Source organism: Esox lucius, chromosome 7, assembly GCF_011004845.1.
Source record: "Esox lucius isolate fEsoLuc1 chromosome 7, fEsoLuc1.pri, whole genome shotgun sequence".
Taxonomy (NCBI): Eukaryota; Metazoa; Chordata; class Actinopteri; order Esociformes; family Esocidae; genus Esox; species Esox lucius.
In genome coordinates, this window is record NC_047575.1 from 7,124,145 (window position 1) to 7,383,473 (window position 259,329).

General features: G+C 42.4%; 16 protein-coding genes and 3 long non-coding RNA genes across 28 annotated transcripts; 10 read left to right on the top strand and 9 right to left on the bottom strand.

Annotated features, from left to right (window-relative positions):
* Positions 1 to 929: 929 nt before the first annotated feature.
* Positions 930 to 20,893, bottom strand: LOC105029576 (adhesion G-protein coupled receptor G4). Its single transcript, XM_010903005.3, has 26 exons — positions 20,783 to 20,893; positions 20,604 to 20,668; positions 20,477 to 20,522; positions 20,320 to 20,357; positions 20,071 to 20,219; positions 19,489 to 19,569; positions 19,324 to 19,400; positions 19,159 to 19,223; positions 18,864 to 18,909; positions 15,191 to 15,213; positions 14,907 to 15,055; positions 14,632 to 14,761; positions 11,912 to 12,012; positions 11,609 to 11,813; positions 9,585 to 9,753; positions 9,299 to 9,439; positions 9,086 to 9,211; positions 8,941 to 8,986; positions 8,699 to 8,802; positions 8,462 to 8,583; positions 7,671 to 7,939; positions 7,454 to 7,559; positions 4,503 to 4,786; positions 2,076 to 2,177; positions 1,732 to 1,887; positions 930 to 1,488 (listed from the first exon to the last, which is right to left on the bottom strand). The coding sequence occupies exons 5-26, from the start codon at positions 20,123 to 20,125 to the stop codon at positions 1,340 to 1,342; spliced, it is 2,706 nt and encodes a 901-aa protein (XP_010901307.3). The 5' UTR covers positions 20,126 to 20,219; positions 20,320 to 20,357; positions 20,477 to 20,522; positions 20,604 to 20,668; positions 20,783 to 20,893; the 3' UTR covers positions 930 to 1,339.
* Positions 20,894 to 21,031: 138 nt separating this feature from the next.
* LOC109615987 (adhesion G-protein coupled receptor G4-like) lies at positions 21,032 to 22,732 on the bottom strand. 2 transcript variants are annotated; one of them, XM_020048638.2, is made up of 3 exons: positions 22,612 to 22,732; positions 22,132 to 22,212; positions 21,032 to 21,910 (listed from the first exon to the last, which is right to left on the bottom strand). In XM_020048638.2, the coding sequence occupies exons 2-3, from the start codon at positions 22,205 to 22,207 to the stop codon at positions 21,246 to 21,248; spliced, it is 741 nt and encodes a 246-aa protein (XP_019904197.1). In that variant the 5' UTR covers positions 22,208 to 22,212; positions 22,612 to 22,732; the 3' UTR covers positions 21,032 to 21,245. The 2 variants fall into 2 exon arrangements, with proteins under 2 accessions (XP_019904197.1, XP_019904198.1); XM_020048639.2 differs by lacking the exon at positions 22,612 to 22,732 and having other exon boundaries at positions 22,132 to 22,230.
* A 1,220-nt stretch (positions 22,733 to 23,952) lies between these two features.
* On the bottom strand, positions 23,953 to 35,577 carry fhl1b (four and a half LIM domains 1b). The gene is made up of 6 exons (XM_010903002.4): positions 35,386 to 35,577; positions 28,203 to 28,372; positions 27,802 to 27,976; positions 25,295 to 25,464; positions 24,904 to 25,090; positions 23,953 to 24,794 (listed from the first exon to the last, which is right to left on the bottom strand). The coding sequence occupies exons 2-6, from the start codon at positions 28,356 to 28,358 to the stop codon at positions 24,640 to 24,642; spliced, it is 843 nt and encodes a 280-aa protein (XP_010901304.1). The 5' UTR covers positions 28,359 to 28,372; positions 35,386 to 35,577; the 3' UTR covers positions 23,953 to 24,639.
* A 389-nt stretch (positions 35,578 to 35,966) lies between these two features.
* Positions 35,967 to 47,214, bottom strand: slc9a6b (solute carrier family 9 member 6b). The gene is made up of 16 exons (XM_010903003.3): positions 46,903 to 47,214; positions 46,408 to 46,607; positions 45,179 to 45,256; positions 44,981 to 45,057; positions 44,418 to 44,530; positions 44,040 to 44,145; positions 41,806 to 41,947; positions 41,608 to 41,713; positions 41,432 to 41,520; positions 41,183 to 41,296; positions 40,022 to 40,133; positions 38,456 to 38,609; positions 38,306 to 38,336; positions 37,929 to 38,014; positions 37,374 to 37,479; positions 35,967 to 37,070 (listed from the first exon to the last, which is right to left on the bottom strand). The coding sequence occupies exons 1-16, from the start codon at positions 47,066 to 47,068 to the stop codon at positions 36,777 to 36,779; spliced, it is 1,974 nt and encodes a 657-aa protein (XP_010901305.2). The 5' UTR covers positions 47,069 to 47,214; the 3' UTR covers positions 35,967 to 36,776.
* A 24,187-nt stretch (positions 47,215 to 71,401) lies between these two features.
* Positions 71,402 to 88,247, top strand: LOC114828756 (cytokine receptor common subunit gamma-like). Its single transcript, XM_034293392.1, has 4 exons — positions 71,402 to 71,486; positions 71,598 to 71,734; positions 86,880 to 87,048; positions 88,208 to 88,247. The coding sequence occupies exons 1-4, from the start codon at positions 71,402 to 71,404 to the stop codon at positions 88,234 to 88,236; spliced, it is 420 nt and encodes a 139-aa protein (XP_034149283.1). The 3' UTR covers positions 88,237 to 88,247.
* LOC117594723 lies at positions 78,250 to 85,751 on the top strand. The gene is made up of 2 exons (XR_004575968.1): positions 78,250 to 78,391; positions 85,655 to 85,751. It is a non-coding gene; the product is annotated as an uncharacterized LOC117594723 (long non-coding RNA).
* A 4,470-nt stretch (positions 88,248 to 92,717) lies between the features above and the next one.
* On the top strand, positions 92,718 to 109,844 carry LOC105024667 (cytokine receptor common subunit gamma). Its single transcript, XM_034293395.1, is given in 9 exon segments — positions 92,718 to 92,772; positions 99,855 to 99,956; positions 107,381 to 107,474; positions 107,598 to 107,770; positions 108,651 to 108,787; positions 108,908 to 109,076; positions 109,202 to 109,301; positions 109,438 to 109,522; positions 109,623 to 109,844. Coding segments are annotated over 9 exon segments (1,137 nt in total).
* Positions 109,845 to 111,557: 1,713 nt separating this feature from the next.
* Positions 111,558 to 121,114, top strand: LOC105024666 (sorting nexin-12). The gene is made up of 5 exons (XM_010894745.4): positions 111,558 to 111,929; positions 112,203 to 112,298; positions 112,984 to 113,108; positions 115,818 to 115,908; positions 119,620 to 121,114. The coding sequence occupies exons 1-5, from the start codon at positions 111,765 to 111,767 to the stop codon at positions 119,623 to 119,625; spliced, it is 483 nt and encodes a 160-aa protein (XP_010893047.1). The 5' UTR covers positions 111,558 to 111,764; the 3' UTR covers positions 119,626 to 121,114.
* A 3,991-nt stretch (positions 121,115 to 125,105) lies between these two features.
* LOC109615940 lies at positions 125,106 to 128,757 on the top strand. The gene is made up of 2 exons (XR_002196944.2): positions 125,106 to 125,286; positions 128,347 to 128,757. It is a non-coding gene; the product is annotated as an uncharacterized LOC109615940 (long non-coding RNA).
* A 15,798-nt stretch (positions 128,758 to 144,555) lies between these two features.
* On the top strand, positions 144,556 to 155,252 carry LOC105024665 (cationic amino acid transporter 3). Its single transcript, XM_010894744.4, is given in 13 exon segments — positions 144,556 to 144,702; positions 151,372 to 151,826; positions 151,980 to 152,141; positions 152,270 to 152,468; positions 152,582 to 152,700; positions 153,044 to 153,266; positions 153,567 to 153,706; positions 153,986 to 154,088; positions 154,184 to 154,413; positions 154,537 to 154,703; positions 154,803 to 154,911; positions 155,020 to 155,077; positions 155,079 to 155,252. Coding segments are annotated over 12 exon segments (1,956 nt in total). The 5' UTR covers positions 144,556 to 144,702; positions 151,372 to 151,459; the 3' UTR covers positions 155,158 to 155,252.
* Positions 155,253 to 161,377: 6,125 nt separating this feature from the next.
* On the bottom strand, positions 161,378 to 172,576 carry LOC105024664 (ras-related protein Rab-39B). 2 transcript variants are annotated; one of them, XM_020048365.3, is made up of 3 exons: positions 172,454 to 172,576; positions 164,255 to 164,481; positions 161,378 to 163,860 (listed from the first exon to the last, which is right to left on the bottom strand). In XM_020048365.3, exons 2-3 carry the CDS (start codon positions 164,467 to 164,469, stop codon positions 163,434 to 163,436), a joined length of 642 nt encoding a protein of 213 aa, XP_019903924.2. In that variant the 5' UTR covers positions 164,470 to 164,481; positions 172,454 to 172,576; the 3' UTR covers positions 161,378 to 163,433. The 2 variants fall into 2 exon arrangements, with proteins under 2 accessions (XP_019903924.2, XP_010893044.2); XM_010894742.5 differs by lacking the exon at positions 172,454 to 172,576 and adding an exon at positions 167,263 to 167,580.
* On the top strand, positions 167,658 to 172,201 carry rab38c (RAB38c, member of RAS oncogene family). 2 transcript variants are annotated; one of them, XM_034293294.1, is made up of 4 exons: positions 167,658 to 167,703; positions 168,564 to 168,793; positions 169,332 to 169,600; positions 171,284 to 172,201. In XM_034293294.1, exons 2-4 carry the CDS (start codon positions 168,601 to 168,603, stop codon positions 171,443 to 171,445), a joined length of 624 nt encoding a protein of 207 aa, XP_034149185.1. In that variant the 5' UTR covers positions 167,658 to 167,703; positions 168,564 to 168,600; the 3' UTR covers positions 171,446 to 172,201. The 2 variants fall into 2 exon arrangements, with proteins under 2 accessions (XP_034149185.1, XP_010893055.1); XM_010894753.3 differs by lacking the exon at positions 167,658 to 167,703 and having other exon boundaries at positions 168,235 to 168,793.
* A 327-nt stretch (positions 172,577 to 172,903) lies between the features above and the next one.
* Positions 172,904 to 189,390, top strand: LOC105024662 (phosphatidylinositol-binding clathrin assembly protein). Of its 4 annotated transcripts, none has more exons than XM_010894738.5 (19): positions 172,904 to 173,770; positions 175,305 to 175,447; positions 175,745 to 175,820; positions 175,975 to 176,077; positions 177,851 to 177,944; positions 178,071 to 178,182; positions 178,334 to 178,440; positions 179,476 to 179,517; positions 181,437 to 181,522; positions 181,812 to 181,905; positions 182,160 to 182,293; positions 182,565 to 182,656; positions 185,128 to 185,244; positions 185,371 to 185,401; positions 185,535 to 185,673; positions 186,101 to 186,124; positions 186,505 to 186,561; positions 186,866 to 186,985; positions 187,748 to 189,390. In XM_010894738.5, the coding sequence occupies exons 1-19, from the start codon at positions 173,641 to 173,643 to the stop codon at positions 187,778 to 187,780; spliced, it is 1,734 nt and encodes a 577-aa protein (XP_010893040.1). In that variant the 5' UTR covers positions 172,904 to 173,640; the 3' UTR covers positions 187,781 to 189,390. The 4 variants fall into 4 exon arrangements, with proteins under 4 accessions (XP_010893040.1, XP_010893043.1, XP_010893041.1 ...); XM_010894739.4 differs by having other exon boundaries at positions 173,641 to 173,770; positions 187,766 to 189,390; XM_010894741.4 differs by lacking the exon at positions 179,476 to 179,517.
* Positions 189,391 to 191,393: 2,003 nt separating this feature from the next.
* Positions 191,394 to 205,833, bottom strand: LOC105024661 (phosphorylase b kinase regulatory subunit alpha, skeletal muscle isoform). Its single transcript, XM_010894737.5, has 32 exons — positions 205,561 to 205,833; positions 204,992 to 205,150; positions 204,590 to 204,637; positions 204,141 to 204,309; positions 203,972 to 204,054; positions 203,770 to 203,850; positions 203,234 to 203,332; positions 203,009 to 203,155; positions 202,683 to 202,736; positions 202,420 to 202,542; positions 202,202 to 202,297; positions 201,996 to 202,103; positions 200,854 to 200,932; positions 200,411 to 200,545; positions 199,545 to 199,654; positions 199,312 to 199,456; positions 198,987 to 199,065; positions 197,964 to 198,034; positions 197,256 to 197,420; positions 196,885 to 196,961; positions 196,621 to 196,757; positions 196,307 to 196,460; positions 196,001 to 196,080; positions 195,793 to 195,871; positions 195,521 to 195,650; positions 194,658 to 194,759; positions 194,432 to 194,535; positions 193,307 to 193,351; positions 193,015 to 193,176; positions 192,820 to 192,873; positions 192,487 to 192,687; positions 191,394 to 192,166 (listed from the first exon to the last, which is right to left on the bottom strand). Exons 1-32 carry the CDS (start codon positions 205,636 to 205,638, stop codon positions 191,993 to 191,995), a joined length of 3,528 nt encoding a protein of 1,175 aa, XP_010893039.2. The 5' UTR covers positions 205,639 to 205,833; the 3' UTR covers positions 191,394 to 191,992.
* A 227-nt stretch (positions 205,834 to 206,060) lies between these two features.
* On the bottom strand, positions 206,061 to 207,398 carry LOC105024660 (liver enriched antimicrobial peptide 2). Its single transcript, XM_010894736.5, has 3 exons — positions 207,134 to 207,398; positions 206,867 to 207,030; positions 206,061 to 206,774 (listed from the first exon to the last, which is right to left on the bottom strand). The coding sequence occupies exons 1-3, from the start codon at positions 207,197 to 207,199 to the stop codon at positions 206,735 to 206,737; spliced, it is 270 nt and encodes an 89-aa protein (XP_010893038.1). The 5' UTR covers positions 207,200 to 207,398; the 3' UTR covers positions 206,061 to 206,734.
* Positions 207,399 to 208,554: 1,156 nt separating this feature from the next.
* Positions 208,555 to 218,268, top strand: clcn5a (chloride channel, voltage-sensitive 5a). 4 transcript variants are annotated; one of them, XM_013132255.4, is made up of 13 exons: positions 208,555 to 208,733; positions 212,170 to 212,304; positions 212,753 to 212,901; positions 213,248 to 213,347; positions 213,452 to 213,639; positions 213,729 to 213,851; positions 213,945 to 214,151; positions 215,495 to 215,575; positions 216,121 to 216,663; positions 216,786 to 216,972; positions 217,224 to 217,622; positions 217,763 to 217,979; positions 218,162 to 218,268. In XM_013132255.4, exons 2-13 carry the CDS (start codon positions 212,178 to 212,180, stop codon positions 218,250 to 218,252), a joined length of 2,412 nt encoding a protein of 803 aa, XP_012987709.1. In that variant the 5' UTR covers positions 208,555 to 208,733; positions 212,170 to 212,177; the 3' UTR covers positions 218,253 to 218,268. The 4 variants fall into 4 exon arrangements, with proteins under 4 accessions (XP_012987709.1, XP_019903752.1, XP_010893031.1 ...); XM_020048193.3 differs by having other exon boundaries at positions 208,555 to 208,723; XM_010894729.5 differs by lacking the exon at positions 208,555 to 208,733 and adding an exon at positions 211,361 to 211,516.
* On the bottom strand, positions 210,404 to 212,781 carry LOC117594724. The gene is made up of 2 exons (XR_004575969.1): positions 212,696 to 212,781; positions 210,404 to 210,791 (listed from the first exon to the last, which is right to left on the bottom strand). It is a non-coding gene; the product is annotated as an uncharacterized LOC117594724 (long non-coding RNA).
* A 3,936-nt stretch (positions 218,269 to 222,204) lies between the features above and the next one.
* Positions 222,205 to 227,166, bottom strand: tnfsf10l3 (tumor necrosis factor (ligand) superfamily, member 10 like 3). The gene is made up of 5 exons (XM_010894727.5): positions 226,714 to 227,166; positions 225,413 to 225,562; positions 224,298 to 224,334; positions 224,097 to 224,189; positions 222,205 to 223,357 (listed from the first exon to the last, which is right to left on the bottom strand). Exons 1-5 carry the CDS (start codon positions 226,843 to 226,845, stop codon positions 222,903 to 222,905), a joined length of 867 nt encoding a protein of 288 aa, XP_010893029.2. The 5' UTR covers positions 226,846 to 227,166; the 3' UTR covers positions 222,205 to 222,902.
* Positions 227,167 to 245,518: 18,352 nt separating this feature from the next.
* LOC105024657 lies at positions 245,519 to 252,232 on the top strand. The gene is made up of 10 exons (XM_034293292.1): positions 245,519 to 245,597; positions 246,654 to 246,929; positions 247,395 to 247,557; positions 247,868 to 247,976; positions 248,124 to 248,260; positions 248,364 to 248,426; positions 248,660 to 248,797; positions 249,009 to 249,229; positions 249,384 to 249,543; positions 252,093 to 252,232. Exons 3-10 carry the CDS (start codon positions 247,443 to 247,445, stop codon positions 252,227 to 252,229), a joined length of 1,080 nt encoding a protein of 359 aa, XP_034149183.1. The 5' UTR covers positions 245,519 to 245,597; positions 246,654 to 246,929; positions 247,395 to 247,442; the 3' UTR covers positions 252,230 to 252,232.
* The last annotated feature ends 7,097 nt before the right edge of the window (positions 252,233 to 259,329 follow it).

Genomic DNA, 259,329 nt, shown 5'->3' on the forward strand with positions numbered 1-259,329 from the left:
CTGTGTATTTGCAAATGTTGCTGGCATTTCTATCCTCCCATCCCATTGACCACAATTACGTAGAAACAATACTTATTGTTTCTACGGCTTCTACGTAATCTCTAATGTTGCCAGCATGACACTACTCCATTCGAGGCTTCATTACCGTTCTTCTAGCAGCAGGATATTATGCTAGCAGTTCTAACTCAGATTTCCTTTTTCAAAATAAAAGCCATCATTGAGATATATAAGGTAATGTAGTTAACAATCTAGTCTGTACATTTTATGTTTAATGTCTGTTCCTATGTTATTCTTGTCTTTTCTTTTTCACAGACTAGATTGTTAACTATATTGCCTTATACATTTCAATTATGGCTTTTATTGTTATAAAGAAAATCTGAGTGTTGCCAGTGTAATATCCTGCTGCAAAAATTACACTAATGAAGCCTCGAATGGCCATTACTAGCTCTCACCATAAACGTCAAGGCACATCTGGCCGCAAGGGGAAGTAGTGAACATCTCACTTGATGCCCTCATAGTGATGGCCATTCGAGGCTTCATTACCGTTCTTCTAGCAGCAGGTTATTATGCTAGCAGTTCTAACTCAGATTTCCTTTTTCAAAATAAAAGCCATCATTGAAATGTATAAGTTAATATAGTTAACAATCTAGTCTGTACATTCTATGTTTAATGTCTGTTCCAATGTTATTCTTGTCTGTTCTTTTTCACAGACTAGATTGTTAACTATATTGCCTTATACATTTCAATTATGGCTTTTATTGTGAGTGCTGAGGGCATAATATCCTGCTGCTAAAATAACGCTAATGAAGCCTCGTATGGCAATCAATACTCATACATACTGTACCAACAACATACTGACTGGGGCTTCCATTCAAACATTTAAAGCACACATTTTTATTTTATTTAATCTGACATAATACTTTGACACACACAATTCTATTTTCAAAAGGTTGCAGTCAATTTAATTTATTTTCAGTTTTGCAATTATACTTAGTCATATTCATAGTCATCAGTATGCATGGTTCTGGACATCAGGGCATCATCATCCCAAACATCATCCCAAATCACTTTATTTTAATTTGCTCCACAGCAGACATTACATTTTTTTATTTATATTATGGCCTACATTGTGCTTTATTATATTTTAAGCTACTCTCTTAGGGAGATGTGAAGTGCATTCACAACCCAGATTAAGTGAAAGCAAAAGCTGCCATGATTCACAGAAGTAAGTCTGTGTGTTCTGATGGCACAAAAGAATTGAACAAGTTACTTCTTATTACAATCTTTGTTTCTCTTCATGCAATTCTCACAAATTAACATTCCTACAAACACTACTGTATTAAGGAATGGGTAGCCGTTGTCTTGGGTGAGATCTGTATTGCCAAGTCTCAGTGTTTGCCTCTTCTGGGACAAGGGCACTCTTTTCAGGAAGAGGAGTGGAGTAAAGTTGGACACGTGGTAATGCCAAACTTTTCTTACACACAAGGTCTGCCAGCAGGGGAAAAACAACAACATTATTTGTACTCTAGCTGTAACTTGGGAATCTGCCTCTTTAGCTTTTGTTTCCACTAAGTGTTTGTCAATGACAAGTAGCGCTAGGATTGGAATGTTACCGAAGAGACTAAAAGTCAGGCTAGTTCAACTCGAATCACCAATTATACAGTTTTAATAAGAGTTTTATTATAAGCAAAAAACATAGATTTTGCTGGAAAAAAATCTATGTAATCTCACCCAGGTTTGGTCTTCTGATGGACACTTGTCTTTGACTGGAGTTGGAAGAGGCTGAGGTGCTGTCTGTTGAACTGGACTTGATGGATCTTACTGAGGGCATGCGCACGGGAGGGTAAAGCCTTGGTTTAGCAGCAGCTGTGGCTGTCTGGCTCCACTCTGAACAACGAGATATACATTTCTACAATTTTTGTTTTCATGTAAGCATATATTTCATTTTTACAAATGTTTGATTATTTCCGATAGTAGTCAAAATATGCAGTTTAATTTAATATCATGGAATATATGATGGGAACTGTGTGATTTCATATAATATTTGGGCTATATTTTCTGTGTAGTTATATTACCAGAGTAGTCCTGGAGTCTGAAGCGGCCAAAGCACAAATGGATTCTCCATTGCTTTCTTACATTCTCCTTCATCAGACAATGGAACAGGAATACAAAGAACCCTAAAACACACAATTGACATCAGACTAAACTCTATCCCCTATACTAAACTGCTCAAAAAAGTTATGGGAACACTTAAATCACACATTGGGTCTTGATGAAGGAAACATATTAAAGATCAAAATCTTTACTGTACATTGTGTAATTCGTTGAGAACAAAATGATGTAACAACAGTCAATGGCAAACAAAATCACCAACCGATTGATGGGCTGGATTCAAACTCACACAGAAAATGAAAGTAAAGGGTTAAAATCACAGGCTTACACGAATTTCAAACAGCTTACATGAGTTCCAACTCATAATGTGACTGAGTAATGTGTATGGCCTCCACGTGCCTGTATGCACTCCCAACAACGTCTGGGCGTGCTCTTGATGAGATTGTGGATGGGTCCTGGGGGATCTCCTCCCAGACCTGGATCAGGCATCAGTAAGCTCCTGGACAAACTGTGACGCTACGTGGTGGTGGATACACTGATACATAACGTCCAAGACATTCTCAAATGGATTCAGGTCTGAGGAACACAAAGGCCAGTCAATGGCATCAATGCCTTCGTCATCCAGAAACTGCCTACACACACTGGCAACGTGAGGCCAGGCATTGTCCTGCACCTGGAGGAACCCAGGGCCCACTGCACTAGCGTAAGGTCTGATGATGGGTCTGAGGATTTCATCCTGGTACCTAACAGCAGTCAGGGTACCGTTGGCTAGCACATGGAGGTCTGTGAGACCCTCCAAGGATATGCCTCCCCAGACCATCACTGACCCATCACCAAACCGGTCATGCTGGATGATGTGGCAGGCAGCATAACGTTCACTACAGCATCTCCAGATTCTCACGTCTGTCACATGCTCAGTGTGAACCTGTTCTCATCTGTGAAAAGAACAGGGCACCAATGGCGGACCTTCCAATTCTGGTGTTCTCTGGAGAATGCCAATCGAGCTGCACGGTGCTGGGCTGTGAGCACAGGTCCCACTAGAGGACATCAGGCCCTCATGCCACTTTCATGGAGTCTGTTTCTGACAGTTTGGTCAGAAATATGCACACCAGTTGCCTGCTGGAGGTCATTTTGTAGGGCTCTGGCAGTGCTCCACCTGTTCATCCTCACACAAAGGAGCAGATACCGGTCCTGCTGCTGGGTTGATGCCCTTCTATGGCCCTGTCTAGCTCTCTTCGTGTAACAGCCTGTCTTCTGGTATCTCCTCAATGCTCTTGAGAATGTACTGGGAGACACAGTAAACCTTCTTGCAACTGCACGTATGGATGCGCCATCCTGGAAGAGCTGGACTGCCTGTGCAACCAGAATGTGCTGAAGGTAATGACTCATGCTACCAGTAATGACAAAGCCACTAGCAAAACTAGAAGAATCAGTCAGGAAGGATAAGGAGAGAGCAATTGTCTCTGGCCACCACCTGCAAAACCATTCTCTTTTTGGGGGTTGTCTTGCTGTTGCCTCTCCAGTGCACCTGTTGCCACTTTCATTTGCACCAAAACAGGTGATGTTGATTCAAAATCCCTGATGATTCCTAACTGGACAGACTGATATCCCTGAAGTTTAAGTGACTTGGTGTTATACTTGATGATTATGTGTGGTAATTATTTTGAGGTGCGTATATCCCCTATACTCCATTCCCTGTACTCTATCCCCTATGTTTTTTGCCCATAACAATATGCTACAGTTTTGTACATGTAGGTATGTATGTACACGAAGGCTACGCAAGCGGCATTGCTAACATACCCCATTGCGTATTTCATGTCTAAACATATATTTAAAAGCTATGTCCACAAGGAGACAGTCTGGTGAGAAAATATTTTCGACCTGACTGGACATACGTTGACAACAATAAACATGGCAACAAAGGAGGAGGTATTAATATTAATGTTAACTCGGGGGGGGATGGGCTACAATCTACGGCTTTTAGTTTTTAAAAATATTTCATTTTGTCAAGGCACACTTTTTGTAGACGCTACTGAATTTTGAAAGGTAAACAAAAAAAATTGCTAAAAATTTTCTAAAAACTAAAAGCCTTAGATTGTAGCCCATCCTCCCCCAAGTCCGAATAGCACTTTTGTTGTCATGGCACACTTTTCTTAGACGCTATTTAATTTTAATATCATTATAAAAAATGATATTTTGGAAAAACTAAAAAATATACAAAATCTTTGATTAATATATCGAAAAGTGTGGATTGTAGTTTCACCTTCACCTGATCAAGAACCCATACTTTTCGTTATCCTAAATTAGTTGGTTTTGACATGCGAATATTAATTTCCACTGAATGTCCATTATAAAACTAACTTTAACTTCGCTCTGGCAGCAGCCCTCACCTTGCAGACTGTTGAGGATACAGAAGACGTAGAGGAGGGGAACCTTCACCGGCCCCCAGGCGAAGAAAGCCACAGTCCAGGTAAGACCCAGCAGGAAGGTGAGGCTAGACACCCTCTTCAGGTCCTGTAGAAGGAGGCTACTCTGATTGCCGACCGGGTGATTAACCCGCATATGGCGGATCTGAACCAGGACCACCACAAAGATAGCCGTGTTGAACAGCAGCACCAGCAGGATGTAGCCCCCAACAGAAACATAAAAAGCCACCTCATCCTGGATCCAGCAGCTGATTTAAGGAGAAAGTTGCATTAACCTAGTGTTAAACAGCCTCAACGCAGACTCTACAGTCCTCCGATGGGCACATTTTACTGTAACATTTGACACACATTGTGTCATATACAGTGGGGAGAACAAGTATTTGATACACTGCCGATTCTGCAGGTTTTCCCACTTACAAAGCATGTAGAAGTCTGTAATTTTTATCATAGGTATTCTTCAACTGTGAGTGACGGAATCTAAAACAAAAATTCAGAAAATCACCTAGTTTAATTTTTAAGTAATTAATTTGCATTTTATTGCATGACATAAGTATTTGATACACCAGAAAAGCAGAACTTAATTTGTTTGCAATTACAGAGATCATACGTTTCCTGTAGTTCTTGACCAGGTTTGCACACACTGCAGCAGAGATTTTGGCCCACTCCTCCATACAGACCTTCTCCAGATCCTTCAGGTTTCGGGGCTGTCGCTGGGCAATACGGACTTTCGGCTCCCTCCAAAGATTTTCTATTGGATTTAGGTCTGGAGACTGGCTAGGCCACTCCAAGACCTTGAGATGCTTATTACGGAGCCACTCCTTAGTTGCCCTGGCTGTGTGTTTCTGGTCGTTGTCATGCTGGAAGACCCAGCCACAACCCATCTTCAATGCTCTTACTGAGGGAAGGAGATTGTTGGCCAAGATCTCGCGATACATGGCCTCATCCATCCTCCCCTCAATACGGTGCAGTTGTCCTGTCCCCTTTGCAGAAAAGCATCCCCAAAGTATGAGGTTTCCACCTCCGTGCTTCAGGGTTGGGATGGTGTTCTTGGGGGGGGGGGGGGTGGTGTTCTTGGGATTTTAATCCATGACGGTATAGTGTGTTACTAATGGCTTTGTTTTGAGTGGAGAACAGGAGGGCTTCTTAAAGAAAAACTAACAGGTCTGTGAGAGCCGGAATTCTTACTGCTTGGTAGGTGATCAAATACTTATGTCATGCAATAAAACGCAAATTAATTATTTACAAATCATACAATGTGATTTTCTGGATTTAGATTCCGTCTCTCACAGTTGAAGTGTACCTATGATAAAAATGACAGACCTCTACATGCTGTGTAGGTAGGAAAACCTGCAAAATCGGCAGTGTATCAAATACTTGTTCTCTCCACTGTATACTACTGGTCAAAAGTTAGGGGTCACCTTTTTGAATAGGAAACATAACAAAAATGAATAGGAAATGTAGTCATTGAAACGTTTAGAAATTATGATTTTTAATTAAATAATAGTGTCCTTCAAACTTAGCTTTCATCAAAGAAACCCCCATTTGCAATTACAGCCTTGCAGACCTTTGCCATTCTAGTTGGCAGTTTGTAGAGGTAACCTGAAGAGATTTTACCCCATACTTCCTCCCACAATTTGGATTGGCTTGATGGGCACTTCTTACGTATCATACGGTCAACTGCTCCTGCAACAGCTCAATAGGGTTGAGATCCGGTGACTGTGCTGGCCACTCCATTATAGACAGAATACCAGCTGACTGCTTTTTCCCTAAATAGTTCTTGCATAATTTTGAGTTGTGCTTTGGGTCATTGTCCTGTTGTAAGAGGAAATTGGCTCCAAACATTTGCTGTCCACAGGGTATGGCATGACATTGCAAAACGTAGTGATAGCCTTCCCTTCTTCAAGATCCCCTTTACCCTTTACAAATCCCCCACTTTACCACCACCAAAGCACCCCCAGATTGCCTCCACCATGCTTGTAAGATGGTGTGAAGAACTCCTACAGCATGTTTTCATTTGGTCTGCATCATGTTATTCTTTGTGATCCAAACATCTCAAAGTCCATAACACTTTTGTCCAATCTTCTTTGTCTGTGTTCTTTTGCCCATCTTAATCTTTTTTATTGGCCAGTCTGAGGTATGACTTTTTCTTTGCAATTCTGCATAGAAGGCCAGCATCCCAGAGTCGTGTATTCTCTGTAGACATTGTGACTTGTGTTTTGCATGTAGTGTTTAATGAAGTTGCTCGCTGAGGACCTGTGAAGTGTCTGTTTTTCAAACTAGACATTCTAATGTATTTGTCCTCTTGCTCAGTTGTGCACCGGGGCCTCCCACTCCTCTTTCTATTCTGGTTAGAGACAGTTTGCACCATTCTGTGAAGGGAGTAGTACACATTTTTGTATAGACTGATGACTTTCACAATAATGTTATTTGTTTCTGTCCATTTTGATCCTGTATGGAACTCAAAATTGCTCTACTAGTTTAAAGAAGGCCAGTTTTCCTGCTTCTTTAAACAGCACAACCATTTTCAGCTGTGCTAACATAATTGCTACAGGGTTTTCAAATGATTAGCCTTTAAAATTGATAAACTTGGATTAGAAACAAAACGTGCCACTGGAACACAGGATAGTTGGTCCTGGTGGTTGCTGATAATTGGCCTCTCTACGTCTGGGTAGACAATCCACCATTTCCAGCTACAATAGTCATTTTCAACATAAACAATGACTACACTCTATTTCTAATCAATTTGATGTTATTTTAATGGACAAAATATTAGCTTTTCTTTTGAAAAATGTCGAAATGACCCCAAACTTATCAACCGTGGTGTACATGTAATTCAGGGTTGGGAAACACACTGCTTATCAACTGACAGTTAATGGGAACAATAAAAATGACAACAGGAAGAATCAAACACTCACAATGCCTCAGAGTTAACTAGCGGCTCCATAGACCTGCTGTTGAGAGAGCTGCCATAAGACTCTCTCTTTAAAACCAGAACTAAGCAACATATTACCAGAGGGATGCCTGTAAGTGGATAGGGAAGATGGAGAACATGGTTCAATTGATAACACTAAGGGTAAATACAGATAAGAAAACAATTTTCCTAATGTTGTAACCGGACAAACTCGATCTTACCCCAGCCTAGAGTGCAAAACTTTAGTATGTAGGAGGGCACGTAAACATTGAAGACCTTGATCAAAGCAAAGTACATGTGCACAGCCTCCAGGCCCATCCATGTAAAAGAGGCCAGCAGGAAGTAGTGCAGCACGGAAGCAACCGCCACACAGAGCCCATAACTGCCCACAGAGGACAGCCAGGAGTTCACCAGGAAAACCATATTAAGCCCCAGCAAAGCCAGAGACAAGTTGATGAGGATTTTGGATGGGTAGTCTCTGCGGATCTTCCTGTCGTGGAACATGAGAAGTATGTGAGATGGGATGGAAGTGTGTAGGACATTAATTAAGGGGCTCAACACCAGCCTCTCCAATGGTTCTGTTTCACCTGCTGTGCCTAATTGGCTGGTTGCTACTCTGCTACTGCTAAAAAGTACCACCTCGCAAACCCCTTCATTGGTTTAAAAGACAAAATAAGAGTGACTTATTTGACTTATCTGATTCTTGCATATTAAAACAGAGAGAAGTGGATCCCCTTCCCCAAACGACCTGCTGCACACCGGAACCTCATTTTGATTCAGATTGGTGGTGATATGTCTGGAGCAAGGTGAGATCACCTTTTTAGAACAGTGTGTTTTTGATGGAGCTTGGTACTTTCAGTGGGCTGATCACGTGATGGGAGCACACCTTTAATACCATCTGGAAAAACAACTATTTGTCCAGTACGACACAAGGGTCCATGCAAATTGTCAAAAAGCAACAGCAGGTGACAGTGCCACTCCAGAAACAAAGTATACCTCGACTGATTCTTACTCAAATGCTGTGTATGTTAGCACGGTGACTCCCAGGAAGACAGAAGACACGCCACAGCCCAGATAAGTGATTAGGGTCAGAATTCCCTCATTTTGTTTGTCGATTTGCGTTCTGGATATGTCCTGTAATACGAGGAGGGACAGCGGGGTAGACGACATTTTGGTCATCAAAAGGTTTGTGTAAACGTCAAAATGTTAAATTAAACCACAGTTGGTCTGTTGAAAAGAGTTTAATTACCAAAAGTACTCCAAAATGAGTGAGGTGATCACACAGGCACGTAGTGTAGTCAACGCTGGTGTTGTGCAGCCTACATCCATTCCGGTTCCATCCTCCTTTTCCTTCTGTGGTTAAAGAGAGAAAATATGTTAACTACCCCATTCCTCCGCTATAACAGACACTACACAAATGAACTATGAGTAATACGCCTTCCTCGATATGAGAGATTCAGTTTGTCTGATTATCCCCATAATCGGACCTACCATTTTGATTGAAGTCCCAGTAAACACACTGCACCTCTTTGCCAAGCTTCAACATAAAACAAACATCAGATCAGACAGCAACATATGGGTTATATGTTTAGTTTTTACTAGTGGTTGTAGAATTGATTTACAGTGTTCCTCTTACTGGATTTGACTGCAGGTGATGCAGCGTCACCTCAACATCCTTCTCCAGGTCCTTAATTGGACCACTGGCATTGGTGACACTGGCCGACACCACAAATGTGTTCAGGATCTTCTCAGTCTGGTTGTTCTGAAGGGAAATATATTACAGATTGTAATTTACTTCCATTTTATTATGCAAAAAAGTTATATGATGTAATAAAGATGGTCCCATTACCATAAAGAGAGTTGGGACTCCATAAAACTGGAACTGAATTCGGGGCTGGGCTCCACTGTGTTGAGGAAAGCTGTACTTCAAAGCTGAGGGTAGGGAGATGAATGCAACCGTCCCCTGGAATGGATCCTTGTTGAGATAAATCTATAACACCAAGATTAAGGCCATAATCAGAACAGATTTTTCTAATTATGTAATTATATTTTTACTATAGTTATTTATAGTTATTATATCAGCTTTTGCCAAAAAAGATACATTGGTAAATGCATGTCAGTCTTTTAGTGCTAACCTCAGGGTTTAGGCTCTCTGAAGCAAACAAGACCCCAAAAGTAAGGCTTTGAAAATTAACAGGGTCTACATTGACCGCAGTGATCGCTAAACCATAAGCAATCAAAGTGTAATTTGTCTGGTCAACACAAGACATCTTGTCGCCAACCATCTCTGTAATGTTCAGGATTCTGCAGAAAAAGGAGAGCAGGCAGAGATTGAAAGACACACGTTATCCACTCAAACAACTGGAACCATATCTATATTGCTACGCTAGTGTGGATTCTAGGCCAGAACATGCGTGACTGGCCTAAATTGGTTTTAAAAAAGCCTTGTTAGGTTTGCAACTTAATTTTTTTAACCACACTGCAAAATCTCCAGTCGCGAATCAACACTGACAGTGTTAACTACAATCACATTGTATGATTTGTAAATAATGAATTTGCATTTTATTGCATGACATAAGTATTTGATCACCTACCAACCAGTAAGAATTCCGGCTCTCACAGACCTGTTAGTTTTTCTTAGAAGCCCTCCTGTTTTTCACTCAAAACAAAACCATTAGTAACACACTATGCCGTCATGGATTAAAATCCTGCAGCGCACTCAAGGTCCCCCTGCTCAAGCCAGCGCATGTCCAGGCCCGTCTGAATTTTGCCAATGACCATATGGATGATCCAGAGGAGGAATGGGAGATGGTAATGTGGTCTGATGAGACAAAAATAGAGCTTTTTGGTCTAAACTCCACTCGCCATGTTTGGAGGAAGAAGAAGGATGAGTACAACCCCAAGAACACCATCCCAACTGTGAAACATGGAGGTGGAAACATCATTCTTTGGGGATGCTTTTCTGCAAAGGGGACAGGACAACTACACCGCATTGAGGGGAGGATGGATGGGGCCATGTATTGCAAGATCTTGGCCAACAACCTCCTTCCCTTAGTAAGAGCATTGAAGATGGGTCGTGGCTGGTTCTTCCAGCATGGCAACAACCTGAAACACATAGCCAGGGCAACTAAGGAGTGGCTCCGTAAGAAGCATCTCAAGGTCCTGGAGTGGCCTAGCCAGTCTCCAGATCTGAACCCAATAGAAAATCTTTGGAGGGAGCTGAAAATCCATATTGCCCAGTGACAGCCCTGAAACCTGAAGGATCTGGAGAAGGTCTGTATGGAGGAGTGGGCCAAAATCCCTGCTGCAGTGTGTGCAAACCTGGTCAAGAACTACAGGAAACGTATGATCTCTGTAATTGCAAACAAAGGTTTCTGTACCAATCATTAAGTTCTGCTTTTCTGATGTATCAAATACTTAGGTCACGCAATAAAATGCAAATTAATTACTTAAAAATCATACAATGTGATTTTCTGGATTTTGGTTTTTGATTCCGTCACTCACAGTTGAAGAGTACCAATGATAAAAATTACAGTCTTCTACATGCTTTGTAAGTGGGAAAACCTGCAAAATCGGCAGTGTAACACTTGTTCTCCCCACTGTATATAGCTGTACAGTTCCAGTCAAAAGTTTGGACACACCTTCTAAGGGTATTTCTGTATTTTTACTATTAAAATTTTTTTTGTATAATGGTGACAATGCCAAAATTATGAAAGAACACATTTGGAATCATGCAATAACCAAATCAGTGTTTAACAAATCAAATACATTTATATTTTCTTTCCTTCAGAGTAGCCATCCTTTTCCTTGATGACAGCTTTGCAGACTCTTAGCATTCTCTCAACAAGCTTCATATCAACATCAGGCCTTAGATTGGGCAGCAGGAGGTTTGGAACTTTTCCCAATATATCCTGGATTGCAGATTTCCTGCAATCTCAGGAAAGCTTTGGAATTATGGAAAAGTTACCAGAAGTAGTCTGACTTGACCCAACTGAATTACATGTTAGGACCATATCACTATTGCAATTACATACATGCTGAAGATGCCAACACTTGAACACAAGTGTGTCCAATAAATCCACATTACGTATCACTGGCCAATTTGCCATGCTCTTTATCTGTGTTGCAGGGTTGAGCTGTATAGAGAGGAACAACTCACTGGTTGGTTACAGGCTGTAGGTGGCTTTTAGACTCCAAGATGTATGAGATTATGTCGATGATAGCTTTTCCAAGTGGAGGAGTCATGCAGCTAATGAAAACAATTTCTTCAAGTTTATTCAGAATTGTGCCAAGTTCAGTGCAGTTAAGGTCTGGATCATCCTTCAGCAGGCTCTCGATCATCTCCACCACATCCATAGCATTTTCTAAAAACAGCAAATGTAATAACACTTTAATTATCATGGCCAAAGACACTTTGCCTCCTCTAAATGACACAGCCTTTGACACAGCAAACTCAACTCACCAGGAGTAACTTCAATTTTGTCTAGGTCCGGAATGGTCTCAACCACAAATGGGCACTGCTTCAGATCTGGAAGCATCCAAATGATTGGATAACCTAACTGACTGTCAGCCGGAGAGAGCCACCCAGGATCAAACAGAGAACAAAGCAAGGTCAATGATTATGATACTCTGTAGTCCCTTCTATAATATTAGCTGCCTTATTGCCAGACCGTGTAAGCAGAGCCGGCCCAGAAGAGGGAATGTCTCTTACTGACTGACTGACTGACTACCCCTTGTCAAATAGCATAGTGGTTAGAGACGCGGACCGGCAAACAATAGGTCCCCCGTTTGAATCTCGTCGCAGAAACTTTGCTGGATACAACCTTCAATACAGTAGCTATATTGTAGTAAGCCTAAAATAAAACTGTTTGCAGTTATATTGCAACTATTTCTGGTGGATTTTCGAAGTATGCATCCATTCATGCTTTTTAGGTCAAGATAGACAAAAAACTTTCCACGATTGTCTCGTCTTTTCACTTGACGAGAAAGTCAGTTATCATCACCCATATTGACATTTATTGTATTAATGTCATGCAATGAAATTAAATAACAGTTTTGCTAGCAATTGCTAAATTCTTAGACTATTCCAAGTAGTTAGTTAGTAGATACCAGTAAGCCTATTACTGGCTAATAGGCTGTTAAAACAGCCAGTGGCAAAAGCCATACATTTCATAGATGCTATTTGTGGTGGAGGTAAACTTAATAAGAAACGTTAGTCAGTTTAACACAACGTTTAATGGTGTCTAGCGAAATATTTAAACTTGCCATGATGTTAACATTTTCTAATGTCGAGATGCTATACCAACACTGGGCAAATGTATAGCGCTGTGGTGTAGTGGTTAAGGACACTGGTTCTCATGTGGGAGACCTAGGTTTGAGTACAGTGAGGGCAACAACAGGTATCACTTTTAATTGCGGGCTGGCTGAACTAGGCTTGCCTGGTTTCTTTTCTGGTTTTTCAATTAACATGGCACTGTCATGGCCAGTAGTTCAGATGTTGAATCTTATAAATGATTTTTGATTAATTTAATGTTGATTAATTTGGTGAGTTATAAGTGTTTTTTTTTTCTGTGAACTGGTTTTGATTTTAGGAAATTCCACTGTAAATACTTTTTCATTTGATGAAGTAGGACATTTCTTCCATCTGGTGCTTTGACATTCAATAAAGTCAACGAAAAAGGTGAATTTGTGTAAATCTTAATTTACATTTTCTGTGACACAGGAAAATATTTAGCTACACATAAAAGTAGGATAATACAATGTGAGTAAAGTAATACATAGTTAATAAAGATAAAGAAAATGAAATTATATTACTACGTTGTAATTAAACTACTCAGAGAAAGAGATTTTGTTTAAGAGACTAGTAGATATTTCAATAAAAAGGATAGGGCCAAAATGGTATACTCCCCTGATGTAAATTCCTTTCAGTGAGTCACCACACTGAGCTTTTTTCTGAAATGTTTTATGGAGGTCGCGTTGGAAGGGATCTTGGTTCTCCATACAAAATCCTTCCAAATCCTTAAAATCCATTGTCTTCCCTTGCCTCTCCTTTTCAATTCAAACCACATGTTTTTAATGGGTTTTATGTCCAGAAGACTGATATAGCCATTGCAACATGTTGAATTTGTAGCCAATGACACATTTGTTTGTGGGTTATTAGGTGCGGTTTGGGTTAGAAGCAACCAGGGTATTGGCTAAAATATGCTGATACTGGTTAAACTTCATGATGTTTTAGCACAAGTGAAAGCAAATTAGCCATATAACATTTAAGGCCCATTACCATATTTTACAGTATGTATGGGGTTATTTTCTGTTCATTCATCTAATTTCAACACCAAACCCATCCCTTTGCATGGCCAAACAGCTCTGTCTCCATGTACTCTGACCAAGACCCTTGGTCAGAGTTACGCATTTACCAATTTTCTTATGACAATCAAAAATTGCCATAATGAAAAATATAGCTCTTAAAATGTCTATTAAAATTTTAATATTAACATTTTGTATAGAATACTTTCCATGTTTTTAATAAAATATACCTTAATATTGGAATGATTCTAATTTTATAACATCATTTTAGTTTATTGTTATTAAGGGTATACAAACTACAATTCAATTATGTTCTGTCTTACATTAAACAGTACGTAGGCCTATCATTATGGATGCAAATACATTTCTGGGATACAAGCAATGTCACATCACTTGAACATAGTACTTGGCAGCCATGACAACATTGATTATGCTTCACATTTACGTTTTATCTCTGCTTATTATCTTGTACAGTTTCATGTTTTTATTGCAGGACATTGCTGTCATTGATTGATTTTGTCATAAATGTGCAGTGCATACAGCCCTATTCTAGTGTTAAAGAGAAATTGCTTGGTCATTATGTCGAGAGCAGTGCAGTCTCTGACAGCAAAATTAAATACGCTGTAAAATCTAATGAGACAGAAGCAATACCTCTCTACAACTTAACTGCTCAACGAGAGACAACATTATAGGTCAGCAAAGCTGTTTACCTATGCAATCTGTCATGAGTTTCCATAATGTAGGTGGTTCCCAACCTTTTGCTGTATACTGAGAACCATTTGACTTTTACCAGTCTCATGAGTCTTTTAAGGTACCCTGGTGGGGAACCACTGATGTAGGACAAATAATTACTACATGTTATGTTGACTGTCTCACCACTGTCTGCTAGCGGTCTTGTTGCGGTCTCCCTGACATGGCTGCTTAGCAGTCTGAAGAGCCGTGGTGATCGGCCATTCAAACAGGCCCTGTCGGGTCTGGTGTCGAGTCTTATTACAATTCCCTAGCGCTGGGGGGACAAGGAAAATGAAACATCAACTCACCCACAACTCCGACATAACAGTTATTCTGGTTCTACCCACCCACCATCTCTTTTAAAGACAATACCAGTGCTTTAAATTGGATTTTCATGTGTCCATCAAAGTGAAGCATACCAATATGACGAATATTGATGTCCTTAAAATGCAGTAGTATGGTTATGACTTTATCTGTGTAATCCGCCTCCAGGAGGTTACGGATTTTTGTCTTTGTCTCCTCCTGGCTTGAGGTTGTTGTCACCAGCAGTTGGAACAGGCAGCCGTATCTGTGGATCGATGGGTGGGGGAAATTAATTTCCTTTGTGCTCCAAACAACTTCATATTTATATTTGACGTGTAGTGATTAGTTTGTTCACTATTTGTGTCTGAATCTTTTATGGTAATTATTTGAATGTTTATACCTTGAAATGTTGACCACAGAAGGCTATAAGACAGAATTACACTGTTTAGTGCACACATTTCTTAAAGTGTTTCAGCAGAAAGTCAAAGTAGTCTACATGTTCAACACTAATATGGTAACCTCCCTCAGTTTAATTCCCTGCTGCCTCAACGACACAATAAAAGTTATATATAGTACAGGTTAGCATTCCAAAGGAATTATTTGTAATCATTCCCAACACATTTTTCCTTAAAGCATTTTTTTTACAGTGATCGTAGATTTGTTATTACAATACCATTTTAACCTTTGTTTTTGGGCTGATGTCCAGCTAAGTATTGTACTCAACGCATCCTCAGTGGGAGCTGATTCATATTTGGTGTAAAGGGCATTAGTAAGGCTTGAAAATACTATCTCTAAAAAATTCTAATAATTAGTAGATAAACCCTTTGTTAGCCCCCTCCATGAACTGCCACCTTAACGTGGTGGAGGAGTTTGAGTACCCGAGTGACCCTAGGAGCTATGTTGTCTGGGGCTATATGGCCCTGGTAGGGTCTCTCAAGGCAAACAGGTCCTAGGCGATGGATCAGACTAAGAGCGGTTCAAAACCCTTTAATGAGGAGAAAAATTTTGAGGTCCGTGACATCGCCCGGTATGGCGCAGCCGGGGCTCGTATGCGGGTGCCTGGTGGCCGGGCCTTTCCCCATGGGGCCCGGCCGGGCTCAGCCCGAAGGAGCGACGTGGGGCTGCCTTCCCGTGGGCTCACCACCTGCAGGAGGGACCATAAGGGGCCGGTGCGGAGAGGATCGGGCGGCAGTCGAAGGCGGGGGCCTAGACAACCCGATCTCTGGACACGGAAACTAGCTCTAGGGACGTGGAATGTCACCTTGCTGGCGGGGAAGGAGCATGAGATTGTGCGTGAGGTTGAGAGGTTCCGACTAGAGGTAGTCAGGTTCACCTCTACGCACGGCTTGGGCTCTGGAACCACACTCCTTGAGAGAGGATGGACTCTTCACCACTCTGGAGTTGCCCATGGTGAGAGGCGGCGGGCTGGTGTGGATTTGCTTATAGCTCCCCAGCTCTGCCGCCATTTGTTGGAGTTTACACCGGTGAACGAGAGGGTCGTTTCCCTGCGCCTATGGGTCGGGGATAGGTCTCTCACTGTTGTTTGTGCCTAGAGGCCGAACGGCAGTGCAGAGTACCCGACCTTCTTGGAGTCTCTGGTAGGGGTGCTGGAAAATGGAACGATGGACTCCATCGTTCTACTGGGGGACTTCAAAGCCCACGTGGGCAACGACAGTGACACCTGGAACGGCGTGATTGGGAGGAACGGCCCCCCTGATCTGAACCCGAGCGGTGTTCAGTTATTGGACTTCTGTGCTAGTCACAGTTTGTCCATAACGAACACCATGTTCAAGCATAAGGGTGTCCATCAGTGCACGTGGCACCGGGACACCCTAGGCCGTAGGTCGATGATCAACTTTGTTGTCATTTCATCTGACCTGCGGCCGTATGTCTTGGACACTCGGGTGAAGAGATGGGCGGAGCTGTCAACTGATCACCACCTGGTGGTGAATTGGATCCGATGGCGGGGGAGGAAGCTGGACAGACTCGGCAGGCCCAAGCGTACTGTAAGCGTCTGCTGGGAACGTCTGGCCGAGTCTCCTGTCAGAGAGATCTTAAACTCCCACCTCCGGTAGAGCTTCGACTGGATCCCGAGGGAGGCTGGAGATATTGAGTCCGAGTGGACCATGTTCTCCACCGCCGTTGTCGAAGCGGACACTCGGAGCTGTGGCCGCAAGGTCTCCGGTGCCTGTCGAGGCGGCCATCCCCGAACCTGGTGGTAGATACCGGATGTAAGGGATGCCATCAAGCTGAAGAAGGAGTCCTATCAGGCCTGGTTGGCTTGTGGGACTCTTGAGGCAGCTGACGGGTACCGGCAGGCCAAGCGGACTGCAGCCCGGGTGGTTGTGGAGGCATTAACACTTCTCAGCCTCCCCGGGAAAGTCTATGCCAGGGTACTGGAGAGGAGAATACAGCCTATAGTAGAACCTCGGATTCAGGAGGAACAGTGTGGTTTTCGTCCGGGCCGTGGAACACTGGACCAGCTCTATACCCTCTACGGGGTGCTGGAGGGTTCATGGGAGTTTGCACAACCAATCCACATGTGTTTTGTGGATTTGGAGAAGGCATTCGACTGTGTCCCTCACGGCATCCTGTGGAGAGTGCTTCGGGAATATGGGGTCCTGGGTCCTTTGCTAAGGGCTGTCAGGTCCATGTACGACCGATGCAGGAGCTTGGTCCTCATTGCCGGCAGTAAGTCAGACTTGTTCCCAGTGCACTCCGGACTCTGGCAGGGCTGCCCTTTGTCGCCGGTTCTGTTCGTAATTTTTATGGACAGAATTTCTAGGCGCAGCTAGGGGCCGGAGGGTGTCAGGTTTGGGGACCACACGATTTCGTCTCTGCTCTTTGCAGATGATGTTGTCGTGTTGGCCCCTTCAAACCAGGAACTTCAGCATGCACTGGGACTGTTTGCAGCCGAGTGTGAAGCGGTGGGGATGAGAATCAGTACCTCCAAATCCGAGGCCATGGTCCTCAGTCGGAAAAGGGTGGCTTGCCCACTTCAGGTTGGTGGAGAGTGCCTGCCTCAAGTGGAGGAGTTTAAGTATCTAGGGGTCTTGTTCACGAGTGATGGAAGGATGGAACGGGAGATTGACAGACGGATCAGTGCAGCTTCTGCAGTAATGCAGTCGATGTATGGGTCTGTCGTGGTGAACAATGAGCTGAGCCGCAAGGCAAAGCTTTCGATTTACCGGTCAATCTACGTTCCTACTCTCACCTATGGTCATGAGCTTAGGACAAGATCCCGGATACAGGCGGCCGAAATGAGCTTTCTCCGCAGGGTGGCTGGGCGATGCCTTAGAGATAGGGTGAAAAGCTCGGTCACCCGAGTAAAGCCGCTGCTCCTCCACATCGAGAGGGGTCAGCTGAGGTGGCTTGGGCATCTGTTTCGGATGCCTCCGGAACGCCTTCCTGGGATGGGCCCGTCCCACCGGGAGGAGACCCCGGGGAAGACCTAAGACACACTGGAGGGACTATGTCTCCCTGCTGGCCTGGGAACGCCTCGGTGTCCCCCCAGAAGAGCTGGAGGAAGTGTCTAGGGAGAGGGAAGTCTGGGCATCTCTGCTTAGATTGCTGCCCCCGTGACCCGGCCCCGGGATAAGCGGAAGAAAATGATGATGATGACCCTTTGTTAGAATTTTGATGTTACCAAATAGATTTTAGATTCAGTAAAATGTTTACTAGTTAGTTAATATAATAAGGGGAGTCCACTCAATTTGAACAAACTTACATTAGCATTTTTAACAAGTCTTGACAGATTTTGCTTGCTAATAACAATATTGCTATCTGTCAAAGTACATTTCATAATATGATTATGTTGGCAATGTTTTTTTCTACTAAATATTAGCATACATTAGCCATGTTGTTATATTTCCAATCCCCCATAGTGTAATTTAGACTAAACTGTAATTAATGCCTGTTTAAAGTCATTAGCTCTGTTCAACTCCTGGTCATCTATATTGATAAGGTGCCAATAGACTGTTCGTGACCATGGAAATGATGTGACTGATAGAGATGCAACCTATTAACACCATGGTAATACTAATAATAAAGTATGTCATTTGTCCAATACATACCTGATTAGAATCAACCCTGTCTGGTTGTGGTGTTGGATGCGGCCCTCTGGAAGACAAAACACATGCTTATTTGTATGATACTCTATAATGACCTGTAAATACTTTGTATTTTAGTCCAATGCAGCTGTTTCTATCGCCACATGAAACCATTTCTGGGAGAAAAGAAAAAGAAATCACTCTTATAGTATTAAAAAGGTCAAAACAAATATTACATTTACATAAGCTGAAAACTGGGTTAGAGACAGGCAGGAATCCAAATGCATTATACAGGATTGAGGGCTTTACTGAAACATACCTGTATGTTTTTCCAATAATTTTTAAGGTCAGAAGAGACATCTCAGGCGGTAGAATGTAATCCAGCTGAAAGTTACACAGAAGAAGCAATGGATCAGTAACACAGGTTTGTCCAGACTAGATTGAGCATTTGTCTGAAGAAAGGCAGTATTTTCAGCTCACACACCCATGTAATGACAGAAAGTCCAGGATCATCACAGGAGCCGGTAAAGGTCACGTTCCCATTTACCTCAAAAAGTATGTCTGGAATGAAGGACAACATTGAGGAGTTTGGCACATACAATAATATATTACATTTGAAACTGGGTTGACTGTTCAAGTAATGGCTAACCTGAAGGTGTGAAATCAGTGGTGGCACTGAGGTTTACAGTTGAGGTGATGAGGGGACTCACAGTGGCTGGGGGAAAGTCCTCTGGGGACAGAAACCTTCAATCATCATCACAGTGGAACCGTTCAGCTTTGACGGCTTCTCTCTTCCCTATAATCTCTAGGGCCAGGATTCCTTCTGACCATGTGATCTGAACTTGCACCCCAATGGTGGAACCAGTTACCAATCGAGGCTAGTCCCTAAAATAACTTACCTTGAGGCTAGAAGTGTCTAAAATAACTCAGCAAACACAATTTTCTTTGTGAACTTGCTTGCAATGTTCATTATTAGTTATTGAATCTTCCTTGTAGCACTGACTATTCTGATAGCTACTTCATTGATTAGCTGGTATTTACTACTACTGAGTTACATGGTTCTTCCATATAGCTATATTAAAATATATGCAGTAAATGTAAGTCGCTCTGGATAAGACGTCTGCAAAACTAAAATGTCAAACGAAAAACTCAGGTCAACAGCTAATGCCTCTCTAGTAAGCTATAACTTTCTCTCCAGAGCTGGGAGAACTTTTGGAATGGTTTGTCTTACCTACTGCATTCACTTGGATGCTTTTGCTGTTTGCCAAAAGCTGTGTCTTTTCCATGATTTGAGGTGTGTTCAGCAGCTGAGAGACTTCTTTCTGCACTGAACTGACATCGGAGCTCGGGATCACATTGAGGTGAACCAGGCATTCAAAGCTGTGTGGTGATGCAACGGTGATTAGACAACATACATTTTAAAGACACCAATTCAATTTAAAGGGAAACTTATTAATACCACCAGTCAAGTATGTCTTACTGGCTTGCAGCTTGTGGGGCGTTATGCACAGCTTTCTCCTGGACAATGTGAATTGAAGTACATGTAATTATCTGTGCTCAAAACGTTTGCACAGGTCATCATAGATACCTATGACACATATAATTGTTGTATAATTCCAATCAAATTTGACACTTACTTCTTCCAACTTTGTCTCATCGCCACTGTAAGCATGGTCCAATGGACTGTATTGAAGGTGAAAGAGTGTTTATATACATTATTCCACTATATATTGGGACAAATTGTGTATTTGGGTATTTTCTTACCTGGTAGACACTACCACGGAGACTCTGTACAAATGATATGTGCTGAGTGGTAATACCAATCTGAGCTGAAAAGAAATAAAGAGTAATGGTGTCATCAAAATGGGGGACATATGCTGTGAAATCTCCAGATCATTTTAAGCAATGTGCAACAGTGAGTGAAATGTGAAACAGTCGCTTACCCATTGATGTGCCAGGTCTCTGGCCTTGTATACATCTGTGCTGTCTCCATCTGAACGGATGATGGTGATTTTCAATTTAACCTCATATAAAGACCAGGCTGAAAGAAATTATAAAAATCAGGTCATGGAAGAGTAGCAATTGACAAGATAGTGGAGCATTCCATTGCGGTTTAGCACATTCACCCTGTATCTTGTGACTGCATATTTTACAGATCTCCCAATGCACTAAAAAGAGCTTTGATGTTTTTTTTTAAGCACCATGTGATTGTTTCTCATTGAAATGAGGACACAAGATCAATATTTGAACTTCGGTCCATACGTATAACAGGAACATCCCAGGAGGTCACCAAAGATGTGGATCGATGACTGGAAGCTTGCTCATAACAGCCGACACCAATAAACTATTCCGTGCACAATCATATTCAATGCACATTTATTACAGACAATCAAAAGGGATATAAAATTAAAATAGTCTCCTGCCCTCACCACAGTGTAGATGGGAGTCTGGGACGGGAGGGCAGCTCTGGGTGAGCCAGTCAACAGCATCCCAGCGTACCTTATTCCCCTCTGTGCAGTTCAGCCCAGACACCTGCTCGGGAGTGTGAGCCTGTCCCCACATGCGGAACAGGGACACACGGCCAATCAAGTTGGTCCCATTCTCCACGAGCATCTCCCCTCGGGCCAAGTAGTGGGAGACCCCAAGAGTAAGCGTGCCGTTGGAGGCCAGCCTGTACCCCAGAGGGGACGGGAGCGGATCGGCGACATGGGCTGCCAATTCCAAGCTGGTCCCGTTGACATAGAGGGTCGGCGGTTGAGACGTCCCGGACCACGTCAAGCAGATGTAGTGCCAGTGGCCGATGGGCAGGTGGACCAGGGCGGACCGGCGTACCCCAAACAGCCAAGCGTGGACCAGGCCCTCCTGACCCTCCAGGCCCAGCTCGGTCCGCTGACCATCAGGGTGGCGGTATACAAAGGCTGTCCACGCCGGTGTCCCGACGTGCAGCTGGAGGTGAAGACACACGCTGAGCTCCTCCAAGGCGGGGATGGTGAGGTCCGGACTCAACTGCCAGTAGCCGCACCCCCCCGTGAAGTCAGCCATCTTCCCCCACAAGCTCACACTGGAAAGCTCTGGCATGCACAGGTTACAAGGACAAGGATAGAAAAGGCATTGTTTTTATCAGGTGAGTTATTGTCATACTTATCATCTACATCTTCATTATTACATGGCTTCCGGATAGAATGTTTCCCTGGTAACTGGCTATGTCCAGCGCGTTATAGATCATTTGTGCATGTAATTGGGAGTACTGAGGGGTAGAGAAGTGCCTGACTGCCATGGCCAACTTGCTCACCTGGGTCCCGAGAGAACGCGCAGCTAAGCAGAGACAGGCTGAGAAGAATGTGGAGGAGTTTATCACAAATCGTCATCACAGCTTTGAAAGGAACAAAAATAACAGTAAGACCAGCTCCAAAGTTTTCCCTTTACAGTGCTTTATTAACATACTTTAAATGTGTACAATTTCAAGGTTGTATTTTGTAGAACAAAATGTTCTGATACTCAATTGTACTGTTTTGTGTGAGTGCATTTTTGTTATATTCCTTCCACTGCCTTCATAGCCAATTGTGATACTGTGTAATTCGGTTTAATATGACAATATTTGGAGTGATGAAAATTATAAAAGAATTATGGACAATCATAAAATGTAGAAATGAGAGATGACATTGAAAATAAAATTGAGTTAACAATGTACATTTTAAACAGAGAATTAAGTGGGGAATTTAAAGTAGTAGAATAGTAAAGGGTCAGTTTAAATGTATATAAATCCACTTACCCAATGAAAGAGGAGACAGGCAGATATCTGATTCCAAACAATCCTGGTATATGATCTATAGCCTACTGCTGTACAATCCAATTGTTCATTGTATCTAATACTGTCTGAGACCAGTCATATATTCTAGTGTGTATGTGTGTGTGTTTGTGTGTGTGAGAGAGACCTGTAGTGGTTTCTAGTGTGTGTGTGTGTGTGTGTGTGAGAGAGACATTTAGTGGTTTCTAGTGTGTGTGTGTGTGTGTGTGTGTGAGACCTGTAGTGTATTCTAGTGTGTGTGTGTATGAGACCTAGTGGTTTCTAGCGTGTGTGTAAGTGTGAGACCTGTAGTGTATTCTAGTGTGTGTGTGAGACCTAGTGGTTTCTAGTGTGTGTGTAAGTGTGAGACCTGTAGTGTATTCTAGTGTGTGTGTGAGACCTAGTGGTTTCTAGTGTGTGTGTGGGTGTGTGTGACCTGTAGTGTATTCTAGTGTGTGTGTGTGTGTGTGTGTGAGACCTAGTGGTTTCTAGTGTGTGTGTGGGTGTGTGTGACCTGTAGTGTATTCTAGTGTGTGTGTGTGTGTGTGTGTGTTCGTGTGTGTGTGTGTGTGAGACCTAGTGGTTTCTAGTGTGTGTGTGGGTGTGTGTGACCTGTAGTGTATTCTAGTGGGTGTGTGTGTGTGTGAGAGACCTAGTGGTTTCTAGTGTGTGTGTGTGTGTGTGTGTGTGAGTGACCTGTAGTCACCTACACATGGTGGAAATTCTCCGCCCCAAGCCCTACCTTTGGTCTGATTTATTTATACATTTGCATACACATATATACAGTATATCAGTGTTGGGGAGTCATGGAGTACACAAAAACAGAAACTGTCATCTCTTTCGACAACAGCTTCGACAAAATATTATAATCGGATTACAGATACTTTAGAAAAAATAAGATAACTTATTGGATTCTTTAAAAATGAATAGGTGGCAAAATAATTATGACATGTTGCGTTAGATTTTTTTGTAGAATATTTTAAAACATTAGTTTTTTTAATCAAAACAACAGTTGCGCGCATAAGATACGTGACAATCATGTGCGCAAAGGTGGGCGCACATAACCAGATTGGTAACTGATGAAGCGCTAGTTTGGTTTTCTCTGGTTTTGCCTGATAATAACAGAGTGTGACTGCACACATTATGACTGGATGCATTAGGCAATTGTCCCTGGGTCAGAGGATCTCACATTCTGTGTTATTTGAACAACGTCAAACCCAGTATATTCCTGATCCACATTTATGACAATCCAATGTAAATACAATGATCTTGACGACAAAGGCCCTCAGTATCCTTCTTAACGCATGGAAACACAGAAAGTGGAAATGACACTTGGAATATATTATTTTATTCCTGGTTATAGATTCACACAAATGCAACACACCAAACATGCAGTTCATTTCTTTGGAATTCTTTAGAGTTGAGAGGCCATTGAGCACGGTAATTGATACCTAAAAAGTTTAAAATCAACCATCACAGCTATTATAATTATTACAGCTATTATATTTACCAATCACAGCTATTAGCTAAATTATCCTTAACACTGACTACCACTGCTCTCATGGGTCGAAATACATCCTATGTAATATAAACTCAATCTTAAAAAATATATTTGATTATTGTTACAATATATCTTACTGTTTACATACCAAATAATTGCAGCACTTGCTAAAGCAGTAAAGTTAAAGGTAAAACAATGTTTTTAAGCACACCCCCACCAAACAGCTAATAATCCATAAAAACATCACATTCCAACAGGCCAGATTCCAGTCTTTATCTCTTAAAACCAAGATAGTTACTACAGTTTTGTACTGGCATCAGTAAAGAGTTTAAATGAAAATGGATTTGTGTGATATACATTTATCTTACATAAAACATTATTTTGTTTGTTTCTGTTTAAATGTTTATTATATCCCAACTGCCACAACTGAAGTTCCTTCTGGGAATTTTTTTTATGTAATTCAGCCTGACAAGCTGACATTGCAAGCCCTCTGTTTCTGTTCCAAGTTCACCTCAGAGCTTCTTGGCACATTCAGGGCAGAAGAAATCCCCTCCCTTGGCCACGAAGCGCTTGTCAGCCAAGCTCAGGGAGCACTTCTTGCAGTTAAAGCAGTACTCATGCCAGGAGCTGCCCTCGTAGTTTACCACACTGGTGGCTTTGCCAAAACCTGTAGAGGACCGCGAACAACCAGACAATGACAAATGTGTAAAAGGATCAATAGTAGCATTAAAGTTTATGTGTGTGTGTTGTCTGTGTCTGCCTTTGTGTGTATTAACCTGTGATGGGTTTCTGGCAGCCGTTGCATTTCTTGGCTACAGTAGTTTTGTAGCAGTCCACACAGAAGGCCTTCTCCTCATGGGAGGTGAAGCGTGTCCCAGCCAGAGGCTTCCGGCAGGAGCTGCAGACAAAACAGTCTGAGTGCCATGGCTGATCCTGGTAGTTTACTCCCCCAGATGTGATGGCCTAAACAGCGGTCAGAAGACAGCGGTCAGAAGGCAGCGTTCAGAAGGCAGCGTTCAGAAGGCAGCGGTCAGAAGGCAGTGGTCAGGAGGGATCATGTTTACAAGGGAATCATTATGTCTTTTATGCAAGAGGACAATTGGTTTTAAGTCCACCACTTTGCCCCATCATTTATTTTTTCATTAAAAAGCAGTTCAACTTGGTTACCTGCTTACAGCCGACACAGATCTTGGCAAACTTCTTCTCATGACAAGGGACACAGTAGATGTCTGTGCCTTTGGTCAAGAAGCTTTTGGAACGGATGGGTCTTTTACAGCTGTAACAGGTGAAGCAGTCCTCATGCCACACGGTGCCTTTGTACTCCACATTCTCTGTGCCTTTAGAAAAGATACACATGCCACTAAAGGGTTAATGGGACAATCTGTCATTGGTACATTCAACAAATAATGTAATCAAAATGATGGCTGTGGTTGCGGAATCAACTTTTTTTGTGTATGTGCGCAAAGGACAGAGGGATAAACACGAGCGGATCACATTTTGTATGTGTATTTAATCTATAACAGTTGCGGTCTGAATGAATTTCTTCCAAAGTGATCATAGTATTCTACAACCTCATTTCCAGAAAAGGTGTGACACTGTGTAAAATGTAAAGCAGAACAGAATACAGTGATGTGTAAATCACTTAAACCCTATATTCAATAGAAAATAGTACAAAAATAATATATAAAATGTTGACACTGAGAAATGTTATTGTTTCTTGAAAAATATATGCCCAGTTTGAATTTGAGCAAGATGTTTAAAAAAAGCTGGGACAGGGGCAAGAAAAGGCTAGAAAAGTTGTGTAATGCTAAAAAAAACCTTGTGGAACATCTCACAATTAATTAGGTTTATTGGCAACAGGTCAGTAACATGATGGGGTATTTAAAGATCATTCCAGAGAGGATGGGTCTGTCAGAAGTGAGGATGGGGAGGGATTCTTCACTCTGTGAAAGACTGATCATGCAAATCAAAAATTGACCAGTATATCGAGAGCTTTGCCTTCCGGTACGGTGCATAATATAATTAAAAGATTCAGAGAATCTGGAGTAATCTCTATACGCAAGGGACAAAGCCGAAAATAAATATTGGATGGCTGTGATCTACGTGCCCTCAGGCGGGATTAAAAACAGACATGATTCTGTAGTGGAATTCACTGCATGGGCTCAGGAACAATCCCGAAAACCATTGTCTGTAAACATAGTACGTTACTGCATCCATGAATGCAAGTTAAAACTCTACCATGCAAAGAAGAAACCATAAACAAACAATATCCAGAAATGCGACCGTCTTCTCTGGACCCAAGCTCATTTAAGATGGACTGAGGTGAAGTGGAAAACTGTCCTGTGGTCAGACAAATCTAAATATGAAATTATTTTTGGGAATCATGTACTCTGGGCTTAAAAGGAAAGGGCCTATCCGGATTGTTATCAGTGCACAGTTTAAAAGCCAGCATCCGTGATGGTATGGGGGTGCATTAGTGCACATGTCATGGGTGACTTGCACATCTGATAAGGCACCATTAATGCTGAACAATATGTACAGGTTTTGGAGAAACATAAGCTGCCATTCCGATTACATCTTTTTCAGGGAAGGCCTTGCTTATTTCAAGACAATGCCAAACCAAATTCTGCACGTATTACAACAGCATGGCTCCGTAGTAAAAGTCCAGGTGCTCAACTGGCCTGCCTGCAGTCCAGACCTGTCACCAGTGGAACATGTTGGGACCCTGAACTGTTGAGCAGCTGAAATCCTATATAAAGCAAGAATGGGAAAACATTTCACCTTCAACACTACAGCAATTGGTCTCCTCAGTTCCCAAACATTTATGGACTATGGTTAAAAGAAGAGGTGATACATCACTGTGGTAAACATGCCCCTGTACCAACTTTCTTGAAATGTGTTGCTGGCATCAAATTCAAAATGGGTATTTTTCCAAAAACAATAACATTTCTCAATTTCAAAATTTGATATGTTGTCTTTATACTATTTATAAATAAATATAGGGATAAATGCTTTGCACATCATTGCATTCTGGCTTAATTTGCATTTTACACAGCGTCCCAAAGACTTAGACAAAATGGCGCATAGTCTACCTATCTAAATTCCCTTGCGTGGTCCGTAAAATGTTTGGCCACAGAGAAAATGCATTGGTGTTTTTGTACTACAATAACCTTCTACTACACTATACGATTTATCTCTGTTATGTACATGGAATACTGTAATAATGGATGTATTCAGCTTTGATATAGATTGTTCAAACAGGAACCAATGCCTGTGCAACCTTAGCGGCTGTAGAATAAACACATGAATTGTAAGCCAATTCATTAAATTACATACCCATTAATTATTGAGCTTAGTTCAAATGTCAAAATTCTAAACACAAAATAAAGGCTTGTTTTACTCCATTGGCTTTAAACAAAGTAAACTAACTCTATAAAGCTTCAAAACTTGTATATCCGATTCTGCATTTGAAAGGGGGCATGTTTTCCAGCTCAATCCTTGAACTATTAATCAAAATTGTTGTAGGGTGACGCTTAGCTATTGTTTGAATTGCACATTGACCCTGAAATGGAAACTTTTGGTCAATTAAGAAATTGTTAAGAAATGTTGCACAACGGCAGCACAGTGGTCAAGTGTCAACCGGTTACAGAGTGTTTGAACCATTTATCCCCTACCGGCTAGAATGGCTTTGTAGCAGGCGTGACAGCGAGGGGCGTCCTCTCGGGAGCTGCACTTCCCACACATGATGCGATCATCCTTAACACTGAAGGACTCCTTGGCTAGCGGCTTGTAGCACTTGAAGCAGCGAAAGCAGTCGGAGTGCCAATAACGGCCCTTATGTTGCAACTCCTGAAGGGAGGGAGGGAGGGCAGGAAGGGAGGTCAAGGGAAGGAAGCAGGGAAAGAACGTTTCCTCTCTTACGCTGTTTAGACTGCGCACTCATAAACATGTCTAGACGCACCGTCTGTGGTCATGATAACACGCAGTTTGCAGGTAAAGACACACCCATATAGACACACACAAAACATTACTCATACGTTTCTATGACACCAGAGATGTTCCTAGACACACTCACCTTGGAGTCGACCCCGATAGGGCGGTGGCACTCAGTGCAGGTGTTGGCACAGAACTTGTCGTGGCATCGGACACAGACCGGTTTGTCCTCCTGTTTGACATACGTCTTCCCACTTAGGTCCTCCCGGCAGTATTTGCAATTCATACTGCCTGACATGGCACCAGCAGTTCCTGAAAAATGCAGAGAACGGCATATATAAGATGCACTGTTTATCATAAGTGGTGAAGTAAGTTCAGAAACTACTGCCAGTAGAAAAAGTCCTGAAGAGTACACAGTACCATTTAAAGCTGTCGGTTGTAACAGCGTATCTGGAATTGTACAGATAACTGGGCACTTGCATTTCTTTTCATGACCGCGGAGGGGCAGTGTGGTTCTAGTTGTGCAGGATTTTTAATGAAGGGACTGAAACTGAAAGGTCAATAGGGACTAAACAATATTCAGTCACAATGAACACAATGAACAGATTAGGAACAAGATGTGGGTGGGTGTACTCTGTTCCCAAGGTAACCGTTCTGTAATATTTACTGTGGCATTGATAAGGTGCAATTTGTTCACAGTCTTTTAACAAGGGAGAACATTGTACTGAGCATGGTTGCTTTATTGTGTAATGAAAGCAAACAAACAGTATCAGACGTGTTGAGCCAGCCATGACACTTATATTTCAGCCGATAGGCAAGAACTAGCTTCATAAAATAGAATAAAATTCAACGGAGGGTTGAAAGCACATAAAAAGGTCTGCAGCAAACCACAATGTTCCCTGCCATAGATCACAAATAGATGAGAAAAATTATCCTTTATTGTAGGGCAATGATTACTGCAAAATAAATCAAAGGAGAATGTAGAGGAACCCAAACATCCCATTGAGATTATAGCCTAGACAAACCATTACAGAGCAGCAGGTTCTTATGGATTTAATGTGTGACTTTTTATGTGTGGACATGGTGTCTGACTGCGTGTGTGTGTGTGGTGTTTCTGTGCAGGGAGGTGTATTCATGAAGGAATGTCTTGGCGGACTGCGGTGAGATCTGGAATGTTGACAGCTGTCTGACAGGCCCAGAGACCCTTTCTTCAGGGCCCCTTATGTAAAACGCAAGAGGTACAAAGGACCCATGGCATATATACCAACTTATATTTAAATGTAATAATGTGTAATGTTACCCCATGGTTAACCCATGGATTGCAAAACCAGAGATACGTGCTAAATCTGCAAACACAACAGAGAACTTTATGGTGTAAGAAAAGTTGATCATTTTGAAAAGTATTTTGTTGTACGTGCAGTGTAACATGGAAACACTTATCCGTGCTCAAGTGGACCAACCAATTTTGGTCAAGAGCCTTGCGCAAGGGCACAATAACTTTTCAGCTGGTTGGCTCTAGGATTTGATCTGGCAAGGGGCTCGTTACTGGCCCAACGCTCTAACTGCTAGGCAATCTGTCACCCCTGTCAGAACCCACAGAATGTCCGCCACACCCTTAGTTTGACCACAGACTCAAATAGCCTGGCCCTTTTCAGTGCATGCACACTGAAATTTAAGACATTTACAACAGTGAATCAGATCTGAGTTATGTGCATCTCAGTATCTAATATTTAAAATATTTGTTTCTGTGTCATTTATTCTTTTTACAATGCGTACAATTGAGTTTTTTTTTATTGTAATAATGAAATAGTCTACTAGACGGAATGTTCTAATACTTTCTTACATGGGTAAAATGCATGTGAGTGCATTTAGTCAGTGTATTTCATCATTCAAAAATACGTTTGGTGTGTAAATTCAACCTGATTCAAATGGCTGAGAGTTGAGGAACATATGAGAGAATTAAGATCATACATCAGCCCATGTCTGCTCTGAAAACGCACAAACGCACGTTCATTTATGTAACGTCTGTACCAATTTTGCAAGACTTCAAATATTATTTACAAGAACAAACAAATCTTTTAAGGAGTCCCACAGAACATTTCTAAAAATGTAATGAATCTTCAGTTGAGTTGACATCCATTTCCAACCCACACCCTCTCAAGTTTTCTTCGCTTTGTTCAAATCATTCATATTTTTAATCTATTCCACCCTCTCTCACTCATTCTCTTTCTTTTTTCTGCTACCCATATTTTCCTCTGCTGCTTATGTTGCTTTTATTCCCCCAAAGGAGAACTGGTATCTATACTAAGCTAAGACCACAGCGTTACTCAAACCCAGCTCCACAGATAAGCGTTGGTCCATGGAGGAATGCATACAGGTCCATGGAGGAATGCATACAGGTCCGTGGAATTACTCATGAAAAAGACCTATTGATTACTTAACACTTCCTTCATAAGACTGGAGTAACGCAAGTGCCCCCAATATGGACTATTTAGCGGTTGGCAAATACATAGTGCTTTCTATTTCATTCATATACGAATTTGCCTCTAACCTCAGAACAATTTGAGCTATTACTTCTTTAAGTGAAGGCATAATGCCCAGGAACATGTATGTGTTATTTGTTTGCCTCTATTCTAAAGAACATTATCTTTCCTGCCATTTTTATGTACTTCCCAATACCATTCCTTCAGATTTCAAATTGGTTCACCTGCTTTAACATATTTAGGTGGCTTTATTAACAATATGGGAGTAGCCTAAAAGCCATATTATTTTTCATTAAATAACATAATGGTTTCCAACAGCCACAATAGAGAAAAAGTTATTGCTTGATGGACCATTGTGAAAACCATTAATGTGTTGTTAGGGTAGTCGAATTGTAATAAAAAAAGGATCGTAAAATACAATGCAAGCGGTACCAAGAGGAGAAAGGCCATCATTTGTTATTCCCTGGCACCAAAGTTTGAGAAAGGCTGCTGCCATAGAGAACATGCTAAAAGAAGATGTCATACATTTATTATCTCAGGATGAACCAATCACACCTCCTTTAGCTACTCTAACTATTAGAAGAATGGCCATTCTTTGGCCAGCCATGCTTCAATGCATCATCATCATTATCTGATCATTATTCTTCAAATACAGACATGTACGTACAGAAACTTATTAACAAAGATGACATCATTGGCCTTTTAATCCAAATTGATATGATCTTCATAGATCAGGGTTATTGGGAAACAAAGCAGTCGAGGCTTGTTTCTCTAAAATAACTCGCTGGCATCTGGGGCGTAGTATGCTGTGTTGGGGGTGCTACAGGCTGTTGCAAGTAGAGCTGGAGCAGTTCCCCAAAGCAGAGAGGGAACACTGGGCAGAACCAAAACATCTGTGGCCGGTGCTCGTTGAGCAAAGTGTGTATATATATATATATATATATATATATATATATATATATATATATATATATATATATATATATATATATATCAACCGCTAGATTCTACAGAATGCCAAAGTGGTGTCACTGTTTATACCTCTACAGTTATGTTTTTATCTCTCTGGCCATAAAAAAGGGATTGGTGCTTTACTTCCCCCGAACTAGTGGCACGGATGACAGACACAATTAGATTTGGTACAATGACATCATCTGGTTAAGACAGAATTCAGACACATGTGAGTGAATACGCATGAACACACGAACAGACAGACAGGCACACACACATGTGCAAACAGACAAAACCGTTTAGCAGCTGGGGAAACGTTGAGGGATTCCATGGCTGGTATGTTGGCATGAGCTTATCACCAAAGAATGTGGAGGAAAGCTGAGAAACAGGAAGTCTGTAGACTGGTGGCAGTCTGCTTGGAGCTGTCAACAGTCTGTGAAAAACTGATTTTCAGAAACTCTATAGCTCAGCTCACAAATTATCCATCCAGCAATACATTTATACCAGTGTTTGTCAGCTGCCTATAGACATGAACCAGAAATGTATCAGTGGTTCATTGACACAAACCTACATGAGCCTACAAGTCATTCATACCTTATAATCACATTCACAGACACTCGTAATAAGGTTAAATGTACCCAAAAGTAGTAAGCGTCTATTTTTCCCCTCTCCCACTCTGTCTTTTCTTCTCTTTGTCTCCCTGTTTTTACCTCCTCCCTCCACCTTTGACTCTTTCTTGTTACTGTATTTCTAGTTCCCAGAATGTAGTACTGTAAGTAAAGGAGAAGTTAGGTTGTACAGAAAAGTGCAGATGGCTAACAAATATTCTAGGGTTGACAGGCAAAGGCATTTGATAGATCCATGACCAATTCATTTGTTAGAGAACTAAAAGATCAGAATGACTTTGGTATTACATATGTACATACAGCTCTGGAAAAAATTAAGAGACCACTGCACCTTTTTCTTTCCTTTCCAAAAAAGTTGAAAAGGAAAGTTTTGAGTGAGGAACAGAAGCATTCAATTTGCAGTGGTCTCTTAATTTGAACCCTTCTGTTCCTCACTCAAAACCTTCCTTTATATTAGCAGACAGTAGTTAAATGTAGTAAAAAGTTAGGTTATATCTTCAGGGTATCCTGCCAAGTTTCTAGCACTCCACAGGGTGGATAAGTGATGGTTTTATATAGCAGACTAACCTCATCCTCAGGAAGTGTCTGGGAACAGGATTAATAGCAGCCATACAGAAATATGAGCAAACAAACATTTTATGGAGCACTGAGGTCATAACAGTCTGTTGAGCACTGAGGTCATAACAGTCTGTGGAGCACTGAGGTCATAACAGTCTTTGAAGCACTGAGGTCATAACCGTCTGTGGAGCACTGAGGTCATAACAGTCTGTGGAGCACTGAGGACATAACAGTCTGTGGAGCACTGAGGTCATAACAGTCTGTGGAGCACTGAGGTCATAACAGTCTGTGGAGCACTGAGGTCATAACAGTCTGTGGAGCACTGAGGTCATAACCGTCTGTGGAGCACTGAGGTCATAACCGTCTGTGGAGCACTGAGGTCATAACCGTCTGTGGAGCACTGAGGTCATAACCGTCTGTGGAGCACTGAGGTCATTACAGTCTGTGGAGCACTGAGGTCATAACCGTCTGTGGAGCACTGAGGTCATAACCGTCTGTGGAGCACTGAGGTCATAACAGTCTGTGGAGCTCTGAGGTCAAAATAGTCTGTGGAGCCCAGGAATAATAGCTGCTGCTCTGGCCACATCTCTGAATAACTGTCTATAACCTCTGAATAATGACTTTCCTGCATGCAACCTCTGATGTTAGCCCTCTTCTAAAAGACAAAGTCTTCAAAAAAAACAGAATGTATAGGAAAAGAAAGGAGAGAGAGGTCGCTGGAGTGGGAAGAAGTGAGGGAAAGAGAGAATGGAAGATGGAGTGAGAGGTAAAATATAAATCCTGCATTTAATTAATAACAATTAAAATGGATAAAAAAGAAATTCAAAGGGGTATTCATTTTTTGGTCCTAATCTTTGAGGCCATCTCTGCCCCTGTTTTTGTTATGTTACCTTGTAGAGGTACAAAGGAAATTATTTTAACATTGGCATGGTGTAGATGCATGCCTGTGTAAATGTGTAATTATTTTTTGTAAACCTGTTTCAAATTTCTTCTAATATTTTGGTGATGTTTATGAACAATGAAATAATTTTCTCATTTGAATAAGAGATAATAGTTTGTTCACCCGACTTGGACTTTTTATTGTGTTACAACATAAAATGAACATAATTCATTCAAATTTGTATTAGTTTTTTTTTGGCACTGATCTACACAAACAACTTACAAAATGAGAAATAAAATCTGGATATTGTTCTAAATTAATTACAAAAATAAAACAGAAAATGATTGATTGCATGAGTATTCAACCCCTTTAGTCAATATTTGGTAGAGGCATCTTTGGCAGCAATTATAGCCATGAGTCTATTTTGATAAGTCTCCACCAGCTTTGCACATCTTTTGAACATTTCTCAAGCTCAATCAAGTTGGATGGGGACCCGCAGTGGGGCTTTGGCTGTATGTTTGGGGTCATTGTCCTGTTGAATCTTCTCTAAGGTCTCAGCTAGGCCACTTGCCTTCAGCAGGTTTTCTTCTAAGATTTTTGTGTACTTTATGGCATCCATTTTGCCCTCTAACTTCATACGCTTTCCAGACCCTGAAAAGCATCCCCATAGCATGATACTGCCACCACCATGCTTCACAGTAGGGATGGTGTTCTTTGTGTTATCACTGAGGCCAATCTTTTTCTACTTCGTCTCAGAGTCACACATTCATACTGGCAAACTCTAACTGAGATTAGCTGTTTAACCTGAAATCACACAGGTTGACTGGATTCAACTAATCACATCTAAGGACAATTGGTTGCACCACAGCTCATTCAGGTGTTTCATGGCAACAGGGTGAATACTTATTAAATCAATTATTTTCTGTTTCATATTATATCATTTAGAACAATTTCCAGTGTCACTATGGAATATTTTTGTGTTGAAGAGTGCCATAAAATATATTTTAAATACATTTTGATTTCATGTTGTAATAATAAAATGTGAAAAGGTCTAAGTGGTAAATACTTTTGATAATGTTAATACCGTCATACATTTTTGATATTTACAATCAAAGGATTCTTGTCCTCTGCCTTGTGCTTAGAAAAATCTATTTACATTTCATTTTAAGAGGTTTTTCCGGAGACTAAATTAAGTAATGTAAAAAAAACTTCCTCTCAGCTCCTAGCAGGACAACGCAGCACAGGAATTGTACCTTGTCCGATGTATTTTTTACATGCCTCAACCCCAAAGGTCCATCACTTAACTGAAAAAAAAAAATCTTAATATGAAACACATTCTGGGTAAGATTCACATAAGTCAGCATGTTGGATATTTCAGCCAACGCCCTCCAAATGAAGACATTGAAAATAAGCTTACCGTCTTGATGGAAGTCTCAGATTGTTTCAAAGTAAATAAAAATCGAGTGTTTAACGAAATAGGCTATATTTAAACGTCTGATTGAGTCGCCAGTGCTAACGCACTTTTCATGTGCAGAAAACGATGAATAATAAGACGGTTAAAATAGAATGTATAGCGCTGATTCTATAATAAAAGGCAGACAAAATAATGCAGAAGGCAAAGCTGCAAATATAGCATCACTATCAATTAATATTGACATGCTGTATATCGTCTGTAATTGTACATACGTGTGCAGAGCTTCTACCTTTACAATTTACGTCAAAAACATGCAACGTTTATAGTTTAGGCCTATTGGCCTACACGTCGTTCGGACTGTCCAGGTATTAATCAATTCAAAACACAAGGTTCGGATCTGTCGTGCAACTTACCGAGTTCAAAGAAAGTTCTATATAGACGCGCACCCTCTCCACGATTTGCACAAGCGTTCTCTACACAGTAGATAGCCAACTACAGTAAGGTACCCAAGGAAAGCGCAAACAGACGGTCCTGGGCAGGGCATTGTGTAACAAAAAAGTACGACAGGACACGAACTTCGTAACAACGCAACATTACCATTGGCGTCGTCAAGGACAACTGAATTGATTAACCAGCAAGATCCGAATTGTTGGTTCACAGTTTGAGTTTAAGTGTGTAATATACACAACACGCTATCACTTGTCCAAGCAAACAGTAAGAAATGTTTTAAGAAAAACATTTTACGGGATATATTTTTTTAAATTCACCATTAGATTCACTTAAGAATGTACTGTACATTGTCACAGTTTAATTCTGTTAACTACAAATTAATAACTTTAATATGTTGTTTTTCCCACAAGCATCTTATATAAATTCACATGTCAAGACAAAAACTGTAGGACTATATATCATACACCCAAACACACCTTTCAGGGGGACTTCCTACTTTTACAACTGAACTGAATTTTTATGAATATCTGAGCTGAACTACAACTTTGATTACATATTAGATTTATTGTACACTATGTACCATCTTGTCAGGTCTATCACCACATTAGTAAGCTTAAGTGGTTAATATTACATAAGGATTACAATAAAAAAAAAACATTTAAAACATAAACAAATGTCAAAATCTGAATATTGGAAGCTGCCTACCTGTCTAAAAAGGAAAGGGTTAGGCAGGTGTATATCTTTAAAGAAATAAAATAAAACAAATCCTGCATAGCAGGCAGGTGATCAGAATAACAGTTCCAACTAGCAATGTTGGAGCCCATCCACACATTTTGAAGATGTAATCCTACAAACTATTGCAAATATGACCACTTCTGAATAGTATTCATAATACACATTAGATCTTGCAGGGTCTTGTTAATACATTGAGCTGGGTTCCAAGTTATAACAATGCATATTATTATCTATATGTACACATCTAGATAGACATTTTATCATTAGGCACTTCAAAACAGTTCAGCCACCTATAGCCCCAACACAAACATCTCAGCTGTAAATGACAATTCCCCTAACATCAGGCAGTAGTGGTCAGGTAAAGAAAAGAGAGCAGCACATTTTTCAGAACTCCTAACATCAACTACAGTGCATCCGAAGCTACTCCCAGCCCATGAAGTACAAAACACCCATACAATATAAATATACGTCTCTGGACGGGAAAAATAGGTAGACATGGCTCTTGAAACCCGAGAATATTCATGTGGGGTAATAGCAACATTGAGTATCACACCAAATGGCATCGCAACAAAATAAGGACAAATAAATAAATCGTACACACACACACTTTTGGCACTTTTCAAAGTCTGTTGCGTCTGGGTTCAGAGAAGGGGTCTACAAAGGGGTCGGAGAATGGTGGGGGGGAGGTGGCAGGAGGTGGCGTGCTCATAGTGGGGTCATCCAGTTGCATGACCAGACATGTTCCCCTGACTACCAGTTCATGTTCTCCAAACGCTGGCATGCGGGAGTGTTTGGGGTTGGCGGTACGGGTTCCCAAGGCGTCGGTGCTCACAGTCACATCCTCATACATGGTGGCATTGCCGTCATTCAGGACCAGGTCGTCGGAGTCATCGTTGTGCAGACGCCCTTCGTTCTGGCGAGCGACACATTTAAATTCTTACTTTCATTTATATGCGTATCTTCCCGCTAATACAGTATTGAGTTCATATTTTTCATTGTGCTAACTGTATGTGGCCTCTACATTGCAGGCCAGTATTACAGCAGAGCAAGGCAACAGGCTAGGTACCGCTCTGTTTCAGCATTAACAGAAGCTCCTTTTTCTACCTTAAAGCGTCTTGATGTCCAAAGAACTTTGCAATGTTTGAAGCAATTCTATAGGGTTACTTAAATAGATACTCTGAAGTGCTCGAATGTGGGTTTGCTCCTGGACACTCACCTCATATGCCTGAGGGCTGGTTAGACAGTGTGCCAAGTGGCCACAGCAGGCAGGCAGGGTGGCGGTGAGGGGAGGGCCACTGTGGGTTAATAGGGGTTTCAGGTAGCTGGAGCCCACAGTCAAGGATGCAGTCCTCATGGAGACTCAGTGTGAAAGTGATCTTAGCACATATCCAGAACCATGACAATGGTTTAGTGCTTTGATTTTCATTCAGTGTGCATGATTTTACATTCCATTACATAGCAAAAGAAAGTTACAGAGTGCCCTCTAGTGTGTGATGTTTAACATTGCACTTATACTAAACTGCACCAATTTTTCCACTGAAAAGTGGGTTGATGTATCTATTAATGTTTTTATCTAATGATTCACATCGGAATTTCCTAAGCTAAAAGACAAACTTGTTAAACCACATCTAGGGCCGCTCAATGCCTGCGATTACACCGGCAGACCGATTCTAATATCCGTTTCCACTAATTCTATTGCCCAATTACTTCAGAACCTCTCACACTGATCTGACTGGGGAGAGTCAGCCCGCGTGGTGCAGGTAGAGGATACGTATGGTCGAAGTTGTACCACATCCTGAAAGGCCAGGCCCTCTCGTGTTCGGTGTCCCTACGTTGGATACCGTCTAATGCATTCACCTGTTCAAAGACAAAAGACGTGAGACAACCGCACCAAAAAACTGCTCCAAATCTGTAATATGATTTATTTATTATATGTTGTTGTGGGGCATTATGTTTTTATGAAAGGTAATTATGGCTATTGAACCATGGACTCCGGCAAAGAGTTGTCTATGTTTTCGAACAATAGGGAGGATTACCAGTGGATCACAACAACTAATCTGTGATCAACTATGACTGTTCACTACCCTGCTCCCGTTCTATCGCTGTACTGTAGAAGCAGATCTCACAATGAGATGTTCGGTTACTTACAGAATTATCTTGGTCTGAGTCCACTCCCACACTAGCAAAGACAATGACAAAAAAAAAAACATGGACAAGCAAAGTCAGAATACAGAGCGAAGTGGGGCCGTGGACCGTCCTGCTGTAGAGGTGAGGCTTCGGTTATCTGGTGAGACTCACCGTATGCTCATGAAGGACAGCACTGGGGTGGTCCCGCCCCCACACACCCACACAGTCAGGAATACGATAAGCAGAGTGGTGGAAAACATCATCCGCCGGGCATATGTCGCCGTGTCCCGGATAGAGAGGGCAAAGGTCATGGCTCCCCGCAGGCCTGTTCAATGCACAGCACAGGGGACAGTGAGATTTCTGGGACATTGAAGTATATGCATGTACAGTGAGGGGAAACATTTATTTGATCCTCTGCTGATTTTGTACGTTTGCCAACTGACAAAGAAATGATGGGTCTATAATTGTAATGGTAAAAAATCCAGAAAAACTCATATAAACATTTGTATTAATTGATTTGCATTTTAAAGAGTGAAATAAGTACTCGACCTCTCTGCAAAACATGACTTAGTACTTGGTGGCAAAGTACTTTTTGGATATCAACTCAACTCGCCGTGTTTATAGGAGGAGGAAGGCTGCCTATGACCCCAAGAACACCATCCCCACCATCAAACATGGAGGTGGAAACATTATGCTTTGGGGGTGTTTTTCTGCTAAGGGGACAGGACAACTTCACTGCATCAAAGGGAGGATGGACAGAGCATCTTGAGTGAGAACCTCCTTCCCTCGGCCAGGGCATTGAAAATGGTTGTGGACGGGTATTCCAGAATGACAATGACCCAAAACACACGGCCAAACAAAGGAGTGGCTCAAAGGAATGGCTCAAGAAGAAGCACATTGTGGCCTAGCCAGTCTCCAGACCTTAATCGCATAGAAAATCTGTGGAGTTGAAGCTTCGAGTTGCCGAATGTCTACCTAGAAACCTTAATGACTTGGAGAAGATCTGCAAAGAGTGGAACAAAATCCCTCCTGAGAAACCTGGTGGCCAACTACAAGAAACGTCTGACCTTATTCCATTTAAGAATGATGATTGATCCTTCAATGCAGCAGACATTTTTGGTACCCTTCCCCAGATCTGTGCTGGATAATCCTGTCTAGGAGCTATAGACAATTCCTTCAACCTCATGGCTTCGTTTTGTGGCACATTGTATATATACACACTTGTACATTTACAAATCACGTCCAATCAATTGAATTTACCACAGGTGAATTCCAATCAAGTGGTAGAAGCAGGGTCTGAATATCTATGTAAATGTTTCTTATTTGCAAACATTCCTATTTTTGCTTTTTCAGTTTTTAGTATTCTGTTTAGATTGAGGAGGCTAAAAATAAATTGTGTAAAACGTGAAAGTGAATGGGTCTGAATACTTTCCAAGTCTGTCTGGATAAATCTAGTAGCATTAGGGTTAGGGTTAGGGTTATCTGTTCCAAAGTGTTCCCATGAATACAGAAAGATGTGATCCTCGTAAAGGTTTACAGTTGTTGTTTCCGTGCAATCTTTTTCATGGCTCAGTTCATTTGTACTGTTCCAATTATTATAATTATCTTTCAATAATTATCTCCACAACCATCTGCTCTGACAAATATCGGCCTGCACTGAATTTAGTCTTCTACCTACCCCGGTTGTAAATCCTCGACTCACTTCTAGTACAGGACGTAATACAGATAACCTCTTACCGGCAAACATCATGACATGCTGGAAGTTAGACCCAATTTTGTTCTTACGGCCCAAATTGAGCAGAAACGAGAGGGGGTAGATGTTGGCCGCCCTGCCAAGAAATATTGAAATCTGGTCAGACACAGACGTAAAGGAAAGTGGGTTCTGGACGTGAAAACTGTGCGGTAAACACTAGAACCGCCAAATGTCCATGCCAATTGGTGTTTGAGTTTGTAATAAAAATAAATAAAATTGCCATTTTGAAAGCTACACCCTCCTCCTTCCATGACTTCTAAATAGGCGTATATTACATTTTTCCGTTGTTGGAATTCTAAACTCAAAAACCCGAAAAGGATTGAGACTATTTACCTGTTTTGCTTTTTTAGCCCGTTTTCCGACTTAATACCCCAAAAGCACAAGCCACTTAACCTTGGTACCCAGGCAGCTGCTAATGGTACCCAGGCACTAATCACCCCTCACTGAATGCATGACATCAATGTATGAATGTGCGATACTCCCTGATGAATGATCAGAGTCTTGGTTGAATTTGAAATAACTTACAAGATTTCCATGACCATTCAACAAATCAATTAGGCTATTATTGAAACATAATACAAACGATATAGACTACTTGACAATTCTACATTGATAGCCCTGGTTTTGTAGCCTATTCATTTGGAGAAATTGGCCGTGTCTTTTTCTAACTCCTCCTATCGGTTTTTCGATAGCTTAGGCATGTCACCTATAGATTGGCTGTGTAATTTTAATTTTGTACATTTGTAGGGCCTAAAAAATGAATGAAAATCCTATAGCCTGTGTTCTTAGAAATAACCGTTCTATGTATTCTTGTCATTTTTTTTGTATGATAATACCTTCAATTCAAACACATTCTTGTATTCTTTAAATACATTAACCATTTAAAACAAACTCTGAAATGCATTTTTTATATTTCTATATAGTTTGATGTCAACCCAGTAGATGAACTGATGCTCTGGCTAGATGGTGATGCTGCAGAGGAGAATGTCCAAGCTAATAGGGACGATTCGTACGCTAATGACGCCAAACGACTATCGGCTCTGGCTGATACTGGGGGTCTGAAAGGCCTGGCGGTTCTAATATTAAAGGCATGACGCCTGGTGTATAAAAAGAAAACACAGGTATTAGACTTTCTGTAAGGATACAAATGATCCGATGATGAACATGGGGTTGAACACATGGGACTGGAAGGTGAACAGTGTCAGGCCCATGTAGGAAAAGATGAAGTTCTCAGCCAGGAAATTCAGGAGCTCAAACAGCTTTGGGAAGAAAAACCAGATTTCACCTACACTACACATAGGGGGGCGGGGGGAAACTATTTGAATTCATAAATGTACATACAAGTGTCAGGTCAGACATTTCCATATGAAAAAGACTGATGCATGTTCTGATACCTGTTTGGTCCTGTTCTGGGAGTCAGGAGAGAGGTTGTTGTAAGTGTAGTGAGCCTGGGTCATGCCACAGAACAACACCGCCACCACACCTGCGGGAAAAAGCACCCAAATGATCAGCGTGCGTTGAAGACGCCTGCATACGAAGAGAATCGCGTGAGTGCGTGTTAACGTGTTACCGGTCATTTCACAGGCCTCGGCCAGCAGGAAGGTGCTCCACGACATCAGGAAGAAGAGGGCCGTCTCCAGCAAGGGGAAGTCGCGCAGCTTGGTGAACTTGGTGACGTGAGGTCAGAGGTCAAGGAGCACACAGGGGGGGGAAAATTGGATTGTCTGGTGACACGGCAGGCCAACAGTTGTTGGCCACAAAAGGATATCAGTGCAGTCATGACGCCCGTAGCCACTCCGAGGGCGAAAGAACCACTGAAGACTCCAAGGAAGACGCCGAAGGACTTGATCAATGCTGTGGCGTCGAACGTGTGACTGTTGTCCCCAGCTGGCTGGTAGGCACCTATGGACCTGTGTTCAGCCGAACAAAGACAAACTATTATGGAGGAGTAGGCTGCGTTTACACAAACTAGTTCAAATCTTTTGGCTGCTAGTTGGTGTTTTGATGAATCACATCATATTGACACATTGGATATTTTGCCTAGCTGATCCAATTGGTCAAAATACCAGTTAGTACAAAAATAATAAAAAATAAAAAGATAGAATACATATGTAGAGGCTCGGATACCAACTCACATGGTTTTACGCAAAAGTAAAGAGAAAATTTAAATCAGTCCCATCTTTATAAACAATGAACAGAAATGTGAAGACAACATGTTAACTGTTGCTTCCATGCTGCAGCAAATCAACCCTATTAGAATACGTAACATTGTAACTTAAAGGCCTAATCTTAATGTTAAGTTACAATGTTATTAAGTCATTTGCATTTATGATCAAAAAGATATCTACTGTATATCTTGTAAAACAAACCACTTCCTTTCTATAAAACAAATCACACGAGGTGCTGTTTACAATGCCTACATAGCTAGCAGTCAAAAGAGCCTCTCTTTCAACAACTAATTGGGAAATGTCACTTGTCAAAAACAAATCCCAACCTCTAGCAAACCCAACAACACTCTGTATGGTCTTTTTTGCAGCATCAAATAGAGAAACACCATCTGGATTAAAAGGTCTGACTGGAATGTTTTCATTAATCAGGCAGTTAAGCCCACAAGAACTCGAGTTGGTTTCCACACTAAAACGATCAGGACACCGAATAGCCTGCAAAGCAACTGAGAAATTGTGAAAAACTGAACAGATGCACACACACACACACACCCTTAAAAGTATTTTTCCAAAAGGTCAACTTTCAACCCGGGTATTACAGATTCAGCTGTCAAAACAGTGCCATTGTGCCGTGCTGAGCGGGACTTCAATAGGGGCCACAACATAAGAGTGGCCTCTTTTTGTATACTCCGGCACAACTCAAGGACATGTCTCCTACCAGTCGCTCCTTTGGTGAAATGCCATGGGTTACGTGGTCTTATTGCACCTGAACACAGTCATGGGTGAAGTGGTCTTATTGCACCTGAACACAGTCTTGCCTTTTGAGGCCAATGAGGGCTTGGGCCCATTGTAAGCTTCAACTTCCAGGTGATATAATGAAGGTTCAGCCAATGTACCCTGATTTTTCTGCCCTGTCACACCGAAAGTTTCTAGCAAACGTTGGAAACGTATTCCTATTCCTAACAGCTTTAGCTTCCATTTCATTCCACCTGCCACGCATTAGTTTCCATTCAACTCTCCCATTCAGGGAAGTCTGTAACCTAATGGGTCTTGTTAAATTTACAATGAGTATGCTAGCACTCACGTGGATGCACTGAGCAGGCTAGATACTGAGCCATGGGGAGCAGCAAACTGTCAAAACACCTGCATAACAAGGTAATGGAACTTTATAAAGATGGAAAAGGATATAAAAAGATATCTAAAGCCTTTTAAATGCCAGTCAGTACTGTTCTATCACTTAAGAAGTGGAAAATGTGGGGATCTCATGATACCAAGCCAAGGTCCGGTAGACCAAGAAAGAATTTAGCCAAACTTTTGCCAGCATGACAATGACCCTAAGCACAAGGCCAAGTTGACCCTCTAGTGGTTACAGCAGAAAGAGTGAAGGTTCTGGAGTGGCCAACAGTCTCCTGACCTTAATATCATCAAGCCACTCTGGGGATCTCAAACATGCATTTCATGCAAGACCTGGACCTCATAGATAACCATTACAAAAGACTGCATGCTGTATGAAAGGGTATGACATTTTTTCAATGGCTGGTAATTTGATGATCCACTCTAAAGTGGCTGGAGGAACAGGGTCTAATCAAGCTGCATGGGATCAGACTGGACCCACTTCAGGAGCCCTCCTGGTCCATTACCAATGTTGCCTGCTCACCTTCTAATAAGGCAGCAGAACTGTGTGTGTGTGTGTGTGTGTGTGTGTATATATATATATCCCAGGAAAATGGGACGGGGCTAGTTTCTTCACGCACACATCTCTGAACACCAATGAGGAGGACAGAACGACAGACGACGAGAAGGCGGGTTGAATAAGGATGTAAGGAGGGAGACTTACGAAGACAGGACGATGGCCACGGCGTCATTGAGGACGCTCTCTCCAAACATCAGGGCATAGAGGTCCACATCCACCTTGAGCTCGTTGAATATGGCAAGCACTGTGACTGTGGGGGAGGAACAGGGCATGTGCCCAGGCAGCTAGTGACTCAAACCAAGACATTGGTGGTATGCTCAGTGCCAGGAAAGACCACCTTAGCCAGCCAAGCCACCTGTGAGCAGAACTCAAATGCGGATGCCAGGAAGTGTGACTTTGGCAGCCAGGGGATCCTAAAATGTACATCCTAAAACATACTCAATATCAAACAAAAATATTGTAGTCAAAGTAGCAAGTAAAACGGTCCATTGACTGCTAAAGCCTAATTTTGGGTATATTTACTTGGGTCTGTGGCTGAAACAATGGCACCAAAAAGGAGGCAGTCGGTAAAGAAGAAGTCCCCTCCCAACTGCCCAACTGTCTTCATTAAAGAAACACAGCCGTACATAACCAGCCTGTAGAAGAAAACACTTATTAGCGCATACTCATTCTCATCCCCCAGCCAACTCTGTCAAACCGCCTGGCTTTATACTGCTTCCCAATGGAACTTGAATGAAAGTCTATGGCAGGAGTGGACAAAAACAGCTGCTGGGTTGAATAGGCAGACCTTTCAGTCCATAGAAATCTAACATAACACTACAAACACTGTGGATGATGAGCTACAGCGCCTGCAATTTGAACAAGGACGTGGCTTTGGTCAGTAGACATTTTAGTTTTCACTCTGAAGCGGATTTCCCAGGCTCTATACAAGGCTGTGCCTGCAGACAGGGTTAACTTCCACACAGGTTTAAACGGTGGAAAGGCAATAGCCCATGACAGACGCCTCCACTTCTGTTTTCCTCAACACAAAACTAAAGCAACTCACTACAACCACACTTGGGACTATTTTATAGAAACAGGCTCACCCAATGACAAAGCACGATATGACTGTCCCCATAAAAGCGTACGCAAGGATGGACCCCAGGTTTCTGAAGAAGTGTCGCTGAAATACATTGGAGGCATAAATGAGACAACAGATCAGTATTTCTAGGTCAGGATACCAGAATTAGTACAGAAGACTTAATGCAGTACACACGCAGTCTTCTTGCAGGGAAGTGTCTTACCCGTTTCAAGCTGTAGCCAGCATAGAAGATGATTGGAGGAAGCAATATGTTGAAAAATACTTCAGGGTCAAAGGTCACCTTGTAGAAAATAAAGAAAGGTTAACCATACTGTGGCGCTATTGTTTGCGCTATCATCTGATCACTTTTTTTACCATATCAGTCCTCTGCAGACAGCTTAGCACATGCACTCAACTTTTTTGGTCGACCATGGCGAGGCCTGTTCTGAGTGAAACCTGTCCTGTTAAACTGCTGTATGGTCTTGGCCACTGTGCTGCAGCTTAGTTTCAGGGTCTTGGTAATCCTCTTTGCCATGTTGAATTTCCAGTGACAAGTATGAGGGCGTGTGAGAGCGATAACATCAAATTTAACACACCTGATCCCCATTCACACCTGAGACCTTGTAACACTAACGAGTCACATGAAACCGGGGAGGGAAAATTGCTAATTGGGCCCAATTTGGACATTTTCACTTAGGGGTGTACTCACTTTTGTTGCCAGCGGTTTAGACATGAATGGCTGTGTGTTAAGTTATTTTGAGGGGACAGCAAATCTACACTGTTATACAAGGTGTACACTCACTACTTTACATTGTAGCAAAGTGTCATTTCTTCAGTGTTGTCACATGAAAAGATATACTCAAAAATGTGAGATGCTGTATATCAGATAACATTCGACTTGTTTATGGTTGTAAGCGCTATCCAAAAAAAGTGTAGGTAATTTTCCTCCTTTTCATGTATTATACCACTCATTTGGGAAGAGTTGATGAGTGAAAGTAATATAATGATGGGAGAGAGTGAAAGAAGACCATTTCAAAGTTGAATACCATCCCAGACGCATCCAGCCCATTCTTAGATTAAAAGGTTAGTGTTCTCACACGCCGGTTATGACCAGCTTCTTATTGTCTTATCCTATCTCCATCAATAGTTAAGCACTAAATCCATGCAATCAATAACATGTTACTTGGCATGGATAAGATTATAATTTATATCACTCAACTGTAAGCTAAATTGTGAGAAATTATTTGTCTGTAGGAACACATTTGCTACAGTAAGTCTATATATGAAAAAATATTTTGACCCTGAAATTTTAACATTTAAAGCTCAGCATCTGGATGTAGTTTGGGCCAGCCCTGGGCTAATATTATGTATTCAGCCTGTCCACAGGCTGAGCAGCAACCAGTTGTCTCCTTGAAATACATGTTTACGTTGTCAGTGAACCAATACTCATACCTTCCTAAGCATCTCATCATCCTGCACTTCGGGCCCCTTGACCGTGCTGACTTCACCCTTCAGAGTGTACTCATAGAAGCGCCCACTGACGTTCACCAGAAGAGTTGCAGGGCTGGCATTCACACTGCAACTCATAGTCACATTGTTCGTATTTCGTGGCACATGAACCCCAAAGCGAAGTATCACCCCCACCAACAGACCTATGAAGTGGTTAGAGAGACAGCCCAGTCAGACAGACAGGAAGATGGTGAAATGATCAGTCAAGAATGAACAGGTACACCTTTCAGAGGGTCATCAGGCACGAAAGTAAACAATGCGATTGCATTGTAATCTTGCAAGACCGTAGAATGAACGGAAGCCTGGAAGACCTACAGTAACTTAGCTAGCTAGTTCTACTAGTGTTGTCATTTTAATTACTATTACAACTAAGCTAGTTCACGTCAACTACGTATATACAGTAACTAGCCACACTCTAGGCTTTACAACAGTACTTACCATAAATCATAGCCAATCCTGTTTCGTGTAAAAATCGAAAACGACGGTGTTTAAACAGCCAAATAGTTAGAATAGTGAGCGTTAAGAGCATTATGAAAATAAGAAGATCTGCGCTGTCTTGTCTATGACTTTCCTCAGCTCTCCTTTCTGTAGCAACATTATCCATAGCCGTATTCTCGACGGCTTGACTACCTACAAATATAAATGTAAAGATACTAGGTAAAACGAATAAAGGGATTTATTCTATTAAACCATACGTAGACCCTGACAACCAATAACAACATCATACGTTCTGTCAAAAACACATCAGCGTCTTGTGAGCAACATTAAAGAAACACTTCCGGGTAACAAAAATCTGGAATTTTTCTAAATAAACCAACGTATTAGACCAACGTATTACTTCAAAACTGAGATACATTGAGTTTATTAATTGTTTAAGAAAATGTACCTATCAAAACATTGACAACAATTCAAATATGATCATATTTAAGAGTAATTTCGAAAAGTGGGTACGTTCCATGGGCAAAATTCTGACAATGCCAATGACTGAATATTGAATACATATTGCCTCATAACTCATAAACTATTGAATATTCCACAGAGAAAGTAATGGAAGAAATGTTCAGGAGAATGTGTAGAGTAAGACAAACCTGTCTAATCATGGGGAATGGTGTGCTACATCTAGCAACACAATATTTTCTACACCCTCTTTAGCCTCCAATGCAAAACACTATAATAGACTGTACATATTGCCCTATACAGAAAAAACTACTCTATACACCGCAGTGAATGTAATGTAGGAAATGTTCAGGAGACTGTATAGAGTGATTTAATTTTTAAAAAATCAAGGGGCATTTGTTGTATTTGCAATTGTTGCTGGAATTTTACTGCGCTCATACCACTGGCCACAATGTAACTCCATGGATATGAAATACTTATTGCACTATAAAGAAAAAACGATTCTATATGCCACAGTGAATTTATGGTAGGAAATGTTCAGCGGTCTCTATAGAATGATTATATGCAAAGAAATCAAGGGGCACTCTGTATTTGTGTTTTGTTGCTGGCATTTTACTCCGCCCATACCATTGGTCACAGTGCAAATGACTGTATATGAAATATATATTGCCCTATAAAAAAATAACTCTTCTATACCTCGCAGTGAATGTATTGTAGGAAATGTTCAGGAGACTGTATAGAGTGATTATATGCAAAAAATCAAGGGGCACTGTGTATTTGCAATTGTTGCTGGCATTTGGAGCTGAAGAGGGTGTGGAAATATTGTATTGCTAGATTAAACACACCATTCCCCATGATAAGACAACCAAAACTCATTTTGGTTGGTTATTAGACACTTTCCTACAATACATTCACTGCGGCATATAGAAAGGTTTTTGCTCTATGATGCAAATATGTATCCAGTGTACAGTATGTTATAATGTGTTGCAATGGGGGAGGAAGTGGAAATTATATTGCTGCTGGATTTAGCAAAAACAGCCCATACAAAACTAATGAACACCAGCAAATTAGAGAATTACATCATCAAGGATTCATCTACTCATTCTTAAAATATGAAATGTTTATAACAATGGTTTACTCCATCTCCAATTCTCATTTTGCTCAACCTCAGAATATTATTCATCCTTTGTGAAGTACTATTTAAAAAGCATTTTTCTTTAGTTTATATTTTTTAATATGTTGATATTCCTTTTATTATCTATATCTTTACAAATACACCAAGCAAAGCAGTAAAATAGATTAATTCAATATTATTAATATCGCGTTTTACCGCTGACATTTATTTTGAAGGCCGGAAATCTTTTGTTGATAGGGAGTTTCTAATGTTGCCAGCATGTCGTTACTTGTCTAAAATGATAAGCGTAATGTTTATGTTGTATGCAACGTAAAAAATAAATACTTCCGGGTCATGGAATTTTGGGATTTTTTTAGAACAGTAGCATAAACTACTGTATATGTATTCATGATTTACACTGAACAAAATTATAAATGCAACACTTTTGTTTTTGCCCCCATTTATTATGAGCTGAACTCAAAGATCTAAGACTTTCTCTATGTACACAAAAGGCCTATTTCTCTCAAATATTGTTCATAATCTGTACACATCTGTGTTAGTGAGCACTTCTCCTTTGCTGAGATAATCCATCCACCTCACAGGTGTTGCATATCAAGATGCTGATTAGACAGCCTGATTATTGCACAGGTGTGCCTTAGTCTGGCCACAATAAAAGGCCACTCTAAAATGTGCAGTTCCATCACACAGCACAATGCCACAGCTGTCATAAGTTTTAAGAGAGCGTGCACTTGGCATTCTGACTGCAGGAATGTCCACCAGAGCTGTTGCCCATTAATTGAATCTTCATTTCTCTCCAAAGGTGTTTCTGAGAATTTGGAAGTACATCCAACCAGCCTCACAACCGCAGACCACGTTTAACCACACCAGCCCAGGACCTCCAAATCCAGCATCTTCACCTCCAAGATCGTCTGAGACCAGCCACCCGGACAGCTGTTGCAACAATCAGTTTGCATAACCAAAGAATTTCTGCACAAACTGCCAGAAACCATCTCAGGGAAGCTCATCGTGCTCATCGACCTCATCGGGGTCTTGACCTGACTGCAAATTCTCACATTCTATGGCGTCTGGCACTTTGGAGAGGTGTGGATGGAGGACCACCAGATCAAGACCCTGTCATGGCCAGCCCAATCTCCAGACCTGAACACCATTGAAAAACTCCGGAATTTGATCAAGATCAAGATGGATGGTCACAAACCATCAAACAAAGCCGAGCTACTTGAATTTTTGTGCCAGGAGTGGCATAAAGTCACCCAACAGCAATGTGACAAACTGGTGGAGAGCATGCCAAGACAAATGAAAGCTGGAATTAAAGATCAGCGTTATTCCACCAAACTCTAAGTTAAAACATTCATATTTTGTTGTTGAAAAATGAATATGAATTAGTTTTCGTTGCATTATTTGAGGTCTGAAAACAATTATTTTTGTTTTGTTATTTTGACCAGTTGTTATTTTCTAAATACTCTAAATGACAATATTTTTATTTGGAATTTTGGAGTAATGTTTTCAGCACTTTATAGAATAAAACAAAAATATTCACTTTACTCAAACACATACCAGTGAATAGTAAAACCAGAGAAACTGATAATTTTGCAGTGGTCTCATAATACTTTCTGTCTCTGGTAAAAGACCAATAAAGTCACAAAAATAAGGTTTTGAGTGAGCAACAGAAGAGTTAAAATTAAGAGACCACTGCACCTTTTTCTTTCCTTTTTCTTTCCTTTCCAAAAGTTGAAAAGGAAAGCTTTGAGTGAGAAACAGAAGCATTCAATTTTAACCCTTCTGTTCCTCACTCAAAACCTTATTTTTTTGACTTTTTTGGAAAGGAAAGAAAAAGCTGCAGTGGTCTCTATATATATACTCACCTAAAGGATTATTAGGAAGACCTGTTCAATTTCTCATTAATGCAATTATCTAATCAACCAATCACATGGCAGTTGCTTCAATGCATTTAGGGGTGTGGTCCTGGTCAAGACAATCTCCTGAACTCCAAACTGAATGTCAGAATGGGAAAGAAAGGTGATTAAAGCAATTTTGAGCGTGGCATGGTTGTTGGTCCCAGACGGGCCAGTCTGAGTATTTCACAATCTGCTCAGTTACTGGGTTTTCACGCACAATCATTTCTAGGGTTTACAAAGAATGGTGTGAAAAGGGAAAAACATCCAATATGCGGCAGTCCTGTGGGCGAAAATGCCTTGTTGATGCTAGAGGTCAGAGGAGAATGGGCCGACTGATTCAAACTGATAGAAGAGCAACTTTGACTGAAATAACCACTCATTACAACCGTGGTATGCAGCACAGCATTTGTGAAGCAACAACACGCACAACCTTGAGGTGGATGGGCTACAACAGCAGAAGACCCCACCGGGTACCACTCATCTCCACTACAAATAGGAAAAAGAGGCTACAATTTGCACAAGCTCACCAAAATTGGACAGTTGAAGACTGGAAGAATGTTGCCTGGTCTGATGAGTCTCGATTTCTGTTGAGACATTCAGATGGTAGAGTCAGAATATGGCGTAAACAAAATGAGAACATGGATCCATCATGCCTTGTTACCATTGTGCAGGCTGGTGGTGGTGGTGTAATGGTGTGGGGGATGTTTTCTTGGCACACTTTAGGCCCCTTAGTGTAATGGCTTTTTAAATTGCAATTAGTGTCTGTGAATAAATTGTCAATGAGTTTGTTTGCTCTCATGTGGAAGCACTGAGCAGGCTAGATACTGAGCTATGGGGAGCAGAAAATAACTATCAAAAGACCTGCGTAACAAGAGAATGGAACTTTATAAAGCTGAAAAGGATATGAAAAGATATCCAAATCCTTGCAAATGCCATTCAGTACGATTCAATCACTTATTAAGAAGAAAAATTCAGGGATCTCTTGATACCAAGCCAAGGTCAGGTAGACCAAGAAAGAATTCAGCCAAAACTGCCAGAGGAATTGTTCGGGATACAAAGAAAAACCCACAGGTAACCTCTGCTCTGGAAAAATACGCTGTGGTTGATTTCAAAGAGCACAATATGACGATCCTTGAACAAAAATGAGCTGCATGGTTAAGTTGCCAGAAAGAAGCCTTTTCTATGCCAAAACCACAAAAAATCCTGGTTACAATATTATATATGTAAAATATTGTGGCGACCCTGTATTTATGTAAAGTGCTGTTCTCAGATGTATATTTAGGTTTCATTAAGAGGGCGGGGTCTTACAGTTAGGTGGGCTGTTCATACGGGTGGGACATCCCGTGGCGAGGTGGCAGTTCTGGGGGGCTTGTTGGACAGCAGGGGTGTGTCTAGGGGTCCCAGGCCGTAGCTTATATAAGCAGGGTTTTGGTAGGCATCTGCCTCTTTTTGGCTCTACTGCTGTGTTTAATAGGGAATCACATACCTGTGAGATACCTATGAGCTAGCTAGAGTTCTAATTGCTTATGTTGTGTTTGCTGATAGGGTTGATGCTTAGACAGTGGCCAACAACTGTCTGTGTTTAGGTTAATGAACTCTATCCAGTAGTCTCTACCTCCGACTCCGTCCCCTGGTTCCGCATCCCGGACAGTGGTTTTACACTGGTGTCAGAATCACTTTCAGACCGCCGCCTTGGTCGGAAGGCTAGTGACGTCATCCACTCGGCTAGCATTACTCTGAGTCACGTTGAGGGAAGATGCTGGGCGCAAGACCTAAGATAAAGCAGCAACAGACAGATGTCAGAATTGACATGGGTGATCGGCCACATCGTGGTTAACCCGCCAAGCTGGATCCAACGTCACTGTGGGGCACCACTCTGGACATGAAGGACCCAACGTTGACGTCACGGCTTGAGGAGAGGCAGCCCCATGTCAATGTCAACAAAGATGGTGCTGCACAGTACCCAGTGGCTAACTCTAGTGTGAACACTGCTTCATCTTTGCTTTGGCTCCTCCGGAACTGTGAGCAGTGATCCAGCTGGCAAGACCACGTTCGCTGCAGGAGGCTTTAGAGGTGGCAAGGAGGAACGAGGTCATCTGGGGAGAGGCTACCGGGAAGGGAGTAGGAGATTCCGGGTGGTGAGAACTACAGAACGATGCGCGGTTGAAAGAGGAAAAACCGATGTGGGCGACCGAAATGACTAAGCTAATCTGTGCCATCTCTTTGCATGCTTCACAACAGCCCAGTGAGACCCGCCGTCGGCGTTCTAGCCCCTTTGCCTGCTGGGGGTGTGTCCAGCCTGGTCACTTACTCCCAGACTGCCCATCCGCTGCCAAGCCCTCAGGGAAACAGTAAGGGGTGCATACAGACGGGGCGGTACAGACCATAGACCCCCCCTCACATACCAGTCATCAACAGGACACTCAAGGAAAAGGGCGAGGAAATAACATTTCTAAAATGTGCTGTGGTGGAGCGGACATTGTTCCTGAGGGGTTGGCATAGGAACCAACTGCTGTGCAACTGCGAACTGTTACAGGTGAGATTGCTCCTATGTTGGGGGGAAAAATGATGTCACTGACTGTTGGGGGGTCGGACAGTAAAACAACTAGTGCCTACTGCCGTTCTTTATCCTCGGGAAAGGGGGTGGGAACTCAGTCGGACACTGCCACATATGGCCATCAGCTGTCTCCAGTGGCCCCCAATTTCACACCTAGGGATACCACTGAAATGTTGTCAGCTACGTCAGCATCTCTGTCCCCGGTGACATCCTCGGTGCTGTCCTTAAAACAACCAGACGGGCAGATAGCACGCTTACTGGAGAAGTTGCAGTCCTTCAGCTTCCGGGTGGAGCACAGGTCCAGTTCTCACCATGCCAACGCAGACCCACTGTCCCGCCGTCCCTGTGCAGAAGAAGGCTGCGGCTACTGTGAGAAGAGGGTGGCCAGAGAGAGAGAGCTGTGTGAGGAGGAGGGTGCAGTGGCTACGGTGAGCCAGCTGGGGCCCCGGTGTGCAGAGAGACTCACCCGGTCGACGTCAGTGTGTGGAGGGAGAAACAGGAGGACAGGGAGCTGGCACCAGTGCTACAGTGGGTCCACAAGGGCCAATGACCATTGAGAGAGGAGGTGGCACCTCTCTCACCATCAACAAAGAGCCTGTGGGCTGGTTTTAACACTTTGAGGCTGGCAGAGGGGGTCCTACAGAGGGGATGGAAGACTCCAGCAATAAGAGAGGTCACATGGGAGGTAGTTGTCCCAAAAGATTTGCAGCAGATGGTGTTAGGTCAGTAACACAGGGGACTTGACTCTGGGCACGTTGGGGCTAATGAACTCTACCCAGTACTTGCTACCTCTGACTCCGTCCCCTGATTCAGCATCCCGGCCAGGGGTGTTACAAAATACAGCTCCAGAAAATATGAAGAGATCACTGCACCTTTTTTTTTCCTTTCCAAAAAGGTTTAAAAACTAAGGTTTTGAGTGAGAAACAGAAGGGTTAAATTTAAGAGACCACTGCAAATTTAACGCTTCTGTTCCTCAAAACCTTCCTTTTTTGGAAAAAAAAGAAAAAGGTGCAGTGGTCTCTTAATTTTTTCCAGAGCTGTATTTCTTCATGACCCTTGAGCTGATCCCTGATGCACTAGAAGAACCCATTACTTTCTTCAGGAAAGACCTTGCCTCTTTCTGCTTCACAGCTCTCATTGCAGAAAGTTAGATGGCATTTTATTTTGAGCTAGGGATGAGCATGCTAATTACACATTCATCATTTGTTTGTGCTCAAATAAAAATGAAACTTTAAGGAAAACAACTGAGAATTAATAATTAACAACCAAAATATGGCAACTACCAATAAACAGGTCATATGTTGCGCTTCTGTATTTCATTACTCATTAATTGACTACTACTTTAATTTCACATTACAAAATAAATCTGTACTACAAATCACAAAATCTGCAGTGGAGATGATCAAGGTGCAACTCTTAGAATTTAAGAAAAGCGAGCATGTTTCATGTTGAACACTTGCTTTAAATTTATAAAAATAAAAAAATACAAATATATGCATAACAAACGTGCCTATGAAACAAACAACATTCAGATAAAGACCACTGCTACAAACCAACTTTCGGCATGTCTTGCTCTTGTTCCTCTTTTTAAGTCTCTTCTCCATCAGTATGAGTCCAACTACTCTGATAAACAATACCTTTCATATAGAAATATATACAGTGTCTCACAAAAGTGATTTTTATTATATCTTTTCATTTGACAACACTGAGGAAATGACACTTTGCTACAATGTAAAGTAGTGAGTGTACAGCTTGTATAACAGTGTAAATTTGCTGTCCCCTCAAAATAACACAACACACAGCCGCTGGCAACAAAAGTGAGTACAACCTTAAGAGAAAATGTCCAAATTGGGCCCAAAGTGTCAATATTTTGTGTGGCCACCATTATTTTCCAGCACTTGGGCATGGAGTTCCCCAGAGCTTCACAGGTTACCACTGGAGTCCTCTTCCTCTCCTCCATGACGACATCACGGAGCTGGTGAATGTTAGAGACCTTGCGCTCCTCCACCTTCCGTTTGAGGATGCCCCACAGATGCTCAATAGGGTTTGGGTCTGGAGACATGCTTGGCCAGTCCATCACCTTTACCCTTAGCTTCTTTAGCAAGGCAGTGGTCGTCTTGGAGGTATGTTTGGGGTCGTTATCATGTTAGAATACTGCCCTGCGGCCCAGTCTCCGAAGGAAGACTGCTCTGCTTCAGTATGTCACAGTAAATGTTGGCATTCTTGGTTCCCTCAATGAACTGTAGCTTCCCAGTGCCGGCAGCACTCATGCAGCCCCAGACCATGACACTCCCACCACCATGCTTGACTGTAGGCAAGACACACTTGTCTTTGTACTCCTCACTTGGTTGTCGCCATAGACGCTTGACACCATCTAAACCAAATAGATATATCTTGGTTTTATCTTGGTCTCATCAGACCACAGGACTTGGTTCCAGTAATCCATGTCCTTAGTCTGCTTGTCTTCAGCAAACTGTTTGCGGGCTTTTTTGTGCATCATCTTTAGAAGAGGCTTACTTCTGGGACGACAGCCATGCAGACCAATTAGATGCAGTGTGTGGCATATGGTCTGAGCACTGACAGGCTGACACCCCACCCCTTCAACCTCTGCAGCAATGCTGGTAGCACTCATACGTCTATTTCCGAAGACAACCTCTGGATATGACGCTGAGCATGTGCACTCAACTTCTTTGGTCGACCATGGTCAAGGCCTGTTCTGAGTGGAACCTGTCCTGTAAAACTGCTGTATGGTCTTGGCCACCGTGCTGCAGCTCAGTTTCAGGGTCTTGGCAATCGTCTTACATCCTAGGCCGTCCTTATGTAGAGCAACAGTATATTTTTTTCAGATCTTCAGAGAGTTCTTTGCCATGAGGTGCCATGTTGAACTTCCAGTGACCAGTATGAGGGAGTGTGAGAGCGATAACATCAAATTTAACAGACCTGCTCCCCATTCACACCTGAGACCTTGTAACACTAACGAGTCACATGACACCATGGATGGAAAATTGCTAATTGGGCCCAATTTGGGCATTTTCACTTAGGGTTGAACTCACTTTTGTTGCCAGCGGTTTAACCTATAGTAGAGACGGAGCAGGAGACAAGGAACATTTAGAGAGCGCAATCCTTAGATTTACATGGATTTACAGTGGCTGAAACCTTGGGGCTGAGACGGGTGTCCAGTGACACTGTGGCCCTATCCGGAAGGAGGCCCTTGACAGGGCCCAACAGGCAGGAAATCAATCAACCTGCATTGCCAAGCATCAACCAAAGGGACACCAACCAACCGCAACCACCCTTAAAGTGTGCAGAGTAGCTGGCCAAGGTCTTTCCCGCCATTTTCAACATGTTACTGGCTCAGGCGGTTGTCCCAACGTGCTTCAAGACCACAGACATTGTGCTGGTGCCGAAGCAGTCGACTGCGTCTAGCCTGAATGACTTCTGACTTGTTGCACCCACCCCCACAATCATGAAGAGCTTCAAAAGACTAGTTCTGGCCCACCTTAAGTCCTGCCTCCCCCCAACACTGGATCCCTACCAGTTTGCCTACCAGTTAAATATGTCTACAGAGGATACCATCTCCATGGCCCTACACTCTGCCTTGACCCACCTGGACAAAACCAACACCTATGTGAGGATGTTATTCATAGACTTCAGCTCAGCTTTCAACACTGTCATCCCCTCTAGGCTGGTCAACAAACTCCATGACCAAGGGATCAGCCCCTCTCTCTGCAACTGGAGTTCCTAACCAACAGAGCCCAGTCTGTCAGGTTAGACAACTTCACCTCCTCCACCCTGATCCGGAACACTGGTGTTCCACAAGGCTGTGTGCTGAGCCCACTCCTGTACTCCCTCTTCACCCACAACTACGTTCCTGTACACAGTTCCAACACCATTGTCAAGTTTGCAGACAACACCACAGTGGTTGGCCTGATTAGTAAGCAAGCAAGCAAGGACGTTTATATACAGTACAAATAGCACAGTTCATACATAGAAGCAATTCAATACGCTTTACAAAGAAACATTTTAAATAGAAAAATACAACAGCATAAAAACAAATACTGACATGAAAACATCAAAACTACATCATAATAATAAAACATAGAATAATAAAATAAAAAATGGGATAAAAACATAGGAAGTGTTGAGATAAATGTAGTTTAAATAATGCTGATTTAATAACCATGTATTCTTATGTTTTTGTTTTATTAAATTGTATGCTGCAGCCAGGTTAGGGAAATATGATTGAATACAATAACCATAAAGTTTAGAACTCCTTAAATTACACTCAACCACACTCACTCAGACTTTACACCTGGCTCTGATAGAGAGACAGGATTAAAACCCCACAATTAACATACAAATGAAACTGCCCCCTATACAGCACAAAGAGACCTTCTGTCTCCAGCCCCCTGATGTTATAGTCTAGGTTAGGACAATAGAATGTAAATTACTGTAACCTGGTTAAGATTTCACACCTGTATGCAAAGAACCTGTTGATCTATGACCGAGAGTTAGAGCATGTCCGTCTTCATTGGATTGGATTCGTCCAACATGTCACCATGTCAACAAAGAACCAATAAGGATGGGTTTTACTCACGAGAGTGAAAAGTAACCGCCCCTGTGGCGGGAGTATTAAAACCAATGTTCGATCTTTGTTCGGTGCGAATATTTTGTGGAAGCTCGAGGGTTGAGCAAATATTTGACCGCTGCAGTGTATTTAATGTATTTTGACTTATCAATTCATATTAATAAATCTTTGTGCTAAATTTCCATTTGGACCGGATCCTCGTCCTTCTTCAGAAACTCTGATACACGTAAAATTCTCAACAGAAGCTATAACAGCTGTAAGGCTAAACAGTGCGGTTAAGTTTAAGCGCTAAGTCATAGGCGCGTGAAAATAAAAGTGTTTTTAACCTGGATTTAAAAATTGATAGGTTTGAGGCACATATAAGATCTTCTGTTGTGTGCAGTTGTGTCCAGTTGTGTGCAGCATAACTGCTAAACGCAGCTTGACCATGTTTAGTTTGGACTTTGGGTTCTATTAGCTGCCCTGTGTTCATGGACCTAAGAGCACTGCTGAGTTTATATTCTTCAAACATATCAGAAATGTATTAGGGGCCTAAACCAATAAGTGATTTAAAAACTAAAAGCACCACTTTAAAATTGATTCTGTAACTGACTGGAAGCCAGTGCAAAGATTTAAGAATGATGTGCTTTGTTTTTGGTCCTGGTTAACATTCTAGCAGCAGCATTCGGAATGAGCTGCAGATGTTTTACAGTCTTTTTGGGAAGTCCAGATCATAAACTAGATGCTTTGGTTTATGTGAAACGTGGATAAAGCCTAATGAATTCATTGCCTTAAATGAGGCCTCTCCTCCTGGTTATACTAGTGATCATAACCCTTGTGCATCCCGAAAAGGAGGGGGTGTTGCTAATATTTATGACAGTAAATATAAATTTACTCTCAAACATATCACAGAGTTTCATTCTTTCGAAGTTTTACTCATGAAAGTTAACCAGGCCGATAAATCGTTTTACATAGCTACTATTTATAGGCCCCCCGGGCCATACACAATGTTCCTCAATGAGTTTCCAGAATTCTTGTCTAACCTTGTAGTCATGGCAGATAGTATTCAAATTTTTGGCGATTTCAATATTCATATGGAAAAGTCCAATGATCCTCTTCAAAAAGCCTTTGAAGCCATAATTGACTCAATGGGTTTCATCCAACATGTCTCAGGTCCAACACATTGCCACAATCATACCTTAGGTTTAGTCCTGTCACGAGAAATAGATATTGTAGATCTAATAATTTACCCCCAAAATCCTGGATTATCGGATCACTGTCTTATTACATTTACTGTTATAACAAGAAATCCACTTGGCCCCCAAACAATGAGTTTCAAAAGCAGTACTATAAATTCTCGGATTACAAATAAATTCCTTGATATTCTTACAAGTTCACTCATTAACGACAGAGTAAATAAATCTGTTAACGATCAAATCGAGGATCTAAACTCAATACTGCGAAATACATTAGACACAGTTGCACCACTAAAAACAAAAGAAATACGCAACAAGAAACTTGCTCCCTGGTACACAGACAATACTAGAGCACTTAAGCAAGCCTCCAGAAAATTGGAGCGAAAGTGGCTCTCCGCCAAGTTGGAAGTATTTAGACTAGCCTGGATAGACAGTACACTACAATACCGAAAATCACTCACGTCTGCTCGATCAGCTTATTTCTCCAACCTGAATGAGGCGAACAAAAACAATCCAAAATTTATTTTTGATACAGTTGCAAAGTTAACAAAAAAGCAAAGCTTTCCTTACCAAAAATAAGTTTATTCCAGTGTGCTATTAGTATACTTCTTTTAAACTAAAAATAAGATAGTATACATTCAGTTTACTTTTTGTATACTTATCAGAGATATACTTAACAAAATTATACTAATGTGTACTTGGCTTATACTGACAAGTATACTGAAAAAGTCTAAGTATATTTGGCATATACTTGTACTCAATTTATTGATTGAGATATTCTTAAGAAAAATATGATCAAGAATTCTTGCCTTATACAAGAAGTTTAAGTATACTTGGCTTGTAGTTCTGCTTATTTCTTTTCACACATATTGGATTTTTGAGGTAGTATTCCAGCATAGCCTATGTTTTACATACCACCTTATAAACATACATGTTCAAGTTTATGGTAAAGTCAGCTATGGGGTGGAATAGCTTCTGGAGTAAATAGTACATGGGTGGAAGTGAACCTGATCGTTTATGTAGTGTTATTAACCCACACAGAAACAGATAAACATTTAGCTGATTTTATATACAATTTGTCCAAGGTTTGAGAGTATTGTACAGAACCAGAACATGAAATATACATGTTTGTATTTAAATCTCATCAAAAAACATCAAGGAGCAAGTCTCTTTATGTAATACGTAAATCATTGGCTACAACCCTGGACAACAACTGAATGTTTTAGTCCCGTTCATATGGATTTGGCAAAGGTGTAATGTACAACTTATCAGCTGTTTCAACAACAACACATTTCATCTTTATCATATCAGGCCAGATGGCACTGAAGTCTCCAGTCTTCCTAACCTCATGTACAAAAGTACTATGTACATTTATTTTGGAATCTTTACATAAAGGCCTGCTAGATTTAGCAAGTACCTCAACTAAAACACAGCAATGTTTGGTACATATACAACATGCAGGGCTTTGATGTGCACACTTTTGTTTAAAAATGACTAAGTCATTAATTAAACACAGTGTATCATCTTTCAAGCATACAGCACTGTTGTATCTTTTCTTTAGTCTGTCATATTTTTGACTGTGATACACAACTCCATCAACCAAAAAAAGGTTGTAAGACCATTAGCAGTTACCTAGATTTCTACATAACTTGGCAATGGCAAGCCTGTATGAAGTTGTAATATTTTCTTGCAAAGGTGGATGCCCAAAACCCTTGACACTTTCATTTAGTATCTCACATTTTTCAGTTTTTCGCTTATTAAAATAAAGTTCTTCAACAAATGACTGAACCTTTACACTGGTGATAGTTTGCTTGGCCTTTTCTGGCAATTCTCTCCACAATAGACAATGTCTAGCTATTTGTGAAGGGAAATACTGTGTTCCATGAAAATACTTCAATAAAGTGCCCATATTGGATTCAAATGCAAAGGTTGACGTAGCCCATAATGGCCCCCAGTGTTTCACACTTTGTGTGCTGTGTGTGAGCAAGTGTATGTTGAAAGTCATGTTGTCTTGTCCATAAAGTCTTTGAAAATCAATGACACATTTTTTAAGAGCCAGTTCTGACATCAAGATGCTTCTATATGTAAAAACCTCTTGAATGTCCTCAAAGTCCTCATTGCCCACATTTTATAGATTACATGATTAATTGACAATGCCAAAAAGGTGCTGCAGCCCTTGTGTCACCCTCCAATGAGCATCCCTCATACTGACCACATTTAGGAAACTGTCTTCATCATCTTCAATATTTGCATTTAACCTGCAATCTTCTTGCCTTCTCTGCATTTAGAGAGACATTGAGACTTTTTAGTCATATACAGTGGATATAAAAAGACTACACACCCCTGTTAAAATGCCAGGTTCTTGTGAGAATGAGACAAAGATAAATCATGTTAGAACTTATTCCACCTTTAATGTGACCTATAGCGTGAATAATTCAATTGAAAAACAAGGTTTTTATTTTCCCCCCTCAAAATTTCAGTTTGTTTTTCAATTGAATTGTTCACATTATAGGTCACATTAAAAGTGAAAAAGATCTGACGATTTATGTTTGTCTCATTCTTTTAAATCACAAGAACCTGGCATTTTATCAGGGATGCAAACTTTTTATATCCACTGTAGCTATTGTACTGTTTGTAGACATAAAATGAAGCCTCATATGACTAGAAGCAAAGTTCTCCTGAAACAGTTTCTTCTGATAGACGACCACTACATTAACGTTATGCTGTATGAGCCTGTGGTATTCTGACTTTGAACAGAAATAAAAGCAGTGGTGATGTGAACAGAACAATTACTTTGCAACCTAAGCGTCACCAAAGTTACTTATTTTTGCATTCCATCTGAACGTTGTTCTCTTCGGAATTACTTCTGTGTCGTGCAAGCATCTTTTGTAAGGTCCAACACGTTTCGCCATCACTTCGGCATGTTACAGACTACTACTATCAACCACGAACAACCTCCAGCTTTCCCCGCTTCCCGAACAGCTCCCGAATCCCGAAATCCTTTCAATGCAGTCGCGCACCTGTCGCGATAGTATCCGTTCGCGCCACTGAGTTGTGTTTGAAATCTGCTTTGACGTGGATCGCTTGTATCTCTCCAGAGACGGTTCAGCATCTTTGGTCTCAAATTGCGGTTACAGGTTGTTTGACACAGTATATAGGACCAATAAAAAAACATATTTGTCAGTGAAAACAATATTTATCCATCACAATGGTATTTGCCACATATTATTTCAAGGACAAGACCGTGGATGTAAGAAGAATTGATTTGATGAGTATTGAAGACCAGCAAAAATCTTCAAAGATTATCACACGATGCCCCAGTCTCGAGGATGAAGATGGGTGAATTAATGTTAAATGGGACAAAGGCAGAAAAAAGAAAGGTGGTCCAGCCTTTTTTCCTGCTAAGCTTTTAATGCTCCGTGGTAAGTCTATAAATTCGCTAGCAATGTACTTAATCTGTCACCTAGCTAGATAGTTATCCTCAAGCGTTAGCATAATTTGACAGTATGTTCTGTGTTATTTTAAATATTGTGTTATTTAACAACGTTAAGTTACCAACAATATGTCTGTTAAGTATTGCTCAGGTATCCCGTATAGCCAGAGGACCCAGTCGGAATTTTAATTTGCTCAAAACTTTGTCACATAGACAATTACAGGGATCTTTGCAAGAAGAGGGACGGATTCATAAAGGACATCTGGAAACAAACACTCAAGAGGAAAACAAAGCCAAACAGTAGGTGGATGAAGGATGTGGAGTAGGAGGATGAAAGGCCAACAAAAAAGATAATTACATAATAAATAGTATGGAGAGGATTCTATGGCAGTGATTCTAGCAGAAAAAAAACTGAAACTGAAAAGCAGAACCTTCCTTGCCATTGTTCTTACAAATCTTCTTCATAAAACCATCAATAGGGAATAGTTTTTTAAGAATTAAATACTGAATTTGTGTCAGAAATGAAATCCACATAGCTTCATTGTTTAAAAATTTGCATTTCTTCATATTTGAAATAAGTTGTCCCTTTATTTCCATTAAGAGTGTGAGAGTCGTGCCACATTGAAAAGTAATCCCTGTCAAACATTTTTCAATGAAGACATGAAGTGACTTCAGAACAACGGAATGAAGGGTTTGCATCTCAGTTTGGGGTGCTATGTAATGGCTTTTCGCTGAGTCTCTGTGAGCCTAATGGATAGGAAGATATACTAAATATTAAGGTAGCAATGGGGATACCAAAGCAGATAGTTAAATAAATAAAATAATTAGCGATGTCCCCAGATTTCACAATTGTCAAACGGAAAATCATAATTTTGGGTTATTTTAGTAAAATATGGAGCTAGGTCAGTTATTACAATCATTGTTATTGGACATCCCTGCTATTGAAATACTTAAAATTGTAATTTAAACTGCAAAACAGCAAAAAGGAAGTCTTCTTTAGAGGTAAATTATTTAAGTGAGTCATTTTGAGTTGAAGTAATAACTTTTATGTGACTTTTTCTGCCACAGAGGATGCAGATTATTTTATCTTGTGTTTGACACAGTATAATTTTTTATAATTTTGTTTTGGTGTAGTCAACTACCGAAAAGGAAGAGTCATCAGATGAGGACCTACTGCCCAGAAACTGGAGTAAGGCGCAGCTGCAAATAAAGGAACTTAAAATAGAGAACAAGAGACTGAAAGAAAACAATGTTGAAGAGATACTAGAAGCCATGAGAGGTAATCTTATGAATTAAGGTTTTATGAAATAAAGTAAAACAAATACTTTGCCCTTGTGTAGACAAGATCACACAAAAATGCAGAGAATATAAAGCAACATCAAATTTGTTAAGGAACAGTACACCCAAAATGAAAATAATTATTGTCTCCCATCACCTAATGTAATGGAGTTGAACGGGTACGTGTTTGTGGAGGTATATATTTGAAACACTGCAACCAAAGAATACGAGCCAAGCAGAGACAGTTGGCCAGTGATACCATTCCATGGTATCCGTTATATTTGGGTGACAGCAGACAGTGAATGTCGCATGAAACATCCAACCCCTACCAAGTCACACTGAAACTATCTGGACTGATTAAATGCAATGCAAAAAAGTGAAAAAATCTTTGCCCCAAGAATGGCAGTTTTGGTTGGTCCGTCTGTCTGTCTATTCAACACTTAACTTCAAGACATCATATCTTGATACAGATTTTAAAGATTCAGTTTAAATGAAAACACATTCATTCTGCCTAGAGGATGAACCCTGACAACTTTGGTGACCTCATGACCTTTCCTCTAGTGCCACCTTCAGGCCAGAATGTTCAAACCCTGTTCACCCACTGCCTGCATTCTCCCAGCATCCACCAAGAGAGCAGGGCACCAGTGATGGAGGGTCTCCCAAGGCAAACAGGTCTTAGGCGACGGGTCAGACTAAGAGCGGTTCAAAACCCCCTTAATGATGCACAAGATTTTGAGTACCGTGACGTCGCCCGGTATGGCGCAGCCGGGGCCCCACCCTGGAGCCAGGCCCGGGGTTGGGGCTCGTATGCGAGTGCCTGGTGGCCGGGCCTTCCCACATGGGGAACGGGCGACGTGGGACCGCCTTCCCGTGGGCTCACCACCCACAGGAGGGACCATAAGGGGCCGGTGCGAAGAGGATCGGGCGGCAGTCGAAGGCAGGGGCCTAGACAACCCGATCTCTGGACACGGAAACTGGCTCTAGGGACGTGGAATGTCACCTCGCTGGCGGGGAAGGAGCCTGAGATCGTGCGTGAGGTTGAGAGGTTCCGATTAGAGGTAGTTGGGATCACCTGTACGCACGGCTTGGGCTCTGGAACTACACTCCTTGAGAGAGGATGGACTCTTCACCACTCTGGAGTTGCCAATGGTGAGAGGCGGCGGGCTGGTGTGGGTTTGCTTATAGCTCCCCAGCTCTGCCGCCATGTGTTGGAGTTTACCCCGGTGAACGAGAGGGTCGTTTCCCTGCGCCTACGGGTCGGGGATAGGTCTCTCACTGTTGTTTGTGCCTACGGACCGAACGGCAGTGCAGAGTACCCGACCTTCTTGGAGTTTCTGGAAAGGGGTGCTGGAAAGTGCTCCGACTGGGGACTCTATCGTTCTACTGGGGGACTTCAACGCCCACGTGGGCAACGACAGTGACACCTGGAGGGGCGTGATTGGGAAGAACGGCCCCCCTGATCTGAACCTGAGTGGTGTTCAGTTATTGGACTTCTGTGCTAGTCACAGTTTGTCCATAACGAACACCATGTTCATGCATCAGTCAACGTGGCACCAGGACACCCTAGGCCGCAGGTCGATGATCGACTTTGTTGTCGTCTCATCTGACCTGCGGCCGTATGTCTTGGACACTCGGGTGAAGAGAGGGGCGGAGCTGTCAACTGATCACCACCTGGTGGTGAGTTGGATCCGATGGCGGGGGAGGAAGCTGGACAGACTCGGCAGGCCCAAGCGTACTGTAAGGGTCTGCTGGGAACGTCTGGCCGAGTCTCCTGTCAGAGAGATCTTTAACTCCCACCTCCAGCAGAGCTTCGACTGGATCCCGAGGGAGGCTGGAGATATTGAGTCCGAGTGGACCATGTTCTCCACCGCCATTGTCGAAGCGGCCGCTCTGAGCTGTGGCCGTAAGGTCTCCGGTGCCTGTCGAGGCAGCAATCCCCGAACCCGGTGGTGGACACCGGAAGTAAGGGATGCCGTCAAGCTGAAGAAGGAGTCCTATCAGGCCTGGTTGGCTTGTGGGACTCCTGAGGCAGCAGACGGGTACCAACAGGCCAAGCGGGCTGCAGCCCGGGTGGTTGTGGAGGCAAAAACTCGGGCCTGGGAGGAGTTCGGTGAGGCCTTGGAGAAGGACTATCGGCTGGCCTCGAAGAGATTCTGGCAAACCATCCGGCGCCTCAGGAGAGGGAAACAGTGCCCTACCAACGCTGTTTACAGTAGAGGTGGGCAGCTGTTGCCCTCAACTGAGGATGTCGTCGGGCGGTGGAAGGAGTACTTCGAGGATCTCCTCAATCCTGCCGTCACGTCTTCCATTGAGGAAGCAGAGGATGAGGGCTCAGAGGTGGACTCGTCCATCACCCGGGCTGAAGTCACAGAGGTAGTCAAGAAACTCCTCGTTGGCAAGGCACCGGGGGTGGATGAGATCCGCCCTGAGTACCTCAAGTCTCTGGATGTTGTGGGGCTGTCTTGGTTGACACGCCTGTGCAACATCGTGTGGCGGTCGGGGACAGTGCCTCTGGGATGGCAGACCGGAGGGTGTGTTCCAACTATAGGGGGATCACACTTCTCAGCCTTCCCGGGAAGTCTATGCCAGAGTTCTGGAGAGGAGATTACGGCCGATAGTAGAACCTCGGATTCAGGAGGAACAGTGTGGTTTTCGCCGGGCCGTGGAACACTGGACCAGCTCTATACCCTCTACGGGGTGTTGGAGGGTTCATGGGAGTTTGCCCAACCAATCCACATGTGTTTTGTGGATTTGGAGAAGGCTTTCGACTGTGTCCCTCGCGGCATCTTGTGGAGGGTGCTTCGGGAATATGGGGTCCTGGGTCCTTTGCTAAGGGCTGTCAGGTCCCTGTACAACCGAAGCAGGAGCTTGGTCCGCATTGCCGGCAGTAAGTCAGACTTGTTCCCAGTGCATGTCGGACTCCGGCAGGGCTGCCCTTTGTCACCGGTTCTGTTCGTAATTTTTATGGACAGAATTTCTAGGCGCAGCCAGGGGCCGGAGGGTGTCAGGTTTGGGACCACACAATTTCGTCTCTGCTCTTTGCAGATGATGTTGTCGTGTTGGCCCCTTCTAACCAGGACCTTCAACATGAACTGGGACGGTTTGCAGCCGAGTGTGAACCGGTGGGGATGTAAATCAGTACCTCCAAATCTGAGGCCATGGTCCTCAGTCGGAAAAGGGTGGCTTGCCCACTTTAGGTTGGTGGAGAGTGCCTGCCTCAAGTGGAGGAGTTTAAGTATCTAGGGGTCTTGTTCACGAGTGAGGGAAGGATGGAACGGGAGATTGACAGACGGATCGGTGCAGCTTCTGCAGTAATGCAGTCGATGTATGGGTCTGTCGTGGTGAAGAAAGAGCTGAGCCGCAAGGCGAAGCTCTCGATTTACCAGTCAATCTACGTTCCTACTCTCACCTATGGTCATGAGCTTTGGGTCATGACCGATAGGACAAGATCCCGGATACAGGCGGCCGAAATGAGCTTTCTCCGCAGGGTGGCCGGGCGATCCCTTAGAGATAGGGTGAGAAGCTCGGTCACCCGGGAGGAGCTCAGAGTTGAGCTGCTGCTCCTCCATATCGAGAGGGGTCAGCTGAGGTGGCTTGGGCATCTGTTTCGGATGCCTCCGGAACACCTTCCTGGGAAGACCTAGGACATGCTGGAGGGACTATGTCTCCCGGCTGGCCTGGGAACGCCTCGGTGTACCCCCGGAAGAGTTAGAGGAAGTGTCTGGGGAGAGAGAAGTCTGGGCATCCCTGCTTAGACTGCTGCCCCCGCGACCCGGCCCCGGATAAGCAGAAGATGATGGATGGATGGATTTTTGGGTTGGATTTGTTGTTCCTCTGCATCAGGATGGCCATTTAACAGGGAAGAAATTGTAGAGAAGTACAACAGTTTTGTAGCCAGCCAGTGACTGATTTCAGAGAGGCTCTTGCATGACATTTTCTAACCTACCCTAAAGACTGTTTATACTGTGTGTTTATTGTGTTTTGAACTGGGATGTCGATTTCAGTTTTCATTGTTATGTTTTGGCGTCCAATACAATATTTGTTAGAAAATTCTGATGTATGTGAATTTTTATGTGTATTGTCCACTGGTAGTGGTACAAGTGAATTATCTTCAAGTCCACTTCAAGTACAGTTAAAGGTATATTTCAAGCGTGAAAAATAATACCTAGATAGAAACCTAGTAGTATACCTAGTAGTAAAAAAATAATGTATAAATAGTAAACTATAAATATGATGTTACTTACTACAGTAATATACTTGCAGTGTAAAAACTATCAAACTAGTAGTTTACTGAGAGTATACTTAAAAGTGTATTTTCATAAACTAAAAAGTTGGCTAGAAGTATATGACTAGTAAACTAAAGGTATACTTATAAATTCACTTAAAGACAACTTACTAGTATACTTGAAGTATAAAAACTATTAAACTAGTAGTTTACTGAGAGTATACTTATATGTGTATATTCATAAACAATAAAGTGCCCTAGAAATAAATTAATAGTAAACTACCAGTATACCTATAAGTTCACTTGTAGTATAGTTGCAATACAAAATAAAACTTTGATGTAAACTAGTTCTTTACTCAAACTGTACTACTCTTACACTTCAAGTATACTTAAAAGTATACTTTTATAAACTAAAAAGAGTGCCAATTTAGTCCCAAGAAGTATTAAAATAGTACACTTACAAGTATACTAATAGTACATTGATATTAGTATACTTACTACATCAAGTATACTTGGGAAATATACTTGAACGTTACTTAAGTATACTTAATAAAATTTACTTGAAGTATACTTATTTTTGGTAAGGGTTAAGTGAAGTGGGTCTTCACTTTAGTTGTAATGAATACATTAACTACTTTGATGAAAAGATCGTCACCATTAGAAAACAAATAACTGACTCCTTAAATAGTTATGGTCCTCAAAATCTCAGTTGTACAAAAAATTTCCTGAACCTCCCTGACCAGGTGTCAATGGAGACACTTGAATTTTTTGATACCGTATCGCTCGACACATTTACAAAATTTGTAATGAGTTCTAAACCCACAAACTCTCAGCTAGACCCGATTCCAACAAAATTACTTAATTGAAGCTATTTCCTGTGCTAGGTCAGCCAATGCTAAACATAATAAATTGCTCCCATTCCTCTGGATGCGTACCAAACTCACTAAAAATAGCGGAAATTAAGCCTCTTCTAAAAAAAATCTAATCTGGATCCCAACATATTAAACAATTATAGGCCAATATCGAACCTCCCGTTCCTCTCAAAAATCTTAGAAAAATGTTTTTCTCTACAACTGAATGCCTTCCTAAAGACAAATGACATTTATGAAATACTCCAGTCCGGTTTCAGATCCCATCATAGTACTGAGACTGCACTCGTGAAGGTAACAAATGACCTTCTAATGGCCTCAGACAAAGGTTCCGCCCCTAAATTAGCTACTTTGGAAGCATGCGTTTCAGATATTAGGAACCGGATGACAGAGAATTTCTTGCTCTTAAACTCAAATAAAACAGAAATGCTCGTTTTAGGACCCAAGAAACAAATAGCGTTGTTAGCAGATCTCACTGTGAACCTCGACGGCTGCATGGTCGTATCCCAAAAAACTGTAAAAAACCTTGGCGTTACCCTTGACCCTGACCTCTCCTTTGAAGAACATATAAAATATGTCTCAAGAGTTGCTTATTTTCATCTTCGAAACATTGCAAAAATTTGAAACTTTCTATCAAAAACTGATGCAGAAAAATCTATCCCTGCTTTCGTTACTTCTAGACTAGATTACTGCAATGCTCTTCTCTCTGTTTATCCAGACAAATTAATTAATACACTTCAATTAGTGCTGCACACGGCTGCTAGAATCCTAACTAGAACAAAAAAATTTGAACACATTACTCCTCTCCTGGCGTCCTTACACTGGCTGCCTGTTAGGGTTAGGGCTGATTTTAAGGTTTTTCTCTTAACCTATAAATCAATACATGGACTTGCACCTACTTACCTTGCTGAAATGATCCAGCCATACATACCTACACGTAACCTTAGATCGCAAGATGCAGGCCTATTAATTGTACCTAGAATTTCTAAACAAACAGCTGGCGGCAGGGCCTTTTCTCATAGAGCTCCACTCCTGTGGAATGATCTGCCAATTAAGGTTAGAAATGCAAACTCAAGTGTCTACTAAAAGCGCATATCTACAGCACGGTTTATAATTAGGTATAGCCTGGCCTGGGGGCGTGAAGGTGACCAGTAGGCTTGATACTGTCCACCCTTGCTGTCTTGCCATGTGGGCTCTCGTCGCCACTGGGAGGCCCTCCCTCCAATGCCTTTCGTGGGAAGATTCACTGGCTTGTTGACTCTCTGTTGCGCACTTGTGTAATTGGGCTTTACGCTGCTAGCAATACCCTCATTCAGGGGGGTTGCGATTGGTGGGTGTCCCTTTGGTTGATGCCTGGCAATGTGGGTGGATTGATTTCCTGCCTGTTGGGCCCTGTCCGGGGCCTCCCCCGGGTAGGGCCACAGTGTCACCGGACCCCCCCGTCTCAGTTCCAAGGTGTTACGCTGCTATATTATTGTGCTGGGGGATATGAGGAATGCACTACTAACTTTTCTCAGTCTCCTCCAGTTTTATATTTTAGGATGAGATGAGGTCCTGGTCCACAACTGCGGATTACCTGATTTGGGGGGCCCATTGCTGTCCCTGTCCTTGTCCACCTGGTCATACTTCTGACCTAGTCTAAAATCAAATAGACTCTGGATTTAGCCCAGAGAAATGTATTTATTATTCCAATTGGACTCTTAATATCTCACCCGGCACAGCCAGAAGAGGACTGGTCACCCCTCTGAGCCTGGGTCCTCTCTAGGTTTCTTCCTAAAATTCGACCTTCTCAGGGAGTTTTTCCTAGCCACTGAAATTCAACACTGCTGTTGTTTGCTCCTTGGGGTATAAGGCCGGGTGTCTCTGTAAAGCACTTTGTGACAACTGCTGTTGTAAAAAGGGCTTTATAAATAAATTTGATTGAAATAAAAACATTTGAGTTAAGAGCCCATTACAGTTGTCAATCCTACTAGAGATAAAAGCATGGATGAGCTTCTCTTGGTCTTTTTGGGACACCAAGCCCTTGATTGTGGCTATATTTTTAAGATGATAGAATGCTGTTTTGGTGACCACTTTGATATGACTGTTAAATGTGAACAACAAGATTACACACTTGGCCCTGGTTTTTAGGGCCCAAGAATCCAGCTCTTTACTAATACTTGTTCTTTTTTTTTTGTTACCAAACACAATAATCTCTGTTTTATCTTGGTTTAGTTGTAGAGTATTTTGGTTCATCCAGGTATTTATGTGCTCTATACAGTGTCTATTGAGCTGTTTTCAAACGGTTCGAGAGCCATATATATTTGAGTATCATCTGCATAGCCATGTTAGGTAATGTTTTTGTTCTGTTGAATTTGGCCAGGAGGTAGCATATAGAGATTGAACAGAAGCGGTCCGAGAACTGATCCCTGGGGAACTCCACATGTCATAGCCACCCTATCAGATTCATGATTACCAATGGTGACAACGTAACTCTGGCCATCTAGATAAGATCTGAACCAATTAAGGACTGTCCCGGAGAGTCCTACCAATTTTCCTATCTAGAAGTGTTCTATGATCTAGAGTGTCAAATGCTGCACTGAGATCTAATAGAACCAGAACTGTTATTTTATCGGAATCAGTATTCAGCCATATATCATTTAAAACCTTTATCAGGGCCGTTTGAGTACTGTGTTGAGGTCAGAAGCCTGAAGAAACCGCTTGAGTTCACAAAATTGCTGAGTTGATTGAAGAAAACATTTCCAACTGTATTGGCTATAAAAGGGAGATGAGAAACAGGTCTATAGTTGTTCAATATATATGCATCCAGTGTTCTCTTTTTGGAGGAGTGTTCCACATATCTCCAGGAGAAAGGTGATGCTGTGGTAAATAGACTGGAGTATAAAATGACTGACAGATTTAGCACTCTGAAAACCAGGCTGGTTCATCAGAACAAGACATTTGAGCAGGAACATGATCTCAAAGACAAGGGTAGGTTTTATATAATCAAATTGGAACATACAGAAAAGTATTTGACGTAAATAGGAATTTCATAAGAGTTTCAGCATGTTTTCCTGTATTCAACATCAATGTTTTTTCTAGTGAAGCTTTACCCTCCTGCCAACCTCTCATTGGTGATGAGCGAAGCCCCAGAGCTGAATCTGTCCTGGAACCATAGCAGGATACACCACTGCTTTGAGAGTGAAGTGCGCTATAGAATAAACAACGACAAGTGGCAGGTGGGCTGGGGAGGAACTGGAGGACTCTGTGGACATATTAACATACTGTTCATGTTTCAGCAACAAATACAGTTTTTGACAACTTTCTCTACACTTTTCAGTTAATATTTTTTTTTCTTAGAGTACTTCTCCAAGGCGGGAATGGACTTATACTGTACATTTCCTCTCAGAAAGTCGGTATGAGTTTCAAGTCAGGACAAGGATACACGATGGCTGTGGTGAGTCCAAGTTCTGGAGTGAATGGAGTCAGATCATCCTCTGGGATTCCATGAAGGGAAATTACACCACAGGTACATGAATAGAAATGATCCCTCTTGTTTAATTGCTTTGAGAATGTGCTCAGAGGTCTTTCAGGACTTTGTTACACCAAGAACAATGTAATTATTTATTTTGTCCTGTTTCTTTGTCCCAGACATATCTTTGTGAAACATTGCTGTTATTTGTGGGTACCTTGGTACTGTTAATGTTGGCCTGCATGCTAGTCTATTGGGAAGGTGGGATTGCCAGCCAAAGTTAGCCCCACACCTAGACCCCCAATAGAGATTTAGTAGTAAACATACATTGGAAATGCTCAATTCTTCCTCTTAAATAAGCTATACTCTGTTTCTGAGTTGACTTTATGTTTTTGTAGAGAACGGCTGAGATTTATCCTCATTCCCATTGTGCCTAATCCAGGCAAGAATCTGATGGTCCTTCTTGACAGTGACAATGAAGAGGTAATGATTGTTACTTCTTGGTATTATTTCAATCTTCATATTTATCTAATAAGTGTTATTGTTACAATTCCATTGCATGTAACCTTTATGTTTGAAGGGATTGCCACACATCTCCAAGCACATTAGCTTCCAACCCAACTTTACAGAGTTGACCTGTTCTGTTAGTGAGTACACATGGATTCCCCTAACTGGCAGCATCAGTGAGTCTGAGAGCAACCTCTCCAACCCAACCAACCAGTCAGACTGCCTATCCTCATGCTCCTCCTCAGCTTCCACTCTTCCTGACAAGTGAAAATTAAAAGGCAGGTATTGAGTGAAAAAAATGTATGTCCTTGTTTTTACAGTTTTTCTCAATCACCTTGGCTCATTGAAGAACTTCACAGAAAACATGTATTTTCATTCATTTATTTCTTTTCCAAGAGCATGTAGCTGCTGATCAGTGTTGTGATGTACCTTCATGTTCAAAAATGGCAGTGATTGTGCTGTAGGCAAGCTCCATATAAATACTTCCAAACTTGGTTGGTAAGATTGTGATCCTATTTCTATACTATGTCACCTGGCAGGTAATTTGCCAATTTAGCAGACATCACAAACATTCCATGTCATAGCTATTTATGGTATATACAGTGGGGAGAACAAGTATTTGATTAACTGCCGATTTTGCAGGTTTTCCTACTTACAAAGCATGTAGAGGTCTGTAATTTTTATCATAGGTACAGTTCAACTGTGAGAGACAGAATCAAAAATCCAGAAAATCAAATTTTTAAGTAGTTAATTTGCATTTTATTGCATGACATAAGTATTTGATACATCAGTAAAGCAGAACATAATATTTGGTACAGAAACCTTTGTTTGCAATTACAGAGATCATACGTTTCCTGTAGTTCTTGACCAGGTTTGCTCTTACTGAGGGAAGGAGGTTGTTGGCCAAGATCTCGCGATACATGGCCCCATCCATCCTCCCCTCATTACTGTGCAGTCGTCCTGTCCCCTTTGCAGAAAAGCAAAGGGGACAGGTTTCCACCTCTATGCTTCACGGTTGGGATAGTGTTCTTGGGGTTGTACTCATCCTTCTTCTTCCTCCAAACATGGTGAGTGGAGTTTAGACCAAAAAGCTCTATTTTTGTCTCATCAGACCACATGACCTTCTCCCTTTCCTCCTCTGGATCATCCAAAAGGTCATTGGAAAACTTCAGACAGGACTGGTTTATGCAGGGGTACCTTGCTGCGCTGCAGGAATTTAATCCATGACAGCGTAGTGTGCATAGCTGACATTGTGGAGAGGTTGGAGTCTGTTTGATTGAGTGTATGAACAGGTGTCTTTTATACAAGGTAACGAGTTCAAACAGGTGCAGTTAATACAGGTAATGAGTGAAGAACAGGAGCGCTTCTTAAAGAAAAACTAACAGGTCTGTGAGAGCCGGAATTCTTACTGGTTGGTAGGTGATTAAATGCAAATTAATTATTTAAAAATCATACAATGTGATTTTCTGAATTTTTGTTTTAGATACCGTCTCTCACAGTTGAAGTGTACCTATGATAAAAATTACATAACTCTACTTTGTAAGTAGGAATACCTGCAAAATCGGCAGTGTATCAAATACTTGTTCTCCCCACTGTACAGGTCTGAAATATTTTGATAATTGAATGGATCATTTTGCATGTGATGGCTGACATGGTGAAAGAATGTTTAGAAGTTGTAAAGAATATGACAAAATCACTGAGAATCAACTTATCAGTTTTGATCAGCAAGCCATGTGCATGTAGGTATTGTGCAAATTGTAGACAATTGTACTTACTCTTTTGTGCACATGTCATAACGTGCAATTTGCACAAGAAATTCAAATCTGTTGTGAACAAGAAACTAATTGTCAAGAGATTTATCCCATGAACTGTGCTAGATGCTTATCCCAAGGGGAAGCCACATTAGCTATAATGTTAGTATGATAGTAATTAATCAATGTGAAATCCTGATGATTCAATACTACGCTACTTCTCCTTCAGCCATTGATGTAAACGATATTTTAGAAACCTTGGGGGTTATTACTGGCATCAGCAGTAGCAGTGGCTATATTTATATCCCTTAGCCATGACATTGTATTGAAATGTCAACTATGGACTTTTTAACCAACCAAGCCCTTGCCGTGTCAAGATGTGGTTTTTGTATAATTTAGATACTATAATATTTGGTTCTTTTTCAAAGAATTCAGCGTTGATTAAAGCTCCGGAAGAAATTAAGAGACGACTGCTCCATTTTCTTTCCTTTCCAAAAAAGTTGAAAAGGAAGGTTTTCAACTTTGAGGAACAGAAGGGACCACTGCAAATTGAACGCTTCTGTTTCTCACTCAAAACTTTCCTTTTCAACTTTTTTGAAAGGAAAGAAAAAGGTGCAGTGGTCTCTTCATTTCTTCCGGAGCTGTATTTGATTATATGATTTTGCAGACATTAGATCCTTTGGAATATTGAAATTGCATAGCTGACTATAATAATTTTTGGTTTTCATTCAGAAACCCAGTGCGTCTTGTAATGTTATAATAATGTTAGGTTTTCATTCAGAGACTTAATGCGTCTTGAAATGTTATAATAATGTTACGTTTTCATTCAGAGACCAAGTGCGTCTTGTTATGTTCTAATAATGTTAGGTTTTCATTCAGAGACTCAATGCGTCTTGTAATGTTATAATAATGTTAGGTTTTCATTCAAAGACCCAGTGCGTCTTGTAATGTTATAATAATGTTAGGTTTTCATTCAGAGGCCCAGTGTGTCTTGTAATGTTATTTTTTTTAAGAAAAGAGGCTAATGATATAATACATAGAAATCATTTAGATTTTATTCTGGATCAACATTATAAATGTTTGTCTTTAACAATGCAATGTGTGCTATGCTGTAATCCTGTTATTGGAATTGACTGACCAGATGATACTTTTCACACAGTATTACAAATAATTTTATCTTGCCTTTGTTTTCAAGGATGATTTGCATGACTGCCTTTTCCTTATGTTTGCTTATTTAATGTTTACTTACAATAATGAAATCTAAAATGTAGCTTCATGGTTTCAAATCACATTTATTTTTTTGGTTTATCAATCAGTCAATAAAATGTATTTATATTAGCCCTTTTTACAACTGCAGCTGTCACAAAGTGCTTTTACAAAACACCCAGCCTGAAACCCCAAGGAGCAAACAACAACAGAATTGAATTTCATTGGCTAGGAAAAACTCCCTAAGAAGGACAATATTTAGGAAACATTTTAAGAGTACAAATTGTAATAGTTAATAAATGCATGTGGGCTGAGTCCAGAGTCTACTAAACCTAGTCCAGGTCAGCAGCATGGCCAGACGGACAAGGACCCAGGTTGTCCCTGTCAGCAGAGGGGCAGCTGAAATCCTCAGGTATCGTCATGATTTGGAACACAACCAGGAGGACTTTGGACAGGAACAGTCTATGCAGCGTGTTGCATCCACTACTGTGCGAATGTATGTTTGTGCAGCGAAAGATTGCATGGAGTGGCCCTCTAAAATAAGTTAATAATAAAAGTAATAATAATTTATTAAATTGTAAAGTGCTTTTCTTTACAGAGGAATAATCTCAAAGTGCATGAAAAAGAAGAGAATATAATAATAATATTAAATAAAAAATATATACAGAATATATACATTTCACTATAATGATAATACAATAAAGTAAAATGACAATACATTTTATTATATAATAATGTACATTATAATTTGATTAAAGAGAAGTGTAGGCCAACTGAAAGATGTGTGTCTTAAGGCCTGCTTTAAAAGCCATGGCTGTCTGTGCAGGTTAGCTAGATTAATTTACACAACATGAAATTCGAAGACCACAAACAATTTAGGGGGAATATAAGAATTGCTTCTAGTTATTATTACTTTTTCTAACGTGAACATCCTCTGGGTTGTCTGACAAGAAAGATGTCAGATCAATTCAAAGCCTCAGGACCTGAGAGATGCTTATGTTCCGCCCAGCAAATTTCTTTACATTGATGTTTATGAACCACAAACTGTTGGAGTTGGGCGGAACCGATACACGACATATGAAGTCCGAATATGGGTAGGTTGCTATAGCTAGATATGTCTTCACATATAGTTGAAAGGAACTACAGAAATTTTCAGGTAGTTAGCTTATGTTATATACTGGAAAATCGAGGCCCAGGATTTGGTTTGGCCTACTTATCTGGCTTATGTAGCTAGCTAACTAGCACTGTGAGCTACAGAAGTGGTTGATATTAGGTACTTTTAGGCATTTTATACTACCAGTGTTAGCTAGCGAGTTAGCGTTTCATTGCTGGCAGTTTTCTTTGACAAAATGTTTTAATACATTTTTGTTTCTGTTTACAATGAATGCAGACAAACCTATCGATTTCTAGGTTGAAGGATTCTATTGTTCGAAGAAGATATAGTGACTATGGGGCTGAACAATGAGTTGGAATGAGACATTAGGTCACTACAGTAGTAGTTCACAATTTATTTTGTTTTGGGAAATATGCTTGGAATATAGGACATTACTACACTGCTCAAAAAGATTAAGGGAACACGTCACCACAGTATAACACCAGGTCATTTACACTTCAGGGATATCAATCTGTCCAGATTGGGAGCATAAGCGATTGTGAATCAGTGTCACATCTTTTAGTGCAAATGAAAGTGACAACAGGTGTAGTGGAGAGGCAAAAGCAAGAATACCCCCAAAAAGGGAATGGTTTTGCAGGTGGTGGCCATTGTCAATTGCTCTCTCCTTATCCTTCCTGACTGATTCTTCTAGTTTTGCTAGTGTCCTAGTCACTACGGGTAGCATGAGGCGTTACTTGCAGTCCATTCAGGTTGCACTGCTTGTCCAGCTCCTCCAGGATGGCACATCCATACGTGCCATCGCAAGGTTTGCTGTGTCTCTCAGTACAGTCTCAAAAGCATGGATGAGATACCAGGAGACGGGCCATTACACAAGGAGAGCTGGACAGGGCCATATAAGGTCCTCAACCGAACAAGAGGGTTGGTATCTGCTCCTTTGTGCAAGGAGGAACATGAGGAGCACTGCCAGAGCCCCACAAAATGACTTCCAGCGGGCTACTAGTGAGGAGTAATGGCAGACCAATGAAACATAATGAGAGTTCTGCATAACATTGGCTTGCATGTAAATAACCATACGAAAGCAGGTCTGGAGTACGCGGAATGTAACTGCTATAATTCCGTGCACAAATGGAAACAGATCCACGCACAAACTTTTATTAAAAAATGCATATTTAACAAAACATTAAAATGTTTACATTGATTACAAATCTTTTTGTTTTAATTCAGATACTAGTTTACAAACAAAGTTAGGCAGTGTTTGTTTGTGAATAGTGAAATACATTTGGCCATATATTTGTTTTAACCTTTCCATTTCGGAGTTTTATGCTGTGTATATATGGATCATGATTGATATTTGTGACTTCTATGCTGTGAATTCAAACATTAAGTCAGTGTTGACAAACATTGTGTAACTGTTCCACCTCCACAGCTGTATCTTTACATTTCTCAGCTTGCCTTAGACTATCTTTTGTTAGTTCTTAGTTGTGTGTGGGTGGGGGTGGTTTTTCAGACAACGTTGTTATACATATTTACATATCATATCATATTGTTCATAATTATGTAATAACCAGTTCAAACACGTTGGACAATATTGTGTGCTTGGTAGACAGTGTGTTTCGGTTTTATTATGTTAAAGAGTAAAGCATATGACCTTTGCAAGAGGAATTGGAGCACGCATTTTTCTGCTGAGCGTAGGTGTATGAATGAAAAAGACAACGAACACCCACACGCAAATTTTAAATACAAGCAAAGACCTGGCTTCAGTTCTTCGTACTGGACATAAAAATGGTTGGAATCTGGTTATTCCTTCTCATCTCTCTCCAAGGATATAAGGCTTCATTCACCCCTAGTAAGATCTTTCTATTGGAATATTGATTTTGAATATATTTATATCAATATATTATTATTATTCATGCTTCAACTTGTCATTGGTCTTCTCTCATTGCCAGTTAGAGGTTTTATCTTGGTTAAATGTTTTGGCATTATTGAAATAATAGGTACCATTGTTATGTTATGCCAGGTCCTTTAGCAATTAAATTAATCAAACTACTGAACATTGTTATGAAATAAATGAACTATGAAAAAAAATAGAAACAAAGAGAAAACAACTAGGTAACAACATGGTAACTACACATAAATGCTTAGCATGTTTCTGCAGAAATTAAAAGGTAATTGCTAGGAAGTTTTTCCAAAAAAAATTTTTATAACTGAGATGGCAACATGGATAAGCACGCTAGGGATGAGCATGCTAATTACCATTCATCATTTGTTCTTGCTTAAATAAAAATGAGACTTAAAGGAAATCAGCAGAGAGTGATCAATTAACAATCAAAATATGGCAACTACACATAAACAGTTCATATGTCTTACCTCAAGAAAAACATGCATGTTTTCAACACTTGCTTTAAATGTATTTTTTTATTTTATTTAACCAATATATGCATATCAAACTTTTTTTGAAACAAACAACATACAGCTAGACTTTCCCAGGGAGGCTGAGAAGTGTGATACCCCTGTAATTGGCACTCACCCTCTGGTCCCCCTTTTTGAACAGGGGAATCACCACCCCAGTCCGCCACTCCTTAGGTACTTTCTCCTTAGGCAGCTTTCAACATTTCTGGACGGATCTCGTCAATCCCGGAGCTTTGCCACTGTGGAGTTGTTTGACTACCTCAGTGACTTCTGCCATGGAGATTGACGATGCTTCCCCATCAGCCTCCAGCTCTGCCTTCACTATAGAGGGCGTGTTAGTGGGATTTAGGAGTTCCTCAAAGTGTTCCTTCCATCGCCCAATTACCTCCTCAGTTGAGGTCAACAGTGTTCCATCCTTACTGTACACAGCTTGGATAGTTCCCCATTATGCCCTCCTGAGGTGGCCCTTCGGGTCTGTCGGTACACTGCAACTGTCTCCGGAGTCCTCTGGGATAACATATGTCGGAAAGCCTCTTTCTTCAGTCAGACAGCTTCCCTGACCACCAGTGTCCAGAGAGGGCAACTCCAGAGAAGAACAAAGTCCATCCCCTATCCAGGAGTACGGTTTCAAAACCGAGACTGTGTGTGGATGTAAACCCCACCAGATCTAATTGATAGCGCTCCACCTCCCTCAGAAGTTCCGGCTCCTTCCCCCACAGAGATGTGACGTTCCACGTCCCCAGAGCCAGCCCCTGTCTCCCGGGTCTGGTCCGTTGCGGCCCCTGGCCTTCACTGCCACCCATATGGCAGCGCACCCGACCCCAGTGGTTCCTCCCATGAGTGGTTGCTTTTTCGGGCTATGCCCGACTGGGCTCCGTGGCAAACCCGGCCACCAGGCGCTCCCCGGGCGAGCCCTCCATCTGGGCCTGGCTCCAGACGGGGGCCCCGGGCTTCCTCTGGGCAGGGTAACTCCTCCTCTTCCTTTTTTTTTTACCATTCTTAGTCTGGCTCCTCCCCTGAGACCACTTTGCCACGTCAACCCTACTAGGAGCACTAAGGCCCGGGAAAACACAGCCCTCAGGTTCTTAGGAACACACAAACCTCTCCACCACAATAAGGTGATGGTTCCCGGAGAGGTCTTCCTGGGAAAGTCTACTCAAAGGTACTGGAAAGGAGGGTTCGGCAGATAGTCAAACTTCAGATTGAAGAGGAACAATGCGGATTCCGTCCTGGACGCGGAACAACCGACCAGCTCTTTACTCTTGCAAGGATCCTGGAGGGGGCCTGGGAATATGCCCATCCAGTGTTTTGTGGATCTGGAAAAGGCGTATGTGGATTTTGTGGATCTGGAAAAGGGTCCCCCTGGAGATTCTGTGGGAGGTGCTGCAGGAGTATGGGGTGAGGAGGTCCCTTCTGAGGGCTATCCAATCCCTGTACGTCCAAAGTGAGAGCTGTGTTCGGGTTCTCGGTAGTAAGTCGGACTCGTTCCAGGTGGGGGTTGGCCTCCGCCAAGGCTGCGCTTGGTCACCAATCCTGTTTGTAACTTTTATGGACAGGATATCGAGGCGTAGTCGGGGTGGGGAGGGGTTGCAGTTCGGTGGGCTGGGGATCTCATCGCTGCTTTTTGCGGATGATGTGGTCCTGATGGCATCATCAGTCTGTGACCTTCAGCACTCACTGGACCGGTTCGCAGCCGAGTGGAAAGCAGTTGGGATGAAGATTAACACTTCTACATCTGAGGCCATGGTTCTCAGCAGGAAACCGATGGAGTGCCTACTCCGGGTAGGGAATGAGGCGTTACCCCAAGTAAAGGACTTCAAGTATCTCAGGGTCTTGTTTGCGAGTGAGGGGACAATGGAACGGGAGATTGGCCAGAGAATCGTAGCAGCAGCGGCGGTATTGCATTTGCTTTACCACACCATTGAGACGAAAAGAGAGCTGAGCCGGAAGGCAAAGCTATCGATATACCGGTCATTTTTCCTTCCTACCCTCACCTATGGTCATGAAGGCTGGGTTGTGACCGAAAGAACAAGATCGAGAATAAGAACAAGAACAAGCGGCTGAAATGGGTTTTCTCAGAAGGGTGGCTGGCTTCTCCCTTAGAGATAAGGTGAGAAGCTCAGCCATCCGTGAGGAACTCGGAGTAGAGCCGCTGCTCCTTTGCATCGAAAGGAGCCAGTTGAGGTTGTTCGAGCATCTGGTAAGGATGCCCCTAGGACGTCTCCCTAGGGAGGTGTTCCAGGCATGTTTAGCTGGAGAAGACCTCGGGGTAGGCCCAGGACTAGGTGGAGAGATTAGATTTAGACACTGGCCTGGGAACGCCTCGGGATCCCCCAGTCAGAACTGGCAAATGTGGCTCGGGAAAGGGAAGTTTGGGGTCCCCTGCTGGAGCTGATGCCCCCGCGATCTGATACCAGATAAGCGAATGAAGATGAGATGAACATACAGATACAGAAGACTGCTACAAACCAACTTTCAGCACTTCTTGCTCTTGTTCCTCTTTTTAAGTCTCCTTTTCTCCATCAGTATGAGTCCAAATACCCTGATAAACAATATCTTTCATCTAGAAATATATAAAAGAGGCTTATGTGAAGACATTATCTCCACTACATTTTGATCTGTAGATGACAGCAAACATTAATGAAATATAAAAATGTAATTATTACTTGAATCGTTGTTTGTAATCTAATAAAATGGCACAACATAACCACCCTGCCAATTTATTTTTATTAAATAGAACACTACTGTACTTTAAAAGTTGAGGAGTTACATTCTGTCAACACTGCTTTTAGAAAAACAAGTGTGTCAATAAAAACCTTTAAAAATGGTCCACAATGTATTTCATAACAGTTTAAATAGCCCCTTGAAGTCAATGAGCCCAAAGGTAATGATTCGGTTTTTATACTTAAGTTACAAAGAAACTGATATATTTCTATTAATCATCTACTAGAATCACTATCATACCTCTGCCATGAAATTCTATGTTTGAATGCAAATGGTTTGATGACATGGGGGCAAATAAGTTACATATTTTACACCATTTTGTGGATACTGTTGTGACAAATTCTGGAATGAATCTTAATTCCTTCAGGTTTATATAATGTTTTTAAAATATTTACAGATCGCAGTAGTTTTAATTAAAAGAAACTGCTTGGTTAACTGAACCGTAATTTAGGCCCAGTTTAAAATCCCAAAGGCATCTAACTGTTATAAATCTACAGTTTTTAAAAGTCTGTTTTACATGGGACAGCGTATATAAGTTACACTTTTGTTTATAAAATTCTGTATCCACCAATCTTTTGTCAGCTTCTGAATTGTCTTTGGGAGTGAATGGCCTGCGAGCAATGATGTATGTGGCATATTGTAGCCTATTTAACAATGTATATGTTTTACACATGGCATCTGTTGGTATTCTTGGCTGTGCTGCAAATGTTCTGAATATTCGATGATCAATCAATCAAATGTATTTATAAAAGCCCTTTTAACATCAGCACTTGTCAAAAAGTTGGAAGAGGGGTCGCAATTTAGGAAGAAAAATAAGTTGTAATAATTAATGAATGCATGTGGGCTGTGTCCAGATTCTATAAAACCTAAGGGGTGGTTGTACCTGTCCTTGATCTTTCATATATCATCTTGATCTGTAACATAACCGGTACTCAGGAGGTGTGGGACAAGACCTCATGTCCTCCTAAGTTTAAACAGTGCAAAAGACAATGAAAATGTAGAGACTGCAATCCTTGGATTTACAAGGATTTACAGTGAAGAACTAGAATTGACCCTACGCCCTGGGGACAATAATATCACAGCGTAAAACATTGGCGCTGAGACGGGGGGTCCAGTGACACAGTGGCCCTATCCGGGGGAGGCCCCGGACCTGGCCCAACAGACAGGAAGTATATTCATTTCACCTGTGTTTAGCCCTCACCTGTTTCTGTTCTCCTCGTTTGTCTGTGTATTTAATTCGGCCATTTTCTCCCTGTCAGTGTTGGTCATTGTGCTTGTGTGCCTGTTATGTTTGTGTCCTCCTGTGCTCCTGTGCTCCTGAACCATTGAATCCCTGAACTCTTGAGTAGTTTTGTAGTGCCTGGCGCTCCGTTTGGTTTTCTTTGTTTTTGTTAAATAAAAAGGGGAAACACCTCAACCTTCTGCGCCTGCTTCCATCTCCTACTATACAACATGACAGAATGACCAACCCAACCCAAAGGAGGCAGCAGAAGTAGACGGTAGGGGAACTCCTCGGATGGCCTGATTCAGACTCCGAGGAGGAGGACCCCTACCGTCACCCCTTGGACCGCTGGTTCCCCCGGTGGCCATCACAGAGCCCAGGCCTGCGTCAGCCACGGCGACGCCAACGCCGGCAACATTCCGGCAACGCCGCTCATTCCAGCTCCATGGCCCTCCACCGCCCCCGATCCAGCTCCGCGGCCTTCCGCCGCCCCAGTTCCAGCTCCGCGGTCTTCCGCCGCCCCCGATCCAGCTCAGCGGCCTTACACCGCCCCTGATCCAGTTCCGCGGCCTGCCCCAGTCTCTGCTCCAGCTCCGCGGCCTGCCCCAGTCCCTGCTCCAGCTCCGCGACCTGCCCCAGTCCCTGCTCCAGCTCCGCGACCTGCCCCAGTCCCTGCTCCAGCTCCGCGACCTGCCCCAGTCCCTGCTCCAGCTCCGCGACCTGCCCCAGTCCCGTACGTGTGGGGCTGCAAGACCTTCATCGCCGCCGACTTGGAGCCATTTATGCTCTCCCTGCTCACTGACTGGGCACTCGAGTGGGCAGGAGAGCTATGGGGGAGAGGGGACCTCCCTTGTGGTTCCGCGGAGGCGTTCCTCAGGCTCCTACAAGGGGAATTTGGCCTGACAGTGCCCCCTGCTGCCCTGGAGCCACGGCAGCCAGCGCCCCCTGCTTCCCAGGAGATGCAGCCAGCGCCCCCTGCTGCCCAGGAGATGCAGCCAGCGCCGCCAGCGCCCCCTTCTGCCCAGGAGATGCAGCCAGCGCAGCTAGCTCCCCCTGCTGCCCAGTGTCCGCCGCAGCCGCCAGCTCCCCAGTGTCCGCCGCAGCCGCCAGCTCCCCCTGCTGCCCAGTGTCCGCCGCAGCCGCCAGCTCCCCCTGCTGCCCAATGTCCGCCGCCCGAGGAGGATTGGCCCAAGCCACTCGAGGAGGATTGGCCCGAGCCGCCCGAGGAGGATTGGCCAGAGCCGCCCGAGGAGGATTGGCCCGAGCCGCCCGAGGAGGATTGGCCCAGGCCCGGCGATAACTGGCCGCCCGAGCCCGCGGCGACCTCTCCTGCACTGCAGCCGCCGCCTCGTCCCACGGCGCCCTCGCCTGCCCTGCAGCTTACGCCTCGTCCCGCGCCGCCCTCTCCTGCCCTGGAGCCGCCGCCTCTCCCAGCGGCTTCTTCCTCTCCGGTCCTGGCCGCAGCGGCTCCTTCCTCTCCTGATCCGGCCGCAGCGGCTCCTTCCCCTCCGCCGGATCATGCCCCTCCGCCGGCTCCTGCCCCTCAGCTGGATCTCCCGGCTTCTGACCCTCCGCCGGCATCTGACCCTCCGTCGAGTCCTGACCCTCTGCCGGCATCCGCTTCCCCCGGCGCCTGGCCCTCCGCCAACCCTCCCGGTTCCTGACCCTCCATCAGCTTCTGATCCTCCGCTGGCACCTGACCCTCCGTCGACTCTCCGTCGACTCCGTTTGTGTGCGCCTGTGCTCCTGTGCTCCTGTGCTCCTGTGCTCCTGAACCATTGAACCCCTGAACTCTTGAGTATTTTTGTAGTGCCCGGCACTCCGTTTGGTTTTCTTTGTTTTTGTTAAATAAAAAGGGGAAACACCTCAACCTTCTGCGCCTGCCTCCGTCTCCTACTATACAACGTGACACCTATGAAAAAAATTACAGACTTCTACATGCTTTGTAAGTGGGAAAACATGCAAAATCTGCAGTGTATCAAATACTTGTTCTCCCCACTGTATGTTCAACATTGGCTGATCTAGCACAGGAAGTAGCTGGGTTTAGAACTCATTACTAATTTAGTGAACATGTCGAGTGATACAGGGTCAAAAAATGTAAGTATCCCCATTGACACCAGGTCAGAGAAGTTCTGGGTAATCTGATGCTTTGATTGCACTCATTGGGAATAAAATAAATGTCATAGTGCTGATCTTTTTGTCAAAACAAATAGCAGGTTTGATGCCAGTATACTGTATAGACATTCATTACAAAGAGAAAAAATTTGCCACAACGCACTGAAAGAGATGAACAAAGAAATGTATGGAAAAAATAAAAGCAGCTATGAAGAATCTATAATGTTGCAGACAGAAGGCAGGTCATCAGTTAATTACTCTTTTTTTTTAAAACAATATTTATGTTGTTGCATTGACAGTGGTATCTGAATATTTTTAACTTTCATGTGATAAGTGAATCATTCACATCTGTCCCGCATTTTACTGTCAACCATATTTAGATAAACTGTTACAGATAATATAAACTCTTTGAAGATTTAGTCAAATTACAGTGTCAGAGTTGGTAGGGTGGTTCTCGCCATTTTGTGGGGGAGAACTGGTCATATTTATAACACGTCAGCCTTGATACCTATAGAAAGGATAACAATGTGTAAAAAATTGCAGTTTCTATTTCCAATTGCACGCAACCTACTTCCATTCTGGCTTTCATAAAATTGTATGGATGATTCAAGATGAACTCTTCAACTGTTGCTTTTGCAGGTGTCAACTGTCTGATCATGAACCTGGATTATGTCATCTGTAGATGGAGTGAATGGGGGAGCCCAGAGGTGAACTCCACCTTCTTCCACAACAAGTTAGTGTTACGGAAGGAGTCTCGAGTGGGCCCAAGCGCACGACAACATACACAATCAGAGAAACAAAAAGGGTGTTTTAAGGTTGGCTGGAATGGAAGGACTGAGGCAGTTGGGGCTGGGCATGTAGGTAGGTAGGTAGGGTGAGGCAGACAGGACAGCGGGTAGGCAGAGCAGGTGGCTGACAGGCGGGCAGGTGGAGGTGTTTGGAGGCTGGGTAAGGTGGTTCTTGGTAACGGGGAACAAACAGGGTTAGTAGGAAGGAACAACTAAACTGGGTGCTCAAACTATGGTTTGGAGCGGCTGTGAACGTTACTACCTAGTAGTAAATAACAACGATCTAGAACCGGACGGATATATAGGCAGGCTGATAAGGGAATGAATAGCAGGTGTGGAGACTTGAAGGACACCGGGGAAAGCTCCACAAAACACAGACAGACAGGAGAGAGAGAAAGCCTGGCCCGGACGTGAGGAGGTGGTTGTGGAGGGCGTGACAGATAGTGTAATGGCACAACTGTGTCATGTGAAGTAGGAAATTGTTGGTTGGGGGTGTGTTGGTGATACATAGGTACTAATTGACATTCTTCTTTTCATATGGTTTGTCTTTAGTTTCAACACAAGAAATGAGCATATGGAGGAGTGCTCTGCATATCTCCAGGAGAAAGGTTATGCTGTGGGATGTAGATTGGAGTATGAAATGGCTGCCAGGTTTACAACACTACTAACCAAGCTGGTTCATCAGAACAAGACATATGAGCAGAAACATGACCTCAAAGACAAGGGTAGGTTTTCTATAATCAATTCGGAATATACAGATAAGTATTTGACATAAATAGGATTTTCTCAAAAGTTTCAGCATGTTTCCCTGTATTCAACATCAATGTTTTTTCTAGTGAAGCTTTACCCTCCTACAAACGTCTCAGTGGTGATGAGCGAAGCCCCAGAGCTGAATCTGTCCTGGAACAATAGCAGGATACACCACTGCGTTGAGAGTGAAGTGCGTTATAGAAAAAATAACGACAAGTGGCAGGTGGGCTGGGGATGAACTGGAGGACTGTGTGGACATATTAACATACTGTTCATGTTTCAGCAACTTTCTGTCCACTTTTCATTTCATATATTTTTTTTCTTAGAGTACTTCTCCAAGGCGGGAACAGACTTATACTGTGCCTTTCCCCTCAAAAAGTCGGTATGAGTTTCAAGTCAGGACAAGGATACACGATGGCTGTGGTGAGTCCAAGTTCTGGAGTGAATGGAGTCAGATCATCTTCTGGGATTCCATGAAGGGAAATAACACTACAGGTACATGGATAGAAATGATCTCTCTTGTTTAATTGCTTTGAGGATGTGCTCAGAGTTCTTTCAGGGCTTTGTTATGCCAAGAACAATGTAATTATTTATTTTGTCCTGTCTCTTGGTCCCAGACATATCTTTGTGAAAACATTGCTGTCATTTGTGGGTTCCTTGGTACTGTTAATGTTGGCCTGCATGCTAGTCTATTGGGGAAGGTGGGATTGCCAGTTCAACCATTTTGCATTTAATGTCTTATGCAATTAACTAAATGCCTAGATGTTTTGGGTGGGAAGACTATTCAACAGAGAACCAGTAAAATATAACAATCAATTGCACGAATGTACCAAAGCACTGGATGTTTTTCTCTAAAGAATGGGAAATTGCATTTATGCTGTGCACAAGTGACTAGGTGACGTGGAGGTTGAACAAGTCTTTTTGAGAATTTCAGTTGTGATCTGAGAAATGTACCAAAGCGACTGAGAAAATGTTGAACTAATGCCTAGATTTTTTTTGGTGGGGTAAGACTCTTCAACAGAGAACCAGTATAACACATTTTGATCAACATCACATAAGCAATTGATAATGTAGGAAAGAGAGGGCAGTTGGGATGCCCTCTCTCCAATGCCATTGGGGGCGGAGTCACTGGCTTGTTGTTGTCTGTCTGTTGCACACTTGTGCAATTGGGATGTACTCTGCTGGCAATACCCGGCCCACGTTCAAGGTGGTTGCAATTGGTGGAGGTCCCTTTGGTTGATGCTTGGCAATGTGGGTGGATTGACTTCCTGCCTTTTGGGCCCTGTCCGGTGCCTCCCCCAGATAGGGCCACAGTGTAACTGGACCCCCCTGTCTCTGTGCCAAGGTCTTATGCTGCTATATTATTTTGCTGGGGGAGTAGGGTCAGTTCTCCCTATCCACAATAAATCCCTGTAGATCTCATCATCATCATTTTCTTCCGCTTATCCGGGGCCGGGTCGCGGGGGCAGCAGTCTAGGCAGAGATGCCCAGACTTCCCTCTCCCTACACACTTCCTCCAGCTCTTCTGGGGGGACACCGAGGCGTTCACACTCGGCTGCAAACCGTCCCAGTGCATGCTGAAGTTCCTGGTTCCCTGTAGATCTAAGGAATGCATTTTCTAAATTTTCCCTGTCTCCTGCCGTTTTAAACATAGGAGGACATGATGTCTTGGCCCACACCTGAGGAGTACCTGGCTTGAAAGACCTGTTGCTGTCCCTGTCCAAAGTCCTCCTGGTTGTGTTGCAGATCAAGACGATACCTGTCACGGCTTCGGTGGGTGGAACAAGGAGGAGCAGGAGAATGGCGTGGTAGAAGGATATTTATTTCTATCCAGTGTAAACACGTATATATGTATCTATATACACGAAGCGTCGCACAGCTCTTTCTACATAGACAGAGACAATCACACACAAAGACAGGGGGAGCAGAGGGAACATATATACCGGGGGGAAACAGCGATGATGAGGAACAGGTGCACTAAACGGGACACAGGTGAAATGTATGATGAGACGGTGGTGTCAGAAGGCCGGTGACGTCGACCGCTGGGGCCCGCCCACTGCAGGGGGAGGTGAACCAGCAGAGGTCGCAGTTGTCACAGTACCCCCCCCTGACGCACTGCCCCAGCCGCGCGACGACGCCGGCCTCGGGGCCGACCCGGGGGGCGCGGAGCAGGGCGGTCCGGCCGACGCTGATGGAATTCGCGGACAAGGACGGGAGCCAGGACGTCCTTCACCGGAACCCAGCTCCGCTCCTCCGGGCCGTACCCCTCCCACTCCACGAGGTACTGGAGGCCCCCCGCCCGGCGCCTCGAGTTGATGATGGAGCGGACAGAGTACGCCGGGGCCCCCTCGATGTCCAGAGGGGGAGGTGGCACCTCCCGCACCTCACACCCCTGGAGGGGACCATCCACCACCGGCCTGAGGAGAGACACATGAAACGAGGGGTTAATACGGTAGTCGGGGGGAAGGCGTAACCGATATGTTACCTCGTTGACTCTCCTCAGGACTTTAAAAGGCCCCACAAACCGCGGGGCCAGCTTCCGGCAGGGCAGGCGGAGGGGCAGGTCCCTGGACGAGAGCCAGACCCGGTCGCCCGGCCGATACACCGGGGCCTCCCCACGGTGGCGGTCTGCAGAGGTCTTTTGACGGCGGACAGCGAGCCGGAGGCGGGATTGTACTGCCTCCCATGTGCCCGCTGCCCGCCGGAACCAGTCGTCCACCGCAGGGGTACCGGTCTGGCTCGGCGTCCACGGTGCCAGGACCGGCTGGTAGCCCAGGACGCACTGGAAAGGCGTCACGCCCGTGGAGGAGTGGTGCAGAGAATTCAGTGCGTATTCCGCCCACGGCAGAAACTCTGCCCACTCCCCCGGCCGGTCCTGGCAGTAGGACCGGAGGAACCTACCCACTTCTTGATTGACCCGTTCCACCTGCCCGTTGGACTGGGGATGGTAGCCCGAGGTAAGGCTGACCGAGATCCCCAGGTGCTGCATAAATGCCTTCCACACCCTAGACGTGAATTGGGGACCCCGGTCAGACACGATGTCCTCGGGCACCCCATAGTGCTGGAAGACGTGTGTGAACAGGGCCTCCGCGGTCTGCAGGGCAGTAGGAAGGCCGGGCAGAGGCAAGAGGCGGCAGGACTTCGAGAACCGATCCACAACGACCAGGATGGTGGTATGGCCCTGGGAAGGGGGGAGATCCGTCAAGAAATCAACAGAAATGTGGGACCATGGTCGTTGTGGAATGGGCAAGGGGTGCAACTTGCCCACAGGTAGGTGCCGGGGTGCCTTACTCTGGGCACACACCGAGCAGGAAGAGACGTATACCCTCACGTCCTTGGCTAAAGTGGGCCACCAGTACTTACCGGCCAGGGCGCGCACTGTTGGCCCGATGCCAGGATGACCGGAGGAGGGAGATGTATGCGCCCAGTAGATGAGGCGGTCGCGGACAGACGCCGGCACATACGTACGGCCCTCAGGGCATGTGGGCGGAGAGGGCTCGTCGCGCTGCGCTCCGGCGATGTCCGCGTCCAGTTCCCATACCACCGGTGCCACGATGCATGACTCCGGGAGCACGGGAGCATCATCCACTGGCCTCTCCTCCGTGTCATGCTGGCGGGACAGCGCGTCAGCCCCGACGTTCTTACTCCCCGGCCTGTAGGTGAGAGTAAACACAAACCGGGTGAAGAACATAGCCCACCTTGCCTGGCGAGGGGTCAGCCTCCTCGCTGCCCGCATGTACTCCAGGTTCCGGTGGTCAGTCCAGACGAGGAAAGGGTGTTTAGCCCCCTCTAACCAGTGCCTCCACGCCGACAGAGCTCGAACCACGGCCAGCAGCTCACGATCACCAATGTCGTAGTTCCGCTCCGCCGCACTGAGCTTCTGAGAGAAGAAGGCACAGGGACGGAGCGTGTTACGACACCCCGTCCGTTGGGAGAGGATGGCACCGAGCCCACAATCGGACGCGTCCACCTCCACGATGAACTGGAGCGACGGGTCGGGATGGGCCAGGACCGGAGCGGTGGTGAAACGGTGTTTCAGTTCCACAAACGCTCGCTCCGCGTCCACGGTCCACCGCAACCGGGTCGCCCCCCCCTTCAGAAGGGAGGTGATCGGAGCTGCGACCTGGCTAAAGCCCCGGATAAACCTCCTGTAGTAATTAGAGAAGCCTAAGAAACGTTGCACGTCCTTAACCGTGGTTGGGGTCGGCCAATTACGCACGGCGTCAATGTGAGGCTCCTCCATAGCCACACCTGTGCTGGAAAAGCGATATCCCAGGAAGGACACAGACGACTGGAAAAACAGACACTTCTCGGCTTTCACGTACAGGTCATGCTCCAGCAGTCGAGCCAGCACTCTGCGCACTAACGAGACATGTTTGGCGCGGGTGGCAGTGAATATCAAGATGTCATCAATATACACTACCACTCCTTCGCACAACAAGTCCCGGAATACGTCGTTGACGAAGGACTGGAAGACTGAAGGAGCATTCATCAACCCGTACGGCATCACTAAATACTCGTAATGGCCAGACGTGGTACTAAAAGCGGTTTTCCACTCGTCTCCTTCCCGGATACGCACCAGGTTATAGGCACTCCTGAGGTCTAATTTTGTGAAAAAGCGGGCCCCGTGCATCCTCTCCACCTCCGCAGAGATCAAAGGGAGAGGGTAGCGGAACAGAATGGTGATCTTGTTCAGCGCCCGGTAATCGATGCACGGGCGCAAACCACCGTCCTTCTTTTTCACAAAAAAGAAACTCGAGGAGACCTGTGACTTGGAGGGCCTGATGTAGCCCTGTTCCAACGCTTCCGTAACGTAGGCGTTCATAGTCTCCGTTTCGGTGCGGGACAGTGGATACACGTGACCCTTCGGGAGTGCGGCTCCGTCAACGAGGTCTATCGCACAATCCCCCAGCCGGTGTGGTGGCAACACAGCAGCCTTGGCTTTGGAGAAAACCGTAGCCAAGTCCCTGTATTCGGGGGGAATGGGCACGGCGGGCGCACTGTCTGGACTTTCCACCGAGGTCGAGCCAACGGAAACACCCAAACACCTACCCTGGCACTTCCGCGACCACCCCGACAGACGTCGACTAGACCAGGAGATGAAGGGGTCGTGTAGGGACAACCAGGAGAAACCTAAAACGACTGGGAACGTGGGTGAGTCGATGATGTGGAATGAAATGGTTTCGCTGTGTCGGCTGTCGGTAATCAGGAGGAGGGGAACAGTGCAACTAGTGACCAGCCCTGACCCTAGTGGCCGGCTGTCTAGAGCTCTCACGGGCAGGGGGGTGTCGAGGTCCTGGAGGGGTATGTGCGACCGTAGGGCAAAAGACCTATCCATGAAATTCCCGGCTGCGCCTGAGTCTACCAGCGCCTTACACCGGGCAAGCAGCGGAAATCCGGGGAACCTAACAGGGACAGTGCACATAGAGAGGGAAGAGGTTAGTGGCGAATGTGCATGTGCTACCTGGGGTGATGCGGAAGTGCCCTGCCTGTCGCCTCTTGACTCAGGGAGGGAGGTGCGGTGTGGTGCAGTATTACGGCCTCGTTGCCCCCTGGAGGCACTCCGCACCTGCCCTCCCCGACGTCTGCCCGGCAGTGCAGCCGCCCCCAATTCCACGGGGACGGCGGTGACGGGTTGGCAGGGTGGAACGGGCGGGCCTCTACCGGGACGTCCTCGGGCAGCTAGCAGGTTGTCGAGACGGATGGAGATGTCCGCCAGTTGGTCAAAGGAGAGGGACACGTCTCGACAAGCCAGCTCCCTCCGGACGTCCTCGCGTAGGCTACACCGGTAGTGGTCGATCAGAGCCCGCTCGTTCCACCCCGATCCCGCTGCCAGGGTCCGGAACTCCAGAGCGAACTCCTGCGCCGATCTCGTCTCCTGCCGTAGGTGGAACAGTCGTTCACCCGCCTCTCTCCCTTCGTGCGGATGGTCAAACACGACTCGGAAGCGGCGGGTGAACTCAGCGTAGCTGCCCTGGGTGGGCTGCTCGAAGTTCCAAACGGCGGTGGCCCACTCCAGGGCTTTCCCGGACAGGCAGGAGACGAGTGAAGAGATCTTCTGGGCTTCGGTCGGCGCAGGATACATTGCCTGGAGCGCGATGTCCAGTTGCAGCAGGAAACCCTGGCAGCGGTCCGCCGCCCCGTCGTAGGCCCTGGGTAGCGGAATGGCCATCGCTCCCGTGCTGGGCGGCGTGGCTTGGGAAGGCGTAGAGACGGCCGGTGCTGCGGGGTTCCGCTGGCTCAGCTCTAGGCGCTGCACCGCTTTCAGTACGCTGTCCATTGCAGCGCCTAGGCTGGCCAGCATTGTTGAGTGTACTTGGACTGCCTCCGCAACACCGACCTCGCCTGTGGCTCCTTCAGGCTCCATATCCTTGTTGTAGTATTGGTGTGTGATTCTGTCACGGCTTCGGTGGGTGGAACAAGGAGGAGCAGGAGAATGGCGTGGTAGAAGGATATTTATTTCTATCCAGTGTAAACACGTATATATGTATCTATATACACGAAGCGTCGCACAGCTCTTTCTACATAGACAGAGACAATCACACACAAAGACAGGGGGAGCAGAGGGAACATATATACCGGGGGGAAACAGCGATGATGAGGAACAGGTGCACTAAACGGGACACAGGTGAAATGTATGATGAGACGGTGGTGTCAGAAGGCCGGTGACGTCGACCGCTGGGGCCCGCCCACTGCAGGGGGAGGTGAACCAGCAGAGGTCGCAGTTGTCACAATACCTGACGATTTCAGCTGCCATTCTGCTGACACCTCCCCCGTGTTGTCCCTGTCCATCTGGTCATGCTTCCGACTTGGACTAAGTTTAAATAGACTCTGGACTCAGCCAACATGCATTTATAAATTTTTACAATTTGTACCCTTAATATGTTAACCCGGCACAGCCAGAAGAGGACTGGCCACCCCTCTGAGCCAGGTTTCTTTCTAACTTTCGGCTTTCCTATGGAGTTTTTCATAGCCACTGAAATTCAACACTACTGTAGTTTGCTCCTTGGGTTTCAAGGTCGGGTGTTTTGTAAAAGCACTTTGTGACAACAGCTAAAAAGAGCTTCTTAAATACATTTTATTGATTGATTGATAAACCAAATAAAGAAATGTGATTTGAAATCATGACACTACGTTTTAGATTTCATTAATATAAGTAAACATTAAATAAGCAAACGAAGGGAAAAGTTTGTCATGCAAATCATACTGAATTTCATCCACATAACAGTATATATTTTCACGAGTCAGGCAGGCAAAAAAATGCAATGAATGCTGGATCCATCCTTGACATGCTAGTGCCTCAATTTCTTCACAGGCCTTCGGTTGAAGAAGACTTACTTGGTTGTAAGGGTTGCGATCATATACTTTCAAGCAATTTTGAGCATGGCATGGTTGTTGGTGCCAAACGGGCCGGTCTGAGTATTTCACAATCTGCTCAGTTACTGGGATTTTCACGCACAAGCATTTCTAGGGTTTACAAAGAATGGTGTGAAAAGGGAAAAACATCCAGTATGCGGCAGTCCTGTGGGCAAAAATGCCTTGTTGATGCTAGAGGTCAGAGGAGAATGGGCCGACTGATTCAAGCTGATAGAAGAGCAACTTTTACCTTGTTACAACCGAGGTATGCAGCAAAGCATTTGTGAATCCACAACATGGTTTAATATTGTGGGGGATGTTTTCTTGGCACACTTTAGGCCCCTTAGTGCCAATTGGGCATCGTTTAAATGCCACGGCCTACCTGAGCATTGTTTCTGACCATGTCTATCCCTTTTTGACCACCATGTACCCATCCTCTGATGGCTACTTCCAGCAGGATAATGCACCATGTCACAAAGCTCAAATCATTTCAAATTGGTTTCTTGAACATGACAATGAGTTCACTGTACTGAAATGGCCCCCACAGTCACCAGATCTCAACCCAATAGAGCATCTTTGGGATGTGGTGGAACGGGAGCTTCGTGCCCTGGATGTGCATCCCACAAATCTCCATCAACTGCAAGATGCTATCCTATCAATATGGGCCAAACTTTCTAAAGAATGCTTTCAGCACCTTGTTGAATCAATGGCATGTAGAATTAAGGCAGTTCTGAAGGCGAAAGGGGGTCAAACACAGTATTAGTATGGTATTCCTAATAATCCTTTAGGTGAGTGTATAATGTGAACAATTAAATTGAAAAACAAACAAAAATATTCGAGGGGGAAAAGGTAAAAATAAAAACCTGTTTGCATCATTGTTCACAACCTCTTATAACTGGGGATGTGGCTGTGTTCAGAATTAACCAATCACATTCAAACTCATGTTAAATAGAAGTCATTACACCCCTGCCATCATTTAACGTGACTCGGATTAATCACAAATAAAGTTCAGCTGTTCTGATAGGGTTTTCCTGACATTTTCTTAGTTGCATCTCAGAGCAAAATTCACGGTCCGCAGAGATCTTCCAAAGCATCAGAGGGATCTCATTGTTGAAAGATATCAATAATTTCCAAAGCATTAGATATACCATGGAACACAGTGTAGACAGTCATCATCAAGTGGAGAAAATATGGCACAACAGAGACATTAACAAAAACTGGACGACCCTCCAAAATATATGAAAAGACGAGATGAGAACTAGTCAGGGAGGCTTCCAAGAGGCCTACAGAAACATTAAAGGAACTGCAGGAATTTCTGGCAAGTACTGGCTGTGTGCTACATGTGACAACAATCTCCCATATTCTTCAAATGAATGGGCTATGTGGTAGGGTGGCAAGACGGAAACCTTTTCTTTCAAAGAAAATCATCCAAGCCCAGCTGAACTTTGAAAAAAAACATAAAGTCTCCCAAAAGCACATGGTAAAATGTGTTATGGTCTGATGTAAGCAAGGTTGAACTTTTTGGCCATAATTCCAAAAGCTATGTTTGGCGCAAAAACAACACTGCACATCACCCAAAGAACATCATACCCACAGTGAAGCATGGTGGTGGCAGCATCATGCTTTGGGGCAAATAATGCCACGTCAAGATGTGCCATGCAAATAGACTCCTACCCAAAAAGACTGAGTGCTGTAATAAAATCAAAAGGTGCTAATACAAAGTATTAGTTTAAGGGTGTGCACACTTATGCAACCAGGTAATTTTTAATTTTTCCCCTCAAAGATTTCAGTTGGTTTTTCAATTGTTCATGTTATAGGTCCCATTAAAGGTGGAAAAAGTTCTGACATGTTTTTTCTTTGTCTCATTCTTTTACATCACAAGAACCTGGCATTTTAACAGGGGTGTGTAGACTTTTTATATCCACTGTATAACTACACTTTCTCAGAGACCCTCTGATAAAGTTTTCTGAGGCCTCCAAAGGTGAAGTCGGTGATAAATAACAAATTTAAGTAGAAAAAAACTGAAATGTGTGTGAATGGAATATTGTATGGTTTGAGTCATATATGACAGTTATATGAGTTTTAATGTATGATACTTCCAGAATGGGTGTCAACATCAGAGACTTGGGCGGATCCATTTTCTAGTCTACGCAGCGCTTTCAGTGCACTACTGGGCAAATGTGTGTTTGTGCAACGAAAAGAGGGCACGGGGTGGCCCTCATAAACAGGCTAATGATAATAGCAATAATAATGTATTACATTTGTAAAGGGCTTTTCATTACAGAGAAATAATCTCAAAGTGCATGAAAAAGAAAATAAGAATATTAAATTAGATGAACATGAAGTAAAATTAAATTATAATGATAATACAGTAAATTAAAATGACAATATCCATCCATCCATCCATCTTCTCCCGCTTATCCGGGGCCGGGTCGCGGGGGCAGCAGTCTAAGCAGGGATGCCCAGACTTCCCTCTCCCCAGACACTTCCTCTAGCTCTTCCGGGGGGACACCGAGGCGTTCCCAGGCCAGCCGGGAGACATAGTCCCTCCAGCGTGTCCTAGGTCTTCCCCGGGGTCTCCTCCCGGTGGGACGGGACCGGAACACCTTCCCAGGAAGGCGTTCCGGAGGCATCCGAAAAAGATGCCCAAGCCACCTCAGCTGACCCCTCTCGATGTGGAGGAGCAGTGGCTCTACTCTGAGCTCCTCCCGGGTGACCGAGCTTCTCACCCTATCTCTAAGGGATCGCCCAGCCACCCTGCGGAGAAAACTCATTTCGGCCGCCTGTATCCGGGATCTTGTCCTTTCGGTCATGACCCAAAGCTCATGACCATAGGTGAGAGTAGGAACGTAGATTGACCGGTAAATCGAGAGCTTCGCCTTGCGGCTCAGCTCTTTCTTCACCACGACAGACCGATACATCGACTGCATTACTGCAGAAGCTGCACCGATCCGTCTGTGATGACAATATGACAATACTTATTATTATATAATAATGTACAGTATAATTTGATTAAAGTGAAGTGTAAGCCAACCGAAAGATGTGTGTCTTAAGGCCTCCATGGCTGGCTGTGCAGGTTAGCTAGATTAATTTACACTCCTTGAAATTCGAAGACCACAAACAATTTATATAAAGGGGTATATACAGTGGGGAGAACAAGTATTTGATACACTGCTGATTTTGCAGGTTTCCCTACTTACAAAGCATGTAGAGGTCTGTCATTTTTATCATAGGTACACTTCAACTGTGAGAGACGGAATCTAAAACAAAAATCCAGAAAATCACATTGTAAAATGTTTTAATAATTAATTTGCATTTTACTGCATGACATAAGCATTTGATCACCTACCAACCAATAAGAATTTCGGGTCTCACAGACCTGTTAGTTTTTCTTTAAGAAGCCCTCCTGTTCTCCACTCATTACCTGTATTAACTGCACCTGTTTGAACTCGTAACCTGTATAATAGAAACCTGTCCACACACTCAATCAAACAGACTCCAACCTCTTCACAATGGCCAAGACCAGAGAGCTGTATAAGGACATCAGGGATATAATTGTAGACCTGCACAAGGCTGGAATGGGCTACAGGACAATAGGCAAGCAGCTTGGTGAGAAGGCAACAACTGTTGGCGCAATTATTAGAAAATGGAAGAAGTTCAAGATGACGGTCAATCTCCCTCTGTCTGGGGCTCCATGCAAGATCTCACCTCGTGGGGCATCAATGATCGTGAGGAAGGTGAGGGATCAGCCCAGAACTACACGGCAGGACCTGGTCAATGACCTGAAGAGAGCTGGGACCACAGTCTCAAAGAAAACCATTAGTAACACACTATGCCGTCATGGATTAAAATCCTGCAACGCACTCAAGGTCCCCCTGCTCAAGCCAGCGCATGTCCAGGCCCGTCTGAAGTTTGCCAATGACCATATGGATGATCCAGAGGAGGAATGGGAGAAGGTCATGTGGTCTGATGTGACAAAAATTTAGCTTTTTGGTCTAAACTCCGCTGTGTTTGGCGGATGAAGAAGGACAAGTACAACCCCAAGAACACCATCCCAACCCTGAAGCATGGAGGTGGAAACATCCTTCTTTGGGGATGCTTTTCTGCAATGGTGACAGGACAACTGCACCGTATTGAGGGGAGGATGGATGGGGCCATGTATCGCAAGATCTTGGCCAACAACCTCCTTCCCTCAGTAAGAGCATTGAAGATGGGTCGTGGCTGGATCTTCCAGCATGACAACGACCCGAAACACACAGCCAGGGCAACTAAGGAGTGGCTTCCGTAAGAAGAATCTCAAGGTCCTGGAGTGGCCCAGCCAGTCTCCAGACCTGAACCCAATAGAAAATCTTTGGAGGGAGCTGAAAGTCCGTATTGCCCAGCGACAGCCCTGAAACCTGAAGGATCTGGAGAAGGTCTGTATGGAGGAGTGGGCCAAAATCCCTGCTGCAGTGTGTGCAAACCTGGTCAAGAACTACAGGAAACATATGACCTCTGTCATTGCAAACAAAGGTTTCTGTTCCAAATATTAGGTTCTGCTTTTCTGATGTATCAAATACTTATGTCATGCAATAAAATGCTACACAGTGATTTTCTGGATTTTTGTTATAGATTCCGTCACTCTCAGTTGAAGAGTACCTATGATAAAATCGGCAGTGTATCAAATACTTGTTCTCCCCACTGTAAGAATTGCTTGTAGTTATTATTACATTTTCTGACGTGAAAATCCTCCGGGTTGTCAGACAAGAAAGATGTCAGATCCCAAGGCGGCTGATACCCACCGATTCAATTCAAAGCCTCAGGACCTGACAGATGCTTATGGTCCGCCCAGCAATTTTCCTGACATTGATGTTTATGACCCACAAACTGTTGGAGACAGGGTGGAACCGATTCACAATGGATGAAGTCCAAATACGGGTAGGTTGCTATAGCTAGATATGTCTTCACATATCGTTAAAAGGAACTACAGACATTTTCAGCTAGCTAGCTATTTTTATATGCTGGAAAATCGAGGCCCAGGATTTGGTTCCGCCTAGTTATCTGGCTTATCTAGCTAGCCAACTAGCACTGTGAGCTACACAAGTGGTTGACATTAGGTAGCGTTAGCTACCGAGTTAGCATTTCATTGTTGGTTGTTTTAATACATTTTTGTTTTTGTTTCCAATGAATGCTTCTATTGTTCGAAGAAGATGTAGTGACTATGAGTGGCTGAACAATGAGTTGGAATGAGACAGTAGGTCAGTACAGTAGTAGTTCACAAAAACATTTTTTGGGGAGGAATATGTTTGAAATATAGGACATTACTACACTGTTCAAAAATATTAAGGGAACATGTCATCACAGTATAAAACAGAGTCAATAAAACTTCAGGGATTTCAATCTGTCCAGTTAGGAAGCATGAGCGATTGTGAATCAATGTCACATGTTTTGGTGCAAATTAAAGTGACAACAGGCGCACTGGAGAGGACAAAAAGCAAGAATACCCCCAAAAAGGGAATGGTTTTGCAGGTGGTGGCCACAGGCAATTGCTCTCTCCTTATCAGGTTGCACTGCTAGTCCAGCTCCTCCAGGATGGCAGATCCATACGTGCTGTCGAAAGAAGGTTTGCTGTGTCTCCCAGTACTGTCTCAAAAGCATTAGACTATATTTTGTTAGTTCTTAGTTGTGTGTGGATGGGAGTGGTTTTTCTGAAAACTTTGTTATACATATTTACATATTTACATATTTACATATCATATTTTTCATGAATATGTAATAACCAGTTCAAACACGTTGGACAATATTGTATGCTTTTTAGGTAGTGACTTTTAGTTTCATTATTTTAATGACTAAAGCCATGTGACCTTTGCAAAAGGAAGTGGAGCACGCATTTCTGCTACGCGTAGCTATATAAATGAGGATGACAACAAGGAAGACAACACCCGCACACAAATTCTAAATACAAGCAAAGACCTGGCTTCAGTTCTTCGTACTGGACATAAAAATGGTTGGAATCTGGTTATTCCTTCTCATCTCTCTCCAAGGATATAAGGCTTCATTCACCCCTAGTAAGATCTTTCTATTGGAATATTGATTTTGAATATATTTTTATCAATATATTATTATTATTCATGCTTTAACTTTTCAAAGGTGCATTTATTAATATTGATAGAATTTGTTTTGTTTTTTGTCCCAAATATTTGGTTTGGTTCTTCTCTCATTGTCAGTTAGTGGTTTTATATTGGTTTTATTTCTTGGCATTATTGAAATAATAAGTACCATTGTTATTTTATGCCAAGTCCTCTAGCAATAAAATGTATCAAACAACTGAACATTTGTAAAATTGTAAACACTTCTGAAAAAGGCTTGATATAAAGAAAAGTTACAAAATACTGCTTCGGTTCCTACCGCTGCTGTGCCGCCGAAAGTCCCCTGCTAGAGTACCATGTGGTTTCCTGTAAAAATGCCATCCATCTCATAATATGATTTAGCAGTCATATGCACATTCTATTCAGAATAGAGTTTAATGTGTGGTGAAAAAAAATACTATTCTAGACATTTTAAAGGGATAGCCTAGTTTACCAAAATTATACCAAACTAAATGATATTGGTTTATTCTGTATGCTAGTGTTTCACAAACTAGGTCCCATTCAGAACTGGAATCACACAAGTAACCTCCGGTAGACGCGCAATGCAGTTTAATTAAAAAGAGTGGACAGGATCAGGCAGTAAATTAGACTGGGAGGACTGTTCAAAAATCATGATGTTTTTTTTTCTCCACACACAACAAACATATTTATTGGCAGATCTTTTTAATGATGCAGTCTGGGACAAAACTAATCAAACTATGAAACTACCCATTTTAGGCAGTAATATGTTGTTCATATATCGTTCAGTCAATCAAATGTATTTTATTTATCAAGCTTATTTTACATATTTATTTTACTTAATTGATTTCTTTACAATCTAATCAAAAGTGCCAAACACAGACTTCCTGTTTTCATTTGCCATGACAAAAGGCTGGAAGTCTAACCTGTTGAATGGGACTGACAGCCACATTGTTTATGCGACTTTACAACAAGATACTTCTCAGCCAGGTTTTCAGACTTCTTAATGTACTGAAACTACTTTTGGCTTCTGAGGATACAGGAACAACCATCAGAATTTAAATGAGGGCTTCGACCTGAACAAAAACACCATGGACCTCAGGTAACTGATCCCAGAGAAGAGTTGCAGCTTCAATACTTGTTGAGTACTGGTTTTGCATCTTGAACATGGCCAGCTGCATGTCAAGTGACTGTCAGTCCACCACAGTAGCATCCTTTTCCCCTGAGAGAAAGAATTTCTCAAGTTTAACCAGATTTTTCCAGGCCATCCTGTGGCTCATTTAGTTGCATGTCCATCACGTCGAGCACTTTGGAAAAACCCTGCCTTGTAAAAATCCTTTGGGTTTGTTGGTGAATATGAGGCAAAATTGCCAGAGAAGCACTTTGCTGGATTTTGGATCTAGGGCATCTGAGTGCGCTGAATGTTGACTATAGCAATTAACTATTTTGCCATGTCATAGATGTGTGGAAACTGATTATCTGACACTTTTGCCTTAAGTGTGGTTTTCACACTGTCCACTACAGCAAGCATCCCAGCAACTCTCAGTTTGCTTCTTTAGGGTGCAACTTATGCACTCTGATTTTAGTCTGACTCCATTACCTAAGTGACTGCAGGGAGTCCTAGGCCTGTGATGCCCTTCTCAAACCTCTCCAGCAACCCCCACTGCTCTTTTTGAAGTCTCTGATTAATCAGATTAGTTCATTTCCTCCAGGCTGAGAAGCATATAATCATACTGATCTAACACAGACTTCAGTGCTGGCATCCTAACAGTCCACCTTATTTGACATGAGGGCTTAAGGCTTATGAATGTACCACCCTCAGATTTGCCTGACTGGTTTTACTGGCAACCCACTTCAGTGCATCACCTGTCATAGAGGACGATGAGCAGGCAGCCTGGATGGACAAGACTGACATAGTGAAGGCCAAAATGCCCAAACTGAGTTAGCAGCTGCGTTGCTCTTACCCTGGCCTGTGTTCCTTTTGTTTCCCCAAAATGTTAGCAGCACCATCACATTTGCCCACAAAGACCCGACAAAGGCACGTTTAAATAGCAATGTCTGTCATGTTCCCTCTGGTTAAGAAAAAACTACCAAGACCTCATGAGGCACAAGATTCTAATCAACGTAACTGATAATGAAATACTCTTCCCTTCCCCCAACAGCTTGGGTACACTCAATGATCATTTCATTTTGAACTCTTGGTACAGTATAATCTTGGCTGATTTTCACCAATGTAATGAGTACAGGTTCATCTTCAGCCCCACATCTTGAGTACCACCGGTAATTATGGAGTACTGGAGCAGTGGTAGATTTCTACATTTATTTGTAATTTCTCTAACAAAGGTGTTGGCCAAAATGTTCAAGATTTTGACTGTGTGTCAGCCATGAAATGAATACAGGATCATCTTCAGCTCTAACAAGTACAAATTGTCTTCATTATCTTCATGGCCCTTGAGAGCTGATCCCTGACGCATTAAAAGACAGACAGAACCAATTACTTTCTTCAGGCAAGTCCTTGCCTCTTTCTGCTTCACAGCTCTCATTGTAGAAAGTTAGGTAGCAATTTGTTTTGCAGGAAATCACTATGAAATAAAATAGAAACAAAGAGAAAACAACTAGGTAACAACATGGTAACTACACATAAATGCTTAGCATGTTTCTGCAGAAATTAAAAGGTAACTGCTAGGAATGTTTTCCAACCAAACATGGATTAGCATGCTAGGGATGAGCATGCTAATTACCCATTCATCCTTTGTTGTTGCTTAAATAAAAGTGAAACTTTAAGGAAATCAACAGAGAATTAACAATTAACAACCAAAATATGCTTGCTTTAAATGTATTTTTTATTTAACCAATATATGCATATCAAACTTTCTTTGAAAGAAACAACATACAGAAAAAGATGACTGCTACAAACCAACTTTCAGCACTTCTTGCTCTTGTTAATCTTTTTAAGTCTCCTTTTCTCTATCAGTATGAGTCCAAATACATAAAAGAGGCTTATGTGAAGATTTTATCTACACTACCTTTTGACCTGTAGATGACAGCAAACATTAATGAAATATAAAAATGTAATTATTACTAGAATCATTATTTGTAATCTAATAAAATTACACAACATAAACACCCTGCCAATTTATTTTTATTAAATGGAACACTACTGTACTTTAAAGGCTGAGGAGTTACATTCTGTCAACATGGCTTTTAGAAAAACAAGTGTGTCAATAAAAACCCTTACAAATGGTCCACAACATATTTCATGACAGCCCCTTAATAGGCGGGGTTTGCAAGTTCCTTGATGTCAATGGACCCAAGGGTAATCTTTTTTTTTTATATACTTTAGTTCCAAATAAAAGTTTTTGCTGATAGATTTCCATAAATCATCTATGCCCCCAGCACAATAATGACAAAGCGTAAAACATGGGGGCTAAGACGGGGGGGTCCAATGACACTGTGGCCCCATTCGGGGGAGGCCCTGGACCTGGCCCAACAGACAGGAAGTCAATCCAAACACATTACCAAACACCAACTAAAGGGACTCCAACCAACCGCAAGCACCCTGAAATGAGGGCCAAGTATTTCCAGCAGAGATCACCCCAAATTGCCCAATAGGCACCACGGAGAGACAAAAAGCAAGTGACTCCGACCCCGAATGGCATTGGAGAGAGGGCGTCCCAGTGGCGATGAGAGCCCCCCGAGCTAGACAGCAAGGGTGGACTGTATCAAGCCTTTCTGTTCACCTTCAAACCCCTGGGCCAGACTTAATCATAGACCATGCTTAAGAGATAAGTCTTTAGTTGAAATTGTTTGTACTGAGTCTTTCTCAACTTAATTGGCAGATCATTCCACAGTAGTGGAGCTCTATGAAAGAAAGCACTGCCTTAGGCTGTTTGTTTAAAAATGTTAGATACAGTTTGAAGGCCTGCATCTTTTGATCTTAGGTTTCATGTAGGTATTATTTGGCTGGATCATTTCAGCGAGATCAGTAGGAGCATGTCCATGTATTGCTTTATAGGTTTTCAATAAAACCTTAAAATCAGCCCTGTCCCTGACAAGCAGCCAGTTTAAAGAGGCTAATACTGGTGTATTGTGTCCAATTTTTATAGTTCAAGTTAGGATTCTATTTAGGGTAACCGGAGAGAAGGGCATTGCAGTAATCAAATCTAGAAGTAACAAAAGCATGGATTCGTTTTTCAGCATCAGCTTCTGATTTTTTCAATGTACCGAAGATGGAAAAAAGCATCATTTGAGATCTACAGGTGCTGGTCATAAAATTTGAATATCATCAAAAAGTTGATTTATTTCAGTAATTCCATTCAAAAAGTGAAACTTGTATAATGTATACATTCATTCCACACAGACGGATATTTTTCAAGTGTTTATTTCTTTCAATTTTGATGATTTTAACTGACAACTAATGAAAACCCCAAATTCAGTATCTCAGAAAATTAGAATTTTGTGAAAAGGTTCAATATTGAAGACACCTGGTGCCACACTCCAATCAGCTAATTATCTCAAAACACCTGCAAAGGCCTTTAAATGGTCTCTCAGTCTAGTTCTGTAGGCTACACAATCATGGGGAAGACTGCTGACTTGACAGCTGTCCAAAAGACGACCATTGACACCTTGCACAAGGAGGGCAAGACACAAAAGGTCATAGCTAAAGAGGCTGGCTGTTCACAGAGCTCTGTGTCCAAGCACATTAATAGAGAGTCGAAGGGAAGGAAAAATGTGGTAGAAAAAAGTGTACAAGCAATAGGGATAACCACATCCTGGAGAGGATTGTGAAACAAAACCCATTAAAAAATGTGGGGGAGATTCACAGAGTGGAATGCAGCTGGAGTCTGCTTCAAGAACCACCACACAGAGACGTATGCAAGACATGGGTTTCTGCTGACGCATTCCTTGTGTCAAGCCACTCTTGAACAAGACACAGCTTCAGAAGCATCTCGCCTGGGATGAAGACAAAAAGGACTGGACTGCTGTTGAGTTATGTTCTCTGATTAAAGTAAATTTTGCATTTCCTTTGGAAATCAAGGTCCCAGAGTCTGGAGCAAGAGATGAGAGGCACAGAATCCACGTTGCTTGAAGTCCAGTGTAAAGTTTCCACAGTCAGTGATGGTTTGGGGTGCCATGTCATCTGCTGGTGTTGGTCCACTGTGTTTTCTGAGGTCCAAGGTCAACGCAGCCGTCTACCAGGTAGTTTTAGAGCACTTCTTACCACCTGCACACAGTGCTAAAGCTACCAGTACCTGGTTTAAGGACCATGGTATTCCTGTTCTTAATTGGCCAGCAAACTCGCCTGACCTTAACCCTATAGAAAATCTATGGGGTATTGTAAAGAGGAAGATGCGGTACGCCAGACCCAACAATGCAGAAGAGCTGATGGCGCCGCATTGCTGCAGTAATTCAGGCAAAAGGAGCACCAACTAAGTATTGAGTGCTGTACATGCTTATACTTTTCATGTTCATACTTTTCAGTTGGCCAACATTTCTTTTTTTTGTATTGGTCTCAAGTAATATTCAAATTTTCTGAGATACTGAATTTGGGATTTTCATTAGTTGTCCGTTATAATCATCACAATTAAAAGAAATAAACATTTGAAATATATCAGTCTGTATGTAATGAATGAATATAATATACAAGTTTAACTTTTTGAATGGAATTACTGAAATAAATCAACTTTTTGATGATATTCAAATTTTATGACCAGCACCTGTATTTTATGTTCATCAAATGAGAGGTCAGGGTCGAGGGTAATGCCAAGGTTTCTCACAGTTTTTGGGATACGACCATACAACAGTCGAGGTTCACTGTGAGATCTGCCAGCAAAACTCTATGTTTCTTGGGTCCTAAAACAAGCATTTCAGTTTTTCCTGAGTTTAAAGGCAAGCTCTCTGTCATCCACTTCTTAATATCTGAAACGCATGCTTCCAAAATAGCTAATTTTGGGTCTTCTTTCATCAAAATATACAACTCTGTGTCATCAGCATAACAGTGAAAATTGACATTGTGATTCTAGATGACATCACCCAGAGACAGCATATATAGTGAAAACAATAATAGGCCCAAAACTTAGCCTTGAGGAACACCAAAACATACCTTTGATTTGTCAGAGGAAATGCCATCAACACATACAAACGGATATCTTTCAGATAAAGAAGATTTAAACAAGGCTAAAACATGTCCACATAGCCCAATATGGGTTTCCAGTCTCGCTCAAAGGAGGGAGTGAAACAGAGTATCAAAGGCAGCACAAAAATCAAATAGCAACAGAATGGATGCGGAACCTTTGTCTGAGGCCATTAGAAAGGTAATTTGTTACCTTCAGGAGTGCAGTCTCAGTGCTATGGTGGGGTCAGACTGGAGCATTTCATAAAGGTTATTTGTCTTCAGGAAGGCATTCAGTAGCTGGGAAACAATTTTTTCTAAGATTTTTGAGAGGAATGAGAGGTTGGATAATGGTCTATAGTTGTTTAATATATCTGGATCTAGATTAGATTTTTTTTTCCACAATTTTTTATGAGTTTGGTACACATCTGGAGGATAGGGAGCAATTAATTATGTTCAACATTGGCTGATCTAGCACAGGAAGTAGCTGGGTTTAGAACTCATTACTAATTTAGTGAACATGTCGAGTGATACAGGGTCAAAAAATTTAAGTATCCCCATTGACACCAGGTCAGAGAAGTTCTGGGTAATCTGCTGCCTTGCACTCATTGGGAATAAAATAAATGTCACAGTGCTGATCTTTTTATCAAAACAAATAGCAGGTTTGACGCCAGTGTACTGTATAGACATTAATTACAAAGAGAAAAAATGTGCCACAACGCACTGAAAGAGATGAATAAAGAAATGTATGGAAAAAATAAAAGCAGCTATGGAGAATCTGTAATGTTGCAGGCAGAAGGCAGGTCATCAGTTAATTACTCTTTTTTAATTTTAAAACAATATTTATGTTGTTGCATTGACAGTGTTATCTGAATATTTGTAACTTTCATGTGATAAGTGAATCATTCACATCTGTTCCGCATTTTACTGTGAACCATATTTAGATAAACTGTTACAGATAATATAAACTATTTGAAGATATTGATAGTATTTTTTTTAGTGTATACATTTTAAAAAATGTATTAACCTTTTTAGTCAAATTACAGTGTCAGAGTTGGTAGGGAGGTTCTCGCCATTTGGGTCATTTCCTGTCATTTTGTGGGGGAGAACTGCTCATATTTATAACACGTCAGCCTTGATACCTATAGAAAGGATAACAATGTGTAAAAAATTGCAGTTTCTATTTCCAATTGCACGCAACCTACTTCCATTCTGGCTTTCATGAAATTGTATGGATGATTCAAGATGAACTCTTCAACTGTTGCTTTTGCAGGTGTCAACTGTCTGATCATGAACCTGGATTATGTCATCTGTAGATGGAGTGAATGGGGGAGCCCAGAGGTGAACTCCACCTTCTTCCACAACAAGTTAGTGTAATGACTCGACTGTGTCATACTTTCAACATGTTTAGTAGGAAATTAGTGGTGGGGGTGTGTTGGTGACACATAGGTACTAATTGACATTCTTCTTTTTATATGGTTTGTCTTTAGTTTCAACACAAGTAATGAGCATATGGAGGAGTGCTCTGCATATCTCCAGGAGAAAGGTTATGCTGTGGGATGTAGACTGGAGTATGAAATGGCTGACAGGTTTAGAACACTACTAACCAAGCTGGTTCATCAGAACAAGACATATGAGCAGAAACATGACCTCAAAGACAAGGGTAGGTTTTGTATAATCAAATCAGAATATTCAGCATGCACTGGGACGGTTTGCAGCCGAGTGTGAAGCGGTGGGGATGAAAATCAGTACCTCCAAATCCGAGGCCATGGTCCTCAGTCGGAAAAGGGTGGCTTGCCCACTTCAGGTTGGTGGAGAGTGCCTGCCTCAAGTGGAGGAGTTTAAGTATCTAGGGGTCTTGTTCACGAGTGAGGGAAGGATGGAACGGGATATTGACAGACGGATCGGTGCAGCTTCTGCAGTAATGCAGACGATGTATCGGTCTGTCGTGGTGAAGAAAGAGCTGAGCCGCAAGGCGAAGCTCTCGATTTACCAGTCAATCTACGTTCCTACTCTCACCTATGGTCATGAGCTTTGGGTCATGACCGAAAGGACAAGATCCCGGATACAGGCGGCCGAAATGAGCTTTTTCCGCAGGGTGGCCGGGCGATCCCTTAGAGATAGGGTGAGAAGCTCGGTCACCCGGGAGGAGCTCAGAGTAGAGCCGCTGCTCCTCCACATCAAGAGGGGTCAGCTGAGGTGGCTTGGGCATCTTTTTCGGATGCCTCCGGAACGCCTTCCTGGGAAGGTGTTCCGGTCCCGTCCCACCGGGAGGAGACCCCGGGGAAGACCTAGGACACGCTGGAGGGACTATGTCTCCCGGCTGGCCTGGGAACGCCTCGGTGTCCCCCCGGAAGAGCTAGAGGAAGTGTCTGGGGAGAGGGAAGTCTGGGCATCCCTGCTTAGACTGCTGCCCCCGCGACCCGGCCCCGGATAAGCGGTTGAAAGTGGATGGATGGAAATCAGAATATACAGAACAGTATTTGACGTAAATAGGAATTTCACAAGAGTTTTCCTGTATTCAACATCAATGTTTTTTCTAGTGAAGCTTTACCCTCCTGCCAACCTTTCATTGGTGATGAGCGAAGCCCAAGAGCTGAATCTGTACTGGAACAATAGCAAGATAAACCACTGCTTTGAGAGTGAAGTGCGCTATAGAATAAACAACGACAACTGGCAGGTGGGCTGGGGAGGAACTGGAGGATTGTGTGGACATATTAACATACTGTTCATGTTTCAGCAACAAATACAGTTTTTGACAACTTTCTCTCCAGTTTAATTTCATTTTTTTTTTTCTTAGAGTACTTCTCCAAGGCGGGAACAGACTCATACTGTGCCTTTCCCCTCAAATAGTCAGTATGAGTTTCAAGTCAGGACAAGGATACACAATGGCTGTTGTGAGTCCAAGTTCTGGAGTGAATGGAGTCAGATCATCCTCTGGGATTCCATGAAGGGAAATAACACCACAGGTACATGAATAGAAATTATCCCTTATGTTTAATTGCTTTGAGGATGTGCTCAGACATGTTTCAGGAACTTAGTTATGCTAAGAACAATGTCATTATTTATTTTGTCCTGTTTTTTTTTGTCCTAGAAAAACATGACAGCTCAATGCCTTTCTGGAAGCCATTGCTGTCATTTGTGGGTACCTTGGTACTGTTAATTTTGGCCTGCATGCTCGTCTGTGGGGAAAGGTGGGTCTGCCAGCCAAAGTTAGCCCCAGACCTAGACCCCCAATAAAGATTCAGTAGTAAACAAACTGGAATGCTCCATTCTTCCTTTTAAATATGCTATAATCTGATTCTGAGTTGACTTTATATGTTTTTGTAGAGAACGGCTGAGATTTTTCCTCATTCCCATTGTGCCTAATCCAGGCAAGAATCTGAAGGACCTTCTTGACAGTGACAATGAAGAGGTAATGATTGTTACTTCTTGGTATTACTTCAATATTTATCTAATAAGTGTTACTGTTATCTATTGTGTAATTCCATTGCATGTAACCTTTATGTTTGAAGGGATTGCCACACATCTCCAAGCACATTAGCTTCCAACCCAACTTTACAGAGTTGACCTGTTCTGTTAGTGAGTATACACGGGTTCCCCTAACTGGCAGCATCAGTGAGTCTGAGAGCAACCTCTCCAACCCAACCAACCAGTCAGACTGCCTATCCTCATGCTCCTCCTCAGCTTCCACTCTTCCTGACACAAGTGAAAATTAAAAGGCTGGTATTGAGTGAATTTTTTTTATTTCCTTGTTTCTAAAGATGCTTTCACATGATCCACGGATTGAAATGAACAAAATTCTTCAAGCACACCCTATTCTAAAAACACTCTCTCACGCTGTCTAAAAAAGATCTCTCCCTGTCGGACATTTCACCACCAAATATTCTAATCTGCTCTACGAATGAACAACAAGCTAACTCTGCAAATGGTACTACTTTAATGAAGTTGGATAAATGCTGAATCAATATCGGCTAGGTCACATAATGATCACTGTATTCTATTTAACAGAACCAATTATCATAGCAGAGTACTATAAGAAAAAAGCACCACTACATTCTATTTTGAATGGTTATTGTCACAGGTGAAACTATGCAGCATTTTTCTGCATATTAACCATTTGATATCAATCAGCATCATTTAGCTATGCATTTAGATCTTCTAGGATCCAAAGTGTTGTCTGGAAGCAGCCTACAGTGTTGTTTTGAGCATTGTAAAGTGAAAATTGTTTAGAGATTATGGAAACCATATTGCTATCTCACTTCACAGTTTGTGGGCACCCTTCAAGTAACTTCCCATGGAGGCTGTCCTATTATTCTAAATATCCACATTTGCTACTACCAGTGACATGTTATGAGATACAATTCAGATGCCCAATGGGGTGAACATTTACATGGGCTTATCCCAAGGGGAAGCAACATTAGCTGTAATATTAGTATAATACTAATTAATCAATGTGAAGTCCTGATGATTCAATACTACGCTACTTCTCCTTCACCCATTGAAGTAAACAATATTTTAGAAACCTTGGGGGTTGTTACTGGCATCAACAAACTAGCAGTGGCTATATTCATATCACTTAGCCATGGCATGGTATTGAAATGTCAACTATGGACTTTTTAACCAACCAAACCTTTGCCGTGTCAGGATGTGGTGGTTTTTTAGTAATGTTAGATGCTATAATATTTTAGATTTATTTTGCAGAATACAGTGATGATCATATGATCTTGCAGACATTAATTCAGCTTTAATCTGAGTTTATTCAATGAGCATGCTTCATTCGCCTGTATCATGTCCTCTTTGCATGAATAGAATTGACCTGTGTAGAATGTGGTCTACACATATTAGAAAGCTTTAGCAAACTATGATTCTTTTAATCCATTGGACTAAAGATTATATTTTCATAATAAAAATGTGAAACAAGGGGCTAGTGATACAATACATAGAAATCCTTTTCCTTTTATTCTGGATCAACATTATAAACGTTTGTCTATAACAATGCAATGTGTGCTATGTTGTAATCCTGTTATTAGAATTGACTGACCAGATGATACTTTTCATACAGTATTACAAATATTCTTTTACATTTATTTGTCATTGTATCTTGCCTTTGTTTCCAAGTATGATATGCATGCCTTTTCCCTTTGTTTGCTTATTTGATGTATTACTTATAATAATGGAATATAAAATGTATACATCTAAAATGTGGCTTCATGATTTCAAATCACATTTCTTTATTTGGTTTATATAACTACGCTTTCTCAGAGGTCCTCTAATAAAGTTTGTCCGTGACAAACAACAAATTTAAATAGAAAAAAACTGAAATGTGTGTGAATGGAATATTTTATGGTTTGAGTCATATATGACAGTTATATGAGTTTTAATGTATGATACTTCCAGAATGGGTGTCAACATCAGAGACGTGGGCGGATCCTCATTCTAGTCTACGCAGCGCTTTCAGTGCACTACTGGGCGAATGTGTTTGTGCAACGAAAAGAGGGCACGGGGTAGCCCTCATAAACAGGCTAGCTAGATTCATTTACAGCGCTGGAAATTTGAAGACCACATACAATTTATGTAAGGGGAATATAAGAATTGCTTCTACATATTTTTGCTTTTTCTAACGTGAACATCCTCCGGGTTGTCGGACAAGAAAAATGTCAGATCCCACGGTGGCTGATACTCGCCGGTTAAATTCAAAGCCTCAGGACCTGACAGATGCTTATGGTCCTCCCAGCAATTTTCTTGAAATTGATGTTTATGACCCACAAACTGTTGGAGTCGGGCGGAACCGATTCACGACGTATGAAGTCCGAATGAGGGTAGGTTGCGATAGCTAGATATGTCTTCACATATAGTTGAAAGAAACTGCAAACATTTTTAGCTAGCTAGTTAGCGAAGGTTATAAGCTTGAAAATCGAGGCCCAGGACTTGGTCGGCCTAGTTATCTGCCTTATCTAGCTAGCTAACTAGCACTGTGAGCTACGGAAGTGGTTGTCCTTAGGTGTTAGCTAGCGAGTTAGCGTTTCATTGCTGGGTTTTTCCTTGGACGAAAAGTTTTAATACATTTTTGTTTCTGTTTTCAATGAATGCAGACAAACCTACCCATTTTTAAGTTGAAGGATTCTATTGTTCGAAGAAGATATAGTGACTTTGAGTGGCTGAAGAATGAGTTGGAACGAGACAGTAAGGTCAGTAAAGCCACAGTAGTTAACTATTTTTGGGGGGTAGGGAAATATGTTTGGGATATAGGACCTTACTATATTCAAAGCCTAAATAACAATATTAACATATTCCAATCTAGCTGTAACGGTACCACAGCTGTTACCACGATGATGTACTGTTATGTGATAGCTAGCTTTCTGCACTACCACGTTACATTGCTGGCTACATTTTAATTATGATGTTCTTTGGTGGAGATTTCTACATTATTGAATTAGGCTAATTTGCGCTGTTATTTTTAAATGACACATTGGTGTCCTTATTCTGGAAGCAGTCTGGAAATGAGACAAGAATCCATTGTTTCTTTTATTCTGGACATGCTAGTATTTTTGGCAAGTCCAAGTCTAGAAACCTATATTAGCATTGTTACCATGTCCCAGTAATATATAAAGGCCTTGGTTGTGTCAATCAATTTACGACACTTAGGACCATTTCTTAATAATACATGTGACATTTTTATGTTTTAGATTGACAATTTTGACAATCGTTTCAAATGTGCCACAAATGGTGATATGTTTGTATTGTACCAGACCCAGGAATACTACATATATGGCTTGAAGGTTAAGAACATCATTGTGTTCTTTTGCAATTTTAAGGAACCATCCCTTTGAAGTTGAGCCCTGTTAAACTTTCTTAAATGGATGACTATTCCAGATTGTAGTGCCTCCCTTGCCTGGAAAGGCACTGAAGAGACAGCTACCTTTCCGTGGGGATGAAGGCATTTTTGAAGAAGCTTTTATTGAGGAGCGACGTGTGGGTCTTGAGCAGTTTATCAACAGGTGGGCCTCAATTTACTAAACATTAAAGAGTATTTTGTAGACTTTCCAACCTCTGGACACAGTGCCAATACCAAGCTCTGGAGAGTTTACTACCAGGCCTTCAAATTTAAAAAAATACTAAAAGAAATCCCAACATCTTACAAGATGGGTGAGAATGGTTAATCAGTTATTATAAAAATAATAACTTGTATAGCACTTTTCTAGTGCCATTACATAGTGCTTTACACACAATACAAATAGAAATACATTATATTAAAATTATATATATAAAACTTTTAAATACAGGAAGTAAAAACAATAAACAATGTAAAATCACAATGATAAAATATTCGTAAAAGCCATGTTATTAAAAAAATATTTTTTAGGTAAGATTTTAAATAATGCACGGACGTAGCATCTCTGAAATTCTGTGTTAGGCTGTTCCAAAGTCTAGGGGCCCGTATAGCAAAGGACCGGTTCCCTTTAGTTTTCAGTCTAGACTCTGGGACAGATTTCCTTTTCCAGCTTATATGCAAGGCCTAACAGTGCGGTATGGGTTGAACATGTCACTAATGTAATCAGGTGCCAGACCATGTAGTGCCTTAAAAGTGATAAGTTGAATTCTCTACTCTGAAATTCACTGGTAACCAATGTAGAGCTGCCAACACTGGGGTTATGAGACCTTTATTTAGTTCTTGTAAGAAGTCTGGCAGTTGAATTCTGTACAACTTGGACTTACCTAGCAACTTACTGTTGAGGCATGTAAACAAAGCATTACAGTAATCTGGGTGAGATGAAATTAATAATAATATATAATTCTGTGTCCTCAAAAGATAAAACCGATCTTATTTTGGCAATATTTCTAAGTTGGTAAAAGCACAAATGCACCTTTTTTTGTGTTGTATTGTAATTGTAAGTCTGGATCAAAGAGATCTCAGATTTCTTGCCACAGGCACAATATTTTCTACTAGCGATTCTAGAGCCAACCAAACTTCATCCAAAGTAGATTGGGGGCCAATAATTAAAACTTTGGTTTTGTCAGTGTTTAACCGAAGGAAATTATTGGTCATCCAGCTTGTAACATCTTCGAGGCAATTATGTAGAACACACAACTTGCTCAAATAATTTGCCTTAACCGACATACAACTGCATATCTTCTGCATAACAATAAGAAGATACGTCATGCTGCTGAATTATACTTCCTAATGGAAGCATATACAGTGAAAATGATTGGCCCCAGGATGGAACCCTGTAGAACACCACATATGACAGGAACAGAGGAGGATATCATTGTTAATGGACACTACAAATGCTCTATTTGCCAGACACGACTTGAACCAATGTAGTGCAATCCCTGAGATCCCAACCCAAGATTTTAAAAGACAAAGATCTCCCTGGGCTTATCCCCTGTTAAAATAATTCCTTAGAATTTGACTAGTGCTGTATTTGTTAAATCAAGAATATTAAACTGATTCCAAAAAAGGTTTTTCTGCCAGTGAATTACAGCTTACAAAAGGCTTCAATGACTGGACTGGAATGCACACCCTTGCCATTAAATAATATAATAATAAATTATCAAAAAGAAGCAGGATTTCTGATTTCTCGAGTCAATGCTGGATGAAATAGTTTTTTAATAGCATACGCATAGCCTAATTAAAGGTTACTGTTGCACGTCATGCAATGTTACGTATTCTGTCCATGAGCTTTTGTAGTTTGGTACAGAGATAAAATGGCAGTCAATTCTGATTTGTATATGATTCATTTGAAAATATGGAATATTTTCATTAATTGACAAGTAAAACTGGTTTACTTGTCAATGAATGTCCAGAGTAGCCTACCCACACAGTCAGTCCAAAAGGCAACTCATGGAGAAAGAAAATCAACTCTGTATGCATTCTGCCGCATCAAACCATGCATCCTATCTGTCTAGCAAACTTCTGTAATTCAAACCATTACATTTGAGAAATCATTTTCCACCTGGCAAATATTTTGTGTATTCTTGTGTGCATTTTAACAACAAACGCGGGCTTAAGAACTAAACAAAGCACTTGCAGCCTGCCATTATGTCTCCTTCTTTTTCGTCTAATGAAAAGACTAGAGAATTGTGTAAACCCAATCCTCTTTTACTGCCCAAGGGGTTGTGATCTAGCCTATATTACCCCAAAAAGCATGAACGGATGGGTACTTTGAAAATCCACCAGAAATAGTCACAATAAAACTGTAAACAGTTTTATTTTAGGCTTAATATAACATAGCTAGTGAAGGGTTTAGCCTGCAAAGTTTTTGTCTGGCCTGAACAAATCCTAATGTATAATTTGTGTTGACTGTGATGAGGCTGGAACACCGGTCCCCTGCATGGCAGTCCGCGTCTCTAACCACTACGCAATTTAACAACTCCAATCTTTCCAAGTATGGGTCATTAATAAAATGAATAATTTTTAATAATGTTTTTTGTTTATTTTTTGTTTTCAATTAGGCACATTCTTCTCTCCTCTGCAACGTCTACCTAGGTACAAGAGAAAGTACTGCTCTGTTTTCTGTCAATATTCCTGTGTATATAAACTACTCTAAAGCGGGCCCTAAAAATTCTGTTAAATGTTTTCCAAAATTCATTTTTCTCAGTTGTACAAAGTGTCACCAGCATGTGGACAATTTGATTGCCAAGCCCAGACAGTACTTGCTAATTGCATAATCCTCTTTGATGCCCAACATTTTTTTTTGTTCTTCTAGAATTGCAGGTCATCCCCTGGCCCAAAATGAGCGCTGTCTTCACATGTTTTTGCAGGATGAGAGCATTGACCGCAACTACATTCCGGGAAAGGTATGACCATAGGGTCTGGATTTGGGGCTGGCAAGGGATGTGGAATGAGGCCTGGGGTGCGGCGAGATTAAAATGGCTGTTGAGTTACACATAGTTTACTAGCAATTTCATTTACCTTTTCAATGTTTCACAAGTTTGAGTTTATGAATTAGCACTGTGATATGGGTTTAGCCACCAATTTTTTTTTTGCCTGATAGTCTTGATTTTGGAAGGTCACAGTAAGACTAGGATCAACTGTATGGATTTTATTTATGTATATACAGCTCCATGAGGGCCCGAGCTGTATAAATGAAATGCGATTGGGGCACTAGTCATTTCATATGGATCAAATATATGAACATCAAATTCTCATTGTAGATCATGTTCCTATAATTATTAGACAATCGAAGGAATAATGCCATTACATTTCCACAATCCCAGACCCTGGAACGCATTGGTAGGGTATTAGAAAAAACTGTTGTGCTAATTAAAGTAGCCATAAACTTTCTAGGCAGAGTTGCAAAGAAAATCCCATGTCTCAGACTGGCCAATAAATAGAAAAGATGAAGATATGCTAAAGAACACACACTGGACAAAGGAAGATTGGAAAAAAGTGTTATGGATGGACATTTGAGGTGTTTGGATCACAAAGAACTTCCTTGAGATGTAGACCAAATAAAAAGATGAAGTGCTTCATGCTATCTGTCAAGCATGGTGAAAGTTCTGTGGGTGCTTTGGTAGTGGTAAAGTGGGAGATTTGTACAGGATAAAAGGGATATTGAAGAAGGTATACCCTGTGGATGGCGTTTGATTGGAGCCAATATCCTCCCAGAACAGAACAGAACAGGACGATGACCCAAATCACCCCACCAAACTAAAAACCGCACAAAAATATTAAGGGAACACGTAATCATCACTGTATAACACAAAGTCCATTAAACTTCTGGGATATTGATCTGTCCAGTTAAGAAGCATGAGCGATTGTGAATCAGTGTGACCTGTTTTGGTGCTAATGAAAGTGACAACAGGTGCACTGGAGAGGCAACAGCAAGACAACACCCAAAAAGGGAATGGTTTTCCACATGGTGGCCACAGACAGTTGCTCTCTCCTTATCCTTCCTAACTGATTCTTCTCTTGTTTTTTGTCACTACTAGTAGCATGAGGTGGTACATGCAGCCCATTCAGGTTGCACTGGTAGACGAGCTCCTCCAGGAAGTCACATCCAAATGTGCCGTTGCAAGACGGTTTGCTGGGAGAAGGTTTGTCTGGGAGAAGTGCAGTCTAAAGAGAATAGAGGAGACACCAGGAGATGAGACGTTACGTGAGGAGAGCTGGACAAGGCTGTAGAAAGGCATCAACCCTGCAGCAGGACCGGTATCTGCACCTTTGTGAAGGGAAGAACAGGACGAGCACTGCCAAAGCCCTACAAAATGACCTCCAGCAGGCTACTGGTGTGCATGTTTCTGACCAAACTTTCAGAAACAGACTCCATGAGGGCCCAACATCCTCTAATGGGTCCTGTGCTCACAGCCCAGCACCATCCAGCTTGATTGGCATTCATCACAGAACACCAGAATTTAAAGGTCTGCCATTAGCACCCCATTCTCTTCACAGATAAGAGCAGGTTCACACTGACCACATGATAGACCTGAAAGAGTCTTAAGACACTGTAGTGAACGTTATGCTGCCTGCAACATCATCCAGCATGACCGCTTTGGTGGTGGTTCAGTGATGGTCTGGGAGGCATATCCTTGGAGGGTTGCATGTTCTGTCCTGGTCACAAAAGCGTTTTGTTGGAACTAATAGTAATTGTCTATACTTATTAGGCACACGCATTTATGAAATAACATTTACTACCCCGGATCAAAAACTGTTGCCCCATGTTATCAGTCCATGCAACACATAAAGCAAATGGAGGAAGGACGAAGCAGTATTTAGCAAATCTGTATTGTTGTTATTAAACGCAACAACCAATGTATGTACGTTGGAGATTTCATGCCTGCAATAAGCTGAACTTGTATTGGTTGCTGATAAACTCATAACCTTGCTATCAACAACATCACTAGGAGATGGTGTGTGAGTGAACTATAGTTATTATTTCCACCCTCAGTTTCCACACAGGCCCTGCTTGAGAGTGCCCTGGCTGTAGCCCGATTCTTCTCTCGCCCTCTCTGTCTCTCAACCCCACCCTCTCTGTCTCGCCCTCTGTTTTGCTTTCTCTCTCGTGTTTCGTGTTCACTGTCTATCAACACACTCTTCCATGCCATTTTCTCATAGCTGTTTTTACAACTCTGTTTCCAAAAAAGTTTGGATGCAGTTTAATATTTAAATAAAAACAAAATGCAATGATGTGCAAATAATTTAACCTTATATTCAGTATAAAATAGTACAAGGACAACATCAAATGTTGAAACAGGCATTTTATTGTTTCATAAAAAAATGTATGCCCACTTTGAATTTGATGCTGGGATGGGGCAACAAAAGACTGGAAACGTTGTGTAGTGCTGAAATACATGAATATCACACAACTAATTAGGTCAATTGACAACAGGTCAGTAACATGATTGGCTATGAAAAGATCTTTCCACAGAGGATGGGTCTGTCAGAAGTGAGGATGGTTCACCACTCTTTTAGTCTGTGCAGGCAAATTGTGCAACAATTTAAGACTAACATTTCTCTACATAATATTGCTGAGTTGTCAAACTAATATTGGATGGTTATAATCTTCGAGCCCTCAGGCGGCACTGCATTAAAAACAGACACGATTCTGTTATGGAAATCACTGCATGGGCTCAAACCACTGTCTGTGAACAAAGTACATCACTGCATGCACAGATGCAAGTTAAAACTCTACCATACACAGAATAAACCATATTTAAACAATATCCAGAACCGCCGCTGCCTTCTCTGGGCTCATCCCAAGCTAATTATGGACTGAGGGGAAGTGGAAACTGTTCCGTATTCAAAATTGGAAATTATTTTTGGGTATCATGGATGTCGCGTCCTCCAGGCTAAAGAGCAGAGGGAACATCCGGCTTCTTATCAGCGCCCAGTTCAAATGCCAGCATCCGTGATGGTATGGGGGTGCATTAGTGCACATGGCATGGGTGACTTGCACATTTGTTAAGGCACCATTAATGCTGAACAATATATACAGGTTTTGGAGCAAAATTTGCTGCTGTCCAGACAAAATATTTTTCAGGGAAGGCCTTGCTTATTTCAGCAAGACAATGCCAAACCACATTATGCATATATTACAACAGCATGGATCCATATTTAAAGAGTCTGGTTGTTAAACTGGCCTGCCTGCTGTCCAGACCTGTCACCCATTGAAAACAATTTGCATATTATGAAATGCACAATATGACAAAAGAGACCCTTAATTGTTGAGCTGCTGAAATCCTGTATCAAGCAAGAATGGGAATGCATTTCACTTTCAAAACTTCAGTTCCCAAATGCTTAGTGTATTGTTAAAAGAGGTGATGCAACACAATGGCTAACATGCCCGTGTCAACTTTTTTGTAACGTTTTGCTGGCATCTAATTCAAAATGGTCTCAGTTTCAACATTTTATATGTTCTCTTTGTACTATTTTCAATGAAATATAGGGATAAGTTATTAGCAGTTCCTTTTTTACACAGCTTTTAGGGAACCAGGGTTTTATATACTGTATAGGAATGTTTGAATTTTTAAGGAGTGTTTACTGATTGTTTATCCTCTCTCTTCACGCAGGTATGAATGAAGCACGTTCAACTTTTATTGACACTAAATTCTCTTGGAAGATGATAGCATGGCCACCAAATCCTTAGTTTAAAACAGAAGAAATATCTGACCTGACACTTCGAGGGCGAAGCATTTACAAATGTGTGCGACATCTCTTTCACTAACGGCAAGACCATATCTGATCATGTGACTCAGTTGTTTGATATCCTGATCCATTGATTCAGAGGCGAGTATCACAGGACAGGACCCGTCTGTTTTATCATCTCGTCCCCATAAAGCAAACGGAGCCCTACCCCAGTTGCAGCAGTAGCCTCCTTTGACAGCTCCCTTTGAAGGCCTTGTACTGTATATAAACGTATAATTCTACGATTGCCCCCACCACCCCCCCCAGTCACACCGGCACGCGCACACCCCAGTACCTGGATGTGTTGTCCAATCACATTAAATGTGATGCGTGGCAGGTGGTGCGTTGCTGCAGATTGACATATAAACCATAATGAGTCATCGTTTTCCCTGACAGAATATACCACTTCTAAATTTGGCGTTTGGTACTGATTGAAACCACCTAAATGTAATAATTCGCGATATGCCTCATTTTCTGCCTTTCTCACCCACTGGCGCTTGTTTTTCTTCCCACATGAGATTTTCTTTAGTGGTTTAATCTACAAAACACTTAGTGTATCAATTGTAGTCTTTATCCATAGGAGACTTGTCGTGTTTACACAGGCATTGATTCCAGAACAGGAAATCCTAATAAAAGATGCATAAATCTGTATGAGAAGACATTGTTATACTCTCTTTTCAGAATAACTTAACAGATCATGTATATACATGGTTCTGCTGTCATTTGTTATTTAGTTTTTAATGAAGTTGACTACATTTTCTCAGTAAAAAACAACTGTACCTATTTTTGTCAATTGATACATTGTCATTCGTTTTGTAGCTATTACACTATTCTAATAGTCAGATTTATTTCCATTAGATATTCAGTCATATTTTTATTGTTTCTTAGTACCCAGTTTCTCCAACTGTATGTTTCCCATCTCCTTTGATGTCTGTAACTGAGAATACCTTCCAAAGTTAAGCAAAATGTAGCGTAATTGAAATCATTTTTTATATCTTCCTGTATTATTTCTGCAACATGACATTCCATGTGTCTTTGCATTATCCATTGAAATATTTTTTTTCCCCAGCTTGCTCTATAATGGTTGCTTTTTATTACTTTTTTGTAACTTTGTTGGCATTGAGTTCAGCATTAGCCTTTGGTTTCTGTCAGTCTGCTTATGGGAATGTAATGTCAGGTAATCAAAGCACTGTGAAAACAAGGGGCTGATAAATAACCCTCACATTTATATTGATAAAGAAGCTTGCAGCATCAAGTTTATTGACCTGTATTTCTTGATCTTTTTTTGTCATATGTATTATGTACATTTAATCATGCACATTTCTGTTTTCAGAGGAACTGCCTTGTTTGTACCATCAATAAAATTCCCTCTGCCTGCCCCGCCATGTAGAAGTGTTTGTTTTTTTATATATATTTTCTTTGAGTTGTGTGGTGTATGAATAAACTATTTTTCCAAGGGATTAGTTTATGGAACCGGGAATTGTAATTCACTTTTTCAAACATTTTGTTGCATTAGTGTGTTTGAAATGTATTTAACTGGCTTTTTTATAAATACTTGTTCATCTGGAATGTGTTTTCAAATTTTGTTTCATTACAACCTTATCCTATAATGGATAAAAATATTTTTTGTCTACACCCAATTATGGCCAAGTAAAAGCATGTTTTCAGTAATGTTTTGCAAGTTTATAAAAAGGCAAAAAACATCACAATTATTGAGACCCTTTTCTAGCACTTTGTTGAGGCCCCTTTGGCATGGTTTACAGCCTTGAGTCTTGGCACACCTGTGTTTTGGGAGATTTTCCCATGCTCTACAGAGCCTCTCAAACTGTCAGGTTGGACTGGTAATGTCGTAGCGTTGCCATTTTCTGTTCGCTCCACAGATGTTAGATTAGGTTCAAGCCTGGGTTCTGGTTGATCATCTCAAGGACATTCACATCCACTCCTGTGTTGTTTTGGCTGTGTTCTCAGGATCGTCCCCTTCGAAGGTGAAACTTTGCCTCAGTCTGAGGTGGTCTAGAGCAGGTTTTCATAATGGGTCTTGTTTTTATTTTGCTCTGCTCATCTTTCCCTGGACCCTGACTAGTCATTCCTTTGCTAAGGACTGGCTTCTGGCTGGCAACTCTCCAACAATCAAGCCTTTAGGGTAGTGCTGTAAAGACTGATGTCCTGGAAGGTTCTCTCATCTCCACAGAGGCACTCCAAAGTGTTACCTGAGTGACCACATGGTTCTTGGTCACCGCCCTAAGCAAGGCCCTCTGATTGCTGAGTTTGTCCAGGGGCCTAGCTCTAGGAAGAGTTTTGATGGTTCCAACCTTCGTCCATCCAGTAGAAGCCACTGTCTTCTTGGGGACTTTGAATGTTGCATATATTTTTTAGTTACCTTCCCCAGATCAGTATCTCGACACACCTTGATGGTGCAGTATTCTTTTTGTTACTTTCCAGTCTCTGTCATGGTTTTGGGGGTCAAGTCTTGTCATAGACTTTAAAATAGATTTATATCAAAACTATTTTTATGTTCTGGCCGGAAATATTCTCAGTAAGAGATGCCAGTGTGAATATTGTGTTGGGGACAGGTTAGAGAATTCTAGGTTAAATCGGCCAGCAAAAATAGTTTATTTCAACTGACTGATTTCTGAAATATTTATCAGCATAGATTACTGCACCACATGCACTGTTAGGACCGGAAATATTTGGAGCCTGAAACAATTTTCATAACTTTCTCTGTACGCCACCCCAATGGATTTGAAATGAAACAACTGCGATGCAATTTAAGTGCAGACTTTCAGTTTTAATTCAAGAGATTGAACAAAAATATTGTATGAAATGTTTAGGAACTGCAACCATTTTTATTCACATTCCCCTTATTTCATGGGTTCAAATGTAATTGGACAAATTTTCACAATCATAAATTAAATATTTGTTTTTAATACTTTGTCAAGAATCCTTTGCAGGAAATGACTGCATGAAGTCTGGAACACATGGTCATCACCTAACGCTGGGTTTCCCTGCCTTCAGTTGTTTGTTCATGGTCCTTTCTGCCTTAAGTTTTGTCTTCAGCAAGTAAAGTGCATGCTTGATCAGATTGAGATCAGTTGATTGATGCGGCCATTGCAGAATATTCCACTTCTTTGCCTTAAAAAACTCCTAGTTTCCTTTTGGGGCACTGTCCATCTGTAAAGTGAAGCGCCATCCAATCAACTTCGCTGAATTTAGCTGAATCTGAGCAGTCAATATATCCCTATACACTTCAGAATAAATCCAGCTGCTTCTGTCTTCTGTCACATCATCAATAAACCCTAGTGACCCAGTGCAATTGTAAGCCATGTATGTCCATGCCATCACACTGCTTCCATCGTGTTTTGCAGATGATGTGGTATGCTTCGGGTCATAAGCTGTTCCAAGCCTTCTCCATACTTTTTTCTTCCCATCATTCTGGTACAGGTTGATCTTAGTTTCATCTGTCCAAAGAATGTTGTTCCAGAACTGGGCTGGCTTTTTATTTTATTTTGGCCGGAGCCAGCTAAGAAGAGCAAATGTCTCTTACTGAGTGAGTGCGTGCGTGCGTGCCCCTTGTTCAATAGCGTAGTGGTTAGAGACGAGGGCTCCGGAACAACAGGTCCCGCGTTCCCCCTCCCGTAACAGTCAAAGCGCATTATGCCTGAGGTTCAGGACAGAAAAAACGTTGCTGGCTTCAACTTTATGTAGCTATGTAATAAGAAGCCTATAATAAAACGGTTCTGGTGAATATTAGGGTTTGTTCAGGACAGACAAACACTTCGTACTTAAATGTTGAGTATGCTACATAAAGTACCTGTTTTATTTGAATTACAACCTCTTTGAGTGTTTTATATAATCCATTTTTATTATAACTTTTAATAATACTGTATTTTCACTAAATATATTATTTTGTTATTTTTCAGAATTACTGAATCTCACTACATTTGGATTGGAATATTGAAACATTGTCTCATATCTGTTAAGCAGATTCAAGTCACTACTGAGATTAGAGTTTTCAGGAACGCTCAGCACTGGAAAGCATTTCAATTGTGACTTTGACAGTCCAATAAAACTTTACCAATGGGATTGCTTTTGAGTAGTCTGAGGCTGGCTGTTTTCTACCTTTTAAGGTGCTTGGACATAAGCTGAAAATATTTATTTCTATCAGTGAAGTCTAGTCTACAACAGTTTTGACTAGAACAATAGATATGTTTTGCTATAAGAGTTGTGCAAAGTTGGTAGAGTTTTATTGAAAATTATTCACAGCTGTAGTTGATCCCAAAGGTGCTTTCACCCAGCAATAAATTAACTCTGGGTGTAAACATGCAATCAAATTATCTTTGTTTAAAATGTTTCTATAATTTGGAAAATGTTCTATAACTTTCTTTTACTTTGATCTGTATAAGTCTAATGTCATAATTTTTTCTATGTAATATAAAATCAGCGTGTGCAAGATGTCGTCTTTCACTAGCCACTGTAGTTCATAGTGAAAAGCAAGATATATTTCCCAATTAAAGTGGTATTTTCCGCTTCATAAGCAATCACAGCCCTTGTAAAAACTTGGGATAACTAATAACCTCCAAAAATAGGTCAGTGTGGTTTTAAGATTATATTCCATGCATAATAAATGTTTTGAGTGTCGTAGTTTGATGGTTTGATGTCTGGGGTTACTTGCTCTATTAAAATGGAAAGTCAGTTTCTCAGTAACATATTCCAGGAATTGACAGGATTAACCAAGGAAGTTGTCGGGTGGATTAATCATATTCTAAAAATAGCTTGTGAAAAAAGTCCAGTGTAAGTTGATTGTAATTAGACACAAATGTCCCAAATGACCATCTGCTGAGATTTAATTCAAAGTAGCTGTAAGACTAATAGGATGTTCTGGTATGGTAGCCAATCACACATGTTGTGGTCACTTAGTTAATGCAAGAGGGGATAACATGTAGTTGAAGAAAATATTCTGCAAGGGTCTGTCCAGGAACAGTTATAAATAGAATTCAGGGATTGGGATTATAGTCTCAAAGCCATTATGCCGTCAATTAAATCAGGAGTATTTTTGTTTTCCCAAAAATCATGACCACTTAGGGCTGCACGATATATTGACTCAATAACTTTATCGCAATCACGTTGCACAATATCAAAATCGAAACTGTCGCGGAAAGTGTGCGATATTTATGGAGTTAGATGTGTCTCGATATTCGTAAATATATCTTGAAAATCCTTGCGTATATTCATCACAACTCACAAATAAAAATAGGATTTGTAAATGTGAAAACTATTTTGTAAAAAAAAAAGTTTACCCAAATAAAACACATCTGTAAAACAACTGTTGTTTAACATTTATGTAAGTATTGACTTACATTTACAAATCTTAAGTTTATTTACGGATCAGAATTTTATATTTACACATTTTTGAGACACATTTCCTTTGGTCTGTTAGTTCTCGTGTGCGTGGTTTCAGTCAGAGGGCTCGCTTGGTGGGACTTTTGGAATATCCGGACTGTAGCCTGGTAGATTGGAGTCTACATGTAGCTAGGACAATTTTTTTCTGAAATGTGAGTATAACGTTTTTTTGTATTACAAAATTTGACTGCATCACCAATGGGTAATACAACGCCGAGGGTGTTTTCGACTTCAGACAACTAACTTAAGCACAGTTAGTTATGTCAGCATACACCTGGTTGGATAGCCACCTAGTAAGCTACTGTAGCTTAAAGTATTGAAGGTATCTAACCTAGGGTTGCCACCTGTCCTGTATAATATATCGTCCCGTATTGAAAAATAAAATGCACTGTCCCTTACATAATCAACACGGGACGGGATTTGTTTCGTGCACACCCTACTTTAAGCTTGGATTGACACGGAAAATAATAAAACCAAGAGTTGGTGTTTACAAGACTGCGCGATAAAGAATAAATGAGTGTCCAGTATTAGTTATAGAGGAAATGCTTCTAAAATGTCTTTGCAATGGATTTGAGATTTAATATATTTAAAGAATCTCAAATGATGTATGTGCTGCCAAGAAATACAATAGGCACCTTTACATAGGCTGAAACACTGGACTCTTCTAGCGAACAGCGCTCAGATTCCCTTTGTAGCTAGTTTGCAGTCTGTCCATGCGATCATTTTTTTTATGTTTTCAAAATGATTTTGCTTTCAGTTTTGATTAAGTAACATGTCTGAAAAGCTAATACTTGTGATTGGCCCTTTTTGAGAGTTGACAAGCATTCCTCTACCGTAGAGACTAAATTTGGGTGCATATCTTAGACTAAAATTAGATTAGATTCAACTTTATTGTCATTGAACGTTCAAGTACAGTACAACGAAATGCAGTTAGGAAATAATCAGAAGCGCAAATAGAAGAGAGTAGAAAATAAATATAGTTACATTTGTAATGTTAGGGTCAAAATGACCCAGTGGTGGAGAATAGATGAAAATGCTTGTTGAACATCCTGCTGAGTGCAGATAGAGAATGGATACTACACCTCACAACACTTTACTACGCGTCTCCTCAATTCACACAAACACACACACACACTGCATATACAAACTATGCCTGCCATGGTCAGTGTTTTTGCCGTATTTCTATCAGGTCATATGAGGTGAAGAATTGTCACGTTAGAGATACACCGATCAACCGTAACATTATAACCACCTGCCTAATATTGGGTTGGTCCCCCTTTTTTGTCCCCCATCCACATGAATGGCAGAACCCACGGTTCCCCAGCAGAACATTGCCCAAAACATCACACTGCCTCCGTCGGCTTGCCTCCTTCCCATAGTGCATCCTGGTGCCATGTGTTCTCCAGGTAAATGACACACACAGCCCCAGCCATCCACGTTATGTAAAAGAGAACATTATTCACCAGACCAGGCCACCTCCTTGCATTGTTCCATGGTCCAGTTCTGATGCTCATGTGCCCATTGTAGGCGCTTTCGGCAGTGGACAGGGGTCAGCATGGGCACCCTTACTGGTCTGTGGCTACGCAGCCCCGTATGCAACAAACTTCACCGCTTTTCCTTCTTTGAACCACTTTCTATAGGTACTGACCACTACAGACCATGAACACCCCACAAGGCCTGCAGTTTTAGAGATGCCCTGACCCAATTGTCTAAACATCACAATTTGACCCTTGTCAAAGTCGCTCAGATCCTTACACTTGCCCATTTTTCCTGCTTCTAACACATCAACTTTGAGGACAGAATGTTCACTTACTACCTAATATAGCCCATCCACTGACAGGTGCCATGATAACGGGATTATCAAGTGTTATTCACTTTACCTGTCAGTGGTCACAATGTTATGGTTGATCGGTGTATTTCACCCACTGACACCCTTTGTAATGTCTAACATCACACATACTAAAAGTTAAATCACCCCTCACCTTTCACAAACACAAGCTATAGTTATCTTTGTTGTTATTGGAACGGGAATTTTCCTTGCGGGAAAGCCTTTGTTGTGTAGTGTGTGGGAGGATCCCTATAATTCATACAGTTTATTCTCTAGAGTAGTTCATTTCGATAACTGTGACACAAGACCAGCATGACGTGTGAGAGGCAAACAGCACGTGGTGTGAGAGCCTTCCCAGAATCCTGTCCTCATTGTCATGGCTTATCGTGCAGAGATGACCAGCCCTGCTCCATTTGATTCCCTAACTTTCGATTTGTGTGTAACATGTTCTGACCTGAAACATTGATGTTGTCAATATGGTCATAATATGGTCATTAATAATCCGAACATTGTCTAGAAAATCAATAAGTATTGGGCAATTTTGTCCATATAGAGATACATTTCTGGTTTTGGGTAAAAAGGGTGTTCATCATTTACAAGGTAAATGTGGTCTAAATGGACTATATAATAAAATAAAACTAGTAAATGTTATAATTTATGTGAGTAATGAGTTGGTTATGGATTTCAAACAAATTGGTTTGGGGCTAAAATATCCATAGTGAGTACTGGGTAGTGATTTAACCCCCCGGGCCAATATGACCCCCTAACATAATGATTGGAACCAAAATGTTAACACAACACAAGGGATATATATAATGTATGTACAAGTGGGATGTATAGATGTGCAATGAAGGCAAATGCAAATGGCAGTTCTGAAGCCCAGTTTGCCGTGCATGTCTTGTACTTTAAAAAGTTGGACAGGTCTGCTGTACCACCCGTACAACATGTCCTGTTCTGTAGCATGGTCTTTATTTATTTATTCATGTTGTACCAGTCCAATGTGACTGTCAGTTGAAATATACCCTTGAGTCATATGTTATGGATCTATTTAGATCCCATAACGTTTGTTTTTACATGTTTAAGAATATCGAAATTAATATCGATATTGCAATATTCATGATCAATATTGCAATATCACATTCTGTCAATATCACTACCACTTGCCGAAACATTTAAATTGGCAAATGTATATGAAGTTGTTTAGTACATTGCCTTTTACCACAACAAATAGCCAGGGGATCGGAAACATCTGTACTACCTAGAATCTGTCTTTCAATAAGACAATATAGAGGAACCAGAAAAACAAGTTTTAGGCTGCTAAAACTCTGTTTAGATGAATAGTTGTCATTTTCTGTATTTTCAGGAATTTATGCTTTTTTTACAGGGGTACTCAACTCATAGTCACATGGACGTCCTCGCTAGGGGGAGCCCTCGAGTGGATGTTTAGCTGGACGGACGAGTGACAAGTGACGTTGAGCTGGATTTTGATCCGGATGGACGGGAGAAGCAAGTAGATCCCTCAGAGCGATACGGACGTCCACCACGGTCACATGGACGTCCACGCTAGGGGGAGCCCTCGAGTAGATGTTGAGCCGGACGGACGGGCGATGAGGGATTTTGAGCATGTTGTGCGGGAAGTTGAGCAGACGGGCGATGAAGATGGAGGGCATGGTCCGGACTGACAGGAAAGTGGCCTGGATGTCAGCATCCAGCTCTAACTGGATGTACATTGAAGCGAACTGGATATCTTGTGTATGAACATATTTTGAACGTAATAAAATTGAGAATGAAGCGATCATTAATCAAATTATGACTTTTATCCAATGACAATATGTATTCTTTCTGTGATTATTATGCTAGAATGCAGGCTAGGTTGCACTGTTTTCTTCGATTGGGGGAACGGGTTTATGTTTTGTTTTAGGCAAAAATGACACTGAAGTATTAAGATGTTATGATGTTGGGTTTTATAGCACAAATAGTTGCTAGGCTATAGTTTGCAGTGTTATGTATTGCTATATTTTTTGCTTAATTCATACTACGTAGATTTCGGGTGCTATGTGACAAGAATTTCATTGTGCAGGATGAGGCTATGTTTTTTGGTGCATTTGATAAATAAACTGAAACTTAAACCTTAAACTTTCTTACTATACCGAAAAAAACACATCAATTGATAACCTGTCTGTCAAGTTTGAAATAAACAAAATTATGTTTTTTATTTATTTAAATTCCCAACAAAACAATAACGGTAGTGTAAGTCCTACAAATAGAAAATAAAGATTAACAAGGAAATGTAAGTACAATTGCTGGTGGCCTTATTTTGATGTTAAAATATATATATACTAAACTCCACCAATACAATGACAGCATTTCAGTTTTGCGTTTTACTAGTGTACAGCATCCATATTAGGAACATTATCATTCCTCCCCAGAAACTCTGTTCTTCCTCCTACTCAGTCATCACCCCTCCCCCGGTCAAACGACACCCCTCCCTTGGTCAAGTATCCGCTCTCGCCTTATCAAACATCACCTCGATTAATCTTTAATGCTCCCCTAGTCAATCGTCAGTCCTCCCCTTGTCAATCGTCAGACCTCCCCTAGTCAATCGTCAGTCCTCCCATTTTCAATCGTCAGACCTCCCCTAGTCAATCGTCAGACCTCCCCTAGTCAATCGTCAGACCTCCCCTTGTCAATCGTCAGCCCTCCTCTTGTTAATCGTCAGTACTCCCCTTATCAATCGTCAGTCCTCCCCTAGTCAATCGTCAGTCCTCCCCTTGTCAATCGTCAGACCTCCCCTAGTCAATCGTCAGTCCTCCCCTTGTCAATCGTCAGCCCTCCTCTTGTTAATCGTCAGTCCTCCCCTTATCAATCGTCAGTCCTCCCCAAGGTGTTACGCTGCTATTTTATATTATTGTGCTGGGGGATATGAGGAATGCACTACTAACTTTTTTTCATTCTCCTCCAGTTTTAAATTTTAGGAGGAGATGAGGTCCTGGTCCACACCTGCGGATTACCTTTTTTGGGAGGCCCGTTGCTGTCCCTGTCCTTGTCCACCTGGTCATACTTCTGACCTAGTCTAAGATCAAATAGACTCTGGATTTAGCCCAGAGAAATGTATTTATTATTCCAATTGGACTCTTAATATCTCACCCGGCACAGCCAGAAGAGGACTGGTCACCCCCCAAACCAGGTAATCCGCAGGTGTGGACCAGGACCTCATCTCCTCCTAAAATTTAAAACTGGAGGAGACTGAGAAAAGTTAGTAGTGCATTCCTCATATCCCCCAGCACAATAATATAACAGCGTAACACCTTGGAACTGAGACGGGGGGTCCGGTGACACTGTGGCCCTACCCGGGGGAGGCCCCGGAAAGGGCCCAACAGGCAGGAAATCAACCAAAGGGACACCCACCAACCGCAACCCCCCTGAATGAGGGCCAAGTATTGCTAGCAGCGTACAGCCCAATTGCACAAGTGCGCAACAGAGAGTCAATAACAAGTCAGTGACTCTTCCCCCGAAAGGCATTGGAGGGAGGGCATCCCAGTGGCGACGAGAGCCCACCTGGCAAGACAGCAAAGGTGGACAGTATCAAGCCTACTGGTCACCTTCACGCCCCCGGGCCAGGCTACACCTAATTATAAACCGTGCTGTAGAGATGAGCTTTTAGTAGACACTTGAAAGTTTGCACTGAGTTTGCATTTCTAACCTTAATTGGCAGATCATTCCACAGGAGTGGAGCTCTATTAGAAAAGGCCCTGCCGCCAGCTGTTTGTTTAGAAATTCTAGGTACAATTAAAAGACCTGCATCTTGCGATCTAAGGTTACATGTAGGTATGTATGGCTGGATTATTTCAGCAAGGTAAGTAGGAGCAAGTCCATGTATTGATTTATAGGTTAAGAGTAAAACCTTAAAATCAGCCCTAACCCTAACAGGCAGCCAGTGTAAGGACGCCAGGAGAGGAGTAATGTGTTCACATTTTTTTGTTCTAGTTAGGATTCTAGCAGCCGTGTGCAGCACTAATTGAAGTTTATTTATTAATTTGTCTGGATAACCAGAGAGAAGAGCATTGCAGTAATCTAGTCTAGAAGTAACGAAAGCATGGATTCATTTTTCTGCATCAGTTTTTGATAGAAAGTTTCAAATTTTTGCAATGTTTCGAAAATGAAAATAAGCAACTCTTGAAACATATTTTATATGTTCTTCAAAGGAGAGGTCAGGGTCAAGGGTAACGCCAAGGTTTTTTACAGTTTTTTGGGATACAAACATGCAGCCGTCGAGGTTCACAGTGAGATCTGCTAACAACGCTCTTTGTTTTTTGGGTCCTAAAACGAGCATTTCTGTTTTATTTGAGTTTAAGAGCAAGAAATTCTCTGTCATCCGGTTCCTAATATCTGAAACGCATGCTTCCAAAGTAGCTAATTTAGGGGCTTCTCCATGCTTCATTGAAATATATAACTGTGTGTCATCAGCATAACAGTGAAAGTTAATATTGTGATTTTGGATTACATCGCCCAGAGGGAGCATATATAGTGAGAACAATAATGGGCCCAGAACCGAGCCTTGAGGAACTCCAAAGCATACCTTTGACTTGTCAGAAGATATGCCATCCACACTAACGAACTGATATCTTTCCGATAAATAAGATTTAAACCAGGCTAGAACATGTCCACGTAGCCCAATATGGGTTTCCAGTCTCTCTAAGAGAAGGGAGTGATCAATAGTGTCAAAAGCAGCACTAAGATCAAGAAGCAACAGGACGGATGCGGAACCTTTGTCTGAGGCCATTAGAAGGTCATTTGTTACCTTCACGAGTGCAGTCTCAGTACTATGATGGGATCTGAAACCGGACTGGAGTATTTCCTAAATGTTATTTGTCTTTAGGAAGGCATTCAGTTGTTGGGAAACACATTTTTCTAAGATTTTTGAGAGGAACGGGATATTTGCTTAGCAATATTCATTGGAGTAGTCAATTCTTTAGCAGAACTGCTTAACTGAAACTAATTAATCTAGCTGAGCAAGTACACAACAGTATTTAAATAAAGGTGACATTTTGTGATTAAACACAAAAACATAATTTTCAAATTGATCTTACCTTAGACAAGTTAGCACCTCTTCTGTATTGAGTCCATGTGATAATAGTTCCAGTTTTTCTGCACGTTTTATTTGCTGTGAAAAATGTTATACTTTTGACTGATACTTTACTAAGGGGATTGCTGACGATTGACAAGGGGAGGTCTGACGATTGACTAGGGGAGGACTGACAATTGACAAGGGGAGGATTAAAGCTTAATCGGTGTGATGTTTGATAAGGCGAGAGCAGATACTTGACCAAGGGAGGGGTGTCGTTTGACCGGGGGAGGGGTGATGACTGAGTAGGAGGAAGAACTGAGTTTCTGGGGAAGAATGATAATGTTCCTAATATGGATGCTGTACGTCCACGTCTCTACGAGGGATCTAGTTGCCTCTCCCGTCCGTCCATCAACATCAACATCCCGATCAACATCTCTCGTCGCTTGTCCGTCCTGCTAAATATCTACTCGAGGGCTCCCCCTAGCGAGGAAGTCCATGTGACCGTACTCAGAGGGATGTAGCTGCCTCTCCTACAAGGTCTGGAGCCTGCTGTTTTTTAGTTCTATGTCATCATAAATTGCACACACCTGGTGTCCCTGGTCAAAATCCCTGATTAGAAGGTTGAAGTGAAAATATGGAGGGAAATTGGCCTCAATGACTAGAGTGGTGTGTAAGGGCTATAATTACACATACTGTGGAAGAAATTGAGGAGTTATTTTATTTTATTTTGCTGAAAGAGCAGCAGGCTGGATTCGAAACCGGTGCTGAAGAGGTATAAAATGTTTTTTAATTCACCCACCCCTATGTTTCAGGTCAATTTCATCAAAACAAAGTTGGAAATTGATAAAATATTGGCACTGCTAGGCAAAGGGCCAGATAGCCCACTTTGATGTAAAACTCTTGTTGAAGTCAACACTTCCCCGAGTTGGTTTGTTGGAAAGGAGAATAAAACACCAGGAGTCAGGTCAATTACCGTACCGTATATTCCAAAAGCTTTTGGAGACAAGTGTCGCCGCACAATGTCTAAGGATCAACAGTCAAAACATCATTTTATACTTTTACTACGCCCAAAAGATAGAGGCGTAAAGTTGGCTCAATCCCAGTTCTATCCCTTATAAGGATAACTGCAAGTGTCCCCTTGCCCCCCTTGTGGTTTCTGTGTTGTCTGTCCGACTATGTGTGTGTGTCTCTAACCCGTGTCCTGTTTCTCAAAAGACAGACATACTAAATCTTTCTCTCCCGGCAACCGCTTGAACAGGGTTTCCTATTCTCCTACTTGCACCTTCCGTTTTAGCTCATATTACAAACAATTAATATTTTGCTTCATTGGTTACAACGGCTTCTGGCCACCCTGTGAACATGTCCACACACACTAACATGTAGCGGCCCCCCCGTACAGTTTCCCCCATGTCCGTGTAGTCTATCACTATCTCTTGTCCAGGTCTCGTCATCATGGGGAACGCCCCCATCTCAGGTTTGACCTCGGCTAGTTCTCTCATCTCTGCCTCGTGTTTAATCGGTTTGTCTCCTGCTGTTCTAAACCACGCTTTTAACTACTGTCCCAGCTCCACGTGCGCTGCGCCTACTGCGTATGCCGAATCTGTGTAAATGTTTACTCTCCTTCTCTTGGCCTACCTGAGGGCCTCTATCACTGCTCTCACTTCTGCTCTCTGGGCTGACTTCATCCCCTGGAGCTTCTCTGCTTTCAGTGTGACTAAACCCTCTGGTGTTAGTTTCACTACCGCAAACACCGCCCTCAGCCCGTCTTGTTCGTGTCTGAAACAAAACCTATCAGTGAAGAGGTCCTCTGCCCTTGGGAAGGGTTCTGCCTCCAGATCGGTTCGTGTCACTACCTCTTGCGCGCACTCATGTGGTAGCCCCATCCCCATTCGGTCTGCCATATTTATCCCCTCGTGTGTGAAAATCAAATTTGGAGCCCCGAGAATTTTGCTTAGGTGTTGTTGCCTGAGGGAAGTCATAGTGAACATCTGTGAATTTACATACGCCACTACACTGTGTGTTGTGAGTATCTGAAGTTGATGCCCCATCACTATGTGTGCGCATTTCTGAATGAGTCTCGCTACCCCTGCTGCATGCTGTGTGCAGGTGGGGTGCCTTTTTTCGGTTTTGTCAAATCCTACGCTTATGTACATAAGGATGTTCCTATCTCCCCCTTTTTCTGAAACAGGACCCCGTTCATGACTTGTCCTGTTCCAGAAACATCTAGAAAAAAGGTTTTTGTGAAGTCAGGTATGGCCAGATCAGCTGTGGTGGCTAGTTGTTGTTTCAGCAAAATGAAGGCCTGGTCGGCCGGGCAAGTCCAAGTGAGAGTGGCTTTAAGTTTACGCATTCCCTGCTCTTTAACTAGCGCTCTAAGTGGCTCTGTGAGCCCGGAATAGTTTGGGATGTAATTGCGGCTATACCCCGTGAGCCCCAGGAATGATAGCATTTCCTGAACAGTAGTGGGTTTAGGATGGTGGAGGATGGTTGTGCGGTGAGCTGGGGAAAGCCCCGCTCCTTTCTGCGAGATTACTCTGCCCAGAAAGGAGACCTGCGTCCTTACCAGCTGTAGATTTACTTTTGACACCTTGAACCCTTTCTCAGCCAGTCTGGTGAGGACCGTCATCGTAGCTTGGATGCAGCAGGTCGTCTACGTACTGGACCAAAGTTACCCCTGTCGGCAGGCAGCATCCCTGCAGCGCTCCTCTCAGTACCTGGTTGAATATACCAGGGGAATGCGCGAACCCCTGTGGTAGTCTCGTGTATCGCCATTGTCGACCCCTATGTGTGAAAGAAAAAATATCACGAAGTTCCTCTGCTAGTGGAAGACAGAAAAAAGCGTTAGCCAGGTCAATGCAGGTGAACCATTTTTGATCAGGGGGCAAATTAGTGAGTGCTACATACGGGTTAGGTACCGGTATAGTGGGTGTGAGTAAAATGTTGTTAATAGCTCTGAGATCATGGGCCATACGGTATTTCCCTGTCCCTTTCTTTTCTACCGGGAGGATAGGCGTGTTCCACGCGGAACCTGACTCCTCCAAACCATTCAATGTCACATCCAACCCTTCCTCTGCCTCTGGTTTGTGTGGGTATTGGGGCAGCCATATGGGCTCTCCCGGTCCGATTTTAAAGGTGAGGCAATCGGTGAGCCCCACGTCCGTGGGGCCCTTGGACCACAGTGAGTCCGGTAACTCATCAAGTCTGGCCGTGGCTACAGGGTGATCCATCTTTTCCCTCCCATGATCCCGAGTTATCTCCCTCCGCTCTAAATATACCCAATCCGTCCCTGGTGCCTCTAACCGATACGTCTTACAGCTGGGTGAGTACCATACGTTTGGCGCCTGAGTGAGTGTCCAATCAGTGCATTCGACCGCCCTTTTCACCATGGGCCCCAGGTCTTTTGCTTGGTGTTTAGGATGCAGGGCCAGTGACACATGCGGGACGGACTCCTCCGCCATCATGTACCACTGATCCTGCTCCTCTGTCAACTGTACATCTGCCACTACCCCTTCAGGGCCTACATATATGAATTTAGACCTGACCTGCCACGTGTCCCCACACACTACATCCCCAAACCCCTCTCTATACACCTCATCGCCCTGCCGATCATAAAATAGGGTTACATGTGGGGGGTCTGGCAGGGGGAAAGTACGGCTCGAGGAGGGAGATCCACGACCTCCACTTGAAGTACTGGGACAAAATACCCTGTTTATCCGGCTTTTCCGGTATCAATAGTCTCCAGTATATCTCTGCTATTTCACCCTTCACCGGTTGTACCAGGTACTGCCCTTTGCGTGTGGTTTCAGGTCCGCACACCGCCGATGTCCCGTCTGGTAACGTGACAGTTAGTCCATCTGGAGAACATAAGATATTAGCCCCCAGTTTTATCAACAAGTCTCTCCCCAATAAGTTCACTGGTGTGTTTGCCGACACCTCATACGGATGGCTGAGGGCCTGTTTACCCAGTATCGTTTTAAGAGGAAATGTCATTGGCAAAGTCTGTCCCACTCCTTCAAACCCCACAACTTCCACTGTCTTGGAGGATAGTAGTCCTGTGACGGGAGGGGCGGTGATGGTGGAAAACGTGGCACCTGTGTCAACCAGAAAGGGGAAGTCCTTCCCGTCGACATTCAGGGACAGCATAGGGTCTGTCTTTCCCCCACTGTCCCCTCCCCTCCCTGTAGACCCTCATTCCTGGTCCCACCCTCCCTCATAAGAGAGTGGGTATTGTCCAGGTACACTAGGTTGTGGGACGGCGTGTGGGTTGGGAACTGGAGCTGCCCCTTGGTTTGGGTATCCTCTGCCCCTTGCAGTGTTCTGTGGGCACTCTCTGGACCAGTGGTTCGGGTCACCACACGTAAAGCAGGTTCCGTATGGGACTTGGGCTCCTGGAGCCCCTCTGCCTCTGCCTCTACCCCGCCCCTCCCCCTCCCCCTACCATAACCTCCCCTCGGAGTCCCTGGTCGATAGGGCGCTGTGAATTCCCCCCGGCCACTGTGGGGTTGGGGTGCCCATGTGGGAACAGGGTATAAATCGGGTGTGTCAGGTTCTTCCGAGCCTAGGGCTGCAATCTGTCTGTGTTTCTTTTTCCCTTCATTGAACCTCACTTTGGCTTCACCCAGCTGTAAGTGCAACAGGTTCTCTTTCAGTTCCTGTATCTGTTTGTCTTTCTCTGTCTCCTCATCTTTAGCCCTCTGTAAATGATACACTATGTGTCTTTCCCATACGTGTGATTCACTACCCAGCAAGTCAGGATTTGCCATCATTGCCTCTTTTATTTTCTCTGGAAGTCCCTCTAAGACCGCCCTTCTAAACCACTCCTGCTGCAGACCTCCCTTCCCCGGGTGGTGCCCTGTGTGTTTGGCCCATGTTTCTTTGCAGTCTTCCAGATTCTGTCTAGGGTGTTGACCTTTTTCCCAGGGTAACTTAGGTACCGGGGCCCCAGCCAGCACGAGGAATCGTTCCCTCAAGGCTGCGTCTATGCGTCCGACCACCTGACCGAAAGGGGTGTCGTCAGGGTTCCACCTAGTGGAGGCCCCTTTTTCTATCTCAGTCATATCCTGGGCGGACCGGCTGTGAGTTTATCAAATTGTGACAACCATAGTCCACCTCCCTCTCCCATCGGGGGTAATTTATCTACCAGTGCCTGTACGTCTCCCAGCCCCAATGGTTTATATCGCGGTTCGCCGCCTCCCACTCTAAAGAGAGGCAGCTGAAACCCAGCACAACTAGCTTCCCCTGCTTGTGCCCGCGTATACATTTTATTTTGAGTCCTTTGAATCGATTCTACTGCGTCATAGTGTAGTTTTTGTTCTGGTGTGGGCGAACGCAGCAGAGGGTATACATCTGCGTCTCCCTTACTCCCATCTCCACTACTGTCTGCGTCAGGGTCTTCGTCTGAGTCAGTCCATCTCCCTACTGCTTTCCCCGTGAGTACCACCCGTCCTCTATATGAATTTCCTTTTTTCTGCTTAGTTTTTGTCCTTCTCACTGTGTCACTATCGTCCGACCCTGACTCCGACTTTGAGTCCTCATCTAACCTGCCTTTAGTAAGGCCTGATCTTTTATTTCTGGCCCCTGTAATCTCATCCTGTTTATTCTCTCCTAGTTGTCTCCCCTTCTCGCTCCTCTCCTCATACCTCCCGTATTCTCTCTCTGCCCTTGCCTTGAACAGTTTCACCTCCCCCTCAGTGTCTGTCTCGCTCTCTGACTCCGCCTTCCTACTCAACTTTCTCTTATCTTGCTTTCCTGTGAATCTCTCCTCCCTTTTACTCCTCCTTAATTTTCTGTTCCTTTTTCTCTTTGTTCAAATGTTCTACACCCTGACACTACACTGCTAATTTACACCATTCTTTTCTGTGCTTTTCCCATTCCTTCTCCTTTTCTCTATATCTCCCTCTCTTGACCAAATTTGCTGTTTCCTTCTTGTCTCTAACTCTATCTCGATTTTTGGAACAATCCTTCTCCTTATTCCACAAAATAACATGTAATGGTCTCCTTTCCTCCATCCTTAATCCTGCCTCACTCACCACTTGTCGCAATTTCTCTTCTATCCCTTCTTTTTCTTTCTGAATTGGGTCCATCCTGCCTACAACCGTCATTACATTTGCCACCTGTATCCCCAATTGTTTCCACTTTCCCGTACCTGGACCCCACCCATCGTCATCAACTTCTCTCTCAAACTCCCATTTCTCCCTGACTTATGTTACTGTGAGTCCCAGACTCAGAATGATTAACAAATGATTAACGGGTCTCTGACCCAACACTTTTGGGACTTGAACCCAGTTTTCTTATAAAAAATTCTGGGAGTTCCAAACTCCTTGGGCCTCTAACCCAGCTGAACGTGAACCTTTACACACAATAAATGTTTCGAGGTGCCCCTAAGTCCTCTGGCCTCTAACCCGACTGGTTGTCAAGTTTCTTACTTACAATCTCCACCGTCCACGTCGGGAAGTGGTGTGGGGTAGTTAACCCGAGAACAAATACCAATTTAATTTAAACCAATATGTGAGATTCTATCTCACCCGTTATGTTCGAGGTGTCCCTATCTCCTCGGGCCGTTCACCCAACTGATTGTCAAGTCTCCTGCTTACAATCTCCACCGTCCCCATCGGGAAGTGGTCTGGGGTAGTCAACCCGAGAACAAATACCAATTGCCTCGCCCTCCTGAATTTAAACCAGTACCACTACGTTCTCCACAGGTTCACAATTTAGTTCACAGCCAATATGCAGATTTAGATATAACAGGCTCTGCTTACCTTTATCATGAGCCGACTCGGAACCTGTGAATCTCGTGTAGGTTGTCTGGACCGGGTCGAATTCCTTCTCCTTTTTCCAATCCCGGACGAGCCCCCAAAATTGTTGAAGTCAACACTATTCTGTTTATTACAAAAGCTTTTGGAGACAAGTGTCGCCGCACAATGTCTAAGGATCAACAGTCAAAACATCATTTTATACTTCCACTACGCCCAAAAGATAGAGGCGTTAAGTTGGCTCAATCCCAGTTCTATTCCTTATAAGGATAACTGCAAGTATCCTCTTGCCCCCCTTGTGGTTTCTGTGTTGTCTGTCCGACTATGTGTGTGTGTCTCTAACCCGTGTCCTGTTTCTCAAAAGACAGACATACTAAATCTTTCTCTCCCCGGCAACCGCTTGAACAGGGTTTCCTATTCTCCTACTAGCACCTTCCGTTTTAGCTCATATTACAAACAATTAATATTTTGCTTCATTGGTTACAACAGCTTACAACAGTTCACTAACTTATACAATTAATACATCTACACTCTTAAGCATTGGGGTATAATTTCCAATTACTATGGGGAGAGGAATTCCCTGTAAAAATACAGCTATGTTCGGAAACATTTGAACACTGACACAGTTTTCATAATTTTGTCTCTGTACGCCACCACAATGTTTGGTCTTCAGCAAGTGAAATGCATGCTTGATTGGGTTGAGATCAGGTGAGTGACTCGGCCATTGCAGAATATTCCACTTCTTTGCCTTAAAAAACCTCCTGGGTTGGTTTCGCAGTATGTTTTGGGTCATTGTTAGTGTGACCAGACGTCCCATTTTCCCCGGGACAGTCCCATATTTCAGTCTGTTTTTCTTATTTAGAAAAAATCGTGTTTTGTCCCATATTTTCACTTGGTCGTAGTTTTTAATTGGTCTGACCTACTGCCCATTCGAATGTGACAGGTATGATTTGCCTCCACTGTCAGTCTAAAATTTCCTTTTTTTTGCAGAGTATAATCCAAGTACATTTTAGTTCTCGTGAGCTGCCAAGCCCAAGCACCTGTGCACGCAAAATTCCACCTCGTTGTAACAACCATCCAGGATCACAATATAATTCTGTTAGGTACAGTTGTTGCTGTGTACATCTGCATAATGTGTTCATGTTATCCGGAGTGGAAACGCTCTTTTGTTGTTTTTGTTATAGTATAGCTTTTGAAACTGTTCATCTTTATCTATTGTTGAGTGAAATGCTATTTTGTTGCTTCATTCCAATTCATTCAGTACAAAGACAATTTACTTTATTTGTGTATTTGATAATACAATTTGATGTACAGTAAAATAGTATGCCCTACTTTGTTGTGCATTGTGTGTAGGTGGTGGGTGTGTTTCACGCTATTGAATCTGGTCACCCTAGTCATTGTCCATCTGTAAAGTGAAGTGCTGTCCAATCAACTTCACTGAATTTGGCTGAATCTGAGCAGACAATATATCCCTATACACTTAAGAATTCATCCGGCTGCTTCTGTCTTTTATCACATCATCAATAAACACTAGTGACCCAGTGCCATTGGAAGCCGTGCATGCCCATGCCATTACACTGCCTCCACCGGGTTTTCTAAAGCAGAGAAGAAAATATCTAAGGCCCCTGTTCCAGCTGAAGAAAAACAGCCCCAAAGCATGATGCTGCCACCACCATGCTTCACTGTGGGTATGGTGTTCTTTGGGTGATGTGCAGTGTTGTTTTTGCACCAAACATACCTTTTGGTATTATGGCCAAAAAGTTCAATCTTGGTTTCATCAGACCATAAAACATTTTCCCATGTGCTTTTGGGGGACTTGATGTTACCCCATAGCCCATTCAAATGAAGAATACGGGAGATTGTTGTCACATGTAGCACACAGCCAGTACTTGCCAGAAATTCCTGCCGTTCCTTTAATGTTGCTGTAGGCCTCTTGGAAGCCTCCCTGACCAGTTCTCTTCTCGTCTTTTCATACATTTTGGAGGGACATCAAGACATCAAGACTCCCCTCCCAGATTTCTTCTTATCTTTTCATCTGTTTTGGATGGACGTCCAGTTCTTGGTAATGTCTATTTTGTGCCATATTTTCTCCACTTGATGATGACTGTCTTCACTGTGTTCCATGGTATATTTAATGCTTTGGAAATATTTTTTTTCCTCACTGATATCTTTCAACAATGAGATCCCTCTCATGTTTTGGAAGCTCTCTGTGGACCACAGCTTTTTCTCAGAGAGGCGACAAGAAAATGTCTTTATTTATTTATTTGATATTAATCAGAGTCACTTTATTCAGAGTCACTTTAAATGATGGCGGGTGTGTAATGACTTCTATTTAACATGAGTTTGAATGTGATTGATTCATTCTGAACCCAGCCACATCCCCAGTTATAAGAGGGTGTGCACACTTATGCAACCAGGTTATTGTACTTTTATTTTTTATTTTTTTCCCTTTGAGAATTTCAGTTGGTTTTTCAATTGAATTGTTCACATTATAGGTCACATAAAATCTGGAAAAAGTTCTGATATGATTCATTTTAGTCTCATTCTTTTACATCACAGGAACCTGGCATTTTAACAGGGGTGTGTAGACTTTTTAAATCCACTGTATAGAACAATTCCTACATAGAAGCAATTCAGTGGGCTTGAATGAACCCGTCAGTCCCTTCGTGAGAATCTCTGCTGTCTCCAGGGGACAATTGTGCAGTGTCTGTACATGCGTTTTATATTCATCCTCAATGAATTACAGCTCCCAGAACTGTTTACTGCACCACCCCGGTATCTCAATCCTCACGCTCCAGCACTTGGATAAACTTGTCAGTCCTTTTGTGAGATAATACCCTGCATCGATGTCTTAACAGCTGCACATTAACTTGCATTATCCGTCATCAGCAGGTTGTTACATTTACACAGAAAAATTATTTAACCATTGGTAAAATAAAATAAAAATGAACTAAAAACATAACTAAAACATAATAATAATAAAACATAGAATAAAAAAATGGAAATAGAATAAAAACTAAATAAAAACATAGAGGCAATTCAATGTGTTTCACAAATAAAAAGAGAAATATCAAAATACAATAAAACATCATAATAATAAAACACAATTGTGGTTAAGTTTAAGCACTCAGTCATAGGCACCTGAAAAGAGAAGTGATTAACCTGGATTTAAAATAGCTTGTGGAACCTCCATTAGTAGCGATAACTTTTTTGTAAGTACTTGTGATGTCTGACATGTACTGTCTGCTTCAGGTCCTGCCAAGGCACCTCGATTGGATTAAGGTCAGGAATGGTCAAATGTCCATGGAATGGACTTCCAGAAACCTTCTGCTTTGTAGACATGCACATTAGTAGTTTTCTGATAACCCTCCCATAAATGCTACATCAGTTCAATTTTCTTATTGTTAAATGTGCAACCTCAGATGCAGCATGTGTGTCTTCAAATCTCAAGATGTCATTTTTCTGTTGGCATTTAACCGAGGGATATTTTTGGAAGGGCATCCATTTCAAGACTGAGTAGCAGTCATGTTAAATCCACTCGATTCAGAACTTCTTTCAATGAAAGTGGACTCATGGAGCACAAATCTTTAGATGGCTGTATAGCCTTCTCCAGGCAGATGTACTCTGACATCTCCTTTCCTCCCAGTATTGTGTGTTTTCCATTAAGCTATATGGGTAACACCAAACTGACCAGGTCCAGCCCAAACTCTTTCACACAGATCTCTCTTTTGATTGGTTTATTTTGTACCAAATTATTATTATCTAGTTGATTTAACCAATGAAACTTGGGTTTCAATTATTTTTGCACCTTCACTAATTATTTGTACATTTATTTTCTACTACATGTATGATTTGTCTAAACCAACATATGGAATAGGTGACATGATCCCAGATTTAAAAAAAAAAGTATGCTTCTAATTAAATAAAGATGTCATGGTGAACACTACTAAATATTCTATAATTGCATAGGGGTTTACATCATTTTAAGAAACACTGTAGATATATCAAATATCTGAAACTACATTTGGAACAGTTGTCTATTACTTCATAGGTGAAGGTATTTAAAAGAGAACATTATTAGACACTAGAAAATTCAGTTTGGGAGGCAAAACAAATGTATGATCTTGATTAACTTACTGTGAAGGTCAAATTGACTCTGAACATAATGAGTGTAGATACAAATTGAACATAACGAGAAGGTAAAGCACATGACCAACAGGGCAAGATCAGAGCAAGTTCAACTAGTATGCTTAGTTCACTTGCCCCAAGCAATTCCTTCTTTCAGCATTAACTACTTCAGTCAAAAATGCTTAATTAATGTCCCTGTGTGTAATATGTCTTAGACTATAGTGTTTTACAAAAACATGCATATATTTGGGCTCATATCTGCTTGTGGAGTGAAAAGTTTAACTTTGGTGGAACCCCAGAAAAACAGTGGAGTTTATGTTTGATGCCAAACGAGACTGACTCAGAACATCTAGGGAAGGCAGAAAAAAACACAAGCCTCTCTTTGATCTCCAGGCCTTGTCCTGTGCAATGAAAGCAGTCAGAGAGGATGTGCTGTATGGGACAGCAGTGAGATTAACTGTGTTATGTTAATGGTGCAGATGCAAATACTATCCCAGAATGTAAGGCTGTGGTCTTAGCCTTTTCAGTGGTGACCCTTGTTTTATTTAGGAAGACATGAAGTTTTGTTAGCTTGATAAAGTGGAAGTTAATTGAAAGAGCAACTCAATGCTAGCCTCAAGGGAGGCCAATGTCACTGAGCAAGGACAATAGGTTGGGCATTTACGAATGGTGAACTCAAAATATGAAAGGCTAACCAATTAAAATATATATAATAATTAGTCTAATGTTATTACTTGTGTTGTATTATTTAATATCGTGGTCTGACTGCGGGGAGTAATACCTGTAATGGAGAGCCCAGTAAGATTTGATGACTGTGACGCTTGATGTCAGAGTGCCATCAGCAGTATAGCCTCATTAAACACGGCTATTGCACCTCTAACACTCCACACAAGGGCACTGAGTGCAGAGATGCAGATCTTTGTTTTCTTATTTTTCTATTAGCCTAATCTGGGTGACAAAGCTACAGCGGATATAAAGAAAAGCCCTTGGAGCCAGCTCAGTGGCTGGAGAGAATGATCTTGAGAGAGGAATGCCATTCCATACATGGTCAATGCTGCATTAGTAATCAAGTGGGAGGTGGGAAATTACCAGTTGAATGCATTCACATGCTTCAGACTCGTGAAAAACGTTGATTGGCTAATGGCAAACGAGCTGAGTCAACCATAATTATACAGAATGCAACTATAAAGCATGTATGAACTATGCATGCATTGAAATTGTAGTATTCATTAAACGAATTACTAGATTAAAACATAAAAAAAATAAAGCATAGTTGTATTTAAGTGCCAAAATAAATATTTACAATTATTTATGTAATTTTGTGATGTCCGCGGACACCATGTGGGAAAACACCGGGCTCAGATTTGATAGACAAGTTGAAAGTGTCGTTCAAATGGACCTTTCTCAGTAGTATGTTTTAAATTCGCAAATCCACGTCGCTATGAACGCACTGTAAGACTCTTTTGGCATTGCACGCTGTCCAACCTTACACACAAGGATTTGAATGGGCAAAAAAAGTAAGTCTCCTGGACTTTTGATACATTTCCTTAATATGCCCTGATGTAAAATAAGTTGATATATAAGCATATTGCGTTTCACCTCTCACATTAGATCGGGCTGGAATTCATGAATGGTTTGACGTAATGGTTTGCTCCACCCCTTTGACGTAGACTAGTGGTTCAAAGCAAAAAAAAAGTCTACACACAAGGAAAGCGGGATGTTTCATAAGCGAATGTGAAATCGTCTGTATTTTCTCGTGCTCCCCGTCCTCCGAACAACAATAAAAACCAAGGTAATGTAAATAATATTTAAAAATGCAATAAAAAAAGCGCGGTTTATACAATTTGATGTGTTCTTCCGTGGTTTCCGAAAGGGCATGAACCGTCTTTTACTAGAATTCTGACGCAATCCCAACCTCGTGTTTTGTCAGATATACTAGCTAGTTACCTTCGGTACATCGTGTACGTTACCCACTTTAAAAATTATACATACTTGTTCTTTTTGATAATTTAAATATGTCTTTTTTAATAGTTAACTGGAATGTCTAACTAACATATTCCAACGAACGTTGCCATTGCTTGCTAGCGGGTAGCTTTAGCCTGTGTTAGCATCACTTATTATTATATTTTTTTAACTTACCTTAACTGTACATAGACTAGAAATGTTAGGTATTTGGGCGGGGCGTGTGGACTCACTCATCGCCAAAAATGGTAAACTTTGTAAAGATTTGCCGGTTAAATCCAACTTGTAACGTCTGCGTTTTATCATTCATTGTTTTGTTAATTTGTGTTAGTTAACAAAGAGTATTAGACTCCACGGTGGTTAGTAGCGATTTCGGGCTAACCAGTTACTGAGGTCTCTAGTTAACAATCGTAGTCAACTTCAGCAGAATACTGGAATAGCTACTATAGATATTGGAATGTTCCTTGGCCGGACTGTTGTCTTTTTTTTCTGTGACGTTGGCTGCAACTAATCGCCTGTATGTATTGCATCAGCTTGAGCTGTCTAGATGGTTGCATTTGCTGTTATTAACAACCACGACTACACCGTAGTACATTCAATGCAAGGACTCCGGTTGTTCTGTTTTGTTGAAAGTTGAGTTCTTGTTTGTCAGACATTGCTCAAGGACATGATCCCTTTCTAAAAGGAGGTTGTCAATCTACATCATGTAGAATGGTTTGGGGATATGTTTCATTCTCATTTGCACCTATAGCTACTTAGTGATTGAGTGTTTGATATCCAAATTGGTCATTGAGTAGAGGACCATATTTATATTTGACTTTTTGGACTTTATAAATTTGAACGCCCTAGAATTTTAAGTCGATGGACTGAAATGCGCTTATTTGCACCAAGCGCACAGCCCTTCTAGTTTTGTCAGCGGTTGGGGGATGCAGCATTGGATCCTGTGGAGGGAGGGACGCTGTTGGCTCCCTTCCAGTGACAGTAGGGGGTTGTACAGTTCACTCACAGCAGTATATCCTTCTTCGACTAGGAAATGGATTGTTTCATAACTTCAAACAGCTGGACAACTATTGACTGTGGTTCATGAAAGGTGACCGCCCATCACGTAGCTCCGTTGGTGTCTTCACCCGGTGAGGTTAGAATGCTGAAAAGGCACTGTTCCCCTCAACCCAAAGGGCGCCACATCTGCACAGCCATCAAAGTCTCCAATCCCCAATTAAGATCAGAAAAGACTATAAAACGGACAAGAAACACGATGTCATAGTTGTTGGAATAAGGCATGTAAGAGACCTAGCCCAGTCTCTTTTCAATTTCATGTATATCACCATATGGTGGACCCAGAGCCTTCTATGCAGAGTTTTGCCAAGTTAGAAAACTGCACCTTTTGTCTGTAAATGTTGATTATGTAACATTATGAGTGCCTGCAAGAATTCTGTATGAAAAGCCATTTCAAAGCAGCAACTTTGTACTTTTTCATGTTTAACATTTGGAATAATGTTTATTCAAGTCTAACATAATATGTTGTGGTGTGAACATATTGCATGTGTGTGTGGTCTAGACATTCATAGGTTTTAAAAATGCATACATAAACTGTCGTCTCGTATCAGACCGGTTTGTTAATTGCGCCTGAACAAGTAGATTCCACATGCTCAGCGACACCACACCGCGGAAGTGTCAGTTAACAACTGCTTCAGATGAGGCACAGTCTTGGAATGTTTAGAAACCACATTGGCCAAACTCTGGCATGTACTCATGGTGGGTCCGGTTGTCGTAGGGGGATTTCCTCTTCCGTATTGTTTTCAGTTGTCTTCGGAACTATTTGGCATTATACATGTCGTCTCTTTTCAACAGAAAATGTTCAAATAACTTGAGGACATGTTAAGAAGATGTAATGTATTGTACCCTGGTTGAGTATTTCAGTTTGCATGATATGCCTGCCCAGGGAAGTCATTATTCTTTAATAGTAATACAAAAACAGTTTTTCATTAAAGGGGAGTTTCACCTTTAATTAATAACATAGTCATATGCACAGGAAACATTAGGGAAACCACACAGTATCTTTAGAACTGTGGCAAAAAAATAGAAATGTAGTGAGTGTGGACAAGTTAATTGTTTACCAAGTAAATATTTATTTAAATTTCAGTTATTATTTACAAGAGCTATTTAGCTGGCAGTGGGCAGCTTACGTTTTTAATTGCTAGGTCTGTTTAAAGAACAGTTGTAATCTAGTTATTTTGACCCATACAACCCTTTCAGGGTGAGGAACAATCTGACACCAGTGTGAAAATAGGTGGAATTATCCTTTAATGGGTGTGGTTGTTTTAGTGAAAATGTGTTTGAAGAACAGAGCGGCTGTGCCAGGAACTTGCTGTCTTTTTATACAAGTCTCCCTTCTGAGGTTGGTCTACCTGCCTGTCAAGAACACGTGACCAGCGGAGCCACCCAAAGCGATCAACTCCTCTGTCCCATGTGCCAGGACTAAGAAAAAATCCTTAACACCCTATTTCTGCAACCTAATTAATATGACCCTTTTGATTATATTTTTCACTGTTTTGATCTTTTCTATTTCAGTTTGACCGCCCTGTGTGTATAGAACAAAGTGTGTTGCAACTTTTGAACTCTGCTCAATACCGTACCCGTAGGTAATGAACTGTTTAGTTTTAAGTTGGGTTTGTTCTGTATGCTATTATTTAGCAGTATTAGCGAGGCTAACAAGGTTAATCACACCAGCCTCTTATTTTAATGGCTGTGAAAACAACAGATGTTGATGAGTGTGAGTCAAAACAAAAACAGGGTTTGTGTAGAATGAGCAACAGTCCATAATGAGGTAACAGGTTGGTTTATCTTGGAATAATCCTCTTACACTGGAAGAACACAGCTACTCACTGACATTCAGTATCTCTGGTCTTTTCGGAGGCCCTTCTGGGTGCTGAAAGACTTTGTACAACATACACAAAAAATAGGTCTATATGCAGTCCATGTGGCACAAGCATATATATGCAGTCCATGTGGCACATGTCGGCACAAGCATATTTTTGTCATGCTATTTATGTTGGCCAATTTTAAATGATAGGTCATCCAAATAAAAATGGGTAGATATTGGTGTCTTAAGCCTGCAAGGAGTCTGTGGGCATGGTGTGATGGCTATGCAGACTGGTTTAGATTCCTTGGCACAGTTTGCAAATGCTAACATTTTAGCGTTTGTTGTTCATATCTGAATTAAATCATAGGACCAATGTTAGCATTTCCCATGCATAATGCTCTGCTAATCAGAAAATATCTCATTGATTGTGAAGCTTACAAGTCAATTTATAATTATTAACATTCAGGGACCGTACCAGACCATTGAAACTAAAACCAAAGCATTGGCTGCTGTCTTACCATGTCCCAGGATTGCTTGTCTCATTGTTTAATTTTGTAATTTGAGTAAACTATGCTTTTAAGTAGTACTGCTCTTTGTGAACTACAGCCTGCCCATACTGAAAGGGACTGGACCCTTTTGGCCTATCCTCACCTCTTGATTGAAATGTCAAACTGGTACAGTATAAGAGGCGAGCGCTAACCTGTTCTACACGCTCTCTGCCGTTTCACACATCCGCTTACGTAAACCCGGGAAGCCAGCCGCCCTCGTGACGACCACAAGAAAAAGATTAGCCTAGTTGGTCGAGGTGACGCAAGGCAGCCTATCTCGAAAGCTTACTGTGTGGGCAGAACAAGAGGGACTAAACCTCTTGGAAATGGAGACTCTCACAGGGAACATTCCCGTGGTGCTGTCGGCAGTGGGGAGACTCTCACAGGGAACATTCCCGTGGTGCTGTCGGCAGTGGGGAGACTCTCACAGGGAACATTTCCGTGGTGCTGTCGGCAGTGGGGAGACTCTCACAGGGAACATTCCCGTGGTGCTGTCGGCAGTGGGGAGACTCTCATAGGGAACATTCCCGTGGTGCTGTCGGCAGTGGGGAGACTCTCACAGGGAACATTCCCGTGGTGCTGTCGGCAGTGGGGAGACTCTCACAGGGAACATTCCTGTGGTGCTGTCGGCAGTGGGGAGACTCTCACAGGGAACATTCCCGTGGTGCTGTCGGCAGTGGGGAGACTCTCACAGGGAACATTCCCGTGGTGCTGTCGGCAGTGGGGAGACTCTCACAGGGAACATTCCCGTGGTGCTGTCGGCAGTGGGGAGACTCTCACAGGGAACATTCCCGTGGTGCTGTCGGCAGTGGGGAGACTCTCACAGGGAACATTCCCGTGGTGCTGTCGGCAGTGGGGAGACTCTCACAGGGAACATTCCTGTGGTGCTGTCGGCAGTGGGGAGACTCTCACAGGGAACATTCCCGTGGTGCTGTCGGCAGTGGGGAGACTCTCACAGGGAACATTCCAGTGGTGCTGTCGGCAGTGGGGAGACTCTCACAGGGAACATTCCCGTGGTGCTGTCGGCAGTGGGGAGACTCTCACAGGGAACATTCCCGTGGTGCTGTCGGCAGTGGGGAGACTCTCACAGGGAACATTCCCGTGGTGCTGTCGGCAGTGGGGAGACTCTCACAGGGAACATTCCTGTGGTGCTGTCGGCAGTGGGGAGACTCTCACAGGGAACATTCCTGTGGTGCTGTCGGCAGTGGGGAGACTCTCACAGGGAACATTCCCGTGGCAAGAGATGTGGCCGCCTGCCGTACCCCATAACAAGGCTACATGTGCTCTTCGGGGGAGAGCAGGTCCCGTGTCCCACCTCTGCACGTCAGTCTTGTGTAACCGTTCCATGAGCAGAGTCATGCTGTGTGTTTGAACAGTGGTTTAAGTTACAAAGGTAACAAGCCAGGCCCATGCAGATTTCAGTAAGGGAAGCTATTGTCGGGGTCCGAGCAGTGAGAGTACTATTGGCTGCTGTTATTTCCTGCTTGGTCTTATACCAGCCCTGTCCTCATCCAGTCCCAGGCTTGTGACACAAATGCAAATCTGCCATTGGTAAATTTCTCTCTAGACAGTTTGTGATACTGACCAGCGTAGACGATGGCCAGATGCATGAAAGTTATTTCTGAACAATGGTGTTAATTTCCCATTCTCTTCCGAGCCAGGGGATGTTTGTTGTTTTAGCAAACGTTTTTTCTCAACAAACTTCCTGTGATTGTGCACTGTGTTCTATTGATAACACATTGAATGGTCCCGAACACACAATTAATATTAATAGCCTAATAATAATAGTTTTTTCGTTTATAGGCCTGAGTGCCACTGAAACTAAGCAGCATCTCCAAGTCTCCAACCTTTCTGGAAGTTTGTGTGCTTGTGGAGAGGCAGATGTCTTGGATATTTCTAATAAGCAGCCAAGATGACCTTACGCCTGATTAGGTACAAGGCGTTCTGTGCACATGGCGCAATGTCGTCGCACTGTTGCTGTGTGTGTCTGCGTGTGTGCACGCACATGTGTTTGTTTGTATGTGTGTGCACATAGGCGGGAGTGTCATGCTATTTGCCACCTGCGCAGATAGACGGACAGTAGGCAGCCTGTTGTTCTGCTGTCTGTCCTTGAGCTGAAGGGGCCCCTGCCTGGTGTAACCCAAGCTGTCCTTATCAGTCAGCTGGCCCCCAGAGATGCCAAAGGCTATGTTGCTGACGGGAATGCTCTGTTTTGTCGTCTTTACACAAGATTCCTGTGCAAAACAAACCAGTTTCTTCAAATCGTGCACCATGGTTGTAATTTGCTAGGCGTGGTGGTTGTCATAGACATGAGAACACCCACTGAACCTGCTCCAACACTTGAGATGGCTTGGCTCATGTAGGCCATGCAAATTTTAGGCCCGGCTTTAAAAAAGTTAGAAAGCAAAATAAAAGTTGAAGAAATGATATTCTGGGAAGTAGCATAATGGCAGCAAGCTGTTTTTGGGTAATCAAAGGGTTTAGTTTACTGTAGCGTGGAGACCTGCTAGAGGGGAAATAAAATGTAGACCAAATCACAAGATGGAAGAATTCCCAGAGTACAAGCCTCAAAGCGTATATGTCACTGCAAACGCAAGTACAAACAGAACTGCAACATGGTTGTTTACACAAACACATGAATTAGTCAAAATGCTAAGAAAGAAGAGAGCTGCTTGGACATAGTGTTAACTAATGTGAAGTTGCGGCTGTATGTATGTATGTATGTATATATATATATTCTTTTATTGGTCTGTTGTCCACTCCCCTTCCCCCTTTACACATCTTTTTCTGATGTGTATTTTGCATCCTAAGCGAAACCTGCGGGATGCAGGCTTATTGTTTTTTACAAGTTTCACAAGAGAGTTCCTTGTAGGTCTAGAGGTTTTTAAGCTTCCGTACAGCTGCCACTTCATTTTTCTGTCTCTAATATAAATCAGCCAGTTTGTTATCCTGGCGATTGTTGTTTTGTATACAAAGAGTCGTCCCAAAACACACTGGACTTCATTGACTCCAACAAATAACCATCATGTTTTCCCCACGGGCCCGTCTCTACTAATCAACCGGCTTCCCTCTGTGTTTGTTCTCAAAGACTCTGCTGCGCCCTTCCATCCAGTGACGCCTCCCCACTGCTCTGATTGGCCGCTTCTTCCGTCTCCGCTCCACCCCCTCAGACAACCATGGGAGAGAAACTGGCCTCGTTTGGCCGGATCTTGTTGCGCCGCAGGGCCCTGGACTGTTCCGATGAGGGGACCCGCTTCGCCCGCTGCCTGTCCACCCTGGACCTGGTAGCCCTGGGGGTGGGCTCCACGCTGGGGGCTGGGGTGTACGTCCTAGCTGGCGAGGTGGCCCGGGAGAAGGCCGGACCCGCCATTGTGCTCTGCTTCCTCATTGCAGCGCTCTCCTCCATGCTGGCTGGCCTCTGTTACGCCGAGTTTGGCGCCCGCGTTCCCAAGACCGGTTCGGCGTACCTCTACAGCTACGTGACGGTTGGCGAGATCTGGGCCTTCATCACGGGGTGGAATCTTATCCTCTCATATGTCATTGGTTAGTTTGTCTTGATGAGGCGCTGGTGGAGCATTGGGAGGCTTTGCATTGCACCACTGGGAAGCTTCGACAGGGCTTTTTCTTAGGCTCACGTAGGTTTTAATTTGACTGTTTTGTGTCATGTGACCGTCTCCTTGGCCCTCTTTCCTTCAGGCACCGCCAGCGTGGCCCGAGCCTGGAGCTCCACGTTCGATAACTTGGTGGAGCAGAAGATCTCTGACTTCTTCAGGTCATCCATGGCTATGAAAGTGCCAGGTGGTGTGCTGGCTGAATACCCAGACCTGTTCGCACTCATCCTCGTGCTCCTGCTAACGGGTGAGAACTCCAGCGTTCAATCAACCGACATGTTCAACCATACCGAGAAGCACTCTTGTCATAAATACTGTCTTTGCAGCTTTGTAATGAGTGTGACTATCATGTCACCACAATGCTGCTTTCTTTAGGGCTTCTGGCGTTTGGCGTGAGCGAGTCGGCTCTGGTGAACAAGATCTTCACAGGGATCAACCTGGTGGTGCTGGGCTTCGTCATCATCTCCGGCTTTGTGAAGGGAAACTCGGCCAACTGGAACCTGACCCAGGAAAACTTCCTTGACACCTACACTAAACTGGACAACAGCACTAATGCCTCCAGCATATCTCAGATGTGAGTTGTCTATTTAGAATGAGCACCAGAGATTCTATTTGGGTGTCAAACAAAGGTTCATGTGGCTTCTGAAACGCAACATAAATGTACCCCTGCTTGATCTCTCTCCCCAGGGTTGTGGATAAAACATTTGGCACAGGTGGTTTTGCTCCCTTTGGCTTCAGCGGCATTCTGTCCGGCGCCGCCACCTGCTTCTATGCCTTTGTGGGTTTCGACTGCATCGCCACCACAAGTGAGTTGTTGACTTTGCACCAGAGCTAAACAGTAGATACGGGCCACCTGCTTTGTGGTCACAAGTTTATTTTTTAACTTAAATTCCACTGTCAGCCATTTTGGTTAAAACCACTTGGTGACTGAGCAGGGCTCTATGTTGTGTCCATGCACCTACATCTTGTTCTGCAACATGGAGTTTCACTTAAGGTCCAAGCAAATGTTGGATTTCTTGATTGTTTCATTGTGCAACCACCTTTCTTAATGCCCCTTCATTTCTGTATTGGATCGGGTCAGCATAGAGCTGACCCTTTTTTGTCTGTACCCTCTCAAATAACTGCTGGGCCTCATCTTTTACCCACCAGGCGAAGAGGCTAAGAACCCCATGCGCTCCATCCCTGTTGGCATTGTGGCCTCCCTGCTCATCTGTTTCTTTGCCTACTTCGGGGTGTCTGCGGCCCTCACTCTCATGATGCCCTACTACCTGCTGAACACACAGAGCCCCCTGCCAGAGGCCTTCAGCTACGTGGGCTGGGCTCCGGCTCGCTATATTGTAGCTGTGGGCTCCCTCTGTGCCCTCTCCACAAGGTCAGTTGGGCCCAGACAAATTGTCCCGTAAAACACTTTCTCTTAATGTTTCCCTTTCAGCAGCAGAGCCTTGGCAACCACAGACTTAAGTTAAGTTTGCATTTAGCGCAGACAGCTCTAGCGGTTTTAGATGCCATGTGTTAGTTATAGGTTTCTTTGTGTTATAGACTGATTTTCTAATTGATTAAAAACTGAAATATGTCCTGGAGAAAGTGTAGGGGTTTGAATGCTTTCTGAAACCAATGAATATGGGAAATGGTGTCTAAACCTCGAAAAATATGCTCTCTTTTGTCGTGCCAGCCTGCTGGGGTCAATGTTCCCCATGCCCAGGGTCATCTACGCCATGGCTGAGGATGGCCTCCTATTCCGCGGCCTGTCCCAGATCAACGTTCGCACCAAGACACCCCTGATGGCCACCATCGTGTCCGGCTGTGTAGCATGTGAGTTCAGCCCCTCCCTTTGCCCTTCTCCCTCATTCACACGGTTCTGCTCCACGTTAGTCCATTCCCGCTGTTCGCAGTGTTTGTGTTCTTGCGAGGAACTATGATCGTATAACAGCGGGAGGGACGCCTGTCCTTTTATCACTGGAATGCAGTTTTTTTTGGTTTCCATTGTTTCCAAATGCCGGAAAGAGTCACGTTTATAATAAAGTCAATGGATTTAGGCTGCCTTGCTGTGGTCTGTGTGACCGTAATGCTTATCGTCACCTCTCCCCGTAGCGCTGATGGCCTTCCTGTTTGACCTGGCTGCACTGGTTGACCTCATGTCTATAGGGACTCTGCTGGCCTATTCACTAGTGGCCATCTGTGTGCTCATCCTCAGGTGGGTGTGTGTCTTTGATATGCTGAAGCATTTGTGGTGGGAGTGCTTTCTGTGAATCAGGAGACTAGCAACGTTTTGTGTGCGTGTCCGTCCAGGTACCAGCCAGGGACCCTGAGCTCGTCCAGTCAGACTGAGAAGCTGGTTGAGATGGTGGGAGGCGAGAGCGTTGCCCTATCCAGGGAGGACAGCGGGGATGAGTACGGCCCAGAGCCAGTGGCGCGCCCCCTCAGGGAGAAGTTCACCCCCCGCCTCCTCCTCTTCCCCAGTGGGGACTTGCCCACGAATGCCTCTGGGAACATTGTCTACATCACCACAGCCGTTATATGTGAGCCACAGCCCTTTCTCTCTGTCGTGCACACGTACGGTCTTGTGACATTTCCACGCCCATGATGTTGAGAAAGCTGATTGTGGTCTTTCTCTCCATGTCTGTCCCTTCTCTGTCCTGTAGCGGTGCTCATCACTGTGCTGTCCGCGGTGCTGGCGGTGAAGCTGGACGACCTGATGGAGGTCCATCCTGGCTGGGTGTCCGTGTGCGTTATCCTGGCGTTGTTCTGTGTTCTTTGTGTCGTGGTCATCAAGAGGCAACCCCAGAGCAAGGAAGCCCTCACGTTCAAGGTCATTCTTCATTTGAATTTTAACAGGCGTCGCACTTAACGGCTTTCGGGCCGACGCATGGTCACAACGACGACTGACCGGTCTCTCGCCCCTGCCTAGGTGCCCCTGCTGCCGTGGCTGCCTCTTTTCAGCGTCTTCGTCAACATCTACCTGATGATGCAGTTGAACGCTGCCACGTGGTGCCGCTTCGCAGTGTGGATGATCATTGGTGAGTTCCGTTACACTAGGAAATGTTTGGAAATGGTACAATGGAGATTCAGTTTCTGAGCAGCCATGTTCATTTCTGTGGACGCCCTATCTCTCTAACCACCGCCAGGTTTCGCCATCTACTTCGCCTATGGGATCTGGAACAGCAGCGAGGCGCCCAGCAGCCCCCCCCCCCGCCCTGCAGACCAAGAAGAAGCCCATCTACATACAGGGGAAAGACAGCGAGATGGAAAGGATGAGCCCCTGAACTGCAGTTGGGAACGTGGTCAAAGCCCAACACATTTTACCTCTGAAGTGAAGGCAGACGATTTGCCTAACAGACACTGTGTCGTGTCTCTGTATTGGTTGTCTTTTCATTTTTGGGATACCTGTGTTAAACTTTTTTTGGACAGTTGATGTCCATTTTTAACATGCAAAACGTGGCTATTAACATTTCTAGTTATTTTATTTATTAGCGGTTAGTCTGCTGTTATGTGGCTGTGCCTCTAATTGTTAGCCTCTGGTCGCCAGCAGCTTTATGAAATACCGTTTTACTGGATCATTATGTTAGGTTCACATGTACATACAGGGTACCGGTGTGTCTGTGGGGTTTACAGTTTTACTCAGCGCCTCAGTGGGCTTGGGGAAACCAAATAATGAAATCAGTTGTCAACTACATACAAACTAGGGCTGCAATATGGGGTGCAGGAAGAGTAATTATGGTAAAACTGATAAAAATGTTCCCACCTCGGTTGGCTTGGTGATTGAATCTAGCAACCATTCAGGCCTTGTCTCAAGCTCCTGAACTGAAACTGGTTTGGACTGCTGGTATCAGCTTTTTGCCACATTTGGCAATATCACCACAGAAACATAGGTTTTGTAGTTAACTATGTGGCTATAGACATTTATCAACCCAACCTGTTGCCTGATGTCCAGTATTTATAATTCAAAGTTATATTAATAATTTATGTTTTTTTTAAACATGGTGAAATTAGTCAAAGCAATGATGTAAATTCTATGTCCCTGTGTTTTTCTAAAAGAGTATACTGTATGTGTATGATGCTCATCTAAACTATTGACTAAATGGTGAACCTATACCTTTGAGGTTCTATCTGCCGAATCTTTCTGGGCTGTGTTGTAGCCTTTTATCACCGACCCTTCATGTATTTCTATTTATGTCTTGAGTTTTGATTTACAAATCGGAGCTATCCCATTTCATATATACAATAATTTAAATGCTTTAGCTTCCTTTACAAATTCAGAGTTCACAGTTTAAAAGTGCCCGCCAAAGGGTCATTTCTGCTCATTATGCAGTTATTCCTGTCCTAGATGCAAATCCTTGTTCAGGTTCCACCTCCAGAGACTGACACAGGTTGCTGATGTGTATGAACAATGTGAAAATGTTGATATCCGTATGCAGCAGAGACATTATAATAGGTCACTGACATATCATGACAGCTACGTATTTGAGTAGCAATTACAATTGCATACAGTTAATTCACATGCTGCAAAACAGAACTGACAATTATTTTGCAGTCGTATGTGAATTCCCTTCAAATTGGATTTCTCTAGTGTGGTGCTTTAAACAGAAGTTACCATATAATCAGTTGGATACAAGCTTTTGAGTCATTGAGTCTTAAAGGCAGTGATTTTAGACCTGGTCCAGCAAAACAACTGATGTTACTTTAGGAGTAGCTTCTTGTGAAAATCTTTTCACAGTCTTTTTTTAGTTTCCATTGAAACTTATTCTTGGCAGCTTGGCTGTTAAGTTTACAACATCTGTTTATCTACTCATTCTGTAATGTAGAATTATTTTATAAATAGTTTTTTCCTCTTCTGCCTTTCAAATGACTTAAATGAAGTTTAATAGACTGTAAGCAAACAGGCAGCGTTTTCTCAGTGTTTCAATAATGACATTTATTTGTTTTGTTTTTTTACATTCATGCGTTAGTCATTAAGCAAACACTCTAACCGGGGCGCTCACTGGTCGGACGCTGTAAACACTAGTTTATCTGCTGCCCCTGAGTAATGTGCTTTGTAGATGTGTTATTGCATTCTCAATTGTACAGTTTTAAAGTACTCTTAATTGCTGTGTTGGTTTAATGTACCACTGTATAGCAAAACTATCACATCATCAAAAATAGAGATGTCATGATTCCATATATTTTTTTTAATCACTAGTTGTGGTGCTGCTTAACCAAATTGGTGTGAATTAGAGAATCTGTTTCAAGGACACTAGGTGTATGACTAAAGGAATTAAAACAAATAGTGCTCAGATACAAAGACACGAGTTGGTGAGGATAATTGATGTACGTTATTGTAGTACCATAACTGTATACTAAACATGGTCATGAATTTGAAGGAGATGTTGTATAGCTATGATTCTGGCATTACTTTTACCAACATATTGCTTTACCAGTTTCCTGAAAATACCTCCCTCAATGATCCCAGTGGCTGGTAAACCAACACACACAGAAAGCCATATAGCTTTGAGGCTAAGTACTACTCTAAATGCTGTCACAAACATCAATTATATTTTTGTCTTTGGTTTTATATACTGTAAATATATGTATCATGTATAAATGAGCTGTATTTTTAATGTTTTTTTTAAATAAAATCTTTCTGTTATTACATTGTTGGATTCTCAAGTGTACATTTTACATTATTCTGTTGCCAATCGCCTTTTTTCTCAAGTTGTTCCAAGGTAACCTTATATAGCATTCAATACACACTGAAATCATTAACCATTTGAAATGTCATTAAAATACAAAAAGCACTGTAAATGGGGCTCTGAAAGATGGTTGATTGTGAATGTTGTTGAGTGGCCAAGCAAAAGCCCAGACTAGAACCCTGTTGATTTGTCTAGAGCACATTCTTCCACTAATCTAGGCTAAGGTTGGTTCTAGCCCACTTCAATATATGCAAGTGTGAACACATGCTTAGGCCAGGGCTTTGTAGGCTCTTAGCCCAAGTCTAAGATGTACTGTGAACACATGCTTAGGCCAGGGCTTTGTAGGCTCTTAGCCCAAGTCTAAGATGTACTGTGAACACATGCTTAGGCCAGGGCTTTGTAGGCTCTTAGCCCAAGTCTAAGATGTACTGTGAACACGCCTTATGGGACTCATGAGCATCTCTTAGTCAGATCCTGGGTCAGATTTGGCGCAACAACCTTTTCTCTGTATCTTGTGTTCTGGACGTTTATGCATTCATAGATGATCCATCGGACAGGCCTTTATGTGTTACTATACACCCATATTGTTAAGATCCAACCAGAGCAAGTTTCAATCCCAATGAAAGGATGGACAGTCCCAACTTACTCTATAATGATTTCCCAATTATTTGCACCTGTTTTGGTACACCTGATTCTAATTTTAGCCATTGTACGTGATGGTCAAGGTAGGGTTAGGGTATACAAACTTTTTCCACTTTTTTTTTATATGATTAGTTAAATTGGGTTAACTTTACCAATGACTGTGGTTGGAAATTAGTTTAGATATTCTTTTATCCAAATATTCTGGGTGGAGTATTTTTTCACATGATTGTAAATTAAGTCTAACACTACAAAATGTGGAAAGTGAATGGGTCTGAATACTTTCTGAAACCACTGTATGTGATGAGTAATATATAATATGTATACAAGCTATATCATCTTCAAATGATAGCTATATTTATATCCAAATTCCTTCAACCAGTCATATTGATTAATCAGGCTTAAATATAGTTAATACCCCCGTAGCAACAATTTCATCTGAATTATATTTTAATATATAGGGGTGGGGCAAAGATTGAACTTGAGTAGAAACAAACCTAAAAACAAAGCAAATAAAACCAATTCAAATGTTTGTATTGGTGTCATCACCAGTACAAACACATTTGATAAGTCGTTTTTCACCAGTTGAATAGGGTAATGATGGGGGTGATGACACAAGGGGGACCCCAAGGGGGGCCCCAAAAATATTAGGTTTCTGGCAGACAGTTGTGGTTAACCTTTGGCATTGTTGCTGCAAATGGAGGACATAGCTGCAGCGAGGACATATTTTCTTATGCAAATTAGGTTTGTGGCAAACTTCTACTGGACCTCTGGCTAACTTTGTGAAAAACAAATATGTCTCCATCATTTAGCAGACATTTTTATCCAAAGTGATTTACTGTAAGTACAGGGACATTCTTCCCCAGAGCAACATAGGCATAGGGACACAAAGATAATTGGCCCAGTCGAGATTCAAACTGGGAACTTTCTGATTACAAGCTTGACTCCCTAACCGCTGAACCACTTAATTATATTTTTGCTGCAAATTCATATTTGCTTGTTACCAGAAGTGTACTAGAAGTTTGGCACTACTTGGAACTTATTTTATCCAACAAAGATAGGCCCCAGTCCCGCACAAAAATACATCAAAATAAATGTCAAAGTCTCAATTTACTACTGACAGTAGGAATAGTATAATACACCTGGCACAATTCTGATACATGTGGTTGTGACTTAATAGTTTTCTCTTGCTACTCAATGTCAGTCAAGCCATTTTCTGATAATGAATCATGTCAATGTTTGGACTGCTAGCTAGTAGTCCAATGTGTAAACTGGTATTAATTACAGGTGACCGAACAGACACAAAGGGCATGTACGCTACACAGCTGCCTTGAACTCCTGGAGGCCCCGTGTCTGCATTGAAAAGTAATTCAATGTAGATATCAAATAAACAAAGCAGAAGTCAGAGGGTCTCCCAAAGTCTTTTCCCTTATACAAATATTTTTGTGACCCATCAACCAAAACAAATTATGTATTTTCTGACCAATGTTTACCATCTTAAACATTGTTGAAGACCCGTTAGTCTGTCGAAATGTAATACTTTACTCTAAAGGAGGTATGGTTTGAAAGCTTTAGAAACTCAGGAAAACATCAGGATTATCACCAAGAAAAATATTTGTGGTTTAGTTAAAAGAAAATAACATAATTGTTAATGTTCTTTCTTCCCGCTGCCCGATTTACTGCGTGTTAACAGCACTAAGGAGTTCTGAATGAAACAAACTTGTTCCTAAGAAATGTAGTAATTTTGAAGCTTAACATATTAAAATGTTATAGCCATTTGTGCAGAAAATTTACAGAAACCACTTTGTTTACAACCACATTTACTTGTGTAATCCTGGTTCGATGCACCAAACACAATTTATTCCTATAGTTTCTTCTGTGGCTTCATGTTTACATCAGGATCGCAACACATCGTTTGGGAAATGCTGGCAGGATATTAGTCATCAAACAGCACAAAAAAGGCCTTACAACTGCAAATATTTTCTCCATGGCTAAATCAAAATCCGTAGACCTCCCCCCACAAACTTTAAAACTGAAATGTTCCTTGCAGTTGCAAAACGGTAGCCACAAAATGGTGCGGGCAGCCCATCTAAATGGGAGCATTATACTGGTCTGAGTACCAGTCTCTAGCAAAGACTGCAATCCTTGCCAGTACTAGGGACTATAAAATAAGATAAAGAGACTGGCACAAAAACTAATGGTGTGCTGCTTTCACCGTGTTTTCATCGGTGGTTACATACTATTTATACACAATAATAAGAATTGTTTCAAAATCACAGTAGATTCCCACATGATTTTGCTACCCTGTAATTTCAACGATAGGGCAGTCTGTTGAGGATTAGAAATAAATTTACAAACTTAGAAGCAGATGTCTACGTATTGAATACATGGAACTTCAATGAGTGAATCATGCACAAAATATGATAGTTTACCCTACATTTTTGTTTAGAGCTTTTTTGGATGTGCATTTATAAGTTTAGAAAAAAAAAAAAATTCAAATGTAATCATTAGGATATAGCGGAGAAAAGCCTTCTCTCCTTGGATTTGTTAAAATACACAATTCTGTTTTCTCAAAAATAGATGTTTGTGATTTTTTTTAGACAGTCGTTATTTTAATGGTGTTTTTGCTATTCTTCGTCAGTATCGTTTAGTATTGACGAATGAATGCAAATAGCTACCCTTAACACATTTAGAGAGCTCATTTACTTCACCTTGGTTTTTCTTTAGAATGACAAGCCCATCACTTTAGTGTGCTGTCCTCTTGTGTTAATATATGGTACTGCGTAAGACACAGTGTGTTTACAATTCATAGTAAATTCAAACTCATATCTTGGTAGGTAGTACAAAAAAATACATCATGGTCGTTACAATAATCTAGTGTACGGTCCTTCTATTTAGTGCAGTGTTGCCAGATGGGGAAGTTTCCTGCATTGAGCTGGTTTTAGTGACAGTGCGCAGGCAAAATTAACAGATTGTATTGTATTGTAAAAATAGCTTTTGTGCAAGTTTTTATGGAGTCAGCGGGTGATTGTTCGGTATACGTTCAATAAATCTGGCAATCCTGATCTAGTGAATTTTGAGGCTTAAAATAAAAGCACATTTTGTGTTTTGAGATTTCAGACATTTCTAATATTTGCATAATCGTTGTTAAAGGAAGATAACTTTCAGGTTCATCCAATCAGGATAAAATGTTCTTTGAGCTTATTAATAAAAAGGGATCATATTAGATGGCAGAAAAGGAGTACAGGGAATGGAATAGAGCACAGGGAGTGGAATGTTTGCTTAAGATACTGATACTCAGACTAGCTTTAAACTGCCTGTATCCATATGATCCATCAAACCTGCCCTTGCTCTTTGAAACACAAACCTATACACCACTAAAGAAACACAGTGTCCTTTAAGTTGCTTTCAAATAAAGAGATTACATTTACAAGTCACACCTTTTCATCAACTAGATTTATGAAGACATGATTCACAGTCATTTCATTCCTCTACCTGACATTGTGCAGGTAGGCATCCATCATTCAGAGCAAGAATGTCTGGTTGGATTTTTTCTCCACATTCCTATATTACAATAGTTCGTAAAGAAAAACGAAGGTTGTTTAACGCCAGTGCTGTGAATAGATCAGCTAATCTGGTAACTTATTTAGCAGAGGATATGGACAGGAGTCTGGGAAAATGAAGGCTCAATAAAGTATGTTATTTTGGTACAGCATGTCTCTATAAGACTACCTCAGTGGTTTCTCTCCTTTCATAATCAGACAGTGTGACTTCAGCGAAAGAGAGGGAACCCAAACTCTCATATCATCCTGAACAAAGCAAAACCCGAAATATAAGGAATTTTCCCCCATATTGTGAGAATGTTCAGTTGTATTTTTCCCTTTCGATCACACTAATATGACCGTGCATGTTTTACATCACCCTGTACACCATGGTCATCTACAACATGTAAGAAGCAGACATCTATTAAGATACTTGTAAATCTTTGGAAAATCTCATTTCAAATGACTGAAATGGCAAATCTACATGTGCACTTATGTACAACCCTCTTGTTCAGCACACTGTGAAGGTTGGAGGAGAGAACATGATTCAGGCCAATTCAATCATTTTGTAGCCCTCCTTCCTTTTGAGCAAAAATTGTTAATTTCCTTCTGCATAGATACTGTGAACCCAGGAGGCTTTTGAAATTGCTCTCAGATATGGTCTGCTTGCATTAAAATTGTACAGGAGGAATCATGCATAAATATAGGCACCGGCCCCATCAAATGGTTGATCACAGCTTACACAAAATCGCAGTGAGCAGGATGGAAACAAGCACTGAGGAAAAATATATATCTTAGGAAGTACCAAGGGTTGAGAAATGTAGGACATATTTAGGATGTTGGTAATAAGCATGTGAACATATGGTCTGAAGGTGTTACATATTAAAGGAGAAAACATCCAAATTCTCCAAGACCATTATCAATGAGCAGGGTGGCTAAAAGAGATGATCATTTGTGCGGTACCACTAGTCACCACCAGGGGCATTTAACATGAAGCAAACTGCAATGAACGTTTCACAGTGCATATCCACACTCCTGTGTATACAAATATAGGTCCTGTAGAAACACAGCTGACAAGTTCATCTGCACATATAAGCTTTGGTTCCATCTATGATAAAAAAAAAAAAACGTCAACAAACGATAACAGCGCTCTAGGTGTGATCAGTTTCTCGTCTTAAGCCAAGTAGGCATCGCAAAGTGTTGCGCCATTTCGCGTGTGCTCAAGCAGTGCTAACACGACACGATTTCCGCTGCGCTCTGGGTCTTTCCATAAAGAGGGAGAAAAAAGTGTAGCTAGATTTGTTGTTGGACAGGTCAGGACAGTAACGGAGGCTGTTCCTGTGGAAGGTGGCATAAGCACCCAACCACAGGGTGGACTGGTACAGTTTAAGCTGTGTTCCTTCTGTAGGGCACAAGACGAGGCATAAGTACAGGCAGGAACATGAAGTGATAAAACAGTGTCATTCCTCTGGTCATTCAAGTGCTTGCAACAGCTAAAACAGACCACAGGAAGGTAGATGTGGCAAAAACCTTTATCATGTTTTATTCAGTGGTAGACTAGAGCAAATTTGGCCTCCCGGTATTCAGTGTAGAAGTGAAAAATGCCTGGTAAATAGATTGGGAGCTATTGAGAAATTGTGTTAAAGGACTGTATGGGGTTGAGAGGCAACGGCGAGAAGACTGACAGGACATTCAACAAAGGCACCGGCGGTCACTCTTAGTGACCTCCTCAGAGGAGTGCACCACATTGGGCACAAAGCCACTCTTAACTCCCTCCCAGCCCTCCTGGATGTTGATGTCACCACTCTTTACAAGCTCAAAGATGTCCCGCGTTAGCTCTGTGAACGCCTTTTCCACGTTGATGGCGTCACGAGCCGATGTCTCCACGTAGCGCATTCCATAGGCACCTGCTAGCTTCTCGGCCTCCTGCTGGCTCACCTGTCTCTGGGACTCCAGGTCACACTTGTGGCCCACCAACAGGAAGACAATGCTATGCGGCTGGACATGACTACGGGCCTCCTCCAGCCAGTCATGCACATTCTGAAAGGAGCGACGATTGGTGATGTCGAACAGCAGCAGCCCTCCAACAGAGTTACGATAGTAAGCCCTGGTAATTGACCTAGAGAGGTGGAGGTGTAGACAACAAAAAGAAACAGAATTGAGAGGTAGTAAGTATGGACAATCAGTGAAAAAGACAAATTACAGACGGTGACAAATTAAAGGGAAAACCTGAATAAATGAGTGGAATTACATTACAAATACAGGTTCTTCCAATACAGATGCTTCTTGAAACACTTTGTTGGTTTTTCCTTAATTCTTCACCCATCTGTATGTGACATGCTTAAAGTGCAATAAAAGATATATGGTTTGGCTACAAGATCAATAAAACAAATAAAATAATATAATATTGTATAAGAATATCAACAGATGGCCATCAACAAAACATGTATTTTCAACATATAAATTGATGTTTTCAATGGAAGATAAAAAAAGGAAAATACAAAGAATGTCACCTGAATCGCTCTTGTCCAGCAGTGTCCCAGATTTGAAGTTTAATTCGTTTCCCTGGTTCCATCTCCACAAGACGCGAAAAGAAGTCGACGCCGACGGTCGGGTCGGACACCTGCGCAAATCGTCCTTCTGTGAATCGCCGAATCAGGCAGGATTTTCCTACTGTCGAGTCACCAATGACGATGAGTCGAAACTGGTACAGCCATATCGCTTCCATCTCGCACACAATCTAAGGCCAAAATGAATAACTAATTAACACAGATTGTAGCTGCTTACGTTATTGTGAAAATGGTCTATAGAATTACCTAATTTAATGCTAGAATCCTTAGCTGACACATCACATTTTCACACATTTAAATGAGAATACCTACTGTGCAAATGTCTTAAGCATCTAAGAAAATTGTTTAAAGGTATTGATCTGACCATTAAGTGTTCATATGTTACATAAAACACTATATAACTTAAAGTAAACACAAATGAACATGAATACAATGAAAGGTAAAAATATGTGTTTTGAAAACAAGTTAGTATTTTGTGTCCTCCTTGAAAATGCTAAATTTTTCATTTTTTAAAGTAGTTTACCGGGCATTTCTGTGTTAAATTGGGTCAGTGCTTTTGCAGCATTTGCCATAATTCTTCATTTGACTTTGGCAGCTTTTTGATTCTGCTCTTTCTCCTCAGAAGGTGGGGTTCTGAGATAGCCAGTCAAATACTGTGAGTGTTCCATGTGCAGGCTTATGCTCTTACTTTTTCTAGTATTCATTTGTATTTGTATATATTCGATTGTTATACGTTTTGGGAGCAAATAAAAAGTTACTGCAGAGATACATAGCTTTTTTAGCACTTTTTCAGGTGGCCGAATACTTTTGTACAGTACTGTACATGCTTAAAGTGTACCGTCGAACACCATGACAAAGTAAAATATAGATCTGTTTTACATTGTCTTCACATATGTTTATCTCAATTGTCCCTCCTACTTGAATGAGCTTTTGTTTCCTTGTAGATCAATGTTTCTCAACCCTGCATGTTTCAGATCTCTCCCTGCTCTGTCACACCTGATTCAAATGATCAACTCATTATCAAGTCCTTCATGAGCTCCATGAGGTATGTCAGGGCAGGGAGAGATCTAAAACATGCAGGGCAGGGAGAGATCTACAACATGCAGGGCAGGGGGAGATCTAAAACATGCAGGACAGGGGGAGATCTAAACATGCAGGGCAGAGAGAGATCTACAACATGCAGGGCAGGGGGAGATCTAAAACATGCAGGGCAGGGAGAGATCTACAACATGCAGGGCAGGGGGCATCCAGGAGCAGGGTTGAGAAACACTAATGTAGATCTTCATATCCATTCAGACATATGCAACATCCCTTTTTCTTTATACCCAGAATTTTCAAAGAAGTTGGACTCATGTCATTCTAATACAAAGCTCCATCTGACTGGAATAAACATCCTTTTTTTTTTTAGATCTATTACCTATTTGCACTGTTTCAGGATATCTTTATTTTCTCATTTTAAAACAACCTGTTAATGCTTTTAATGTGTGTGTACTTAAAATAAATCTCATGATAAAATGCTTGAAATACTCTTGATGCTAATATAATTGATTTATTATCTGGGTCATCTGATCCAATTGTTCCTGTACAATAGATGAGGACTGGGATATGGGTGGGAAAGGGTTAGATGAGGACTGGGGTATGGGTGGGAGAAGGTTTGATGAGGACTGGGGTATGGGTGGGAGAAGGTTTGATGAGGACTGGGGTATGGGTGGGAGAAGGTTAGATGAGGACTGGGGTATGGGTGGGAGAAGGTTAGATGAGGACTGGGGTATGGGTGGGAGAAGGTTAGATGAGGACTGGGGTATGGGTGGGAGAGGGTTTGATGAGGACTGGGGTATGGGTGGGAGAAGGTTAGATGAGGACTGGGGTATGGGTGGGAGAAGGTTAGATGAGGATTGGGGTATGGGTGGGAAAGGGTTAGATGAGGACTGGGGTATGGGTGGGATAAGGTTAGATGAGGACTGGGGTATGGGTGGGATAAGGTTAGATGAGGACTGGGATATGGGTGGGAGAAGGTTAGTTGAGGACTGGGGTATGGGTGGGAGATGGTTAACAAGCTGTTTGTATTTGTGTATTTGCTGTGTATGTTTGTTATGTAATAATACTTTTGTATGTGTTTTAATTTGTATCTGTGTATTTTATGTGTATGTTTGTTATGTAATAATACTTTTGTCTGTATGTGTTTTAATTTGTATCTGTGTCAACAGGACCCCCTCGAAAATGAGATGCTCCATCTCAAGGGGCTGTCCTATCAATAAATCAAATTACTGTAAAGGCTCAAAACGTGTTTTTGATTATAATTCTACCATTATAAATTGCATCCATAACTCTATGAATTTCAGAGTGGTTACATTTCACCCATCTTTCAACTTTTTACAAAACAATAACTCTACTAGTTTAATAACTCTACTACTGACCCAAATATCCTTTAGTGTTAACAGTGTGGTTCTATTTTGATGTAGTTCTGTCTGATAGCTTATAGTTCAGAATATTTTTTCGAGGCCTACTCGTGAGGACATGTGCAAACACAGCCCAACATCCAAAATCGACTTAATGGTTGCTAATAAGTAGGTTAGGATTATCAATTTCGAATTTCAATAAGATACAGCGTCTGGAGTCTTCTTGAAAAACAGGTATCCTATTTGCCTGTCAATGCTTATACTAGTCTATAATAATAGAAAGGCCGCTCCTTTTTCCACGATAAATGCTTTGATGAACCGAGAGCCCTTGCAAAACACCACTCGCATACTCTGCTTCCAAAGATAGGCTACAGAGTCAAACTTGTCAAATGCAATACATATCAGAAATATATATTTACTTAAAAGTAATATTAAAAGGACAATCATCAACATTTTTGCTTGCAAATAGCCTATCTAACGAATAAACTATTAATTTCACGCTTAATGAAAAAAAGAGCCATCTCTAAATCTGAAGATTATAAAATAGCATACCTTGTTAGATAAGCAATCAACGCCAGCCAATAGAAACCCCCATGATGTTGAGGAATATTTTCTTTCGAAGATACTTTATCAAACAGTGATCCCAGGAGGCTTAGTAAAACACGGTATAACCCCAAGGAGTGATCCGCAAATAGGCCTTGACCTCGGCTATCCGCTAGATATTTAATTCTACACAGGGATCTGTTAGGCTTTTGTAGTGGCGCGTTTGATGTGAAATAGGCTAGTGGCCTTCGTTACAACGGTTTGATTTCATGGTCATTTCATGTTTAAAGACAGACATGTTTGCGAAAATCCGCTGAGGAAATGGCAGTAACAACAGCATCGCATAGCCTGACTCATCCCTCATCAGCACCATTACCGTAATAACTCACACAGCAACGCAGATGATTTTTGTGCCGTTTTCACTCTCCTCTCAACAAAATGTAACATATGGTAATGTAACCATAGTTCTTTATAAAATGTATTAGATTTGGGTTATCATAATGACATAAGAAAAACAAAGAAATATCCTTGTGGAGAAACAACATTTAACTGGATTACTGTAGCCTATTACCTTCTAAATGAGTAGTTACATTGAGTGGTTGGTAGACGTTTTCCTGTAACCTCGAAAGTACATGGTTTAACGAACCAAATCCTTGTGAACAGAGTACATTTGGCATTGTTTTATTTTATTTCCTGCAATTACTGATAATAACAACAATAGGGGAGAAAGTTAGGAATATATATAGTGTTATTGCTGAATCGTGTTTTTACTTTACAATAAACCTATTCCACTGATCAATTGTCCCAGCTAGGCCAATGTGTAATCTGTTGTTGTTAGTAAAATGTAAAAAAGAAGAAACAATGCATGTAGGCTACGTACGCCTCCTGTGATACCTATTCTCTCAACAGACGAAGGCATACGCAAGGTTATTGCAGGGTATAGAGAATAGGTGTGGCTGAGTGTTGGCAGTTTTCAAATGTTTGGGTGTTATGACATCGCAGCAAGCTGGTCTCGAGGTTCCTGGAGGGAGATAAATATTAGCAGCTATTGTAGAACTATACAACGTTTACAGTTTTGAAGATATCGTAGAATGCTGAAAAGTTTAACAGACAAGTTATTTTTTGTGGGCAACAGTCTACGATTTATGGAAGTTGGTTTACATCATTTTCTTTACTTTATCCTTTCGAAATGAAGGTTCACTTTCTGATGTCCTTGAGATTGGCATACAGAGAACATATACACGAAGTGGAAACACATAAAGAATGTCTGGCGCGTGAATGAAATTATTAAATCATAATCTGTCTTCCAGAAAGCCATCATCACCAGCATATTGGATCAGACAGACAATGCAGCGGGAGCATTTGTTCAAAGTTCTTGTTATAGGGGACCTTGGGGTCGGAAAAACGTCAATCATCAAGCGGTATGTCCATCAGATATTTTCTCAACATTATCGCGCAACTATTGGGGTCGATTTTGCGCTCAAAGTAATGCACTGGGACAGTGACAACGTTATACGATTACAGCTATGGGATATTGCCGGTAAGTAATACACTTTTTTAACTTTACATGTCCCATTATTGTAGGCTACTTACAATGATGTCTTCCGATACATGGCAGAATATCGGAGTTCCCTGAAGTTGAGCATTTTGTGTAAAATCACTCAATATCAATGAATTTACGTATTTATGGTAATGATCTTACATCTTATCTAAATAAATACAGTTATATTGATTATCCTAATAAATACAGGATCCCTGTGATATTTCATGTGCACAGCTGAGGAATGTGTCTTGTGTTGGGCTCAGCTGGTCTCATGGTCATTAGAGTCACATGAGCACTAATAGTTACTTCCAGAAGTCTTTCTTTTTCTCACTCTCTCTCTTTTCCCCCTCCTATCGCCCTCTGTCTTTCCCTTTGTAATTTGTAAAATGTGAACTATTTCTGGAGCTTTAGTCTTGTGCCAGATTACAATACAGTATATTTAGAAAACATAAACACATATAATAAAAAAAAACACAGACCAGTGCTGTGAACCTCTGAACTTGATGTGCTCAGCTCTTGCTTTTGCTTGTCCCAGGACAGGAACGCTATGGGAATATGACCCGTGTGTATTACCGGGAAGCTGTGGGAGCCTTGGTGGTGTTTGACGTGACCCGTGCCTCCACGTTTGATGCAGTGCTCAAATGGAAGGATGACCTGGACACTAAAGTTAACCTCATTCATGGCAAACCTGTCCCAGCTGTGCTGCTGGCCAACAAGTCTGACCAAATGTTCTCCCAACAGTCCAAACTGGATGCATTTTGTTTGGAAAATGGATTTGTGGGATGGTTTGAGACCTCGGCCAAGGTGAGTGATAAAGAGACAGACAGGGAAAAGCTTCAGTACATTGTAGTTTGGCCTTTGCCAACTGCTAACTTTGAGCTCCTCTATGACTGGCTAAGTTATATTTACAATGGTTAAGATACACTTAAATGGTACCTGTTTGTGTTTGTGTGTGTGTGACAAACAGACCTCAGAGTCTTAATGATTCTGAACACATTCCAGGGACTAATTGTCTGCTATCACTTGACAGTGTAGATCGCTTTTGGTCTTCATTATAAATAATGTGTATCTGACAAAAGCCTTTGATTGTCAGCTTGGGCTAACTTAAAGTGTTCAATGAAATGCAGTCACATTTAGCTGATAAATACACGAGACCACTTGCAGGGAAACGTTTGCATATCCAGTGGTACATATGACAGGACACAGGCTAGTTAGCCAGGAGGAATGTGAACAGTAACGTGTGAAATTGAACGGCAAGCTGTGTGTTCCCTCACAGAAGAAACCTGAGAAGAACAGGACACTCACACACACTCTCTAATAACTTACTCAGTTGGGTGTGAAGGCTGGTTGGGGAGTTGTTTCACTGCAGCCTAACCAGCTGATAACTATACATTTATAAAGATGAAAGATAAGCAACATGAGGTATAAGGAATTAACATTTTACGACAACACCTGGGTAAAGACCAAAACTAAAGGACCAATGTACTCTGGACAGATGAGTCAAAGGTTGTTTGGCCACAACGCCACATTTGGTGAAAAATAAAACACTGCCTTGGAACAGAAGAACCTCATACCAACCATAAAAGCACTGATGTGGTGGCATTATGGTGTGAGCTGTTTGGCTGACTTATGGCCTCACCAACTTGCCGTCATTGAGTCAACCATTAATTCTTGACGAGAATGTCAGTCCATCAGTCAAAAGGCTGAAGCTAAACCAAACGTGGACACAAAAGCGAAGCTAGAACAATATGTCTCAAAAGAAGAAATTGAAGGTTGTGGAATTAGAGTCAAAGCCCAGTTTTCAGTTCTGTTGAGCCATATTGGGCCCTGTGGGGGGACTTGAAGCTGGCCATCCAAGCAAGAATGCCCACAAACAGGACACAGTTAAAGCAATACTGTAAATAAAAGTGGGCAAAAATTAGTTCTCAGTAGATGTAAGAGACTGATAGACAGATAGAAAAGCTACATTAAGATATGTCAGCCAAACGGGGCAACATCTGCTACTAAAGCTGTGGTTGTACAGATTTTTTCCACATAAGGAAATTGCATTTCTTTTGATTTTTGATGAATATTATTATTTATGCAAAGTATAATCTTATTGCAAAGTATAATCTTTCACTTTAATTTATTAAATTATTAAATGAAGATGACATAATCCTTAAATCCAAATATATAACAAAAAATACAAAACTTACTAGGGGTTTACTTACAATTTCACATGACTGTACATCTGAAATGTATTTGTCCCTACAAAATGCTAAAATCAGTTACTGGGTAAAATTAATTACAAAATATTAAGTTGTTTCCTGTGTAGACAGAGTGCAATTTCTGATAATTCATAATAAGTTTGGTTCAACCTGGTTATTATTGTCAGGAAACGAAATACCACATTAATCAGATAATGTAACAGGCTTGGGTTGTGCAGGGCAATATTGACATTTAGCTGCAAGTAATTTTTGTTGCTTTTATTTTTGTTTCATCTCATAGGAGAACACTAACATCGAAGCAGCAGTGAGATGCCTGGTTGAACACATCATGGCCAATGAAGAGAGTACTGCCTTGGATTCAGACCCAGATGTGCACATTCTGCCTGGGTTCAACCACAGTCTTAAAGAGAGAGTTCGCTGTGGGTCATGTGGCAAATTCTGATCTATTAAAGACAAATAAGATAAAGGAATATCACACCTTTAATGCTCTGTATGTGTTTCTATGTAGCTCATCTAACTATTCCATTAAATACATTTTTAATTAAAGTTAAAAACGCCATGGAAAACATATTATGACAGAGATATATTGTATTGCTCTATGTAAATGTTTGAAATTGTAAAATGTGAGTATATAACGAGTGGGGAAAATATTATTTTCACAGGAAACAAATTATTGTAACTTATTAGAGTGAACAATCTCACTGTGAGTGCAGGGCTCTACCTCATTTCATTCCTCAGACAACTAAGTGACAAAGAAGAGCATTTCATGGTTAGGAGATGATCACATTATCTACACGGTCATGTAGCCAAGGATATGTGTCAGCGTGGTGTAGAGATGTTGTGATGACAACTAAAAAAATTAAACAAGTGTTTCAAATCGGTTAATGACTGTCCCAGTAGGACACCTTTTATCCAACTCAAGATAAAACCATTCTAGGGTTGTACATGAAACCCAAAAGAGTTCTATTTGGAAAGCAGAAGTGTCGTATGTGGATCCCAAAAGTGTTATTCAAAGGATTCCCCCACAAGAAAGGCCAAATAACTGTTTTGAGACCTATTTTTTTAGAGTTTATAAGAGTTCATGTCATTATTCTATTTCTCTGCAAGAACCTGCTTTCCCTGGCGTTGTTTGTCATATTGTACACCCAGTATCAGGCCTATTTAATGAAATAAAAGCTACTTGATGTGGGGATCAGCAGCGTACCTTGGTGGCCTGTGTTCTGTGTAATTGGTAAGAGCATGGTGCTTGCTATGCCGGGTTTGTGGGTTTGATTCCCAGGGGGGCCCGTGTGGAAAATTAGGAAAATGTATGCTCTCGCTGCTCTGGACAAGAGCATCTGCTGATTGACTTAAGATGTAATATGTAGGTATTGACAGTGTTGGTTGTCCAACAGAGAATGTTAATACATTATTGTTACTAAGCAACTGCAGCATTACTGTATATACATACATTCTCTCATCCTTTTCCATGCCCTCCTTCCATGGTGGCTGGACCCCAGAATGAGGCTTGGCTAGAAAGGGAGAATAACAGTGAGTTTAAAACCCATACATTATTAGAAAAATACTCAATGCCAAATTTGACTATTTTAGACGTTTTATCTCAAATGCAGGGATAGACATGAATTAATATCTACATTCCTGAAGAGGTGCGGTAACAGTGAAGCTGGAGCTTTGTGAAAGGTTGTTGTTTTAGCACAATAACACTGATATAATCAATACCATACGAACCCAGGGGTTTGTCTTAAGATGTGTCTGAATCTGATTGGACCGTGGGCCTACTGCAGGCCTAATCTGTTTGAGTTTCAGACAGATTCCATCCACTTCAAATCAAGAAGCAGTTGCCGAAAATTCTATTGAGGTGTTCCACTTTAAGATGCCCTCCCCGGACAATTTCGGTGTTGCCCAATCAACCCCTTTCTTAGTCACCTGATTCATATAGGCTACACTGCCATTTTACACATGAAGTTTGACTGAAAAAAAGAATAATCGGCGACCTAATAATAATAAAAAAATTGTGAGAGATTAAATGCATTCAGATTAAACCTTATGGAGCAAGACATTTAATGGATATGGGAAAACAAGAAGAGTCATTCATACAAGACCTCGACACGAACACAGGGAAGATTGACAGAAAAGACAATAATGCTTTTTTGTAACGTCTTCAAAATCAGTCTAGCCGCAATCATATAGGCTAATCAGAACGAACGACGCGTGATCACCAACCGAGGATTGGTAGGCTAACTAATCAATGATTGCTGCTGTGCTGATGCTCAATTGTATTCATGTAGGCTACTGTAGCGGCTGTTCACTCTAACCGGCAATACCCTTGGAAGGCTATTACAGGAATTCATTGTACCATTGCGACCTCCGAAAGAATCATTCTGGGCTAATTTTGGTGCGACCCGTTTATTAGGTTTTTGGATTTGTAGCCTATGTGTGGGATATTGGTTTGCTATTAATATTGATGGTTTACTGAATGTAGCCGTCTATTTTATTTGGCCGCCGTATGAATTCTCCCATCGGATTCGCGTCAGTGTACGTTTTTGTTTTCAGACGGGCAATTTGTTTAGAGGGCACGCTCCCTATCATCACTAAAGACATTTTGATTTCTGATTTCCCGATTGCTGGTTTTGGAATATGTCTGGACAGTCTATTACGGATCGGATCGCTGCGGCTCAGCACAGCATGACAGGATCCGCTATAAGCAAAGCCGTCTGCAAGGCCACGACGCATGAAGTCAGCGGACCCAAGAAGAAACACCTTGACTGTAGGTTAAGTAGACCACCACCAGAGCCCCGCTGTTGCTAGTCAATTATTAGCAACCAAAGCATTGTTAACATTGATTATTCAAGACGACCTGTAGGCCGATATTTGTCATTAGCTCCTTCATGTTAGATTTGCCATTGGTCATTGTTTTTCGACATTATTCTACCTGGTTATGAAAAATTGCGCATCAATGGCTTTCACAGCTAATGTTGTCAGTCATTATAGTGTTTTTCTACAGTAGGATAGGCTACTGTAGGCTACTCTTCTGTATCTTAAGTAAAATGAGATAATAAACCAAAGCTAAACACTGTCATGTGATCATAAACAGCATACCCTACACTAGCTTGTTACACGTTATTTATTATATAAAATAACAAAAATACCAATTCAGTCAGTTCTCTGTTTAGGCTGATGGCAATATAACATGTTATTATATCTTATGCTTTAAGAGGCAAAATTGTTCTGTTTCAAGAGGCAAAATTGTAAATCGTGTCTAATTTCATTCTTATATCTAACAAAGCTAGTATTCAAATGTTATTGTCTTAAAGGTAGGCTATGTATGAAGCCTTTAATATTTGTCAGCTCTAGTTTCTGGTCAGCTGGGTACCCACAGGTCATTCAGTTTTGTATTTGCAGCAGTCACCAACCTTGATCTCAACCTTTTGTATGTGGAATTGTGGAACTGAAGTAATTATTAGAAAAAAGTATTTTCTCCATGTTTAACTACTGATAATTAGGTTAGGTCTCATTCTATCCAAATAATTACTTCACACAATCAATATGGTGTCCAGTCAGTCAATCAATTAATCTCCATCGGTCCTGACTGGACTGATGGCAACAAATGCCTTAGACCCAGAGGGATATTGGTTCAATGGAACAATTTCTTGTCTGAACAGAAACACTATAGGCATCTATAGGTCTCAGCATGTGTCGCCAGTTTGGTTCGATTTTTGGAAAGGAATGTTTAATTGTAGAATTTTTTTACCCAACCTTTATCCACAGTAGGCTAATCCAATTGTGAACATTTGAGTTATGTTGAGTGGAATTACATAAGCTAAAATCTTGTAGTCATAAGAAATGCCATTTCTCTAAGTGGCATTCGAGAAGACTTCAAATGAAGAGTATGTAATTCCCCTGATTTATCCTAACACCTCACAGTTCAAATTTCACTCTCTGAGGAAAATGGGGAAATCCTATGCATTTTGGACATGCCCATTAAATTCTCCTGTAAGGTTTAGCATACGCTTAAACTCCTGGGGGGAAAATCCCTCATCTCATCCAAATGTCTAGAAGGACCACACAATTATATGTGTGGGTCTTTTAATCATTGTTTTAGAAACATTTCCAGTTTGAATGTTTAATTGCAGGTTGGAGTCACTAGTTGTACGATGCACATCTTTTTGAAGGGTGGGAAGAGGTTTGTACTGACGGAGCACTGGGCCGGACTTAACCCCAAGCTGCAGCAGTACACACACCTTAAGGAAGATAACATTAGTATTTCATTTGAAACTGTCATCATTCGGTGTTGTTGGCAGACCTGATCCATTGCACCAATGAGCTGAATGTGAGTGTCCCTCATCTGGCGGACACATTGTTTGAGAGGACGGCCAACAACAGCTGGGTGGTGGTGTTCAAGGCCCTCATCACCACCCACCACCTCATGATGTATGGCAACGAGGTGAGTTACTCGCTTAAGGCTCAGCTGGTTGAGTGTTTTCCCGTGCAACACCAGGAGAGTGGGTTCAATACCTGGACATTTCTGGACATAACAGCATTAATGTAGGATTCTTTGGATAAAAGTTTGCTAATTGGCTTTTATCATATAGCATATATTCACTGTTAAAGTCATACAGAATTTGTTTACTTATTTTATTTATCCTTATTTTTCCTTCTTTTGATTGTTCTCCATCTCTCTCTCTCTCTCTCTCTCTCTCTCTCTCTCTCTCTCTCTCTCTCTCTCATTTCTCTTTGCCAGCGATTAATCCAGTATCTAGCGTCCAGAAACACACTTTTTAACCTGAATAACTTCTTGGATAAAGGGGCATTACAAGGTATTGTTGGGAATGGGTCAATACAAGCCTTTTCAGTGTCATTCATTAATAACAGTATACACTACAAAAGTTCAAACTGTCCTGCTGAATGCGCTGCAGATATGTCTCTGTAAACCTCTCTAATGCTCTCTAATGCAAGCGCTCCCTTTGCCAGGTTATGACATGTCAACGTTCATTAGACGTTACAGCAGGTACCTGAATGAGAAGGCCATGTCATATAGACTGGTGGCCGTGGACTTCACCAAGATGAAGAGGGGGTAAGATGTCCTGTCGTTGCCAGAGTGGCTGATTTTGTGCATTCAGTCCCTTTTGTACATTCAGTCCCTATGCATTGTCTACCACCACCAGTACTATATCACAGAGTCAAATTCAGTAATGTAAACTTGGCAAATACATTTGAGTCTGATTTTCCGCTATAGGGAGAGAGACAGTAGATTAGGCATACAGAAGTTATGCAAATAATGGGAATAGGTCAAGGTAGATTTATTTATTTAACTTTTATTTCATATGGGTGCTGTACTAAGACTCTATTACTGATAAGCCTTGAATTACAGATTTAAACTCAAAATAAATACAAAATGTAGACAGAAAGAAAACACCTTCAGAAAACAAGCACATTCATCAGTAATAATATACATATAAGGGAGACGGTTTCAGAGGAATCCAGCTTAACTGGTTCCTCATTTTACCATCAGCCAGCAGCGTAGCCCTTGCATCCAACTGAAGTTAATCAGGGTCCCTGGATGGGAGACCAGAAGCTGCTGGAAGTGGCGTTGGAGGGTGTGATATAAATTCACCAATTAGAACTCTCTAAGGCAGAGATCGAAATATTCTTTTACACAATAAAAGTTTGCATACCCTTGGAGAATTGGTAATATATGTACCATTTGAAAAGAAAACATGAGGGAGCAGGCAAAACACTGCTTATGGGATTCACATTCAACTGTAGGTCATAACAGAATGGCACAATCATAAAACAAAACATGACAACAAAGAAACAAATGAACTAACCCCTGTTCAAAAGTCTGCATACCCTTAGTTCTTAATACTGTGTATTGCCCCCTTTAGCATCAATGACAGTGTGCAGTCTTTTGTAATAGTTGTCTGTGAGGCCCCAAATTCTTGCTGGTGGTATAGCTGCCCATTCATCTTGGCAAAGTGCCTCCAGGTCATGTAAAGTCTTTCATGCAAGACTCTCAAACGTCTTGCATGAAACGCACGTTTGAGATCTCCCCAGAGTGGCTCGATGATATTAATATGATGGCCACTCCAGAAACTTCACCTTTTTCTGCTGTAACCACTGGAGGGTCAACTTGAACTTGTGCTTAGAATCATTTCGTGCTGGAAAGTCCAACAGCATCCCATGCACAGCTTTCGTCACGGGTCAAGGTGTTGTTGGGTATATTGTAACCAGGCTTTTTGTGGCGTTGGCACAGTAAAGGTTATTCTGGTCGAACCCAGTTAGGCTTATTCTTATGAGTTTTGCTCTCCACCCCAGACTTTACCCAAAAGCAGGTTGCCCACTTGCATTTCACAAATATATTGCCCACCTGCATTTCATTAATATATCAGCTCAATAAATGTCTATAACAAGGGCCAGTAGGGGGCACTATTCTCTCTGGTCTTAATATCAAATCTCAATGTCTCAGGGTAGTGAAAGGGACATTGCCCTATGTATGGTGCCGTCTTTTGGATGGGAAATGAAACCAAAAATGACCATGGCACACATCATAAGAGTTAGGGTTAGAGTCTGACCCTCCAAGCAATATTGCTAGCTAAAAATCATTGTCAGCTACCAATTGGCTCATTCATCCCGTATACTCCTGTAACTATTCCCCAGATCTCGGTTCTCAGTGAACCTTTCCTGATAAAATAAGGGTACGTTAATGGAATGCAGCTGCTTTGGATATCTTGCCACGGGTGTGTTTTAACCGGCATCAACATGATTGACATGAAGTTGCTTGTTTCTGTCTGTTTTAACAGTTGATTTGTGCTGTTGAAGTGGTCTAACAGTCTCCTCCTTCCGACAGGGTTGATGGAGTGATGCGCACCATGAATGTTGAGAAGCTGATCAAGACTCTACCTATCATCCAGAATCAGTTGGATGCGCTGCTGGACTTTCAGGTAGGCTACTGTGATGCAGGGTTGTGGTGTCAAGCAGTCATTCACATGGCCATCAGGATGACGGTGATTGTTCTGGACACTTTTTGAACTAGCAATGTGTCGTCTCATTTTCTGTTCTCCTCCCAGGCTAACTCGAATGAACTGACCAATGGCGTCATCAACAGCGCCTTCATGCTGCTCTTTAAAGACTCCATTCGCCTCTTTGCTGCCTACAATGAAGGCGTTATCAACATGCTAGGTGGGTGAAAGCCCTTATCAGTTGAATAACTAAGATGTCACTAATGTTGGTTATTTTGTATTGAGAAAAAAGCTAGCTAAATTCTTTTTTCCCCATTTTTTTCTTTTAAATCGTATGCTGAGTTAACACGTCCTTTCTTTGCATCCTAAAGAGAAATATTTTGATATGAAGAAGAACCAATGCAAAGACGCCCTGGAGATTTATAAGACGTTTCTCAACAGAATGACCAAGCTGTCTGAGTTTCTCAAAGTCGCCGAGGTAATGTTTTCCTGTTTTCACTTGTGTTGAAGAAAAGACGGTGTCAGATCCAGCAGGAAGGTGGGGCTCTTCTCCCGGACCTCTGCTCCTCACCCTCTCTCGCTCTGTCTCTCCCTCTCTCTCCGTGTCGCCATGTGATAGAGGCTAATGCTGAGGTTATGAATGCAGACAGTTCTCCCGTTAGTGGGCCTGAGCAGCTCAGCGTGAAGGCCCCGCCATGTGCTGCCTGTCCTGATGCCTGCGTTGCATGTCTTAATGTCTTAGCAAGACTTCTTTTCCTCCCCTTTCTGTCTTTCGCAATGATGAATGTCTACTGTTATCCAAGTAGTGCTACTTGCAATTCATAAGGCCCTACTGGGAAGATAATTAGCATCGCTCTGTAGCTTTATACTTTATTGTGCATTCTTTTTTTTTTAATGAAAAGGCTCTCCTGCTGTCTTCACTGATTTGGTTATATTATTTGGAGGAAGGTTTTGGGGTGATGGGGGGGTGTGGTTCTATCCAAAAACTGGCTAACGTTGACTTTAAGGGCCCCATTCATTTACTTGTCTAACAATGTGTTTGTCATTTGTGCCCCTTCCTTGTTTTATTTTTTTGTTCAAAGTCAACATTAGTTGTGTGTTCCTTTTGGATGTTTCTCACCTTGCGGTCACATGAGTATTACAGCCCAATGAATGTACCCGCCCACCTGTTAGTGGCATTTCTGTGTGTAAACATTCATTTCAAACCAGTCCTCAGACCCTGTGTGTTTATATGTGTGTGTTGGTGTGTGTGTGTCTGTGTGTGTGTGTGTGTGTGTGTGTGTGTGTGTGTGTGTGCGCGTGCGGGTGTGTGCGCGCATGCAGACTCCCCTTTCCGTTACCTTTTTGGTTCGGTTTCTAGTCACTGCATGGAGTAATGGATCCCTTTGTTTGATTCTTCTTTCTTCCCCCTTCACACACCTGCCCCCTTTATTCTGTGATTGTTTGTTTGTTTGTTTGTTTATTATGTTTTGGTTTTTTGTTTGCCCCCCCCCCCTCCTTTTTTATGACACAGCAAGTTGGAATTGATCAGGGTGACATCCCAGATCTCACACAGGTCAGTGGTGCATTTCATCTCAATATCTCCCATGTGGCTCCATTCTGAACGCTCTCATTCCCTACTCACCCTACAGGCTTTCACCCGCCCCTTCCTCTCTCCCTGATTACTTCCAAAATGGGTTCCAAATATGTGTCCCTATGATTCTGTTTGCGCCATATTTCGTTTCCTAATTTTGGAATTTTGTGCAAATGTAGTCTACAATGGTCTTCTTTTGTCCGATTTCAGATAGAATATTCCTTTACCTGGTTTTCAGTGTTTTTAGTTGATTCACAGTTTTCAAAAGTGTTAACCCATGTAATATACTTTTTTGTTTGACAGTTTGATTTTAAAACGGCGCTAAAAAGTCAGGGACCCTAACACTCTGTCCTAACAGATAAAGGCATAGGGTTCTTTGGTCCTAAAAAAAAGGGTTTTGTAACATAATACTCAACTTCCCATGATAGCTTAAAAGATAAATCAAACTCTTGATTTGTCATACAGTTTAACTTTGTGTTGCCCCAAAATTTACATGATTATATAATTTTTCCTGAAAATATATCCCATCAATATAGCTGTGGGGAGAGCAGCGAATGTTTTTATTTATTTTTTATCCAAAAAGAGTTCTGCAAATATTACTTGAATGGTGTATATAAGCACTGCCTTCCTAAGCACTACGTTACATTGGATGTGAAGCTATAAAGACTGGTTGAAGCTTCCTTCTGTGACACTTATGGTATTTCCCTACATGAAACCAATGTTTCTGTAAATTCGTATATCATGTTTGCAGTGCTTATGAAGACCTTATGTATCCCTGTTCAACTTAATAGTAACCCATGTCTTTACTGAGCTCTAGATATGTTTCTCTTTACTTTAAATATTTAGTATATTCTAGATTTCTTGGAAGAAGGATATCAAGAATTCTCATTATTCTCTCTGTTCCCCAAAAATAAGTATATGAGAAATCTTCTTTTTGCTAGTTGATGCATGTGTTCAGATTGTATTTTGTAATGAAAAGCAAATGTCGGTTTGAAACACTGGTATCACATGTGCAAAATGAATTCCCTCGCCCTTGTGTTTTCATCCGTGTGGTTTATTAAACCACCATTTTGTAAAAGAAGCTATTCATTTGCTAAATGTGTGTACCTAATTTTTTTATCAGATGTTTGCCTTTCTGTGAGTTAACTCGTTTGGCTTCCAAGTTTAATCGAATACCAAGCTAATGAAAAGATTGCAGAAGTCTCTAATATTATACATTTTTCCCTGATCCTTTGAAAGTCAGTTATTAATAAATTGCTGTTCACGAATGATAGCATGAACAGTTCCTTCAATTATTACCTAAAATGGAATCCATTGGTTAACTCACCAACAATGGACCGTGATTTTTGTGTGTGAGTGTGTGTGTGTGTGTGTGTGTGTGTGTTTGAGTATCAATGCACATGGGCTTCGAAGCTCCTTTCTGTATGCCAACAGTTGTGATGTATTCAAAACCCCCTTAGGACTGGTCTGCTGTACAAATGACCTCCCAGGCTTGTTTTCTTGCTTGCATGAGAGAGGACTGATCTGTGCATGTCTGGCTTGGAGCCAAACCTAATTATACAAGATACGTTGTCTTATGCAAAATGCCAGCAAATGTCGAGACTATACTGAACAATAAGCTTAGGAAAATTTGTCATTTGGCAGCTCTGCGTGCGTGCGTGCGTGCGTGCGCGTGTGTGTGTGTGTGTGTGTGTGCGGGCGCACCGGTGTGCATGTCGGTGTGTAAGCGCGTCTGTGTGCTTGTCAGTGCACAAAAGTACGAACGTATGCAAATGTGGTGTCTGCGCGTATGTGTGCACGCTATGAGGTGTGTGTTTCCCAATTGTTCTACAGAGTGCTATCCATCCAGTTAAGTAATGTTGCTCCATGCCCAACCCCCACGTCCCCTCTCTTTCCCCCAGGCTCCCAGCAGCCTCCTGGAAGCGTTAGAGCAGCATTTGGCCTCTCTGGAAGGGAGGAAAATCAAGGAGCTCTCCACAGCCACCAGGTAATACACACACACAACAGACCATAATGTTTTACACTTCAAGTCCCAAAGAGTCATTCATACTGAAGCAGGCTCGTCGAATCATGCGCTGGTCCCTGAAGCTTCAATCGGACCCGCTATTCACAGGCAAGACGCCACCGGCGTCCGACCGTCCTGACCGTAACGGGGAAGCCCGCCGCGGAGCATTGGAACGGTTACGGCCCCATGGGTTGGGCCGTAGTGTTTTTCTGACCACCAGGTGTGTGTGTTTGTGGGCGATCGCTGATGAAGCGTTGTGTTGCCTCTCCAGAGCTAGCACCTTGTCTAGTGCCGTGTCGTCACTGTCCAGCACTGGAATCTCCCTCAGCCGCATGGACGAGAAGGAGGACGACAACCGGCTCAAGGTTAGGCGGGTTCACTCACCGTTACCACTGTACAGCATCTTTCTCCGACAGACCTCAATGCGTCGCTGTGTAAATGCTTACGAATGCTTTGTATGTGACTGTCAGTTGTATTTCGATGCTTGTATGTGGCGAATACAGGCGTGTTTCTGAATAGTTATATGCTCACAATCCAGGTTAATACTGTACGCTAATAAGGAAATGCGCCACCTAACACGGTTGAACTTAGGTTTCACATCTGCGCGTTTGTCCCTCAGGACGACGGGGCCAAGGTGATTGACATGCAGACGCCGACCGTCTCTCCGAGCTCCCAGTCCGTGGGTAGTGCCAACAGCAGCAGCGGGGCCACAGACCTCTTCTCCAACTCATCGGTTGTGTCCGTTTCAAATAAGTAAGCCTTCCAACGCCCCGAGAATCATTGATAAGAGAAACTGTGCATATCCTGATCTAAATGGCAGCTTATTGAATCGTTTTGAAATGTGTACTAGTTGGGTTATTAATGGATAGGACATTCAAGGCCGTGGTGAGAACAAGCGGCTACCTGAGTGGCTGTGATCCAGGCCTGGTCCTGGTCGTGGTGGCTCCTCTCTGCCCTGTGGTGTGGAGGGGACGACCTGGTCTTTCATTTCTGTCTCTGGTGTCTTCTCCTTCTCCACCTGTAGCGTGCCGAATCTCACCAGCGACCTGTTCAACCTCCAGCCCACCTTCAACCCACACATCCACACTGTGCAATCAAACAACAACGCTTGGGGAGGTTAGTGACACACAGACACTCACGTTTGTTTTACTACTTGTGAGGACATTTTTGGGGATCAAGAAAAAATATGCTTTCTATCTCGTAACCCTAACGTCAACCTGCAAAACCCCCATATCTAAACCTAACACTAAAATGAACCCTTATGCCTAAATGTAATCCTAACCTTATACCCATTAGAACCCCCGAGCAGAGAGGAAAAAAGATATATAAAAGTGAGGACCTGCAAAATGTCCTCACAAGTCAATGATTCATCGTTGGGTTACTATACTTTTGAGGACATTTGTTGGCATTTACTCACAAGCGTAGTAAAACTGTTGCACACACAACCCTGTATCGGCACAATCACCCACAAAGCACACACACCCCCATTCACACAAACACACACACCCCCATACACACACAAACACACACACCCCCATACACACACAAACACACACACCCCCATACACACACAAACACACACTCCCCCATACACACACAAACACACACTCCCCCATACACACACAAACACACACCCCCATACACACAAACACACACACCCCCATACACACAAACACACACACCCTCATTCACACACAAACACACACTCCCCCATACACACAAACACACACACCCCCATACACACAAACACACACACCCCCATTCACACACAAACACACAATCCCCCATACACACAAACACACACACCCCCATTCACACACAAACACACAATCCCCCATACACACCTTCACACACATTTACACACACCCCCATACAGACATTCAACCACAAACAAACACACACACACCCCCATACACACAAACACACATAAGCACACAAATAAACAGTGATAGTTGTTAGGTAGGTAATGTAAAGCATTGCATAGCAGAAGAACGTTTGGCTTAACTACATTCAAACTTTCTTGGTTCTCAAATGACCAAAATGTAAAATGTTCAAAATGTCTGTTATTAAAATTAATAACAAAATGTTTGTCACGGATTAATCAGCAATTGAGACCGTAAAACTGTCATTTTTTTGTCCTATCCAACATCTTTGGGACTCACCTGTCTAAACCAAGAGAAGGTTTAAAATGGAGATAACCGCATAGACATTTCTGGATTACAACCAAAAATTGCATAGTTTTTATAACAGAGCTTTTTATAAAAAAATAAACAAACCACCTCCAACTGTAAACACAGGCATTTCGAAAATTCCTATTTGGTTGAATGGAGGACCAAGATATTATCATTACTAACAGGCTAGTTGAACATTCTCTTACTCAGCATTACATCAGTAATGTGGCCTGGGGTCACTGGACATAATTTTATTGTCTGATTAATCCATGCACATCCACATGTAAATATGATAGGATCTGATGTCAACCCAGCCTGTTAGAAGAAGTGAGAGATTCAGATTTTCTCCTAATGCTGTGTCCCCTTCTCCTTTCTCCTGTGATTTCCTGTCGCTCCTGGGTGAACTCTATCTGACCGGTGAGTCAACACAGCCCTTATCTACTCACCAGCCTATGTGACTTAAGTAGTCCTACCAAATGTCTGGTGCTTGAGCTGTTGACCTGAGGTCTAACTCTGTCCCTGGTAACATGCAGTCTGACTCCCCTGTTTCTGACCTGGGCCTCTCTCCCTGGTTGCCCTGGGACTGACTGTGACTCTCTCCCTGGTTGCCCTGGGACTGACTGTGACTCTCTCCCTGGTTGCCCTGGGACTGACTGTGACTCTCTCCCTGGTTGCCCTGGGACTGACTGTGACTCTCTCCCTGGTTGCCCTGGGACTGACTGTGACTCTCTCCCTGGTTGCCCTGGGACTGACTGTGACTCTCTCCCTGGTTGCCCTGGGACTGACTGTGACTCTCTCCCTGGTTGCCCTGGGACTGACTGTGACTCTCTCCCTGGTTGCCCTGGGACTGACTGTGACTCTCTCCCTGGTTGCCCTGGGACTCACTGTGACTCTCTCCCTGGTTGCCCTGGGACTCACTGTGACTCTCTCCCTGGTTGCCCTGGGACTCACTGTGACTCTCTCCCTGGTTGCCCTGGGACTCACTGTGACTCTCTCCCTGGTTGCCCTGGGACTCACTGTGACTCTCTCCCTGGTTGCCCTGGGACTCACTGTGACTCTCTCCCTGGTTGCCCTGGGACTGACTGTGACTCTCTCCCTGGTTGCCCTGGGACTGACTGTGACTCTCTCCCTGGTTGCCCTGGGACTGACTGTGACTCTCTCTCTGGGTGCCCTGGGACTGACTGTGACTCTCTGTCTGGTGTATCTGGGACTGACTGTGACTCTCTCCCTGGTTGCCCTGGGACTGACTGTGACTCTCTCCCTGGTTGCCCTGGGACTGACTGTGACTCTCTCCCTGGTTGCCCTGGGACTGACTGTGACTCTCTCCCTGGTTGCCCTGGGACTGACTGTGACTCTCCCTGGTTGAATGACACAGGACTGACTCTCTCCCTGTGTGGTCAGGTGTGGGGCTCCCAGGGGACCTGCTGAAGCCAGCTCAGCCCACACATATCCACAGCCCTGGGGTACCTCTGCACACTGGGGGAAAGATGATGCCCTCTGACCTCGACTCCTCCTTAGCCAACCTGGTTGGCAGTGAGTCTTTCTTTATTTTTCCTCCAATCCTTCACAGCTTTGAATATCGTTTTATCTTTCAGTATTCATAAAACACCTAGCAGTTATCCCAACAGGTCACACACCCTAATGCCTCTTTCGTTCCAGACTTGCAGTTCGGAGGAACACCAGCCAAAAAGTGAGTGTACGCTTTTCAAAATGGAACAGCGCGCCAACCACAACACACACACAAAATACCTCTTTAGCTGTTCACCAGCAAGCGTTATTACTCCCGAACCAATTTCCCATCCTCCCTGCGTTTTGTCCCTCAGACCAGAGCTCCAGTGGACCCAGCTAGTGGAGAAGAAGCCCACAGGGGGAACTCACTGGCAGTCCAAAACCATGTGCACCCCCCCTAACTGGAACCACCATGCATCCATGGCCCCCCAGCCTATGCCTATACCACAGATGGTAAGACAGTGCTTCTCACTACACTGACAGGCCAGTGGTGAAGATGGGGGCGGCGATATTAAACGTACTCCGTTGGTCAAGGAATCCAGCGGTACACACTGAAAATGATTTGATTCTGCTACATATCACATCTTTGGAACTGGGGAATGGCTAACTGGGGAATGGCTAACTGGGGAATGGCTAACTGGGGAATGGCTAACTGGGGAATGGTTATAGCGACTGTTCTGTATCACCGTCGGGGCTCGTTTTGCCCTCTGTCTGTTGGTATACGAATGCACTCTAATTATCCGTCTGCCCTCTGGTCATTTCATTTTTTCATCCATCTCCTCGTTTCATTTTCCACTCAATTATCCGCTACCACGCCATCCAATCCTATCTGCATTTCCTCTCTCACTTTCTCCTCCTTCCTTCATTCCTAATGCTGCAGAATGGAGTGATATATACAGGCTATGTAAGTACATTCATATCTGGAGTGATATATACTGGCAATGTTAGTACATTCATATCTGGAGTGATATATACTGGCTATGTTAGTACATTCATATCTGGAGTGATATATACTGGCTATGTAAGTACATTCATATCTGGAGTGATATATACTGGCTATGTTAGGACATTCATATCTGGAGTGATATATACTGGCTATGTTAGTACATTCATATCTGGAGTGATATATACTGGCTATGTTAGTACATTCATATCTGGAGTGATATATACTGGCTATGTAAGTACATTCATATCTGTGGGGGGAGTCATAGCATTTTTGTAAAAGTGCATTTGTCAGTTTTCTCCTATCCGTTCACTCCTCCATTTCCCTGTTTCTCTCCCTAGGCTCCAGCTCCGGTGGCTTTTCCTATGACGACACCTCAAGTGCCTGTTTATGGAATGGTAAGGATGCCAACCCGGTTGTACATGGAGGGCGGGGTCAGACGGGTTCTGGCGGGGTCAGACTGGTTCTGGCGGGGTCAGACTGGTTCTGGCGGGGTCAGACTGGTTCTGGCGGGGTCAGACGGGTTCTGGCGGGGTCAGACGGGTTCTGGCGGTTGGAATCTGCTCATCAAGACCATTGAACCCCCAGGTGACATTAACCAACACTCTTTTTTTTCTCTTCCTCCATCTCTTTGTCTCTCTTTTTTCACTCTTTCTCATCTCTCTCCTCTCTCCGTCCACCCCCCACGTCTTTCTGCCATAGATGCCTCCTCATCAGATGGGGCATATGGGTGGAGTCCCTATGATGGCACCACAGCCTGTGATGTACAACCAGCCTGTCCTTCGGCACACAAATCCATTTACCCCCATGCCAGGAGCCCAGGTAATCCCCACTGTCCTTTGCTGTCGTTTCCCACTGTCCACGTCTTACTGTCTTTAGCCACTGTCCTTTTTCACTGTCCTTTCTCCCTGTCATTCCTCTTTCAGTCCTCACTGTCCTTCACTGTCGTTACTCATTCCTCAATGTCCCTCCACACTGTCCTTCCTCACACTGTCCTTCCTCACTGTCCCTCCACACTGTCCTTCCTCACTCTCTCCACACTGTCCCTCCACACTGTCTTTCCTAACTCCCTCCACACTGTCCCTCCACACTGTCATATCTCACTGTCTGCTCCTTACTACTCAATCTACTGACCAATCACTTCTTATTAATTATCATTCAAGCCTTCTGTATCTTTATAATGCTTTGCAATATGTGTTTAATATTGACTGTCAGTTTCCTGTTTGTTCTATAATTATTTAAAGTAACTTTCCACTGCTAATCTTAATGTTTGCCTCAATAATGTTATTGACTCCTCCTAAATTGGTTTTAGTGGCTAGAATACTCATCAAAACCTCACTGCTCGATACGTTGTGCGTAAGAATAGCTTTTAGCCGTGGTATATTCGCAGTAAACTACACCCCCTCGGGCCTATGGGCTTAAATAGAAATTTGGATACAGTGGATGGTTACTTTAAGTCTTTGATACTTTAACACAGATTTTCTGATGTTACTTTACACCTTTGGCTTTCACTGATATTTTCAGAGGCTGGGATTGACAATCCAAAGCCTGTAATACTAGACAGATATTATTAAACCGTAACAGGCTTATTTTCCTATGCAGATGCACTTCATGTAGGACGGGGAGTATCTCACCATGACAGCAAAGCAGAGAGACAAAACGAGAACCAAATACAACGCAAGATGGAAGAGATGGAGGAGCAGAAGATGGCGGTCGAGACAGACTGGAGATGTGGTAGTGCTCTTACAGTGGCCTCTCTGTGGAATCGAACCTCTGTTACATTCTGTATCATGGCTGATATATAAAAAAAAAAGTCCCATCCAAGTCCCTTTGACATTCTGTATGATTTGCTAATTCGAATGGGTGTTGTCCTGTCTGTCCAACCCACGCTACGGCTGCGGCTGCGGCTGAATCCCAGTTTCGTAGCGTGGGACCTTTGTTGTGAATTTCAGAAAAACTGCCACCAACCCCCATTCACCTGTGTCAACGGACATCTCTTTTTTCTGATAGTTTGCACGCACTTTAATCAATGTGAACTTTGCCAAGGGGTGTACATACGCATCATCCAATTAGCTCCTCATGCGAAACCACCACAGTCCTGCTAAGTCCCTCCCCTCCGATGTTGATGTCAGAGTTGCACCTGCCACCGTTGTGACGCGGATAAGTGTCAGTTTTCGTGCGTTTCAGTCAATGTACGCCAGCATTTTGGAGGCGACGGCGTATTCGTTCCATTTTGTTGTGGCGGCGAATTCTGCGAGCAGTTCTTGTGAGATGCTGGATAAATGACTTGGAGACACATGTTTTGTGTATGTGTGTGCATGTACAATACTGCGTGTTAGTTTGCACTCGGAGATCTAAATGTACAAAAGCTATTGTGTAATGTTTTCATGGGTTCCTGTGAAAGCGATGGCCCGCGTGGCAACGGCTGGCCACTGTGCTCCTTTTAAATGGAGCCCTACCTGCCTCCATAGACCCACATTCATACTGTATCCTCTTGTAAAGGAGATGAAGAAGGCCCACTGATCAATTCGTACAGGACCGTCAGAACACATTTCGCCGCTCCGGCGCCGTCCATTGTTCGCTCTTTGCTATTCGTAGGTTGTTTTAAATGTGGTCCACGTTTCTTTAGCTACTGCAGCGGTGCATGGAAGCTCATGCCTCACATTGGATTCTGCGCTTTGACACAGGTTTGTTTGGTTTTAGACGTGCCGTTCTCGTTGTGATCCCTACCAGTGTTGCATTGTCAGTGAGTAAATGTCGGGAGAGCGCACCCTTTGTTCCTCTTTCTCTTGCTGCCTGTATTGCTCTGAGTTGACGCCCAATGAGTTGTCGCATGCGTCCTTGTCGTGACCCCGAGTGGCGGTTATTTATAGTGTAGCTCCTCGCCGACCACGGGAGAATGTGGCCGAGGGGCTGTTACGGAGAGTCTGCTTCGCGGGATGGTGAAATGAACACCGGCTCCAACAACTAACCCACACTCCCTCGACTCTCCATCTTATATCTGATGTGTGGCGAGGGTTCTGGCTCAAATGTGCCACCCGTTTGGCCGATGGATGTGCTGAGTTTCCCCTTTACAATGTAAAGTGCTTTGAGTACCTCCGGTAGTAGAAAGTCGTTAAATATAAATCCAATTCATTGTTGTTGATATTATTGTTATTATTTTCGTACTTTCGCTAACTCCAGCCCCAGAAAGAGCATAGCTCGCTGTCCTGGACCTGATGGCAGATGGGGGGGGGGGGGGGGGGGTGTGGGGTTGGGGGGCTCAAGAAATCCGTAAATGTGATTAAAGGTCATGTCTGTCCGATGTTCTACGGTTGACAGGCAGACAGTTTATAGCACAAACCCCAGAGGGGTGAGCGTTCTACTGCACAAAACTAAAACCATTGCTGGGATGTACAGTCGAAAGGGGCCGGGGAAAACCCTGTTTTCTATTGATTGTGTTTCTATATGTTCACGCCTTCCCCGTGAGATTAACAGGGTAGTGTTCCTCGACGAGGACGTCCCAGCTCCTGGGTCCTCCGAGGTCACTGAGGTCACTGAGGTCATCCAGGTCATCCGGTATTGTGTATTTAGCAATGAGTTGTCAAGTGTCGTAAAAGTGTCTCATCCACGTCTGTCCGGGCGATCGCTCGCACCTCTCATTACGCTGGTCATCGGCGCTGTCGGACTACCGCATTCCGTTGACCTTTGACCCACCCCACTTTTGGTAGGTGTTCCTTAGAAACGTTGTACTTCTGTCTCAATGTCCTCTGTGTCAGTTGAATGCTTCATGCAAGCTCATGCAGTCTTCTAGACCAGCCGTGTGACTGTTCCGCCGTCGTTTGTATATAACCTTGTGTGTTTTTTGACGTGTCCTCTGTAGGCGATAGGCCGCGCGGGAAGACACGGGCTGTTACCGCTTCGTCCGTGGTGGGTTGACTGTGTTCGGAGGTGTCACGGGGTCTCTGTCTGTAATGTCTGTGTACATCTTGTGTGACGGATTGGGGTTGGGTTCAACGGTATCGTAACTGGTCTACCAAGAGTGTCTTCATTGTGGTAGGGGACACTGTCCTCTCCGTACAGGAACATTTTGCACCAAAGTCATCAAGCGCAGCTTCTCTCAAAGTCACATTGCTGATATCCAATTTGGAGGAATTTGATTTCGGAAAAACAAGTCTTTTTTGCATGATTAGTGTTGTCTTTTTCTTGACCTGTGTGCCCGGTAAAAAAGCATGACCATATGTGAAATTTCACTTACCGGTGTGTTTGCAAATGTTTAGGAATTTCTCCATGGGATTTTACTTACCTCTTTACATTAAGCATTCATCGATATTCATAAATGTGTGTCCCATCACATATGACTGTATGATGTCTGTTTTGCATTGGAAATGCAACGAGGAAGCTCTTTCAGATATCACTTCCATTATGAGACCACATGTTTGTGAAACGACGCAAATGCCGTGCATCGCATACGTAGCCAGCCGGACATAAAGTCTTGTGCATACATTTCAATACATTGGTTGAACGCTTGCTCTTTTTTGTTTTTGAGTACTCTGCCGACATTTTGTTCCGAGTATGTTTAGTCTCGTGCCCTCGCCACTGGGCCATGTCATTGCCATTAAGCTTCTTTTTGTTCCCTTTGTATTTGCAGTGGAAATTCTCACTCATATCTTTTGGCAATTGAAAGATGTCAACAAACATGCATTTTCACGTTTTGCCTGACGTACTCTGTCTATGTATAAAATATGCATATTTCACATTGTGAGCACAGTTCACCTGCTGCTGTATGTGTAGTATACGGTTTATCATATTGTACATCTCTTCCTGTGAGGGAACAAAGCAGGATTTCCTGTTTGGGAAGCGACGGTCCATACCTTTTTTTGATTTTTCATTTCTTTTTGTACATCAAATGGATTGATAATACTCTGTATTGTCGATGATAAGTTACATTGTTATAAACAATTGGTTTTTATTTTAAAATGCAGAGGTTGTTGTTTTTGGAAGAAAATGTAATAAAATGTCATATGTCGCTCAGCTTGATGTGCTTATTTACCAGCAGTCATCTTGCTGCTCATATTAGCATCTGTAGCATTGACCGGGGGCAGGGGAGACAGCTTGGAGGTGGATGAGCAATGCACTTTTCTGTAGGATATAATGGAAATCACCTTGAAGAGGTAGTACCATAAGGTTAAAGCATCGTATGCCTACTCATGAATAATTATTGGAGCATCATGGGAGATGGATAAGAGAGTATGGTGGAGAGAAAAAGCACTTTATCAGTCAAACATCCTTACAGTACAACTGTCACAAAAACACAAAAGGAAAATGACACATCCTTACAGTACAACTGTCACAAAAACACAAAGGAAAATGATACATCCTTACAGTACAACTGTCACAAAAACACAGGAAAATGACACATCCTTACAGTACAACTGTCACAAAAACACAAATGAAAAGGACCCTTTTCTAAGGCAGCAAAGGAAGCTGCATTCAGAAAAACGAGTAATGCAGCAATCGCTCACTATGACATGAGTGGACAGAACGATATTTCTGTCACAAACATGAAGTATCTGCTGTGAATAGTAACACGCCTGGAAATCTCCACATGCATTTGAATAAGAATCAGCTATGTTATCAGAATAGCCTGGTATTTAAAACACTGAGACCCCTCATAGGGATTGTCTTCCAGTCAATGTCAGGCATAGTCATGCTGCTGTACGTGATCTATCAAAACAAATTAACCTTCACGAGAAAAAGGTTGGACGACAATGATAAAATCTTAAATCCTAATCCCTGCTAAGGTAAGCATTGTTGAAAGCCAATTGGAGGACATGGCAACGTGGAGGCTCATTGGATGGCACAGGCACCGCTGGGCAGGAAGTCCTGGACGTACACGCACACAGCTTTGGAGAGGTATGTCATGGAGCCAAAGCGGCCACTAGGGGCGCTGTCGTACAGCAGCCTGCAGATCCCATTGGCTTGATCTCGCTCCAGAAGGATGTGGTCAGCCCCTAGCACTTTCTGCAGAGGCGATTGGATACAGTGTACGCATGATATTGAAAAGTATTCCGGTCGTTCTGTGTTTTGTCCCCTAAAGAAACATCTAGTGGTTTACAGGAAACTAACCAACTCCATACATATAGTAAGTATAAACACATGGCAAATTAATAAATAGCACCTGAACAGTAGCTGGATGATCAAAGCCCAATAAACAATGTAATAATTCCCACTAGACAATCCACATATGAACTCGTCTTTCCACTAGAAATATTTGAATGAAAATGTTTTTTTTTCCCTTTCTGGCAAAGTGAAGCAGGACTAGTGTATGACCTATGGCTGACCTGGTCGTCATAGAACATGTCGCTGGCCATGTGGACGATCTTCTCTACGTGGATGACTCTGCTGATGCTTTCCAGCTCCACCTCAGCCAGGAGGGTGAGCACCAGGATGGCCTCTACCAGCAGCTGGCGGTACTCCGGCTGGGGAACACGGTTCAGCACCGTCTCCACGTGCACCGCAAACTTGATCTCGCCAGGCGTCATCTGTTATTGACAACAGGGGTTAACAAATAGGCAATCAAGAGGACAAGTCTAAGGTGAGACAAAATAGTTTGATTCATTTAGCTTTAATCATTCTGATGAAATCAAAGGCGTACGGCTGATTTTTTGCCGTACCTCTCGCGTGGTTGAAGCTGGAAGAACGGTGCCCTCAATGGACAGACCATCACACTGAAAAAAAAAAAAGGTAGCTGTTTTATTCCATGCACAAGTATGCATGTTCAGTATAGGTATCAGCTGGACTGAGTTCATACTTCGCTATGCAAGAAGAAGAGGACCCTCACTTGTCCCCCGTCTCCCAGAGCGTCTCACCTTCTGGAGGATGGCCCAGACCTTCTGGTAGAAGCCGACCGGCACTCTGTTGAGGGCTCCGTCTAGACGTCTCCTCCGTAACCACTGGCCCTGTCGGCCGTCTCTCATTGGTCTCCGTCCTGCAGGGTCCTGGAACAACTCGATGGATGGGAGTCTGTAACGCTGGGGAATACCAGCGGCAAAGAGAATGTTTCCTATATTGTAAGTGCAGTGTATTTGATATACATACAATGAATATTCATGATGCTTTACAGGCTCCTACTGCCTGTCCTCTTTGACCCAAGCCACTCACCCCGGATTCGATGTGTTCAATGTCAAGGGAATGCACTGATAAAGACTGCAACACACAATTCATGAGGGTCAGTGTCAGGACATTCATATATCTTCAATGATATATCAGTATTGATTTCCATTGATTATGTAGAGTAGTTATTTTCTTTTTCTTGAAAAAACATTGGTATTAATTCTGGGAAAACATACATAGGATTTGTTTTTTAATACAAGAGCTATTAGTTACTGCCAATATCACTTGCTTCTATTCCAGGGGTAAATATACAAGTATCAAAACATCTAATATACAGTACCTAAAACATGACCTAAACCACGATAAATATACAAGTATCTAAACATCTAATATACAGTACCTAAAACATGACCTAAACCACAATAAATATACAAGTATCAAAACATCTAATATACAGTACCTAAAACATGACCTAAACCACGATAAATATACAAGTATCTAAACATCTAATATACAGTACCTAAAACATGACCTAAACCACAATAAATATACAAGTCTCTAAACATCTAATATACAGTACCTAAAACATGACCTAAACCCAAGTTTGGTACAAGGACAACCTCAATTTAAAAATGAGAATACATCGTATAATGCACTATTTCCCATGGTGTTGCTGGAAATGAGAATGCATTGTCAGTCAACTTACCTGGTGGACCTGCGATAAATAAATAATAGTGGAACTGTCCATTACATTCAAATCAACCATTCGATTTAACATTGAACAAACATGTTTAATTACAAGTTGCGACAGCACAGAAGCCAAGCAAATATCCTAATCTCATATGCCCTGTAAACACATTTCACAAGACCGTGAATCACAATCTCCCAGAATACAGAAATGACAGCATTGCAATCCATTGCTCTACTGAAAGAATCGAGGGACATCAGCTGGAGGTATATATAAAAGTAACCAGATCCCTTTGGACGTTTGAACTTGATGCCTCCAGTAGGACTGTGCTTGGTGTTGGACCTGTTCATTATATAAACAGGTTCCACTTGAACACATACGCTTTCTCAATTGTGCCCTATTTGGCAAGTGTGGATGTAGGAACAGTCGGTTTTACAACTTCATCCCTATTGTTCCTGTATGAAGTGGTAATACATTGTCCTTACCAACATATTGACTGGTCTCTTATGTTTGGACTTGCCCACACTCTTTGTGTTTGGAGAAATATCCTGGATGACAATAGAATCTGTAAGTGCGGCCCCAGAACGAACTGCAAATACAAAATCATTCACTTTAAGAACAACACAGACACATTTGAAAGACTACTTGACAAACAAAAAGGAAGACAGAAACGTCTGATGGTACGTTAACGATGACGCCAGTGTCACTCACCACTCTTCATCAGCCCAAACTCTCGCCCACTGAGGATGTGATGCAGGAGGTTCTTCAGCTCGGACGGACTCATGTTCATCAGGCTCTCAGTGGCCTCCTCACCTGAAACACACACAGAAACACACCAAGGCCAGCTGGAGGAGGAGTCATGCTGGTTCCAAACTTCTTCCATTTAACTATAATGGAGACCACTGTGTCCTGGGAGCTTTCAATGCTTTCTCAAAAACTCACATTTTTCCTTGATTGTCTTTCAGCAATGTTCTATTAGCAAATATATTGATAAATGTACACAATGTCAAAATGTTTCATCTTCTTAAAAGACTACAACTCTAGTGGGTGGGTACTTTCTGCTCTGGCATAGTCTCTCTTCCACTCTGGGATTTTCAAAACATCCTGGGTACTAGACTGGGTACTGATACCTAACAACCCACTTCACATTAGACAACACAATGCTAACCCACTTCACATTAGGCAACACAATGGCTTGTCATCACAATTTCAAGATTTGAATTGCATTCAAATACAGATAAAACTGTAAAATGTATTTTCTCATGGCATTAGAAGTAGTGTTTATACTGGTGCAGTGATTTTCAAGCCGTTTGTTACTGACAAAGAGGCCCCCTAGATTCCACAGCCACAACAACGGCTTTAATCTAAACCATAATGTAAAAAACTGAAATATTTATCAGACATTTGACCTGGAAAAATGTTCACGTGTGACGATAATTTTCTTCTTTCATTTTGTTAGAAGTTAATCAGAACTGTTAACGTTACTCTGCCCAGAAGTAAAAGAGAAAAATTTGAAACTTTTCCAATCGAATTTTACTTAGGGATGACTGAGGTTACCACAGTGTTTTTCGCACCAGAGCAGTTGAGAGACTGGGCCAGCTCAGTAGCCATAACCTGGATGATGAGACCGGTCCTGAGACGGAACATCTCACTGAAGAGGCTGGGTTGGGTGCGTATACACATCGCCAGGAACACCATTACCTCCTTCAGGAGAACATGAACGCCCGTTTACAATAAGTGGTCAAACCAATCAATACTATACAGCTGGGACTAGTAATCATTGCACTGAAAATGGCAGTGTTATTTAATTACATCTGATCAATGGATGGCAATGTTTTTTTATTACCTGAGTAAGAACAGCGATGATCAGATTATTTTCACTGGCCACGTCAATCAGTTTAGCCAACTTGTCAGGAGGCATGGGTCTGTGTGGAGATAATTAAAACCTACTGCTTATCAAGATTAGTCATGTCTTTCTTATGTCTTTTATTCAATAAATATAGGATTAAAAACGATCATGAAGATGCCAGGTGTGTTGAATGGGGGAAACCCACGCTGAAATGGTCTTCTCTCTTGGCTCAGGGGGGAGACCCACTGTCAGGTGCTTCTGATGGGCAAGCAGATCTGAACAGGCCTGCCAACAAATAAAAAGAAGTTCAAGGGTAAAAAGTAAACATGTCAGAAAACTAAATAAAAACAAATCTGAATACTTTTCAGCATTGATCATTAGCAACAGTGTGTGTTTTCTAACCTGAATAACGGGGCGTCAATCAACAAGGGTTAAATGAATAAACCGTTCTGAAGGTTCACATGCAAACGGTCCTATTAAAGGTGTGACGTTGAGATGAGCGGACGGGCACCTCTTCCAGCTCATCCACTTTCTTCTTCAGCAAGCCGGAGATCATGCGGATGAGGCCCCAGTGTTTGAGTTTCCCAGCCTTGTCATACAGATTGCTCAGCAGCCGTCTGACAGTGGAGCCTTCGCCGTGTAACTTAGTGTCCCAAATCATACCCCTGACACACACGCACACACACGCACACACACACACACACACACACACACAGACACACACACACACAGACACACACACACACAAATATACCTGTAAGTCAGGCTCATTAAAACTCATCAAGTGTTACAATAAGGGATGACTGCTTTAGTAGTGATCCCTACTTGTCCTTGAACAAAATGTACAAGATGTCTGCCTGGTCCTGTAGGCTTCGGGTCTGCTTCAGCACCTGTACCAGGGCCTGGTAGTCTATATCTCCCTTTGTGTCCCTGGGCAGGTTCATCTGGGCCGGAGCGGTCACCTGGGAGACAGAACCATGATACATATAATGCCCGTCATGCCAGCGACTGTGTCATGAGGACCCAGCGGATGATACAACACTAGCCTGTTTGATAAACCACAAAGATGACGTCGACAAAGGCGCGTACCATCCCATCTCCGTTCTCCAGGTGAAGGCCTGGCTGAGGGGCGCAGAACAGCCTGGTAGGGAGGTAAAGGTACACGTCTGTGGAGAGAGAGGACTTAAAAAGCATTGAGTCCACGCATCAATAGGGAAGCTGTGTGCGTGCTGATGCTTGTGTGATGTTTCGATGTATATTTGTAGTTAGGGATTATTTTAATCACAGGACAGTAGGAAGCAATAGGGCAATAGACATGTGGAGACAGACAGGGCCCAGACATTTGGCCTAGGGAGGCATGTGTGGTCTGGAGGTTAAACACGACACCAGAGTCTTACACCTGAGATACATTTCACCATGCAAGTTCTCCACAAATAACAGGAAGAGCTCTTGTAGCTTACTTTGGACGTCGAGTTCCCTGGCTTTGTGTACCAGTGATACCATATCACAGGTCTTTCTGGCCAGAGCCCGGAAACGGTTCAGTCCGCCTTTATGGGAGCTGATCGTCTCGCTGTGCTTTGGCACAGAAAGCAACTGGTCCAGGTACTTTGCCAGGTCATCCACCGCTGGAAAGGGTGAGACATGCATGCAGCTAAATTACTGGGATGCATAAGCATGCTTCCAAAATGACTGACACATGCAGCCAGCACACTCAGGTAACTAGATAAGATAACTGAAGAAGCCATAACCACTGACAGGCTTGGAAACACAACTACTAAATAAAGCCACCATCTGTTAGATATAGACAATACAACTTACTAATGAAAAAGCGCACACTGACAACTGGCAATTCAGTTGCCCCATGGAAACAGCAAGGAGAATTTCTGATGATTAGCTGAGAATGTGTGGGATTTGAGCCATACAATCAAAGTAGACTTGTTTGTGTTGTCTTGACAACAGTTTGATGGCAATGTGGAAACTAATACTTTTAGCTAAAGATTGGCTTTAAGCTCCCAAGATCTTTTGTGTTAGACAAATGTTACATCCTCAAGTTTTAACCATCCTATTACTATTATTACGGTGTTAAACTGCCATGAATAGCTCCAACAGCATTGCAAACACATAGACACTGTTGTCATGGTGACCACTGCAGTCACCACCCTGCTCACCATCGTCCATAAAGGACATTTGAGAGCAACAGGAAGTATTCTTCAACTTGGACAGTTTCCCGGTCTGAATCCTGGATCAGAAGGTAAGAGCAAATAATGTCATTAAATGTGCTTGCAGAAAGCAAGACAACTTTAGAAATTGAACACCTAAATAACTTTCAAATGTCTCCAGTTTGGGAAAAAATATGTTTTAGTAATAATTAGTATTTATACCTTAAAACTACTTTTGTGAATATGCCAGTGGACTTCAGAGATCACTGGTTTAAACCATAAACATACTAGGAATAACTAGGAATGAACCATTTAAACTTCGATCACCAATCAAATCTAATCTTTATTAAACCTGAAGAGAAATGACTGATGGATGCCCAGCAGAATACCTTACTAGCACAAGACATTTAAAATAAGTTCAGGAGACATTGAAAATAATAATGCAGATAGTGTACATGGAATAGATGCCACATTGTCATTGGTGTAAGCAGGAGGAAATCACATGATTTCCAGACTACACGCAAATAGATAGCCAGAAATATAGCCAATAGAGCCTGATTCACTGAATTTTATGCACTACATATCGATTAAAGTCATTTTAGTTTGAATGAATCGTTAGACTTAATGTAAGATGTTCTCCAAGGCGTAGCACAGACCGGGCTTGAAGTAAGAAATGTATATTAGGCAGACTGGGAAGTGATCAAGACTGTTGGAACTAGGTAGGTTTTACAGTCACCTTAACAGTCACTAGACTACTACAACCATTACTACTACCGCTTATAATAGTAACAAAACCATTACCACTGTTAATACTACTGCAAATAATAATACAGTTACTATTACTAATAACAATACTACTACTACCACTAATAATACTACCACCCCTCCTATCATGACTACTACTCCAACTACCATTACTACTGCTACCCCTACTACTACAACTAATATTATATCACAAACAGAAATACTTCAAGAAGCGTCAATATTATCACTGATATCGACCAACCCAAAATTTTATGAGCCACATCTTACCTTGCTCCTCCATAGTAGCCATCTTGTAGTTTCCTCAGAACTGCTAATACTGCAGGGTCCAGCTCTTTGTGGTCATCAGCTGTAATACAGTTCCAGAGAGTGGATTGCTAAGTCATAAGCGACATGTCATAAGCGACATAAGCGGCCGCTTAGGGCCCCCGACCGCCAAGGGGTCCCGGACTGCTAGTGAGCCCCGGACCACTAGGGGAGAGGGGGGCCCCAAAATAAAATGTTGCTTAGGGCCCCCAAAAGGCTAGGGCCGGCACTGCATATACCCTTTCTTTAGGCGGTCATGAGGGGGGCGTGGCCTGGTCAGGTGACTCACTGAGCATGTTGGATGAGATGGGGAAGGTGACGGTGGGACATCCGGTAATTCTCCAACGGGAAGCCAGGTAGGACAGGTCATTGCGCAGCATCTCCAATATCATGTGGTTGTCCAATGCCAAGTAAAATTCCTGATGATCAATGAACTGGCCATAGGGAGAGAGTGACAGGGAGAGTGTCATTGCCAGCTGGCAGCTCTCTCACACAACACGTATAGACAGAGCTTTAACCCACCTGGGGCGTGAAGGAGAAGACAGTGTTACGTATGATGTAGAACTTGGATGTCCCCAGGGTGCCTATACGTTTGTATGGTCTTCCACTGAGGCCAAGTCTCTGGTTACGACCTGCAGGCCAACACCATGAAGACTTACTGGGACAACCATGGGCATATGTTTTAGTTCTAAATCTGGCCTAGACATAACAGAAATTGTCTCAGAATATTGCTATCACAAAAAGCTATCACAGGTGCAATAACTGAATTTGATCGTGTAGCAGGAAACAGAAACAACAGACAATGTAAAATGGTATTGTTGCTAGGAACTCTAAAGCATGTCAGGTCCTGACTGGGGGCCTCTAGGCATCTCCATGTACCTAGGGGCTACAGTCAGGGCATGATCGCAGAGGTGCCTCTAGGCATCTCCACGCTGTTGTTTTGGTTGGCCCCAATTAGAGGCAGCTGCTCCACGTTGCCTCTAATTGGGGACCCAATTTAACTTTGGTTGTTTCTTCATGCTTTGTGGATCTACATTTGTGCCATTTGTGCCGTGCCTCAGTTTGTGGGTTGCTGCTCCTTTTGTAATTTTTGTTTGTGGAAGAAAGATATCAAAAGGATGTTTCCCAGTACTCGCTCTGTGCCTCGTGTCCTGCCTTCCCTGAACTGTGACAGTGGGGTTTCTTTAAGGTGTCCGGGTTGACTTTTCCTAAACTAAAAATGCATCAACCCCTACAAAAGAACAGATCCATTCAATATAATTTACAAAACAATTCAACATTCTCCTGCTGTAGCAATCTTTCTGATGGTGGATGAGGCATCTGTGACACAAACATAAAGCTGTATTTATGTCCTTTTGATACATCTCTAGGTGTAATGTTCAGTTCACCTAGCCTTGCATAGATGTGGCTCAACACCCTGGCCGGTTGGACTCTGATAGGATGAATGTCCTCTACGGTCTCAGCATCTATCCCTTGCTTCAGCAACAGATTTTTGATATGCTCCGTCTCAGCAAAGATAGACACTGAAAGCAAACCAGACAGGGAGGAACACGTCTATTTAAATATAGCTTAAAGGCAGCTTCCGTTATTAAGCACTTATGCTTGAGCAGAGGCTCCAGTGTGTGTTCTAAATAATTTAAACAAGGAACTAAGAGGTAATGATGTGAACTACTGCGGCAGGTTAATCATATTCCAATGAGCTCTGTTATTAATGGCTTTAATTACGCTGAATTGGATTAGTCCACACATTATGATAGCAAAATACATGTAGTCTCTTTCTGGCGTCAATATCTTGCGTTTTTTTCCAACCCGTCCGGAGAAATCATCTCACCTTGAACCACCACGTCAGGTTTGGACACAGTGGACAACCGTCGATTCAGAGGATCAATCTCCCCTGGGGCTAAAAGGCCCTACAAAACCACACACACCTACAAGGTTAAAAGGCCCTACAAAACGACACATCCAACTTCAAGGTTAAGAGGCCCTACAAAACGACACATCTTCAAGGTTAAGAGGCCCTACAAAACCACACATCCACCTTCAAGGTTAAAAGGCCCTATAAAACCACACATCCAACTTCAAGATTAAGAGGCCCTACAAAACGACATATCCAACTTCAAGGTTAAGAGGCCCTACAAAACCACACATCCACCTTCAAGGTTAAAAGGCCCTACAAAACCACACACACCTACAAGGTTAAAAGGCCCTACAAAATGACACATCCAACTTCAAGGTTAAGAGGCCCTACAAAACGACACATCCAACTTCAAGTTTATGAGGCCCTACAAAACGACACATCTTCAAGGTTAAGAGGCCCTACAAAACCACACATCCACCTTCAAGGTTAAAAGGCCCTATAAAACCACACATCCAACTTCAAGATTGAGAGGCCCTACAAAACGACATATCCAACTTCAAGGTTAAGAGGCCCTACAAAACCACACTTCCACCTTCAAGGTTAAAAGGCCCTACAAAACCACACACACCTACAAGGTTAAAAGGCCCTACAAAATGACACATTCAACTTCAAGGTTAAGAGGCCCTACAAAACGACACATCCAACTTCAAGTTTATGAGGCCCTACGAAACCACACATCCACCTTCAAGGTTAAAAGGCCCTACAAAACCACATATGCACCCTCAAGGTTAAAAGGCCCTACAAAACCACACATGCACCTTCAAGGTTAAAAGGCCCTACAAAACGACACATCCAACTTCAAGGTTAAGAGGCCCTACTAAACCACACATCCACCGACAAGGTTAAAAGGCTTTACAAAACCACACATCCACCCTCAAGGTTAAAAGGCCCTACAAAATGACACAGGCACCCTCAAGGTTAATAGGCCCTACAATATGACACATCCACCCGCAAGGTTAAAAGGCCCTACAAAATGACACATCCACCGTCAAGGTTAATTAACGCCTTGCTTGATGCTGGGTGGTATATATAAAGCATTGAAAAGATGAACTTACATCAGCCAGCAGGCTTCCCAGTACGTACAGAGACTGTCCCCATTTAATAGGTAGTTTTCCCATGGGAACCCTCTCAACAGAATGGGGATTTGCATACTCCTCGTCTACCTGTTACAAACAATGCGGACGTTGCACATTTAACCCGCTGTACATTTTAAAGAAGACTCAAATATTGCTGTTTTTAATTAAGTAATGTGTGGCCTCACTTTGTTTGGCGGGACGCTGTAGAGCTCAGGAACCAGATTGATGCCGTCCTTTTGTTTGATCAAAATGGCCTCCAGGGCCTCTCTGTATTCTTGCACCTGAAGATTCAGGACAAACTCAAGATCGAAATAGAATCCAGAAATGACCCAAAGTAATGGATTTAGTTTCAGGATGCTGCCGTCACCCAAGGGACTTTCCGTCCCATATCCCCGTGACTGACCTGCTCAGGGCTGTTGATGAAGATCCCATCCAGAATGAGATAAGTCCAGAACAGGGGCCACTCACATTCAATATTCTCAAAGAGTTTCAACTCAGACGACTCGTAGTATATGCGATTAGGATCCTAGAAGATGTAGGAGTGAAAAAACGACCAACAGAATAAATCCAACATTTATGGGTTAGGAGAAAGGCGGTGAGGGTAGGTATTCGTCTGAGTCAAAATGAGGCAGTTTGGAGTTTTCATTAAATATGGGTCATTTTCACCTCTCTTGGGGTTTTGTGTCCATCTCTGAGGAACCGGCAGCATCCATATCTCCCCTGAGAAGAAGACCGAGGCACACGATGACAGATGGATTACATGGGCCACGCGTCCACACCATCGTGTCACCACCTTGTGATTCATTGTAACCCTTACAGTGATCAGATTGTTGACGTACTGAACCAACCATATTAGTATTCTCCTATTCCAAAACACCACACGTGTCACACACTGTATTCTCCTTGCCAGTACACAATACTGTTAAATAGTTGATTTACAGTATAATGCACAATGGTGAATTAACTCCAAACAAGGATGAGGACATCCTCACCTGCAACTTGGTGATAATTTCCTCTTTGGTGACATTAACAATGTCAATGTCTTCGACAGCAAAAGCTGGGTAAGAGATTACAGAGAGTACTCCGGCGTCCACCTCTTTGGACATGGAGGCTCTTGGCAGCATGGAACTGAGGATGGACTGAAGGTGTAAAGCGAGAGAAAACACAGCGTTAGTTACTCTTTAACGACTTGAAACGGTGGTCTTCAGAAGCCTTACCGTGCAGCGCTGAATATCGTCGGCTAGCGCATGAACTACAGATTCATGACCGCCTTTGGCTCCAAACAGATTGAGCCCATCCAGGGCCTCAAGAGCAGCCTGCAGCCACACATGGGGAAACAGATTGCTGTTGTTAAAATGACAATAGCTTTGTTAATGTGTGCACATTACGATGATAATGAAATAATACTCATGGAGATCATCCACTGTAAATGTCATAATTAAGTGGCTAGGTGCTAGAAGAGAAGAGGAAGGTCATTGATAATTGGCTGCATTTTATTGGTGTCCCTTATAGCTCACGTATCAGAGCCAAGGTTGTGGGATTGATTACAAGGGGAGCTAGTACTCATAAAACATGAAAATGTATGCTCTCACTTATGTAAATTGCTCTGTATAAGCATATCAGCTATACAAATAAAATGTAAATGTGATTTCTGCTGACTCTGCACTGTTAACAGTGGTCTATATGTATTATTCCAACAAGCCAACAAATCTTGATACACATGTTGGATTTTATTGCGTGAAATGCAATTTACTTTTGCCATGCCGATTGAGCTGACGTTGATCTCTGGAATCCCCTGGTTTGTTTTGTCCCCGCGTTCCCACATTCCAAAATCCTAAGAAAACCAAGAAGAATCCAACTAAAGAACAACCGGTTAACCTTTCCTGACCAAAGACTATCAAAGCACTCTGATTAAAAACACTAAAAGGAAACAGAACGTCAAAAGGATGACTTACTGCGACTTTGTATGCATCCTCGATGTAGAACATGAGATTCTGGATGATGTCGACTTCATCTCGAGTGTAGATGATGTGAAGGCCTGCCAATGACAGTGGGATAGGAATGACAGAAGATCGGCTGCAAGTTGAGGTTTAAGAGGAGGATAGGGCGCAGAGATCAGTTTACCTGATGCAGTCATCTGAGCCAGGAACAGCAGGAAGATGGAGGTGGCATCCACCTGAAGGTGGCCCCACTCTTCGTCTCCCACCACTGTGGCAGTGGTTTGGGAGTTATACTTGGCGTGCAAGGAGTCAGAAGTGCTCTTGCTGTATTTGAACATCTCCACTTTGTCTAGCTGAGGAGAAATATTGAACAACCATCCATACCATGGAGAAAATTTATTTGAAGTTTTTATCACCATAACATTTTTAACTGCAGTGTTGAATATCATACTGCATGAATTGCCACCAGTCAAGTTCTGTAAAATATGTGTTGATCGACTGACTTAATCTCAAGGGTTCATTTCAACAGAGTGACCTTTCCTTTGAATTCCTTTGATGATAAACAGACCGGCAAGCAAACTGAAGTGTAGTTCAACTATTCTCTTCTGAATGTCTCAGTCCTTGCCTGCCTACCTGTCTCATCATACACTGCAGGAGGCCCCTCATGAGTTTCACTACATTCTGTGGAAAGAAAGCCAGAGACAGACAGCGTGAGACGGCAGTCAGCAAACTGTCTTACCATGACATTCAACATAGTCTATCTGCCAGCAGATTCAACGTAACCGGAAACCTGTTCCCAGCTAAATGGCGTGCCTGCTAGAATTTCCTTGTTGCAACAGAAACACGCAAACACATACACACACGAATCCTGTTGCCGGCATAATGATCTGCCCTATGCCTGGGACATCTGTGAGGATAATTATAGGGGTTACAGTCACAGCCAGGCATTGCGTAAATACCACTTTTAGTTCCATTCAAATTTCATAAAGAGTCCTGTTTTGAGACAGACGGGTGCTGTTGGTAGCTATGCCACACCTGTTCCAGCTCGTAGGCCTTGGCCTTGTCTTCATCCCGGTCAGCGTTTTTACGGTAGGCCAGGCTGAGGGCCCAGACGGACAGGATTGAGTAGACATTGTCCCGTACCCAGGCGTGATGATTACCCAGGTCCCCAGGGAGAAGCCCCGTCACTGGATCCTGATCATAACACCAACATAATATCTCCTCAGTCACATTCAGCATCATTAGATTAGGATTAAATACATACTGTACCTAATATACATGAAACATGAAACCCATTTAAGTGCATTACCACTCATTTACAATAATTAAAATATAGATGGAGATTGTTAATGGTTTATTTCTTCCAATAATTTTTTGTAGATTTCAAAAATCCAAAATCATTTACACAATTTACGAGTCCCAGTAGGTTAATTGTAACCACAGTTCATTTGCAGACTGTTACAAAATATTTGTTTCCAAAAATAAATCAAGATATGAATTCACATTTGGTTAACATGAGCTGAACTCTGTGCATGAGAATGCTACTGCAGTCATAGCAAGACAAGAGCAAACACACCGTTGTGACGGGGTTTAAGTAGACTCACCTGGTGACAGAGTATCGTTTTGCTAACCATCCGTACATAATTGTCGAGTTTCACCCCAGAATTACTTCGGCTCCTCATGACGTTGCTAGTTTTGTGTGACTTCCTGCCTTGAACGCTTGGGGAAATTCTCTCTAACAGAGAGGGTTATAGTCACACCATTGGATAAGAACATGAGAGGGAAGCAAATGTCAGGGTCTAGGAGAGAGTGTTCTGGTCATGGTATCTATTACACCACCAGTGACTGCTACTGCATTAGGCCTATCCAGTTCAACATGTATAAACAGCATCATCAAGTCAAATATGAAATGGATGTTAAACTGATTTTAGATGTTGTAAAAGTATAAATACCTATTTTTGCAACAGTAATGCACAACTATAATAAGAATATATGAATCATGCAATGGGTTTAAGTTAATTGAGTATTAACTTTTAAATAAAATATTTTAACTTCAATCATCAGTAACATCCAAAGTGTCATTGTATTAACAAGAAGATGAAACTTAGCAGAAGGTTTCTTTTATTTTTGCAACTTTTAGTTTGTCTTCTTTAGTGGAACAGGTTGCATGTGGACAGACACATTGACTTTACAATATGCTCATAAACAAATATTTATCTATTGCTTTCATTTGGGAGAAAATCACTGGTGCGTTATTTCTTTTTCAAATCCATGGGACGTTATGCTTCTTGATAATAGAATTTCTATGGACAATCCCAAAATGACCTGAGTAAGCAAAAATTGTTACAGTACATTAACGTAGCCTATATGAACAGTACATCGATGAAAGGTTCATATTCTAAGTACACTCTTCCTATCAGAAAATGTTGCATGCTAAATGTCAATTTCGCCCTGTCGTAAAGGTTACCAAAAACATAGTGAAAAATATAATGTTGACTGGTGATCACTGTTTTGAGATGGAGCATTATACAGTACGTATTTTGAAATATAAGTTAAAGTGCTATTTAAGGTCATGTAAGTTGACTATACCCCAATTTGAGAAAGACATTTTCAAAACATTAAATCCCAGGCCTTCATAAAAAATATTATAAAAACAGTTTGCACTTTGATAGGCTTCACCATGTCTTTAAAGTTTCCTGACAGGATTGATGAATTCACTGTGTGAAGGCGTTAGTAAGTCTTCGGTTTGGGGAGAAGTACCCTCTGGCTCCTCCACGTCTAGGAATGATCCGCATGACTGAGAGCGCAGTGACCCCTTCTATAAAAGAGAAAAGTGACAGTTGATAAACAGAAAAGGAAAAACGTGAACAATGAAATGGATGTCTAATGTATTAGTTAGCTATATTTAACCTGCAGATTTGGGTTGAGCACTCAAAATGGTCTCGGCAGTATGCCCCCATGGGCTTGGTACCTATGAACCTCCACAGAGGGGTGCGGGCTTTCCGTTCCAGGGTCTTGGTACCCTGGTGGACGCTTAGCACTGAATCAAGGCTTCCAATGGGACTAGCACACAACTGCCATACAGGATACACAATCAGCAATGTTATACCACTGGATGTACATGGTATCTGTACATTTGCTAACAGAAAGTGAAAAGCATAGCCAAAAAGTCTTTACCTGATGTGCAAGAATCATAGAAACCAGACACACTCCTATTGTTTTGCTGTAGTTTGGGCTGTGCATGTTGGGATGTATCCTTCAGTATATTTAAGTGGGGATACGAGGTTTGGCAGGCAGCTAGGAGTCCGTTTTTATTTAGCTTAGCAAAAGTTATTTCAGAAAACTCTGCTTATATACTCCACTCTCAACTCGCTCTCTTTCGCTATCTCTTTTCACTCTCTCTCTTCCTCACACGGGCCATGTCAAATATTTGACAACGGTAAAGATAAAATTTCCCCTGTGGACCAGTTATTGGGTTGGACCAATCTCTAGTCGATACAATAACAAAGAGGTCACCCCGTCTCTGTTTTGGTGAAGATATGAGGCTTAGAATTTCTTAAACACTCTTGAACTGAGCTTCGGCGAGTGTGTTTGTCTTCTCATAGCTAGGTGCAGCTCGTACTCCTTTTAGTTTGTTCCATACCTGTTGCTGAACATCTGCAACCAACCCTGGTGTTGCAAGTTAGCTTTAATGATATTTTAAAAAAATGCTACATTTATATTTTCAAAGTCTAAGAAAACAATGGAGTAAATCAAGCCTATATATTTAGGTATTGGGTGAGACAATTAAGTTCATATATTAAATATATATTCTTCAAAAATCAGTGGGTAACAACCATTAGTGTATAAGTCAAATATTGGACGAAGCACCTATCGACACATATATAGCTTTAACTAGATGCCGTAGAGCACCAAAAGAAAGCATTTCACATTAGAAACTAACCACTACACTCAGTTTTCTAACTGGTTTTGTAAAAATGTCATGCCTTCTACCAATTCCAATCTTTTTGACATGAAAATGTAAGTTCCCTGTGAATAATCAATCATTTGTCAAATGTTCTGCTAGTCATGTCTAAGAGGTCAGGAAGGTGAAAGCATGATGTTCTCAGTGGGTGGACAAATTGTTCCTCCCATTCATGGAACCAAATATACATTTAGCCCAAGCTTACACAAGAAGACTGATTTCATATAATACCTTTGTAGTTAACAAACTCTGGGCCAGGATATTGAACCTCCAAAAGCATGCTGTTTATGTTATTCATTATTTGAAAATATGGATCTATTCCCCGATTAACGTGAGTGCATTGATGTTTTTATCCTGGTCTTTGCATTAGTGGGATAGAATTAAAAAGCACATCTTTAAATTGTATTTATACTTCCAAGCAGATAATGATTTGAGATTGCCCAAAACTGTTGCATTGGCTAAAATATGTCTGCATGAAAGTCTACATTCTGGTGTGGATTACATTTAAAACTGAGACTGTTTGCTGTCAGTGGTTGATCTTTGGTCATTTTTTTGCTGTGTACGCAAAATTCCAGTGTTTCGAAACACTGTCTCTACAAGTCTTTTATAACAAACTTGGAGATTTTGCTGTATTCCAGTATTGATTGGGTTGCGCTTTAAAGGTGATACATTGCTCTTTCAGCAATCATCAGGATCCTTAAATGTTCTTGTTAACATCAGAAGCTAGAAGTCTGGTTGTGTGGAACTGTCCTCCTGACCTGTAGCATGAGATACAACAGTTCTACCTGGTCACACAGCATTAAGTAAGATTTTGTACGTATTTGCAAGACACTATTCAGTATGGTATGTTATACTACATTATATTTGGCTACCAATAGAATAACAGTCATATAATATACTGTGTTATGAATTTACAGAACATACATTGTTATTCAGAACACAATTTGTAATTTATATTGGAAATTTGGCAACTTGGCAGCTAGATTTAAGTAGTTTACAGACCCCTCCTGATACCTTTTTATTCATGCATGTGGTATTTTTATCTCTGGACTGCTGCTTATGCACCACTGAGACAGAGAGATGCATCCTAACATTAAAAATGACTGCACACAGATCATTCCAAAAAACACATTTCACTCCATCCACCCTTCAGTCATTTAATTCTAGTTTACAATGGTACAGCTATTTATGAGCAATGCCAAAATCCTGGAAAAGGATTCCATGGATACTTTTGCAATCAGCAAACTGTCACGGCCCTATCCTGTGAGACGTTTTTCCCTGTCTGTCTGCACGCCTGCCTTAACCCACTCAAATGCTGGAATTGTGATGTAACAAAAGATCTGAAATTAATTCACATTTGGGCATTTATTTTGACATTTTGTTGCAAAAGTGATTAACAGTCAACTCACAAATGATTGGCACCTTTGATTAAAATAAACAACACAAGCAATTAGCTATATTGATATTTTTCAACATCTGGAATATTATACAGTGGGGAGAACAAGTGTTTGATACACTGCCGATTTTGCAGGTTTTCCTACTTACAAAGCATGTAGAGGTCTGTACTTTTTATCATTGGTACACTTCAACTGTGAGAGACGGAATCTAAAACAAAAATTCTGAAAATCACATTGTGATTGTGTGGAGAACAGGAGGGCTTCATAAAGAAAAACTAACATGTCTGTGAGAGCCAGAATTCTTCCTGGTTGGTAGGTGATCAAATACTTATGTCATGCAAAAAAATGCTAATTAATTACTTAAAAATCATAGAATGTGATTTTCTGGAAATATAGACCTCTACATGCTTTGTAAGTAGGAAAACCTGCAAAATCGGCAGTGTATCAAATACTTGTTCTCCCCACTATATTTAATTATAGTTTACCCCAGCAACAATGCAAGCCATAATGTCAAGTGACTTTATGGCTTCCAGTAGTCCTTCTTAAATTGACTTACTTTATGAGATTTACATAGTACTAGGATATTTTGTCAGATGATGGCACCACAGCTCCACACTGTCCTTCCTCACTGTCACTCCACACTGTCCTTCCTCACTGTCCTTCCTCAATGTCTTTCCTCACTGTTCCTCCTTCACTGTTCTAACTCACTGTCATCTGTCACTGTCTGCTCCTTACTGCTCACTCCCCAATCACTACTAATGAATAAAAATTCAAGTATCTTTATAATGCTTTACAATGTGTGTTTAATATTGCCTTTGTCGGTTTCTTGTTTGTTCTGACACTATTTAAAATAACTTTTCAGTGCTAATCTTAATTTTTGCCTCAATTATATTATCGACTCAACAAATATTGTTTTTGTGGCTAAAATACACATCAAAACCTCACTCATTGATGCATTTTGCATAAGAACAGCGCTGTAATACTACACAGATATAATTAAACCCTAATAGGCTTATTTTCCTAAGCAGATTAATCTGATTGCCTCTGCCAGGTAAATGAAACTCAGGTGAATCTTACCGTCAATATCCATATGTCAATATCCCCAAGCACACAGAGAAATTCAAAAAAACGTATTAACCACTAAAATCAACATTTTGGAATTGCCATTCCAGTCACTTGGCTTTTTACATGCATATGTCCCAGAATGGAAAGTACAAATCCATGGTGTGATCTCTTTGTTTACAATGGCACACTTTGAATGAACAAAGCTCTTGCAATAGTCTGTCAGGACCAATATGCTGAAGTTGCCTCCTTCACTTTAGGAGGTTTTATAGATCTCCGTTAGGGCGGAGCTACATGAACAATACAGGTTCTGATGAACACCCTGCTGATGATGTCAGGAACTGGAGCTTTTCAGGTTGGAATGAAGAGTAGTCTCCTGTGCATTTCCCATGGTTCATGGTGGGAGGTATAGCTGGAAATAAAGCATGTTAGTTCATTAATGTCTATAACCCAGGTTCCCTGAAGGAGAGGAAAATGTACAAAAAAATATGGGAAAATACGATCCAAAGCTGGCTTGGCAGCCTATCCAAGGAAATCTGTCTTCCCATGCATGTGGTCCCTTAGGGTGAGGGGCAATACACAGCCTGCCTACTCCCCCTCTCAGCCGACAGCACACTGTGAGCCAGGCTTGGAGCTGTGACAGTTTGAGGTGATGCCCAGCTCGCCACAGACAACAGGGGGCGCCACCTTCATGGAATGAGCATGTAACCTTTTAGACAACCCTTACCCTTTGCTGTCAGTTGCTATCAAGATACCCTCCACAATGCAGTGAGATAGCCACAGAAAAAACAGTGCACTATCCTGGCTCGGCATGGGCAGAGTAGTGAAAGAGTTGGTCAAAACGGGAAATAGCTCAAAGCCTAAGTACTATAGGATATTGACATGACTAATATCAAAGGCGTAAAGGACGTGTTCAAGCACTGTATCACTCTAGCACATACAATGCTGATGTAAGGAACAGGGGTGAATTGGTTTTGTAGGAGCACATCCTGAAAAAAATAATAGTGACTCTACTGGTTGAAATGGAGCTGCACTGTCATCCGCACCCAGAACGAGTTGGCGGTGAAGAACATTATCATTCTGGAGACATTATATCTAATAACTAGGTTTAGTTTTACCATTCTTGATTCGTTTAAGGTTGGTAAATGCAAAAACATTATATTTATTTTTTGATGCAATAAACGGCACATATTATTAGTATTAGCTAACCAGAATATTTGTTAAAAAATAGGAATAAACTATCACCGAAAAACTGATCTTTCATTACTATCTGCGATCAACTCGTTATGTCTTTTACAGGCAGGAAGTATTTTGGATATTCAGGATACGGTGATGTCCAATAGGACAACAACAACATAGATATTCTCATTCGAAATCCATCCGACAGAGTAATAACAGTAACTTATCTTTATCGTCCTATGTTTGACGATAATATGTGCTTGCACATAAACCTAGTTTAATCTTACTAATGTTACTCATGCTTGCAAGTGTTATGTGACAGTGTTGGTACTATATTTTGCTAATAAGCTAACGTAAGCTAGCTAGTGAGCTAACTAGCCTTTTTGTCCAACCTCCTGGGAAGTTCGCTGTTCATCTTAGCTAACAATGTTTGCAATCTAAATACCATTCCTAGGTTTGAGACTACAGACCTTTATATGTCAGTCCGGTAAACTAACTTACACACTTAACGCCCCCGACATGCAACTAGTTAGCGTACCCGTGTAATAACTAGATGAGGATTATTATTAAGTGTTTGCTTTTGGACTCTGGCCTTTTATGTTTTCCGTAAGCTTTATCGATGGACAACACCGGATATAGCAACGAGAGCAGTACAAGTGACGAGGACATGGTGGAGATAACAGGGGCAACGTTAGACTTCTCCACCACGGAGGATGTTCCACCCTTGGGCCGAGAATACGGTTCTGGTAAGACCAAGACCCATGTTTGCCTATCTGTTTTTGTGTTGCGTAATTACACGCACACAGTTTTATGTGTGCTTAAACAAGTAATGGATTTTGTGTGACTTTGTTGTTGTATTCATCTGTCACTTGTGCTACTTTATTACAACACAAGTCCGTGTTTTCCTGGAATTTTGTTGTAAAGCATGTTATCCTCAAATGTCATCATTATGCCAGTACATCTGTGATTAGAATAACACCCAAGGACTGTGTTTCAAACACAGAATTAGCATAGTCTTGAGTTAAAATGCAAGCTCAATGCCAAATCTAAATAAAGAAATCAAAAGTTTTCCAAGGTTAGATTTAACCTGGAAAAAGATACGCCCTTAGAGCTATGTTAACTTCAAAATGAATTTACCTCTTTCCTCTGCATCCTTTCGCTCTTGAAATCCTTCCGTCTCTTCCCTGGTTTTAGGGGATAACACAGGTATGGAGGAGGTGGATGGGGTCCCTAAGCTAATGGACCTCCTGGATGAGCCTGTTCCAGGGGTGGGCACTTATGAGGACTTCAACACTATCGACTGGGTGCGGGAAAAGTCCAAAGATCGCGATCGCCACAGAGAGGTGATCTACCTATTGCCTTATCCTTTTATCTATTAACCCTACTAAACCCTTATCAAAAACACATGACTGAAACAGGCCTTGGATTTTATTATTCTTTTTTTGTAACTTTATCTTTATTAGTTATCCAAAGCACATTTAGGCATAACAATTGAAACATATGCAGTTGAAAAATGTGCACTTGAAGTTACATAAAGTTAAAGGAAGTACTGTAGAACAACAACAAAGAAAACAAAACAATATTTAATAAGGGTCCTTATTCTTAGGTGTGGTAGCGACCTGTGTTCACGTGTCTCTGTCTGAATCGTAGCGTCCTAGTGTAATAATGGCAACGTCGATGTCTTCGTAGATTACCAGTAAAAGCAAGGAATCCACATGGGCGCTGGTGAAGAGCGTCAGCGATGCTTTCTCTGGCTGGCTGCTGATGCTGCTCATTGGACTCATGTCAGGTCAGTCCGCCTCTTCATTGGTTTTCATCACCTAAACCCTGCCCCCGGCGACACTGGCGGAAGCCACTTTTTATGCTTGTAACCAACCTCGCCGTCTTTTCCAGGAGCTTTGGCCGGTGGAATCGACATTTCCGCCCACTGGATGACAGACCTCAAGGAAGGGGTTTGTCTGAACGGGTTCTGGTTCAACCACGAACACTGCTGTTGGACATCCAACGAGACCACCTTCCAGGAGAGGGACAAATGTCCCCAGTGGAAAAGCTGGGCGGAGCTTATTATTGGCACCACGGAGGTGGGCTGAAACTGTGGTACCTGGCAGGACGTGGTCGTTTTCTTAGACTGCATCTGGTCATTGTCTTACTGTGACGTTTCTCTCCGCAGGGTCCATTTGCCTACATTATGAATTACCTGATGTACGTGTGCTGGGCGTTGCTCTTTTCTTTCCTGGCAGTTAGCCTGGTCAGGGCCTTTGCTCCTTACGCCTGCGGCTCTGGAATCCCAGAGGTAAGGCTGCGTTGCGCCCCTTGTTGGATGTTTCGGCTGTCAAAGGCAGCAGGTGTGTGTTCACATGCCGTTTTTTTTCACCCCCCCCCCCAGATCAAAACCATATTGAGCGGGTTCATCATCCGTGGGTACCTGGGGAAGTGGACCCTGCTGATCAAGACGGTGACCCTGGTTCTGGCTGTGTCGTCTGGGCTGAGCCTGGGGAAGGAGGGGCCCCTGGTCCATGTGGCCTGCTGCTGTGCCAACATCCTCTGCCACCTGTTCACTAAGTACCGCAAGAACGAGGCCAAGCGAAGAGAGGTGAGGGCTGTTTACAGGAGCTTTAGAAAATATGGGACAGGGGGATTTGTGACAGTGCCTTTTTAATTTCATTTTTTTCTTGTTACAAATTGGCAGGAAAAACTGACTTGATGGTGTATGATGTAATTGCTTTGACTCAGAAACCAAGTGGTGTTGGTGTCAAAATAATGCGTAAATGCACAAAGTATTAGATTAATTAATACACACCATATATATATAAATGAATGGACAAATAAATAGATTAATAAATGCATGAGTGAATGCACACAAATTCAACTTTCTATCCTGTTGTTATTTTATATTATGTTTTCTTTTATTTCTCTGGTATGCTAGGTGTTGAGCAAATATGTTCTGGTTGTATCTAACCAAACCATAGAACTGTAGTTATTCCAAACCAATAGCACATTGATTAATCCAGACCACAGAATTTTGGTTAATCCATGCCCCATTGCAATTTGGTTAATCCATGCCCCATTGCAATTTGGTAAATCCAGACTATAGCACAATGGTTAATCCAGACCGTAGCACATTAGTTAATCCAGACCACATTAGTTAATCCAGACCACATTGGTTAATCCAGGCCAATTGCACATTGGTTAATCCGGGTCTATTGCACAATGGTTAATCCAGACCATAGCCCACTGCATAAATAAATTTGCTTGGCATGCCTTCACTACTAATAACAATGTTCAATACATCAATACAAGTGTGATTATTAAATAATATTGAAATTTAATGCATGCAGGTATGTAGAGAAAAATGTATGTATTTTGGCCCCAATAGTATTTCTATGCCCTCACCGGACACTACAGTAATTATGTACACCTTTCTACTATCAGATAGGATGCCCTTTTGCTTAAGTCTACTTCAAGATTAGATGCGTTGTTAGATGCATTTCTGACCGCCACTGTTGAACATGTCTGACCATTCTCATTTGATCTGTCTCATTAACAAGATGTTTTTACCCTTTGTAATCCCAAGAGACTGTAGTGAAAGTCCCAGGTGGTCGTCTGTTTCTGAGATGCTGGAACCACCACATCTGGCACCAACAATCATACCATGCTCAAGTCTCTTAGATCATGCTTCTTCTCTATTCTAATGTTTGGTCGAACAACTTCTTACCCTCTCAACCGTGTCTGCATGCTTTATACATTCAGTGGCTGCCACATGTTTCGCTTGGCAATTTGCTTTAACAAGATGTAGGCTTTAGTGTCCAGTGAGTAAGTAATGGAAGATTGGTCCCCCATAGACAATAAATATGCTGGCATTCAGCTGTGTTATGAAGTGTGTTATGAAGTGTGCGTGGACTGACTCCCTTTCTGTCACGGTGGTTTGTCGGTCAGGTTCTATCTGCAGCTGCTGCCGTTGGAGTGTCTGTGGCTTTTGGCGCCCCCATAGGAGGAGTGCTCTTTAGCCTGGAAGAGGTAGGAAGCACCTCAGCATCCTATTTTTATGAAAAACTGTTTAATGGCTAAAAAGAAAACACTTTAAAGGTAGACTCTTTTTAAGACTTAAACTGACTATTACATTTGTTAGAAATCGGCGGTTTCGTATAGTGGTCAAATAATGTAGAACCCGTATCAAATCGAGGGAGAAGTTTGCTCACGTTTATTGGAAAATTGCAGCACAGATGTCATTCGGTGAACGTTCCATTATCTTCTCACTGTAATGTTGGTTACAAGCTAGCCTATACATTAAGGGCATTTCTACATAGCAAAGTTCAGGTTTCCAAGACAGTAACCCCCATGCCATATGGCCATCATAAAAATTCCTATGGTCATTAGAGCACAACCTACAGAGAGATAATCTAAACAGAGATGTTTCTGTTGTTCTCATTATTTAGACACATTCACTTCCAATGAAACGTACATTCATATTGTAATTGTTAATGCTCAGATTCCACACATTGAACTGTTGACTTAGAACATTGTGTTACCAACCCCCCCCCCCTCCATTATGGCTTCATCAGGTCAGCTACTACTTCCCGTTAAAGACCCTGTGGCGGTCATTCTTTGCGGCGCTGGTAGCAGCCTTCACCTTGCGCTCCATCAACCCATTCGGCAACAGCCGCCTGGTGCTGTTCTACGTGGAGTTCCATACCCCCTGGCACCTTCTAGAGCTCATCCCCTTCATCCTCCTTGGCATCTTCGGCGGCCTCTGGGGCGCCTTCTTCATCCGCGCCAACATTGCGTGGTGTCGGCGGCGGAAGACCACATGGCTGGGCCGCTACCCGGTCCTGGAGGTGCTGGTGGTGACGGCGGTGACAGCTGTGGTGGCCTTCCCCAACAGCTACACCCGGACCAGCACCAGCGAGCTCATCTCGGAGCTCTTCAACGACTGCGGCCTGCTGGACTCGTCCAAGCTGTGCAACTACGACAACGCCAATGTGACCAAGAGCAGCAACGAGCTGCCAGACCGCCCGGCCGGGGCCGACGTCTACACAGCCATGTGGCAGCTCTCCCTGGCGTTGGTCTTCAAGATGCTCATCACCGTGGTGACGTTTGGCATGAAGGTACTGAAGGACCTCCTGCTTCCCACTGTTGCCTGGGTCGTGGGAGATATCACATCCGCCCAGAGATATTGCCTAAATGATTGAACAGAGTGTTAATAGATGGGGTCGTGTCTTTCCTCCAGGTTCCCTCCGGCTTGTTCATTCCCAGTTTGGCGGTGGGGGCGATCGCAGGCAGGCTGCTGGGGATAGGCATGGAGCAGCTGGCCTACTACCACCACGACTGGGTGATCTTTCGAGGCTGGTGCTCCCCCGGAGCCGACTGCATCACTCCGGGCCTCTACGCCATGGTGGGGGCCGCTGCTTGCTTAGGTAGGACCCGCGGGGCTACTGGCTGAGGGCAATTTGCATGGTTCTGAGTAAAAAAATGTCTTCACTTAATAGTCGTCCCTATCAAAGAGACTCCCGGCTGTCGGGACGTTTTTCGTTCAACCAATCAGTTTATTTGAAATGCTAAAAACTTATTTTGTGTGTAAACTCAACCTGCATGTTTTACTCGAAACACATCAAATTAGCACCACCACTGCCCTAAATATTTCTCGACATCTCCCCCGTAACCACAGGAGGTGTCACCCGGATGACCGTCTCCCTGGTGGTGATCATGTTCGAGCTGACCGGAGGGCTGGAGTACATTGTGCCCCTGATGGCGGCCGCCATGACCAGCAAGTGGGTGGCGGACGCCATCGGCCGCGAGAGCATCTACGAGGCTCACATCCGACTCAACGGCTACCCCTTCCTGGAGGCCAAGGAAGAGTTCAGCCACAAGACGCTGGCCATGGACGTTATGAGGCCGCGGCGAAGCGACCCGCCCCTCTCCGTGCTGACCCAGGATGGCATGACGGTGGGGGACGTGGAGTCCCTGATCACAGACACCACCTACAGTGGATTCCCTGTGGTGGTGTCCCACGAGTCCCAGCGCCTGGTGGGATTCGTGCTGCGCAGGGACCTCATCATCTCAATAGGTACGGTCCGCAGGTCGTCGGTTTGTGCCTTTCGACCCAGCAGACCCATTGGCGTTGAAATGGCACTGCAAGCTGCAACACCTTTCGATTGGTCTGTGTGTCCGCTGGCCGCCCTTTAAACTGGTTTATCTCATTTCCAGATAATGCCAGACAGCGCCAGGACGGGATAGTGAGTGCGTCGAGGATCTTCTTTACGGAGTACACGCCCCCACAGCCTCCCAGCAGCCCACCTCCCCTGAAGCTGCGGGGCATCATGGATCTGAGTCCGTTCACCGTCACCGACCTCACGGCCATGGACATTGTGGTGGACATCTTCCGGAAGCTGGGCCTTCGCCAGTGCCTCATCACGCACAACGGGTACGATGCCCGCTGCCAGAGAACCGGGATCACCCCTTAAATCTGAAACCCACTCATTTAAAGTAGCATTGAACAGCTGAAATATTCCATTTTAGAAATTAACAAAATGTATTTTGGGGGGGGGGGGTTTATGTTAAAGCTTTCCGACCCCCTTGACATTTATGTCCTCGTCTCTCTTGCAGTCGGTTGCTCGGTATCATCACCAAGAAGGACATTCTGAAGCACGTGGCCCAGATTGCCAACCGGGACCCGGACTCAATCCTCTTCAACTGATGCTGCTTTAACCTGGTCTCTGTCCAGGCCAACTCCATTGCACTATGGTCATGTCCTGCCTGTGTGAAAGGGTGGCTGTGAAAAACTGCTCACTCCATTGACAAACGTAGCGCAAGAGGATTCCTTTTAACAGCAAGCTAGCTTTTTGGGATCGTCCCAAATGACCAGCTGGATATGGAGAGGGGGAGAATTATTAGGACTTAATGACTTTCGGCAACTGAGAGAAAATCTTGGAAATTCTTGGCTGTATTGCCTGCATCGGTTTTCCTTATTTGTCCCATTGATAGTGGAAATCAGGCATAGTGTGTATGTGCTGCGAGGTAAAACCAGGATAGTAAAGGAGCTGAGACCAAGTCTGGAGTCTGAGGTTCAAAGTTCCCCCACTGCCATGACATACTTCGTTGTCTTTCCTCCCCCAAACGCATCTTAACCCGTTCAGTCACTAATCTAGGTGTGACAACAGTAAGCTTGAAATTCTGATGTCTGTCTGAAATATCTGTGTCATGAGTGACCACTTGCATATGGTGGTCAGGACAAAATGTGAAAGTGTTTTGTCTGGTGTTGTGGCTACACAGTTACCTATACCGATATACCTAGAAATGTCATTACTCTCGTTTAGTTTTGTTGTTTTTGTCATGTAATGGTGGTTTCGACTGACCCGGACTTGTTTTGTACAGAGTCACTTTAATATAGCATGGTATGCTTTTTATTAATTATTAAGGCTACAGCAACTTCCTCTGAAAAGATGCATGCTGCAGTTCCTCTCTTTGACCCCAGGGAGGCACTATTGTACACTGCCCAACCTTGGCTTACAGCTAGACATTTTCTATTCACACAAAGGTGTCACACAGGTTAAAATACCAAAGCAAACTGAATGAGTTTCATTAATTTGGGATCAGGTTGAAACCCAAAAGAAACATTAATGGACCTTTGCAAGATGGTTCTGGGAGATTATTTGACCATAAATGTGTATGGCCCATTTGTTAACTGAGTCTTATTAGGCTCTCTGAGTCATAAAAAAAAAAACTATACTCTGATGTTTATTTTGTGATATAAGGGGAAATGTAGTTAATTATATTTATTTGATTAATCTCTTCTACTACATCTTTCAAAATCCAACATGCTTACATATGCTCCTGAAAACCTGGGAGGATTTGAAAGTCACTGAAGGTTTAATTTTAAGACACTGGTGAAAAAAACAATTATTAGTAGAAGGACATTATTTTTGCCATGCTTTCCTTGGCTGAGTGTTAGTACCATTACAGCGCTTCATTGCCAACTAATCGGTAACTAACAATCAGAGGTACAATCATGGAAAGATTAGCCTATTTTTGAGTGGACTATGCTTCAAGGTTTATGACATTTGTCTGTAATTTATTTAGTGTTCTTTCATGGGTTGCTATATCCTGTACTCGACAAATCCTGGAATAGGCCGTGTGACTGAGTTTCTAGAGCCTGGCTATTATCAGGGAGGGGCACCCATTACCCCAAGATCTGCAGACCTGTCCACTCCCATGAAGAAATATGGATGGGTTCTCCCTCTTGGCTCGATGTCTTGCTGTCCTATTTGCCGGTCATGTTTGGCCCTTCCAACAACATCGAAGTCTATACTAAGAATGAGCAGCTCAAGTGTGGCTCTTAACATGAATGGCACAGGGGGATCCGCCCTGAGATCAAGGACCACGTCTCCTTTTTACCATAAGCAGAAACCTCTGGTAATCACTATTAAGCTGGATTCATGGTTACTTGACACCATGGCTTATCCTTTAAGGACAAGTGGGACTTCCTTCACCCCGTCTAACCATTATTGTATTAATTGTATGCCATAATTTATTATATAACTTAAAGGTCTGACTATAGCGTCTCAGAGGAAAAGTGATTTAACTTTAAAGGAATCCCTTTAAGAAAATGCATAAGCTACTGGTCATTTTTCTGTTGTGGAAGTCTAGCTAATATAATATCAAACTGTCTATTGTTGTTTTGTTTGTTTTTGTATGTATGCTAACTACAAAGGTTATGTATCACTACCATTTTATGTAAATGTGCAACAGAGATTCAAAAATTAAATATTATATTAACCCTCACATGAGTAAATGCATGCTTTTTGCCCAGTAACTCACCAACAAGTATATAATTTAAGTGTGCACTCCAACATCCTGAGCCACTCCTTAAGATTTGTGTGACTCACTGTCTGATGTTGGCTTTATTTTAATAGACTGAGTGAACCACTAAGCCTGTCATGAGAAGGTGAAAGCAGAAGAAATCTACAGTAAATCTGGTTTATTATTTCAAATACACAATGTCTTCAGACATTGCAAACAGGATTTTTGAACTTGGCTCAAAAGAGTGCTCATTAGTAATCGGTCTACTGTCTAGCTCTGAATCTCTTGCTGAAGAATGAGAGTGGAACCTGGTTATTTGCAGTCATTTGTAGTAACAGTACCCACGGTAAAGAACAATCCCAATTGGGAGCCAATAAACTATTTACTACAGTTAATCACTAAAATAATTAAAGGGCAGATTTGTTAGTAAGCTGTAGGTTTCTAAACATGGTCTTGACCAACTTCCTTTGGAGCCTCACCAACAGCTTTTATATAAGGTTTTATACAAATGACTGAAAGAACTTCATTGTTCATTGTGTTTTTCCCCCCAACAGTCACCCAGAACCTGTAATGATATTCTCAGTTTGTGGATTCATTACTTAAACAACTGAAATGGTGAAATGTTGTAAAAATATATACACTCACCTAAAGGATTATTAGGAACACCATACTAATACTGTGTTTGACCCCCTTTCGCCTTCAGAACTGCCTTAATTCTACGTGGCATTGATACAACAAGGTGCTGAAAGCATTCTTTAGAAATGTTGGCCCATATTGATAAGATAGCATCTTGCAGTTGATGGAGATTTGTGGGATGCACATCCAGGACACGAAGCTCCCGTTCCACCACATCCCAAAGATGCTCTATTGGGTTGAGATCTGGTGACTGTGGGGGCCATTTCAGTACAGTGAACTCATTGTCATGTTCAAGAAACCAATTTGAAATGATACAAGCTTTGTGACATGGTGCATTATCCTGCTGGAAGTAGCCATCAGAGGATGGGTACATGGTGGTCATAAAGGGATGGACATGGTCAGAAACAATGCTCAGGTAGGCCGTGGCATTTAAACAATGCCCAATTGGCACTAAGGGGCCTAAAGTGTGCCAAGAAAACATCCTCCACACCATTACACCACCACAACCAGCCTGCACAGTGGTAACAAGGCATGATGGATCCATGTTCTCATTCTGTTTACACCAAATTCTGACTCTACCATCTGAATGTCTCAACAGAAATCGAGACTCATCAGACCAGGCAACATTCTTCCAGTCTTCAACTGTCCAATTTTGGTGAGCTCTTGCAAATTGTAGCCTCTTTTTCCTATTTGCGTGTTGTGGCTTCACAAATGCTGTGCTGCATACTTCGGTTGTAACGAGTGGTTATTTCAGTCAAAGTTGCTCTTCTATCAGCTTGAATCAGTCGGCCCATTCTCCTCTGACCTCTAGCATCAACAAGGCATTTTCGCCCACAGGACTGCCGCATACTGGATGTTTTTCCCTTTTCACACCATTCTTTGTAAACCCTAGAAATGGTTGTGCGTGAAAATCCCAGTAACTGAGCAGACTGTGAAATACTCAGACCGGCCCGTCTGGCACCAACAACCATGCCACGCTCAAAATTGCTTAAATCACCTTTCTTTCCCATTCTGACATTCAGTTTGGAGTTCAGGAGATTGTCTTGACCAGGACCACACCCCTAAATGCATTGAAGCAACTGTCATGTGATTGGTTGATTAGATAATTGCATTAATGAGAAATTGAACAGGTGTTCCTAATAATCCTTTAGGTGAGTGTATATACCCTTTGGCTGCAATTACAACTGTGATATAAAGAAATTATAGGACTCCACCAATTTGGAACAACTTTTATGGCAAAATATATCAACTGTTTTCTACAAACCTGCTTAGACACTTGAGTTCAAATGGTAAATGTGGTAAACATTGTGTGAATCAGATTACAAAGCAGTTCCATTCACTCTGGAAGCTCATTTAGGAATGATGGACAAATACTAGCAGTGTCTCTGTGATTTGATTATTAACTGTACTAGATCATTCTCATAATGAAATTAAGTGGCATGAAATTATTTCTTAATCTCCCCTGATCTATGTCTGTCTAAATGGGTATTAACTCATAGATACTTTAAAATTAGCTATGCATGATCTAGTGTTACAGAAGAAAACGCTGTTCGCTCTGAAATAGAGAACCATTGCTTTTGCCTTTCAAGAAACCGATTTCTACTGAATACTTTTACATCTGACCGTATTAAGAGGTTCCACATTAAGATGTGTTTTGCAATACAGTTGCAATCAAGACACCTTTGTAAAAACTTGTCAAAGATGTGTACACTTGAACCAGCTGAAGTGGGACGCCAGTTGGCCTATCACTCCACTCTAATGTAGAGTCATTAATGCCAAGCCGACTTTGAAACAGTTTTATAAATTACGTGTGCTCTGTCTGCGGCTAGTGGCATAACCACGCTGATTTAAAGTCTGTAGCCTTGTACTAAAATGGTCAACGGCCATGTATTGTCTTTCATGACCATCCACCTCACGGGTCAAACAGGAACGCCCCGAAATAGCTGGACGAGTCCTCTGTGCGAACGGCTATAGGCGACGACACCGAGACGAAGACCTCATCTCCAGTCTTTAGCTCGAACAGGCCCCCCTGGTGGACAGATTGGAGGGCGTGGTGAGTGTCCGGCGCCCAGCACTTTGTGCCCACTCCCTTGAGTAGCTGAATGGGTTTGGCGTAGGACGTCTTCTTGTAGACGCACTGGACCAGTTGGTAGCTGGAGGTGGCCCCCTGGTGGTCGTGGCTGAGGGACGGGTAGCGGAAGTACACCTGGGAATACAGGTAATAGCGTCCGGAGCGGGGGATGCGGAGTCGTCCGTGAGACAAGGTCATGTTGCGGAGGTGGGAACTGAAGCTCTGGTTGCCCCAGGACCAGACCGGGTGGCGGCAGGATTGGTGCAGGTCTTTCTGGGGGGTCAGGGATATGGGGCCTGTAAAGGAGGACAAAGGAAGCTACTTTCATACAGTGATTAAAATCAAGGCACTAACACTGTAGACTCGGTGGAGACAAGGACTGTAAATGTGGTTGGATTTCTTTGACTTGGGTCGAATGAGCGCTGTAGGGAATGAAGGAAGGTAAGAAGGAACGGATGGGAGAAAGAGACGGGGAAATTCAACCAAGGAGCAAATCAATATCAGCTGTTCTGACGTATTCTCTTGTGTGTGTGTGTGTGTGTGTGTGTGTGTGCGCATTCTTGAATGTATTGCAGGTGGTGATCTGAAGCTGAAAAAAGGATTTGTTTAAAGTTTGACGGTGAAAATCCCCTAACTTCCATATTTTTCCTCTCGCACACTGAATGTAGAGACCTAAATGTCATATTCCTTGCGTCCACTCTCCTCGTCTCTTTTTCAGAACCCATCAGGCTTTCTAATCCAGTAGGTTATGAGGAGACAAGGAGAGAGGATGCAGTCAAGATATCTTCCCCATTAAATGAAGGGGAACATATGTGGTCACGTGATCCATTTTGTTTGTTGTCCTAGAAACAATTGTTGGCTAAACAAACACTTTGGCTCATCTAACCACTGTCCCCTACTGTGTTTTGAATTTCACTGAGATTCTGCCATTTATTTCTAGTATAAAAACAAGATAATTAGATATAGATGACATCATAGAAAAGCTGACAGGATTGAATGTCCCACCAAGAACCCAGACTGTAGACTGACATATACCCTGTAAGCCATTGTCTCGTAGTGTCAGGTGGGCGGATGGCTTCTGATAACCAGCAGAGATGACTGGTGTGGTTTGTGGATCGGCTCTGGGCTCTACAAAAAACAACATAGTATTGAGACAATAAGAGCTGAGGAGTTGATATCGAATGGTTGGGAAAAAAGGGAATAGAATAGATTGTGGGTGGGTGGCTTTATGTTTACCTGGGAATGCGTGTTTGGAAACAATACTTTCCGTCACCTAAAAGACAAGAACACGTTTTGAAATGTGACTAAGACCCAAATAGTGAACACACATTGAGGGTACAGAATAGAGGATTTAGTAATGTTCTTTCTAGGCAGTGCCTGCTCTTCCCGGGTGTCTGCTAAATGACTACAATGTAAATGTCATGTCTGTGTTTCTGCTCACAGTCAGCGTGGGGCCGCAAAGTCTTCTCTTATCTGTTTTTATAGTAACATTTGCATTGCTAGCTTGAGTCAGCTGGGGTGGCAGGGAGTTCTATGTATTCATGGTTTTATTTAGCAACGTGAGCCTCCCAGCCTCCGTTCTGGACCAGGTGACTTCGAAGAGACCTCAGATGACAAGACGTCTGGGATACAGTTGTGTCCAAACTGCGTGTTAACTGATCCAACAGTTGGACACAGCTACACGTTGCACGGACCTAAAACCAGGCATCTCTTCTCAACTCTAAGCCAGGTAAGACTGATATGTCTCTGGATGCAATAATCACCCTCTGTGTGCATTGTAGTCAGATTGCTGTATAGATTTCACTGGAAAAAAACGTATAGGTGACCAACTGTCTTAACACAAAAGGTCATACAAAAACGCATGGAAGCTGTTTTACAATGCATTTTTTACTGCAACTTGCACCCTTCCAGGCCTCTTTTATGACCCCCTGTGTAACGAAAAGGGACCACGAAGGATGACTCAGTCTTTCTTGGCAGTGAACAAGATACAGGTTTATTCAGTTAGTGGCGTGGGGTTCAACCATGGCAGTGTGGGTCATGAGAATAGGAAAACTCGTATGCAGAGATGATTTGGCCTGACATTCAGGGTGAGTCAACGCCTCTATAAACAAGCCAAAACAACAGTGCTTATTAGATTGAGGGTTTTCATTCAGAGACGACAATGTTGCACAAGTTTTTGAAGAATTCCGTCAGTGGACTCTGAGCTCTGAAAAGCTAAATTCTCTAGACAATAAAACAAATGATCCATTTGGTAAAAGTGAATGCTAAAGCTCCCTTGTTTGGAACAATATTATTAGTTATATGAAAAGCTATCAGAGCTATGAGTGTTTAAATCTAGAGATGGTACCTACCTTGGTGATATAGGCCCTGATTTCCATGGCCAGTTTTATGCAGGGCTCCCCAAACAGTTGGGCCAAAGAGTCTGGTACTTCTTGGTCTTTCTCCAGGGCATTCAGGAGCCCCAGGCAACGCAACTCCTCCTCCACCCCCTGACTCCTTACCTACACAGAAAAAATCACACAGGAGTTGTGGGGACTGAGCCTCTTTGAATGTATAATACTTTGAGGATCATGATTAAATTATGTTTGGGGGTTTTAGAGTGGATCAACTCTAAATAGTGTTTTTTTATCTTCTTGTTATATTTTCACAGCAGGCTTCGTAGAGCAGATGATGAAGAGTGTGCAATTTACCATTAAAATTAACTGGAGCTGTACCGTTTCCAACATAATAAATGGATGAGATTCCTGGAAACATGTTTTTCCATGTGTAATAATGCGGTCAGTCATGTAAATGATTTGGCTGCTCCCCTCTAGTTTAATTGAAACAACAGTGAGCATTCCCTGCTTACTGGCCAAGACAGCAACACAACTTTTCTGGCTCTGCACTTAGCAACTTTAGTAAATGTATACAGTTTTTGGACAGACCTAGTTTGACTAAGCAGTTGGTTTCTTTCGGTCTATTATTTGCCAGATGGGTCATACAGTTAATAGGATAAATCCCAGCTACCCACAACCGCTTCACTGTTATGACCAATATGTGTGGTTTAGATCTGAAGGATGTGTATAGGGTTTAGTCATATTCCTGAATAACAGCCGGGTCTTTGTTAATGCTACTACTGGCTTTGTCATCGTGGTAAGAAACTGGGACAAACCTTTGGTTCCTACAAACGACAAAGAGAGAACAATCAGAGTATATTTTAGTAATACACTGATGTAATCTGACGGCCTCAGGGTCTGGTGTGATCATCACATCCATCTCCACGCATTTACAATGTCGACAGTGTATCCTTTTTATGTATATTTCACTTTTGGGGTGGTTATATGAATTAGAAAATAAACTTGTATTTTATGTAGCAGTGTCATTCGAGGTAAGTTTCCTGCATTTATGGCAATTCATTTATAATAGCCTACTTATCTTATTTGTGAAGTGTTAAAACGGTTCATAGCCCTCGTACATATTTAGATTGTAATTTTTAAATCAATAGGATAATACATTGTCATTCATCAGATCATGGACACCGCTACGTTTTCATAGATGTTTTAACGGATGTGGTCTGTCTGACCACTGTCATTTTGTCCAGACTACAAGTTCGTCTGGGAAACAAACAGAGGTGAGAATCCCAAAGCAGTTGAATACTAAAAAAATGCCTTACCTGATCAACGGACATGTTTAATAAGACAAGGAGTCCGGTTGTCGAAGCGACTTGAAGTACGACCACAACAACAACGACCATGGTGACCAATAACTTGGACGGAACATCACGTTGGCTGTTTGTTGCGGCCATGATGCTTGCCTTTGTTCATAGACTGGTTTGAATTGATTTCATCCCACTAGCCATAAACAAGAATGTCATCTGTGGATGGCGAGGGGGACCCACACTCCGTCATCCATAGCCTGCCTTCCGAAATGTTTTTTTTTCTTCTGTTGACTGAGACGAGTGGGAGGGATGCAGAAGCTAAATTGTCAAAATCCAACAAAGCCCGAAGTAACTTCCCATAGAAGCGCTGTTAACCCATTTCATTTTAAATGGAACTACGTCGAAATCCGATGCAAAATTTACGCCATTTTAGTGTAAACTTAAAACAACAAACCAGTGTTTCTACATTAATATTACATCATGATCTATAAAATATTACTGAACAACTTTAAAATATAAACTTTTCTGTTTTGGGATGGTGTGGGAATATGGCACAACCAAAATGTATGGTCAAATATTATTTTGTGTCAGAAAATAATGTTCAGCAAAGCAGGTAGCCTAACCACCAACCCTTCTGTATAAGGAATGGAGGCTGACGGTGTAAGCTTAGTTTACACCGAATGTATGTACTGCTTTTATTATAAAGGTTGCCTTGTGAGAGAGATCAGGATGTCAGGCCAGACTCCAATTTCTCTTATACATGTGTGTTTGTACGGCAGAAGTAAAAAAGGGGTGGGAGACTATAAGGTCGGGCCTGGTCGGTCCTGGGTGGGAGACTATAAGGTCGGGCCTGGTCGGTCCTGGGTGGGAGACTACAAGGTCGGGCCTGGTCGTTCCTGGAGTGGGAGACTACAAGGTCGGGCCTGGGTGGGAGACAATAAGGTCGGGCCTGGTCGGTCCTGGGTGGGAGACTACAAGGTTGGGCCTGGTCGTTCCTGGAGTGGGAGACTACAAGGTCGGGCCTGGTCGTTCCTGGAGTGGGAGACTACAAGGTCGGGCCTGGGTGGGAGACAATAAGGTCGGGCCTGGTCGGTCCTGGGTGGGAGACTACAAGGTCGGGCCTGGTCGTTCCTGGAGTGGGAGACTACAAGGTCGGGCCTGGTCGTTCCTGGAGTGGGAGACTACAAGGTCGGGCCTGGTCGTTCCTGGAGTGGGAGACTACAAGGTCGGGCCTGGTCGTTCCTGGAGTGGGAGACTACAAGGTCGGGCCTGGTCGTTCCTGGAGTGGGAGACTACAAGGTCGGGCCTGGTCGGTCCTGGAGTGGGAGACTACAAGGTCGGGCCTGGTCGGTCCTGGGTGGGAGACTACAAGGTCGGGCCTGGTCGTTCCTGGAGTGGGAGACTACAAGGTCGGGCCTGGTCGTTCCTGGAGTGGGAGACTACAAGGTCGGGCCTGGTCGTTCCTGGAGTGGGAGACTACAAGGTCGGGCCTGGTCGTTCCTGGAGTGGGAGACTACAAGGTCGGGCCTGGTCGTTCCTGGAGTGGGAGACTACAAGGTCGGGCCTGGTCGTTCCTGGAGTGGGAGACTACAAGGTCGGGCCTGGTCGTTCCTGGAGTGGGAGACTACAAGGTCGGGCCTGGTCGTTCCTGGAGTGGGAGACTACAAGGTCGGGCCTGGTCGTTCCTGGAGTGGGAGACTACAAGGTCGGGCCTGGTCGTTCCTGGAGTGGGAGACTACAAGGTCGGGCCTGGTCGTTCCTGGAGTGGGAGACTACAAGGTCGGGCCTGGTCGTTCCTGGAGTGGGAGACTACAAGGTCGGGCCTGGTCGTTCCTGGAGTGGGAGACTACAAGGTCGGGCCTGGTCGTTCCTGGAGTGGGAGACTACAAGGTCGGGCCTGGTCGTTCCTGGAGTGGGAGACTACAAGGTCGGGCCTGGTCGTTCCTGGAGTGGGAGACTACAAGGTCGGGCCTGGTCGTTCCTGGAGTGGGAGACTACAAGGTCGGGCCTGGTCGTTCCTGGAGTGGGAGACTACAAGGTCGGGCCTGGTCGTTCCTGGAGTGGGAGACTACAAGGTCGGGCCTGGTCGTTCCTGGAGTGGGAGACTACAAGGTCGGGCCTGGTCGTTCCTGGAGTGGGAGACTACAAGGTCGGGCCTGGTCGGTCCTGGGTGGGAGACTACAAGGTCGGGCCTGGTCGTTCCTGGAGTGGGAGACTACAAGGTCGGGCCTGGTTGTTCCTGGAGTGGGAGACTACAAGGTCGGGCCTGGGTGGGAGACAATAAGGTCGGGCCTGGTCGGTCCTGGGTGGGAGACTATAAGGTCGGGCCTGGTCGGTCCTGGGTGGGAGACTACAAGGTCGGGCCTGGTCGTTCATGGAGTGGGAGACTACAAGGTCGGGCCTGGGTGGGAGACAATAAGGTCGGGCCTGGTCGGTCCTGGGTGGGAGACTACAAGGTCGGGCCTGGTCGTTCCTGGGTGGGAGACTACAAGGTCGGGCCTGGTCGTTCCTGGAGTGGGAGACTACAAGGTCGGGCCTGGGTGGGAGACAATAAGGTCGGGCCTGGTCGGTCCTGGGTGGGAGACTACAAGGTTGGGCCTGGTCGTTCCTGGAGTGGGAGACTACAAGGTCGGGCCTGGTCGTTCCTGGAGTGGGAGACTATAAGGTCGGGCCTGGTCGTTCCTGGAGTGGGAGACTATAAGGTCGGGCCTGGTCGTTCCTGGAGTGGGAGACTACAAGGTCGGGCCTGGGTGGGAGACAATAAGGTCGGGCCTGGTCGGTCCTGGGTGGGAGACTACAAGGTCGGGCCTGGTCGTTCCTGGAGTGGGAGACTACAAGGTCGGGCCTGGTCGGTCCTGGGTGGGAGACTACAAGGTCGGGCCTGGTCGTTCCTGGAGTGGGAGACTACAAGGTCGGGCCTGGTCGTTCCTGGAGTGGGAGACTACAAGTTGCTTAAGTCTCCTGCACAGGGTGCTGTGATTTGGATTGTGTGTTAAATGGGTGCCTAGACTGTTTGTGGTTACCAAAGGTCCCATGTCACTGATTTTAAGAGAAGTGGTGTTTACTTGTGTGATGTCAATATGTAATATCATAACAGCATGGCTACCTAACCACCCCCAGCTTCCAATAGGTTCATCTTCTCTCCTACTCTAACTATTTCTCTAAATTAGAATTTGTTCTCTGGCAACTAACGCGGTAAAATAACTGGCTAGATAAATCTCACCTACTTATCAAAACATCTTTAATTCATCTGTCTAAATTGCTCTATTTCTCTTTACTGTTTCTGTCCATCCCATCAGTCACCACAACTGTCTTGTCTTGTATTTTTCAGATCTGACATTGCCGACTACCGAAGGACAGACAAGGCCCATTGCAACGGTACTGGGACTGAAAGATGTTAAAACATCTCTTAAAATATCTCTGCTCACATCACCCAGTATTTGGAGGAAAGTGGAGAGAGTAGGCTGGGTTTTAGAGTCGTTTGCTAGTTAAGATTCTCCAGGTATCATGGTATACATGTCTCTGCCTTTCAGCAAGGTACCTAATCCTAAATACTACTGTAAATTGCTCTGTATAATAGTGTATAATAATTACTCAAATTTAAATATTTTGACAAATTAATTGTGGGTGGGATTGGGGAATGCCAAATAAAAAGGGCCTTGCTGCTTATGGAAATTTGGTAATAACCAGACAAAACTGTACATTATCAGTTTCAGCTTTGTTGTCACTCACCTGTCTCAGTGTTTGCCATTCTTCATTTCAACCTCTTTCCAGGTTGGCATGGAGCCCCACCCTCTGTCCCCAATTCTGGCCATCAGTGTTCTGGATCATGATCTTTCAGTGTGGGCCCTGACTGCTCAGAACACTACCAAAACACTGTCCTCAATGACATATGCCACTTATCCTCCTACTAATACCAAACATGCATCTCTGTATTTAAATATTCCTTAACATTACTTAGATACTGCATACCACATAGTGTCCAACACCCCCCCCCCCGTCTCAGTCCTTGTGTCAGGGGACAAGGGTCAGTCGGAATTCTGAGGTATCCTTTTGGATCTAAGGAATGACCATGCTAATAACTGTGGTGTCCTGTTCAATCTTAAGAGAACCTAAGTCCTTGGACTGTGTTTTAGGATTACCTGGCTTGATGTCTCCTAGCTGTCGCTGCTCAAAGTCCACCTGGTTGTGTTGCAGATCTACATAGTGATTGTTGACCACCTGGTCACCCCTGTCTTTGTCCAACTGGCTGTGCAGCTGGTCTAGATTCTACCTAAAGACTCAGCCCACCTGTATTGACTGACCAGCCACTAATCGGAACATGCAAAAATATTGGCCCAAAAAGGTCATATATTCTTATAAATATCACCCAGCACTGCCAAAGAGGTCCCCTCAAAGTCTGGCTCCTCTTTAAGTTTTTTCCTAGGTGTTATTCCCACTAGTGTTTTTTCATAGTCACTATGCACCAATTATTTTTCTGTATATGCACTTTGTGACAACTGCCAATGCAAAAAGGGTTTTATAAAATAAATTTGATGAACACATGGTGGCGATGGAGAAGGACTATCGGCTGGCCTCAAAGAGATTCTGGCAAACCATCCGGCGCCTCAGGAGAGGGAAACAGTGCCCTACCAATGCTGTTTACAGTAGAGGTGGGCAGCTGTTGACCTCAACTGAGGATGTCGTCAGGCGGTGGAAGGAGTACTTTGAGGATCTCCTCAATCCCGCCGTCACGTCTTCCATTGAGGAAGCAGAGGATGAGGGCTCAGAGGTGGACTCGTCCATCACCCGGGCTGAAGTCACTGAGGTGGTCAAGAAACTCCTCGGTGGCAAGGCACCGGGGGTGGATGAGATCCGTCCTGAGTACCACAAGTCTCTGGATGTTGTGGGGCTGTCTTGGTTGACACGCCTGTGCAACATCGCGTGGCGGTCGGGGACAGTGCCTTTGGGATGGCAGACCGGGGTGGTGGTCCCTCTTTTTAAGAAGAGGGACCGGAGGGTGTGTTCCAACTATAGGGGGATCACACTTCTCAGCCTCCTCGGGAAAGTCTATGCCAGGGTTCTGGAGAGGAGAATACGGCCGATAGTAGAACCTCGGATTCAGGAGGAACAGTGTGGTTTTCGTCCGGGCCGTGGAACACTGGACCAGCTCTATACCCTCTACGGGGTGTTGGAGGGTTCATGGGAGTTTGCCCAACCAATCCACATGTGTTTTGTGGATTTGGAGAAGGCATTCGACTGTGTCCCTCGCGGCATCCTGTGGAGAGTGCTTCGGGAATATGGGGTCCTGGGTCCTTTGCTAAGGGCTGTCAGGTCCCTGTAGGAGCTTGGTCCGCATTGCCGGCAGTAAGTCAGACTTGTTCCCAGTGCATGTTGGACTCCAGCAGGTTCTGTTCATAATTTTTATGGACAGAATTTCTAGGCACAGCCAGGGGCCGGAGGGTGTCAGGTTTGGGGACCACACGATTTAATCTCTGCTCTTTGCGGATGATTTTGTCGTGTTGGCCCCTTCAAACCAGGAACTTCAGCATGGACTGGGACGGTTTGCAGCCGAGTGTGAAGCGGTGGGGATGAGAATCAGTACATCCAAATCCGAGGCCATGGTCCTCAGTCGGAAAAGGGTGGCTTGCCCACTTCAGGTTGTTGGAGAGTGCCTGCCTCAAGTGGAGGAGTTTAAGTATCTAGGGGTCTTGTTCACGAGTGAGGGAAGGATGGAACGGGAGATTGACAGACGGATCGGTGCAGCTTCTGCAGTAATGCGGTCGATGTATCTGTCTGTCATGGTGAACAAAGAGCTGAGCCGCAAGGCGAAGCTCTCGATTTACCGGTCAATCTACATTCCTACTCTCACCTATGGTCATGAGCTTTGGGTCATGACCGAAAGGACAAGATCCCGGATACATGCGGCCGAAATGAGCGTTCTCCGCAGGGTGGCTGGGCGATCCCTTAGAGATAGGGTGAGAAGCTCGGTCACCCGGGAGGAGCTCAGAGTAGAGCCACTGCTCCTCCACATCGAGAGGGGTCAGCTGAGGTGGCTTGGGCATCTGTTTTGGATGCCTCCGGAACGCCTTCCTGGGAAGGCGTTCCGGTCCAGTCCCACCGGGAGGAGACCCTGGGGAAGACCTAGGACACGCTGGAGGGCCCCGGATGAAGCAGAGTATGTATGTCACGCTGGAGGGCCCCGGATGAAGCAGAGTGAGTGAGTGAGTGAGTGAGTGAGTGAGTATGTATGTATGTTTTTACAATTTAAGAATGAATATTGAAGAATGACTGACAAACAAGAAACCAGGCAAGCCTAGTTCACCCGGCTCGCAATTGAATAGGTTGATCATGGCTACCCACTCGGGAATCGAACCCAAGTCGGCCATATGAAAGGCTGTGTCATTAACCATTATGTCACAGTGCTGCCAGGTGTCAGTATAGCCTCTTGAGATTATATAATGTTGTCACTCATTAACATCATGCCAAGTTTGAATATTTTGTTAGACGCCATTAAGCATTGTGTTAAACTGAGTAATGTTTCTTATTAAGTTTACCTCCACCACAAATAGCATTTATGAACTGTATGGCTTTTGCCACTGGCCGTTTTAACTAATGGCTAATTAGCCATTTGTGAATGACATAGATACAGTATCTATCAAGATAGGTGACGATAACTGACTTTTTTGTCAAGTGAAATGACGAGAGAATCTTGTAGCCAGCGAAGTGTTTGACTATCCTGAAGAAATCCTAATATCCAGCAAAACTGTTTTATTTTAGGCTTCCTATTACATAGCTACATAGGGTTGTAGCCAACAAAGTTTTTGTCTGTCCTGAACCTCCGGCATAATGCGCTGTGACTGTTACAGGAGTCGAATTCAGGACCTATCATTCTGGAGCCCATGTCTCTAACCACTACGCTATTTAACAAGGGGCAGTCAGTCTGTTGGTCAGTCACTCACTCAGTAAGTCTGTAAGAGACATTCGCTCTCCGCTTACACGGTCCGGCAAAAAAATATAATTCAAATATTTGTATTAAATATGGAAATGCATTAGATGCTTGTCAAATACACATACAGACCATAAGCCTGATGGGAATGACTGAGTAGATATGTCAAAGCTGTATCCAACCACAGGACAGCATCCATCCAGACTGGAAAAACAGTTCTTGTTTTATAAAGAGGATAAAACAGGCCAATATTAGCTATTATGGAAACCAGGTGCCAAGCTGATGTTTTTTTTCAGATTGTGTGAGATTGGCTGGAACAGTAGAGGTACTAGAAGCAGTAAACTGACTCACAAGGACATGCCCTGAAAGTAGTTTGGTCCTCTGATCCCTCTAGGACTGTGTCTAGGATTTAAAGAAAATCAGCAAGAAATAAAATGTTCAGTCTTTACAGATGTCAGTGTAGCTACTATGGAGCCAAATTTATGGAGCCAAATTGAGCTCAAATGTTTCTGAAATATTTCATATTATGAAAAAACGAAATTCAATCGTATGAAAAAATATATATTTTTGCGTCTGATTTTAATATGTCTTCGCTCAAATTTTTCCCCACCTTCGTTCCAATCAAGTTTTTTTCAAAACCAAGTTTGGAGCCTCTATTGGCGTGGAGGCGGGGCTTTATCTGGCCATTGAATTCTCGCACCGGATTAGCCATGAATCACACCATTATAAGGTGAAAATCATTGCCTTTTCATGCACTGCTTTCCCAAAGCATATAAAACAGTAATCTGTAAACTAGTCCGTATTCAAGCAGGGGTTTATGACCTATACTGGGACCACTCACCAGGGGGCGATCGAGACGTTTTAGCTTCACTTTTCAGGGCTTGTGCGGCAAGCTTGCTATCAACACACACAGCTAGCTACTGTACATTAGGACTGTAGCTAGTTACCTTATCTAAGATTTTTCCATCGCTAGTGTCCACACAGTGTCGTCATTTTAATCTGGTTTACATACAACAAACATCTAGATAGCTAACATACATATAATACAAAAGTAATGATGTTCACTTTACAAAGCAACTTTACCTAAAGCTCTTCCTTGAATTAAATGGATTTGCAAGCCCAGAGACGTTGCTAGGATCATAATACTTTCTGGGCTCAGCGCCACTGTGCAAGCCAGGTTATGAAATACAAGTCACTTGAAATACATAAATGTGGTATTATGAAATAAAAGTGGAAATAAATAAAAGTAGTTCTTAATCATTTTGAAATACCACAGCACAACCGACATTCCTTTTCTTATCTAAACATGGATACATTAATCAATAAGTTCAAGTCATTTCCATAACAATAGACATTTATTTAATATGAACTTAAATGGCATTCCATACTAGGGTCTTGTCGTTGAAGTTTGACTGCACGCAAGCCAACTTATTCCTGTCTTGTTCTTTACCCTGTACTCTGTTACCTTGTAGGGGAGAGCGGGGTCAATTGAGACAGTTTTTACTTGAGGCGGCTTTAAAGTGAAGGCCTGACATTAATATCTCCAACTAAAATATGTACATATATTTCATGATGTGGTACATCCCTGGGAATAATCACTTTGGATCTAAACGAAACAGTTTTCAAAATATGACTCGTCAAAAAAAAGTGGTCTTGTGGTTCAACTTGCACCCGATGAGGGGAAGTTGAGCCTAGGGAGAGGATAGTTTGAGACAAATTAGAAAAAATTGTGACATTCATTATGCTGAAGTAAAATTGAAAATGTTCACCTCATATAGGGTAATGCAGACAGATTATTGTCCTCATCCTCACTCAGGTCGTCTTCTGAACTGTCAGTGGTGTTGTTAAGCGAAATGTTTATGTCACTTTTTTCTGAGCTACTGTAGACAAGGGTTTTCTTGTTGGTTTTGATTTGTTTTGACCATTTCAGGGCCAAAACAAATGTCACTGTTTATGTTTCAACCTTTTTATTTTCTCTGTTATTGTGGGCCTTCTGGTGTGTTGGTCAAGATTTAGGTTCATACTTTCTTCCTTTTGGGTTGATGGTGCAGGCAGGTCACTGGGTCAACTTACCTCAACCCTTTTGGCTCAAATTACGCCATCCCAACCATTTTAACAAACTTGTTTCATTCAGCAGTTTAGAACTAAAGTCATGCCACATGTTGTAACTTCCTAAAGCACTAACACGTCTGAGATTCTTTCCAACTTGGAATGGCAAAAAAAAAAAATCTGAACTTAAATTGTGCTTACCACTTATTCCACGTGCCTCTGTCCATCACAGGGTGAGTAAAGTGGATGACACTTCAAAAATGTTTGATCAAATGACCAATTCTTTCTATGCTTGCCTAGAAACAAGGGGTGGCTCAAATTCTGGAGAATATTACATCATACTTCATTGCATTTTTTTAGAATCACGTTTATGGTGGGTGTTTTCTTCAGTTTTCGCTTTACCCACAAACACTGAGTCAACAACATTATTTGGGTATGAAATAAAAAAATATATAGTTCTAAGTTATATTTTCAATTGACAGTTACTTTAAAGGACCAAAACTGTCCAATAAAATGTCTGGAGAAAAGATATATAGGCTTATGTCCAGTTCATATCTTTGTAAACAGATAAGTAAATATTTTCTTATTAATCCTGTATTTGTTTCCAGGTAAAAAAAATGCCTGTTCTTAGTCTCACGTATAGAATAAGTGTAAAAAATGAATAAATTATATCTGAATCTAAAGTTAAAAATGTAATTTTGAAGGACACAGATGATTACATTTTCTTCATGCTCCCATGGTCCTTCAGCTGAGATATGGGGGTGGAATGGCTTAACTTTAATCACAGCTTTGCATAGGCCTACTCAAAAGTTGATCTTGTGCAGGCTATGTGACTTGCACCCCCTACCCCATTCCAACACAGCTGGATTTCCGATATAACAAACATTCCAATTGTCCATTCATGATGTTATATGATTTCCAAGGATTCTGGCCTATTTGTTCTGGATATAATGTCTCAAGCAGACTACCATTTGAGAACAGCGTCATTATATCAATCCAGTGGAATGGAATTTGTCTCCTTCCACCTTCCGGTTTTGGCGTTCAATTACATTAGTATTCAAAGGTACAGTGCCCTCTGCCATCCAAATCTTCCATTGCATGTACAACCACACCGTTGCTGCTTGCTTGGGGTGTTTCTTACCAGAGAACATAATGGGGAAAAAAGCAGGCATAGCATTGATGTTATGTTCCAAGACGAGGCATTTATAAGCTCGTTATTAAAAGGATAAAATTATAACATTATTTTAGGTCCAACCAGAATTTGAACTTTTAACCCACACCTTCACTTTGGGTTGCCCTTCCAGGGAATGTTATCACACTCAGACATGCCTGGGTCCCTCGGTCTACAGCTGTGTAAATACAGTTTAAAATGTTAACCAAAAAATGTGTAGCAATAATGAAAATTTATGACATATTTGGCAAATAATTATTAAATCACTGTTGTTGTACATGCATGGGAAATGTAAAAGTACCAGAATAAAAAAAATAAAGTTTTAAAATAAAATATTTGTTCCATGACCAGCATCACAACAAGCAGTAGTATCACTAGAGGTTTTAAAGCTTCAGGACGGTGCTACCAAAACAGTGAAGAGGTGCAGACAACAGCAGGTGGCATCATCTTCCAGCATCAGTTATATTTCACTGACTAACTTTTCTTTCCCAACCAAGCTCCTCAGAGAGACTGCTGGAGGAGATGAATGGAAAGGGAGAGAGTCAAGGGGAGAATGAATGCCAAAATGCATGAAGACGTGAACGTTCCCTGTAAACTGCTTGAGAAGGAAGGTAGCATTGAAGGGAACGGTGACAAAGAAGGAAGTAAAGAATAGTGGAAGTAGAGAGGAGACGTTGGTGACAAAGCAGAGATGTAGTGAAGAAGGGGAAATAGACTGCTGAGGACCCATAAACCAACCCAAAAGAGCAGTGAGAGATGTATGTCATGTCCACCATAAACCTCTTCTGTTTATGCGCCAGCCTGCAGATGAGATTAGGGGGAAAGTAGAAGTCTGAATCAGAAAGAAATTGGGAAGGTAGAGCAAGCACCTGGGTATTTCAGAATATTTGAAAAGTTGAGATTTGGAAACAAGAGTAAAAAGGCTTTGGAGAGTACAAATTGCAACTGGAGAATCTGTCATGAACAAGAGAGATAATTACTAAGAAACTTAACAAAAAAGACTGGGGAAAAAAAGCAAAAAAGGTGATAAATGAAATAAGAGTTGGAGGGCTAGATGGAGAACCTAAAAGAGAGAAAAGAGAAGGACGGGGAAGAGAGGAAGAAGTAATGACTGAGAAATGTTTACGTGCACATGCAGACAAAGAAAGGCAAAATCTAACACCGATGCCTAGCAAATAGCCTGTTTTTCTAGTTTCTACAGCAGTAAAAGAAAAAATGTTAAGGAATATTAAAGACAATAAGGAAAACAGAAAGTGGAAATTACAAATGATATCAAATCATATTTTCACAGTAAATGTAGAAAGTATGTTGTTTTTAAGATATGTACAGCAGGGCACAGACAACAGTTGGAATTTCTAATATAAGTTCTGAGTTCTGTCAAAAATATGTTTCAATAAATATACACTCACCTAAAGGATTATTAGGAACACCATACTAATACTGTGTTTGACCCCCTTTCACCTTCAGAACTGCCTTAACTCTACATGGCATTGATTCAACAAGGTGCTGAAAGCATTCTTTAGAAATGTTGGCCCATATTGATAGGATAGCATCTTGCAGTTGATGGAGATTTGTGGGATGCACATCCAGGGCACGAAGTTCCCGTTCCACCACATCCCAAAGATGCTCTATTGGGTTCAGATCTGGTGACTGTGGGGACCATTTCAGTACAGTGATCTCATTGTCATGTTCAAGAAACCAATTTGAAATGATTCAAGCTTTGTGACATGGTGCATTATCCTGCTGGAAGTAGCCATCAGAGGATGAGTACATGGGGGTCATAAAGGGATGGACATGGTCAGAAACAATGCTCAGGTAGGCCGTGGCATTTAAACGATGCCCAATTGGCACTAAGGGGCCTAAAGTGTGCCAAGAAAACATCCCCCACACCATTACACCACCACCACCAGCCTGCACAGTGGTAACAAGGCATGATGGATCCATGTTCTCATTCTGTTTACGCCAAATTCTGACTCTACCATCTGAATGTCTCAACAGAAATCGAGACTCATCAGACCAGGCAACATTCTTCCAGTCTTCAACTGTCTTTTGGTGAGCTTGTGCAAATTGTAGCCTCTTTTTCCTATTTGTAGTGGAGATGAGTGGTACCCGGTGGGGTCTTCTGCTGTTGTAGCCCATCCGCCTCAAGGTTGTGCGTGTTGTGGCTTCACAAATGCTTTGCTGCATACCTCGGTTGTAACGAGTGGTTATTTCAGTCAAAGTTGCTCTTCTATCAGCTTGAATCAGTCAGCCCATTCTCCTCTGAACTCTAGCATCAACAAGGCATTTTTGCCCACAGGACTGCCGCATACTGGATGTTTTTCCCTTTTCACACCATTCTTTGTAAACCCTAGAAATGGTTGTGTGTGAAAATCCCAGTAACTGAGCAGATTGTGAAATACTCAGACCGGCCCGTCTGGCACAAACAACCATGCCATGCTCAAAATTGCTTAAATCACCTTTCTTTCCCATTCTGACATTCAGTTTGGAGTTCAGGAGATTGTCTTGACCAGGACCACACCCCTAAATGCATTGAAGCAACTGCCATGTGATTGGTTGATTAGATAATTGCATTAATGAGAAATTGAACAGGTGTTCCTAATAATCCTTTAGGTGAGTGTATAAAAAGTACAAACTAGGTGTATGAGTGGAGGTTGACATGAGCGTGTGTGGGAGACACTGCATGTCTGATACATTTCAATCTGCTCACCTATTTTTTTGAATTTAGAGGACGCATGTGCCAGGAGTCATTGTAAGAGGCTCTTGCTAAATATTAAGTATTGCTCAATATAATATTTAGTCAAGTGAGCAATGTTTCCATAGATGTTTTTCTGTTGAGATTCCCATCAAATACATTTGCATATTATTTGTAGAATGGTTGTTGTAAAATACATATTTAATCTCATCAGCAATGCCATCCTTTGCAATAAATGATATACCACTGCACAGTTGGCGCCCATTTTGCCTCTTCAAACAAGTCATGTTAGAAAATGTCAAAATTAGACTTTATTATTATAATTTGTCCCCCTTTGAATATGCCAACAAGATTCAAATGAAAAATCTGATCAAGTTTGGGAAGACTGCCAAGAATACACTTAGGAGCAAAGATGCTGCCAAGAATGAAGCTAATCAGAAGGACTGATGTTCTTCAGAGCCATCTGCACTGCACAGATCATCAATCACGAAGAGCTTTGGTTAGATCTTGATTGGATGGAATGGGTTTCAAAAGGTCAACTAGGTGGTACAATGGGCCGCAGTTCTGTGAAATGAACAGCATTTGGCAGTTGTTATTACTCAGATGGCTTTCAGTCACGCTGAAATGACCTCTGGCCTATCAGTAAATGTTAGAATCGCGTCAGTCTAATGCGACAATTGCCTGACTAATGAGCGTTAGGGAAGTTGACTGCAGTATGTCCATTCATTTGTTCTACTTCAAAACAGCCTGACCAGCTCTGCTATGACTGTGCAAGTCCTCATATCTCCCTACAGCTAAAACATTTTTGTAACATTTTAGGTCTAGAGAGGGGGCTCTGACCGGCCGTCTAAGAAGATCGAATTGGGATTTCCCCAACAAATAGACTGAGTGGAATGTCACGAGGAGAGACCGGTCCATGCCCAGCGAGACAGGTAAGAAATGTTGAAAATGATGGTATGTAACTAGTCTTTCAGTTGTCCATGGAGACAACAAGAGACTTCTTCTCCTCTGCCTTTGTACTGAGCCCAGGTAGTGCCTGAGGAGTTTGACATTCTCAAGGACGTCCGTGGTGATGTTTGCAGAGCATATTTGCCAAATAAATATTTGACTACCTGAAGGAGACCAAGGTTATTTTGGGACCGTCTCATATTGGAGTTAGTCCCGCGTAGCTCAATCAGTAAGAGCCTGGTGCTTCTGCCACCAGGGTTGTGGAACGGGGGTGAGTGGGTGTATAAAGAGGTGTTCACTCACTAATCTCAGTTGCTCTGAATGAAAGTCACTGTTAAATGATAAAAATGTAATCTGCTACTGTCAAACATCCTGAATAAATTGTTATTCTCCAGGAGATGTTTGTCCTAATGGATTACATGAAAAATCAGCCTGATATGAACAGAGACTGGGTGGTTGAAGTCCAGGTTAGTTTTGGTTCCAGAGTTGAATTATTGGCTGACTGTCTCATAACACCAATATGTTTGGGTTGTAGCCTTCCTAGCACATTCCAGATGTTTAACAATGTCTCTGCTGCGCCTCCTCCAGGAAAACTTTGGGCTGAACCACAAGACTGTACCTGGTGGTGAAGCTGACGGACCTCTACCTGGCCTGCAACATCATCATGAAGGAGAGTCTGCAGCTTATTGGATCCACAGCTGTGCTCACCACCTCTAAGTTTGAGGTAAGTTCATGAATGAAGGGTTAAATGGAGGTAAATATTACAGAAAGGTCTGCTTCAGGTCAAAGTGTGAGATCACAAATTGCCAAAGACAAGAGCAAACATAAGAGATGCCAAATGTACTTCCTTGTAAATCTAATTAAATCAAGTTATGTCATTATTTGTCTGGCAGTAATGGGTTACAGGAATTGAAATTAACATATTAAAATAGCTTCCATATAGTGTTTCTATAGGCTGACAGACCATATTTGGCTGAACTTCCATATTCTAAACTTAACCAGTACTTCAGTGCGGTTGACTTATCACTGCAGAAAGGTCCCTTTGGTCTCGACCTTAAGAGAAGGACTCCCTTGATAAGACTCAGCTAGTTTCTCACAAAGACCTAATTTATTTCAGAACCACCTACAGGACGACATCACATTCTACAAGTCAGAGAATGTCACTGTCCACTTGAGTTCATGGAACAGTTTCAATGAATTGGTCAGTAAAAACACTGGGCTGAATAAAGTATGATTTATCAAACAGAGGCCCATTCAGACAGTGTACGTTGAGCATGACATCAGTTTGGTCCATCATTGTATGTCTGTAGATACTGCATCCCTCTTCTGGGTCTAAGCCTTGAAAACATTGATTGGAAATTATTTATGACCTCCTTGGCCCATGACCCAACACAAGGGATTTGTCGAGTAGGTAAACATTTCCTCATGTTGCTTTGAATCTTGACTTTTCTGTCTGAATTGCTATGTAAGTGAATCCTTCGATTACCAAGTATCGCTTATTCTCTTAGGAATGCTCTCCACCTTGTGTAGATGACTTCCTGTACATCTGCGACGATGCCTACAAAAGGGAAGGGATCATTGCCATGGAGATAAACATGCGGTTTAATATGAACTATCCAGTCCCCTATCGCTTTTTTCAACAGTACACAAAGTGAGACCCTCCATACTCTCAAAGGACATGCATTTGTGTCTGTCGTGTGGAAGTAAACATACAGTGGATATAAAAAGTCTACACACCCCTGTTAAAATGCCAGGTTGTTGTGATGTATAAGAATGAGAAAGATAAATCAATAGAAAGTATTGCCCTCTTGAGATTCAAACCCAGGTCGCCCACGTGAAACCCTGTATCACTACACCACAGAGCTCTACTTTCGACAGGTGTCAGTATAGCCTCTTGTGTCTATGAACAAATCCTCTTTTGCCACCGGCCGTTTTAACAGTTAATTGGCCATTTGTGAATGATACTGATACAGTTAAACTTACGTTTCTTACTAAGTTTACCTCCACCACAAATAGCGTCTATGGTGTTTGCTACTGGCCGTTTTAACAGGTTATTAGCCAGTAATAGGCTTTACCAGTATCTACTAACTTACTGGAATTGAGCAATTGCTAGCCAGTCTGCCAAAGCTATATCATTTCATGGCATAAGAACATATTATTTTCTTTCATGCCATAACAACATACATTTTCATTTTATTTGTGAATAACATTGATACAATAACTATCAAGAAAGGTGACGATAACTAACTTTTTCATCAAGTGAAACGATGAGAGAATTGTGGAAATAAAATAAGTATATGTCGTTGTTCACAATAGATTTGAACTTGAGCCTTCCACGTGAGAGACTCTGTCTTTAACCATAACGCCATGGCATTAAGTATTTCACCAGTCGCTAAACACTGTTGAGCATTGTGTTAAACTGACTACGGTTTCTTACTATGTTTACTTCCACCAGAAATAGCATCTATGAGCTGTTAGCTTTTGCCACTGGCCATTTCAACAACGTATTAACCAGTAGTAGGCTTACTGGTATCTACTAACTTCTTAGGAATAATCATAAGAATTGAGTAATTGCTAGCAAGACTGAAGATGAACTTTTCCATGTCAGGAACAGTCGCAATATAACCGTATACAATTTCAGGTTTCAACCAGCAAAATTTTCATCAATACAGAATAATTCACAATGTGTACTTTGTTGCGTACAATAGTTCACACGTCCGATTCTCTAACCATTAAGCTGTACAACACACCTCGACACCTTTTATCCAGAAAGTCAATTGCCCTAATGAAAAACAGATTATGGATAAAAGGATTCCTAATCTTAAATATAAGCAATAGTTTCCAAGACAAAAAACGTCACAAATAACATCACTTGTACTCAAACTCTTGGCTCTGTGAAGTGGAGTCTGGATTACTGGGGAGAAACCTGGTTCTGAGAAAGAGGGAACAGAATTTTGAAAATCTAACAAAGTGTATAGTTTAGTTACAGGATCACAAATTAAGCATCAGAGCAATACATTTTACATACCAGCTCTGAAGTCTACAGATGGCTCAACATTTTCCTGGTTTTCTGGAATCGATGCAACTTCTGTAGCATGTAGGGATTCATGTGAATGTCCCATTTGTCCCTCAACTCTTTTCAATATTATTTTCCTTTTGGCCCAGTAACTAGACATTGTGACTAACAATGCATTTACCTTTAAAGCCGAAACGATTGACCAACAGTAGGTCTCTTGGGTGAAGATAAACGGTTATGCTCTGGCCAAGGTATCTGCAAGACAACGTGAACAAAACCGGATTGTTAACGTTAGGAATATACAGTAACTACGCTGTGGGGGGGGGGGACATTATCAGCCAAATGTGGAACAGTGATATTGTTAAAAATAAAATGTATTCACCGAGAGTTGTGATTCAAGTGAACACAGAATTTTCCTCAAACATAAAAAGTATAGCAGTTCAGAGAATTAGAAATCATAATCGCCTTAAATCCAGTACAGTAGTAACAGCACAAAACATGCTAGCCACAGTGTGTACTGTAACAAAGGCAAAACCGCATGTGCTAGCTAACACTTACTAGCCACTACCTATTATAGTTCGTTAAAATTCTACATGTACTAGCAACATTGCGTAAACAAGGCTACTTTAGCTAGTTAGGCAAGAACAATGACTACACATTTGAAATATATAAACTAAAAACAATGTAAACATAATATTGCGTTACACAAGGAAACATGTACTTACGTTAACGATGGTAGTCGATGACTTTGCTAGCTAGCAGGCTGCAACTCGCGATTGATTGACGAACTGATGCGGTCGATTTTGAGAGTAGCCTTGTATTTAAAAGCGTCTTGCAAACGTTTCATCCCCGCCAACAGGACGCACCTATAGCCGACAGCTTAGGGCCGGCGGCAAAAAGAAGCCGTACGGATATTTTTTGCTATCTGGGAAGGAGAGAGAAATTGTCTGTTCCGTTTTTGGGTGTTGTCTTGCTGTTGCCTCTCCAGTGCACCTGTTGTCACTTTCATCTGCACCAAAACAGGTGACACTGATTCACAATCGCTTATGCTCCCTTACTGGAAAGTTTGATATCCCTGAAGTTTAATTGACTTAATGTTATACTATAATGATTACTTGTTGCCTTACTTTTTTTGAGCAGTGTATATTTGCTAGCTAAAAGCGTACACACAGCAATAACTAACTTTTGAGCACATCTGTAGATAGTATAGCATTTTCAGGTTTATTAAAAATCACACTTTTTAATTAAAAAAAGTTGCGGACTCGTTAATGGTGGGTCGCCACGTGATCAAGTGCAACCAAGACATCTGGTAGGGTGCGCTCTGTGCTCAGCTCACTGAGGTGGAAGAAGATGCCCATGAGCTGGAGTTAAGGCTGAAAATATGATTCCTCTACAAGCCAACCAAACGCAGTCGCAAAACTATGCGTGTTTCCCAGAATCATGTTTGTTTGAGTTTTAAATCAAGGTATTTTAACGTATCGTGTTCAGAGGAAGGGAGATCGGTTACACATATGGTTTTTAGTTTACGTTTAATTCATTCTTTTAATGACCTCTTTCCGAAATTATTTGGGTAATGACTAAATCTGTTTCGAAATGATTCAGAGAAATTGCGTTTAGAAACAGAACATTTATGTAGACGATCGTCACTATAAACTAAATATTAAGTATAGTCACTCTGTAGTTTAATAGCCGTTGCACAATTATATATATATACTCTGTCATGCCATGATTCTTATATTATTCAAGAGAATATACAGTGGGGAGAACAAGTATTAGATACAGTGCCGATTTTGCAGGTTTTCCTACTTCCAAAGCATGTAGAGGTCTGTAATTTTTATCATATCCCACACAGCAGGAGACTCCGCCTCCAAGTCGCGAAACCCGCGTGAGTGTCACTTTCGTTTTGGCGCCGCCCAGAGAATCAGCTCCGCCCTCCGGGTAGCGCCGTAAATTCGACTGTCCGACGCTGGACCCGTGTCGGATCCGCAGAAGTGGACGCGCTTTTAAGATAACAGTTGCTACACCAAGAGCAGACAGAGTCATATCAGTGGAGATTTTCTTTCCTGGGACACGGTTGCGCTGAACTATTTGAGTAAGTGTATTGATATATTGCGACATTCACAGCAAACATAGGCCTTTGGGTTTTTTAATCATCATGTATAATGATTGTAATGACGTTGTTTGATATTAGGACTTTTGTGCAACATGCTATTGTTAGCTGAGCGGTGATTATCATGTAGCCCATTTGATTTAAAATATGTTATTGTGATAAAGACTGGTTTGGTCTGTTTTAATGTGTCGCTGTTATCCATATGTTGCTTATGTTAGCAGCATGTAGCTGCTAGCTAGCATGTTGCTGGGCGCGATTACATTCGCAAGTATTGATAATGCCTATAGCTATATGTTTTAGTTCACGTTTGCGATGCAAACCTATAGCAATGCCTATATATAGCAATATGTTTTGAGTTCACGTTTTCGATGCAAACCTATAGCTGATAAATTGGCACTGGTATTTCAGTCAATGAAGTGGGGTCAATATTACAGTGAGTGAACCACGAGTCTGCACGTGATAGCATGTTTAGCTTCTAGCTAACTGCATTGTTAAGTCTCATGTGTAGTGTCTGTCATCCTCTTTATAATGAAAATCAAGCTTCGGCATTTTAATCACTGTTTAAGTCGGTTCAGACAACTAATGGGTATTGGCGCCTGTTTGAACGTCAAGAAGTACGGGCTTATCTGCTAATGGTTGCTACCGACCATTACCTTGAAACCATTCAGCAAATACACAGTACAATGGTGATTTAACATCACCGCTCATTTTACACACAGTTTAAAATGAGCGGCTAGTAATGAGTGAACATTACTTGCTAGCTAGCTACGTTTTTCATGTTGGTTTTGAGCGGTATGCACCCCCACTAACCTAGAAAATGGTTTTTAAACCGTAACATTAGCTAGCTAATACGGGGGAATGCGCCATGCGTTAGCTAACGTTAGCTTCTTGTTTCATCTGGGGTCTAATAAACAGTCTAGTTTGTAGCAATGAAACAGACAACACCACTATTCAACAATGTTTTTATTTAAATACAACATTAGAAATGATAACTTTTACACACCTGATAAACGTGTCTTTCTGAAATGTCTCTTTTAGAACAAAAATGAATAGAAAGACTGTGCCTGTCTCCTTATCAACCTTAAGACGAAGGACACGTGTAGACGTTCAAAAAAGGCATAATCAAATATGGACAGACTTGACTGACATGGACAGGACAGGAACAGGGGCAGATGACAGAGTTCTTTCTGAGGACACTGCCCCACCCTCTTCAGCTGCACATGCAATGCCAGAGGTGCAAGTTGTTACTGAAGATGACATGGAATTGGAGGCAGATTTTGATGATGTGTACATTACTCTGGATGAAAATTTGCTGTAAGTATTTCACAAAAGTTGGTATTTTTCTATGTATACACAACACCCATGAATTCATGTTTTCAAAATACGAAATGAAATATTGTCCCTCAAAATGCCATGGGGAAATGATATTTTATGCTGATTTTAACATGCATTGACATGTCCCACCATTCTCAAAAACATCGACCGTACATAGTCCACTATATTATTAGCATTATTCAAAGATTTTTGTGAGATTATGAAACAACACCCCAACACATTCTGCCAAAAAAATGCAATAGTACTCTACGGTTGAGCTGAAGTTCTACTTCACCCTTGGGGCACCAGTCAGGTTAACTTTCAGCCCATCTTACTTGCTTATTTGTATACATTGTAGGCCTATACTTGTGCATGCTTTAGTCCATGTTATTCCTTTTTTGATGATGAATAAATACCCTTTTTCTTTCTACATTAAGGATGCCTTTTCATCTAATTGAATTTCAAGCAAGCGAGGACATTGCTGTTGTGCCAGTTGACTGGTATGATGACGGGATGGTGTACTGGCCCAGCTTTAAGAGCACTGAACATGTGAAACGGGCAGCTGCTAACGAGGAGAAGCATGAGCCAAACTGGCCAAGATATGACGTAAAGGTCATCAGAACTTGTGGTATGCCAATTCATAAAATGATTGTTTAAAAATAATTTCATGGTTGCTTATTTTTGGAATAACCTATTTTTATTTTCTGATAATGCACATGAAATTTTCTTTGCCTTGCATTGTTTAAAATGTTAAATTTACATCTGTTGATGCTATTCTTGGCCAGGTCTCTCTTGTAAGAGATTGTGTACTCAACGAGACCAACCTGGTTAAATAAAGAGAATAATAATGATACTAACAATTATCATCATCAATAATAATCTGTGCAGCTCTACAGCTAATTTGAAACTCATATTAATTTTAACATATTACATTTTAGACAACTACAAAGACGCCATCAGGCTAATGAATCAATATCAGACCGGCTGCAACGCCTCTGAGCTACAGTCTGAGGGTGAGCTGCCAGAGAAACGAGTCAGGAAGCCAATGTAAGTGGGTTCGGTCTTGTTTTTGTTATGTTTCTACAGTAATAGGAAGGTTATTTCCTGTAGCATTTAAAAATACTATATATATATTATATGTATATTTGGCAATTTTGGGATTGCAATAACCAAAATGATATGGTTACTTAACAGCCATCGTTTTGGGGATTCTGATGAGAGTGAAGAAGAGCCAGAAAATTGTTACTTAGCTTCTCTGAGGTCGCCACGACCTTCCAACTCGGCTTGTGTATCAGTTGGAGCCTCAAGCCCAAACCAATTACACTGGCAGAGTAAGGAAAAATCTCTTAACATCAAAATAACAATCATAATATAGATATGGTTTACCTTGTTAGTGCTAAAGATATTCCCCTCTCCTTGTATCCATTCCTCCAGCTCCACCATCTCGCCGAGTGCCAGGCAGCAGAGTCACTACTCAACCTGGAGGAAACTGTCTAGGTAAAGGGACCCCGTCTAGATTAACACAACAATGGTCAGTTTGTTTCAAATCAACAGATTACATCTGCATTACCACATCAGATTTTCTGCGTAATCTAATTAAATTGTAACTTTCAAAAGATAAAAATCTCAGCCAAATATTTTGTCAGTTAAAAACATCTGCATTCATGCAATATTGCCTGAAAAGTCAATATTGCCCACTCTCTCACACCACCCAACTCACTATGGGCCAGGAACGGCAGTCCCTCCTCAACTCCCTCCACCTCCCGCACCGGCCCTCAACATGAGGCGAACAGAGGAGCCCTCTTCAAGCCTGGCCTACAGACCAACATGGCGAGGGGGAAGAACGACTGATACCATTCCCTGCTCTGGTGAGCACTAACTGACAAATCCTCAGGGTCATTCTGTGCCACAGATTTTGGAATAACATCCCACAACCATCACATTTTCTTTAAACTTTGTCAATAACTTTTGTCATTAACTATTGTCAATAACTAAGGTCAGTATTATGAGTAATGAGGATAAACACTGAAACGTGATATATTTTATACACTACATTTTAGCTATTTCATTTGTCAACAGCGGCTGAGTTCCAAATCCTTAGCCTGCTGGAGAACCTTAGACAGCAACAAGACCAGCTTGTGGTAAAGGTGAACTACCTCAGCAGCAGGCTGAACAGCACCCCGGGGCCAGATGTTGAGATGCCGGACAATATCCAGTTTCCCCTGGAACAATTGGAGGCAGTGGAGGCATTTGAAATGTTTTTAAAGGAACCGTCAAATGGCCCAGCTCGACAGAGAGTGGTGAGTTTTCTTACTTAATATGAATCTTGCCATTAGGTTTATTGATTGTCCATGATTATTGCAATAAACATTTTAAATGCACCTTTAAATGCAACTTAAGCTTTTAAATGTTTACCTTGCTGTCTATTTAAAACAAGATGTCTTTGCCTTTTAGATTTCTTCTTTGGCCACAATTGGAGGTCAGGATGTGAAGAAGGTGACCTGGAACATCCTGGCCAGGCTCTTCACAGAGGAGGTATCTCATCAGATAAACTGGAAGGGTGTTAATAACAAAAAGTCCTTCAGTAGGATGGCAACGAAGATCTTGCTTTTCAGTAAGTATATAATTCAGTCATTAAATATGTTCAAAGTCGTAATATCGTAAAATCGTAACAACCATCTGTCAATATGACCATGTTGCCTTTGTTAGACTGGCTACTATACCATAGACATTTTTTATTTTTTTACGTTTTGATGGGTTTTTTAAACTTGAAATGACTCCGTGAGCAGCTGATGGCTACTTTGCATATGCCAATTTTCAATCAGGAAGGCCTATGCCTGATTGACTGTTTAACACAATGCAATAGTTAGTGCGTCTGTGAAAACCTGACAGTCATTTATTTAGTAGGGGAAATTGGCTACAAAAAATATTCCTGTTAACTAAAAGGGCAGTGCAATAATGATGATAAAAAGCCTACCTTTCTGACATGTAGTAAGTCTTTGAAATTGCTGTGAGACTCCCTCCTTTTGATTCCTTCAGTTTGTTGCTGGCACTGTAAACCAGGTTGACCATGGGTGCACTTCTAGAAAGTGGAGATGCTAACTTCCGGCACAATCTTGGGCAAGACAGTGGCATACCTGTATTTGTGCGTAAGAGCGCAACTACAGTTGAAGTTTGGGGGTTGGAATCACAGTGGATTGTCATGTCAAGAGAAACACACCCCAGGTGTGGGCAACAGGCCCATCATGTTATCGAAGTAAACGCACGCAAATGTATTGGCTGCTTGTGATAGCTTCGCTTGCATACATTTGTCTTGGCTCTCAATAATAATAATAATAATAATGCAGTTTTGTGTTGGTTGTAAATGACCTTGTGAGTTGTATTTTAATTTAGTGTTGCTTTTGGAATGGTTAATCTAACACTAAGGTCTCTGCTGCAACATATAGCTTGAATGTTAAGTTGCTTTGGATATAAGCATCTGCTAACTGATGTGATGTAATGTTAACCAGGGCTGTAGTAGAGACTAAACGCAAGTAAATGGAGTTTACCCACCGCTCAAATGTCAGAAATGGAGTTTATCCATCTGTTAAGAGTTTACCTCCAAATACAACCTATGTAGAATTTAAAATACTGATTTATCCACATACAATTGTGGTCTGATCAAATAACCATTTAATACCACTGATATTGTTTGAACATTTTGGATGTCTTTTTTTAAACATCCGATAGCAAAAGGTGCTGTAAACCTTACCCTGATCACAAATTTATAGTTTACCCACCTCTTATTTTAACCACCACAACCCTGTTTATAACTTTATTATAATTTAGTCATGTTTCTTTTTAAATATATTCTCCTTAATACCTATCTCATATATTGTATTGTGTAAGCCAGGGGTGGGCAATATATTTTACAGGGGGGCCACACTGAAAATGCCAGAGAGCATCGTGGGCCAGATTACTTTTTTAACCAACATGCCTAAAAAACACAACATAGCTAACTCTGTTAACTTGCATATTATATTTATGTATTTATTTTCCATGCAACGCCATTTTTATAATTGAACTTAAATTTTTTTGTTAACAACTGTTATTATGGCAGGCAAAGGCCTAAAAAAAAAAATCCCTTTTTAGGGTTATTACTCAAAAGAAATGTTGCAATACACATTTGCCTTAACTTTCAACTCAACAGAGTAAGCTACATTACATACGGTATAGTGTATAACAGTTTTATAGGCATAATAGTTATTAGGGCAGACATAAGTTTATGAAATCACTTCTCAAGATTTTCACTCAAAGCAAATGTTGGTATATTTGCCATCATCTAACTTCATACAGTTTTTTTTTTTTGTACTACGTGCTTTTAACGACAGCGATTCCAGCGGCCCATACCCAAGAAATCAACTTTTAGGGCTACTCGATCACTCAATATGAACAGGAGAGCCTTGTTTGAGCGTTGACAAGTCAGGAGTAATTTCTGTTGAAGCAGTGTACGGTACTGTTGAAGCAGTGTGCGGTTCTGATGCAAGATGTTCATCAGTGAGGCTGCAACTGCGCTTGGACTTGTTGAACTGTAGCATCGGATGACCGTTTTTGTATTTCGCTGCATGTTCGCTCTGGAAGTGCCTCTGCAAATTGTACTCTTTAAAAACTGTGACGTTAGCTTAACATTAAGCAAGTTGCTTTACTAGCGACATCGGCAAATAAATATTTTCCAGTCAATAGTTTTTTAAATACCCTGCTTTCATCAACTTTTCTTAGGCTCATTTCCAGAGATGGCTAGCCATCAATTGCGTATAGTACGTACAAATGATAACTTCCGCGTGTGGATTGTGGTGCTGGTCCCTACGTATCATAGCGATGCAAATACCTTGTTTCAACTTAAAGGTATTTTAAACAGACAGTATGATACTGCTGTACTTATTACTGGGAGTGCCAAGGGACTTTTAATTTGAAAATAAATATGCAACAGTAAATAAAGTAACGTCATCTGCGGACCTTGTCAGGTATTTTTTTATTTTAAATGTTTTGGATGTATCGCGGGCCAGATAGAATGACTCAACGGGCCGGATCCGGCCAGGGTGCCTTATCTTGCCCAGGTCTGGTGTAGGCATTCTTGGCTTTGGATGCCACATACCATAAACATATCTGTCTGTTTGATTACAGGTGCTGTGAGGAAAAACACAGTGACACGGTCAGCCACGGAAGCAGAGGTCACCAAGCACGCAATCAGGTGGTTCAACCTGGCAGCGGATCGGGCAACGAGGAGACGTGTCCCGCCTCAAGCCACACAAACGGAGTAATAGGAGGAATAAACAATATTTTTATTGAACTTCTTGTCGTTCACCAGTTATTCATATTCTGATATTTTAGCTGTGCATTTCATTGAAGTTTTAGCCTAATTGATAAAATAATTTGTCTGCACCTACCTAGGCCTATAAAGCACTAAATTAGGTTTTGACCACAAAATGAATGTAAAGTAGCTTAGCCAACGCAGGCTACTTAACAAAAACCGAAAAGGAAGAACTTATAACTTTCTATTAATTGTTTTAAAAACATAGTTATTTGAACCAAAATATGAATTGCCGCCTCAGTTGTATGTTTGATCATCATGCGCGCAAAGGTGAACGTGCATAACCAGTTTAGTGAAGGAGGAAGCGCTAGTTACAATTTCTCCGGTTTGGGTGGGCTGGTTGGATGGCTGGTAAAAACAGAGTATGTCTTTGATAATATTAGCAAAGTTATATAAAATGTTATTTAGTTATCTACTCGATGCATAATTCTCAGAACAATGATAGGCAATAGGCCTACCTGGTGTTATCTTTTTCAAGTTTCGAGGTTTATTTGTCAAATGCGCTGAACTCAGCCAGGACGAGTTGCACCGAATAACTTTTACAGGAATTGTTTAATAGATAGCTGTGACATGGCGCTGCCTTCAAGACAAAACATTATATGGAATTTACCACAACATTTGAGGAGAAAATGTGTGTTGGGAAGCACTCTGCCAAAGGATGATTATTTGCATTTGACGCGGCCACATCAACTCTGTCCATACAGGTAGGCCATGTGATTCTGCTTGCTTTGCATCTCGGAAAATTGTATTCATTGGTTATCATTGGCTACTGATGTCATTTACTTTAAGCTAAGATTGCAGGCTTATAATCAGTTTATTTATTTCATTTGTCTTTTGAAAATGACTCCATAATAATCGCAGGTTACGTTCGCGCGGGTTATCTTATTTCTATGCGGGTGTTCACGTTGGCAAATGTGCATTCACGTGCCAGGAGTTTCTGCAACATTTTGACAATGTTGGTTGTGTAGCAAATCATCTGACTACTGCAGATTTATGTGCGAAAAGCTACGGATATCTTAATTTTTATATACAACAATGTCAATACCCTTTTCGAGTAATTGTCATTTATTGTTCAAAACAATGTTTTGATTCAATTAAAAACATGAATAAAACACAAATAACAGAACAGGCTTTTTTAGATTTTGGGTTATGTTCAGATAAAAAGTCCGATTCTGGAAGATCAAAGTTTATTGGATTAATTGGAATGACTGAATATCTGACAGACCTTTAGCGTGTAATGTAAGGATGTAGCCCAATCATATAGAAGTAAAAAGCAACGTTTTAGAAACCCATTTCCAAAGGCACTGTAGCCTACACAACCCATAAGGTAAAATGCGAATGTAAACTCTAACATTAATTGATCCCGCAAAAGGTGTTAAGTTGGTTATAGGCTATTCCTATTTGTTTTCCAATGCCTCTTAATATGAAAGTAATCTAATTACTTCAGATTAAATTACTAAATTTGAGTAATTTAAAAAGTTATGTTATTGATTGCAAATGTGGACAGGTAACTTGTAACTGATTACATTTAAAAAAATAACCTACCCAACTCTGCACGCGCACCCACATACACAGACATCACTGCAGGAGGATTCTACTCTCCGGGTGCATTTAGTCTCCAGTAATGCCTGTTCCTGACAGATGGACTAATTCTAGTCCTGATGATTCTGCCTTGAGATGGGGAAGGCAACCCCAAACCGACGGAGGGCTAAGGAAAGCTCCGGTTCTGGACCACATTTACTGGTGCACGAAAGAGCGACTGCACGACATCATGCCACGCTGGTTGGGTTCAAACCACCTCAACTGCTGTCCAGATAGCTGAGAGAGGAACCTGGGGTCAACGACATCATGCCATGCAGTACAGGAGGGTTACGGTGTTTAAAAAAGGCATGGTGAATTGAAGTCACAAGGGCAAAAGTGAGTTTTTTTTGGTGCTAGTAACCGTCACTTCCGATCTGGCCTGCAGCCTTAAAGCCCTCAGAAACTGGTCATCTTGGCATTCACAAAGGAGAGCACACAGATTCTCCTGACCTGGCTGATAAAGCAGCTAGAATGGAGACAACTAGAGCTGTGTCACGGTAACCTGCATTTGAGCTATGAAGGAAAACACCTTGGAATATACAGTACAGGCCATAAGTTTGGACAAACCTTCTCATTCAATGCGTTTTCTTTATTTTCATGACTATTTACATTGTAGATTCTCACTGAAGGCATAAAAACTATGAATGAACATATATGGAATTATGTACTTAACAAAAAAGTGTGAAATAACTGAAAACATGTCTTGCATTTTAGATTCCTCAAAGTAGCCACCCTTTGCTTTTTTGATAGCGCTGCAAACCCTTGGTGTTCTCTCAATGAGCTTCATGAGGTAGTCACCTGAAATGGTTTTCACTTCACAGGTGTGCCTTGTCAGGGTTAATTCGTGGATTTTTTCCCCTTATTAATGGGGTTGGGACCATCAGTTGTGTTGTGCAGAAGTCAGGTTGATACACAGCCGACCGCCCTATTGGAAAACTGTTAGAATTCATATAATAGCAAGAACCAATCAGCTAAGTAAAGAGAAACTAATTAAGGTCAGTCAGTCCGGAAAATTGCGAGAACTTTGAATGTGTCCCCAAGTGCAGTTGCAAAAACCGTCAAGCGATACAACGAAACTGGCTCACATGAGGACCGCCCCAGGAAAGGAAGACCAAGAGTCACCTCTGCTGCTGAGGATAAGTTCATCCGAGTCACCAACCTCAGAAATCGCAGGTTAACAGGAGCTCAGATTAGAGACCAGCTGAATGCCCCACAGAGTTCTAGCAGCAGACACATCTCTAGAAGTACTGTTAAGAGGAGACTGCGCGAATCAGGCCTTCATGGTCAAGTAGCTGCTAGGAAATCACTGCTAATGAGAGGCAACAAGCAGAAGATTTGTTTGGGCCAAGAAACACAAGGAATGGACATCAGACCAGTGGAAATCTGACAACTGCTGTGTCTTTATGCGACGCAGAAATGGTGAACGGATGGATTCTACATGCCTGGTTCCCACCGTGAAGCATGGAGGAGGAGGTGTGATGGTGTGGGGGTGCTTTGCTGGTGACACTTGGGGATTTATTCAAAATTGAAGGCATACTGAACCAGCAGATGGTTTGGGGTGAGCTGGACCGCAGAGTGAAGGCAAAAGGTCAACCAGTGCTAAGCATCTCTGGGAACTCCTTCAAGACTGTTGGAAAACCATTTCAGGTGACTACCTCTTGAAGCTCATCAAGAGAATGCCAAGAGTGTGCAAAGCAGTAATCAGAGCAAAGGGTGGCTACTTTGAAGAAACTAGAATATAAAACGTTTTCACTTATTTCACACTTTTTTGTTAAGTTCATAATTCCACGTGTTCATTCATAGTTTGATGACTTCAGTGAGAATCTACAATGTAAATATTCATGAAAATAAAGGAAATGCATTGAATGAGAAGGTGTGTCTAAACTGTTGGCCTGTATGTACATCTGACTTTTACGGTGGTTTACATCGGTCTGTCAAGAAATTGTTCATAACTGACTGTCTGACGTTTGGAGGAGCAGAACATTTGTGATGACTTTGGAAGTACATCTTATTGGAACCAGGAGAGGCCTTTTCAGTGAATCAAGCAATTGGCATATGAGGACCTTGTACCAGTAACAAATTGAAGGATGTATTCAGTGTTTGGTGTTTACACACCCATGTGTCGATGCAACTTACCCCACACTGTTCAGTATATAAGTCAACTGAAATTACCTACTTTGTCCATTGTTTTGATCATAAAACATTTTGCTGTACTATGTTATAGTCCTGTGTAATGGAAATGTGATTTTAAAGTTATAAGAGGCAATGTTCCCGACTCATGCCAACAAGGACCTAGACATTTTGAGACTTGCGTTCTCTAATTATTAGGGTGTTGATATCATAAACGATCATGTTGTTTAAGAGCATTGTTAGTAGTAGTGTAAAGCCTAATAAGTTGATGTTTAATGGTCTGTGAGTAAAACTGGTTAAAAGTTGCATTTTAACATTACATGACATTTTATGATATAGGGCGGATTGTCAGGGAAATTTCTTGAACTGATGTATACTTAGTCCTATACATGTATAAATGAGTTACTAGTTAAAAATACTGAGTCTCTATGTTTAGATAAGAAAATGAATGTATGAGAGGGGGATCTGTTATTTGTTTCTGGTCATCATTGAATGGTGTTAGTAGATTGTTGGGTTATCCATCAATCTGTCTATCTGTTTAAACCATCAGTTTATTTGTTCTTTGTCCAGATACTGTGTGTCCCTTGTGATGGCAATTCCATCGATCAGAACTCTTTAATGAGGAAGTACAGAGACGAAATTCTCTTGGCACAATTTAACAGTTTTATTAATTATTTGTCTGTGAGCTTCTGTAAAGCCTCCTAGTTCTCATAATAATTCTCAGTGTTATAATTCTCAGTGCTGGAGCTGCTGTTCCCGCGACCCGATACCGGATAAGCGGATGAAGATGAGATGAGATAATTAACCTTGATACATGTCTCAAACTATGCTATGTTGGGTCCTGGAATTTGAGGGAATTGTCCTGGAAAATCCTTGAAAAGTCCTTGAATTTGATGTTTATGAAGGTGTGGGAACCATGTATAGTATTATGGTCTCATGCTCTTAGCAACTTGAATGTTGTATAAAAGAATGCACCCAGCAGGCCAATATTTTGTCTTGCTATGAACATTTGTGATTTTAGTACCTTAATTACTAATCAGTTTTCACACTGCTTGTCAACAATATTAAATTAATAATTACTCATGAATTGTTACTCATTTATAATAATTAAAATACTCACAAATATCACAAAAAACCAGCCTATTTACTTTGAGACAGTAAATAGGCTGTGCATACCAGCCCTACAGTAACCTCCTCAGGGTGTTATTCCAACTTCACTATCATCTTGACATTGTCAGGGAATTGTCCCTCTTTTTAAAGGCCCAGGTCCGGCTGTATTGATATACAATCATATGTTAGGTTGGATAGAGAATGGAGAGAAACAGGAAGGGCAGGGCAGGCTTCAGTCACTGCACTTTGGATTGAAGGACTCATTAAAGCTGTAATTGAGATTTCACAGATGGACATGTCAAGTGGCAGCATTGCTTCTTATTAGATGAGCTGCATCTGTCATCCTTAGGGGAATTGGGTTTGCTTGAACATTTACTATGTTGTGGGACAGTGTGTACTGATCAACACATTTCCCAGAAAGGTTTTGTACGTTCATGATCCAATTTGGTGGGTGTGGACTAGTTAGGTAGTGGCCATCCTTACAGCTTTACACCACCTCTCACTGTTTTTGCAGGACATTGTTTCCTCAAATGTTGTGAACTAGAGATCCATCCAGTGTAATAACAAAAACATTTCCATCCAGGTAAGTGTCACTTTTGTTCCCTCAATGATAATTCTGATATTTCCTGCATAGAAGCTTTGGATGAATGGATTAATCAGAATCCTGTTGGAAGCCTGTATGGTAGCATTCATTGTAAGCAGAATGACCCCTGATGACCTGGTGGTGTGCAACATTTATTTCAGTATAAGCTCTTTAAATCCATTAGGGATGCAAAAACAATTTAGGCTTAAACTAAAAAAACATGGTTGACAACTCATGCTTGTTTTACACATTTATGTCCCTTGCCCACACTACAGTAGTTGTTCCACATTGAAGATTTGACTTTACCCAGAAAGTTGGACACGGTTGAAAGAAAATATATAATACTTCCACTGAACATGTGCTGTGTATGTAAATTCTCCCTGTACCATTGAAAGCATTCATCCTGACTGGCTGCATCATGGTACAAGGACTGCATGGCCCTACAACTGGGTCGCTGAAGACTGTACAGTTCATTACTGGGGACAGTGCTTAATTGTTAAATTGAGAGGTCCTGGACTCTCAGATTACAAGGTGAATGTGGACCCTTTAGAACTTTGGAAGAACAAGGTGTGGGTTCGAACAAGCTATAACAGAAACGCCGAAAAGATAAATATAATGAACACAATGCCTTAACACATCCATAACTGTCATCACTGCACTGCCAAAACAGGTCTGTTATTATTAAAATTATGGGCCTTACACCAACAACCAAACTCATCTTTTATTATTATTCAAGCATTGCACCCAATCCATAGATTGGCCTAGCTAACCACACCATCACATCAAAATGATGGGATCATAGTCATCAAGATGATGTAAAATTAATATTTTAAGCTTTTTGTTTAATGGCCAAAAAGACTCTCCTCCCCTCTGGGGTGTTAAGGTACTGACTGACCCGAAAAATTGGATTGTCTTTTAGGCATTATTTCTAACGTTAGCTTACTATCAAGATCCCACCACAGCTGGTAAACACATGACCTATTGATGACCCTGTTGCTGCGTACTGGATGACGTGAATTTTCAATAGGCAGTTATTTTTTACCACTTTTTTGGTCAAACCATAATGTTTTATACATGTTAAGAAAGATAACCTTATCTGTCAAATTATGTGTAGGTCCCAATACGTACTAGATAAGAGTTGGCAATCCCTAATCTGGATCCGGAGGTCCCAGAGCTTGATCTGGCACAAACGAAGCACTGACTGGGGCCAAGATCATATTCATCCAGGATGCCTCATTTTCTCTTCCCCCAATTAAATTCACATGTAAATCAGGATCATGCAGATAACATTTCTGCCAGGGTTTAGGTTACAGGGGGGATTGGGGGTGTTTGACACCCATAATTAAGACTTGGGCCCCCAGAAAAAGGTAAAAACAACAGGTCAAACAACCCCAATCTTACCTGTAATCATAAATATTACAATATACAGTATTTACCATATTAATACCTGGAAGAATAATGTAATATGATTTCACACACCCCTAAAGGCCACTGAGGGAATAAGAGTGGACTTGTCTTGTGTTTGAGTGTCTTGTTTTGTGTGTACATATTTTTTATTTTATTTTATCATTCAACCTAAACATGTATATGCAGGGCTCTGCTATAAAAGAGACCTTGGTCTCAGTCTGTGTTCCTTCTTGAAATAA

What these genes read in the sequence shown, in the direction of transcription:
- LOC105029576 (XM_010903005.3), bottom strand. Translation starts at nt 20,125, where the DNA reads ATGGAAAAGACACAGCTTTTGGCAAACAGCAAAAGCATCCAAGTGAAT. An exon ending in GACTTTCTGTCATTACATGG is followed by an intron (nt 19,224 to 19,323) that starts GTGTGTGAGCTG and finishes TGTAACTTTCAG; the next exon opens with CTGGATTACATTCTACCGCC. An exon ending in CTACAGCCTGTAACCAACCA is followed by an intron (nt 9,754 to 11,608) that starts GTGAGTTGTTCC and finishes CTTTTTCTGCAG; the next exon opens with AATCCTGAACATTACAGAGA.
- LOC109615987 (XM_020048638.2), bottom strand. Translation starts at nt 22,207, where the DNA reads ATGACGATTTGTGATAAACTCCTCCACATTCTTCTCAGCCTGTCTCTG. An exon ending in CGCGTTCTCTCGGGACCCAG is followed by an intron (nt 21,911 to 22,131) that starts GTGAGCAAGTTG and finishes TGTGCATGCCAG; the next exon opens with AGCTTTCCAGTGTGAGCTTG.
- fhl1b (XM_010903002.4), bottom strand. Translation starts at nt 28,358, where the DNA reads ATGTCAGGCAGTATGAATTGCAAATACTGCCGGGAGGACCTAAGTGGG. An exon ending in CTATCGGGGTCGACTCCAAG is followed by an intron (nt 27,977 to 28,202) that starts GTGAGTGTGTCT and finishes CCCTCCCTTCAG; the next exon opens with GAGTTGCAACATAAGGGCCG. An exon ending in TCTGTGTCGGCTGTAAGCAG is followed by an intron (nt 25,091 to 25,294) that starts GTAACCAAGTTG and finishes ACCGCTGTTTAG; the next exon opens with GCCATCACATCTGGGGGAGT.
- slc9a6b (XM_010903003.3), bottom strand. Translation starts at nt 47,068, where the DNA reads ATGGATAATGTTGCTACAGAAAGGAGAGCTGAGGAAAGTCATAGACAA. An exon ending in CCCAGAACAGGACCAAACAG is followed by an intron (nt 41,297 to 41,431) that starts GTATCAGAACAT and finishes TTCTTCCCAAAG; the next exon opens with CTGTTTGAGCTCCTGAATTT. An exon ending in TGGTACAACTTCGACCATAC is followed by an intron (nt 37,480 to 37,928) that starts GTATCCTCTACC and finishes TGTGGGCTCCAG; the next exon opens with CTACCTGAAACCCCTATTAA.
- LOC114828756 (XM_034293392.1), top strand. Translation starts at nt 71,402, where the DNA reads ATGACTGACAGATTTAGCACTCTGAAAACCAGGCTGGTTCATCAGAAC. An exon ending in TAAACAACGACAAGTGGCAG is followed by an intron (nt 71,735 to 86,879) that starts GTGGGCTGGGGA and finishes TTTTTTTCTTAG; the next exon opens with AGTACTTCTCCAAGGCGGGA. An exon ending in GAAGGGAAATAACACTACAG is followed by an intron (nt 87,049 to 88,207) that starts GTACATGGATAG and finishes TTTTAAACATAG; the next exon opens with GAGGACATGATGTCTTGGCC.
- LOC105024666 (XM_010894745.4), top strand. Translation starts at nt 111,765, where the DNA reads ATGTCAGATCCCACGGTGGCTGATACTCGCCGGTTAAATTCAAAGCCT. An exon ending in CGTATGAAGTCCGAATGAGG is followed by an intron (nt 111,930 to 112,202) that starts GTAGGTTGCGAT and finishes CAATGAATGCAG; the next exon opens with ACAAACCTACCCATTTTTAA. An exon ending in CTTGAGCAGTTTATCAACAG is followed by an intron (nt 113,109 to 115,817) that starts GTGGGCCTCAAT and finishes TTGTTCTTCTAG; the next exon opens with AATTGCAGGTCATCCCCTGG.
- LOC105024664 (XM_020048365.3), bottom strand. Translation starts at nt 164,469, where the DNA reads ATGGAAGCGATATGGCTGTACCAGTTTCGACTCATCGTCATTGGTGAC. An exon ending in GCTGGACAAGAGCGATTCAG is followed by an intron (nt 163,861 to 164,254) that starts GTGACATTCTTT and finishes CCACCTCTCTAG; the next exon opens with GTCAATTACCAGGGCTTACT.
- rab38c (XM_010894753.3), top strand. Translation starts at nt 168,532, where the DNA reads ATGAAATTATTAAATCATAATCTGTCTTCCAGAAAGCCATCATCACCA. An exon ending in ACAGCTATGGGATATTGCCG is followed by an intron (nt 168,794 to 169,331) that starts GTAAGTAATACA and finishes TGCTTGTCCCAG; the next exon opens with GACAGGAACGCTATGGGAAT. An exon ending in GGTTTGAGACCTCGGCCAAG is followed by an intron (nt 169,601 to 171,283) that starts GTGAGTGATAAA and finishes TTCATCTCATAG; the next exon opens with GAGAACACTAACATCGAAGC.
- LOC105024662 (XM_010894738.5), top strand. Translation starts at nt 173,641, where the DNA reads ATGTCTGGACAGTCTATTACGGATCGGATCGCTGCGGCTCAGCACAGC. An exon ending in AGTTTCTCAAAGTCGCCGAG is followed by an intron (nt 178,441 to 179,475) that starts GTAATGTTTTCC and finishes TTTATGACACAG; the next exon opens with CAAGTTGGAATTGATCAGGG. An exon ending in CTTAGCCAACCTGGTTGGCA is followed by an intron (nt 185,245 to 185,370) that starts GTGAGTCTTTCT and finishes CTTTCGTTCCAG; the next exon opens with ACTTGCAGTTCGGAGGAACA.
- LOC105024661 (XM_010894737.5), bottom strand. Translation starts at nt 205,638, where the DNA reads ATGAGGAGCCGAAGTAATTCTGGGGTGAAACTCGACAATTATGTACGG. An exon ending in TCTTCTCCTTCACGCCCCAG is followed by an intron (nt 199,457 to 199,544) that starts GTGGGTTAAAGC and finishes CCCTATGGCCAG; the next exon opens with TTCATTGATCATCAGGAATT. An exon ending in TTGAACACATCGAATCCGGG is followed by an intron (nt 193,177 to 193,306) that starts GTGAGTGGCTTG and finishes GGTATTCCCCAG; the next exon opens with CGTTACAGACTCCCATCCAT.
- LOC105024660 (XM_010894736.5), bottom strand. Translation starts at nt 207,199, where the DNA reads ATGCACAGCCCAAACTACAGCAAAACAATAGGAGTGTGTCTGGTTTCT. An exon ending in CTATGATTCTTGCACATCAG is followed by an intron (nt 207,031 to 207,133) that starts GTAAAGACTTTT and finishes CCTGTATGGCAG; the next exon opens with TTGTGTGCTAGTCCCATTGG. An exon ending in TGCTCAACCCAAATCTGCAG is followed by an intron (nt 206,775 to 206,866) that starts GTTAAATATAGC and finishes TCTCTTTTATAG; the next exon opens with AAGGGGTCACTGCGCTCTCA.
- clcn5a (XM_013132255.4), top strand. Translation starts at nt 212,178, where the DNA reads ATGGACAACACCGGATATAGCAACGAGAGCAGTACAAGTGACGAGGAC. An exon ending in ATCGCGATCGCCACAGAGAG is followed by an intron (nt 212,902 to 213,247) that starts GTGATCTACCTA and finishes ATGTCTTCGTAG; the next exon opens with ATTACCAGTAAAAGCAAGGA. An exon ending in TGGTGACGTTTGGCATGAAG is followed by an intron (nt 216,664 to 216,785) that starts GTACTGAAGGAC and finishes TCTTTCCTCCAG; the next exon opens with GTTCCCTCCGGCTTGTTCAT.
- tnfsf10l3 (XM_010894727.5), bottom strand. Translation starts at nt 226,845, where the DNA reads ATGGCCGCAACAAACAGCCAACGTGATGTTCCGTCCAAGTTATTGGTC. An exon ending in TAAACATGTCCGTTGATCAG is followed by an intron (nt 225,563 to 226,713) that starts GTAAGGCATTTT and finishes TTTTCTGTGTAG; the next exon opens with GTAAGGAGTCAGGGGGTGGA. An exon ending in ACGAGACAATGGCTTACAGG is followed by an intron (nt 223,358 to 224,096) that starts GTATATGTCAGT and finishes CCTCCTTTACAG; the next exon opens with GCCCCATATCCCTGACCCCC.
- LOC105024657 (XM_034293292.1), top strand. Translation starts at nt 247,443, where the DNA reads ATGGTGTACTGGCCCAGCTTTAAGAGCACTGAACATGTGAAACGGGCA. An exon ending in AAACGAGTCAGGAAGCCAAT is followed by an intron (nt 247,977 to 248,123) that starts GTAAGTGGGTTC and finishes GTTACTTAACAG; the next exon opens with CCATCGTTTTGGGGATTCTG. An exon ending in AACGAAGATCTTGCTTTTCA is followed by an intron (nt 249,544 to 252,092) that starts GTAAGTATATAA and finishes GTTTGATTACAG; the next exon opens with GTGCTGTGAGGAAAAACACA.